Here is a 288,358-nt window from a genome sequence, read left to right as displayed (position 1 = left end):
TCTTTTGCCCATTTTTCAATTGTTTTGTTTTGTTTTGTTTTGTTTTGCTGTTGAGTTATATAAGTTGTTTGTATATTTAGAAATTAAGCCCTTGTCAGTTGCATCATTTGAAACTATTTTCTCCCACTCCATAGGTTGTCTTTTGGGTTTTTTTTTTTTTTTATGATTTCCTTTGCTGTGCAAAAGCTTGCAAGTTTGATTAGGTCTCATTGGTTTATTTTTGCTTTTATTTCTGTTGCCTTGAGAGACTGACCTGAAAAATATTTGTAAGATTGATGTCAGAGAATTTTTGACTATGTTCTCTTCTAGGAGTTTTATGGTGTCTTGTCTTAAGTTTAAGTCTTTAAGCCATTTTGAGTTTATTTTTGTGCATGGTGTGAGAATGTGTTCTAGTTTCATTGGTTTACATGCAGCTGTCCAGTTTTCCCAGCAATACTTGCTAAAAAGACTGTCTTTTTTCCATTTTATATTCTTGCCTTCTTTGTCAAAGATTAATTGACCATAGGTGTCTGGGTTTCTTTCTGGGTTTTCTCTTCTGTTCCATTGGTCCGTATGTCTTTTTTTTTTTTTTTTTTTTTTTTTTTGTCTTTTTGTCTTTTTAGGGCTGAACCCGCAGCATATGGAGGTTCCCAGGCTAGGGGTCTAGTTGGAGCTATGGCCGCTGGCCTATACCAGAGCCATAGCAACATGGGATCCAAGTCACATCGGCAACCTACACCACAGCTCACAGCAACACCAGATCCTTAACCAACCAAGGAAGGCCAGGGATTGAACCCGCAACCTCATGGTTCCTAGTCGAATTTGTTAACCACTGAGCCATGACAGGAACTCCCTGTATGTCTGTTTTGGTACCAGTACCACACTGTTTTGATCACTGCATCTTTGTAATAGTACATTCACAAAAACTAACAAGAAAAGGACACAAGCATAAAATAAAAGGAGTCATCCAACCAAAAATAGAAAAGAGCAAAGGGGAAACATAGAATCAACTGGAAAACAAGGTTTAAAATGGCAATAAATACATGTTTATCAATAATTACCTTAAATGTTGATGGACTAAATGCTCTAAGCAAAAGACATAAAGTGGTAGATTGGATTAAAAAGCAAGAGCCTATAGTATGCTGCCTATGAGAGACTCACCTTAGGACAAAGGATACATTGAAAGTGAGGGTATGGGAAAGGATATTTCATCCCAGTGAAAGAGACAGGAAAGCAGGAGTTTTAGTACTCATATCAGACAAAATAGACTTTAAAACAAGGCCATAAAGAAGACAAAGAAGGACACTATTTAATGATAAAAGGATCCATTCAAGAAGAGGATATTATAATCATCAATATATGCCCCTAATATAGGAGCACCCAGATACATACACCAAATACTAACAGACATAAAAGCAGAAATTGATGGGAATACAATCGTAGTAGGAGACTTTAACACTCCACTCACATCAATGGACAGATCCCATAGACAGAAAATCAATAAGACAACAAAGATCCTAAAGGACACTGTAGAAAAGTTACACTTAATTGACATTTTCAGGACATTATATGCAAAAAATCAGAATATTAATTTTTTTTCAACTGTACATGGAACATTCTCAAGGATTGAGCACATACTGGGGCATAAAACTAAACTCAGCAAATTTAAGAGTATAGAAAGTATTTCATTTTTTTAATGAATTAAGATACCGACTTTATACTTTTTGCATAATTTAACTCAAAGTGGATCATAGACACAAATGTAAATCAAAAAACTTATAAAGTATTTCAGATGTCTTCTCTGACCATGATGGCCTGAAACTAGAAATAAACCTTAGGAAATGAAATGAGAAAAAACCAAGTACATGGAGACTAAACAATATGCTACTAAAAAACCAATGCATCAACAAGGAAATCAAAACGGAAATTTAAAAATACCTGGAGAAAAATGATAATGAAAACAAAACCATTCAAAAATCTATGGGATTTTGCAAAAGCAGGGCTTAGATGGAAGTTCATAGCGATACAGGCCTTCCTCAGAAAAGAAGAAAAATCTCAAATCAGCAGCTTAACCTACCACCTAAAAGAATTAGAAAAAGAAGAACAAACAAATCCAAAGTCAGCAGAAGGGAAGAAATCATCAAGATCAGAGAGGATCAATAAAATAGAGATTCACCTGCTGTATAGCACAGGGAACTATATCTAGTCACTTATAATGGAACATGATGGAGGATAATGTGAGAAAAGGAATGCATATATATGTGTGTGACTAGGTCACTTTATTGTACAGTAGAAAATGACAGAACACTGTAAACCAACTATAATGGAAAAAATAAAAATCATTAAAAAGAATAAAACAAAAAAAATAAAGAAGAATTTAGTAAAAATAACTAACTAAATAAATAAATAAAATAGTAAAAAAAAAACAATAGAAAAGATCAATAAAACCAAGAGCTGGTTCTTTGAAAGGGTAAAAACAAATTGACAAATCTCTGGCCAGACTCACCAAGAAGAGGAGAGAAAGGACTCAAATAAAAAAAAATGAGAAATGAAAAAGGAGAAACCTCAATGGATACTGCATAAATAGAAAAAAAATAAAAATAAATAAGAGAATACTATGAACAATTATATGCCAACAAATGTGACAACCTAGAAGAAATGGACAACTTTCTAGAGACTTACAGCCTGCCAAAACTGAATCAAGAAGAAATAGATCAACTGAACAGACTGATCACTAGAAATGAAATTGAATATGTCATGAAAACACTCCCTACAAACAAAAGTCCAGGACCAGATGGCTTTACAGGCAAATTCTACCAAACATTCAAAGAACTTAAACTCATCCTCCTTAAACTTTTCCTTAAGTTTAAAGAAGAAGGAATACTCCCAAAGACATTCTATGATGCCACCATCACCCTAATACCAAAACCAGACAAGGATACTGCCAAAAAAGAAAATTATAGACCAATGTCTTTGATGAATAGAGATGCAAAAATTCTCAACAAAATTTAAGCCAACTGAATCCAACAACTTATAAAAAAAGATCATACACCATGACCATGTGGGATTCATCCCAGGTTCACAAGGATGGTTCCACATATACAAATCAATCAACGTCATACACCACATTAACAAAAGAAAAGTTTTGCTAATGAGCATCTCGATAGATACAGAAAAAGCATTTGACAAAGTCCACCATCCATTCATGATCAAAACTCTTACCAAAGTGGGTATAGAGGGAACATATCTTAACATAATCAAAGCCATTTATGACAAACCCACAGCAAATATAATACTCAGTGGAGAAAAGCTGGAAGCCTTCCCACTAAAATCTGGAACAAGACAAGGATGCCCCTTCTTACCACTGTTATTCAACATAGTACTGGAAGTCCTAGCCATAGCAATCAGACAAACAAGAGAAATAAAAGGTATCCAAATAAGAAGAGAGGAGGTAAAATTGTCACTGTATGCAATGACATGATACTATGTATAGAAAACCCTAAGGACTCAACCCAAAAACTACTTGAACTGATCAACAAATTCAGCAAAGTAACAGGATATAAGATTAATATACAGAAGTCAGTCACATTTTGGTATACTAACAGTGAACTATTAGAAAAGGAATACAAAAATGCAGTAACTTTTAAAATTGCACCCAAAAAAATCAAATACCTGAGAATAAACCTGACCAAGAGGTGAAAGACTTATATGCTGAGACCTATAAAACATTAATCAAGGAAATTAAAGAAGATTCAAAGAAATAGAAAGATATTCCATGCTCCTGAGTAGGAAAAATTAGCATCATAGAAATGGCCACACTACCCAAAGCAATATACAGATTCAATGCCATCCCTATCAAATTACCATGACATTTTCCACAAAACTAGAACAAACAATCCAAAAATTTATATGGAACCACAAAAGACCCAAAATTGCCAAAGCAATTCTGAGGAACAAAAACCAAGCAGGAGGCATAACTCTCCCAGACTTCAGACAATATTACAAAACTCTTTACTTTTTCTACAGTACCTGTAGGTACTGTAGGTTATCTACAGATGTCCTCTCCTTAGTCTGGATATGTAGACATGCTCTGAAATAGTTCTCTCTTTGCCCCAAATAAGGAAGAGGTAGATCCAACTGGGACATTTGATGAAGCAATGAATATCAGAATCAAAAACAGAAAAAAATATATCTGAGCTGATAATCATGAAAAGACGCCAGAATCAAAATCTGATGAGGTCATATACAAATGCCAAATCCAAGAGACAGCCTCAAAATCACAAATGGGACTTTTTTTATGGCCACACCCATGGCATGTAGAAGTTCCCAGGCCAGAGACTGAATCTCAGCCACAGCTGCAACCTACACCTTAGCTGTGGCAATGCCAGATCTAGGGATCAAACCTGAGCCTCCACAGTGACCCAAGCCCCTGCAGTTAGATTCTTAACCCACTGTGCCAGAGTAGGAACTCCCACAAATGGAATTTTAAGGCAAGATTCAGGAGCCCACAGAAAGCAATAAGAATGGGAGGCATCTCTCCCATTCAGATATTCCAGGTCAATTTCTGTTACCATCTTTAGAGAGAATATGCTTATCTTTTTGGGGTACTGGAAATGTCGGACTATTTTAAGAGTAAAGACAGAGAATAGCCACAAAGGTTCAACTAAATATAATATTTAATGAATTCCAAAAGATAATTTATAACTTGGAATAATCAATAAATAGTTATCTATCATAAGGATTAAAATTTATTTCAGGAAAATTCTGTACAGAAAAGTTTTTTTTTACCTTCTCTTAGCCCACATGTAAAGTACATGCTTGCTGTCCTTATGTAGTCTAAAGGTTGAAAAGATAAATACCGCCTTTGAATTCATTCAACTAAAAGTTAAGTATGTATATTAGAACCAATTGTTGATGATGTAATTGTTCAGTTTAATAATCTGAAGAATGCAGTGCATCTAGGACTCAGCTTCGTTGAAGATCAATCATCAGTATATCAACAGCTCACAGGCTTGCTTAGAAAATTAGAGAAAACATTGAACTCTTTAACAGAGTATCTACCTACTTAAAAGGAAAGCTGCATGGAGTTCCTGTCGTGGCTCAGCAGTAACGAACCCAACTAGGATGTGTATTCAATCCCTGGCCTCACTCAGTGGGTTAAGGAGCTAGCATTGCCATGAGCTATAGTGTAAGTCACAGATGGGGCTTGGATCCAACATTGCCGGGGCTGTGGTGTAGGCAAGCAGTTACCACTCCATAGCCTGAGAACTTCCATATGCCACAGTTACAGCCCTAAAAAGACAAAAATAAGTAAATAAATAAAAGAGCACTGCAAATAAAGTTATGTAAGGGAAGAGAGAACAAAAAACAATTCAAGTCAACTAAGATAATGTCACAAGTGGAAGGATGTGCCAAAACCAGATTTCTTCATACTCTCTCCTCCCCCCTCTGCCACCCTAACCCCTCTACACACACTAATTATAGAAAATGACCTGGCAGTAATAAAGGCAATCATTTCAAATACATTCTTCACATTTCCTCCCAGGAACTGATTAAAATGGGGCAAAACAAAATCAAATATAAGAGAAGCGCTTATATGAAATGTAAACAAGAAACACTGTCATTTACATACTACAACCTTGGAGAAACTTCAGCTAGTTATAATGAATTGCTTAACTTGAAAGAAGAAAATTCACAAAACATAAATTCATTTCTCAAGATAATAGTACTGTGGAAAATCACTGAAAAAAAAATCTTGAAAACAACTAATTGCTTCAATTTAGAGACAGAAGAAGAGATAAGGATAGTAAAAGAAAATGTGGGACTCTTCTTTCTGGGGCCTGCTTCTTCACTGTAGCTTACTGGAATTCCATTAGAGGGGAACTAAAAGATAGAGTGGTTGGCCCTCCTTTATAGATTCTGTCCAGCCTGAACACTTGTAGTTCATGAACTCTATTAGCTGGGGAGAAAGGCCTGCAGCAAAGAAGGACAGGGTATGTAGGTAAGGTTAGCTCAGGGGAAGAGCTTGAAATATGTATTTTTTGAAGCTACATCCCGAATATGCTGTGAAGAAATGGAAACTACCCCCAACTGGAAAAAAAGAAAAAAATTAGTTCTCAGGGATTTTCTATAACCTGAATTGTCAGAAACGAGGCAAGTACTCCCAGACAAAAAAGAGCACGTTGTAAAATTTTCCTCAAATCCCCCTCACACCCCGCTTTCATCAGTCTGAGTTATTAATTCTTTTGTATGGTATGAGGTAAGGATAAAGGTTTATCTTTTTGCATGTGAATACCCAATTGTCCCAGCACCACACATTGAAAGACTATTATTTCTACAATGCATTGTCTTGGTACCTTCCTCAAAAGTCATAAACGTAATGGTTTTTTTCTGGTCTCAATTCTGTTACATCCATCTATATGTCTAACCTTATACTGATAGCACACTGTTTTAACAACTGTAACTTTTTTTATTGAAATATTGTTGATTTACAATGTTGTGTTAGTTTCTGGTATAAGCAGTGATTCAAATATACATGTATATACATCTTCTTTTCCATGGTTTATTATAAGATGTTGAATATAGTTTCCTGTGCTATACAGTAGGACCTCGTTGTTTATTTTATATAAAGTAGTTTGCATACACTCATCTCAAACTCCTAATTTATCCCTCCGTCACCCCCTTTCCCCTTTTGTAACCATAAGGTTATTTTCTATGTCTGCGGGTCTATTTCTGTTTCATAAATAAGTTCATTTTTGTCATATTTTAGATTCCACATACAAGTGATATCGTATGATATTTGTCTTTGACTTCACTTAGTATGATCATCTCTAGGTCCATTCATGTAGCTGCAAATGGCATTATTTCATTCTTTTTTATGGCTGAGTAATAATCATTGCATATATGTACCACATCTTCTTTATCCATTCCTCTGTTGATGGACATTTCTGTTGCTTCCATCTTAGCTACCATAAACAGTGCTGCTGTGTCTTTGGGGTGCATGTGTCTTTGGTAGTTTTGTCTGGATGTATGCCTAGGAGTGGGATTGCTGGATCATATGACGACTTTTATTTTTAGTTTTTTAAGGATCCTCCATACCTTTCTTCATAGTGGCTGCACCAATTTACATTCCCACCAACAGTGTAGGAACTTTCATTTTTCCACACCCTCTCCAGCATTTGAGTAACTGCAGCTTTGCAGTAATTTGTGTGTGTGTGTGTGTCTTTTTGCCATTTCTTGGGCCGCTCCCACGCGGCATATGGAGATTCCCAGGCTAGGGGTCCAAAGGGAGCTGTAGCCGCCAGCCTATTTCGCCAGAGCCACAGCAACGCAGGATCCGAGCCGCGTCTGCGACCCAGACCACAGCTCACAGCAACGCTGGATCTTTAACCCAGTGAGCAAGGACAGGGATCGAACCTGCAACTTCATGGTTTCTAGTCAGATTCATTAACCACTGCGCCATGACGGGAACTCCTGCAGTAATTTTTAAAATAGGGAAGTGAAAGTCCACCAACTTTGTTTTTCTTCAAAGTTTTTTTGACTATTCTAGGTATTTCGCATATTGATATAAATTTGGGGATCTGCTTGTTAATTTCTGCCATGAAAAAAATCTTGTGAAATTTTGATAGGAAGTGCATTGAATTATAAATTTGGGTAAAACAATATTTTACTGATTTTGAGTCTTCCAATCTATATAAAATATTTCTCCATTTTTTAGATCTTCTTAATTTTTCTCAGCAAAGTCTTCTCATTTTCAGTGCACAAGTCTTATACATCGTTTGTTAAATTTATTGCTCATATTTATGCTCCAGTGAATATAAATATACTCTTAATTTCACTTTATGATTGTATCAGATCATTTTATGAGATTTTGAGGGGGACAAGTGGAATGAAGGAGACAAGTTCTTATCGCATTCAAGATTAAGATATGGATAGTAATTAGCTCAATATATCAATAAATATTATGCATTTAAATATGTATATTAAAATTTGAATAATCTTAAAAATACTTGAAATAAGCATGTAATATCCAAACTACCAACAATAAAAAAATAAATAAATGGAACAAAGCCATACTATCAAAAGATGGGACAAAGAGGAGAGAAATAAATAAGAAAGAATAAGTGAATGCTTTACCACTAAGATCTTGAACAATGCTGCTCTTACCATTCATATTCAACATAGTACTGGAAGCTCTAGACATGACAATCAGGCAAAGAAAGACAGAAAGAAAGGAAGGAAGATACAGATTGGAAGCGAAGGAAAAAAACTGTCTCTATTTGCAAATGATATGATTCTGTACATATGTAGAAATTCTCAAAGAATCTCCAGAAAAATTCCAAGAACTGAGGAGTTCATCAAGGTCACGGGATAAAAGATCAATACAGAAAAAAAGTGGGAAGAATTAAAGTGGGAACACTTTTGTCTAGCCAAGTAATCCTAACAATGTACGTTGGCAGATGGATAGACACATAGATAAATGGAGCAAGACAGAGAGCCTAGCAATAGAGCCACAAGAGTATGCTCAACTGATTTCTTAAAAAGTGCAAAAGCAATTCAAAGGAAAAAGAATATGTTTTCAGCAAACAGTGCTAGATCAATTAGATATCCATTAGCAAAAATAAGAAACTCAACCTAAACACCATAATTTGTACAAATATTAACTCAAAATGTATCATAAACGTGTAAACTATAAAACTGAAAGTTCTAGGGAGAAATGGAGATAATCTTTAAGATCTAGGGGTTGGTTGGCAAAGAGTTCTTAGACTTGACACCCAAAGCATAATCCATAGAAGGAAAATATTAATAAACTAGATTTCACCAAAGCTAAAAATGTTTGCTTTGTGAAAGTTCATGAGAATAAAATTGAAAAGATAAGCCATGGACTTGGAGAAAACATTTGCAAACCACATATCTGACAAAGGATTAGTATCTAGAAAATATAAAGAACTCTTAAAATTAAAAAGTAAAAAAACAAACAAATTAGAAAATGGGTTAAACACATAAAGAGACATTTCATCAAAGTGGATTAAGAACATTGATGATAAAATGTGTTACAAAATAAAATAAAATACTTAGAAATAAAAATAATGTGGTAAAATATTTTGAAAGATTTGCTAATTTTGAACCATCCTTCCATGCCTGAAATCTGATAATGAATTAAATTTGTACAGAACTTAGATATAAACTAAATATATGAAAATCAGCAGTTTTGTCTATGCTGTTAATATTAAATTAGAAATGAAAATATATATTTGTAGTGTTTACTTCTGAAGCATATAGTGATGAATTCTCAAGAAAACTAGACAATTTATAGAAACATAAAATAGAGCCTACATAAAGCCATTAAAATGGAGAATAATTAGTAAAATTAAAAATGCCAGTCTTCTAAAAGTGATATATATGTGTAATGCAATTTTAATCAAAACCTCAAAATTCTACTGTGTTTTGTCTGGTTTTCTTTGAGTAAAATTAATTTATGGCAATATGCAGAATTAGTCCCACTTTTCCATGAGGGAAAATTGTGTGTGTGCACGAATGCGCATTGTGGGGGTGTGTGTGTGTGTGTGTGTGTGTGTTCAAGAGAAGAGTGATATACTTTGGGCTGTAATATGTTAATTTGGAAAGGTGCATTTTCGAGAAAAGAGTAGATAGGAGATTATTACTTTTTAAAAAACAGAATGTCATTGTCTTACAGCAAATATGAATTCCTTTTTAAATTAAAAGGAAAATAAAACTATAACAGGTAAAACAATTCAATTACAACAAAAACCATGAATTTCATAGATTTTTTAATTTACTAAGTTAATTTAAATTTCACTCAGAATAGTAAACAGATGAGAACAGATAATAAAATACTTTCTATTTACAGTGGAAGTTTTTGTTTGTTTGTTTGTTTGTTTTGGCTTTTTAGGGCCGCATTCATGGCATATGGAGGTTCCCAGGCTAGAGGTCAAATCCTAGCTGTAGCTGCCAGCCTACACCACAACCACATCAATGCCAGATCTGAGCCACGTCTTTGACCTACACCACAGTTCATGGCAACACGGGATCCTTAACCCACTGAGCAAGGCCAGAGATCAAACCTGCGTCCTCATGGTTCCTAGTCAGATTCGTTTCTGCTGAACCACAACCGGAATTCCCATGGTGGAAGATTTTTTACTTGATCCTATTTTATTAATTAAAGCTAAATAGCATTGATGCTGAAAGAGACAGATTAATGCACCTATGCACAAAACATATAATAGACCCAATTGCTTCTAAGCATTTTTTGATGTGGTAATCTTGTCATATCAAATTAGTGAGGATGTATAATTACTAGTGTATGTTCCAATTATATAGGCAAAAAGAAACCTCAAGTTTTTGTACCTAAATGCTCAACAACAATAAAAAATTTATAAAAATCATGATCCATTCATAACCCACCACACCACTTGGCATTAAAATTATGTGGTAGAATGTTCAAGAAAATGTCCTCAATAAACAGTTAAGTAGTTTTTAAAAAGAAAATAAACAATATTTTGCTGTTTTAATTTTCTATGTATAGAGTGATGTAGAGGATGGGTAATGCATAGAAAAAAGATTGGAAGAATATGAAATAGAAAGATAACAATGTTATTTAAGGGAACATAGTTACAGGTAATTTTTATTTTTGCTGTACTTTCCTGTGTTTTCTGAATTTGTGCTTAGAAAATAAATTTTAGATTAAATATTGTAGCTAATACGATAACTGTTTTCTGAATAGGAGAGAAAAAATTACACATATTTCATGAAATATGTAAGAGTATGTTATTTTATTCATTCAAATTTATGCCTCATGGAGTTCTGTTGTTGCTCAGTGGAAACAAATCTGACTTGTGTCCATGAGGGTGTGGGTTCGATCCCTGGACTCAGTGGGTTGGGGATCCGGTATTGCCGTGGGCTATACTCGTGTGGGTCGCAGACATGGCTCGGATCTGGTGTTGCTGTGGCTATGGTGCAGGCCAGCAGCTGTAGCTCTAATTCAGTCCCTAGCCTGGGAACCTCCACGTGCTGCAGGTGCAGCCCTAAAAAGACAAAAAAAAAAAAAAAAAAAAAATGCCTCATAAGATAAACTTACCAAATAGTCTTCAACAAAATGTTAAGGTAGATATACCATTATATCCTGGGTCTCTATGCTGTTCACATACTTAGTTGCAGTAGATCGCATTAGAAATTTGTTAAAAATATGACTTGTTAAGAGTCAACAGAACAGTTAGATTTGTGAAAACATAATTAGCATCACAAGAAAAACAAAACATAAAAGCAATCAGAGGTCTTCTTGATCCTTTGTACAGAAGTAGAAATGCTATTGTTTTCCCTGGAAAATGTTTAAAGGCCTATTGTGTCTGTAAGGCTACTGTGTGTCAACTTGTTTGGTACACCAAGCTGACAATGAAAAGCAGGATGTCATTCCAAGGGAGCCAGCTGACTTCTCTGCAGAAATCTGCTGAGTTGACAGAGACGGACTGCCCTGGCACCAGCAAGCTGGCCATCAAAATCCACATCTGTTAGTACTCAAGGTAGGAGGTAGTCAATTAGTTACAGCATGCATTTCTCTAAATTCCAAGTTTTCTTCAGCCTCTAGTCTATTACCACTTAAGGAAAACTGTGAGAAATTTGAACAGAAATGGCACTGGAGTAAAATCAAAACCTAGTGTCATGGGCTGAATTATGTTCCCCATAATTCATATGTTGAAGAAGTTCCTGACCCCTAGTACATCAGAATATGCCTGTATTTGTCAATAGAGCCTTTAAATAGGTAATTAAGGGAAAGTGAAGTCATATAGGTGGCCCTAATCCATTAGGGCTGGGTTTTTTTGTTTTTTGTTTTTTGTTTTTTCAATGACTGCACCTACAGCATATGGACATTCCTGGGCCAGAGACTGAATCAAAGCCACAGCTGAGAGTTACACAACTCTAGATTCTTAAGCCTGCTGTGTCAAGCCGGAATGGGGATCAAACCTACACATCCACAGTGACCTGAGACTCTGTCGTCAGATTCTTAACCCACCGTATCACTAAGGGAACTCCAGGACTGGTGTTCTTTTAAGAAGAGATTGAGATGACGATAACACATAGATCAAGGGAACACAGCAAGAAGGTGGCCATCTGCAAGCCCAGGAGAGAGGCTTCAGAAGGAACTAAACCTATTGAAACCTTGATCTTGGACTTTTGTGCTCTAAAACTGTGAGAAAAATAATTTATGTAGTTTAAACACAGTCTCTGGTATTTGATTATGGCAACCCTAGCAAACTAATACACCTAAGAACACTCAAATTTCAGAAAGCTCCTCTAGTCCTTTCTTCAAAAGAAGAAAAGAATTGTATCAATACATATCAAAGAAAACACATACCACAGATGCAGCCTTAATAAATAAATAAATAAATAAAATCAAACCCTAAATGAAAAGCTCACTAATACACAGCAGTGAGAAACTATTGAATACTTGAGATGATGGGAGTTCTCAATAACATAGGGCAGAGAAAATAAAGGCAACTGATATTCATGCATGACTCCTTTCCCAAGCAATGTGAGTCTTACTCAAACCATAACTGCATTAGGCATCAATGGCTTCCGTGCAGTATCTTCCAGATACTCTTGATAGTATCCTAAGTCCTAAGTAAGTGGAGAAACATCATGTGTTCATGGATCAGAAGACTTAATACTGTTAGGATGAAAATACTCCCCAAACTAGTCTACTATTCCATGTAATCCCTATAAAAATTTACTGACTTTTTGTAGAAATTGATAAGCCAGTTCTAAAGTTCATATGGAATTGAAAGTACTCTGAATAACCAAACAACCCTGAAAAAAAAAGTAGAACTCATATGACCCAATTTCAAAACTTAAAAAAAATTATGATCAAGACATTGTGGAGTTCTCGTCATGGCACAGCGGGAGCAAATCCAACTAGGAATCATGAGGTTACAGGTTCGATCCCTGGCCTCACTCAATGGATTAAGGATCCAGTGTTGCCATGAGCAGTGGTGTAGGTTGCAGATGCGGCTCGGATCTGGCATTGCTATGGCTCTGGCGTAGGCCGGCAGCAGCAACTCTAATTAGACTCCTAGCCTGGGAACCTCCATATGCTGCGGGTGTGGCCCTAAAAAGGCAAAAAGACAAAAAAAAAAAAAAAAAAAAAAAAAAAAAGACATTGTGGTATTGGCATAAAGATAGACATATAAATTAAAGAAATAGAATTATGAGTCAAAAAATTAACTCATACATCTACAGTCAACTGATTTTTAACAAGAATTCTAAGGGCATGCAATGGGGAAAGAATCACTTTTTCAGTAAATATTACTGGGACAACTAGATATCCATATGCCAAAAAATAATAATTGCATTGGACTTTTACCTCAAATCATATACAAAAATTAACTCAAAATGTATCAAAGACCTAGGTAAGACCTAAAACTCTTAGAAGAAAACACAGGGGTAAATCTTTACCACCTTGGATTTGGCAATAAAGTCTTAGATATAAAATCCAAAGCACAAGCAAAAGAAAATAAACTAGATGTCATCAACATCTAAAAGATTTGTGTTTTAAGTACATCATCAAGAAGTGAAAACTTAACCAAGATAATTTTTATCTGTAAATAATATATCTGAGGAGTTCCCATCTTGGCGCAGCGGAAACAAACCCAACAAGGAACCATGAGGTTGCGGGTTTGATCCCTGGCCTCGCTCAGTGGGTCGAGGATCCAGCATTGCCATGGAAGTGTGATGTAGGTCGCAGACACGGCTTGGATCTGGCATTGCTGTGGCTGTGGCATAGGCCGGCAGCAAGAGCTCTGATTAGACCCCTAGCCTGGGAACTTCCATATGTCGTGGGTGCAGCCCTAAAAAGACAAAAGACAAAAAAAAAAAAAAGTAATAATAATAATAATAAATCTGATAAGGGACTTGTAACTAGATTATATAAACAACTCTTACAATCCAATAGTAAGACAAATAAATTAAATAATTGTTAAAGGATCAGAATAGACATTTTTCCAAGGGAGATATAAAAATGGCTAAGTACATGAAAAGGTGCTCATATCATCAGTCATCAAAGAAATCAAAATCATAATGAAATACTACTTCACATCCACCAGGATGGCTAGAATCAAAATGTCATACAATGAGTGCTTGTGAAGCTGTAGAAGAATGGGAGCCCTCATACGTTGCTAGTGGGAATGTAAAATGAGCTAGCCACTTTAGAAAACAGTCTAGCGGTTCCTTAAACAGAAAGTTATCACATGACCCTATACTTCTTCCCCTAGGTATTCATCCAGTAGAAATGAGAACATATGTACACGTAAAAACTTGTGCATAAAAATTTATAGCAGCACTCTTTGTAATAGCCAAAAAGTGGAAACAACCCAGATATCTACCAACTGATGAATAGAGAAACAAAGTGTGATTTCCTATACAATGGAATACAGTTCAGCCATAAATAGGAACAAAAATGCTGATGCATGCAATAACTTAGATGAACCTTGAAAACACATGTCAAATTAAAGAAGTCAATCACAAAAGTCCATATATTTATATCATTCAGTATAGAGAAATCTATAGAGACAGGAAGTAGTTTAGCTATAATGCAGGGATAGGGAAGTAATAAGAAAGTGATAGATAAAAGAATATAGAGGGTATTGAGTTTCTTTTTGAGGAGATGAAAATATACTAAAATGGACCATGGTGATAGTCTTGCACATCCAGGAGTATATTAAAAACCACTTAATTATGCACTTTAAATTTGCAGATCATGGTAGTATAGAAATTATCCCTCAGTAAAGCTATTCCAAAAAGGAAACATACCCAACCTTGAAAGAGACCATTCCAGGTTCTAAAGCCTTCAAAAATGTTTACTTTCCTGAACAGGATATTAACAAATCAAGCAATAATCTCATTTTAAGCCCCAAACATTCATCTGGGCCTGTAAAACTTAACTATGCATTTGTGCTACATTTACAGTATCCCGTCCCTGCTGGGTCTATACAAGAACCACCACCTCTTGACAGGGCCACAGTAATTCATGACACTGCTGTTAACATGCAGGCAACATCCCTGGGCCTCTGTTTCCTCATCCGTGCACACAAGTTCATCCATGCTCCAGCAAATTCTCTTACTTGCTATAAAGATCAAACGAAGTCATGAAAAGCACTTTGAAAGGATGAAGGCATTATAAAAACAGAGGAGATTAATCCTGAGCATTCCTCTCAAAAAGCTTTTAACAACTGGCCCCCTGGGGACCACAGATTAAGTACAAATTAAAAGTAAAGCTCCAACTAGCATTTCCATCCAAATTCAGAAGGTGTTTTACATTCATTAAGCTTTGAAATTCATAAACTAGTACATTATTTGACTATTTCCGTTAGTCCTATAAAGCGAGTAATCAAGTCACAGCCTTTGTCAGAGGATTGAATGTTTCCAAGTGACATATCTCATGGATATAGGACAAAAAAGTAATGAGAAATATCAAAGTCTATTTTTTGCTTTTGTAGTATACTAATACCAAAAAAAAGCTTTTAAAATTAAAAAAAATATTGGTCAGCCTTTGAGCATACTTAACATTCTTTTTAAAGCAGTTTCTCTGCTGGCAGTGGATTTTAAGGTTGTAATGCCTTAAGCTGAGAAAGCAAGTCTTGAAAAGAAAAGGAAAAAAACCAAGGAAACAAGCTTGATGCAGTCAGTTGTAAGTAATCACTTTACAAAGGGAATTATAAAGAAGGGCTGGCTGTTTCGCCTTCAGAGTCCCTCCCTTGAAGGACCTGACCATTTATGCTGCTACATAAATTCACAACACGAGAGAGATCCAAGTTCTCCAATTATGATTTTCAGTACTAAAAATAATTATTTCAATTTTCCAAGTCCTTTCACATATATTATCCCTTCTGATCATCACAACATGAGGGAGGCAATGTTTTTCCTGCTCATAAATTATAGAATTAGGAGTGGTACCCAGCATTCCAACTCTTCACCCTCTGTGCTGTCCTGTGTCCCAGGTCCTGTGCAGAAGCTGAGAACCACAAAAGATCTCTCATTACAGAGTGACTCCATCCAAACTCCTGCATGAAGGGGCCAGACCAATCTAGCAAGGCTTCCTCCAGCTGGAGGCCACATCCCTGAGAAGACTAAGATTCTTCCCTCCTTTGAGTTCCCATCAAAAAAGCTCAAGGCTATTAAAAGAATTTGCCATTTATTCTAACCAACACCTAACCATAGGCCCCTGACCTCTACTCCTTTCTTAGAAAATTTACTATTAAAAAAAGGGGGGGAGCTTACAATTGTAAATACTTCTTCTGTCCCTTTAAGATATACATGTGTGTATCCCCCACAACCCAGGAGGGTCTTTCTCAAGGACCTGAAAGCCACTCTTTTTAAATGCTATCATCAGGAAGGATAGGGCCTCTCTGTCTCCCTGTCTCTGTGGACAGATTCCTAACCCAAACAATTGCCAGCTAGCCAACACTGTCCTAATGATGCTCACAGCAATCAACCCTCTCACTGGCTTTTCGTAATTTTTTTTTATTTCCTTTATTCTACTTGAGCTCAGCTTGTCTCCCTACTTCCTCATTCTCCCTTTAAAACATCCAGTCATCTCTATACAAATAGAATGGAACTCAGCTCTTTCCCCTACTATCAGTAGTTAATGAAATCTGCTTTCACCACTTTGGCATCTAGCTTGTTCATCTTTGACAACACATACGCATCCCCCCTCCCAATAAAATGTGGTCAGATCCTGCCATGTGTCCTTTTATTTTGTCCTGTACCTAATGAAGTCCCCACCTTCTCTCCCCTCCATCTTCAAGGCTTTCCACCTGTACCAATGGAATAACCTATTTTACATCTCTCTGCCCCCAAATTTGTTTCCCAGGCAATCCACTCTGCATCTTCCTCCCAAGGTTTAGGTTGCATCATATCTTCCTCTCTTTAAAAACACCTTCAGGAGTTCCCGTCGTGGCGCAGTGGTTAACGAATCCGACTAGGAACCATGAGATTGCGGGTTCGGTCCCTGCCCTTGCTCAGTGGGTTAAAGATCCGGCGTTGCCATGAGCTGTGGTGTAGGTTGCAGACGCGGCTCGGATCCCGCGTTGCTGTGACTCTGGCGTAGGCTGATGGCTACAGCTCCGATTCAACCCCTAGCCTGGGAACCTCCATATGCCGCGGGAGTGGCCCAAGAAATAGCAACAACAACAACAAAAAAAAAAAAAAGAGAAAAAAAAATAATAAAAACACCTTCAGTGTTGACAAGCTAATTAGCATTCATTACTCTGCAATGACTGGTCCAAGCCTTAATTTCATTTATATCCCTTAGCTAATTTGCCAAGTGAATGCAGGGGCAGGAAGAAACGGTCTTTCCCATGCTACTGCATGTGAAGACAACCTCACAGAAGAATAGCATGGAAGAGCTGTGAAAATCCCTAGTCAGCCATTCACGGAAAGCCTCAGCCCTATTCCAAAAATTGTCTGAAAATGTTCCACAATAAAAGTCACTATCTCCTGAGAAGACCCAGAGTCCCAGAATATCCTGCCTCAGATAGGCAAAATTTCGTCATTCTTTGTCCTTACTTTCTTCTTTGGGCTTGTACAAAAGAGTAAAAACCAGAATTAATGCTATTGGCAACCAATATCTATCAAGTGACTTCTATGAGCCATGTATCTCCCTAAAAGCTTACCTGCATTTTCTCATTGAGTCTTCATAAAGACATAACCATGAAGAAGCCACTGTTATTATTCCCATTGAACAGATAAAGAAATTGAGCCTTATTATGGCTCTCCATCAATCCCATAAGTGGACAGGCTGGAATATGAATCCAGGTCCCTGTGTCCTCTAAGCTTGATTTCTTAACTACTACACAACATGCTGAGAAGCATCCAAACATTTTAAGCAACTTCCGTTCAGTCTCATGGTCTTTAAGCAATTTCTCACAGCATGGACCATGCATGATCCTTTTGTCAACCTAGGCATTGTTCTCTGAACTTGAGCCAGTAAGTCTAGAGTGAAAAGCAAATAGCACTCCTAGGAAGATCTGGGGAGGCAGACTCTGTCCTCATTCATTTTACATCATGTTCTCATTGAGTCTTTATTTTCCTTTGTTCATTTGAGAAACTTGCCACCACCTTCTCTCATTTTACCAAGATAGACTTCAAATAAAGAGTTAAATATTTTCTTTGAGAAAAAAAATCAATGAAAAAACTAGAAAAAATCAGAGTGATATATTTTTCAAAGCTCTTTTAAAAAGACATTTTTCTAAATGTAGCAATAACATAAGAAAGGACAAAGGAAAATATTGAAGATCTGACTACAGAAAAATTGAAAACTTCTCTATACCAAAAGCAGCTAAATATAAAGAAAACAGTAGACTGAAAAAATGTTTGGAAGAAATATGACAAGGGTAAATGCCCTTATTAAACAGAGAGAGTAGGCCAATCGATAAGAAAAACATTAAGATAAATGGCCATCAACAGGAGATTTACAAAAGGTAAAATACAACCTGTAAACTAATGTGTTGGGGGAAAGTTCAACCTCATAAGAAACTAAGAAATGTAAATAATAAGTTACCAGTTTTCACCTAACAAAGTACTGATTTTAATAATCCTCTGAGAGCATTGAACATGTCTAATAATATGATTTGTGCTATATATATTACATTCACTTCATAAATCACTATTTTATAATGTAAAATACCACATGTATTCTTTGTAACAACATTAAAAACTTATGTATAATATGTTGTAGAAAAACAAGATTGATATGCATACACTGCATATTCACTCATATAACTATGCACAAATACTCATCTGAAAAAACTAGGAGGGGCTAAAAAACTTGATAAGGATTGCCGAATCTATCTTTGTGTTAATAAATTACTTATTTTCCCTTATTTTTCCTACATACATGCACACATACATATATACATGCATAATTTTGTAACATTTAAAAATCTTTCTCTGAAATTTTGGTATATATGTGCATGTCTGTTTTATTTAAAGCATTTTTCTTATTAATATTGTTTGGAAAAAGTTTAGAAATAAAAATAAAAAAAATCTTAAAATCTTACATCTAGATAATCTATCATCAACCCCTTGATATTAACTTTTAATACTTTCGATAACAGTGGTAATAATAATTGATCTTTATGTATCGACGATGGAGTTCCCATCATGGTGCAGTGGAAACGAATCTGACTAGGAACCATGAGGTTGAGGTTTCGATCCCTGGCCTCGCTCATTGGGTTAAGGATCCGGTGTTGCTGTGAGCTGTGGTGTAGGTCACAGAGGCAGCTTGGATCCCAGTTGCAGTGGCTGTGGTGTAGGCCGGTGGCTACAGCTCTGATTTGACCCCTAGCCTGGGAATCTCCATATGCCACAGGTGCAGCCATAAAAAAGACAAAAGACAAAAAAAAAAAATCTATGTATCACATACTGTGCCAGACACTATTCTAAGATCTCGATGTGTATTAATTCATTAATTCTTCACAAAAAATATGAAGTAAATTCTATTACCACCCCCATAATACAGATAAGAAAACAGAAGTATAAATAATTTAAGTATTTGACCAAAGATTACATAGCTAGATACTAGCGGAGCTAAGATTCCAATATGTACCATTTCAAATATTTTTTTTCTTTTTCTTTTTCTTTCTTTCTTTTCTCTTTCTTTCTTTCTTTCTTTCTTTCTTTCTTTCTTTCTTTCTTTCTTTCTTTCTTTTGCTTTTTAGGGCCACACCCGCAGCATATGGAGGTTCTCAGCCTAGGGGTCAAATCAGAGCTATGTCTGTGACCTACACCACAGCTCATGACAATGCCAGATCCTTAACCCACTGAGCGAGGCCAGGGATTGAACTCACATCCTCATGGATCCTAGTCAGGTTCCTTAACTGCTGAGCCACCAAGGGAATGCCCCCATTTCAAATATTTTTAAGGGAGTCATTCTAAACATAGATTTTCATTTGCTCTTTTAAATTTAGTGGTATATTTTGAACATTTTCTTGTCATTAGTTATTCTTCCATATCCCAGGTAATAATTGGCAGAGCATATTAAAAATATGATACATCTATATGTTATCTACAAGAAACTCACTTCAAACATGAGATAGATATGATGAAAGAAAAAGGATTGCAAAAATGTAATAAGTGAATGTTTTTCAAAAGAAATATAGTGTGACTATATTCATATCAGATTAGGTAAACTTCAGAGCAAACAAAATGAACAGAGAAAAAGAGGGACATTATATTATGATAAAAGCTTCGATTCATCAAGAAGACATAGCAATCCTTAATGTATATCCACCAAACATCAAAGCAATATGTGAAGTAAAAACTGATAGAACTGAATGGAGAAAGAACAAATCCATAATTATACTTGGAGTCCAACACTCCTTTCACAAGGGATAGAACAAGTAGACAGAAAATCAGCAAGGATATAGAAGTCAACAACACCATCAATCAACAGGATCTAATTGGCATTTATAGAACACGACACCTCAAAACAGCAGAATACACATATGTTCAAGTGTTTACAAAATATGCATCAAGATAGACCATATTCTGGGCCACAAAACATACCTAAAACAAATTTGGAATAATTATAAATACAATGGGTTCTCCAACTCCAAGAAGTCAATAACTGAATAACAACAGGAAAATCTCCCAACACTTGGGAGCGCACTGAATCCTAACCACTAGACCACCAGGGAATGTCTCCAAATACTTTGAAACAAACAACACACTTTTAAATAATCCATGGGTCAAGGGGAAATTTTAAAAACACATTGGATTGAATGGAAATGAAAATATGGCCTATAAATTTGTATGACATAGCTACAGCACTGCTAAAGGAACATTGCAGCCCTAAATACATATATTTAAGAAGAAGTCTCAAATCAATAATCTAAGCTCCCACCTTAGGAACCTAGAAAAAAAAAAAGCACATAAACCCAAAGCAAGCCAATAGAAGAAATTAATAAGAAGTGAAAATTAATAAAAAATGAAAAAAATGGGTGAAATAAAAAGTGGGTTTTACAGTTTTCAGCATAAGTCCTATAAGTGTTTCAATAGATTTTATTGAAGGGGCAGATTATGCATGAGACTGGGCCTCTGCCTTCAAGATCTCACAGTCCAAAAAAAAAAAAAAAGAGAAAGAGAGAGAGATCTCACAGTCCATTAGGGGAGTTATACAATATGTACAATTAAGGGGAAAAAAACTCACAAAATTATGATGAGACAAAGATAAGCCCATGAGACATAAAGAAATGGTGATGTTCCAACTCCCTCTGCATCTCAAGATGAATGCTAGGACCAAACTCACCAAAAAAAAAAATTGGAGAAACTGCTCCAGGATGCAAGATTAGGGGAAAAAATTTCCCACATGCCATACACCTTGAGGAACTTCTGTTGAATACATTGATAACAGAAGCAGTTTAAGTGGACACACAAGAGGTGATGTCTCAGCAGGTTTGTGTAGGTCATCACGCAGAAACTCAGGCACATCACGGGCCATGGGATCAACTTCTCCAGTGCAGTGTACCAGAGGGAATGGGGGAAACCAAACAAAACAGGGGCCAGGGTCTCATGTAGGTGTGTCTTCTCTAGATGGGACCCTCACCTCTGAGGAGACCAAGGGTGATGACAAGCACACTCCTTCTGAAGCTGTCTCATCTATGCAGAGCTCAGCAGCCAGCGTGGAAATTATCCCAAGGCTTTTTTTTTTCCTTTTGTTTGTTCTACTCGCATTTAATGCTAAATTTGATGAATGTTTATGTAAGTAAATATTACGAAAGATATAATTTATTTTAGTAAAGGAACAAATACAATAAAACAGCAACACACAGTGCTCATATGCAAACAAAACTGTATTGCAGCCAAAGTTTTAAGAAAAGAAGTTGAGAAATTCTGAAAAGAAACTTCCTATTTTTTAAGTGCAAGGTGTCCCCCACCCCCCCTTCCTTTCCCACATTCCGCTCCAAACCTCCTGCTACCCAAGGAAAAGGGTGGAGGAGGGCTCCATTCTATACTGGGGGACAGAGGCTAGGGTTCATGGCAGACACCCATGGTCACACTCGTTTGTCATCCTGCACTGCCTCAGATTCTGCTGTAGGAAATTTGGGCCCAGGTCTGTGTCACACCATATAGAGTCAGCACTATGCCCTGCCACAACTGTGATCTTCAAAGTTACCAAACACTTGAATACCATCTCCCCCAACTGTCATCTGTCACAGTTGTCGGAGTCCATTCTGGTTGCTATAACAAAATATCACAGACTGGCTGGCTATAGACAACTTGTCTCATAGTTCTGGTGGCTGGTAAGCAGAAGATCAAAGAGCCAATAGATTCAGTGTCTGGAGAGAGCCCACTTTCTAGACAACCATCTTTTCACTACAACCTCATATAGGGGAAGGGGCAAGGCAGCTTTCTAGGCCAACTTTGTAAGGACACTAATCCCATTCATGAGGTCTCCACCCTCATGACCAGATTACCTCCCAAAGGCCCCACCTCCTAACATCATAACCTTGAGGGTTAGGTTTCAACATATGAATTAGGGAGGGGAACACAAACATTCAGCCCATTGCACGAGTACCCATGCCGGATAGTCCCCTGAATTCACATCCATTTTATAGCTTTACTATGTGTCTAACCCTTGAAGAAGTTACATAGTGTCATCTACATTCTACAAAGGAACCAACTGAGACCCAGTATAAAGCAGTTAATTGCTCCCACATTTTAGTCTATATCTGCTAAGCCACAACTTAGATTTTCATTGTCAAAAGCATCTTGCAGTCCTTTATAAAACAATTAAGGCACATTTATAAAACAATTCAGTGTGTATACAAAGAAATGGGGCCAGAAACACATTGATGAGGTTTATTTAAGGAATAATAAAGAAATCTGTATGTACGTCATTTCTTTTTTTCTCCTGACATTTTGGATATTTACAAAATTAAAAAATACCCAACTTTAACTTGATGTTTCTATGCTCATCATGACATATTCTGTCCTTTGGGTAAGACGCTCTGTTTCAAGATGACATATTGTATTGGACTCCTTCAAGGAACTCTGTAGCAAAGCATGGTTGGTCACTATGGCACTGTAGCATTCGGACTTCGGTGGTAAATTTTATAGAAACAGAGGAGGGAATGTCAACAGCTTTCCTTCATTTTTACCCCTCTTACTCCTGTCAAAATATCACAAAACTTAATTGGAAAAGGAAAAAAAAATGGCCTATATCAACCTTTATCTGTCCTTTAAAAATATCTATTTTCTCCATTTAAAATAAGATTGTTTTAAAACTTTCCGTCATATAATTTAGCTTGTAACTTGGTGGTTGCAGAGCCTAGAATTCTTAATTGTGTACAAACCATACACCAAGACAATCCTCCAAAATCCCAAAATATGTTTCTTACAAAGGATTTAGCGAGAAACCTGGGAAGTTAACTGCTTGAAAGATTTCATCAGAGAGTGGAAAATTTACTCACTTTCTTTCTCTTTTATTCCCATACCTTTAAATCCCAAGATCAACAAATTTATAGTGTTTATTTTTTAAAATATAACTCAAAGAATCAGTGTGTATAAACTCTAATATTAGTTTTTCTCTAATATTAGAGTTTCTACTAGAAGTCTCATTCATTAATTCTCAGGCCGACTTTATTTTTGATGCTGCATCTCACAAATTAGTCAGATTCTTCTCTATGTGGTCTTGGCTATACCTTATCATGCAAAAATCCACCAACATTCTGGTAGGTGGGCAGCACCTTTTGATGATTTCCTGTATCCTAATAGTCATTCAATAGAATCCAGGATTCAGGAAGAATTCACTCAAAGGATTCATACGCCATCTTAAATTAGAAATTCAAATTTGCTTTCTAAAGATTATCCTCACTCTGAATTCTCTGAGCCAATAATTCTTCTCAGTATTTCAATCCCAGTTACCTTTCAGGGCTCCCCCATTTTACTTAACTCAGGGACACACCCATAAGCCAGAACATTGATGCCTGGGAAAACACTAGTTGCAAAGCATTTCTAGCAAATATTATGAGAAAAGACACAAATGGCCTTTAGTTTTAAAAATCTTTGCCTAGTAGGCAAAGCCCAGTAGTCCAATGGCTATCACTTAGTATTCTGCCTTCTGCTACAATCTCCCAGCCTAGGGCTAGGGATATCCACTGTGTGCATCTCCTCACTGCCTTCTGCACTTAACATTCCAAAGCATCTAGATGTTTCAAGAAGTGAAGTCTCTGTAAAGTAGTAAGATCTTTAGTACACAAGGACATATGAAATTTTTAATATGAAAATATTGACCACAGCCCCCACAGTATTTGCAATAAATGTACAATATACAATTTAGTAACATTCTGATTACTACAAAGTTGTTGTTTTTCCTGGCTTTTGCTGAAGCAGTAACCCACATACTGAGAAGACTAAGCCTACATGTAAGGAATGGGTGGGGTAAAGAAAAAACCTACAGGTCAAATTTAGATTATCAAATTTCTTTACTCCATTTATTCCTACAGATCCTCAATTGCCAACATTTCTATCTGATTAGGTGTCCATGAACAAGTCTTAGAAATTCCATGTATTATGGAATTTCAGTCAATATAGTACAGGGATTTTAACTTCTTGTAAAGGAATAGTTCAACAGAAGGAACCTTTAAATATCCATTTAACTAAGTCTTGCTTGGCTCATTAAAACACAATAGAATTTTTCTAGTTTTTTCATTTGGGTGGGGAGGTTGTTGGTAGTGATAAAGTTTTCCTTTCAGGGATTTTGCATATAAAACTACATTTACATGACTGTAGATATCGATGTAGATTCTGATACGGCTACTTTAAAAATTGTCCAATTTAAGTTGTTTACATTATATTTAGCTTGTCCAATGAATTACAAAGTTATTCAACTTGAAATGTTAAGACTTCAAAAATTTCAATTTAACTTGAAGTGATTTCTTATATTGCTTAAAATTATGGGATCCCAGAAACATGTGCTTATGCATTGTTGTGAAATGCTGTTTTTGTTTTAGTAAATGTATTTAAAAAACCCAAAACAACAACAAAATACCCCAAGCCACATACATATGTATTTTATGTATACACACATGGGAAACCCAGAATGGTCCTTAGGCATTTATGAGTTAAATGCAAATTCTAAATTCTAATTGAGCAATGACTATGGAGATTTTCCTTAACATTTCTGTTCCCTAATGCAGAGGAAATAATATACCCTGGTATCAAATATTCTTTTCTGCTAAAAGAAGCAACTACAGAAAGCTTTTATTTGTTCAAAGGGACCAGTGCTACAGATAAAAAAACAAAAAACCCCAATAACTTCCCGAATACTACTTCAAAACGAACATATCAAACTCGATTTTCATTAGAATGTAGATATTTCTTCACACTTATAAATCAAAAGAAATTGAGACCCAGATTTTATATATATGTATAAATATATATAAAAATCAATGCAAACAATTATTGAGCTTCACCTTCTGGGCAAGAATGCCAAGGTAGTCTGTCTTCATAAAAAGCAGTTACAATTTGAGGACTCGTCATATTTGCCTCTTTTGCCAGCACCAAGTCTGCCTCATCTGAATCTTTCCATTCACGAGAAACATTAATTCTCCGCTGTTACCTGTGGCACCAATTATTCGTTCCAGATCAAGACCTCTGGCACAACCTCTTGGTTTATCAGCAGTATCTCTTTTGATTTACTATCATCAGATTCACTGTTAGATAATGACTTTCTTTTTATTCCATCTTTTTCTTTACCAGCTTTTTGAGAATTAAGAAATGCTTCAATTAACTCTGACAATCTAAATTTTCTTCAGGTTCCCAACTATTGTCTGCATCTGTAAACCCCTTCCACTTTAGGAAATATTCCACTTTCCCATTCACTACATGTCGGTCCAGTACTTTTTCTACAACAAATTCCTCAGGCTCTGCCTCTTCAACTTTTTTACTTTTTCCATTCTGTTTCTTTCCCACTTTTGGCAATGTAGTTTTATTGGAGGCCATTTTTTATTGCAGACCTGAAGAGCTATCATTCATCGCCTCAGAGCTGCTCTGGGTCCTAGGTCTGCTGCGTCTTCAGCCCTGTGTGCCTCTAGCTCCAGACACATCCAAGGGCAAGGGGGCTGGGGCGCTGCAGAGATGTGAAATTATCTGATCTGGGTAGGTGAGAAACCCTGATTGGGAGAAGTAGCAGCAGTAATAAGTGTCTGTTGAGTCCCACATAGAAAGCCCCAGTACTGATTAAGAGCACTGTCATAAATAGCAAGCCTTTACCTTCATGCTTTAGGACAATCTTGCTTCCTTAGGCAGACTACGAAGGTGATTGGAATTTCCCAAGACTGATGTTAGTTTTCAGTTTCTATGTATAATATGCAAACAACTTTTTGCTCTTTTCAAATTTTCTTATTTCTTTTTAATCATCAAGTAATACAAGGATATATTCTAATTCTTTTTTTTTTTTTTTTTTTTTTTTTTTGGCCTCCTTGTGGCCTATGGAGTTCCCAAGCCAGGGCCGGGAATTGAACCTGTGTCCCAGCACTCCAGAGACACTGCCAATCCATTGTGCCACAGTAGGAACTCCAGTTTTTACTCTTAACTACACCTTTCAAGTTCCTGTTTTCCATAATAATATATCAAGGCATGTTATAAAAATTAACCTGCATTATATTGGTCAAAAATAACCTTTTCTTGAGACAGTCACAAGGATCTTCTCACTTTTTTCTATTTGTAGCTTTGGTTTTAGATTTGAAAAGTTAGCTCTGCAGCAAGTTTTGAAATTGGAAGTGTGAATCCTCTAACTTTGTTAGTCTAAGTGTATTGTATGCAGTAATATCCTGTAGACTTAGAGAATGGCTGATTTATCAAGCTCATTCATCAGGATTTCAGTTGAATGTTATCTGTGAAGATACTTTGCTCTTAGGATGCTTAGCCTCTAGCTCTTTTTTGGTAGAAGGAGAGAATGTTTTTTTTTTTTGTCTCATATATTATTTTTTTAACCCCTCACCTTCACGAAGGCAAAGAAAATGTTCTACTTAAAACCTTGCTACTCAAAGTACAACTTGCAGAACAGCAGCATCAGCATCATCTGGGACCTTGTTAAACCTACTGCTCTCAGGCCCACCCAGATCTGCTGAATCAGAAGCTCTCCTTTTAATAGGAACCTTAGCTGGTTTTTGCTACACTAAAGTTGGAAAAATACTGAATTAAAGCATTAAACATCTTCTGGGTCTCTGTATTGTGTATCTGGAAAAAAAATAGGGGTAAAATCAGTGGTGTCTAATGTGAAATCAAATTTAAAAAATGATGCAGGGGAACTCATTTATAGAACAGAAACAGACTCACAGATTTCAAAAGCAATCTTATAGTTACCATAGGGGAAACCATGGGGGAGAGGGAGGCATAAGGAGGCATATGCACACTACTGTGTAGAATAGATGATTAACAGGAATCTATTGTATATCTCAGGGAAATATACGCAATCGTTTGTAATAACCTATATAGGGAAAAAATGGATAAAATGGATATGTATGGCCCATTCACTTTGCCGTACACCTGAAACTAATACAACATTGTAAGTCAACTATCCTTCAATAGAATTAAAACAACCAATGGAGTCTATCATAGGATACTATGAGTTTCAAATAATATGGAATGTGGCAGTGTTATCCAGCTGACAAGTATTAGTATCAGTCAATGAATGAAAAACTTACAGGATTAGGAGTTTCCTTTGTGGCTCAGCGATTAACAAACCTGACTAGGTTCCAGGAGGATTCGGGTTTGATCCCTGGACCCACTAAGAGGGTTAAGGGTCTGGTGTGGCTGTGAGCTGTGGTGTAGGTTACAGATAAGGCTCGGATCCGGTGTGGCTGTGGCGTAGGCAAGAATCTGTACCTCCGATTCAACCCGTATCCTGAGAACTTACACGTGCCATGGGTGCAGCCCTAAAAAGAAAAAAAAAGCTTACAGGATTATAGTACAAATTAAGTGAAATGTGCATGGCACAGTACTTGGAGTACTGTAAGATTTAATCACAGAATTAATCATCCATTTATTTAATATAATAAATATTTATAAAGCTCCTGTTAGATACCAGGTACTGATCCTACCTTTGCTCTTACACATGTTACAAGTGACAAACAGTCAAGAGGTCCATAGCTAGAGAAATTCTTCAGAGTGGTTAGAGGCCACATTCTGTGGTCCAAAGCCCTTTTACCCATCAGGAGCATAAAGAGATGTGCTTAGAGCCTGATAAAAGTGACTTCCAACATATTTTAATCAGATTTCCCTTCCCTTCTCAGAATTGGCAAGTCTCATTTACATTTAACACTTCTGTGTTGACTCAGAGACAGCTTAGTTTTAATAATGCAAACCAGCATTCGATGCTGGGGATATAAAACATCTATTATCTCTTTACACTTGTTTTACTCTTGTGATGCATGAAGTGACAAAAATCCATGAGGCACAGATGCAGCCTAAGTTAACAGGCATTTTCAGAGACACAAACACATAGGCATACAAGCAAGGCAACACTGGAAAAAACTAAGTAGACCCGATAATCGAAAAAGACTTACAGAAGAAATGCCATATATTCTTTAAAAAGAAGGCTTGCTCAGAATGTTCTCCCTTCACTGAATCATAGCCTCGAAAACTCCTAAGGAACCTGAGGAAAGATTTAGTCCAAGTGGTATCAGCACAAATGTGATGAGCCCGGAGAAACAAAACAAAACAAGGGAAAGCCTGTAGCTTGTAATTACTGTTGGAGGGAGAACCCATAGCTTGTAACTACTGTTGGAGGGAAAAGATGGGGACAAATGGTAAATCTCTGACTGGTCAGTCCACACACTTCCCAACCCTTCATTCATAGAAGGGGAACTGAGTCAAGAGATTAAATTTCTATGTTGTCTGTTTCACTAGCGAATTTAAAGCCACTCTACTCTAAATACACTGAAAAATTCACCATCTACTTTATAAGTAATTCATGCTAACAAAAACATGTCAGGAGGTACCTGTGGCCAGGGGAAATGAGAGCATTATGATCAGGGGGTAGGAGAAGATGTCAAGAGGTGGCTTCTGCAGAGATTGAAAAGCTGATTCTAAATTCACGTGAAAATTCATATGGACTCAAAGGAGCCAAAATCATGAAAAAGAACAAAATTGGAGGACTAAAACTTCCCGATTTTAAAACTTAGTACAAGCCTGCACATATTGAGTGGATGTAATGCTAGCATAAGTGTAGACCAATAGACCAATGGAATAGAATTGGGAGCCTAGAAAAACCCTCACATTTATAGGTAATTGATTTTTGACAAAGGTGCCAAGACAAATAAAGGAAGAAAGGTCTTTTCAAAAAAGGGATAATTTTTCGCTGGGATAATTGAATACTCACATGCAAAAGGATGAAGTTGGACCCCTAACTTACACCAGTTGATTCAAAGGGGATCATAGACCCAGATGTAATAGCTAAAACTATAAAACTCTTAGGAGAAAAAAATAAAAGTAAATCTTCATGACCTTGTTTTAGGCAAAGGTTTCTTGGATACTACATTGAAAGCCTAAAAGGGAAAAAAACAAAAACAAAAAACAAAAGGAAAAAGTCACAAACAAAGTCACAAAAGGAAAAAAAGAAAAAAACAAAAACAAGTAAATCAGACATCATTAAAATTAAAATATACTTAATAGTGATCTCCAAATTCCAGGCTAACTGCTTCAGACTACCCTGGAGAAAAGGAAAGGAAGACTATTTTTAAAAATGTGGAATATCAAGTCATCTCCTCAGAGAGTATGGAAGTTGTACTTTTTAAAAGCTTCCAAAATATTACTGAATAGTGTACAAGATTTGGAACTCCTGATCCAGAGATTGATATAAAACATACAAAACAAAATGAGGGGAATATATAGGGGAATATTTTCTCATTTCAGTATGAGGGAACATTTTAAATACATAAAAGCAAAGAAATAAACTATTCATCAGTTCATTAAATAAATATTTTGTGGACTACCAGGCACATGCATTTTGGCTACATGAAATGGTTAAACTTGTGAATATCAACAGTCATCATATACAGCATTTAAAAACAAACAAGGAAAATTATTTTTAATGCCCATGGTAAAGAAAAGATATCCTTAATATGTTAAAAAAAATTCTTAAAATTCACTGAGAAAAAGCAAATGATAAAATAAAAAAATAGGAGGTTGACATAGTCCACAAGAAAAAATAAACTCCCCAAATTAAAATGCAAATATGTGAAAAACTGACTTTTCTAATAGTCATAGGAATGGAAACTACTTGGATAAAATACTATGTATGTTTATTAAGATGTTAAATATGGAAACAAATGGAATGACAGCAAGTTTGGCAAGAGTACAGTTAAAGGAGTTCTTTCTTGCATTGCTCTTAGCAGTTAATATTGTCATATATGAGTCTCATTTTCTTTTTCTGCCAGCTTTCATTAAGTTACGCCATGGTAGCAAACTATCCCTAAATTTTGTGGCCCACAACAATAAATTTTATTTATCATTTTAGTTGTTGACTGGCTGTGGCATTGTTCCACGTGTCTTTTCATTGTAGGTTCCAGACTGCTAATAGGAACATGCTGTTATTTGGCATGGAAAAAAACACAGAACTGGAAACAGCAATGGTTCTCAAAGTTTCTGCCAGGAAGTAGCGCATGTGACTTCTACTAATGTTCCTTTAGCCATTGAAAATCACGTGTCCAAGCCTGGTATAAATGGGATGGAAGAACACAAGAAAAGGGCTCTGAAAGAATGGTCCAAGAAGAAGACAACAAATACTATGAACAAATTATATAAACTTCCATGGTCTTCCACCCTTTTACATAAAAAATATACTCTGCACCCAAGGAAAAGTATGTCCCAAAGACCTATCTAGTTATGGCTTCAGACCCAAAACCAAGATATCTTTAATAGTTTCTATGCCTAGTCTTCATATGGCTCACCTTGAAATGGAGACCTGTGAATTAAAGAAACAAGTTATCTGCACCATCACCCTCCCCTGTATATGCACACGCATGCACACCTCCACACACACAAAAGGGACAGTATAACCAAAACAGATACTCTCACATGGCAAAGGAACAGATGATGTTGCAACAGCAGCAGTTCTGGGAGGGAGGAGAGAAAGCTGTTGACCCAGGACCAACCAATGGGTGTGCAATTGTTCTGATATCAGCATGAAAGATGACAGGGTTACATCTGATGTTCCATTTGACCAAATGGAGACAACCACAGAACTTCTGGGCAGGGAGAAGGGAGTGCAGAGAGAGGGAAAACAGAAACCTTCAGTCAGTATGAGCCCAGAGTAAACTAGAACTCCAGCTCATAGAGAAGAAAGTGAATACTTAGAAGGATGGCCAGCAAAATCAACATTAAGGGGATGCATTCACTTTCAACAAAACGCAAAAACTTAAAACAATCACATGTTGACTTTACAATTGGTATATTTAAGATCTTCGAAGAGATAAAGTAAGAATAACATCCATTTTTGAAAAGAACAAAAAAATTGGTGAAACAAAATAGAATAAGTCACCATAGATAAGAAATGGCAAAAGTGTCCAAGCAAAGATTCCTCCATCCTGGTTCAAAGTTCTCACAGAAAACTCATCACCTCCACAGCCTAGATGTAGATGAATTTGAGCTCTCTCTGGATGCCTTGCCTTCCAGCTCACTCTGTATAGTGTTCATTTCTGAGCAGACCAGCTCTGTGGCAATCAAAGGACCATCTTGCCAAATCATGTCCAGCAGAGTCATGCCAAGTTTCACCTGATTGAATTTTTATCATGGGCAATAAAAATTTGAAAATATTCACCCTTCTCCTTACAAGTCAGATTTCCTAAATGTGAAGAGAAATGATCATTACCTGATTTTCACTCAGGAGGGTTACTGATACAGATCTGGTGCCCTGAAGCCCATTCTGAGATAGCGATGATGAGCAAGTGATTTGTTCAGGATGTACTCCAGGGAGACCTCACACAGGGTTGGGGGGAACAGCAAGGAAACAAAAATCCACAAGACTAGGGTACAGTTTCAGGCAGAGTTTCAGCCTTCCGTCATGTAAAATGTATCTAAGAGTTGTGCCTACCCTGAAGCAAGGCAACTGGTCTTTCACATGCCTGCACCTGTCAGTCTCTGGTGTAAACTCCCAGCACTTTCCTATCTCCATGCCTATAGGTAAGGCAGCTACCAGAACCTGCAGGGAGGTCTCCAAAGAAGTCCCAAGCACTGGCTCCAGAAGAAAAAGTGCCCAGAAGCCCAGGGAGAGGGTCACAGAAAAGGTAAAAGGCAGCTCAAGGGATTTAGCAGAGTTTGGGTATTTGTCTGCTGCAGTTACCTTTTCTTGTGGTCAGCACCTGGATAGTTTGTGATGATTTTACACTTCTAGAAGGTGAACTGGGCCAAGAATAGAAAGAAAACTGCAACATAAAATGTATAGGCTTTCTTCACATGTGAGTGAAAGGTGTGTCATGGCCATAAAGCCTGAATGTTAATTAGTAGGAGGACATCAGGAAGGAACAAATCATTAGGTCTAAATGAATTACAGAACTTAAATTTTGTTGAAACTATCACCCAAGCTATGGTTTTCACAAGCAATCTCAACTATTTCTGAATTATTTGAAAATAATGCAAGATTAGTTTTGGAAGTAGTTGATAGTTTTAGAAATCATTAAGATGCAAAGTCCTTTATTAATTTTGCTGATGTACTTCCAATAATACTCTTGTAATTAAGAAATCTGACAAAATAACTTTAGTAAATGTGTTTCATTGCCTATCAAATTATGATTTTTCTAGCTAAGACTAATCTTAGTCTTAATATTTTAATCAAAATAATCTAGAATCTAATAATATCAATATCTATAGATAAAATGAGTGTGCAACAGTTTGAGACTTCATAACTTAGAATAAGCAGATTCATGGATTGGAATGTTCATGGTTTCAATTTGCACGGTCCAAGCATCCTTCCTAAAATAAGAGAGAAAAAGGAAAAAAGCTATCAAAATATGTGAGGTTTTTTGGTGACCATGGACAACTCCCTGTAGCCCCTTTGCCAAAGTATTGGCATGAATAATATACACTTATGTGCCGGCCTATGGCTAACAGAAGAACAGTGACAACAGAGAAGGGATGTGCCTAAGTCATGCTGTAGAGAGGACAAGAAACTGTGGTGAAGGTGACTGGTCACAGTTTTTGCTTGGGACTTTTTATAATCCAACTAAAAACTAAACTTTTTTTGTTTTTAAAAAAGGCAGACAGATTGGTATAAAAAAAGAACCAATTAAAGTCCTGGGAAATAAAAAAAAAAGTCAGTGAAATTGTTTTAATAAAATGGATGATTCAGATTCATTAAACTCCAGATAGGACAGAATTCAACTGAACTGGTGAATTAAATGGGACATCAATTAAGTGGAAGCTCTCTGAAGGTTTTACTTAGAGAGAGATCAGAAGATTAGAAAGAGTGAAGAAAGTTAAGAGATATGGAGAATAGATTGAAAGGTTCCAATGTATGTCTAATAAAATTTTCAAAGTAAAAAATAGAGGGAATGGAGAAGCAATATAAAAAAACAATGGCCAAGGAGTTCCCATTTTAGCTCAGTGGGTTACAACTGAGCCAACTAGTATCCATAAGGATGTGAGTTTGATCCCTGGCCATGCTTAACGGGTTAAGGATCCATCATTGCCATGAGCTGTGGTATAAGCCAGGAGCTGCAGCTCTGATTCAACCCCTTAGCTTGAAAAAAAAAAAAAAAAAGGAGTTCCTGTTGTGGCTCAGCAGTAACAAACCCAACTAGTATCCATAAGGATGTGGGTTTAACGCCTGGCCATGCTCAGTGGTTTAAGGATCTGGCCTTGCTGTGAGCTATGGTGGAGGTCACAGATGTGGCTTGAATCCTGAGTTGCTGTGGCTGTGGTATAGGCTGGCAGGTATAGCTCCAATTTGACACATAGCCTGAGAACTGCAGCCCTAAAAAAAGACAAAAAAAGAAAAAAGAAAATAAAAAAAGGTCAACAATTTTCTAGCATTACAAAAGGCAGGAGTGGGAGTTCCCCAGTGGCTCAGAGGGTTAAGGATCCAGCATTATCACTGCCTGCTTTGGCTTGGGAACTTCCACATGCTGCGGGTGTGGCCCAAAAAAAAAAAAAAAAAGGAATTTTTAAAAATCAAGAGCAAAATAAGAGGAATAGAAATAAATAAATAAATAAATCCACAATCAGATAAGCTGCAATGATGATGCAAAAATCAAGAATACAGAGAAGGCGTAAAAGCTATAAGAAAAACAACTAGGAGTTCCCGTCGTGGCGCAGTGGTTAACGAATCTGACTAGGAACCATGAGGTTGCGGGTTCGGTCCCTGCCCTTGCTCAGTGGGTTAACGATCCGGCGTTGCCGTGAGCTGTGGTGTAGGTTGCAGACGCGGCTCGGATCCCGAGTTGCTGTGGCTCTGGCGTAGGCCGGTGGCTACAGCTCCGATTCAACTCCTAGCCTGTGAACCTCCATATGCCGCGGGAGCGGCCCAAGAAATCGCAACAACAACAACAACAACAAAACACAAAAGACAAAAAGACAAAAAAAGAAAAAGAGAAACAACTAAATTGCTCTCAAATTCTCATAAGCAGCAGCAGAACTCGGAAAACAATAGGATGACATCTCTCAGTGCTGAAAGGACATAATTGTCACCTGAAATTATATATTTATAAACCTTCAGTCATAAGTTATTGCAAAATAAATACATTTCAAGACTTATAAAACAAAAAGTTTACTATTCACACACCCTCACTGAAAGAACTGTTGAATAATATATTTCAACAAGGAAAAAAATAGTGGATGCAGAGAAAAGTTTATTATATAAAAAACAGTAGTGAGTAAAAATTGTCTGTAAATATAATAAGATATTTATATTTAAAATAAGGAAACAAAGCATTAGAAAACAATAACAAGAGAGGCAAAATCATAAGAACAGTATGTAATGAAGTGCACCAAAGCCTTTTTCTACATTTTTATTTGAGACTAGAGAGATACTAAAATTCATAAAAACATAATTAATATATGTTCAATTCAGATGGCAGAAAAGGAGGTAAAAGCAAATCCAAAAGGAATATGATAAGCAAAAAAAAAAAAGTAGATGTAAAAATAAGGGTGAACAGTTCAATAATCATTCAAAACAATTTCTTTTTAATCTGTATATTCATTGCCTATTAGAGGCACACATAAAATAATGTAATGTAAAAGTCCAAACCTAGCAGGAAAGATGAATCATTAACATAAATACAAGGCAAAAATAAGAATATCAGAAATACAGATAAGCTTTGTGAAAGTTCAAAAAAAGAGGGAGACAAGAAAGAGAGAACCTGCAAAATATGAAACTAATCAGGAAAGACTTCCTGAAAGAGGAGACATTCGATTTGAGTCTTGAGGAATGGATTGGAGCAGGCTTGGTACAGGTGAAGAAAAGCATCCACACTGAAGATCATGGGATTTGTAAATGGAGGAGTTGACAGCCATAGGGGACTTGCCACATTAGTTTTAGGCAAAGGGAGTCACTGAAATGCTATGCATGGGGGAATAATATTATATTCTCAAATCCCGAAGATTTCAGGTGTCAAAGAGTAGATAGAAGGAGGACTATGAAAAAAAAATAAATACATGCTTCATGATGTTCCCAATATCACAGACTGCCAGTACCAGTTTTGGAGATTAACATGCTTACAGGTCCACTGGAAAGTGACCTGTTTCCTAGGAACTTCATTTCATAGCAGGGCAGTGGGATCTGGGTTCTAGTCTTGCTCTACTAATATGGTAGAGAGTGTGAACCAGGTGCCTATTCTTAGGAAATCACTGCCATGTGGTATTTCCCATGCAGCTCTTCCTTGCTCTAGCTTTGGTAGGGGCAGGCTGACGTAGAAAAATAAAACTCAAGGAGTAGAGAAAAATTCATCTTAATCTCCTGCTATCTTCAGGAAACCATGGTAAACACTTCACTTCTATATTGTGGGAGAACTATCCAAGATTGTCCTCTGCCTCAGTGATCATGATTTTTAAGTGTTGTTTCTGTTCCCCATAGTCTAAAACCAGATTTTTCATTTGGCTTTGTGTTTTTATTTTCCTGGAAGTTATTTTTTTTCATTATCTTTTTATTACAAAATTTTTTCAATACATACAAAAGTATTCATCTATAAGTATTAATGTTTTGCTATGTATCTCTAAGAGTTGACCCCTCTTGAAGAAAAAATTCCACAATCATACCTAAAACAATTCCATAATCATACTTAAACAATTCATGATGATGCCTTAGCATAAATACATACAGTCAGTGTTCAGATTTTTCCAAGTATTTATCAATTCAAAAAAACAAAAAACAATTGGTTTGTTTGAAACAGAAATCAATGTGGTTAATAGGACTCTTAAATCCCTTTTAACTTGTAGATTTCCTCCATTTCTCTATTTTCTCTGAATTTTATGTGCTTTGGTTTTTCTGCTGTTGTTTTTGTTGGTTGGTTGGTTGGTTTTTCTGTGGGAACCGGTCATTTCTTCTGTAGCATTTCCTACAGTTTGGATTTTGCTGATTGCATTCCTGCATTGTCATTAATGTGTTCTTCTGTCCCCTGTGCCTCCTGAATATTGACATTTAGATCTAGAGGCTTCATCTAGAGTCAGAGTTAGAATGAAGTTCTAGAAAAACAGGTCACTTTCCAGTGGATCTGCAAGCAAAACGAACTCCATAGCTTGTACCAGAAAATTGTGACATCAGGAGCACCAAGAAGTGTGTATTTATTCATTCTTCCACATTCCTCTTTTGTGTGTGCTCATGTACATTCACATGGGCATGCACACACATGCAACACACACACACACAACACACACACACACACACACACACACAACACACACACACACAACACACACATACACATACACACATACAGTTAGCAAGACTATTTCCATCAGGACATACATAAATGCCTGGCTGTCTCCTGTATTGCCATGTTTGCCATTTATAAGCATTGTCTGGCTCCATTGCCTGCATTCATTAATGCTTTAAAAACCACAAAATAGTCTAATGTATTATTCTTTGAATATCAGCTGAAATTCCTCTATACAGAAAAGCTCTCTCTTCTCAACCTGTTATCCAGAGGAAGAAATCCTAAAATAAAGGCAGGATAAAGGTTTGATGTTTTCCATTTATTTTCTATATTTTAAAACAATAAGTGATTCCCTAACATCCTTCAAAATTTACCAGTTGGTTTTCTACTATTATTAATTACTGTTATGTACACATGCATTGAAACATTTGGTATGTTTTAATACAGTGCAGTTTTTATCCTTCTGGATGACCAATTTCTCCCATTTTTAACCAGCAGGAGCTCATTCAAGTAATCTCCTAAGTATTTTGATACATCTCTAGTAGTAGTTTATAGCTTCTTTTCTGTCTAGTACGACAAATTGTGTTAGGCCCTTTCAAACTGTTTCTTCCCCAGAGCTGGAATCAGCCAATTCTCCAAGAAGCCCAGTTCTTCTCAGTGGCAAATGGTAGTAGAAATGGCATTCTAAACCCTAGAAATGCTCACTGCATACTGAACTGGTCATTACTTCTAGGCCTTCTTTGTCAACAGATAGGAAAATATTTTAAGGTAAAATATTTCACAATGACAACTCAAATACAGAGTTACAGAGTTTTTGCTGAACCTCATCTATCTTACATCTTTCTCTCCTTTCAACCATGCCAAAAATCTCAGTTTTCAATGTCAATATCATAATCACTTGTTGACTCATTACACAGAGTCTCGGAAAAACAATACGAACCCTACTCTTACCAATATGATTACTGTACCCAACACTACCCTTACTGAATAGGATTTAAGATATTTTTCAGTCCTTTTGTCCCTGGAGAATAAATATTCCTCTAGAGATGTAGAAGCACTGTATTTTAGTGTCACTTGGAACGGTTCCTTTCTGCCTGGTTATACTGACAGTGGATCCACAATTAGGTTGATTTGTTTCATTTTCCTGAAAATCTTTTTCAAGTTCAATTAGTTTTCTTACCATCTCATCTGTTGACTTTGCATTTCATTTTCTTACCTCCTTTTCTTTTCTTATTCTTGTTTCAGAAAGGCTGTTTTTTTTAAATGCATGAGTTAGGTAAATGTTCCTCTGTACCCTGATTGTAAGTAATTTTGCTTCAGGATTCTTTGAAAGACCTCACTCTGTTTGTGGTTTGTTTTGGTTTTTTGCCATTTCCTCCTTAAATACGGTTCTTTTTAGCTAGGCCTGGTATTAGTTAACAGAGTGAATGGCTTGCTTTGCCTGCCTCTTCTCCAGTGCAGGTCCTGATTTAGGTATAATAATTGATAATGATATATTTATGCACTAAGAGGCATGAACTAAGGACCAAGTACTATGTTCTGAGAACTGACTTAATCTCTCTTACAGCCTTATGACATATATACGGCTATCTCTGTTTTAGAAATGAGAAATTCAAAATGTGGAATACTTTACCCAAAATAATATAGCTAGCAAGTGCCAGGACCAAGAAGAATCCCTTCTCAGAGTTAAAGCTAGAAGAGAAACTGAAGTTCACCTCCCTAACTCCAAATTCCAGCATCTAGGGTATTTCGTACTGCTTTGATTTTTAAGCCTGACTTTAAAGGCAAAGAATGTCATCCCTAGTCAAGGTAAATTGAGGGCTTTCACTCGACCAAATGCACTTCTCAAAAATCTGTGCTCTGCTATCCACTCCCAGCATTTCCTGTTGCCAGGGCTCACCTTTTTTCCATCTTTGTCCTCTAGGATACAACACATGACATCCAGTCTCTCTCTAGGTGGTATGTGGAAATTATAGACTCTGAACAGCACAGAACAAATCCAGTGGAAGTTAGAGATGGTGGGCAAGACTCTGGTCTCTCAGAAAGGGGCCTGCCAGTTTCCTGGAGCAGAATCTGTCTTGACCTTTGGGCAAACAGTGGGAAGAGAGATGATTGTTCCTCCTACTTATTCCCTGGCAATTGGCACCATCCCTTTCAGAGAGGACAGTGGGCAAAATCTGTCCTGTCCAGAAGCTGAGAATTCTGAAGCCATGCTCTATTGATCCTAAATTATCAAACAATGTTATAAATTATTTGCATTGATAAGAAAAAGAGGCTGTGAGACATTAGGTACCAGACCAATCTTTCATCAGAACCGTAGTTAGAGAAATTTCCCCCAAAATGTTAAATGATTGAATATTCCTATTTTCAGAACTGTTTTTCTATAATTTCATTAACATTCACATAGCAACTGGGAGGAAAATCTTTCAAGATTGCCTGAGGCTCTTTAAAGTGAAAGTCCTCTATATGTTAAATAATTTAATCTTCACAACAAACCAATGAGGCAAAGGTTAATTTTCCAAACTGTCAAGTAAGGAAACTTCACCGGAAAGAAAATTTGACCAAGGTCACATTGCTATTGAGCCCTGGAGGCTGAATTCCAAAGCATTTCCACTACTGTACTTTACCAGGAAGCTTCCTTTTGTCCAGGAGGAAAGTTCTCTAGGGAATATTGATCCCTGATGTCCAGGAGAGAAGCAGATTTGAGCTCCCAGGTACAAGACCTCATATGCTGTTCGTCATCTACTTAATCTCCAGCCTGCTTTGGGACAAGGCACTTATTTAAAAATTTTACTGAAATGCAATTGGTTTACCGTGTTATGTTAATTTCTGCTGTACAGCAAAGTGTTTCAGTTATACACATATATGCATTCTTTTCCACTGTGGTTTATTACAGGATATTGAATATAGTTCCCTGTCCTATACAGTAGGGCCTTGATGTTTATCTACCCTACATAAACTAATTTACATCGGCTAGTCCCAAACTCCCAGTTCTTCCCTCCATCATCCCCTCCTTGGCAAGCACAAGTCTGTTCTTTGTATTTGTGAGTCTGTTTCTTTCATAGATATATTCATTAGTGTTGTATTTTTAGATTCCACATATATTATATAGCATTTGTCTTTTTCTTAGTTCACTTTGTATGATGATCTCTAAGTCCATCCATGTAGCTGCAAATGGCATTATTTCATTCTTTCTATAGCTGAGTAGTATTCAATTGTATGTATGAACCACATCTATTTTTTTTTCTTTTTTTTTTTTTTTTTTTTTTTTTTTTGGCTTTCTTCTTTCTTTTAGGGCCGCACCTGAGGCATATGGACATTCCCAGACTAGGAGTCTAATCGGAGATGTAGCTACCAGCCTATGCCACAGCCACAGCAATGCCAGATCCAAGACATATCTGTGATCTACACCACAGCTCACAGCAATGCCAGATCCCTAACCCCCTGAGCAAGGCCAGAGATCGAACCCACAACCTCACGGTTCCTAGTCCGATTCACTTCTGCTGTGCCGTGACGGGAACTCCATGTACCACATCTTTATCCATTCATTTGGATGTTTTTTTTTTCTTTTTATGGCCACACTTCTGACATATGGATGTTTCTGGGCTAGGGGTTGAATTGGAGCTGCAGGTGAGGCCTATGCCACAGCCACAACAATACCAGATCCAAGTCACACCTACAACCTATATGGCAGCTTGCAGCAATCTTGGATCCTTAACTCACTGAGTGAGGCCAGGGATCCAACCCACATCCTCACAGACACTATTAACCTGCTGAGCCACAATGGGAACTCCGGCCATTCATTTGTTGATGGATATTTAGATAATTACTATGTCTTGGCTATTGTGAATAGCACTGTTAGGAACATATAGGTGCATGTTTCTTTTTGAATTATAGTTTTGTCTGAATAAATGCCCAGGAGTGAGATTGCTTGATCATATTGTGATTCTATTTTTGGTTTTCTGAGGGACCTCCATACTCTTTTCCATAGTGGCTGTACCAGCTTACATTCCAAAGAGTGTAGGAGGGTTCCCTTTTTTCCACAACCTTCTCCAGCATTTGTTATTTGTTGACTTTTAATAATGGCTCTTCTGACTGGTATGACGTGGTACTTCATTGTCATTTTGATTTGCATTTCTCTAATAATTAGCGATGATGAGCATCTTTTCATGTGCCTATTGGCCATCTATATCTCTTCTTTGAAGAAATGTCTATTTAGGCTTTCTATTTTTCTTTTTCCTTTTTCTTTTTTTGGCCACACCTGCAGCATGTAGAAGCTCTCAGGCCAGGGATCAAACCCATGCTGCAACCTGTGCCACACCGATCCTTAACCTACTGTGCCACACAGGAACTTCCTCTGTCCATTTTTTGACTGGGCTGCTTTTTTGTATTGAGTTATATGAGCTGATTTTATATTTCGGAAATTAAGCCCTTATCAGTTACATCATTTGCAAATATTTTCTCCCAGTCTGTAAGTTGTCTTTTCACTTTGTTTATGGTTTCCTTTGCTGTGCAAAAGTTTATATATGATTAGGTCCCATTTGTTTATTTTTGTTTTCATTTCTATTGCCTTGGGAGACTGACTTAAGAAAACACTGGTATGATCTATGTCAGAGAATGTTTTGCCTATGTTCTCTTCTAGGAGTTTTATGGTGTCATGTCCTGTATTTAAGTCTTTAGACCATTTCGGGGTTTTGTTTTCTGTTTTTGTCTTTTTCCATATCCTGCAGCATATGGAAGTTCCCAGTCTAGGGGTCCAGTCAGAGCTGTAGCTGCTGGCATATATCACAGCCACAGCAAAGCAGGATCCAAGCCATGTCTGCAACCTACAACATAGCTCATGGCAATGTCAGATCTTTTAACCCACTGAGGGAGGCCAGGGATTGAACCTACATCTTCATGGATACTAGCCAGGTTCGTTACCACTGAGCCGTAATGGGAACTCCTTTTTCTTCCTTTAAGCCATTTTGAGTTTATCTTTGTGTGTAATGAGAGGGTGTGTTCTAAATTCATTGATCTGCATGTGGCTGTCCAACTTTCCCAGCATCATTTGCTGAAGAGAATATCTTTTCCCCATTGTATTTTCTCACCTCCTTTGTCAAAGATTAATTGACTATAGGTATGTGGGTTTATCTCTGGGCTCTCAGTTCTGTTCCTTTGATCCGTATGTTGGAACAGGGCACTTTAATTCATGAAGACCATCCTTGGTTGTGGTGAAGTCCTAATGTCATCTACCCTTTGTATCAGTGTAGAACCTGCCACACTGAGCTAGATCCAGAACCCTCAGTTTTTCCTTTGCCCAGTGAGTTTTCGCGGTGAGAAAACATCCCTTTTGATGAAAGCAAGACCCATACAACAAACCTTGGTTTCTCTTATCTTGGACTTGTTAGTTTCCCCTTGCAGGACCTCAATTTTCCCCAAATGAAAAATAAAGGCCATAACCTACTCATTCTCTGGTAGGTGAGGTCCTTCCTACAGGAGAATTCTCTGCCTCAAGGCATAGAAGTGGGGACAGTTTTAGGAGGAAGGTGCCTTCATGCCAGTCCTCTGTAAAGCAAGTTCCACTTGGCACCAATCCAACTGGTTGTTCTGGTTCTAAGGGCCATGGCAAAACCAGGTTAGCTTCCCCATTCCCTCCTTCAAGACACCGGGCACATCAACAAACACAAGGGGAGGGGTTCCAGGGATAGCTGATAAATGCTGGAATGTGCATTTGTTCTACATGCAGGAATTTGAAGGCCATAATTGGCATGCTTCTAAGTATTGCTATGCAACTTGGAAATATTAGTTGGGCCTTAACTTTCTGCTTTCCCTGCCTTGATCCCGGCTTAAATTCCACCCAGCAAAGGCAAGGTAATAACTGCAATTCCTCATCCCAGCCTGCTCACCCAGCACATTTGGTGTCTGCAGGAAGAGCTCTGACTACTCAGGGGATGCAAACCCTCATTGCCAGGGTGGAAAACCCAAGGCCCAGAGTCAGTGAGCTAGTGGGAGTGCTAAATCTCCAGCCAAGAACTCCTGGTTTTTTGGCCCTCCATCTTTCACAGTGCAGATGACTCACCTGACTCCTGTCCCTCCTTAATTCTTCAGCAGAAACTTCTCAATTGCTTTAACTTCTTTTTAATCAGGTCAAATAAAAATGTTTTTAATTAACTGCCTTGGATTTTATGCCTCACACCCAGCTGCTTTGTACCGTCTGGCAGGTCCCATCTGTCTGTTTCAGCAAGCTGCTTCTGCATTCACTGTTCCTTTCCCATCCTCTTGTTGAGCAACCCCTGGGCACCCACATTATTCTGGGTGCTGGGGAGACAAGACACGTAAGGAACTGCAGTCCAGAGGCGGAGGCAACACATCAACAGAGAAGGCAGGACAGCCTGATGAGGATGATATCCACAGGATGTTCAGAAACAGGAGGGCGTAAAAACCACACTGCAGGGAACCAAGAAAGACTTCACAGAGGAGCTGGCTTTGCTCTGTGCAATCAAAGAGGAGAGTGATTATTTTGTAAAAGGCAAAGCACAACAGAAACCTTCCCAATGGTAACCAAAGGAAGGAAGGAATAAATAAAATACTATCCCTGTATAATGAGCAAAAAACTCAGACCTAACAAACTTCCCCTTGGGGTCTGCAAATTCGCTCTATCAGGACCGAATAAACTGCATTCATATATTAGTGCTAATTCCCCCAAATCTGGCCAGCGCCAAGTTAAGACAGTCTCCAGGAAAGGCAGTTTTGAAGGAGGTGTAAGTGACAAACCCCACTTCATCTTCAAGGCACTTTGTGCAAAGGAACTTTGGCTGTGACTAAGAGGCAGCAGAGAGGAGGAGGGATGAGAAAGACACCCAGAACAAGCTGATTTCTGCTCAGGCATCCCGAGGAGGTAAGGGTGAAAAGAAAGCAGCCCAAGAGTCCTCCTGTGGAAACCATTGCCTGAAGTGTCTTCAGCCAGCTTAGCAGCCTGGGGGTGAGCATGTAGACTGGTTCATCAAATGATCTAGCCTCCACTGCCTTCTAGATCAAGACATTGACACTCCTCTGCTATCTGCCTTTTCTTGAAGGCTGCAGAGAACCTCAAGATGAACTAGATAAGGAAGAGGGGAAGGGAAGAAGGTGGAGGAGAAGAAAATGTGTCTTCTCTGTTAGTGTCCTAACACCACTATAAAAATTTGCAGCCAAATCAGTGACTTAAAACAACACACATTTACTGCCTCACCATTTCTATAGGTCAGACATCTGGTGCAGTGTGAATGGGTAATCTGCACAGGGTCTCATAAGACCAAAGTCAAGGTGTTGGTCACCCAGTCTGGGCTCTTATCAGGAAGGTCAGGGGGAGAACCCACTGCCAGACTCACACACTATTGGCAGTTCCTGGTGGTCATAGGACTGAGGTCCCCAGATCCTTGATGTGTGAAGCCAACATGGTGTACCAAGTTCTTCTTGCGCTTTCAATCCCTAATTCCTATTCTTCCTCTGCATTTAGGAAGATGATCCAGGATAATTTGCCTATCTTAAAGTCACTGATTTGTAACCTTAATTCCACCTACAAAGTCCTCTTTCTTCTAAGGTAACTTATCTGTAGGTATAATATCTCATCATATTTTCAGTCCCAGGAACTAGGTAATAATATCTTTTGGGGGCCATAAGTCTGCCTCATACACCATCTTTCCCCCTTGAGTGTTCATCACCTTGCTATCTAATCTGTTTTTTTTTAATCTGTGTCAAGACACTTTGCTATGAGACATGGTTTGGGGCTTCAAGGAACATCCACCTTATTTGGAGAATTCAAAACAAGACACAATGAATAATCACAAGTAGTAATTACAACCCACTTATCCATGGCACCTTGTAGTTCACACAAATCTACCTATATTCCCTAAATACCATGTGTCATTCCATATTCCTGCTTTGTTTCTTCCTATTTTCCATAACTTTTCATGATTTTGTCCAGATATTTCCTCCATAACGTCCTCACTAAGGTCCTCCCAGGTCTCACCAACTGAAATGAACATGCCCATCTCAGGGATGACTGGCACTGTATTTTCAAGTGTCAGCACATGTCATACTCAACCTTGGCTGTGACACTTTGTTAATGCTTCTGTCTCCCCCACATTCAATGTACAGGGGAGCCTCATTGCTTAAACACACTCCCTGAACATGGCAATGAGTTATTCCAATGAAGCTGATACTGGATAGAGGAGATGAATTATCTATAGGTCACCATTGAATGTCTGAATCCTCTCAAGTTAAAAAAAAGAAAATAGGATATTCAATTCTGATCAAGACCTGCCTCAATATGATAGTCTATAACTTTATCAATAGTATTTGTATAGCTGGAGAAAACATATGAGCAGAAACAGGATCTACATGATCCTTGGAAAAGAGAGTGCAAAAACCGAAAGTCAGAGAGGTGTCCAAGAGCCCCTAGGCTGGAATGCATCGCCAGTGCTCTTAAACTCTGGATAAGACAGCCCTCAAGAATCCTAATGCCGCTGGCCTGAGCCCAGGGCTGAAATTTCTCCCAGATGCTTTGTTAAAAGAAAACTAAATATGCCATTGTAAATAAACACATGAACAGTCTGAATTGCACATCAGTATCCTGTGAGGTTTGTTTGCCTGGATAAACCCTTGAGAACCTAGAAAAATGTCAGCTGCCCTGAAAAAGTCAAATTTGAAAGACTTAACACCAAAGAACTACTTGATAAGGAATCCTGTTGGGTGACTAATCAACCTGCCTCCATGTGGGCAGTGGATCTTCCAAAACTTTGAGTTGCATGTTTCCCCATCACCAAGAGGCTGCTGGGGAAGGACCCTGAAGCTGCGGGTTAGGGATGTGAAAGATTGCCCCAAACATTTCTGCCTCCCCTATAGGAGGTGGAACCTGTGCCCTTCCCCTTGAGTCTGAGCTGGGCCTACAACTGCTTTGACCACTAGAACATGGAGACTTACAGCCCCAGGCACTGAGAAAGCCGATCACTTCCAACTCCTCTGCTTAGAGACCCAGGCTGACCATAAAATGTCCAGGGTAGAGAGAGGCCACAGGGAGAAGACACAGAGAACAAGATGCCACATGGAAACAGAGGCCACGTGGAGTAGCACTGAGGGTCCAGCCCCTCCTGAAGGCAAGGACACAAGAAATCCCAAAAGAGACAGTTGAGGAACCAGCCAGCTGAACTCCAGTCAACTCATGGAATTGTGAAATACCACTAAAGGGTTGTTGCTTAAGCCACTAAGGGTGGGGGTGCTTTTTAAGGCAAAAATAGATCATCAAAACACCACCTAAACCAGTTCTCCAGTTTTCCTTTCAAATGAGTCCAATAACTGTTTACTGGATTGAGTGAGTTCAAAGCTTTACTCTCAGATATCATTGAATTCTCCCCTTCTGTTTGAGACTTATTTAACCCATAAGAAACTGAGACTCAAATTTGTTAAGTCATTTGCCCCACATTGCATAGTTAGTTAGAGGGAAACTAAACTAAATGCAACTCAGACGCTGACTGCTGTGCTGTTTCCTTTCAGTAGCCCAGCCCAGCCCTGGCACTCCCCTCCAGCCACACTGTCTGGTCTTCCTGCAGCCTCAGTGATGGGCTGTGAAAGATTTCTCAGAACACACATAGAAAACACTGTCATAAATGCAGGGACAGCTGCTCCTGATCTGTAGTCCCCATAGCTTCTAAAACAGCACTGAATACATAGTGAGAACCCAATAAATGCCTGCTGTCTAAAACCCAGATCCATCGATTACAATAAAAATAGAGCAGATGGAAAATTTTCAGAAATGTGCCCCGCACAGAGATTTGTCTCTTGTAGAGTTTGTTCTGGTCACTCTTTCTGCAAAGGCTTGATGTAGGGAGAACTGTTTCCATGCCTTTCCTAGATTAATGTAATTGGATCTCTGACGAATGAGCTGAGTTGTTGCAAAAAATGTATTTAGTTTCCAAAATTTCCTAGAAGAGGAGACTCCGGATCATAGGCCCAGATCACCCTTCCCACACCAGCTTTGCCCTAAAGCAGATAGCCTGAGATTGGGGCTGCATATCCTTAGCTATTGAATTGAATTGACAGAGTCAGTTCTTTTTTCTCAATCAATGCTGTGATTATGTCATCTACCAAATCCTGCAATCCCTTTTCCAGCTTGACAGGGTAAGAAAAAGCACAGTGCAGCCAATTCTTACGGAGGCACTTCTATGACATATGTCCCCAAGTAGGACAGGAGACGAAAATTCCAATCTCCTTCTGACATGAACTTCATTTGGGGTCTGGAGTAAATCAAGGCTAAAGTGCACGTATTTATTAACTACTTGCTGTGGGTGAAGCATTCTGCTTGCTAAGTGCTAGAAGAAATGATAATAATAAAAACATCTAGCATATGTATTATGTTTATTATATTAGAAAACCCTTTCTCATATCAGCTCATTCAGTCCCCATAATGTTCTGAAAAGCAGATAGGCTGATCTCTGTTTTGCAGAAAACTGAGGTCACAAAGACTATGTGATAGGCCCATGTTACTCACCTAGTACCCAGTGGGGCCAAGACTTTAAGAGAATATCATGATTGTACATTTATTACCTTTTCCAGGATGTGATGAATTGGCAAAAAAAAAAATGTATAATAGAATTGATATACGTTGATGATAGAGGAAGTGAAAGACCATATAATCTGAGGGGGTCAGGTTGGGCTTCTGGGATATGGACTGAGTTTAGGGGCCTGACCTGACCAGTGAGTGTGCCTCAGAGCCATGGGCTGAAGGGCTGGGCAGCAGAGCTCCATGGACACAGAGACCTTCCTCCTGTTTGAAGATCAGGTTGAAAGGTCCTTGAGGCTTCACATCCCATGGGCACTGCATCCTACAGATGGGCCAGGAGATGCTGTGATTATGCCCTTCTCACAGAGGCAGCAGGTCATTCAGAGCTGCACAGGTGGAGCCATCTGGCCCCCACTCTGGAATTCTGCCTCCCAAGCCATGCTGCTTCTTGTTGCATTTCTTTCAAAGGGCCCAGGGACTTAATGACGCAGCCATGTGAAACACATACTCTCCTGGTCCCTACGGAAGCCTCTCTGAAGACACACTGCCTCTTATACACCCAGACAACATGTCTAATGGGAGGGTAATGGCTGTAGAGTCAAACCCTGCATGGTCATTTGATAACATAGCCATAAGTTCTTTGACACTTATTCCATCAAGAGGTGATGGGGTCTCTGAAATGGGGCTGAGTTAATAGAGTAAAAACAAAGTGATGGTAGGTGACTTGCCAGATCAGGAGAAACCTTGTAGCTCCTGCTTTGGGCCTTAGGAATGCTTGGTCTCCAGTAGTCCCTCTTGGGACCTTCCCTTCAAAAACCAAGCACCATGTTGGGGAAGCCCAAGCTACATGTAGAGGCTCCGTATATGTGTTCTTGGAAATAGTTCCAATGAAATCAGCCTTCCAGATCTCCTCCCTACCCAGAAGCACCTACAGTCTTTGGAGTCCTTGGTGGAGCAGAGACAAACCATCCCCCTGCCATGCCCAAAGTCTTGACCCACAGACTCTGTAAGCAGAATGAATGGATGTCATTTTATACCACTATAAAATGACTTTGGGATGGTTTATTACACAGCAAAAGAAAAACTAACATCTCACCACTAGGTACTGATTGCGTAACTTTGGGGAAAAAAGTATTCTTTTAAAAGAGCCCTCTCTGTATAATGCGGATTTTAGATAAAGTCCTACTTCATGCAAAGTTGTCAGGATTAAATGAGACAGAGGGTGTGGATTGCTCGACACAGTATGTGGTTTGGGGTGAGTGTGAGTTTTCGCCTGGGGTGGAAAAGGGGCTTCAGTTTGTCCTGACAAGTGCTCTGCATCTTCCATCTCAGACATCCTCCCTCACATCCCCCCAGAGCACAGATACACAGGCTAGACTTTCCAAATCCCTCTCAGCCTCACTGCAGCTGATTGCCTGGGAGGATGAGAGGACCCAGGGCAGAGGGGGGGTTTTCATGGGTGACACCCCTCTTCTTTCTGAAGAGTCTGATCTTGACAACTGTGGGGAGGGGGCTCCATGCAGTGGCCTTTGCCAAAGCCTGCCTGGCCTTTCACAGTGACAGACAGGGTGGGGGCCCACATTCATTATAATCACCAAGTAGGGAGGCTTTGGGGCCTCCTCAGCCAACACCCCTCTCCACGTTGAATTCTGGATGAGTCTCATGATCAAAGTTCAAGTATGTCAGGCATATAAGCACCCAGAGTGTCACAGAGCTAAGAAATAATTGTGTGGGTCTCTTCCCTCCTGAGGACCAGCAGGAGGAAAGTCCTTTCAAGACAAGAGCTTCCAGGCATCCTGGGAGGTGATAATTAACTTTCAGCCTCCACAGGTTTGAGCCTGTGAGAGGAGAGAAGGGGAAGGGCCACCCCCCACCCCCGTGTGACCAGATGGAATATTGCCCCACACGCTCTGACAGGACAGAGCTCACAATTCTTTAATGCACTCGCTTACTCTTAGAAAAAAAATTAAACTTCTTGAAATCAGACTTATAACTAAATCTGAGAAAATTTTTCTCTAAGATCAAAAAAAAAAAGGCAAGGAACTGCAACTACCAAGGGCCTGAGTCTGCTTTTCCATGGCACCCATCTCAAAGCTGGACTCTTCTAGTGACACTCTTTTCTAATGTGGGATAAGAGCTGGAAGGAAGGAGGAGCTTTCTGCTGCTCCTGGACTAGGGACGATAAAGAAGAGGTCTTGATGGTCCTGTGGACCCAGTTATGGTAGGTTCATTACCAGATTGGACTTCAATTTTACAAATGTTTACTGAACATTTACTATATACTAGGCACTGCTCTAGAAGCTGGAAACAGTACGTAAAACAAAGATATTCACTCAAGGACCTTATAGTCTATAGAGACAGGCCAGAAGGAGTAAAGAACAAAGGGTCATTGTAAGTCCTTTGTCTTGGGAGGTGTCCTCAGGAATGACAGAGTCTTAATCCACATTTTTCTTATTTTTTATTTATTTTTGATTTAATGCAGTTTTTAAAGATTATACTCCATTTATAGTTATTACAAAATATTGGCCCTATTCCCCATGGTGTGCAATATATCCTTGTAACCTATCTTTTATTTTTTTGTCTTTTTAGGGCCGCACCCACAGCATATAGAAGTTCCCAAGCTAAGGGTCGAATCGGAGCTGTAGCTGCCAGCTCTATGCCACAGCCACAGAAGCACGGGATCTGAGCCACACAGCTCATGGCAACGCCAAATCCTTAACCCACTGAGCGAGGCCAGGGATCGAACCCACATCCTCATGTATACTAGTCGGGTTCGTTACTTCTGAGCCACAATGGAAACTCCCCGTGTAACCTATCTTATCCCCAATAGTTTGTACCTCCCACTCCCCCACCCCTATTTATTCCACATTTTAGTCGAAAAATTTCTTTGCTCTGAGTTTCTGAGTTTCCACAGACCCCTGTCATGATATTCTATTCATTCCTCTAGCCTACCAGCTTTAATATATCTCCTTTTCTACACTAGTCATTTCTTACAGCCCTTTGTAGAAATTTTCCACATGATTGATGTTCCATTTAAAAACCTCCCCTTTGGATAGGTTTGCGGTAGATGCCACACAGCTGGAGCTGTCAGTGGGTCATGCTGTGAGATGAATTAGCCAAAACAGAACTCTGGAAACACTATCACTTTCCTCCATTAACACAAGTGCCATGGATGAGCCCTGCTCATCGTTGCTCCAAGTGACACCCGAGCTCAACAACAGGGTTCTGTATGCAGAGAATTCTGATCTCTACCCCTACACAAGTCAGCTATCTTGTTTCAGGATGTGGTGCCTCGGTGTCCCCATCTCTCAAACAAAAACCTAAAAGCCCTCTTCCTTCCATTAAAAAAAAAAAAAAAAAAAAAATTTTTTTTTCTAAAGACCACATAGTGTTCCAAGCACTGGGCAGAAGTAGAAAAACATAGATTTTGCTCCCACCCCTGTTCTACATGGCAAGACGCTTAGCCTCTCTGGCCACTATTTTCTTTTTTGGATGGTCTCTTACGACTCTACTCTCTATGAATCTGTAGATAGGAAAGACGGACCTATTTTTGAGTTGAGGTTTTGTATGTTTTTTAAAGTTGTTTCATAGGCCTCGTAGTAAGTCTTTCCATTTAGCATCTTAAAAAAAAATGTTTGCAAAAAATTCTGATAACATGTTTATAATTAGATGCTCTTGTGAACACAATATGATCACAGCACTGAGACAAGATGCTTTCTCCACTATTTCAATAATAGTTGGAAATAAGTATTTCCTATCACACTAAAAAGTACAGTTTTATATCTCAAAATGCAAGTGCTTTAATGAACTAAAACAGATTGTTGCCCCTTGGAGTCTACTATACATGTTAAATTATTATTATTCTGATTATCACACCATGATGATAATGTGTTCTATTCAGCACTGTGGATTGTATTCGCTAAGTAGTTCTAGATAATTTATTACTTATCCACTCAATGGTTCGTATATAGCACCTGAGCAAAAGTTAAGGACAAAATGTAAGCCTTTAGTCTAAATAGACTTAATTTTCAATATTAAAAGCTGAGCCTTAGTCTGCCTGAACAGAGCTAGAGTGGTTTAATTCCTTTTGTCACAATCCCCCTGGATAATAATTCCTTAATTGCTTCTTAGATGAAAATATCAATCATGGGGCAGCCTTTAATAAGACCAAAATTATGGCATTTCTTATCCCCAAAGGTTCCCAGGGAAAAAAACTATTCTTCCCTTCCTTTCTGCTCTCTGCTGATACACAGCTGGTGTGGCACCAGTTTCCCATTTGAATTCCATTTAAGTGAATGTGTCATGTATCCTCAGAAATTCTGAGTTCTTGAGGAAGGAAAATGTGTTTGATTCACCTTAGGATTTTCCACAAAATGTACATCCAGTAGGTGAAAGAGTCTGCCTGTACACAAACACAATTGGTTAAGAAAATCTAGGAAATTGCCTTAACAATTGTGTCACCGTTTCTATTTGATTGTGTGGTAGTTGGTCAGTTTCATGGTTGGTCAATAGATTGGTTTGGGAGAGAGGATGGGGTTTGAAAAGCTCATCACCCAGTAATAATCATTTATGTAATAATTTAACCTCAGCCACATAGTTCTGCACTGAAGATGTTTCCTGAGCCCCAGCAATTCATAGTAATTGTGTGGTGTGTGTGTGTGTGTGTGTGTGTGTGTGTCGGGGGCAGGGATAGACTTATAAAAAAACAGGTTAACAATTAACTTATCTTTTCAACTATTAAACACTATAACAGAGGTAGAAACACTGTGTTTGACACCCAGATAATGCCTAGAATGGCTCTCTTGGTTTGACAAGTGTGTGCAGAGTTTACACTCATTGTCCCAATGTAATGGTGTAAAAAATCTTTTTGTGACCCTATCCAATCTGAAGATGCTTAAGACCTCAAGTGTGAGAAGTTTGTTCACAGAGGAAAGGAGCAAATCTATTTGCATAATTGAGGTCAAAGTAAGAGGGATGCCACACACAGAGACCTTTTAGACAGAACTGTTCTTGGTTAAACATGGCAAGTGGAAGTCTGATCTGCTGTTACTTTTAAGTTGGAGAAATAAGTTGTGACAGGATTATGTATGTTGCAGAGATGTCACAAGAAATACAGTTTTGGAAAAACTGACTTAGAGAATCATCTCCGTGAAACAACTAATGTGAATTGCAGAACAGGATTAAGTTCTAAAACATAAAAGTAAGAGATCAAGGTATAAAAACAGGCAGCTAAAGAAAAAAAAAAAAAAAAAAAAAGACAGCCAGGAGAGAGAAAATATGTGTATATGGCACAGGTAGGGGGAGTATATAGGTGTATGTTATGTGTTAGAGTTTAATATGGGAGTTCTCTGATGGCCTAGCGGGTTGAGGCTCCTATGTTCTCACTGCTGTGGTTGCTGCTGTGCAGTGTAGGTTCAATCCCTGGACCAGGATTTCTCACATACTGCCTGTGTGGCAAAAAAGAAAAAAATATATGAAAAAAAAAACCAAGAAAGAACTTGAAATAAATGTTGCAACTCTTATTTAAAAAAAAAAAAGAATTTAATATTTAGCAAATATAGGAAAGGAAGAACTTGTTAAAAATTTGTGTTGGTTATTATAAATTTGGGGAAAAAATTGGCTTTGAGTTTCTCCTTAAACCATATACTAAATAAATTTCTAAATGAATTACAGAGCTACATATTAAGATATTAAATTCCAATTATAGAAAAATTAGACTATAAAATTGAGTATCAAGTATGCAAATTTAGAAGTAATAGAAGAAATCTCAAAGAATAGATCATCAGACTTAATTACATACAATTAAAATTTCTGCATAGTGAAAGAACCCAAAATAAAAAGGCAGATGAGAAAAGAAATGCTTATGTAAATATATTTTTAGAAAAAACAAAGAGGTAGTGATTTTATTTGTGAAGAACAAAGGAACATCAATTTTATAAAGGGAAATAATTAAATAGTAGATTAATAGGTAAAATATTCTCAATAAGATAAAAGGTATTTTATCATTATCCTGCAATTCTATTTATTTTTATTAAATAGAATTTAACAGTGATTACTGCCTAAGATTATGCGAAGTTCTGAATATACACTACTCTGAGCCTTTCTTATAAAAACTACTTGATAACAGATTTAATTCCTAAGAAATGATCAAAATTAAAAATCAGATATGAAAACTGCATTAAAAGATTAGTAGTGATTATTTTTATTTAATGTATTTAAATATGGAACTAAACCTATTATGGAATTTAAAGACCAGAATGCAAATGTTATAAATCTTGATTAAGTAAAAGTAATAATATAACAAATAAAAATAAAGACATGAAGGAAACGGAGATAGGAAAAAGTGAAAAGTGCTAATTTTTTTTAATCCCCTATAACCAGGAGTTGGTTAATAAAGTTAAGGAGGCTCCCTTCTGGCACAGCAGCTTAAGCATCTGGCGTTGCTGCACATGTGGTGCAGACTGCAGCTGTGACACAGGTTCAAATCCTGGACCAGGAATTCCTACATGCTGCAGTTACAACAACAAAAAAAGTATTTTTACTATTTAAAAGATGGAACTTAAAAAGCTTAACTCCTACTTGTTAATATTTTATAAACTACTTTTCTTAACTTCGGAAGGATCTTTGGGGAAGGGGGAAATGGAATGTGATAAAGAAATATTTATTTGAAACTCAGTTCTTCCTTCAGTTCCTTCTTCCATAATATTCAAGGAAAATTAATTTTAATGTTTTTAATTTAAATATGGCAGTTTATGAACAGAGCCCTGTTTCTCTCTACTCTTAATTATAGGACAGCCAGGCAGGACAGGATCATGCCACAGGCAGCAAGCTGTCAAAGTAGCACCTTGCCTAAGAAGGGTCTTAGAACAAAGGAATATATGGTATGGGGAAGTTTTATATAAAACAAATTTAAATTATTGAAGTGGCTAAAATAAACCCAGTTTTTTGAGACTAAAAGTAGGAGGTGAAGAAGAGGAGTAGAAGAATAAAGTGAAAGAGAAGGAAAATTAATACTTCTTTTAAAATATAAAAGGGAGAAAGCAGTAGAGAACATAAAAGCATATCAGATCTTCCCAATTAAAATAGGGGAATAGGAGAATAAAAATATATTCTATCAAGTCAGCAGAAATAAAGACTGAGAAATAGTAAAATAAAATAATGGTAAACTTTAAATAAAGTAAAAAAGGGTAAAAATCAAGGCTAATACATATAACCAGAATTTCCAGATCAATAAGCAGACTACTAGATTGTTAAAAACAGCATTGTAGGAGTTCCCGTCGTGGCGCAGTGGTTAACGAATCCGACTAGGAACCATGAGGTTGCAGGTTCGATCCCTGCCCTTGCTCAGTGGGTTAAGGATCCGGCGTTGCTGTGAGCTGTGGTGTAGGTGCAGACGCGGCTCGGATCCCGCGTTGCTGTGGCTCTGGCGTAGGCGGTGGCTACAGCTCCGATTCAACCCTAACCTGGGAATCTCATATGCCGCGGAGAGGCCAAGAAATAGCAACAACAACAACAACAAAAAAAGACAAAAAGACAAAAAAGACAAAAAAAAAAAAAAACAGCATTGTATTCTGGCTTTTACAAAAAAAAAAAAAAAAAAAAAAAACAACTAAAGTAGAGTGACAAATGCTGAAAATGACAGAAATATAAAGAATACCAGCAAATGAAAATAAGCAAACGGAGTTCCAGTCATGGTGTAGTGGAAACGAATCCAACTAGGAACCATGAGATTGTGGGTTTCATCCCTGGCCTCACTCAGTGGGTTAAGGATCCAGCATTGCCATGAGCTGTGGTGTAGGTTGTAGACGTGGCTTGGATCTGGCCCGTTGCTGTGGCTGTGGCGTAGGCCAGCAGCTACAGCTCCAATTAGACCCCTAGCCTGGGAACATCCATATGCCGTGGGTGTGACCCTAAAAAGACAAGAGACCAAAAAAAAAAAGAAAAGAAGCAAGCAAGCAGACCAAAAAAAGCAATAACAATAATCTCAATATCACGCAAATCTCAATTTAAGTCAAAAATATTTAACAAGGTAGATGATGTGATGATAAAAAATATAATGAATGATGGCATCATAATAATCATATACACTTTACATCAAATGACATAGCAACCAAATAAAATTTCCCATGATACAATAAAACTTGGCCAAATATAGTTGGAACTTAAAATATGAATACACTCTTAAACTGTATATACCAAGTTGGCAAAATATAAAAAAATGAAGATTTGATCAAGGATATCACCATTTATTGATTAACTCCTTTCTTATAGGCAAGAAAATTTTACAATATTGATTACGTCTTTAAGCCAAAGAAAAAGCTTTCTCAAATTCAAAAATCTACAAGTCTGACCATGATTCAAATGTATTAAAAATCAATAATGACAATTTTCTACCCTTATACTGCCCTTCTCCCCTTCCTTCTCCTCACTAGTAACCACCAGTTTGTTCTCTATATCTGTGAGTATGCTTCTTTTTTGTTTTATTCACTAGTTTATTATATTTTTTAGACTCCACCTATAGGTGATATCATATAATAGTTGTCTTTATCTAACTTATTTAACTTAGCATAATGTCCTCCAAGTCCATCCGTGTTCCTGCAAATGGCAAATTTTATTTTTTTATGGCCTAAGAGTATCCCATTTTATATATGTACCACATCTTCTTTATCCATTCATCTGTTGATGGACATTTACGTTGCTCCCATGTCTTGGCAATTGTAAGTAATGCTGCTATGAACACTGGGGGTCTATGTGTCTTTTTAAATTAGCGTTTTTGTTTTTTTCAGATAGATATCCGTGAGTGGAATTGCTGGATCATATAGTAGTTCTTTTTATAGTTTTTAGAGAAACTTCTATACTTTTTTCCACAGTGGCTGCACCAATTTATATTCCCATCAACAGTGTACAAGTGTTCCCTTTTCTCCACCTTCTTGTCAAAATTTGTTATTTATTTTCTTTGTGATGATAGCCATCCTGACAGTTATGAGGTAAGATGTCATCATGACTTTGATTTGCATTTCCCTAATGATTAGTGATGTTGAGCATCTTTTCAGGTGCCTCTTGGGTTATCATGGGATTAGATGAAATCATATGTGTGAAACTTTTGAAAATTGTAAAGTGCTGTAGAATTTAAACTCTTTCATTCAATAAAAAAAAATCAACAATTGATAATATCATTAAAATAGAGTCCTTGGAGTTCCTATTGTGGCACAGCAGAAATGAATCCAACTAGGAACGCTGAGGTTGTGGGTTCAATCCCTGGTCTCTCTCAGTGAGTTAAGGATTTGGCATTGCCGTGAGCTGTGGTGTAGGTCACAGATGAGGCTTGGATCTGGTGTTGCTGTGGCTGTGGCATAGGCTGGCAGCTACAGCTCCAATTAGACCCATAGCCTGGGAACCTCCATGTGCCGTGGGTATGGCTCTAAAAAGATAAAAGACCAAAAAAAAAAAAGTAGAGTTCTTGAAAATTAAGAAAATCTCTCAGGGTAGATTAAAAAGGAAATCAAATCAAATTGCAAACTATTTATAAAAGAATGCAAAGAAGAACAGAACTCAGCTCAACTAATGTGGCAGTGTAACATCTGGGAGACAATACTGTGTGATATTCAGTCAAACTGCCCAGAGCTGTGTGGTTCTGGGACCATTACTTACCCTCTCTGTGCCTCTGTAGTCTCACCACTGAAAAACAGTGATAATGACAGGACCCCCCCAGAGAGATGTAGTGAAGACTGAATAAGAACACACATAAAACAACTAGAAGTTGAGCGCATAGTAAGTGTTCTTGAATGTTTGTATCTAGTTGTCTTCATTCTCCCCTCTCATTACCCTCTTCCCTCATTCCTCTCCTTTCTCATTTTTTAAATTCTCTAAATGTGTTTCTATTACTTTTGTAATTAAAAAAAGACATTAAAATGTCTAATGGAGCCATCCCACTGCTAATCACATTATTAATAAAATTCAAAGGAAAAAGACTTCAACTGAGTAAGAAATATAATCTTTCTATAGGTCAGCATATTCTGATATTTAGCCTCCTTTCTGCTGGTGGAGGTGTGTCAGAGTGGGGAGAGAGTGCAAATCAACAGAGAACTGTTTGATTTGGGCTGTTTTAAACAGAAAAAAAAGGGAGGGCCCAGTTTCTGAGAAGGCTGTCTACTGGGACCTATCATAATTTTTACAAGGGAGCCTATAGTCTCCTTTGTCTCGGGGAGAGATGTAGCAAGATGGAAAGTAAAAATAACTTATAAGACCTCCAGCCTTTTATTTCCAAGTGCCTAATTTCAAAAGAGGGAAGAGAAGATACTGATGTAGACTAATACTTGTCATAATTATCTCCCCCATTTTCAAGGCAAACCTTTGCCAAACCATGGACCCATGTAACAAGCTACCTAGTCCTCCAGTGAACACTCCTCTGAGATCCATAATAATAGCACTTCCTCAGCAGTAATAATGGCTGGGTGGGGATTTCTCTCTAGGATGTTTCTAGGAAAACAGACCTGGGAGGTTTACATTCAGTTTTGTTGCTCTGTGCTATGCTGGGAAGACCACCTCTGAGATCCTTCTATTTTCCCCCTCTTCCCTTCTCCTACTTTTACAGAAGAGGAAACTGAGGATGTACATAAAAATAATGTCCCCAGGAACACACAGCTAGATAGAATGGAGGTATAACTGCCCAGGAAGGCTGGTGAATGAGTCTTCTCCCTTCCTAGATGCAGGCAAGATGTCCCTTCTCACAGCCCTGGGATCTCAGCCTGCCTCACCCTCCCAGGAGCTGAAGACACCAGCCCACAACACAGCTTGGACTGCTGCATGGGACACTGCCCAAGACATGACTCTGGGCCCTTAATATGTTCAGATTTTACAACTTGCTTGTTGCATAAGCACAGCTCATGAGATGCAATCACAAAGAACCTCTCCCTTTCCCTCCCCACCACCTCCTGCAGTCTATCATATCCTCTGAGCTGTCCTAGGGCTTAGAATATAGCTTGTACTCAATAAATTTTCATTGACACCAATTCTATTGCTATGTAATTATTACATTAACATGATAACAAAATAATTAGATTTAACTATAGCATCTGCAATTTGTTATGCAAAGCACTTTGTGAGCGTCACCCCTAACACAATGACCTTCTACAAGCATCATCACAGACACTGTACAGATGAGAAAACCAAGGTCCAAGGCTGCACAGCAAGCAGGATTTGGAATCCATACTCTGCCTGTGAGCAAATCAAAACCATACTATATAAATGGAGATTGCTTTCCCCTCCCTGAAGTCATCTAATGTCCTTTAAGTTTGCTCTGTGGGATTAGTTTTTTTCATCTATTCCTAGGATGAATTCCCTGGACTTTCCTGGACATTTCTGGTTATTATAAAGTCCTGTAGTCATTTGAAGTCACAAAGCTGAGTCTTGATTGTGAAATTAGAAGGTCTGGCTCTATATAATAATCAACACTTCAATCTTAATTTGAAAATAAGACTTGTCTGCTTCCTAGGCTAGGGCTTCCTGCAGTTACAAAGCTTCTCTCTTCTTGCTCATCTCTTTTACCACTTGCTCCCTGCAGTTTGTTTTAACTTCTTAATATTTCGAATATGGGAACTTCCAAGAACACACAAATGTAAGAGAGTAGTATGATCAATCCATTACTCACCTTCAATAGTTATCACCTCACCAACCCATGGCCAACCCCCACCATTATCTGGCTGACCTTCTGACTCCCCACCCGGCCCCCCCTTAACCCTCACCCTATGTTGGCCAATTGAGTTTAAGGGAGGAGGAAAACGTCCTTCCTGAGTAACAGCCAAGCTCTTTTGTATTCCCTGGGCCTGGCAAGTGTTTGAAGCGCCTAAAAGGAGGTTAAGTGCCCTAAATCAGTACTACTCAAGTGTGAGATTCTAGCAAACTAGAACAGAGCTTGTGCTGGATTGCAAATCAATGCACTGCTTCCTTCATCAAGAAAAGTCTTGCTATTGACTCGTGGATATGTAAAACAAACTAGTGGCTACCAGTGGGGAGGCGGGGGCAGGGGCAGTGTAGGGTGAAGAATTCGTAGGCACAAACTATTGGGAGTAAGATAGGCTCAAGGATGTATTGTGCAACATAGGAAATATAGCCAATATTTTCTAATAATTGTAGCTGGACAGTAACCTCTAAAATTGTTTTAAATTTTTTTAATTAAATTTTTAAAAGTCTTGGTATTTTAAAAAAAAATGTCAGTTGAACAAAACAATGTGCTTAGCGATGTAGTCAATTGACTTTCTGGTTCAAGTTCCTCATGTCATTGCAGACCATGAACAAGCAGTTCATGGACTGGCTTGAGCCGTTCTTGGCCATTTACATTGGAACTTACCCACAGTGGAAGCCTAGGAATAAAGCATTTGTTCTTCCTGCCAAAAGTTGGTTCCTCAACCAAAACTGAGACAGGAAGAATCCCATTATATTCCTGAGGTATATAAGAAAATATCAAGGACTCAAACCTACACAGAGAAATTACAAAGATCCAGATTCTAGACAGATTTCATAGGCATGGTTCCTGGTCTTAAGTTCCTGTTCCTCAGGGGCGGGGGCGGGATGGGGGGGGCTCTCTTGCAAATCCTGTAAAGCCATCTGTTTCCACTTACAGCTGAAACAGACCATGCAGCCATGTCCCTGATTCTTACCAATTTAGAGCAAGGAAACCTGATTCCCAGTCTCAAGTACTTTATTTCCTTGTCTCTGGGCTTTTGCTCACCGGCAGAGTTTGCTTTGCTTTTCCACCACAGCAAATTGTTGCCAAAAGTGAGGTCTGGCTGCTCATTCACTTGAAAGCCAATACTCAAGAGGGTGGATTGGTGGAAAAGAAGTTTGCTTTATTTCGGAGGACAGCAACCAATGAGGAGCACAGACCTGTGTGCAAAGACCAACTCCACCACTGACAGTCAGGGGGCAAGAGCTTTTAAAGGGGTGTAACAGGGGTGTAATAAGCTGAAGGAGGGGGCTACATGCAGAAGAAGCACAGTCAGTTCCAACAGTCATCTTGAAATTGGTCATGCGATAGTCTGATTAGCATTGTTTTAAGGATAGCTAATCTTCTGCTCCAGGGTCGGTTTCTTCCCATTTTTTAGCCCAGTTCCTGGAATTGTGGCAGCTTGTGCTATGGCTACAGTCTGGTCATCAAGTAGTTAACTTCTTCTACCCAGTGGCGATTTCAGTAGCTACAAAACAACTCATAGGATACGGCTCAGAATATTATCTATAGCCCTTGAGGAGAAACTAAAGGTCTTTGACTTTGTTTAATAACTAGACTATTATTATTTTGTCCTGTTAACCTGCTTTCCTTTGCTTCTGCATTTTTTTCACTTCTTTGATTAAACTCATCCTTTGGCTGAAGTCTGTCTACAGACCAAAGGTAGGAGGAGGTATTGGGGGGGAAGGAGAACAGGGCCCTGCTCCATTTCAAAATGCCTGAGGGGGTCATATATAAATAGCCTGTCTCCCTCACTCTGTAAGGGGATCGTTCTGTGATGCGTGTCCTACCCTGGCACTCAGAATTTCCCAGTGAAGCCCAGGCAGTAACTCATCACATCCTGAGAGCTCTTCAAAGGGAAGATCTCTCCAGCTGGCTGCCACTTCTGGAGAGAAGCTAGCCAAGGAGCCTGAGATGCTGATACAGCTTGGCAGTTAGGAAGCTCTGAGAGGAACATCAAGGACAAGGTGTTGCCCTTGCTCGCTTGCCCTGTATCTATTTCATCAACATTATGAAGGGCATACTATGGGCAAAGCACCATCACAGAAGTCAGACTAGAGACATGTCTCCGAGGTCAGTATTTTTTAAGGATTCAAAATAGACAGTTAGAGACTGCTTACCCAGCGCTTCTGGAAGACCCACTTGGGCTTCCTCTTATCTCGATCTAGATCATTCATTGCTGACTGCCAATTCCAAAGAGCCTGGGAATTCTGACTCTCATTAACCCTCCTTGCTGGAGCAATGAGTCATTCCACTGTGTGGAGACTGACCATGGGCTTCTACCCTCTGCTGTGTCTACCCCCTGCCCTCGCTCTGGTCCCCCCTCAGTGTGCCTGCTGAGGTGCTGAAGCCTGTCCTACTCAGGTGGGCAGCACAGGATTCAAGCACTGTGCACACACTGGATGAGGCAGAGGCCATGGGTTCAGAAAACTTGTGATTTAGTTGGGAAACTAGTGAGAAAACAATTACAGGCAAATGTGGTTTCAGGGTTTCATGTCAGAGCTTTGACTCTGCAATAAGGGAAAGATTTCAGGATAAAAAAATAAAACGAAAATAAGTGTGTTACCTTAGGGAAGCCTTTCTTCTGTACGAGCTTTCCATTTTCTCACCTTGAAAATTCAAACTCTAATCCTCTTTGGGGAGTGACAGGGTGGGGGGTGGACTGAGAACTCCATGATTTGATTTGTGAAAACATTTTGTAAAATGCAGGGTGTGATAAATGAAAAGGATTGGGTTATATTTGAATAAATGATATAAATGATATGTTCATATTCTATTGTTCTCATATGTTAATGGTTATACTAATATAATTATATTAGTATATAAATATATATACTAATATATAATTAGTATAGTATAAGTATATATACTAATATATACTATATACTAAAGTTATTATTATCCTTTTAACACTATATATTAAATTCATCACAAACCATATTTAATCTCTCAGTAAATCCTGCCAGCAGTGACTTTAGAATATATCCAGAATCTGTTCATTTCCCTTCACTCCTGCTGAACTCCCCTGGCCTCTCTGATCGAAGCCTCCATCTACAGCCTTCTCATTTCTTTCTCCCACTATCCAACATCAACCTTTTACCAGCAGGCATTTTTTTAAATTGTGGTAAAATACTAGATGATTCCTTCTAAACATAACCACATCACTCTGCAGTGGGAACCCCATTGATGCCCCACAAGTCCTAACAGGGCATCCAAGACCCTATATCACTGGTCCCAGCCCTGCTGTGACTACGTCTATCACCTCTGCCCTTTGTTCTTTCCACTTCAGCCATGCTAGCCTTTGCTTACCTCAAACAACAGCACATTCATGCCTCAGAGCATGTGAACTTGAATCTTCTACCTGGAATGCTTTCCTCCAGAGAGCTGAGAGCTCACACTTTCACCTCCTTCGGGATTCTGCTCAAATGTCAGAGGCATTCCCCAAGCCCTGATGTAAAAAGCAAATATTGCCACCAGCACCCAGTGTCACGTTCTATACCCCTGACCTCTTTCATTTTCCTCCATAGCACTTACACCATCTCACACATTAGATATCTGTTTGTTGTCCTCGAGCCTACTCCCCAGCTATACTGTAATCTCCTGGAGGATATAGATTTCATTTTGTTCACCTGAGAAATGAGTGATTCACAGCAGTTACCTAATACATGTTTGCGTGAATGAGTGCAGGAATGATTGAATGACAAATTGATCAACCAATGAGTTAACCCACAATTACATACCCCACAGACCCTTACAACAGTCATGGAGGAGAATGAATAGATATGCACCTTGTAATTTGTAAAGCGACGCTGACTCGGGTTTTTAAAGCAGGAGCACTGGAATAACCCCTGGAATCTCAGTTCATGATTTTATAGTGCATCGGAAATAACTTCACCCAAACTGGAAATGTATTCTTTACCTAGATGCTTAGATTTTTGCCTTCATCAGTTTTTTCCAAGCATCCTGAATGGACTGGCCCCACGGTCCCTTCTGCTCCCACAAGAACTCCACAACAGCAGGAATCCAACTCCCCACCTCTGTGCTCTATTTATATTCCTTCATGACTCTTTATGAAAGTTAAAGTGGTCAGAAGCTGAGCGAGACACAAATGTGCAGATAACACTATCGATTTTTCCCTCCTCAGAGGGACCCAGGCTGCCAAATTGTATGGCTACAAAGCAGGTGAAATGGCCTGGCAGGGGTCCCAGTCCCCACCCTACACAGTTCTTCTCTGATCCCCACCTCCTACCAACTAGCCCACAAGGTCCCTGTTTCTCTCTCCTCTGCTGTGGACCTTCCAGACCCAGAAGCCATCGCAGCTGCAGTAACTAGCCCAGCAGTAGGCTTCTGCCATTTTTATTTTTAGGCCTGATGCTGTTTCCGAGGAGAAAATAAAAGCAAATAAAATTCAGGCTGCTGCTATTGATCTCCAGTCATTTATGAGCATTGCTATGGCAACCAACCCTATCTTTCCTTCCTCTCCACACCCTCCTCCACCTCGTTGTGTAGCCCAGGACCCGGGCCGTCAGGTAGCATCAGTGCTGTCCTTTCAGGAGGCTTCTGTCCAAGGCTTTGGGGGACAGAGCTACCCAGGACCCAGACCCATCAGTTCTGTCCAAAATGGCCCATTCACTAACAGGCCTGTTAGTGTCCTAAGATGACACACAGAGGGAGGCTGAGCAAAGAACTGATTGCTCTTATACACTTGAAAACACAGGAACAAGAAAGGGAAAATGGCCTGCAACATTTCAAGAAGAAAGTTACACAACTTGGACTTGCCCTGCTTCTCTTTGAGGGGCTGGAAGACTATTCCAGCAGGCCTGGTCGTGAAATCAGGGAGATTTGACTTTGGTGGCCCTGCCCTCTTCTCCTACAGGCCGCTCAGGGCCCTGGTGTGCCCCCACCCTACTCCATCCCACCAGGGACCTGGCTTCTTCCTCAGGCCAGTGCTATCATTTTCTTTCCGAGATGGATCCCAAGAAGAAGTGGGTTAAAATATGTATGCCGAGTTTCAGGTGACACAGTATGGGCCTGGGGTGGAAAAACCTTATGCTCAGCTCAGCTCTGGGGACTAGGCTGGGACCCCAGCCCCTCACACAGCCCACAGTCTAATAATTATTGCAGTCATAAGAACAGTTCCCATAAACTCCAGCACACATATGTACAAGACTGGGGTCTCACAACTGCACAGTCAGTACTCACATGTGAGCATGAGATTATTAAACAGCAAACCCTCAGCTGTTGCTGCAGTGCATGGTGGATGATGCAAAAAACTTTATGGGAAATGACTTCTAGGTAGTAGGTAGCAGAGTTGTTCTGTTTCCACCTGAGGCAGGGCAGTCTATAAAACCCTTCACACGCCAGCAGCCCAGGAAGTGCAAGGTGTTTATAACAGACGGCTGCTGCGGCCATTCATTGCTGGGTGTGCTCTGACTGTAAGGCTCCTGTGGTGGCCTGATCTCTGCAGAAGAAAATAGCCACAGATGGAGCTGGGCCTGCAGAAGTGCAATCCATGAAAATGCTCAGCAGTCGGGCCCCAATGGCAGCCTGATGCTGGCTCACCATCAAGTTCTCTCCAGCCCTTTTGCTTCTCTTCCCAGATCCCTCTAGTCTTGGGGTAAATCATTCTCCCTGAATGTTTGGTCCAAGATGCTCTCCTTGTCTGCCTCCAATCTCCCCTCTCCTTTGAGGCTAAAGCCTTGAGAAATGAAACCATGAAGACTTCTCCCTCTTTCAGTTTTCAGTTCTCCCTCACCCTTGGAGATCAGAATCCAAGCATCCACTTGGGTGGAAGAAGGAGAAAAAAGAAACTGGGTTACTATATCTTCTGCCACTAATCATTCTCATAATCAATCACTCATCTGACCCCAGGTTCACCCTCTACCCCACAGGGGCAGAGAACTGACATGGAGTTTACATTTCCCTCCCAAATGCATATGTGTTCTTAAGGCCAGAAACTATGAGTTTGAGATATGATTCAAATTTAATGTGTACTTAATTATAGAAGTTAATGCTCACTGAGTAGTTCTAAGTATAAATATAGCTATTTATACTTATAACTATTCCAAAGGTATTGCATGCATTGCTCAATTCATCCTCACAGCATCTTGTGAGAGAGGCACTATTATTGTTCTCATTTTAGAAAGAAGGTAGTTGAGACACACAGAGGGCAAGTAACTTTCCCAAAGTCACACAGCTTGGAACCGGTAGAATCGTTAACTCAAGCTCAGGAAGGCTGACAACAGAGCCTCTACCTCTTCACCATGAGGTTTCACCACCAGGCCCCATCCTGTTCCATGGCATTGTAGTGTATCTCCAATCCTGTGGGAATAAGATAATATGGCAGAAGTCAGGCAGTACCTTCCTTCCAAGCCCTTCACAGCCCCTCTATACCCTCAGCAGGACAGTGAGAGTCAGGTGACTACAGGGATGGAGAAGAGGAAGACCGGGGCTGGGGCCCAGCTGCATGACACAAGTACAGACATGCTGGTCTGTTTATTTATTAAATACTTCCAAGCAGAGAAAAAGTCACTCCCCGGACCCCTTCCTGAGAGATACTCCTCCCTCCCCTCTCAGGATCCAACAATTAAGAGGTAACCCCTGGCCTGGTGCAAGGCCTCCAGAGGCACCCACTCATCAGACTGCTGGAGCCCAGAGAGCGGTTGCTACCGTTTATTCTGTCAGCCCCACTTTGGCCAGGTGTCAGGGTGACAAAGGAGACTGGAGCTCTCAGTGGCCTCCCAAGTGCCCAGCTGAACCTCTTTCCCTGCCCTGCCCATATGTAGCCTGACACCTGGCCAGCTGTGGTCTCTGGTTCCTGCTTTTCCAAGCGCAGGTTGATCGGTCCCTCTTGGGGAGGCGGGTGGGCACCCTGTGGCCCTCCAGCCACTAGTATGGACTGTCCCACTCCCTACTCCCAGCAGTTCTTTTTTCACCCAATTAAATCCAATTCAGCATTATTGGAAAACTTGCATGTTAGTGTTACATGACCTAGTTGAGAAAATTGTCCTGTGCTCAGTTGATGGTAATAGCTGCTTAGCTATAATAACTGTGCGTCAGACACTGTCCCTAAGTGCTCTGCGTTTATTAAGCTTAATCCTCATGTTAAACTCATGAGATAAGAACTGTTACTATAGAGAACTCTGAGCCAGAAATGTTAAGCAACTTTCCCAGGTCATACAGCAAGTCATGGAAGTGTCTGTATTTGAATCTAGCATCTGTACCTGCAACTGCTGTGCTATGGCTGACACTCCGTAGCACAAAGGGGTGAGTACCAGGACTGGAAAGACCAAGTTCTGCCCTTCCCTCATCCTTTAGACATATGAACTCAAGTCCAAATGGGCATGTTTAGGGAAATGCTTTAAATTGGTTGGTTTATCCCAAGACTTCCCACATCTCAAGGGCAGCTTCAGAGCAAATGGAATTGGCCAGCTCCTGGGCCAGGAGCCAGGGTTTTCATGGAGAATTTCCCTTTATTAGTTACTGGGGAGCCTTTCACCCTGTTCCAGAGAAATCTCCAAGCTGCTGGGGGAAAGCAGATTGTTCTGGTTGGCCCTGGAGCCTTGCCCACTGGCCTTCCCTGCCAGCAAGCCTAGGGGCCACACAGAAGCTCTCCTTCTCTCCAGCAAACCTGCAGGTAGAGGCCAGATTTTCCAAGTGATGACAAATACCCTCTTTCTCACTCCCCAGGAGAGAAGGCAGCACGCCAGCATCCTCCTAGTGCAGTGACAGCTCCTGGGGACCTGCAGTTTGGGAAGACCTCAAGCAAACATTTTTCAAGCCAGAGCCAGCTCTCCTCGGATAATCGACTAGATGGCGCCACCTGCTGGATAAATGGAAAATCTTCTCTCTGTCCACAGTGCTGCCACCCCCACTTCCTTTGACAACTTGCCCCGTCCTAGCCTACGTCCTCCACCCCGACCCTGACCAGAGAGAAGCCTTCAACAGAAAGCACGTGCCAGGAACACAGGTACGCATATCTGGATCTTCCATGGGACCAATCAGCAGGATTGTTCACGTATTTATCTACACTGCTTTCCTCTTCCTACTTCTTAGGCCTCTGACCACCATCACCACCACACCTTCACACGGCCCAGCCCCACCCCACCCCAGATCATCTTCACTTATTTATTAAGATGCAGGGCTATTTGTGAACAAATAGTGCACCTGTCCCAGGCAATCAGTGAGGTTGGGAAGGGGACCAGTGATTGTTACACATCTGTCTCAGTGAAGCCACATGCTGGACATACCGTCATGCCAGCCTGTGACAAATGCAAAACAGATGTCAGTAGATGCTCTCAGGTTCTCAAATATTACTGGATGATACCATTTCATCAGTAAAATGTGTACAGAAGAACAGAGCCCTTTTGAGATAGGGTTCTGGGCCCTTTCATTAATCTAACTACCTATGGGTTTACAAGATACGAGACTCAAATCATAGTTCCAGTAATATGATAAATTACTACATAACACTGGCTCTCAGAGTCTTAACAGAACCATAGAGGTTACATCTGAAACACCAAACTGTACTATTCACTTAATTATTTTTCTTCCTTTTCTCTTTTGCTCCTTGTTTGCCTATAAGCCTATTCTCTATTTGTTATGGGCTGGATTGTGTCCTCTCCTGCAAAAAAAAAAAAAAAAATTCATATGTTTCAGCTCTAACCCCCACTATCTTAGAATGTGAGTATGTTTAGAGACAATTAGCACTGTAAAGGCCCTAAGTTAAAATGAGGCCATTAGGGTGGGTCCTGGTCTGATATGACTGGTATCCTTGAAAGAAGAATTTGAAAACACAAAGGTAAGCCATAGACTGAAAAAAATGTTTCAAAACAAAGAGCTTATATTCCAATTAATTGAAGAACTCTTACAACTTAATATAAAGGAGAAAAAATCTAATAAAAAAATGGGCAAAAGTTTGGGACAGACATTTCCCGACAGAAGATATATAGGTAATCAATAAACACATGAAAAGATATTCAACTTCACTAGTTCTCAGAAAAATCATAATTAAAACCACAGTATGATACCACTACACACCCTCTAGAAAGATCACCAATATCAAGTGGTGGTGAGGTTGGTGAGGGCATGGAGCAATAAGAACTCTCTCCTATGTTTCTGGTGGGGATGCAAAATGTTACAGCCATTTTGCAAAACAATATGAAAATATTTTATAACATTAAATAGGCATTTACCATACTGTCAGGCAATTCCATTGTCCCTATGAAAACATGCATGCAAATATTTATTATAGCATCAGTTATAATGACCAAAAACTGGAGAAAACAAATAATATGTACATACCATGAAATACTACAGAGCAATAAAAAGGAGGAAACATGAATGAATCTCAGAAACATTATGCTAAATAAAAGAAGTCAAACAGCAAAACCATGTACTGACTGTTTCCACTCATGAAATTCTAGAAGAAGCAACACTATAGTTACAGAAAGCAGATTAATGGCTACCTGGGACCAAGGCGAGGAAGAGGATCAAGAGCAAAGGCCACAAAGAATCTTTTCAAGATAAAGGGACTGTTCTTAATATTGATTAGGCTGGAGGTGGTATGATCATATGTACTTCGTGAAACTCGTTAAAGTGTACTTTGAAATGATGAATAGTGTTATATATAACTATAGCTATTTCTGTAACAATCAAAGGACACACCAAAGAAAAAGAAAAAAAAAAGTCACCAGGAGTGCACGCACAGAGAAAAGACAGTATGAGGACACAGCAAGAAGGTGGCCGTCTGCAAGCTAAGGAGGCCTCAGGGGAAACCAGACCTGCCGATATCTTGATCTTGGACTTCTTCAGTCTATGGGACAATAGATTTCTGTTGGTTAAGCCACCCAGGCTGTGGTGTTTTGCTGTGGCAGCCCTAGCAAAAAAATACACCATCATAGTACAATAAAGACAGCCGCTGTTCTGTGAGACAGGAATTTGAACACATAGAGGGCCAAACAGGAAGCATGACTCAGGCTGGGATGGACTCAAACTTACAGCCAGGCAGAGCCTGGCCGGGACCAGCCAACACATGTGGTTTCCCACCACAGTTCCTGGCCTCAGGCAGGTACTGAGCTGAGTGGGCACATTGGACAGCCTGGCAGGACCTGCCTGAGGGCTCTGGGCAATGCCTGCCTGAATTTCTGCTCCTCTCCATCCTTACTAGAGAGTCGCTGGTTCCTACCACCGAGGAAATGACTCATAAACCACAGAGCCCAGCTGCTCGGGTCACAGCAGAGCAGGGTCACCCCTTAGCAGGGCCCTGAAGAGAGGCTGAAGTTTATGGCTGTGTGAGATGTTTACAACAGAAACATTTGTTTCTAGAACTGCTCTCGGGTTGCTGAACTAAATTTCCTCTAAAGCTGAAAAGTACCCATCCATCTGCTTGATGGCAACTTTCCCAGAGGCCAAGAGAGCAGAGACTTGGGCAGGTGGAATGGGGTCGTGCTGAGAGGTGGTGACAGATCAAGCCAAGAGTAGGGTGGTCCTGTGGGCACTCCTCTACAGGCAAAGCAGCCGTGCTTTTGACCAGAAATAGTCTAAACATTTTTTTAATGTTAAAAATTGACTCTGAGAGTTCCCCTTGTGGCTCATTGGAACAAGAACTGGACATAGTGTCCATGAGGATGCAGGTTCAATCTTTGGCCTCGCACAGGGGGTTAAGGATCCAGCACTGATGCAAGCTGCAGCATAGGCCTGCAGTTTCAGCTCTTATTTGACCCCTAACTTGGGAAATTCCATATGCATCAGGTGCAACCATAAAAAGGAAAAAAAAGGGCTCTGTTTGTGAATGTATTTATATGATAAATTTCACAAAGATTTATAATGTTAATTACACCTTCAAAACATTTTATATTGAAAATAATATAATTTCATGAAAGCTTTCTTAACATCATTCAAAAACTTACTTCATTTAAATCAAGAGTGTCAGGTCTCAGCTTGAGCCTAAGCTGGATCCAGATCTGTTCAAAAGAGACTGGTGAACAGGGACTGGGAGCTTTCCACTCAGGGAAGGGGAAATCGGGCAGAATAGGCTTGACCCAGGAGCAGAGAGAGTGGTCCCGGGATGGAGGAGGTGTGACCACACAGAATTCTGCAGAATCTGCCCGCAAGCCAATCTCAGGAACTTGGCGGCTCCTAAAGGGAACAAAAATCAAATCAAAGAACAGCCTTTCCCTTAAAAATGCTGAAGACCCAGGCATGGGCAGCACCTACATTGGTCCTGAGGCAGATTAGACTCAAAGCATGAAGGGATGTGTTTTCTGTGTACTTCCTTTTCTTCCCCAGTTACCCTGGGGCACCCCACTCTGAAACAAAGACTCCAAGAGACAGTCACTGATCTTGGTAAAAGACAGCAACTCTCCACCATGTTTTTTCCGAAGCAGGAGCTTTTCTTTTACTCCCTGAATTTTATTTCAGATTAAGGCTGTAGAGAAGGAAGGGAGTAGCTAACAGCGATAAGGACAGTAGAGAAAAGAGGGGAGGAAGCAAAGTGCTTGCAGTAAGGAAAAGAAAGACCAGCAAGCAAAAGATCAAGGAGCCAACTAAAAGGACCCTGATATAAGCTGTCCTCAACAGTGACTCCTCGCCAACCTGTCCGGGAAATGACAGCCCTGGACCCCTGGAAACCACTGCAAACAGATGGTGTGGGCCTTGGGCAAAGATGGTGGTGAACAGGAAGACAATGGTGGGCCCTGCCCTGGTGTGACAATACTGCCTAATTCCCGGTAGTCAAACAGAAAGGAAAGCAACCATCCCATCTTGCCACAAGGTCCTGCAGCGCTGGCTGGCATCATGAGGCCTCCAGAGCACTAAGTGTGCTATCTGGCCCAAGTCTACAGCCCCCAGTGGAAGATGCTGGTTCATGGTGAGAGCTGGAGGGAGCAGAGAAGCAGAAACATCTGGCAGGAGCAGTTGCATGGCAGAAAATGGCCAGAAGCAGAGGCATTTGTAAGCCCCTTGAAACTCTAGGAGTGCCTAAATCAAGGAGGGAGGGCCTAGCCCCTGGGTGAGCAGGAGGGCAGGTGCCCTGAAGTCAGATGGCTCCTTTGAGTATAACCCCATTTGTGCCTCTAACCAGATTGTGAGGAACTGGGCAGATCCAAGATCTGGCTGCAAATGCAGCCACCATCTGGCAAAACCCACTTGTTCAAAGTTATGGATGATCTGATGGAGGAAAAAATTAATAATAACAGGTAAACCACAAATTATGCAAATAAAAAAGTAATGTATGATTTTTAATTCCAGGAAAATGCAACGTTGTACAAGAAAGAAAATGTAATCATAGGACCAACTTGACCTTCAGTGAACAGTATTTTTCATTAAATTGAGAGGACTTGGGTGGATGAGGAGACTAAAAAGCGGGTGGGGGCAGGAAATGGGAGAGCTGATGCTCCATCTACTGACAAGAAGTCAGTGGATAATTGCCTGACACTGAGAGGGTGAGAACGGTTTAATCTCATAATTCAAAAAAATAAAGGTAAATACTAGAAAAAATAGCTAAAGAATTGAGAAAGGTTGTGTCTGTGGAGTGGCATTGACCAAAAGAGAAGAAGGGGGAGCAGGGGCCTGCTGGGTGCTGCCTGTAGGTCTCCAGGTCACCTTGGACCTATGAACGCTCCGCTCTGGGACTCAGTTTCCCCATTCGTATCATGATGGTGCTGTGTAAGTGACCTCTAGTGGCTGTCCACCTCAGTGATATGGGGTCCTAGGAGTGTGAGGTTCAAAACATACAGCTTTATGTGGATGGATGCACTGTGGGTACTGGGAATGAGAATAAATTCATCGTTTGTGATCATAATAACCTGAATGTCACACAGAACACCTCAGAATGGTACTCAAACTCCAACAGGCATATGGTCTACCCAGGGCAGTCTCAGTCCATCTCCAACTCAGCCAAAGAAGCTCTACCCACCTGCTCCCAGGACAAGGGCCCGGCTGCAGGAAGGGACCTGTGGAGTCATTGAACCACACTCCTTATTTCAGATACTGACAATCCGCCCAGCAGGACCCATCTTTACCTCTGCAGCTTCCTCTCTGCACTCCCAGCACCCCTGTGACCTTCTCCACCCCATATGCCATATTCCACCCCCACAAATAGATCATACAAGCACCCTGCCTGATGAACAGAACATGCATCTACATGTACAGTGAATGAATAATGAAATCATACACTAGCTCCCCATGCATCGAATGTCTTTCCTATACTCCAGAATTAAAGGAATTATGGCAACGAAGAGATAGAAAGCAGATGGAAACTGACATGCACACTCCACTCAGAGAAAAGAGGGAAATGATGGTGAAAAAGACATTTGATTCCTGGTATAGGCTTCCTCTGGAGGCAAAACTATTGTGGGAAAATGAGGAAAGTGGTCCCTATGGAAAGTTAACTTTCTACAAATCTCCCAGGAAATCTTACAAGGCCTGGTACCCAGCAAGGCTGCATGCGGCCAGATGGCCAAATACTGCTTCATATACTCATAAGGCAAGTCAGGATGGAAAATGCTGGTTATTCTTGAGACTGACGCTCTGAGCAAGGAGAGAAAAGCATGTGTTTAGGACCTACTTTATGTCGCCAAATTTTTATATATTTTTTAAAATTTATCTTATTGAAATATAGTTGATTTACAATGTCATGTTAATTTCTACTATAAAGCAAAGTGATTCAGTTATATGTGAATACACATTCTTTTTCATATTCTTTTCCATTATGGTTTATCACAGGATATTGGATATAATTTCCTGTACTATCCATGTATTTTCTCATTTAATCCTGACAATGCTCTTGTGAAGCTAGAATCATTATCTTGATTTACAAACGAAGACCCTGGGCCTCTCAAAGCTTTTTTTTTTTTTTTTTTTTTTTTAAGCTTTATAGGGCTGCACCTGCAGCATATGGAGGTTGACAGGCTAGGGATCTAATTGGAGCTACAGCTGCCAGGCTACACCACAGCCACAGCAATGCCATATCTGAGCCGTGTTTGTGACCTACACCACAGCTCACAGCAATGCCAGATCCTTAACCCACTGAGCAAGGCCAGGGATCGAACCCGCAACCTCATGGTTCCTAGCCAGATTTGTTTCCATTGCACCATGACAGGAACTCCTTAAAGCTAATTTATCTTCCTTAGAGCTAAGAGCGTCAAAGCTGGGATTCAACCCAAAGGTCTGGTCATGACAAAACACACCCTTCTCCCTTATAACGACCAACTTGCAGGCTTACTCCACACGATTCTTGACCTGGCTGAGGAGGGACATGCAGTGTCAGCCCCCAGGAAGGAAAGTGTGTGAGGTGCCTTCTCTGTGCCAAGCTGCCATGTGTGGAGACTAAGCCACACTTTCCAGGCTGGGGTGTGGATGGAAGATCACAGTATTTCGTTGGCCAAAAGAGGACCATGTTGAAAGGGGTACAGGAGGGGGGAATTGGTACAAGTATATTCCTTTTACAAATGAGGGACTCAATCACATTATATCAACCATATTCTCTACCAAATGGCTCTCTCGATTTTTTCTGCTTCCATGTATTTTAAATGCATTTAAATGAAGTGATTATTTAACAATTTCTGTGGGTTTTCTGCTATTTGTTTTGTGGGTTTTTTTTTAATTGTGTTTTTGTTTGACAGTGTTGAATCATCAAATATTGTAAGGCATTTTTCTGGCTCACTAATTGATACACTCCTGCCTAATTGCCTGCTGTTTCATTTCTTCTTTGTTAAAATGACACAAGGTTTTTCTGTTTTGTTGTTTCCAAAAAACAAACGGTGCTGCTTCACTACCCCTCCATCTGTGCCTTCACTAGGATAACAGCACACACCACAAATTCCACCCATCATCTGTCCTGGACAGGGTGTGTAGAACAGGCACTGGGAAGGGTGTGGTGGGGGAGCACACTGACACCCTCAGCAGATCTTAGCTGCCAAAGCCCTGAATTGCCTTATTCCATGAAGCCGGTGGAACCCGAAAGCCCTGGCTTTGGCTCTGGAGACTCCACGCATAGCCCTATTTATCCAATCCAGAAACTACTGCCCTAACCAACCGTGATCACTCATGCCACAGAACTGTGCTCCACTGACACTTAGAGCAGATATGGGTCTCACCTGATACTCAGTACATGGACCCTTTCCAGCATCCTCCCCTGAGCTTCCTCCTCCCAGTCCCCTTCCCGGTAGGAATAGGAATCAGGGGTATGGATACATTTCTCTAAGTGCGCCTCTGCCCTTTCCCTAGAACCTTGCCAAAACCAGAGCCAATGTTATGATCCCGACCTCCTGGCCTCCTGTATTATAGAAGAGAAAATACTGAGGTCCAATGAGAGGAAAATAGAGTCCAAAGTCATAGTCAATGGCAGAGCTGGAACCAGACCCAGGAGTTGGACTCAGAACCCAGTGCTATGCTAACTCTAGAGTTTACTCCTGCAAAGGAAAACTCAACACCCTGGGGTGGAAGATAAACTAGGAGGTTGAGATTAACATATTCACACTGCTATATATAAAACAGATAACCAACAAGGACCTACTGTATGTTACAAGGAACTCAATATTTTGTAATAACCCACGAGGGAAGAGAATCTAAAGAATATATATATGCATATATATGTATATACACATATATATAACTGAATTATTGTTCTGTACAGCTGAATTTAACATGATATTGTTAATCAACTATACTTAAATAAAAAAAAATTTTTTTAATTAAAAAAAAAGGAGTCCCTGTCACAGCTCAACAGTAACAAACGCAAGTAGTATCTGTGAGGACGTGGGTTTGATCCCTGGCCTCCCTCAGTGGGTTGGGGATCCAGCATTGCCATGAGCTGTGGTGTAGGACACAGATGCAGCTCGCATCCCACTTTGCTGTGGCTGTGGCATCAGCCAGCAGCTATAGCTCTGATTCAACCCCTAGCCTGGGAACTTCTATAAGCCCTGGGTGCAGCCCTAAAAAGACAAAGAAGGAAGAAAGGAAGGAAGGAAGGAAAGAGAGAGAGAAAGAAGAAAGAGAAAGAAAGAAAGAAAGAAAGAAAGAAAGAAAGAAAGAAAGAAAGAAAGAAAGAAAGAAAGAAAGAAAGAAAGAAAGAAAGAAAGAAAGAAAGAAAGGAAGGAAGGAAGGAAGGAAGGAAGGAAGAAAGAAAGAAAGGAAGAAAGAAAGGAAGAAAAAAACAAGCTCAACATCTTCATGTTCTTCTAAAGAACTGGAGATGCCTGGAAAAATGGAGAATGTTAGCTGGTAGACCTGGCTTGCCAGCAGTATTTGTGAAAAGGGTCAGGGGTTTTGGTTGCCTGGAAGGGTTATCTAAGAGTCAACACTGTGATAAATCTGCTATAAAGTAACCATTCAACAAATGTAGAATCAAAGTATTGATATACTAGATAATGTGACATATATATGTTACATATATACGGTACCTCACCTGGATCTAAAACCCATGCCTTTGGCCCTTACCTCATTGACTTGCTAGGTAGAAAACTCCACATCCTGTTACTGCCTCATTAAAAAACCAGCCCTCATGCTACTGCAGCTAAAGCAATCCTCATAAATAAGTCACCTAATCAATTAAATAATGAGCAGCAAAGGCTGTTTTAGTTCCCAGACTTCCAACCAGCTGAGTAGAGAATCCTGTATAGTTGGTCTGTGCTGCCCCTGTGTAATGTTACACACATTCCCAGCTGAATAACCACAAAATATAAAAAGTCAACAAGGGGAGTTCCCTTCGTGGCAGAGTGGAAACAAATCCAACTAGGAACCATAAGGTTGCAGGTTCAATCCCTGGCCTTGCTCATTGGGTTAAGGATCCGGCATTGCATGAGCTGTGGTATAGGTTGCAGACGCTGCTCGGATCCTGCATTGCTATAGCTGTAGTGTAGGCTAGCAGCTGTAGCTCCAATTCGACCCCTAGCCTGGGAACCTCTATATGCCACAGGTGTGGCCCTAAAAGGACAAAAGACAAATAAATAGATAAATAAATAAACCTAAAAAAAAAAAAAGTCAACGAGTGCATTAGCCCAAACAAGGACATCTCATTGCACGACTGAATAGCCCTCTACATCATAAAAGCACCTAAAATCACCAAAATTCTAGGAGTTTGGCTAGACTATGAAATCATATCTGTAGAACCTACAAATTATACCAACTACAAACTAGGACTTTAGGTAATTTTTCACACAGGCAATGAGACAGACTTCCTTAGGTCTTCCTTCTGCAATGTTCCATTCTCCACCCAGTCTGTAGTGACTTCCCCATAGGAAGAGAATCAGAGGAGGGGAGGTTGGCAGGTGAGGCTGACTTAAGATTTGTGTGGGGTGCAGAGTGTCTAGGCTGCAGGGCAGAAGGACCACGACCTCACTTGAGAACCACAGAACTCCCCCTGGGTGCTTCCTAACAGGAACTTCCTTGCCTCCTGTTTTTCCTCCTGTTTTTACCTCTCATTCTTCCCACCCTTCATTGTCCTGTGGGCCAAGTGGGGCAGTGAGAGAGCATTGAGAGCTCACTTGGCTGCTCTCCTGGAGAAATCACTCTTCCTACTCCCATTCACTGAATAAACAAAACTAAATTCTACCAAACTAATTCACTGCAGAAAATTGAAGTGCATCACTTGGTTTAAAGAGTTTGAGTATGTATTTTTCTATCTTCCTGAAAATGAGTTTTAAAGGTCATGACATACTCTAAGTTAAAATAAAATAAAATCACTCCCAGAGTTCCCCTTGTGGCTCAGTAGAAACGAACCTAACTAGTATCCATGAGGATACAGGTTCAATCCCTGGTCCCACTCAGTGGGTTAAGGATCAAGTGTTGCCATGAACTGTGGTGTAGGTCACAGCTGCAGCTCAGCTCTGGTGTTGCAGTGGCTGTGGTGTAGGCCAGCAGCTGCAGCTCCAATTTGCCCCCTAGCCTGGTAACTTCCATATGCTGTGGGCGCAGCCCTAAAAACCAAAAAAAAAAAAAAAAAATCGTTCCCATCCTAAGTATTGGTGAATAGCACAAGGTAACCTGGGAATAACAGGAAAAAAAGAAAAGATTAAGAAAAGCCATTGAGTGGGGCAAAACTCATAGGGTAAGTTACTCAATGCCAAAATATAATAATTTTATGGGAAATATTTTTGAATATCACTCTAAGGAGCAGGATATGATTCCTCAACAAAGAGGAAAATGACCAGAAAAAAATGCATCAAGTGGCTATTATATTACAACCATTTTGTTAAACACCTTATAACCATTTAATGTCACAACAGCCATGTAAAATGCATGTTATTAGCCGATTGCCTCAAAAAGGTTAAAAATAGGAAAATATTCCTAGGTTTAGACTAATAAATGATAAGACTGAGATCTAAACCAAAGACCAGCTTTCTAGACCAAATGTTAAATCAAAATAAAGAACATTAAAGCCACAATACAAAGTGATAGGCAATAAGAAATGAACACCCCCAATCCCAATTAGGATTAAGTCCACCCGAAATTAACAATGACACAAAATGGCAGTGGCTTAAACCAGGTAGGTGTTCATGTCTCTCTTCTTTCAGAGTCTGAGGGTAAGTAGACGGGATCAGGGTTAGTGTCCACAGAATCATCAGTCACTACCTCTCTAGAGGACAGCCCTCCTGCTCAGGTTCCAACACAAAGCTCCAGATGTCACAACCATACCACAAGAAGCAAGGAAGGATGCAGAGGAGGAAGGGTCACAGTGCACCAGAAACAATTACACAACAGCACCATTTAATCCTATTGCTTAGAACCTAATTATCTGACTCACATAAATACAAAGGAAGACGGTGAATGTAGTCTTACTCAATGCAACCATGTGCCCTGATAAAAATCAAGGGTTCTATGAAATGAAAAGGATATTAGGGTAAACAACTAACTGCCTCTGCCGGAGATACTTAATATTAAAAATACTATAAATATTATTTCAAAATTATTACATTAACATGCCATGTATCTGCACAAAAACAGTGTACATTTATATATGAAGATGTGTTCATTTGAAAAGATTCCAAGCTACATTAACAAATCTGTCAAAGTATGAAAGCAAATGATTGTTAAATTCCTTGTGTGTTGGGCGTCACACAAGTGAGGAGGAAGGAAATGAGTTTTATCCTTAACTTTGATAATACAGTGTAGTTATTCATAGCATACATCACATTTGATGGAGAATCACTGAAGGCATTCATTCTACATTTGGATACTAGATAGTGATGATATTTCACCTCTCTGACTTTACATGCTAGAGATGATAGCCAACCCAACTAGACAAGAGAAGGAAATCACACTAAGAGCAAGATAAAATGTATGGCTTTTATATCAGCAGGGAAAAAGTCAACCTACCCATGAAAAGGGGAAAAACACACAACAAATGGAAAACATGACATAAGATGGCAAAAATCCAAAGTGGGTCAAACCTAACAATTTAAAAATGAGCCTCCCACATTGGATTCATTAAACAATTTCCACCAATATCTTGTCTTAGACACACTTTGAACCAAAAAAAAATAGAGAAAATCTTTAAATTTTTTTAAATAGAGGAAAGACATACCAGGCAAATGTAAAACCAAAGAAATCTGGGAGCAAAATCTTAATGTCTGATCTGACAGAATGGAACTCAAAACATGAAGAATGATGTTATATATTGATCAAAAGGAATACCAGAGTAAGAAAATACAATCAGGAATATTTATGTACTTGACAATACAAATTCAAAATATACAAAGCAATAACTGTCAGAACTGTGGGAAGAAATATATAAATAAACAATTACAGCTGAGAACTGAACCCCCTCCCAGAAACTGATAAATAAAGCAATAAAAATTAAGCAAAAATATAGAATGTCTGAATAAAGCAATTATTAAATATAGAGGATTTCACATCCAATAAATATAGAATATGCATTCTTTTTAATTAAACATTTAACAGATACCAAGAAATGACCATGTTTTAAACCATGGAAGTGATACTAAATTCTTAAGACTCATTGTCACAGAGAAATGTTCTCTACTCTAATACAGTAACATTAGAAATTACCAATAAAATGTTAAGTTCAAAGTCCTCTGTATCAGGAAACAGGACTATGTATTACCAATAAATTAGGGGCTAATAAATCATAACTGAAATTAACAAATACTTAAAAACTCAGTAACAATTAAGACACTCCATTTCAAAATTTGTGGAACAGCAGAAATTGAACTTTTCAGATATTCTTAAAAAAATTGAACACAAACATTCAAGAAGTTGCAAAAATAACAGAACAAAAGAAATAAGCAAGCAGAAAATAATACAAAAGGGGAAATAAATGAAATTAATAATAAAAAATAGACATTTAATAAAACCAAAAGCTACTTATTTGAATAAATTAATAACATAGAACTTTGGCAAGACTGATGAAGATGAAAGGGGGAAAATTAAAATAAACAACAGAATGAAATAGGAACTACCTATAGACATAAAAGAAACAATAATAAATAATAGCTATACACTAAAAAATCTAAAAACCTAGAAAAAGGGAGTAGATTTCTTGACAATGCTTGTAGCAGGGGGCAGAGCATGGCCCTGACCCTGTGAGCAGCATAACCACTTCCTTGCGGCTTAGACTAATAGTCTGAGCCCAGATGCCAGCAGACACCCTGAGACCCATCTCTAAGAGTGCACCCACCTTTCATCACTTTAGTACCAGAGTTTTCCACAACTCAGATCTGATGCGCTAATACCCCTATTTGGTGGATCTGTCTGAAAAACTGTCACAGTTGAGGACAGCCTAAGGGAAAAGGAAAACTAATGTGGAATCCTTGAGGAGATCCTAAAACAGACAAGGGGATTAGACCAAAACTCAGGAATCTGAATAAAGTATGGACTTTAGTTAATAATGACATATCGCTATTGGTTCATTCATTATGACAAATGCACCATACTAATGTATGATGCTAGTAATAGGGGAAATTGTGTGTGGGGTACACAGGAATTCTCTGTTCTGTCTTGGCAATTTTTCTATAAATCTAAAACCCATTATAAAATTAAAAGTCATCGAATTATAAAAAAAAAAAATCTAATGGAGAACAAAACCTTCGTGGTTTTCCAACACTTCTAAATCCAAGTTCCTTATCTTGGGAAACATGGCCCTTCATGAGCTGGCCTTCCCAGGTGGGCAGAGACCAATGATAAAAGCAGCAAGAGGAGTTCCCATCATGGCGCAGTGGTTGACGAATCCGAGTGGGACCCATGAGGTTGAGGGTTCGGTCCCTGCCCTTGCTCAGTGGGTTAACAATCCTGCGTTGCGGTGAGCTGTGCTGTAGGTTGCAGACGCGGCTCAGATCCCGCTTTGCTGTGGCTCTGGCATAGGCTGGTGGCTACAGCTCCGATTGGACCCCTAGCCTGGGAACCTCCATATGCCTCGGGAGCGGCCCAAGAAACAGCAAAAAGACAAAAAAAAAAAAAAAAGGCAGCAAGAATGGAGAGATATTGGGAAGCATAGCTCTCATCACTTACCAAGCCTATGGAACAGAATGGTTCATGGGAACATTTTAAAACACAGAGCCCAGTGAAAGAAGAAGAGAGAATTCTAAGAAATGGCTTAAGCTTAGGAAGGGCCCTACTTTTAATCAGCAAAACCTTTTATAAAGTTCTGGAGTTCTGTGGCACGGGTTTGTTCCCTGGCCTGGGAACTTCCATATGCTGTGGGTGTGGCCAAAATTTTTTCATATATATATATAAATTTAAAACTATGTATACATATATAACTATCTATCTATCTTTCTATCTATGGTTCTCCAAAAGGAGCTTTGGTGTAGGGACTTGTAGTCGTAGCTAGAGGGAGCCCTGCTGCTCTGTTCCCTAAGCTTGAGACCTAGGGAGGTGCAGCAGCCCAGGCAGGAACTCCTGCACTGGCCTAATGGGGTCCCTCCACTAGCCAAAGCATCTTGATATGGCAATCATGGTTCAGTCAGATATAAACGGCCTGCCTGGATCAGATGCTACTCCTCATCGCTGCAGTCACCAATCATGTTCAATGTCACCCTCAACCCTTGGGCCTTACCAAGCACAGGACAATAGCTCCAAGGGTTCTTGCCCAAGCTTGACCCTTTCCAGTCAGGTTCCCAAGGCTCAGCCCAAACTAACTCAATGAGCGCCACAATTTTATAAGAGAGGGCTGGCATAAAATTGATGACTTCCAGGAACCTTTCTAACTCTAAAAATATTCTCTGAATTTCTCCACCAAATCTGCACAGAGAGACTCTTCAATCCCCTTGTTCCTCCTTCTCCAGACTCCCTATTTTCGATTCCTATTGCAGTCCTGCTGCAAATGAATGAAACCCCCTAAGAGCCTCCAGCTTCCTTGCCACCCAGGCTCCCATGAGAAGAGAATGTGCTTGAAGACCAGTGTGGCTACAGAGGAAATGCCAGATGGCCACACACAGAAGCTACTTTATAGGTTGTAGACTACATTTCCATCCATATCCCCCTCACTCATCTTTTGGCAAAATGCAGACAGAGAATTAAGAATGAGGAGGATTTCATGAAGTCAAACAAAATTCATTAGCTGCAATTTCACTGCTGAGCTGCCAGGTAAATTTCACAATATAATCACTCCGAGCTTCTGCACTAATGCGACAATAACGTCTTATAAGCATTCAATATCCCATTTTCCTCCATGCATGGGCAAGCCTAAGAATTAGGTTCTAGCCCAGCTGCCATGCTTGGTTTGGAGCTGGGGATAATCAAATTTTGTAGTATGTTTCTCATAGAGTAGCACAATAGCTGCCCTCTCCATTTTTTTCCTCTTCCCACCTTTAAAGGGGAATGATAATACCTACTTCACTGGGTTGTTGGGATACTTCCAACACAGCACCTGGCACATAATTAGTGCCCAGTATAGCTCTATGTGGTGAGAACCACACAGCATGCACCCAACTGAAGTGAAGACAACAGAAGAAAAATTTTAGAGGAGTGGGTAATTGTGGTATTTGGATTATGGTTAATGATCCAGAAAGCATGGAAGGAAACAAAGCTCAGAAACCCCCTCCTGCCCGCCTCCCAAACACAAACACACATAAGGAACAGCAGGGTGAACTGAGAAGAGATCAAACATCTACCCTCCAATAACCATGACTCACCAGCCTAAATACCTCTCACACTGCCCAAGCCTGGCTCAGAGAGCCCTAGCCACTGGGAAGTCTTCTCTGCCTCAGATGAAATCTCAGTAGATCAGGGCGGGCTCTAACTCTGGCCTCTGCTGCTACATAGAGCAGTTCTTCCAAATCGTGGCTCTACAGAAAGCGCCTCTTGTCTTCACTGAGGACCCCTCACTTCATCTTCAGTCCCCCATGCCCAGACGAAGCTGCGTTGCCTAGTGCTTAATTGCAAGGGCTCTGAAGTCAGGCAGATGTAGAGAGAATCTAGTTTGGCCCTGGTCCAATTATTTTGCCCTCTTAAGACTTAACGCCTTTTCTATAATATGGAGAATTTAATAGGGAAGATACCTCATAACGTCTTGTGCATAACTGAGCACCAGTCTTAAGTCATATTAAGCCCTTACTAAATGTTAGTGATTTTTATAAAATGGAGAATTTACAGGAGAAGATCGCTCATAAAGTTTGGTGCACAATGCCAGCCTAAGGCTTAATGCATATTATGCATTCCATTAAATATTAGTAATTATTCTTCCTGCAAACTCCCTTGTACTTAGGATTCTGAAAGCTTTACCCATTCTGTTAGGTAGGTAAGTGGGTAGAAAGGTCGATAGTAGATAGATGATAGGTAGGTAGGTAGGTAGATAGACAGACAGACAGACAGGCAGATAGGTAGATAGATTTCCATTGAGCCCCAGATTTGTATATCCAACTCTTTACCTCAATTTCCATTTGGAAGTTGTGCAGCAAAGAATTTAACCTTGCCTCAAAAGAGAGGTTATCTCTAAGCCCTCAGACTGTGATGACTGATAGGAATGTCTTTATTTGCCTGAGAGCCTTGAAGCACACAAAATAGTCCAACACTGTCATTTAGGGGAGGGAATGAGAGTTACAGGGTATTGCTGCAACCAGAGAGCCTGGAAATCAAGATCAGCCACATGAGCAATCAGTCATGCCTTCGTAATGGAGTCCCAGTAAAACTCTGAACATCAAGGCTCAGATAAACCTCCCTTGTTGGCAACATAGGGGTAATCAAATTTTGTAGACTGTTTCTCATAGAATAACACAGTAACTTCTGTCTCCATTTTTTCCTCCTCCCACCTTTAAATGGGAATGATAATACCTACTCCACTGGGTTGTTGGGATACCTCCAACACAGCACCTGGAACATGCATATTGTTACACATCAATACCAGGAGAATCATGCTTTCCTGACTCCATGGGGAGAGGACAATGGAGGTTCCATGTTTGGTACTTCTGGACTCTTCAATGAGCTTCTTTTGTTGTCTGATTTTAATCTGTATCCTTTCCTTTAAAGATAAGAATAGCATCCTTCAGGGAATTCTGTGAATCCTTCTAGGGAATTATCAAACATTAAGGCAGTTTTAAAAGTCCCTGAACTTGGAGTTCCCATCGTAGCACAGCGGAAACGAGTCCGCTTAGGAACCACGAGGTTTCGGGTTCAATCCCTGGCCTCGTTCAGTGGGTTAAGGATCCAGCACTGCCATGAGCTGTGGTGTAGGTCGAAGACACGGCTCAGATCTGGCGTTGCTGTGGCTATGGTGTAGGCCGGAGGCTACAGCTCTGATTAGACCCCTAGCCTGGGAACCTCTATATGCTGCGGGTGTGGCCCTAAAAAAAAAAAAAAAAGAAAAAGACAGGAAAAAAAATAGTGATAAATAAAAAAAGTGAAAGTCCCTGAACTTGCAAATGGTGTCAGAAGTGAGGGTGGTCTTATGGCTGCACCTTCCAACTTTGCAGTGGGCAAACTCTTTTGGATGTCTAAATGGCTTCTCAAACCTTATGTATCCAAAACAGGAATCTTGATGTACCCTTCCAAAAAATAAGCTAACAATATTTTTTAAACTTTCAAAACATTGCTCCTAATATCACCTTGCTCATTTCCATCAAACCAGCAGAAAGAAAATGGACATGGAAGAAGCATGAGGATTTTCACATCCAGGACTGGAAGAGGCACATATTACTTGCCCTCACAATCCATCAGCTAAAACGTAATCAGACAGTCACACCTAACATCAAGCATGGCTAGAAAATATATGAGTTAGGTGCCCAGAAGAAGAAAAAGACTTGGTGAATAGTTAGCCATCACTACAATACTTCCCATTAATATAGGATCAAAACTTCATTTCTTACTTCTGCTCTTCAGACACACTACGTTGATTCCCGCCTCAACCCATCCACTGCTGTTCCCTTTGCCTGGATCTTCCTGGTTGGTGAGTAGAAAGTTGCCCAGTCCCCTGAAGCATGACTGGCTTTTTTTTTTTTTTGTCTTTTTGTCTTTTTAGGCCCACACTTGCGGCATGTGGCATGTGGATGTTCTGATTTGACCCCTAGCCTCTGGCCTATGCCACAGCTGCAGCAACACCAGATCCGAGCCGCATCTGCAACCTACACCACAGCTCACAGCAATGCCGGATCCTTAACCCACTGAGCAAGGCCAGGGATCGAACCCACAACCTCATGGTTCCTAGTCAGATTCGTTTCCGCTGAGCCACGACAGGAACTCCATGACTGGCTCTTTCTTATCACTCAGACCTCAACTCAAATGTCACCTCCTCAAAGAGGGCCTTCCTGGCTACCCAATCAAAAGTAGCCTCAACCCCTCAGTTACTTTCTAACATGCCCCCACCCCATTTCAACTTCATCGTGCACTTATATCAGCATCTGAATTGGTCTTGTCATTTCTGCACTTGTTTATTTTCAGTCTCTAAACTAGAAAATCCATGAATGCCTGACCTTGGCAGATGCACGCTAATATTTTTGAATAAACTGATGAATGAATGCTTTTCTATATGTGCTCTAATTGACCAAACATCATCTGAAGCATGCATCGGAGCCCTCCAGACAAGATCTCCATGGAGCAAAATGCCCATCTTTTCTCTAGTTCTGCCAGTTCTCCTAGAAGAGCTTGTGCTCTCCTGAGCACTGAGACTAAAACCCTCCAGCCTTTTCCAGGCAGGTCCTAATGCTTTGCCCCTTCTGACCTGTATCTGTCTACCTGATGTTATGGTCCTGGTGGTGAGCTCAGGAGCTATTTCTGTTAAAACTCATTTTATTTCATTCAAATGATAACATTTGTCTCTGAGAATCTATTTAATGATCCATTGTATTGGTTCTTCCAACTGAATTGGTCAATACATGAACTGGTGCCCTCCCCTGCCCTTCCCCATAGAGAATGGGAAGCAAAACAGTGTTCTTTCCACTCCATCTATTAGCGTTGCCCCAGACTTCACATTTCAGATGCTGTTCTTGTTCAGCTAACTCCAGAGAAAATTAATATGCCCTTGAGCCCACCCGTCCTTATTCCTGTGAGTCTCAGACTCTCAGTGGCTTTGCTCTTCCTGACACTGCCAGACAAGGTCAGTGTCCTGCATACCTGTTCCTGCTTCCAACTCCTCTACACATGCCCTGCTGAGCCTTGGGAATTTCTGCAGGGGCCACGAATGTCAGTCACTGGGCTTTGCATCAAACACGCCAAGATTTTAGGGATGGCTCCTTCACTTATTAGGTGCAGGACACTGGCCCTCTGTTTCCCTCTTCTGTAAGATGGGGTGATTGTGTTCATTTGTAGGGCTGTTGCGAGGATTAAAGAAAATAAAATGTGTAAAGCACAGAGTGAAGCACAGAGCAGGACTCCAACAAGAAAGTTCATATCCTTAAAATAAGATGCCCCTTGTGGGTTCACCAGGTCCATTATGGTACCAGCATCCAGCACTGCATGTGCTGAGGAAGGAGAGCTGACTACCCATTTCCTTGGAGAGGTTCAATGTGGGGCCCACCCCAACCATTATCTCGTGCACATGCTACCTCAAATGGGCAGAGCACTGACACCCCTCCACAGATGGGCTTACGATTCATGGCAACGTCTAAAAAGAGGGTTCAGGGGCCTCAGTCCCTGCCCGGGCAGAGTCAGGGGCAGTGTTGGAACGTACAGCTGACCCAGGGATTCCTACTGACCCTTTCACCCCTCTGTCCTATAGGCCTGACCTACAGCAGGTTCTGAAAGCTTCCATAGAGCAAGCAAGAGAACATTCAAGACATGGTTCTACAGGCTGGCCAGGATCCACCATCCCCGGCTGGAGGGGACCATGCTGCAGGCACATGGGCAATTTTCCACTCACCGACCAGGAAGAGGTTAGACACCTGTGGGTATGCGGGCTGATGGCGCACAGCCGGGAGGAGACCAATCAGGACAGGAGTTGAGAGCAGCCACCTCACATCCTCTCCCCTCGCCCCACCAGCTCAAGGTGTGTCGGTCCTCAGGAAGTCCCTCTGTACAGGCTGCAGAGAGAAGGCCTACATGATAGCAAAAGAAAAGGCAGCTCAGGAGTATTCCCTCCAGGAATAAAAGTAGCTGGAAAAGAATGAAAGAAAGAAATCTTATTCTTTTCCTCGTGGCATTTTTTTTTCCTTCTCGTATAAATCATTGTTCCAGAAAGGTCAGTCTTTGAGGTTGATGTCTTTCTTCGGAATGTGCTTTCTTTCTGCTCCTCAGTCATGGGGTCTGCATGTCACAAGGTAGAGAGACTGACAAGGTGGCTGCTCTTCTAAAATCTTAAACTGCAACCATGCAAATAGCTAAAATAAGACTTTCTGGGGCTCTGAGGTTTGGGATTTTTTAGAAGATGAATTTAGAGGTTGCTTTGCTTTCGACGTCCCTTTCCAATTCTGGCTTTTGAAAAGAACCATAAACCCAGAGTGAGAGGCTGGTTTTCCAAAGCCTCTCAGGAGGCAGTGATTCTGGTTCATCCATCCATATATTCATCATGCAGCCGCCCACTCAACCGCCCATCTATCTAGGCATTCATCTGCTCTTGCAACAGTGATCCGCTGAGTGCCAGCCTCTGTCCTATAAAGTGTCAAGAGAGCAGTAAACTCCCAGACACGGTCCCTGGTCCGTGGAACTGGCATTGGAAGGTGGATGGACAAGTTTACTAGTGTAGCAGGATGATTTTTTAGAAATATAGTATAACTGAGTTTAGAAATAGCTGTCTTATTTTTCTAGAGAGATAGCCAAAGATTTCATTCCTGAAGCCTTGGGTTCCTTTTATCTGCTAGGTGTGTATATGAGTAAGCTTTTGTTTTAAAAAATCTGGGCAAATGATCCCTCGCTGGCTGCTGAGGGCCACCCTGCAGCCACTGTTTTCAGCCTGCCTGAGGCTTTTAAAGACACTGGATCTAGGCAAGCAGGAGACTTGGAGGCCTGTGTTGCTGTTAACAAATTCACCCTCTGCAGGCAGCTGGGTTTGCGAATCTTCCCTATACTCAGTGAAGAGAAATTGGGCTGGCAGTAGTTCTCAACCTTGGTTGCAAGTTAGAATCACCAGGCACATTTAAAAATCACTATGCCCAATGGCCTTTCTGAGTCATGGGTTGTGGGTCTGGGATGCCTGAGTTGCCTGTCCTATGAGGAGATGCTTCAAAGCCTTATTAAAACTGTTTGGGAGTTCCCATTATGGCGCAGTGGAAACAAATCCGACTAGGAACCATGAGGTTTTGGGTTCGATCCCTGACCTCACTCAGCGGGTTAAGGATCTGGCGTTGCCATGAGCTGTGGTGTAGGTCACAGATGTGGCTCGTATCCCGCCTTGCTGTGGCTGTGGTGTAAGCAGGCAGCTGTAGATCCAATTCAACCCCTAGCCTGGAAACCTCCACATGATGCAGGTATGGCCCTAAAAACCAAAAAGAAAAGAAAAAAAAAAGAAGAAGTAATCCCTTGAAAGCTTCCAGTCCTGAACCTGCTCATGGCCATCATTAACCAGCTCTATTTCCATGGGCCGTTGATCTGGCTGTGCTGTGGAAACGTGGGACGTCGCATACACTTGCAACAGTGCCGCTGTCTTGCATGAATAAATGTACCTATGGAACCCCTCAAAAACAAAACAAAACAGGAGTTCCTGACTGGCACAGCAGAAACAAATCCGACTAGGAACCATGAGGTTGTGGGTTCAATCCCTGGCCTCGCTCAGTGGGTTAAGGATCTGGTGTTTCTGTGAGCTGGGGTGTAGGCTGCAGACATGGCTCAGATCCTGCGTTGCTGGGGCTGTGGTGTATGCCAGCAGCTACAGCTCCGATTCGACCCTTAGCCTGGGAACCTCCATATGCCGCAGGTGCAGCCCTAAAAAGCACACACACACACACACACACACACACACGAAACAAAAAATCACTATGTCCAGACTGCATCCAGACCAGTTAAGCCAGAGAATCTGGAGATGAGAGTCAGGCATCAGTTTTTAAGTTTCTTCAGGGGCATCCAATGAGAACCCAGCAAGTCTTAGGTGAAGAGTTCACAGTTTTAAACATGGGGGATCAAAAGAAGTGTTGTTCCAGCCCTTCATGATGGGCTGCAGAAGAGGAGGGTTTGGGCTTCTGTTGCTGGTGGGAACCAGATCGTCATCACACCATCCTGCCCAGGGAAGCAGTGATGTCATTAGCAGAGGGAACAGAGGAAAGGAAACAGGCAGCCACTGTGGTTCATGGAAGCCTCAGGTGCTTGTCTAAGTAGAACCCAGGAGTGGCTGGACCTCATGAGCAGACTCTCAGAGCTGGATTTTCTATTATTTTTTAAAATGAGGAAACGTGCTGCTCTTTGTTCCTCAGGTATTGTGTAAGTAAATCATTACTTTGACCCGCTCAGTGGTAGCAGGTACTAAAAGGAAGAGAGACCCCTGCTGTGGTGACAGAGGGTCACCAGGTGGGCTGGTACTTCTCTCCTTTTACCAGTACCTTTGGCACCCACACCTGCCCTGTTCGGCTCCCAGCCACACCCCACCAGGCCATGTCCTCTGGGCAAAGGCTGGCAGTGGTACAGAGGCCTTCCTTTGGGCTCCAGGGAGAGGAACGCTTTAACCCCACAGCAAAGGGAAGTGGTAGATTGGGATCTTGGGCTCCAGGCAGCTGAGTTCTCCCTTTAACTATGAATCTAAAACAGACACACATCCTCAGGCTCCCTTCTTCCTGGCCCCCTGCCCCCTGTCCTTCTGACCCTGTGCCCCAGCCTCCTTCCCCAAACAAGGAATGCTAAACATCAGAAATGATTGCTCAGCCCCTCTCCCTTCTGCAAAAAGGCCTTTATCCCAGCCCTTTGAATTTCTCCTGAAGCATGTGGCTTTAAGAACCTTCCCTTGTTTGCTGTTGGGATTATTCATTGTATTTCATAGAAATAAAAAACTGTAAGCTTGTTCTCTCTGTTGGCACAGCCAACAAGGAACAGCTGGCAGCTTTGTAAATGACTCCATTAAATCCCAGCTCTGTAGTGGGGCAAAGATTTCCACAGCCCAGTGCTTTGCAACCTGGGCTGCAATTGGAATCATCTGGATGGATTTTTTAAAATAAGATGCCCACCCCACTCTCTGCTCCCCACATAGGTTTTGTTTGAATGGCTCTGCAGGGGATGGAGAGGGCTGTACATGAGGACTGACTTGTAAGCACCCCAGGTGATTCTACAGTGAGACCCGAGTTGAGAGTCCCTGCAGTGGAGCAGACCAACATCTCATCTGCCAGGACTCCCACCTCGCCATCCAGGAGAGCATCTCTGAAGTGCCGTGATCAAGGATGGGACCTGATGAAATAAAGCCACATCACTCATCCTCCAGGGGGTCTGCAGTTTCCCATCTGGTGCTCTCGCTGCCTCCAAACTCACCTCCAGGTGGTACAGGCACTGCTGGGGCCACTCCATCTTTATGTAAATACCTTTTCCAGGATAAACTATCTTCCGCCTATTGTATTTTTCAATTGGCAAACCTTTTCTGAGCATGTAGAATAAGACAAGTGTGCATACATGAGACCCAGCTCCGCCCCTTCCTCCAATAGCTCCGTGTCCAGCTGGGAAGGTGAGCAGAAGGGTCTGACTTGCATGCTAATACCTGTAAATTCTGGGGGCTAAGAGGGAGAGATTCTAGAATTCTCATTGACATTTAGCCAAAATGGAAGTTCTCGCCTCTCAAGAATAGACTCAAGAATACAACGTATAAAGTTGTAAATGCACCATATATTTTCTTCAGATTGATGGGCTTTGGGTGAAATACAATTTCTTCAGTTTTCCTTCTTGTAAACACAATCCTGGAGCAATACTACAGCGAGTACATCTGTGTCTGAAGACATATGGTTTATACATCCCAAATGTCACAAATAACACAAATTTTCATCAACTCTATTAGAGGAAACAATAGCTTATCTGCTTAATTTTTTGAAAAATACTTTTAAATGCAAGCTTTATAGAAAGATAAGCAAAGAGTATGAAGCCAAAAAAGGTACAAAGTTGAAAGTAATATAGAGATATGTTAAAGAGTTATTTAGTAAAAATATTATACCATCTTTATGAATTTGAAGATGTTTGTAGTATTTGGCAATGCATTCAAATTTGTATTTTGTTGTGGTTTCTTTTCATGTTTTAAACATTCACTTTGGTACAAAAAACTGTAGGCAGAAAAAAGCAGAAGTTATAAAATAGATGAATTAAGGAGTGATAATTAGCTTTGCACAGTTTGATTTAACAAAATAATTCTTTTAAACAGAGAATGTTCTCTTGGGGCATTTTAATTATGACTTCACAGAAAGTTGCAGCTTGAATAGACCTATGAGGTGCTCTTAGGCACCTTATTCCTCACATAGCTGCAGGAACTCAGGCAGAGGAAAGGAATCCAGTCCTAAAATCACACTTGGAGTTCATGGCAAAGGCAAATTGGAACCCAAGCTACCCTCCCCTGTCCATGTGCTCCTGCATCCACACTCAGGTTGACAGGTGGCAGCAGAGAGGTGCATGGGCTTTTCCAGGCATTAGTGCTACCACTTACTCCAAAATGCACACAGTGACAAAAGCACCCTCCACCTCTGGGCCACAGCGCTAGGTCCCCCAGGCTAAGTAAGCAGAGAATAAAGCTTTTTCACCATGGCAGGACTTGCTACATCACACCCTCCCTACTGCAAGGTCTGAGCTCCCACCCATATTTTCTGCTGTCAGAAAGGCTGTCTTGGTAGATGCTACAGGTGCCTCCTGCTGGCCAAACCAAATGTCACAGGCCAGGGCACCCTCCCTTTTACAGATTCTGGCCCCAGTCTTCAGCGGTTTAAAACCTGTACATAAGCTATGGGGCTAAAGTAGAACAGTTCTCCAAATGGAGAGGAAAGGAAATGTTCGATGAGACTTTGTCCTGTTCATGCTCAGTTGGGACTATGGCAATCAGAACTCCATCCACACAATCCTAAAACTATGAAGCCCAGGTAATGGGGCACAGAGCAGTGCCTTGAAATTTAATGTGAATAGACTCATCTGGGAATCCTATCCCAACTCAAATTCTGATTAGCTGGGTCTAAAGTGGGGCCTGGGATGCTGCATTACCAGGAAGGTCCCAGGTCATGCTGCTGGTGCTGGGCCAAGGAACACATTTTGAGGAGCAAGATTGTAGATAAACATTGTATAAGGACTTCAGAGTCAGGCAAAATGGTCTGAACCCCAAGTTTTCCCCTTACCAGCTGTCTGATCTCAGACAAAGGATTTAACCATCTTGAACCTTGAATTCTATGTCTGTAAAATATGCCTGCCCACAAGTACCTCACTGCATTTTGCACAGATTGAGTAGGGACCACATATGCAAGCACCTAGGATGGTATCTAATGTGTAATGGATGTTCAGTAAATAGTGTCTATTACCATTATGTGAATTTTCCCCCAAAAGGTTCAAGTCCTCAGCAGCTTACTGGAAAAGGGCATTGATTTACACAAACATGTAAATCTAACCCCTCAAACTTATGGGCATCATAGTTCATTTTATTAGCCCCTCACTGCCAAGGTTAGATCCACCTATAATTGTAAACCCTGAGGCTTTTGGTCAGTGAGAGCTAAATTCTTGACAATGGTCTCAGGCGGCCCTGATGAATGTACATCTTCTCTCATGTCCAAAGTGGAAAGACACAGAAGAAATAAGATTGATGCCTCATTGCCACACTGGAGGTGAGCCGTATTTCACATGTGCTCTGGGCAGACACTGGAACGTGACCTGCAGATAAAATCTTCAGAGGAGTGTTAGGAGAGACAGTGCTGTGAGCTGGCAGGTCTGGGGTCACATACTAGCATCAGTGTTCCGTCACTGAGCCATTTCGAAAAAAGCTCTAAGTTACCTGAGCCTCTGTTTCCTCATCAGTAAAATGAGATGATGAAAATACTGCATCCAAATTGGATGTAGCATGTGAACGGCTTTGAACATGCTCACCCCCTTACTGTGGATCCTCTTGCGTGAGGGAGGTTAGAATGTAAGATGAATTGGGGTCCTTTCTCCAGTTAGTTCTGAACTCAAGAACCCAGGAATTTAGAGGCAGCAAATGTTATAGAAATGTTTGTTCATAAATAATACAATATACGGCAATTAATTTTACATCCAAGAGTTCAGGCCACTAAGTGTCAAAAGCCCATCCCCCCCATTTGGGTTACATTTTGAAGCACAGAGTGATTGAAACAACCTAATCTCATCTCCTAGCGGAGACCACAAGAGCCTTCCGCCCTGGCTCTCTCATCCCTGACTCTGTCCCCAGTAACTCCAAACTCCCAGATCTGGTGCCCTTTCACACCTCTGCGCCTTTTCACACACCTGCCCTTGTCCTTTCCCTCAATCCTCTCCAAACCTCTGACTCAAAGACCAGTCAAGGCTTTTGGTTGCAGCAGAATCTGTCCCTGAATGATGGAAGCCATAAAAATCACACATCAGAGGATATCAGGGAGCTGACAGTGTCAGCAAGAAGGCTGGAAAGAGTAGCTGGGCAGGTGGAGGGAAATAGAGGAAAACACAGTCAGACCACAGCCAAGATCTCAGTGCAAAACAGTCCTGGGACCACCCTCTCTGCTGCCACCACCAAGCACTAGAAGCCATAAGTATGAACATCACAAAGACCCCACCCTCAAAGGCTGGCCCTGCTCCCCCACACTGCTGTCATCACCGATCCAGGAAATGAGACTTATCAGCTGCAATGCAAGTCACAGATAGATCTGTCCAGTTGGTAAAGTCTGGAGGACGTTGCCCTTTTTACAAAGAGGGGAGAGAATGGGCAGATTGAGCTTTTCAACTTCTGTAGTGAGACACAGAACCTGCATGCCAGCCAGACACACTCAGGTAAAGGGCTCAGAAGCCAGGCAGCCAGAACGATAGCAGATTAAGTCAATGTGAGTGTCGAAGTAGTGCCAAAACATCCCTGACATGCTCTTCCCTGAGCTGTGTTCCCAGCACCCCTTAAACTTGATCATGTGGTTTTATATTCTTTTGACTAGGTTTCTGTGGCTGTCTTAGGACAGACTCCCCAGAAGCAGACCTTGAGAGGAGAAACTGCATACAAATGCCTTATGAAGGAAATTCTCCAGGGAAGATATATGAGGGCGTGACGAAGCAGGACAGGAAGAGGAGGAAGCCAAGCATGGAGATCTTGGGCAAAAGTGAAGCAGAGGGTGGCTTCAGGATGACCCCACAGGGACCTCAGAGGGTAAAGTATGCCTCACAATTGGCTCAACCCAAGGCAAGGGGCAGGCATTGGCTGCTGACAGCCAGGGTTGGAGAAGGAAGGTATATCCAAGGCACATCCTTGCAGAGTGGGTTCAGCTGCCCTAGCACAGACCTCCTAGAAGAGCGGGAGGGGCAAGCTATTGAAAGCATGATGTTGGCAGTGACGATGGTGAAATGAGATCCAAGAGCATGGGATAGAGCTCTGACACTGTCTGCTCCAGTGGCCCCACTAGACTGGGGGCCCCCTCGATAGCACGGCCTGGGACTGATTTGTCCCTATGTCCCCAGCACTCAGCACAGGGCAGGAGCTCAGGGGGAATTAAGAAAATGTCCGAAAAGTGAATACATGCAGGCTAGAAGGGGCATATTGCTTCCAGGCTACCAAATAAAGCAAAAGGATGAATGCAGACCCTGAAGGGAGGCCAGCAGACAAGGGTCAGGAAATCCCAGTCTGGCTTTCTATTCCTTTATCTTGCAAGTCCTGGCCACACTGTCTCTGACAAAGGAAAGAATCTGTGGTGTTCCCAAGGTCAGAGGGCCTTTGTCGTTAGAAAGGATCCAGTGTGGACTGAACACTTGTCTCTAGAAGGTAACAAGCATTTGGAGCTCTCAGCCACAGCCGGGCCCATAGCTACCCATCCCCTTGGGAAGAGGCTAGAAGTCGGAGCTAATGTAGTTAGCTTCTGAAGTCACATACAATACCCAGAGGACACAGGCGATTTACTGCGGCAGCTCACTTCCTGTGCCTGCAGGCAGATGGAAGGCAGGACTGGACAGGCTTGTAAGGCCCTGACGAATGTGCTTTCACAGTAGAGCCCCCAGAAGAATTCATTCAGGCTGACTCTGGAGAGAGGGCTATTTTTAATCCTGTGCCTTTGAACTGGCCAACCTCAGAAAGAGAGCAGAGCCTGAGGGTACTCTCCTGCTTCCATATTACCATCAAGAAGAGGGTAGAGTGATTAGTAAAGGCTTGACTTGAGATCTAGAGAGATCTGTGTCCTTCCAGTCTGAGCCATAGATGGGAGCCCCATAAATGTGGCAGACCACCAAGAGAAGGGACCACCAAGCAAGGCCCCGCTTAGGGTCACTATGGCCCAGGTTGTGACATCAGTAGGCCAATATTCAAGGCCACCATTGGCCTCTGGGGTTAAGGACCACAGTGATGGTTAATTTTATGTGTCACCTTAGCTGAGCCACAGGGCCCAGATATGTGGCCAAGGATCTTTTTGTGAGTGTGTTTTGGATGAGATTAGCATTTAAAATGGTGGACCTTGCGTAAAGCAGGTCACCCTCCATGATGTGGGTGGGTTTCATCCAATCAGTTGAAGGCCTGGGTAGAATGAGACTGCCCTCCCCTGAGCAAGAAGGAATTCTGCAGCAGATGGTCTTTGGTCTTGAACTGCAACATCAGTTCTCCCCTGCATCTTCAGCCTGATGGCCCACCCTGCAAATGCATATATATTCATTCATATATTCTACATGGAGGTGCCCAGAAAGATGGAGCCAGGCAGTGTCACAAAGTCCCCACATATCTGGATAGAGAGAGCTCAGAAAGCAGACAAACTTTTTCCCATGTAGCTTTGAGAGAGGGTGGACCTAGAAGGGCTATGGAGCCAGGACAAGGCTACCAGCAGGTACAGCATGAATCTTAAGGCTGGGAGCTTAATGGGAATTTCTATCAGAGTCCAGCAGGAAGGCAGGACAGAACCCAAAGGTCAGACAGGTCTAGATACACCAGTGGGTGTTGACTAGGATGGAACACGTCCTGGAAGGTCCTAGCCAGCCCTATCATACACCAGAATAAGTCACCAATCTCCCAAGGAAGAAGAGAGATTTGTGGGAATTCTGAATTGACTGATTTGAACTGGAAAAAGAAGAGTTTTATTCAGAGAATGGAAACTCAATATAAATTAAGGTCAATGATAGAATATTAAAGTGGCATTTCTTGCACAGCTACCTGAATTATAAAGATTATAAATACCATCACCTTCTCAAAGACAGCATGTCCGCACTCTCCTGTGGCCCACAGAGGAGACACTTCACCTCAGAAACAGAGTGTCTATTTCCTTCAGATAGACAGATGCAGATGACCCAGCCCAGAGCCAAGGTGTCAGCATCTCCACAGTAGGGAGGTTATTGTCTCTTTGTTGGCTTTTAAGATCCCTGGAAAGTGCTATTCATGCCTGGCATGTAATCTGTGCATGCAATTTTCTGGCGGGGCAGACATAAGCAGACAATCGAGGTCCTTTTCCCTCTTTGCTCATTTGTTTCCTACCCTTCTGTTGTGCAGTCATATCAGACTCAGCCTCCAGTCCAAACTATAGTTGAACTTCATTCATCCTTCTAATCTACCAGAAATTTCATCCCATGCTCAGATTAGCCAGTGAGGAAAGACAACAGCCATTGTTTTTTCTTTTTAGGGCCACACCCTTGGCATATGGACGATCCCAGGCTAGGGGTCGAATCAGAGCTGCAGCTGCCAACCTACACCACAGCCACAGCCACAGCAACGTGGGATCCGAGCCGAGTCTGCAATCTACACCACAGCTCATGGCAATGCCAGATCCCCGACTCACTGAGTGAGGCCAGGGATTGAACCTACGTCCTCATGGATTCTAGTCAGATCATTTCCACTACGCCATGAAGGGAACTCCTGACAACAGCCATTTGAATGGCCATCCCCTCATTCTACTGAAACCATAAAACAACTCCATGGAGAAATTGGATGGAACTGCCTGGTAGGCGAGACCCAAAGTCTCCATGTTGTCCAAGCAGCAGAGCCCTGACTTTCAGCGCCAGAAGGACCCATGCAGGAATACTGAGCTACAGGTTCAAGTAAGGGACCGCCAGCAATGCTCAGAGTGTACTGACTCCAAGTGTTTGCTTTTCTGATGAATCTCACACATCTCCTCTTGTTACTTTGGAGACTCAAAAAAGGAGAAAACTTACTCTGTGTGAAAAGCAGAGAAAGCTTAGAAGTGGAATAAGCCTCTAATGAGAGACTGTTCCAGTGGTCACTGCCAGGACAGAAATGTACAGAGAATGGACTCATTGCCAAAAATGAAACTAACTGGAATGCTGGCACATTTACCTAAAGCAGCATAACAAGGTAGGTCAGAGTATAAAGGATGAGACAGCCTGCCTCCCTGGAGTCCAGTGACCACCGCCAGGCTGTCTGTCTCCTCAGGTATGGATGGAAACATGAGGGTCACATTATGGTAACTGAAACACTATGGCCAAGTTTAAAAGCCAGAGGTTGGATAATGTGATCTATATGGCTTCTGCCTTCAAAGCAAGATGAAGCGAATCCATTAACAGACTTTGCAGATGGACCTGGAAAGGTGTCAGTGGTGGACAGAACAGGAGAGCAGGCCCAGACACTATCTCAGAACTTGCGAGAGGACTCAAGGTTGGCAAGAAAAGCTGAGACACCCTTAGACTAACTTGGGGCCCCCCACCCCGTGCTTTGGGGGGCTGACCTATGCAGATTATACCAAGAGTTCCAGACACCAACAGCCCCTAGATCTTTTCTTGGCCATTTTCAAGTGTCTGTGGAAAGAGACAAATTACATATTCAATGCGACAGAGGAATGATTCCACCTAAAGAAGAAAGAAACAGAGATGAGACAAAAAGCTTGTGAGAGCCTAAGAAATGTGTCTCTTTTTCTCCTTTTTGAGTCACCACTGTACTTTTGAGTACAATTGGTTAAAAATTAGCATTCAGAGGCTTTTAAAATTGCTGGGAGAAATGATACCTCCCTTAAACCAATAATTGAATTGCTTAATTGAGAACATAAATCTCTATTGTGAATACTGATGGTTTCTCTTTAAGAGCTCTGTGTGCTACACCTACCAGCCTGGGCTCCATTGTTTTATAGTCAGGTAAGTGCTTTTAACACACGATATTCCTCCCTAGGTATGTACTAAGAAATAAAAGTTAAGTTGTTCCTAAAAATGGTTTTTGCGTTTCTCTTTCAGCTATGAGTTAGCGTCTGCTTAAGGATAAGAATGTTTCTAATGTAGAGAGTCATTAATTAGTTTTCCGATGGCCCGTGTGTTCAGGGATTCCATGCCTCTTGAACAAATTGCTGAGCAGTTAATGGAAAACGATATTTTGTTAGGCAGCCTTGGGAGGTGTCTGATTTTTTCCTAAAACAATATGTTAGAGTCAGGCTCTGGGCTCCTAGATCACAGATGTTTTTATGGATGTAGTCATTTATTCGAATACTAACTTTAGTATTTCATTGTACTATTTTGGCTGTTCCATTTGTTTTTGTTTGCCTATAAGCCACAAGTGCTTTTTATTTTTCCAGAATCCTTAGAAACTGGAAATGAGGACAGAGGCTTCATTAACTCAAGAGAACTTTCTATAGTTCTGTTCAACAACCAACTACCAATAGAAATATGAGGTTGAAAAGAACATACACGCCACGTATAAGGGCGCGGGCCCCCCATCTTATCAAATTTCCCAGCAGATGCCCAGGGGAAAAAGAAACTTTAAGGAATGGCAAAATGAAAGGCAATAATTACAGCCAATCAGAACAAGCCAAATGGAAAAACCCACCAAAAACCATGGAGATGTGAGAATAAAAAAGAAATTAGCAACAGTCATGCCAGCATAAGCAGCAATGTGCAATATTGATTAAAGGAGTCAAGAAAGGATGGACGGGGAAAAGACCAAGTTATGGAAGGTCTAAGCTGAGTTTTTGGCCAAGTTACCGGTACAAATTGCTCCTGCCCCATGGGCCTGCAGAAATGTCCAAGCCCACTTGGACACAGAGCCCACTTGGATGACAGAGGATCTGGGAAGAATGGTCCCTTATGATGAATTTGGTTGTGCACATCTTCAGTTTGTGTGATAAGGGGGGTGGCAGATCACAATACGCTAAGGAGCCTGTTCACATGCACACACATACACATACACCAACAGCCCAAATTTGGTTCTGTAGAAGCCTCGTGGATCATATTTAAGGCTTCTTCCCTAGAACTTAGACTCACACACATTTATGCACTTCCATGCCTCCATACCTTGGCTTCTTCCTGGAAGCCTCTTCTATTCTTCCCTGCCATTTAAATTCAGATTTCCATCAATGACCCAAATGAATTACTCTGCAGCTATACTCTGCTGCCCTCTCCTGCCTGGGTGGGGGATGCAAGAGGGGGTGTCCACGGAGGGTAGAAGCCCCTTGGGAAATGGGTTAAGGGCCCATCATAGACAAGCTCAGCTACCTCCTCCTTCTACAGAACATGGATGCTCTCAAGGCCTTTTCTCCTTCAGTCCCCACCCCCACCCCCAGAGGTCCCCTTGATTGCTGGGCTTCTGACACTGGGTGCTCCTGGGTAACAAATTCCCCTTCAGAAGAGTAACTGGCTGGAGTTCCTGTCGTGGTGCAGTGGTTAACGCATCCGACTAGGAACCATGAAGTTGCGGGTTCGATCCCTGGCCTCACTCAGTGGGTTAAGGATCCGGTGTTGCCATGAGCTGTGGTGTAGGTTGCAGACATGGCTCGGATCCCATGTTGCTGTGGCTCTGGCGTCAGCCAGTGGCTACATCTCCAATTAGACCCCTAGCCTGGGAACCTCCATATGCCGCGGGAGCCACCCTAGCAAAAGCAAAAAAAAAAAAAAAAAAAAAGACAAAAAAAATAAAAATAAAATAATTAAAAAAAAAAAGAAGAGTAACTGGGACAACCATTTTTGAGTCTGGCTCTGGCTCTGCAACCCTACCATCCTCCACTTTATACAGTTACCTGGAGTAAGATCATAGCCCAGGAAGTCCATGAGTTCATCCTGTGGAATGAAGATTAAACATACATAGAATGTTGCCCACAACAGGGATTCACACAGCTACTCTGAGCATGGTTAATGGAGAAGAGACATTCAGCTCTTATTAAGTGTTTATCATGGACCCCACACTTTACAGACACCATCGTTTTAAAGCCCACCAGTTCAAGCCCTCCTCAAACACACATGCAAACACAGTAAGGTTTATTAGCTGGTTTCAGCAAGCCGGGGGCACATACAAGAAGGCTTGTGGGATTTAGGAAAGGTTACATAACAGAATGACCTTGGCAGGAATTGGTCAGAATCTGTAAACTAGGGAGTTGCTGGATCACCCAGGAGCTCCTTAGAACACAAGTCATGCAGAAATACACCCCTGTTCAGAGCAGCATTATTCACCACAGCCACAAGGTAGAAGCAAGCCAGATGTCCATCCACAGAAGAATGGGTAAACAAACTATGGTATATCTATACAATGGAATATTATTCGGCCTTAAACAGGAAAAACTTCTGACACAAGCGACAATATGGATGAACCTTAAAGAAATTATGCTGAATGAAATAAGCCAGTGCCCAAAAGGCAAATATTATATGATTCCACTTACAGGAGGTACCTAGAGTCATCAAATTAATACAGACAGAAAATGGAACAGTGGTTGCCAGGGGCTGGAGGGAGGGGAAAATGAGGAGTTACTGTTTAATTGGGTCAGTGTATCTGCTTTACAAGTCACAGAACAGTTTTGTCAAGATGTCATTTTTGTTTAGATTCTCAGTTCCCACATTTCAGACTACCTGCTAGCAGAGCTGTTTTTTACTTAATCAATCTCATTTGTTTATTCCTCTTAACTCTGGAAGTAGTGGATTGAGGATTCCAACCCAAAGCAGCCATGAGGCTCAGCCTGGGTTTTTCCACCATAGGGCTCCCCTACAGGTGAAAACATCCCTTTGAACTCTGCACAGACCATTTGGCCCCACTGCATAACAAATGAAATCCCACAACACTGTCTACTCCAGGTACCACAAAACACAAAGGTAAATGACATTATCTAACCTCCAGAACTTCACAGACTGCAGAACAAAACAAATATACACACAGTTAAGTGTAGGAAAGTATGATAAATTCTAGAAAGCAAATAACCCTATGCCCTTGTAAAGTATCTGCATAATTGTGATAATACTTGCTTCTTGCATTTGGTTAAAATCCTTTGACAAAGAAAAGAGCTTCCAGCGTTCCTCACATGGCTCAGCAGAAACAAATCTGACTAGCATCCATGAGGGTGTAGGTTCAACCCCTGGCCTTGCCCAGTGGGTTAAGGATCTGGCATTGCCATGAGCTGTGGTGTTTGTTGCAGACTTGGCTCGATCCCATGTAGGCCAGCAAGTAGCTCCCATTCAAACCCTAGCCTGGGAACCTTCACATGCCGTGAGTGTGGCCCTAAAAAGAAGAACAAAAAAAAAAAAAAAAAAAAAAAAAAGCTTCCTTTTGATTACTAGAGATGAGATGAGTTTCAAATTCAAGATGGGAACATGTGACACATTTACTTAAGTTTCTCTGAAGAATAAACGATGATGTTAGAATCTTTCTTAAGAGTGGAATTTAGATAAAGCATAGAAAGAAAGCAAAATAATTACTCACAAATGTACCATAATGTAAAGCCAGGGTTGGCAAACTTTTTCCATAAAGGGCCAGATAGTAAATATCTTAGGCTTTGCAAGCTATATGCAGCCAAAGACACTATGTAAACAAACTAGCTAAGCTGTCTTCCAATAAAACTTTATTGACAAATGCTGAAATTTAAATTTAATATAATATTCACAGGTCATAAAGTATTATTCTTTTTCATTTTTTCCAACCATCTGAAAATGTAAAAACCACTCTTGGTTCACAGGCTATAGAAACACAAGCAGAGAGGCGAATTTGGCCTGCGGTTATAATTTGTAAGACTTGCTTCTCTGAGTGTGGCCATAGTCCAGAAGCATCAGCAGCACCCAGGAGCTTGTTAGAAAAGCACAGCTTCAAGCCCCACCCCAGATCCACTGAAAGGCACCCCAAGTTTCAAGAACATCACCTGTGCTCATCACAGTTTGAAAAGCACTATATAAGACTACCCAGACTCCAAAGCCAGGCCAGTAAATCTCAGTGCTGTATTACCACTTCCTAGAGAAGTAAGTAGCCCTGCAAAAATTCTGGACTTTTCCCTGCCTCAGTTTCAGATGGGGATGACAGCACTGTCTCCCTCAGCATGGTTGTGAGAACATACACACACAGCTTAAACAATATTTGTTGTTATTAGCTCAAAATTTCATGTTACTTTCCCAGCCATACTCTGAGATAGGCATTGTGAAGAAGCTGTGGCCCAGAGAATTGGCGATACTTGCCTAGGGTCACAAAACAAAGGTCTTTCTGCCTCCGGATTTATCCTGAGGATCATTGAGGATTTCAGGGTTACAGAAGGGGGTACCCCCTCCCCCAAGAACTCAGGTGTTCCTGTCCTCGTCCTTCCAAGGATCCCCTCCCAGCAGCCCCTTGCAGCCCAGGCTCCTCAGATATCTCCCCACCTCCAAGTGTGCAGCTCCAACTGCACCACATGGGGATCCCCCCAGCCTACACCCCAGGTTACCCCTTCATTCCCTGAAATGTATCTTCCATTAAGTTGCACAGTGGGGTTGGTTTTTTTTTTTTTTACTACTTCTCTTTCTAGTTCTAGACTGTAAATTTTTCCTCTGTTGAGTCTTATAGCTGGCTGACTGTTTTTCATTATATTTGTAGGGCTCAGGAAAAAAAAAAAAGCAATTCCTTTATTGGAGAATCCTGACATTTATTAGCATAATAAAACTCTCAAGATGAGACTGCAGTTTTCCAGACAGTAATTTCATTTGCAGGACAACTTACAAGGAATTTATTTTAAGGCCAGGTAAAACCTAAAATCTATGAGACGTGCAGAAAGTGCTGGCCCTAAATAAAAGGAAATAAATGTGTTAGGCATGGAAAACTCAGCTGTTGTCTCTCACATATTAATTAGGGGTGACAGGAACAACAGCTTGGGGAATCAGGTTCTCAGCCCACCTTGATCGGCTTTCAAAGCTGCTTTGAAACAAGAAGTTTCTTCTTGTTAGTTTCTTTCAACACCTTGAAAATCTTCACATCCTATCCCCCTGACACGTCCCTGCTAGGCAGGAAGTTGTTGTTGATGTTAAAGTGGTTGTCATCAGCAGTACCTTCCATCTGACAGAGCTTTTGTGTTCATCATTTAACTGACCTGCCAAAAAGCCCAGGGATGGCCACACAGAAACTTCTCTTCTCAGATCTACTGAACTTTAGTGAGGTTAAATGACATGAAGAAAATCACATAGATAGTAAGTAGCAGCCAAAACTCTTGATAGCTCTAATAGGAAAAAAAAAAAAGGTAATTTTAATCATCATCATCATCAGGTTTGAAAGCACTTTACAGTTCAAAAAGCAAGTTCCCTCCATCACTTTGTATCCATTCAGGGGCCTGTGAGGCAGGTAGATGGGAGGGAAGCCATGGAGTCAGGATGCAAATTTGCTATTACTGAACATGTCTGTATGGTGGGTCCTTACCCTGCCTTCCCCAGAAGGCTGAGCCCACAGCGATGTTATGTGCTGCTGCTTCACACAGGAGCACAGTCCCAGGCAAACAGGAAAGAGCAAAAGGAGAGTGAGGCAGAGAAGCAGGAAGAACACACTGGAGGGCGTGGTACTGACATTCATTGTGACTAGGTGCTCGGTCTTGCAGGACTGTCTTCAAAGAGGCAGAGACTTCTTCTATAAAGAACTGCCTCTCAGAACAGTCCCTTCAGAAGGAGAACTAGCCTACCAGCCTCTGTCTCCCATTGATGAAAGGTCCCCTACATGGGGAGTTAGCCTCCCAGCTCTCCTTGGCTGTGCGGTGTCCTAACACCTCAACAGGAAGAGACCCAAAGCCCCCCCCACAGGAAAGCATCACTGGCTGCTGCTCATGTGAAGCTGATCAACATGGTGAGAAAGAGCAGAGTCCATGCAGAACTGGTTTCAGTCGTGGGGACTGGGGTGAAACAAGTGGCCAAAGTGAACTGAGGAACAGGTGAGGCAAAGGGTGAAAGAGAGCATAAGAGATGTGATACAACTACCAAGTGAGGTAACCAGTTCACTGATGGCCACAGAGTCCATTCAATCTTTTAATCCCACCAAATACAATGCTGCCAGCATAATACTAGTCAGTTTCAGGGTGAGATTTGAGCCCAGGTCTGCTTGATTCTAGAGCCTAGAACAGTGTCCCATGGGAACATGCCATATAGATCTCCATAAATGTGAAACAAGGGTATGCACAAATAGACACCATCACTGAAAGTTACCGAGGGCTTACTTCTTGTTAATATGAAGAACATATTCAGTCTAAAAGGACAGTAGAATCAAAATCAAAAGGACTTGGCAGAGAGAGGTAATCATCTGAGTAGCCCACATAAGGAGGGCCAGTACTGGAAAGCAAAGGCCGTTTTGGATGTCTACAAACAATTCTTGGATTTATAATTCCCCCTGGGGTTCAGGCACATCTGTAGGGATACATGGAACCACTGCCTCAGTATTGCAAAACCAGGGCCAAGAGATGATTCCAAGACAGAGGAGGGATGGCAGAAGAAGAGGTAAATACAAAGGCAGGGCAGTATCAGTCATCCATTCTGGAAGCTGGAGCTCAGAAGCCTTAGGTAATTCCAATGATAATATCAACGAGAGTGATCGTGAATATCATTTAAAATTCAGTATCCGTGCCTTCTATATAAATCCTTTACAATATTTCTTCTCTAATCTCCATGACTTTATATACAATGATAGGTAGAAAATAACTTCCTAGAAATCATTGCTGACTGGTGTCGGAAAACTTTTAGAAGCAGTGCATTCATTCAACAAACATGTATTGAATGTCTGCCCTATGTTAAATTCGGAGTTCGGCACTGGAATTATTTGGATTATTAAAACATGATCCCTGTACTCTAGGGGCTCAGTTTAGGGCAGCTATGACTAAAAGGCTTCATCTTCTGAGGCCATATCTAAATTTTTCGGGAAAGAATTGCATCAGCTATTAGCAATTTCTGTCCTGGGCACTGGCTCAGGAACCACCAGCACATACACCATATATTTCATATCCTTTGAAATATACTAATCTATTTGTCCCTCTGGATGGTGGTGGATCTTCCAAAAGGCCATTAGGCCTTGAGCTGAGAAGTTCTTGAGTTCAAAAAAAGGATGCCCAGGGGAGTCCAACTGATGAGAGGGGGAATCATTCAAACAAGAGATGGTAGTCTGGCGGGCTGTCCCTCTGTCCACAGGGTTCCTGCAGCAACTCTCCCCCTGAAACAGTGATAATTTCCTCCTAAAAGGAAAAAAAAAAAAAAGGAAAATTCACATATCAAAAAAAAAAATGGAAATAAATATCCACCAGAGAGAGCAGTTCAAGATAGAAAGACTAAGAATATATATCTGCCTCCTCATTCAAATTTATAGAAATGATGGGGGGCGGGGGGAATTGGTTTTCAAAAGAAATAAACCCATGAGTTCTCACTGTGGTGCAGTAGGTTAAGGATCTGGCATTGCTACAGCCATGACATAGGTTGCTGCTGAGGCGCAAGTTCAATCCCTGTCCTGGGAACTTCTACATGCCATGGGCGCAACCAAAAAAAAAAAGAAAGGAAAATGAAAAAAAAAATCCATAAAAGCATGGGAAAATAAGAAGGAAGTTCATTCAACAAAGCCAAAATGTTGAAGAATGCTTAAAAATCAAAAGCAACACAGGTTGAGATTGTCAGATAAGTGAACGTGGGGCAGAGGCCAGAGCAAGTATCAGCAGGACAGGTGGGGGATCCCATGTGGCAGTGATCTGTGCCTCTAACCAGTCAGGAAGTGGGCAGAGGCATGCAGTTCCCTGGGAGGCCAAAGAGAGCTAAAAAGTTTAGACACTCCCATGCCCAAAAGATAAGCTGCTCCAACTGTCACAGCAGGAAGAGACTGGATTTGGGAAACAGGGACTGGATCCACAGATGGCTCTACAGGAAGTTCAAAGTTCAAAGATTCCCTCAAAGCCTAAAACATTTAAGGAAAGTCATAACTATGAAAGAATGATGCCAAACTCAACAACAGAAATGACTTCCAAGAAAATATCAGGTTTATAAAACAAACAGAAAGAGCTGCGTATTAATCTCCTCAGTGGAGTATGAAGATAAATCATCCATGAAGCAAGAATGGACTGTTAGAAAATAAAAGAACCAGCGGAAGAACTTGGAAATGAAAGGGATGTCCATTTAAGTTAAAAATGTTTTCAATAGGAGACCTGAGAGCAGAATGGACATTACTAAAGAGCAATTTAGTCACCAGAAGAATTGACACATAAATAAGAAAGCAGACAATTCACAGAAAAAGTCCAAGTGGGCATTAAACATATGAAAAGATCCTCAGCATCAGTGGTAATCAGAGGAATGCAAGCTAAACAACAGTGAGATGCAGTGTCTGCCCCTCTGATGGGGAAAAAAAAAAAAAAAAAAATGAAAGTGACTGAGAATCCCCAGTATTGGCAGCAGTGTGGAAAAATAGCCTCATAGTTTTGGAAGAAGCTCGAATTGGCCCTACATTTTTGGAGGGCAATCTGGCAGATCTTTTCCAAGTAAAATGTACATAGTCTTAGAAGATCCAGCCATTCCAGTTTGAGGGAATCCATCCTAGAGAAAGGCTTGTACATGTGCACAAAGTGACACATGCAAGCAAACCTCTGCAGCAGTGTTTGCGATGCTGAAAACCTGGAAATTATGTAAGTGACCAGCAAAAGGAGGATGGAGAATGAAACTGTGAGATACGTCCATACCAAGGATGCAGTGGATGTCTGGACATGAAAAGATCCCAGAGACATATTTCAATAACAGCCAGCATATCCCGATAACTTACAAATGTCAGGTATATTATTTTAGTGCTTCACACAGTGATAACTCATTGAAACCTCCCAGTGACCCTGAGAGCCATTATTGAGTGCTGTTATTAAACCTATCTTACCGAGGAGGAAACGAAGGTCCCAAATTTGAGTAGTTGCCCCAAGTGACATGCAGTAAGAACCAGGGATGTAAATTTGGCAGCCTGATTTCAGGGACCATACTTTCAAAAAATACATTCTATGATATATTAAGCACGTTGAAAAAATCAAATTGCTGAGTTCTTGGTAAAGGATTATCCAATATGTGTGACAAATGACAATACCATGTAGATACATTTCATTATGTACATAAAAAAAATTCATGTACATAAATTTCTACATTAATACCTAGGAAATACCTGGACAGGTATACAGCAGACTGATAATTCAAGGTGGAGGATAAAAATGGGGACTTGAAATGTGCAAGGCTTTCACTTTGTATTATATTTTTCTTAGAAATGTGATCATCAATTAGTTGTGTAATTAAATTTTTAATTTATAAAAGTTAGCCACCCAGTCTTCACAGGGGCATAGACAGGGTGTCTCTTTAGTGTTATAAGCTAAGTTGGCAGCTTCAAACCCTAGTTTGGGACAGAACAAAGACCTTTGAAGACATAGCCTAGCCTTTCTATGCAGGAGCCTGTCCATAGCATCTCTGAGTGATGGACATTCACCCTCCCTGGGACCAGGGGACCATCACTGCTCAGAACAGCTTATACTGGACAGAGACATAAAACCATGTGTGTTTAAAGGAAAAAGCATGAGCTTTAGAGGCAGATAGCTTGAGGCTTATCTCCTGGATCTAGCTGGTACCATCCATGAAATCTTAGACAAATTACTTAAACTCCCTGACCTTGATTTCCTGATCTGTGAAATGGGACTAATACTCCTCCCTCCCAGCACCATGGAGAAGAGTGAATGAGAACAACAGGCACCAATGCTTGACAGAGAAGGTGCTAATATCCACACCCCCTCCTTCCTTTTCCTGTAGTTAGTAGAAGGCTCTTCCCAATGCAAGTAGAAATCTGCTTTGATCCTGGTTAAGCCAGTTTTCTGGGAAGTCCCCTCCTCCCAGTGTCTAAGTATTTGTAACTGGGTGTTTTTGTTTTTTTTTTTGGGGGGGGGGTTTGTTTGTTTGTTTGCTTGCTTGCTTTTTTTTAAGGCCACCTGCAGCATATGGATGTTCCCTGGCTAGGGATTGAATCAGAGCTACAACTGCCGGCCTATACCACAGCCACAGCAACACCAGACCTGAGCATTCTTCAACCTATACCACAGCTCATAGCAATGCCAGATCTGAGTGAGGCTAGGGATCGAACCCACAACCTCATGGATACTAGTCAGGCTCATTACCACTGAGCCATAATGGGAACTTCCTAACTGGGTGTTTTTCTATGTGCTTTAATTTTAAGTTCAGGTGAAGCGCTGTCCTAGAGCCCTGAGCCTCTATGAAGAAAAAGTAACACAAATCCAAAGAGTCTCTATTATAGCAAAAGCCCAGTGAGATGATCAAGTAATTCTGTAAACATTTCTACACCTGTGAAGCTGAGGGAAATGGGGGTATCCTGAGCAGTCACAACTCTGTCTCGCCAAATCCCAGGGCCCTCCCCTTCTGGGTCACGAAGCTCCACTTCTGAGAGCTTTCTCACAGTTACTACTGATGCCAATAGCCACATTAACACAGAATTTGTTTCTCTCTATATATGCTGTTTGGAAGGCAACATCTTTCTCAATGTGAGGTTCTCAGCAGGGAAACAAATAACAAAAAGAGTTGTGGCAAACAAGACCGTGCATACCACTTCAAGGTACAGGAGGTGTTATGTACATTCCCCCATTTCAGACTCACAGGATCTGAGCTAAGTATTATTTACATCCATTTGCCTGGTTAGGAAGCTAATGCCCAGTAAGACTAAGCTACTTGCCTGAGCTACTTGCCTGAGCTACTTGGCTGGCTCTCCCTGTAGCTCACACATACTAACTGGTAAAGCTTTAGTTGGAACAAGAGGCATTGTAACTGTACTATAGGAAAGCTTCTCTAACCACAAGGTTACCTTCTCAGCTCCAGCCAACTCTACAAAGCAGTCAGCAGCCTCCTCAGAATGTCCTCAAGGGGGACATCCCAGGAATGAGCTGGGAGGGAGACGTGGGCTTGGACAGAAGGCAGGTTAACAACCCTTAAGTGTTGACAGTAAGGAGCACTCAGGTACTCAAGGTGGGAAGAGGCCCAGGGGCCAGGGCTGGAGGTGCCTGCATGAGTACAGGGTCAGGGAGTTTCCCTGTGGTGCAGTGGGCTAAGGATCCCGTGCTGTAACTATTGTGGCTCAGTTCACTGCTGTGGTGCAGGTTCCATCCCTGACCCAGGAACTTCCACATGCTGCAGGCACATCCAAAAATAATAATAGTAATAATAAGTACAGTGTCAGCTAGAAAAGAGCAGCAGCCCTAAAGCCTGGTCTTGACAAACCTCTGGTCTCTTCCAATTGGATGGTCCAGATCCCTGTGACCCTAAGCACCTTCTGGGGCCGCCTGCTCACTCTCCAGCTCCATCTCTTTGAAAGCCTACGGGCTGGCTCTCCCTGTAGCTCAAGTTTTTTTCACCCCCCCAACCAGCACCCCTAAGAGGGATACCTTGTGGAAATCAATGAGATCCGTGAGTGTTGCATGGCGATTGGGGTCCACTCCCAGGAAGCTGTAAAAATCCCCAGAGGCATCCACAAGAAAATGCTTGAAGCCTTTCTGCAGGCGATAGGAGAGAGTGTAACCCCAGATTTTCTCACTGACTCGGACCAGAAACGCACCCTCTGCCATATTCTCAAGGAGATCTTCTGCATCTTCTCGGCTGATAATTCCTGGTTTATAAAAGAAAAGAAAAGGAGTTCCCATTGTGGCTCAGCGGTAAGGAACTCAGCTAGTATCCATGAGGATGCGGGTTCAATCCCTGGCCCTGCTCAGTGGGTTAAGGATCTAGAGTTGCTGTGAGCTGTAGCGTAGGTCACAGACGCAGCTTAGATCTGGCCTTGCTGTGGCTGTGGTGGCTGCAGCTCGGACGAGACCCTTAGCCTAGGAACTTCCACGTGCCATGGATGAGGCCTAAACAAAAGAAACGAAAAAGTTAGCAGATTCGGCAACCCCTCAAGCCACACTCCCCAGCTCATCCCTGCCCCTCAGCCTCTGGTAAAGGTGGAAAGAAGGGAGGGGCCTCAGGAGCTGTCCAGCATTGCCTCATTCCACTGAGCAGACACCTTGCCCAGAGCAACCAGCCATGAGCCTGGGGGCAGTTTCTACGAGGACCCCAATTTAGCACACTTTCCTCCAAATTAAGCCACACTAATTTGGATTAATTGGGTAAGCAAAGAATTAGTAATGAGTGGGAATTATAGCATCTATTGATTACAAATACTAGTCGACAAGCATTGCCCTGTGGAGAGCCTTAAGAGTCCTGCTTTAATGACCAGACCAGAATGACATACAATTACTACCTCAGCTATCTCTCCAGTATCCATGAGTAAGCACCTAAAAACAGTATTTCCTCCTAAGAAGTGGAAAAAAACTTCCTCCATCTACCTGTGGACACCAGGCAAACAATTTCTTAATAGGGGCATGTAATTAGGCTCCACTTTAGCTCAAAAAGCAAAATGTTCTCAGGTTCTGCAGTCCCATGCAAAGTGGTTTCACCCCTTTGAGAGTCAGGTCTGGGCTTGGAGGTGTTGGCAGATTGGTGTCAACCCCCCAAAAGGCTCTTACAGAGCCCGTGTCCTCTAGGGAGTGACCTATGTGTCTGGTGGGTCAGGCTTTGGAGGGCAGGGTGGTGAGAAGAGGAGGGGGAGTCAGGAGAACTAGATGACCTGCCCAACCCTGCCCTCACCCGCCAGTGGGACCCTCAGACAAGACCTCAACTTTCCCAATGTCCTTTGACACTTAAGTGACAGTCTTAACCTTCAAAGGCACATTAAGACTTTCAAGGTGAGATGAAGAAGGTACAATCATTTCATAATAAACTGAGAAGAGCTGCGGACACAGGCTATTGCTCTCATCTCTTATTTGAGGGATAGGTAAATTGCAACACAGTGTCTTTGTATACACCTGCTTGTTTACTGTTTGCATACACTCAACAGGATTATTTACCCACATGGCAGAGGGTAGAGGGTAGAAGGTAGCTGGGATGCTCATCGCCATGACCCTGAAGGCACCATACACTGTGACTTCCCCCCTGCCATTGTCACACTTCACTGTAGGGACACTCCCTCTTCATGCCTCTCCTACTTAATGGGAAGCATGGCAGGACTTCCTAGTGCCCAAAGGAGAGGACATAGAATAAACCACACTGTCACATGTCCCCCTCTTAAAGACTGTCAATACAAAGAGGGGCCACCTCTTTCCTCCTTGCACAGGACTGATCAAGAGGCAATCAAGCCAGCCACCCTCTCCCCAACCAGGCTGTACAAGCAGAGAACCAGGGAGAGAGAGGGAGAAAGGAGGTGGGAAGCACTCCCACAGGGCACCCAAAGAATCACACATACATCCCATGCAGGAGGGAGGATGCCCCTGGAGGGCCTTGGTGGCTTCAGCCAGAGAAGCAGAGACAGCCAAAACAGGACTGACCCAAAGGGTATGCCTATGATCTGTCCAAAGACTTAGCACTGCCCTCACCCACCCCCCTGTGCCAGTACCAGAGGACCTAGACCCTAAAGGGCAGGGCATTAAGTAAAGGGAGACAGGCTGAGCCAAGGTCTGAGAGGAAGAAGGTGTCACTGCTGTCCCAACTCCAAGCACCTCAAGCTGAAGCCCAGCCTAGACTAGGGAGTTGGAGGGAAGTGGGGTATTACAATGAGTGGGAGACTGAACAAACTTGAATGTGACTTGGCTTTACTATGCAAAAGTGACCAGTAACACCAAAATGACATGACATGCCTCTCCACCATCCAAAGCCCTTGAATGGCCTCCCACTGACCTCCAGCAGAGTGAGGCTCAGGAACAATGGACACCCTGCCTCCACCCCACTCCCACCCCCTCTCCAGGTTCATCACTGAAGCATTCATGTGTTTGCTGCAAGCTGCTCTCTTGTGCAGAAGCCCCATCCTCATGTCCAGCCTGCTTTGTCTCAGCTGACCCTGAGCCCTCATTGAAGGATTCCTCTTTTCACCCAAGAAGTACAAGGTGCTTACACTCTACCTTTGCACAGGTTGGAAAAAGGTGTCCCTCTATGTGGCTGAACTAGAAGAGGGTGCCTCTCTGGGCCACAATGGCTAAGCTCATGTTTCTGCATTTTAATCCATCCTACCCCAACCCAGCCCCCTTGGCGTCCCTTTATTTGGTATATAACCTGCTCACCCTTATCAGGAAATCATTTTTATCCCCAGAAGCTGCTGGAACATCCCACTTTGGGGCTTTCATAACCTCCTACCCAAACTCTACAGTATATTAGTAAACCGGCTGGGAACAGCTCAAGGACAGAGCCTGTGGCGGCCGTGGAAGTGTTCTGCTCAGGCTCCCCTCCACAGAGACCTGGCTTCAAGGAGCAGCATCATGAGCTGACAGCCTCCAGCTGCTGCCCCTTCAGGATCCACCGTGAGGCATGCTTTCCTCATACTGCCTCCAGCACTGGGGGTCCTATGTGCCTGATTAGGGTAAGGGGTACTCTGACTGAGCACAGGGGTACCAGAGCCACCATGCCTACCCAAGGTGGGACTCCTCTAGTCAGCAGTCTTTGCTGGAGGGCTTCCCATGAGCCCCACCAAGATGCTCTCTGAGCTGTGCTCCCCTATTAGGCTCTTCTTCCCAGTTGTCCGTCCTTCCTTCTCTCAGCACCATGTTCAGAAGACTCTCCCCACCTGTCCTTTATCTTTCACGGGCATTTCCTCCAATAAAGTCCTTGAGGTTCTGCTTCCTGGAAGATCTGGACCCCTCAGACACACATGGAAACCTCATCTTTGTACTCCAAGTGACTGGGATGTTGGGGACTTGTTTGGAGCAGTGATCATGCACATGGACTAAAATCGCAGCTCAGGGCCTTATCAATAAGTGGCCTTGGGCAGGTTACTTAAGCCCCTCTGAAATCCAGCTCCATGTCCTCATCTATTACATGGTACTGATGATAGCACCTATATCATACGAAGGTTTGGAAATTCACCTCGTTAATACATGAATGTGCTTATCATGGTGCCTGAGAATGTAAGGACCATCTAATACAATGTAACTCATTTGCACCGGATACACTGAGTACACCGCACACAGGCTAGTGTGGGATGTTGCCGTGTACTGGTAGCAGTCGTGGTCATAGTACTGCCAGGCAATGTGACCAGTACACACCCTGCACACCCAGTCCTCTCCAACGGAGGCTGCTGAGGGTGACTTCCTCTGAAGGGGACCACTTGAGTCCCTGACCTCCGGCTTCAGTCATTCCTGGGAGACACTCCAGGTATCTCAAACAGTAAGCATCTGTGAACTCTGTCCTTTCTTTGGTATCTACCTAGGAATCAAAGTTGTAATTTGGCTCAAGATTAAACATTTTACAGTCTCATAATTCAGATGGCAAAGACAATTTCAAAGAAAACCAGACCTCCCAAGAGAATTCATTGGTGTCTGGGGGGAGTGTAGGGTGCTTAGGAGGAGAGACTGTTATGTTCTCCTGCTCCACTCACTGTGCTTTCCATCTCTCTCCCTCAGATCACCTCAAAGCCAAGTGTACTGGGGATTAGCATTAAGCATGTGGCATCCCATCCCATACCACATCAGTTCTTTGAAATACTCTACAACCTCACAGCTGAGGAAAGGGGGTGGGGCTCACCTCACCCCTTCTGGCTGGAGACTGAGCACAATGTCAGCATTGTGGAAACTTTCTAGCTCTGCTAATGACCAGGATTTTCTGCTGAGGGATACTAGATGATACAATTGCTCTAGAATGATTATTGAAGAATGCAGCTACAGAGCCTTTCTGAGCCAATTCTGAGCCAATAAAAATCATAGTTTTTCCTGTATTTCCAGGAACATTTTCTCTCCCGCCTTCCTTTGTTTTGTTTTCCTTCTTCCCTTCAATAAATATTTATTAAGAACTCTCTAGGAGCTGGGCACCTGGGAGTCAGTACTGAATGAGAAACTATCCCTGCCTTCCAGAATCTCTGATTCTTGGGCAGAAATCAGGACTGGCAGAATGTTTTTACATGGGGGGAGTCACTATAACCGATGGTGATAAAGGCATAGGATATGGGTTCCAGGAGGCACCCACTCAGCTCTGGAACCCAGAGATGGATGTGCCAGTTAGACTGAGAATATAGAGGTTAAAACATGGAAGTTCCCATTGTGCCTCAGCAGTAACAAGCCTCACTAGCATCCATGAGGATGCAATTTCGATCCCTCACCTTGATCTGTGGGTTAAGGATCTGGCATTGCCATGAGCTGTCCTGTAGGTTGCAGATGCAGCTCAGATCCCAAGGTGCTACAGATAGGCCGGCAACTATAGCCAGGAAACTTCCATGCCACAGATATGGCCATAAAAATCAAAAAAAAGAAAAAAAGGAAGAACAGAAAGATTAAAACAGAAGGTCAGGTAAAGGAAAGCAGTCTGCAAGATAGTCTGCCAGAAACCACTTCCATTCTGAGGCAGAGAGGCAACAGGACACCCCAAAGGTCACATGAGAAGCCTTGTATCAGAACCAGCACTAGGCTCTCTCTGAGGACTCTATAGCCCCCATCTCATTTAGTCTTCCTGACAACCCTACCATCATCAGTTCATCGCTGAGGACACTGAAGGTCAGCAAGAGAAGTGACCCAAAGTCACAGAGCTATTAAGTGGTGGAGCTAGAATTTGAACTCAGGTCCTTGGACTCCAAGTCCAGTGCTCTTTGCTCTACACCATGTTAGCTCATAGAGAGAACGGTAAGTGCTGTGAAAGACACAAGAAGGAGGAGATTAATGAGGCCTATAGAAGTCAGGGCAGGATTTATAGAGGCAATTAAGGGGGCGAGAAGTCGGCCTTGAAGACTGGGTAGATGCTGTGTGAGCAGAAAGGAGCAATGATGAGGTGAAAGGCGAGAGGGATAGTGAGTGAAGAGTCACAGTGAAGACCAAGAACGACACATCCATAGGACATTTATATAAATGTAACATAAATTTAATCTAAGATTCGGGAGATTAAGAGACATGGAGAATGTAATGTAAGGTCTAACACATGTATAATATGAATCCAAAAAAAGAGAGAGGAGAATGAAGAGGAGGGGATATTTCAAGAATGAATGTTAAGAATTAATCAGACACGTAGTCATGAAAACGGCACAAAGCTACTCGATATCTCATTTTGTCAACCAGAGAAAAAAGGCAGATAACCTGTAAAGAATAAGCAGTTAAACTGATGATTGACTTCTCAGTTGCAACAACAGAAGCCAGATGACGATGGGATAATATTTTTAGGGTGTTGAAAAAAACATAATAGTGAAGGGAAAAACCAGAGTTCCTATTGTGGCTCAGCAGGTTAAGGACCTGGCATTGTCTCTGCGAAGCTGTAGATACCTGGCCTGGCTCAGGGAGTTACGGATCCAGCATTGCCACAAGCTGTGGTATAGGTCACAGATGTAGCAAAAATCTGGCACTGCCGAGTCTGTAGCATAGGCCCTAGCTGCAGCTCCAATTCAACCCCTAGCCCAAGAACTTCGATATGCCACAGGTACAGCCATTTAAAAAAAAAAAAAAAGTGAAGGAAAAAATAGACATCTTCAGAGAAAAAAATTTGAGAGTTGACTACTAAGGAAGTTCTAGAGGATATACTTCAATTAGAAGAAATATAATCCTCAACAGAGGAATGATGAGCATGGGCTACTGCAGGTCAATTCAAAAATATATACTGACTTACAAAATAAATATAATAATGGATACTTTGAGGGTTTAAAAAAGATCAAACTCTAATACTAGACAACATCTTATCACTTGAGCATAGGATGAGTGGAGTTAAAAATTCTGTTAGGAAAAGGGCAAAGATCTATATTAACTTTAGAATATATTAAATATGCACATTAAATCATCTACATTAACCACTAAAAGATAGGCATTGAGAGTGATGTAAGCTCCAAACAACAGAAGTGGGTAAAGAAACAAAAAAAAAAAAACTTTTTTTCAATGAAGTGTGAAACAAGCTAATTACTCAAAAATATACTATAGTTCCATTTATATTAAATTGAAAAACTCACAAAGCTAAACACTCTAGTGTTTAGAGATCAATATATAAACAACACATGAAAAGATGAACAAAATACTCCGGATAGGGATCGTAGCTGGTGGAAGAAGAGGGCTACACTGGTGAGAAGCACACAGGGGCTTCCAAGGATTGGTGCCATTTCCACACCCCAAGTTTTCTTTATGCCTTCATATATATATGTGCATACATTGTGTATGTTCTATGTTTAGTATTAAAATATTTAATGGGGTTCCTCTGCAGCTCCCTACATGTCACTACTACAACATTCATTCAAAATTAGTCTCAACATCACTAATTATTAGAGAAATGCAAATCAAAACTACAATGAAGTATTACCTCACACTAGTCAGAATGGCCATCATCAAGAAAGTCTACAATCAATAAATGCTGGAGAGGGTGAGGAGAAAGTGGAGCCCTCCTACACTATAAATTAGTGTGGAAAACAGTGTGGAGTTTCCTAAAAAAAAACTAAAAACAGAACCACCATATGATCCAGCAATCCTGCTCCTGGCCATCTATCCAGAAAAAACCATAACTCGAAAAGATACATGTACACCAGTGTACGTTGCATCACTATTTACAATAGCCAAGACATGGAAGCAACCCAATTGCCCACTGACAGAGGAAGGGATAAAGATGTGGTACATATATGCAATGGAATATTTCTCACCCATAAAAAAAGGATGAAATAATGCCATTTTCAGCAATATAGATGGACCAAGAAATTATCATATTAAGTGAAGTAAGTCAAAGACAATTATCATGTAATATCACTTACATGTGGAATTTTTTTAAATGATACAAATGAACTTATTTACAAAACAGACTCAAAGACTTCAGACAAACTTATAGTTACCGAAGGGGAAGGAGGTGGAGGGAGGGACTGGGGGTTTGAGATTGGCATATGCACACTATTGTCTATGGAATGGATGATCATTGGGGACCTGCTATAAAGCACAGAGAAATCTATCTATTCAATGTTCTGTGATAACCTATATGGGAATGGATATGTTTATATGTATGGCTAATTCATTCTGCTACACAGCAGAAATTAACACTACATTGTAAATCAACTCTACTTCAATAAAATTTTTAACAAACTAGTCATTGCCCTTTGGAGATGGGGAAGTTATCACCAAGGGGGAAAAGGGGGTCACTGATAAACTTTAAATGTCTATGTGGGCTATCTTGAGTCTCTAGTGCATGGTACTCAGCCATGGCCCACTTCAAGAATCTTATATAATTCATTTTGGGTACACCAAGCTTCAGTAATATTTAAAATCTTCTCAGGTAATTCCAATATGTAGCCAGGCTAGAGACTCACTAAGCTAGAGAGTAAACAGAATTGCAAGCCAGGAGGGGCAAAGATGTAAAAGTCATGAGCATCTGTCACGGGGAGCTGCCCTGTGCATTGTAGGGTGTTTAGTAACATTCTTAACCTCTACCCACTGGATGCCAATAGGACCTCACAGCTGTGACAACAAAAATATCTCCAGACATTGTCAACTATCCCCTGTGGCACAATCACTCCCTTTGAGAACCACTGATGTGGAGATAGTCCTGAAAGATAAATCTCTGATAACTTTTATTTAAAAGTTACAAAAAAACAGTAGTATGACATAATGCGTGCAAGAAAAGTGGCTTCCATAATACTTTATATTAAAATTATCATAATTCTGTAAACATAAAAGATCTATGAACTGAGAGTTTGGGGTTAGATGCAAACTATTGCATTTATTCAGGGAGAAGTGGATAAGCAATGAGGTCCTACTGTATACCACAGGGAACTATAACCAGTCTCTTGGGATAGACCATGATGGAAGATAATATGAGAAAAGAAATGTATATATATATACATATATATATATGCATGACTGGGTCACTTTGCTGTACAGCAAAAATTGCCACAACATTGTAAATCAACTATACTTTAAAAATAAATAAATAAATAAATAAATAGGATTTTTGTCTGTTTTTTTCCTACTATATCCTTATGTCTGGAACTTATCATGCTCAAAATATTGTTGAATAAATCATTAATTACTTAAAATTATAATCCCATAACTAGCACTTAGGAAATGCTGACACCTTGCCAATGACTGTGTTGAGAGCTTTCTATACTCTAGCTCACTCAATCCTCATAATAATCTCTTGATGTAGGTGCTTTTATTCTCCCCAGTGGAGAGAATAGAAAATTAGGCTAAAAGAGATTGAGTTACTTGCCCAAGGTCTCCCAACTAGTAAGTGGCAGAGCAGGGAAAAAGATGCAGCGCTCTTTCCAATGTCAGCCACAGGCACAAGGCTTGTATGCCTATGAAGCTGTAGGCAGCCATTTGTCCCCAAGTACAGCCCATGTCTTGCCTTACACACGGGAGGCCCTGGAGGAAAGTGTGTGCAAGGTGTAGACTGGTGTAACCAACTCTTGCTGTGTTCACAGCATGAACCCTGAGGATTCAGCCACAAAGTCTGATGAGGGACCGCTATTCTGAGAGGCCAAGATCAGGGCTTAGGGCTGACCAATTGTAAGGCTGGCCACAATTCAAGGAGTAATGCTCAAGAGGTCTGGTTTTGTCAGGGGCTGTGCCCAAAGTGGCATGATGTGGACAGCAGGGAGCTGTCACACATACCTGCAAACTAAGCCCAGTCTCCCGGGCCGGGCCTGTCCCCACGGGCTGTGAGATTCAGGACATCCATGTCGAAAGAGGAACTAACCCAGACAAATCTGAGTTTTCAATCAGGTCTCTGCTGCTTAAGGCCTGATCTCTCTTCAACAGTAAAAAGGACTCACATTAGCATCGACTAAAGTCATTGGCCATATTAAGTGAAATAATGCCAGGAAAACAATAGCTGCTGTCACCACGGTGGCCACTGTTGTCAGGATAGGCAAAATCCCAGCCTGGCCTTTGTCTAGGCCACACATATCAGTTGCAGAAGCAAACAGAGCTGCAATGTGGACACTGAGGCAGAAGCCCAGCATACAGATAGAGGCCCTGATGGGGACCACAGGGAAACAGGGCACAGGTCCTGCAGGTGCCCGAGGCTTCTCTGGAGGTCAGGGGCAATTCAACTAAGGTGAACAGCCCCTGCGGGGACTCTGCCAAAAAGACGGAGCTGAGGCTAGAGGACAGAGGCCCTTCAGGGCAGCAACCCCCTTCCCCATGGTGACACCAGGTGAAGGTGAGAAGGTAGGGAAGGCAGAAGAAAACACCTGGCATAGCAAAGAGGTTCAGTCTGGCTTCCAGCTTCCCAACACCCACACATTAACATCATAGGCAGCAGTTTGCAACCCCTGCGAAGTGGAAACAACTGCTCCCAATTCCTCTCTGTTACTGCACTGGGAGCACAAATATCCGAGAGTTCTTCATGACACCCTGAGTTCTTCAGGACACCCCCCCTCGTCACCTCCCTGGATTCATGCAGGTGCCTTCAAACACCACCACCAACTACACGTTCGCTATCAAAATATTTACTCCATCGCTGCCCATCGGTGGCAGCCCCAGGAAAGGAAAGGCACTTTAAACGTACTTTCGAAGGATGTTCTGCTCTGATGGACCCATAAATCCACATGTTAGCATATCCTAAGGCCGACCCAGGATTCAGTTCCCAACCCCTCCCCCACCTCCATGCCAGTCCCTGAAATCATTAGCTCAGAATTGAACCTGAGGAACCAAAGGAGCTCCTTTTATTCCTCTGTTAGGGCTTCTCCCTGAAAAGAAAGAAATACAGGCAGGCCAGACACAATGTTTTACTTTTTATGGGTCTCAATTTATCTGACATGCATATTTCTTAACGCTTTCACCAAAGTTACGCCTCACTGGCTGACAACGCCTCCATTACTGCTCAGCTATTTCTCATTCATTTTTGTGACTTTCCTTTCTTATTGCCATACTTTCCAGATGATATCATTAAGGGGGCTGGAATATTAAGCTCTTTATTCTCAACAAAGCATCCTAAAGCCACAGAGATTGTGATAAATGAGTTCAAATGCCTTCATTTTTTACAACTGCAAATGAAATTTAGCCACAGTTAACTGCTGAGACAAGGGTTTCACTAGACACGCTTCTTGGTTCCAGATACATTATGAACAAGAGGCACCATTCCATGCCCATGACCTCCTGCTCCAAGCTGGTAATGCCAGATTCAAATCACTAACGACACTGTTCCAGACAGGGTTGCAACCACCCAGCAAAACAACTTCTGAAACTGGCTTCACAAGGATCTCATGTAGTACTAGCCTCAACTGGAGGTATAAATTATTTGATTCATGCCAGTCTCACTGACTGGACTGTCAGTTTCACTATGACAGTCATTTTCCTGGTCTTGCCCACTCAGGACCATCTGCGCTTCTTCCAGCAAGGGAATGGTGAGTTTTTTGGGGGGAAGCCACACCCTCTCACTCAGTCTATACAGTTGCAACAGGATGGACACTTCCCTGTTCCAGGGATGGTCATGTGACTCATGCCTAGCCAATCAGAGAGCTTGTCTCTCTGGCCTTGATGATTGGTTCAGGAGTGGGCATGTGACCAAACCAGATCCAGCAAGACAGAATATTGGGACTAATACTGGGACTGTTGAGAGAAAAGTGCGCCCTCTCTTCATTGGATCTGAACCTAGGAGAATGAAGGCATGCATCCACAGGCTGATATATTGCTTGAAAATAAAACCAACATGGAAGAGTTCCCTGGTGGCCTAGCAGTTACAGATCCAGCACTGTCACTGTTGTGGTGCAGATTCAAGCCCTGGCCCAGGAACTCCTGCATGCCATAGGCATGATCAAAAATTTTTTTTTTCTTTTGTCTTTTTAGGGCCACACCTGTGGCATATGGAGGTTTCCAAGCTAGGGGTCTAATTGGAACTGTTGCTGCCGGCCTATGCCAGAGCCACAGCAAGGCCAGAGCTGAGCTACATCTGCAACCTACATCACAGCTCACAGCAACATGGATCCTTAACCCACTGAGTGAGGCCAGGGATCGAACCCAAAACCTCATGTTTCCCAGTCAGATTTGTTTCCACTGTGCCACAACGGAAACTCCAAAAAAAAATTTTTAATAAATAAATAAAATAAAATAAAGCCAACATGGACAGCAATAAAGCTGAGAGATGGAGAGAGGCCAGCTGCTAAAAACTGAAGTTCCCCAGATCAAGCAAAGCCTTAAGCTGGCCCTATGTTTGGGTTTTTCCAGTCATATGTATGAACCAATGATTCTCATTTGAGTATATCAGTTTAATTTTTCCTGTTAATTGAAAGTGAATGTAGTGCCACAAGGGTAGGGAAGTTGACAGTTTTGTTCACCACCACATGCCCTGTACTTAGCACAGTGTCTTGCATACAACAGAAGCTTAATATTAATAATCAACAAATTATTTAAATGCCTGATAGGGAGCTCTTTCCCTAGAGCCCCTGCCCAGGCAATTCAGTAGCCCCAAACCCTGACAAATCATTGTTTTTCCCCATCTATTGCATTTACCCCATTTATTACATATAGAGACCAGAATGGCATCCTTCAGGAGTTCTATGGGAGGGTGGAGCCAAGAATAAGGCATGGCAGCTGACCCCATGGCCCAGAGACAGCTGGATGTCTCCTAGAAGGACAGCCATCTCTTCATCCTCAAGGAGACACTCTGGACTAGAAATGAACTGACCTACTGAGCACTGCATGACCCAGGCAGTCACTTAAACTTCAGGGACCCTAGTTCCCTACCTGTGAGACAGGAGCAAGGCCACAGTACATCAGAGATAAGAGCATGGACTGAGGAGCCAGACCACCTGAGTTTGAATTCCCCACTTACTAACAGAGAACCACAGGTAAGTGGCCTCACTTGTCTGTGCCACAGCTTCCTCATCTGTGAAATGGGGCTAATGCTAGTAGCAGGCACACAGCATTGTGAGATAGATTAAAGGGGTTAATATATGTGAAGGGCTTATAAGAGAGGCTGGCATGCAAGCACTGTGAACCTAACTGCTAGTACTATTACCTCTTCCAGAGAGTTACATAAGGAGTAAATGAAATACTGGACGTTCAATGTTTACTGGACACAAAGCTAGCACAAAGTAGATGGTCACTAAATTTCCAGTTCAAACATAAAAGTCAGTGTGACCCCACAGGTGAGGCCAACCAACCACACCTGGTAGATACAGACCAGCACACACCTGAGGAAAGGTACCAGGCCAGATGCCCCCTGCCCAAGGAAGCCACCAGTCCACGTGGTGCCTCTGTGCACCTCCAGGTGGACACAGCTCCATACAGGGGACAGGGATGGGAAGCAGAGCAAGGACACAGATCTTGGCCTCTCTCATCCCCTCAGCTGCACACCCTCACACAAAATGAAGTCTGCACAACTGCACAGCAGCAGCCCTAAAGGACCCAGTTAACTGATGACTACCCCATCAAATAGAATGAAGTTAAACAAACTGGACCAAAGTTTATTTTTTCCCTGCTACCTAGAGGGGAAGTTCTTGGTGATAACTTCATGTGATCAGAGAAATTACAGAAAGTAAATAGCATTTTCTTTGTTCTCTTAAATAAGCTTGAAACGTGACTGCACAAATGTTGGTGATGCCTCATTGTCTGCAGGAGGCGGACAGTGTGTGTTTGTGATGATTACAGGAGAAAACACACATTAATTGCAAGCCACGCAAACCATCTTGATCCCCTGCAGGAAGTGTTTCTAGGAGGTCACATTTCAGAGCACGGACACGCCCTGCCTTGTGCACTCCCGGGGGGCTGGCGAGAGAGAGTGTGAATCGAAACACCCCAAAGCAGCATCACCATTTTAAATGAAAGCTGCAAGCAAACGACTCTGACATGTGAATCTATAAAGGACTTAATTACTAAACAGGAGGTACTTTAAGTCTGATAAACGTTTAATGATTAAGCATAAGTATCACATAAGTCATTTCTGGAAAGTTTCTCAACTACTGTAGTGACTGGACTTTATTCTCTAGCAAATATCAAAGCTGCCATATTTGTTTCTCAGAGAAGCAGAGAAAAAGCAGCTCACAGAGGGAAAGTGTGGAGAGAAGAGTCGTATAATCTAATCCCCATTAGACTGAATGATCCACTCTTTCACTGTCGACACTGAAGGGCCACTGTTTCACTGTTTACACCTGTTTATACATCCCAGCAATGGGTGTTCACGGCTTCTGGAGGGAGTTTATGCCACCTCAGGACAACTAACTGTGAAAAAGAACCAAAGTCAGCACCTTGTGATTGTTGCAAAATGCTCCATTTCTTGAAGGCCTCTGACCTTGAGAACATGCGTGATTTGAAGACAGTGGCTGTGCCCACCACCGCAAGACTTAATTCTCAACCCCATGCCTATCATCATGAAAATGTGAGGCCAAGGGCCAAGCTTGAGGCTGGGGGCTGGTGGAAAACTAGACCATAGGCCCGGAGCAAAGAAAACCTAAAGGCAGTTTCCTGGGTTAGACAGAAACTTCCCAGAGTTAACAATGTAGGAGGAATCTCTTGTAACCACCAGAAATATGATGGGACCATCAGAAGTATATTAAATTATTACAGCAACAGAGATCACAGTTTACTGTGACTCTGTGCCTTTTTATTTCATTTTATTTTATTTTGCTTTTTAGGGCTGAGCCAGCAGCATATTGAGGTTCCCAGGCCAGGGGTTTAATCAGAGCTACAGCTGCCGGCCTACACCACAGCCACAGCAAAGCCAGATCCGAGCCATGTCGGCAACCTACACCACAGCTCAGGGCAACGCCGGACCCTTAAGCCACTGAGCAAGGCCAGGGATTGAACCCGAAACCTAGTTCCTAGTCAGATTTGTTTCTGCTGAACCACAATGGGAACTCTTCTGTGCCTTTTTAAAATCCAGATTGAAAAAAAAAAAAACAATCCTTTCACATCCAGGTCATCCAGGTCCCTCAACCCCTGTCCCTTCCCACACCTTTTAGTTACCCACAGCTGTGCATCAGAAAACAAAGATCTCAACAAAATACCCAAACTCAAAGTGTTAGGTTGACAAGACACAGTCTGAAATCAAAAACACAGACCTATAGACAGCTGAAAGGAAAGAGTAAACTCTTGGGAACATCATTGCAATCCACACTTTCCTAAAGCAAAAAAATAATTTATCTCTTCTTTGTCTTCTTTTTTTTTTTTTTTTTTTTTTTTTTTGAGACCATATAGCCAGTGCACAATTTTTACAAAAAAAGAAGGAAAAAGATTCCTTTATTTCTTAGCCGGAACAGCTTAAGCAAGAACTTAAGAATAAAGTAGGTCAACTGACCTACTTTTTTCCCCTTTAGAAATGTCTGCATTGGGGATGAGAGTTGGTGGAAATTTTCCATTCCAAATTCCACTCAGGAGAGGAAAATTAGCAATCTGACTTGATAGGATGGCTCATGACATGCTAACCATCCTTCCAAAAGACCCATGTGTTATCCCTCATGGATTTTTTTTTTAAATGTCAAGATGGGTCATATTCATAAGGAAAGAAAGCTCAGACTTCTACTTTTTGTGTGAAAAGCTAAATAAGTACCATCTTCCTTTTGTGCAGTCATTTGATGTCATCTTTTTCTTTACTTCCAAGTGATAGCAGTGGCATAGCCTAAGGCTACAAAGCCACCGTTTACAGGCTTCAAATCCTGATACGCATCTCCAAAGGCTACCATGTTTATTGATTCCATATAACAAGTGGAAGCATTTATTGCCAGTTCTGAACACTTTATAAATAAGACACATTTAATCCTTATAGCACTACCACTACTTTCTCCACCCCTGGTTTCTTCAGCTATTCTTCTCTTAACATAGATTTGGTGCCTGGGTCCTCCATTCTGGTGGCCACCCCTCAAAAGATTTCAAAGCCTCACCACACTTTCCTGTCCTTCCATTGATCTTGGGAGCCAAGGACAAGAGCCCTCAGCTGGCTCCTTCTCTCCATCTTAGCCCCAGACACTCTAGCTCCTGAGCGTAATCTAAAGACCAGGTTGGGGTCTCCGTTGGTTCACCCCAGACTCCAGGAGGCATCAGCATTGACACTGACAGCTCATTATGGTGGAGAGTGGAGTTGACGTTATAACCACAAATGGGGAATTTAGAGGACACACCCAAGGTCACAGAGTGCTAGGTTATAGAGTGGGCTCTGTGTCTTTAGATGCTTGGTCCAAATTGCTCTTTGGATTACACCTCAACACATCCAAAGGTGCTTGACATAAGGGAAGAAAATAGAAGCCACGGTAGGTAGTCTTTTTTAACCTGCATCTAAAATCCAGCTAAATTCACTAGGAATGCTTTCCCTGGGAAAGAGAAGACTTACATTGGGATTGTGATCAATGGCATTATTGGCTTAAACTCTCTCCCCTCCCCATCTTCACAACCTTTGACACACAGCTTCACAGTGCCTCACACAAAAAAGGAGCAGAATCTAGTTTTCCATCCCTCAACTACGTGGCATACTGTGGCCAAAGGCATGAGTGAAAGTGACAGGATGCTGACCAGATTTTGAGAGCCCAGCTGCTGCTTGCTCTCTGGTTCTTGAGAAGAGCATGCCTGGGCAAGCCTGCTGGTCCAGGAGGAACAAGAGAGAGGTGGAGCGGACCGGCCCCAGTGAAGACATCCAAGTAAGACCAGCCAAGAGCAGAGCCCCAGGCACCCTCACAGGGTGGAACTCCCTCATAGACTGTGGGGCAGGAGGTGCCTTCTCTAGTACAGATTAGCAAGGGGGAATCCTACCAGGGATGCTGAAGGGACCTGCCACGTTGGGAAAGAAGTTGGACTAGACCAGGAGTTCCAGACTCTAGGAATTTAGGCATGAATAAAAAAAAAAGTTTGGAAACCAACATAGGACTGCTACCTTTTTGGTTTTTTTAGCAAAGGCAATAAATTAACTAATAACTACTGCTTACTATCACCATCTATTTGTAAAAGATAGGCCATTTTAACACTAAAACTGAGGAAAGGACATCATTTTCAAATACAACAACATCGTTTCCAAGCAAAGATAGTTGGCCACCCTCCATATGTGAACCTTTCTCTTTCATCTTGTCACAGATTACTGAAAAATTTGTCACTAAATAGCTCTGGTCCACATAGTAACAACTTTCCTGGGTGTTTTACAGTAGAACTGTCAGAGGAACATGAAATCAGTTACGTAAATTGCAAGATTTAAATCATGGTTCTGTTTGTTCCATGACAATATAAAAATTACATTTTTTTCATTGGGGTAGAAAATAAAGCTAACATTAAATTTAAGCACCTCAGTCGTGCCTTCTTCATTGGCTGCGACAAAAATGGCCAGTGGCCCTGACAAACCCCCACCCCGACAGAAATTTGGAGTTGCACTACCCAGGTGCCTACGATGCTGGTGCTGTGCTTCCAAGATTATGATAATATGTGAATGAAAAGGTAATTGGTGATTCAAATGGAAGCTCTCTCAGAGGCTACAGGGACACAGACCTGGGACAGAAGTTAGAGGCAGGGAATCTCTGGGGCCAGATCCGGAGACACACAGCTGAGTCACACAACAGTGGTGACTATCTTCTTTCTCAGCCAGAAAGAGCCACTCCATCCTTCTGTTGGATTTGTAGGAGTCTGGGAGAAGGAAAGGGTCTGGAGGTGGATTTTGGTCATAAGTGACGTTGTTATCATTTGAAACCATCTATACCGCAGATGCCAGGCTGACTCCAGCCTAAGAAATGTGAGCAACAATGGCATATGTTCCAGGCAGAAGCTTTGGGACCAGTGTGTCATTGGCCATGACTCTCTTTTCCTGTCCTGAGATCACTGGCATTTCCAATAGATGCAGCTCCTTCAGTCTGAGGCCCAGATTAAAGTCTGCAACCAACTCCTCAAGGGCAGGTAACATGGGTAAGAAATAAATCTAGGCAGGCAGAAGTCACTGAGATTTTGGGGTCATTTGTCACTGCAGCAAAACTAAGTATAATGTGACTGACACCACAGGCATGTCAATGAGGTGAGGAACTCAACATCAGTGGCAACAGAGAAAGGGGGTGCATTTGTCTTGGTTATGTTTCTGCACCTGATCCCTGGGCAAGTAAGAAGCAGAGTTTAGGGCTGAATACAGAGATGCCTGACACAGGCCCTGGGCCCGGTGAGCACACGGCCACCTGGGGAGGCCAGCCTATCTTCTCGTGTGGCTGGGTCTTCTGATTTCTCCCAGGTTAACCTCACTTATCAGGCCCTGAAGGGACTCATATACCTACCAGGGCCCAAGGCAGAGAGAGGATGCCTCTGGGGAGCTTTTATGGCCAAGAAGGCTGAGAAGTGAAGAGAGCAGGCAAGAGCTGTGTCTCCCTTTCCAGCAGGGAGGGTGTGCATGCTCAGAACCCCTGGTGCCTGCTTTCCCCTGGATGCCCATCCAGAGATGCTGCGCCTTGGTCTCTAAGGATCTTCATAAAAGTCACTCAGTGTTCCAGCACATTCTCTGGGGAAATCAGAGCTAGTACCTTAATTTTTTTTTTTGTGTGTGTGTGTGTGTGTCTTTTTGTCTTTTCGTCTTTTTAGGGCAGCACCCGCGGCATATGGAGGTTCCCAGGCTAGGGGTCTAATCAGAGTTGTAGCCGCCGGCCTACACCACAGCCACAGCAACAGCAGATCTGAGCCACATCTGCGACCTACACCACAGCTCACAGCAACGCCAGATCCCTAACCCACTGAGCGAGGCCAGGGATCGAACCCACAACCTCATGGTTCCGAGTCGGATTCATTAACCACTGAGCCATGATGGGAACTCCAGAGCTGGTACCTTGAACGCAGCACACTCAAAGTGCAAAAAAAGAACAGACATGAGGACACACTCCGTTCCACTCTCAGAAGGAGAGCTAGAAGCACTGAGCCTTAACTCCAGAGACCACCAGTATTTGCAGGGTCAGAGCAGAATTAGCAGAGTCAAAGTCCTCTACTCCCAATTGTAGCAGTCCTTCAGGACCCGGTCCCAAGCCCAGAGAGAGGCTGAGATGTGGAAATGACCTGCCCTAGGGATCCAGAAAGCCAACTTACCATGGAACCAGGAGGCGATGGACTTGGTGTTCCTCTCAAAGCCAGCTCCTCGAGGCAGCTGCTCCTCCTTAAACCAGCGGACTATGACTTCCCTGGAGACAGGACGCAGGGGGCGCTCCCAAGATCTGCTGAGACAGATGAGTGTGGGAATCAGGGAGGGTTGGGGGTAGGGGCTTGGAGGAAGGGGGGGAGCGGGGAAGACCACCGTGAGAGTGAATAACTCTGATGCCCACCCTCACACCTGTGCAGAGGATTAAATGAGTCCAGTTACTTGAAGGCCCTTTGCAGATTATAACGTAGCAGTCATTGTTATTTTTCCCAAAAGAAAACGACTATCACTTGCTTCGAAAAAAAACACACAAGTGGGAGAAGGAAACAGGTTGGGGAGGTGGGTGTCTAGGGAGAGAAAAAGCATATTTGCCTTCTGGAATGGCCAGGGTCTAAACATCAACAGCTATGACAAAGGATCCCATGTATAGGAGCAAAATTATTCATACATGAGTGTCCTACATCCTCCCCAAACCCCACTGGTTTTGCCCCTCCACGTCTCCCCAGCCCTGACTTCTAAGCCAGCCAGCTTCCATGCTTTATGAGGCTGCATCAGGGCAGAGAACAGCCTCCATTTGCTCTGGAAATGGCTGAGCTTCACCACAAAGAAATGAGAAGGATGAGGACAGAAGAAAGGGAGAGGGGAGGGAACAAGAGGGGAGGCAGCTGGTGACATTTGATGGGAGGATTGAAGATCCTGAGAGTGAGAAGAATAGGGGCCCTTGAAGAAGGTCTGTGTAATGAATTCAATGCTTTTTTATATTTTCTCACAAGTAAGCCAAGATTTTAATTGTTTTTGTATCTAAATTGTGGCTCTTGAATGCACACAGAGACTGAGCCATTGAGAACCCTGCTGTATGGGCCGTGCTAGCATACAGGTAAGAGACTGACAGAAACGCCCCCTACTGGCACTCACCATTATGTGTTGAGTTGAGATGGAGCAAGATCACACTGCATTAATTCATGGTATGAAAAATACAGCCTCAGGAGCTCCCTTTGCAGCTCAGCAGGTTAAGAACCCAACTAGTATCCATGAGGATGCGAGTTTGATCCTGGCCCTGCTCAGTGGGTTAAGGATCTGGCGTTGCTACAAGCTGTGATGTAGGTCTTAGATGTGGCTCAGATCTGGCATTGTAGTAGCTGGGGCATGGGCTGATGGCTATGGCTCCGATTCAACACTTAACCTGGGAACTTCCATATGCCTCGGGTGTGGTCCTAAAAAGACAAAAAAAAAAAAAAGAAAAGAAAAGAAAAATATAGCACCAGATGAACAGGCCTTGGGCCCAGCTTGAACACTACAGTTTTTTCATCTTTCCTCAAAGTGACAGAAATCTGGCAAATTCTCACGCTGTCACTGCTGTCTACCTAACGGCATTTAGTCACCAGCACTGTCATCGTGTTTTATAAAATAAACATCAGCTGTCCTTTCATGCAGTCTTTTTTCCTTTCCTTTTTTTTTTTTTTTTGGCCACACCTGCGGCATATGGAAGTTCCCAGGCCTGGAATCACACTCATGCAACAGCAGTGACATTGCCAGATCCTTAACCCAATGAGCCACATGGGAACTCCTCTCCCCTCACGTGGTCTTTGCAGTTGCCCTGCACCAACAAACACTTTGATGGTGAGTTGAGCACTTCTTAGCAAATCCCAGAATGAGCTCCTATTTTCACTTGCCCTAAAATGAATCTACTTACACACATACAGGAGTGAACACTGTAGATTTTAGAAAAGAGGTATTAAGAAAGAAGAGGCTGAGGTTCCAATGACTGGCTTGAAGCCATCATCAGTGGAATCTGTTCTCCAAACCCCTTCCTTACCACTGCTGCCTCCCCAGGCTCTTCTTGATGCCCTGCAACCAGCTTTGCTCATCCTGAATCTGCCTCTCAGAATTTCCCCCTTTGCAGGAATCTCAAGCACCCTTTCTCTTTATGAAGCAACACACCGCAGCCCTGCTGCAGCCTCTTCTTTCACACTTGTATCCCCCGATACATAACTGCACTCAGGGGGAAAATCCTCTGGTTTTTCATTCTCCTTAGAAGAGGAAGACTCATTTTCCTTTGAAGGCAAGAAGAGGTTATAAATAACAGGAAGGAAAATTCATTCATTCTTGTCCCTTTGTTTCTAGGCAGAGAACCCAATTCCCCAGGATATAAATGAGGCCACCTGGCCAGAAGCCTCGCCCCTGCACCTGAACTCCCTCCCATCAAAAATGGGTCTGCCCCCAAGACAGCCAGGCCAAGGTGTGCTGGTGGCCGGTGCCAGCACCACAGTGCTGGGGGCAGTGAGGCCATGGAGACCTGTGCCACGGGACAGCCACAGGGAGGAGGCTGATGCATGGCCTCTCTTTCTTCCTAGGTCTGCCACTCCACCTGCAAGGTTCCTGGTCCTCTCTCACCTAAAGCAGCTCACTAAGGCTGACACTGCTCCCCTACTCGATAGCTACACATAGCCACCCTGAGCCAGACTCCAACACAGTCCATGAAGCTCTGTCTTCTGGACCTGAAGAACAAATTATCCTTAAAAAAAAAAAAAAAAAAGGCAGAGGGAACAAGGCTTTTCTAACTATGTGTCCATCCAGGAAACATAAAAGAAATTCTGACCTCATAAAAATCAAGAACTTCTGCATGACATAAAACATTATAAAAGTCAAGAGATGGAGGAGTTCTCTTGTGGCTCAGCTGCTTAAGGATCTGGTGTTGTCACTTCTGTGGCTCTGGTTACAGCTGTGGCATGGGTTCAATCCCTAGCCCAGAAACTTTCCCATGCCATGAGTGTGGCAAAAAAAAAAGAATCAAGAAACAAATGACAAATAGAGGGGAAAATATGTTTATCACAAAGAGATCCCTTTCCCTAATAATTAAGGAGTTCTTAGAAATAGATGAGAAAAAGACCAATAACACAATGAAAAGGTGGTAGAGAAATGAACAGTCATGGAAACACCAAAGGCCCTTAAACATATATAAAATAGGGAGATCCCATTGTGGCTCAGTGGGTTAAGAACCCGACAAAATATCCATGAGGATGCAAGTTTGATCCTAAGACTCCTTCAGTGGGTTAAGGATCCGGTGTTGCTGCAAACTGCAGCGTGGGTCACAGGGGCTGCAAACTGCAGTGTAATTTGCACATGCGGCTCTGATCCAGCATTGCTGTGGCTGTGGTGCAGGCAGACAGCTACAGCTCCAATTTGACCCCTAGCCCGGGAAACTCCATATGCTGCAGGTGCGGCCCTAAAAAGAAAAGTATAATATATACAAAATACTTCATCTCACATGAATAGGAATGCAAATTTAAACTTTCACCGAGACACCATTTCTTTGACAACATCTTGTTAGCAAGGCTAAAGGATGAGAGTGTTTGGTACCACCCTGTGGAGGGCAAGTTAGCAATAACTATCAATGCTGTAAATGCATGCAGCCCTTAACCCAGTGATCCCACATTTGGAGTCTCTTTTGTAGATAACAGTTGCACACGTATAAAAGCAATGTCTATTCACAATAGCCAAGAGCTGGAAAAAACCCAAATGTCCATCAACAGACGACTGGATTAGGAAGATGTGGCATATAAACACAATGGAATACTACTCAGCCATAAACAAAGAATTACATAATGCCATTTGCAGCAACATGGATGGAACTAGAGACTCTCATACTGAGTGAAATAAGTCAGAAAGAGAAAGACAAATACCATATGATATCACTCATATCTGGTATCCAATATACAGCACAAATGAACCTTTCCACAGAAAAGAAAATCACGGACTTGGAGAATAGACTTGTGGTTGCCCTGGCGGGAAGGGAGAGGGAGTGGGAGGTATTGGGAGCTTGGGGTCAGTGGATGCAAACTATTGCTCATGGAATGGATTTACAATGACATCCTGCTGTGTAACACTGAGAACTATGTCTAGATACTTATAGGGCAGCATGACAATGGGAGAAAAAATTATGTATGCATGTATGTGTAACTGGGTCCCCATTCTGTACAGTGGGAAAAAAAAAGTGTGTTTGGGGAAATAACAGTAAAAAATAAATTACAAAAGAAAAGAAAAAAAAAGTAATGTCTACAAGGTTATTCATTAGGGGCACTGTTGACTGGTAATAACCAAGGATTTCAAACAACACTAATGTCCATTAAATGAAGTTTTGATTAAATAAATTATAGCACATCTATGCAGTGGAATACTCTGGAGCTATAAAAAGGAAACTAAATAAATATAAACAAGTAAGAATTGATATGAAAAGACCTCCAAGACTTATAGTTAAATGGAAAAAAATCAACATGCAGAACTATGTACACAACATGCAACCTTTTATGAAAAAAAAAGATAGGGGATACAACTTTTTACGTTAGCAGTTGCAAAAAGAACTGGGCAGACACATAAACTAATGGTGGTTCCCTGTTGAGGAAGAGGGAACTGAGTAGATTGTGGGCAAAGATGGAAGTCAGTCTTTTCTCTGTGTATCTTTCTGGTTTGTGAATCATGCAAATGACAGGAAGCAAGAAAGGAAGGGAGGGAAGGAAGGATGAAATGCAGGCCTGATCTGCTCTCCCTAGGCTACAGGCAGAAGCAGTTTTATGAATAATCCAAATCTCAACTAAAGCAAAATCCAAATAACCCAGAATCATCTGGGGCTGAATGGCCTCTTCCACAGGTTACTTGTTCAAGGAGGAGCACGTGCTCACCATCCCAGATGCTCAGAAATGATGAGGTGGCAGGTGGGGAATCAACCTTGGGGCTGGCCTCAGGTGGGCCCAGGCAAAAGGTGGAGAGGCTACAGGCAAGCTGTGGACCTTAGGTCCTGGTGATCACGGTAGTCACCTAAGCGCTCTTGCCACACCTGCTCAACTGTGTGAGGACGCGCCTGCACCCAACCATGCTCATCTGCAAATCTGCCAGCAGACTCGGGGAGGCCCCAGAACTGCCTGTGGTACAAAAAGCAGTCAGCTCTGGTTTCCAGGATGCCCGGCCACATTTAGCCCATTTGAAATCTTATATTACATGTTCTTAACCTGGGGTCTGTATATTTAAGAGCTTGAAATGACATGCAAACATTTGGGGGTATTTATGTATGCACATTTTGGAGGGAAGAGGGTACACAGCTTTCTTTAGCTTCACAAAAGAATCCTAGACCTCAAAAAGATTAAACCTCCCAAAGCTTCTGAGTTATTATTAATCTCCAACCCTGATTTCTCTCCCCGAGTCCTGCCAACTACACAGGCAGAGAACCCTGAGGCCCACAGAGGGAAAATGACTAGCTCCAAAGTTCACCGCAAGTCAGAGGCAGAGCCAGACTGGGTTGCCTGTGCTCCAGTCCAAGGCTCCCCCAAAGCCACACCACAGATGTCAAGTCAGTGACCCACCTGCCAGGCATGGCCAGGGGTGGAGGCGGCCCCTGGCCTGGGAGGTGGTGGCAGAGTCTCGCCTCCTGCTCTGGGCTCTGGCCAAGCTCTCGGAACCTGGAACTGAGGCCGGCGACCGTGCCCTTCTGGATGGCACGGAGTGAGTGGCGCCGGTATTCATCCCGGGCACGCTGGGCTCGGCGGCTCCTCTCTTCATCAGCTTCCTTGGACCGACGCACTGAAAAGGAAGAAAGAGCACAGTCATCCAGGCCCTCATCCTGGGCCATGCACTGAGAAGCTGGGACCCAGCCAGGAGCTCTGGTCCCATTCACCCAGAGTCCCAGGATTCATCCGGATGCATCCACATGCACTTCAGGGAGGCTAGGTACTGAGAATAGCAGGGCAGGCCCAGCCCAAGCCAGCAGCCCTGGGCTAGCCTGTCCCTTTGAGGGTAAAAACACTCATGACAGTTTAGGGTGGTCTGGCTGTTCCTGTGGCCCCATTCCAGAATGAGCAAGCAGCCTTTGGATGGAAATTCACATCTGCATGGGTTTTTCTTCCTCAGAGCAGCTTCAAAACCCTGTGGCCACCCATCCAGCCTCAAGGGCACCTGCTGAAGTGGTAAGCATCTCCAATACCACCGCTGTCACTCATGCTGATTACAGGCTTTCTCTGTGCCAGGCCCTGGACTCCATGCCCTCGCTGCCACATCTCATTGGAGACACCTTCCCAACCAGCAACGGAGGAGGCCACATCACTCTTTCTGCATCAGAAACTCAGGCTCTTGGAAGCCAAGCAACTTGCCCAAAGTTAAACAGCTAACAAGGGGCAGAGCCAGGATTAGAACCCAGGGGTGGCTCTAAAACCCATGTAGCCGTCTACACCAGCCTCAACATCACTCTCCCCTCCTCAAGTTCGTGCCTTTTAAAATCTGCCATATCTGATACCAGAGCCCCTGCTCTTTCCTCTGAAAAGCCAGAAGAGCACTTAAGACCATCCCATCCAATCTCCTCATGCTCTTCATGTGGAAACCGAGTTCCAAGGAAGGAGGTAGACTTGCCCAGCTGGGTCAGCAGCCAAGCCTGGTCGGGAGCTATCCTCTCTGCTACCACAGGGTGAGTTTTGGAAATCTAATGGCCCAGTTCCGGTACTCTTTCTCTTTGGTTTCCTGTGGCCTTGACAGATGGTGGGTGAATGTGCTGGAGGGAGGAGAGAGGATCCTTTAAGAGCTCTGTCACTCCACAGGTTCCAGAACCCCATGATGCACCCTCTCTAGCCTCTATCTGTTCATGTTCCTCAAGGTGGAGTGGACATCTGCAAGGTGCTACTTCTAAAACTCAAAAGGGAGGTCCATTGTAGCACAGTGGGTTAAAGATCTGGTGTTGTCACTGGTGCAGCAGCTCGGGCACTGCTGTGGCATGAGTTCGATCCCTGGCCCAGGAACATCCACATGCCACAGACATGGCTTAAAAAAAATTTTTTTTTAATTAAAAAAAAAAAAAAACTCAAAAGGGAGTCCTGGAGCTGGGAAAGTCCCAGGAGAGGGAAGAGCAAAACCCACTGGAGGCACAGTCTAGAATTCAAATCAATTATTTCGTAGTCTGATTGCACCTTGTCAGGTCTCTATCTGCTACTAAAATCAAATCCTTTTGTAGAGAACTCTGGGAGCTGGCTGTATTCCACCTGTCATGCACGACCAGGGATTGCCCTGGCCCAAAGAGGTCACCTTCCCCTCTTCCCCCAGAAGAAAATCTTACCCACAGTCTAATTCTACTCTAGCTCCAGCCAATACCTGTGTCACAAGCACCTATAACCTACCACTGTCAGAGAACTATGTTCTGTTAGCATTTGGAGGATAAAGGCAAATGGCCCTCATCCTAAAAGAAAGCACTTCTCCTCAAGTTGTCAAAGACCGTTCTCGAAATACAGCATCCCCCAGATCTGAGGAAGGCAGCAGGAAGTCTGTCCCTTAGAAGGTATTTATGGAAGTGGAGGTCACACGCGGAGGATCTAATAGGCTGTGAGCTCCAGGCCAGGACGAGAACTTTCTTTGGTCTATTCATTGCTGCCTTCCAGCTCCGAGAATACATATGCATCAGTCAGCAGGTGATACATCTGCTCGACTGACTGTGCCTGGTTAAGTATTTAACTCTGCCAGGCCCTGAGCTGGATAGAGAGATAATAAAGACCAGACCCTTCCCTCAAGGCACTCAGAGCCCAGCCGGAAAAATAGGACGAAGAATTATCTTCTGCACAATGAGGACAGGGACCCATCTAGTACTGTCAGAGTTCAGGGGCAGCAGCATTCACATGGTGTGAGGGAGCCAGAAGCCATCAGAGAGGACGGGACATCCCACTGGGTTTGGAAACTCAAAAGGAGTTTTTCCAGAAAAAGAAAAGGGAGGAATCCATCCCAGCGAGCACACCTACCTTTCAGTTCTGGGCACTAAGAACAGCACCAGATCTGCCACCACGAGGCTCAAACAAGGTTCCCCAGTGCTGGCTTTGCAAGCACTAGACTGCAAACTAAACATAGAAGCTTCTACCCTACAAAGGCCAGTGATCGCTGAGAGCTTCCAGCCCCTGAGAGACAGCCACACTCAGTGACAGAAGGAAGTCACATGCAAACTAGGAAGACAGGCCTTTGGAACTCAGCTAGTTGAGGGCCTGAGCCGTGGGTCACACAGACTAAACCCAGCCTCCCAAAGCCCAGCTCTCCTCCTGCCACTGTCTTCCTCAAGAGCCTTCGGTGGCTCCTGGGGCACATGGGACAAAGGGCAAACCCCTTGGCCCTTAAGGGGCATCCTGCCCACCCCACTTTCCCAACCCAAGGGGCTTCTGAGCTCTTCCCCACACTCAGGACTCAGGCACCACCAAGCTCCCCACTGTTCTGCAAACCCTTCTCCATGCAGCTATGTCCACAGACTCAGACCGACTGTGATGCATGGACAGCTGGGTGAGCTCAGAAATGCCAGGCAGCTGCACAGAAGGCACTGAGAGGTGAGGACACAGCTGAGGCTGCAAGCAGGAAGCCAGATCTCTGCTTTGGCCTTGGAGCAGCCAGTCAGCCCTGCCGCCCAGCTCCAGTTATGGCAGCATCAGACGGGGTCAATGGCAGCTCCGAGAGGACTTCTTGGGTCTTTTTCTCTCCTTGTGTTCTTTGTTTGAGAGGTACTTGACATATGTAAGCTTAAGGTATACAATATGCTGATTTGATACACTTAATATATTGCAGAATGATTGCTTCAACAGCACTGGCTGAACACTTCCATCGTCCCCACCTGTTCTTTATCCATTTACCTGTTGACAGATGCTTCGGTTGTTTCCATATCTTGGTTATTGTGAGTAATGCTGCAATAAACATGGGAGTGCAGGTGTCTCTTCAATAGCCTGCTCCCATTTCCTCTGGATGCACACCAGAAAGGGGGATTGCTGGGTCATGTGGTAGCTTTACTTTTAATTTTTTGAGGAACCTCCATACTGTTTGCCATAGTGGCTGCACCAACTTACATTCCCACAACAGTTCCCTTTTCTCCACATCCTCATCAACACTATGCCAGCTTTCTTAAGAAAGTCTCTAAATGCCTCTAGGCCTTGGTTTCCATCCCTGTCAAAATGAGAATGACACGAGTGTCTGCCTCCCTGAGTCATTATGAAGATTAAATGGAACATAGAAAACACTATCAACTGTGAAGTACTTCAGAAAAGCAATGTCTTACTAAATCAGGCCTTAATCCTTTCTTCAAATTGCTCAAAGCCTGATTCTGGAGCCAGGTTGCCTGGGTTCAGACCCCAATTTCATTTAGCAGCTGTGTGACACTGGACAGGTTACTTAACCACCCTGGGCCTCCGTTTCCTCAAAAGTAAAATGGACATAATAATAGTCCCTACCTCACAAAGTCGTTATGCAGATTAAGAGAACTAGTAATACAAACCACTTAGAACATGATTTTAAGCACCATGGTAGGTGTTCGCTAAATTTTTTTATTTTCATCAGTCCTGGTATTATCATGTTCTAAATGCAGTCATAAAGAGTTCTTGGCCAGTCCAGAAGGGGCACTTTTGATGCTCTGTCACAGGGAACCTGCTCTGGGTCTGTTCACAAGCAGCTCACCCTAAATTATACTTTGAAATCTTAAAAAGTTGCTTTTGTTCCTTCTGTGACTCTGGGATAAATTCGAACTGTATCATACAAATCTATCACGGAAACCCTCAGCCAGAACTCAAAGTTTTGTTCTTCTATCCCAGTGAAAATAAACACAAGCATATGCTGCCCTGAGCCAGCAAGTGTCACACTGTCCTTGTGCCCCAGAGTGTCCACTGCAGAGATGAGAGTCCCAACTGAGTCACCTTCTGCTTCCTCCCATGCCCAAGTTCTGGCCCAAGATGACTCCCTGTGGGTTTGTCCAGCAGGCCCCGCAAGGACCTGCATTGCACACAGAAGAAATAGGGACCACAGCCATTCTCGCTTCTAAGATAGGTTCCAGGGTCTCCTTTCTCCATCTGTTAAAGGGAGAATATTGCCTCATCTCTCAGAAATACTGTAAAGACAGCTAAGCATCACAAAAACACTGAAACCTAGAAGAAAACCTGAATTTAGATAGTAAAACACAGACCAACCACAATGAGATACCACTTCACACCTATTAGGATAGCTATTAATTTTTAATTTTTTTAATTAAAAAAGATGAAAAACAACAACTGCTGGCAAGAATATAGAGAAACTGGAACCCTTATGCATTGTCGGTGGGACTAGGAAATGGTGCAGCTGCTATGGAAAATAGTACAGCAATTCCATAAAAAATTAAACATAGAATTACTGTATGATCCAGCAATGCCAATTCTGGATATACATACCTAAAAGAACTGAAAGCAGGGATTGGGAAAATATTTGTACACTTATGTTCATAACAGCATGATTCACAATAGCCAAAAGATGGAAATAACCCAAAATCCATCACTGGATACATAAACAAAATATAGTATATATGTACAAGGATTACTATTCAGTCTTAAAAAGGGAAGAAATGCTAGCACATGCTAATGAACCATAAAGACACTATGCTGAGTAAATAAGCCAGACACAAAATAACAAATACTTTAGGATTTCATTGATATTCCACTTATTCCACTTAGAGTAGTTAAATCCATAGAGTAGAAAGTAGAATGGCGGTGGCCAGGGCCTAGGGAAAGGGAAGAATGGGGAGTTAAGGTTTACTAGGGACAGAGTTTCAGTTTTGCAAGATGCAGAGGGATCTGGAGATGAGCAGTGGCGATGGTAACACAGCCATGAAGGTACTCGATGTCACTGAGCTATACACTTATCATGGTGAAAATGGCCAATGGAAAGTTGATATTTTACCACAGTATTTTTTTCTTTTTCTTTCTTTTTTTTTTTTTTTTTTTTTTTTTTGCTTTTTAGGGCCACATCCACAGCCAATGGAAGTTCCCAGACTAGGGGTCAAACCGGAGCTATAGCTGTACACCACAGCCACAGCAATGCCAGATCCTTAACCCACTGAGCGAGGCATGAGATCAAACCAGCATCCTCATGGATCCTAGTCCAGTTCGTTAACTGCTGAGCCACGAAGGGGACTCCTTACCACATATTCTGGCTTGATGAGCACTAGGCTGAGAATGAAGAAGCCAGAGCATAGCCAGATATCACCATTAGCTAGAAATGTCCCAGTGTCCCCCCAATGCCACCCCTCTGTTCTCTCACCTGCAGATCAGGGGAAAAGTCCCTTCCAGCTCTACCCTCCTATCATGAGGATACACCCACATCTGCCTGGCTCGGGGGGCCACCTCCCAGAACTGAGAAACCGCCCTCCAGGACTGCCTGGCTGTAACCCTCCTGCTCAAAAGAAACCAGGTCCCACAGTCTTAGGAGTCCAGCCTCACCTATCTGGAGTTCAGCTGCCATAGGATCAGGGGTGGGGAGACAGAGGAACATACTTCTTGGTCTTGCTCCTAACTCTCTGTCTAGCCCAGGACAAGTTTTCATCTCTCTGGGTCTTAGTTTTCCCTCCATGGAAAATAGAGATCAACCCCTCCTTCACCCAAGCACTGCCCAAACCACCAAGCTGCTCTGGCATCATGTCCTTGCCTGCGCTCATGGCCCCTGCTCAGCTCCCCAGTGCTGAAGAGAAACAGCAGGAGTTGGTCTTCCTCTTGGCAGCATCTCTGTGAGCAGTTACAGAGCTCCAGAAATATGGTCAAGCTAGTCACTGCAAGAGCAGGGTTTTAATACTTTAACACATGTGGGCACTAAATACACATTTATTCATCACATGTGTAGTTAGTGCTTCCCTTAAGCCAGCTCCATGCTGCACAGGCCTGAGCTGTGCATGGCACAACTCCAGGGGGCGAAGTCACTCGTGATCGTCACTGATTTGTGCAGATGTTGTAACAATTTTCTGGCAATGGCAGTGTCTTGAGGGATGGGCACCTTTGACTAATATTCACAAGGTCACCACATCAGCTGGCTGCTCGGCTGGTGCTAGGAGATTTGGATACAGCAACAAGACACAGTCCCGCTCTCAGAGAGCTTACTTCATGGGAGGGGAAACACCAGCAAATGGTGAATGGAGCTGTGTGGGGTATGCGCAGGATGCTGTGGAGCCCCAGAGGAGGGGCTCCTCATCCAGGCAGAGAAATCCACTGGAGGACATCTAAGCTGACACCTGCTGGACATATGTGATTCAACCAAGAGAGGACAAGGAGAGGGTATTCTAGGCAGAGGAAGCTCAGGGGCAGAGGTGCAACCGAAGTTCAAGCATCCCTCTTAGAATTGGTCAGCATGGCTGGAGGGAAGCTCTTGTAGGGAGGGGCCAAGAGGTGAGGAAGCAGAAACATAGAAGGCAATCTAGGAGACCAATAGATACTGGCTAATGAATGTCAGCACTTCACCAAAGGGGGGGCTGGAAGCCACAGAAAGGTTTTAAGCAGGAGAGCAGGAGGCTGTTTGCATTTTTTAAAGATTGACTTGGCTACAGTATTGGGAATGAATCTGACAAGAATGAAGGCTTGGAAAACAGGAGAGCAATGGGGGTCAAAGTTAAGATAGTGTCAGGACAATGGGGAGGAGGGATGTAAATTCAAAGACTATTGAGGAGGTTGAATCATCACAACTTGGTAGGTTTGGGGATTGGGAGTAAGCAAAAAAGAGAAACCATTATGACAGCAAAGGTTCTACCTCTGACAGCCAAATGATGAGGCAGGTGGGGGAAGAGGAGGATGGGGTGTTGGACATGAGGAGGAAGAGGTACCTGTGGGAAGATCCAGGGGCACGAGGTTCTGGAAGATCACCAGTTGCCGCCTTTCAAGAGACCCGACTCTAGAGCACTTGCGAACAGTTCTCCCTCCCTCTGCCCTGACAGAAAAGACTCAGTGATGAACAGAATTCAGATGAGCCAGTTACAGCCCACAGAGAAACCAAATGCTTCAAAGCAATATCAATTTGTAGTAACCCCTTGGGTGAACAGCATAATGTCTAAAAATTAGTGAATACAGGAAAAGGCATCAATAAAGATTTAAATTGTGTACGCATGTAGATGTGTTTAAATTCTGCCCTATTTTCTGCTTCATGTGAATCCTTGGCAACTTAAATTACCAAATCTACACTTTATTTCCCCATCTGTAAAATGAGGCCCTCGTAAGGTTGCTTTGAGACGTCAATGAGATTGGACATAGACGGGGTTGGACAGTTCCTGGCACATGGCAGAGGTTCATGAAATATTATCCATTGTTGTTATTATCATGTTTGCTGTGAGCCAGGTGACTGGAATATTAGCCCTAGAAAACGTCCAGACCCACTGAGGCACAAAGGGATGGAGATGGGGAAGTGGTGTAAGAACAGGGGCTGGGTAGAGTCAGGAGCTTTTGTCTGGGAAATTGGAAAAATGAAACTTTGGGAGAAGGGGTAGTTTCCTGACCCCTGGGAAAGAAAAACAGGTGGTCCAGATATTGAAGGATATACACACAGGCCTTTGGTGACTCAGCCTGCTGAAAAGGGCAGGTTTGGCAACAAGACAACGAACCCTGATGAGCCTCAGGGAAACCAAATGAGGATCACCCACAGCTAAACAAGGCCAAGGTAAGGGGCCCTCTCTCTACCTGGACCCTGAAACTTCTGAGGTCAGCTGCCAACTATCCTTGTCCAGCTGGCAATCCTGATGGCTGCCAACAGTGACCCCCTGTGGCCACAAGAAGCAACTTCAAGGGTTCCTTAAGACCAGAGTGCCACCCACGCCAGTGTGAATCTGAGAAGGACGCCAGGCTGGGACAACATAAAGCTCCCAGGGATTCTTGAACAATTCAAGAGGAGAGAGAACTCCAGGTTGGCATTACTCTGAGTTCTAAAGCCAAAAATGTATGGCCCTGGAGTCTGGGGAGTAGTTCAAACTGGTTGATGTCCAAGGAGCAATGCTACAATTTCCCATTGCATCAGTGGAGAGAGAAAGCCTTCTCTGCTATCCTTCGGCTTCCCTTCGAGCCTAAAATTCTGCCCTGCCCACCTTGTCTCCAGTCCACACCCCATCTCCATAAGCCCTTTCGAGTTCTGCACGTCTCAAGCACACAAAATTACAGTCACTGACTTTAAACCCAGACTCCAGAGCACACTCCTTTCTAGGAGGGAAGAGGATGGAACTAGCCTAACTGGACCCTGTACTGAGCTCTTGACCACAACCCTGACAGGGGTGCGACACGAGTACAGATTGTGGGTTAGGGACAACAACAAGGACCACACAGCTCAAGGAAGTGGGGGTGGGAGGAAGGGGATGCAAGGGGTGGGGTGGCTAATAATCACGCAGTCCCAATTTTTGTAAATAATATCATTAACCAAGTCAAGCTCGTTCATCTCTAAATTTCTGGGCAACTAGATATTACCTGACTCACCCTGCTACAAATTCACAGTTGAGAAATTATTAAGTGAATTTCTGCCTGATATACTCAGAGCGTCTCCAAAGCCAGAGCTTGCTCTGCTGTCTGAACTGAATAACTAACTCTGAATTCAAGTGATACTAAAGGGAACAATTCCCTTTTTTTTTTTTTCCCAACTTGGAGAATTTAATTTAGGTGTTTTACTAAAAATTGCTGCTCCCAGTAGATTAATGGCCCACTATAGCTTTCATATTAAGTTAATTGAGTGCAGAATGGCTTTACTAGATTTGAATGACAGCTCATCTTTCTTGAAGGAAGCATAAAACGAGGAACCAAAATCATGGGCCTGAATTATCACATCTTTTCTCTATTCGGGGGAGGGTTTTCCATTTTCGGTTGCCACACAGTACGTGAATTAGCAATCAGGCAGCACTTGGGCCAAATGATTTCCGTCCTCCATCCACAACGAAACATCAGCCCAGCCCATAACTTTCCATCTCATCGTATAGCTACAAAAAAGAGCAACACTTCGTAAGTAACAGCCATTTACAGCTTGGAAAGCACCTGTGCTTCCTTTCTCTCATTTCAACCTACCAATAATTTCAGCTCTCCACAATTACCCTCATTTTACAAATAAAGAGGAGTTCCCATTGTGGCTCAGTGGGTTATGGACCTGACATAGCCATCGTGAGGATGTGGGTTTGATCCCTGGCCTCACTCAGTGGGTTAAGGATTTGGCGTTGTCCCAAGCTGCAGTGTAGGTCACTGATGTGGCTCGGATCTGGTGTTGCCTATGGAGTAGGCCTCAGCTGCAGCTCTGACTCCTGGCCCAAGAACTTCCATATGCTGCAGGTACAGCTCTAAAAAGAAAAAAGAAAAAATGAAGACACTGAGCAATGGAGTGAAGTGAGAACTTGCTCCAGGTCGCACACTAAGAAGTGGCAAAGCCAGGACAGGGCTCCCAGCCCAGTGCTCCTTCCCCTACATGATAGTAATCCTATGTGACTTCGAGTTTTTTTCAGTATAAACTTTTGCCCTGCTGTCTTTTTTCACCTATCCATCCATTCTGAATTTAAATGAATGAATTCTTCTTTAGCTCTTGCCCATCTTTATCTTTCTAAGCTCACCTTCTTCATTACCTACCATGTACCCCTGGCTGCAGCCACATCAAAATATGGCCTATGCACATAATGATCTTGCGTTTTCCTCTGTGCTATTCCCTCTGCCACAAGGCCCTTCCCTACTGTATTCACCTTTCCCAAACAAAATGCCATTTCCAGCACAGGGCCTTTCCAAATGTTCAAATACTTTGTAGCAAAATATTACAGGATTTTTGCATTTATGTTTATCAAGGATACCGGCTTGTAATTTTCTTTGCTTGTATTGTCTCTGCCTGGCTTGGTATGAGGATGATGCTGGCCTCCTAAAATGATTTTGGAAGTGTTCCCTCCTCTTCAGTTTTTTGGAATATTTTGAGAAAGATTTATATTAATTTGTTTTTAAATGTTCAGAATACATCAGTGAAGCCATCTGGTATAGGACTTCTCTGTGTTGGCAGATTTTTTTTTTCATTACAAATGTTCTTATTAGGAATTGATCTGTTCAGGTTTTCTATTTCTTCACGATTTTTTTTTCTTAGTATGACTGAAGGTTTTTCAGTTTTGATTATCTTTTCAAAAACCAACTCTTAGTTTCATTTATCTTTCCTATTGTTTTTCTAGGCTCTACTTCATTCATTTCTGCTCTGATCTTTGTTATTTTCTTGCTTCTACTAACCTTGGCCTTAGTTTGTTCTAACACCTCTAGTTGTTTGAGGCGTAAAGTTGGGTTGTTTCTTTGAGATCTTCCTTTTTTCTTTACGTAGGCACAACCACTATAAACTTCCTTCTTAAAAGGACTTTTGCTGAAGCCCTTACTTTTGGTATGTTGTATTTCCATTTTCATTTGTCTCAAGATATTTTTAAATTTCCCTTTTGCTTTCTTCTTTGACCCACCAGTTTGCAAAGGAGTGTGTTTAATTTCCACATATTTGTGGATTATCCAGTTTTCTTCCTATTATTGATTTCTAGTTCCTACCATTGTAGTCAGAAAAGATACCTGATAGGATTTTTAATCTTCCTAGAATTGTTATGATTTGTTTTGTTGCCTAACATGTGATCTATCCTGGAGAATGTTCTATGTCTGTTTGAGAAGAATGTGTGTTCTGCTGCTATTGGATGGAATGTTCTGTATTTGTTAAGTTCATCTGGTCTAATGTGTCATTTAAAGCTGATGTTTCCTTATTGGTTATCTCTCTGGATGATCTATCCATTGATGAAGGTGGGATGTTAAAGCCTCCTACTGTTATGATACTGCTGTCTATTTCTCCCTTCAAATATGTTAATATCTGTGTTATATATTTAGTTGCTCTGATATTGGATACTATGTATTTAAGATTGTTATACTTCTTAATAAATTGACCCTTAATCATTATATAAATGCCTTCTTTTCCCTTGTTACCATTTTTGGCTTAAAGTTTATTCTGTCTAAGCATAGCTACCTCTGGTCTCTTTTTGTTTCCATTTGCATGGAATCTCTTTTTCCATTTAAGAAGGAAAAGCATTTGGAAAGGCCCTATATAGGACAGGGCATTTGGTTTGGGGAAGTACAAAGGTAAAGAAAGAGAAGATGGGCATTATAGCAAAAGGAACAACATTGACAACTGCATTTTAGCAACTCCACATGAAGGAATTGATGAGTATTCATGGCTTCTTTGTGAAACTTCCTGGGCACAGACCTCTGGAGACACTGTGAGGCAGATGGCCAAAGATGTCCCTCTTATATCCTGCTTTTGGAGGACACCTAATCTGTAGGCCAGACACTAGGCCTAGGAGTAAAGAAAAAGAAAAACCTTCATCTGAACACAACCTACCACTGTGTCTCCTGAGTCTGAGCTTCAATTTCCTTATCAACAAAATAGAAATACCAATATTACTGCTATGCTCTAAGGCTGTTCTAAACATATGAGTAATTGTCCTAAGGATTTGTAAACCCTCAGGATTTAGAACATTCAGTTGAATTTAATGAAGACATAGTTATCAACGATATTTGGCAAATCCTGAAACAATTCTAACCTATATATGAATGGGCATGAAACAATTAAAGAGCTGTTATCAGTAAGTAGGTAGAATATTTTCCTCTTCCATGCTAGAAATTAACCAAAGCTTTGTGGCAATCTGGAGAACATTTGTGCAAGAAAAGTATCTCACAAGTGAGGACTTTAAATAGGTAATAATAGCCAAAAAAAAAAAAAAAAAAAAAAAAAAACCTTTCCACAATAAATCCCAGGACTAGGGAGTTCCTTGGTGGCCTATGGTTAGAATGCTATGCTTTTACTACTGCAGCCTAAAATCAATCCCTGGTCTGGGAACTGAGATCCACATCAAGCTGCTGCATGCTATAGCCAAAAATAAATAAACGAATAAATCCCAGGACTAGAGAGTTTCTCTGATAAATTCTACCAAGTGTGTAAAGAAGAATTAATTCCAATCCTTCACAAACTCTTCCCAAAATATAGAAGAAAAAGGAACACTTCCCAACTCACTCTCTGAGGCCAATATTACCCTGCCATTGCAACCAGACAGAACCTCAGAAGAAAACTATAGAACAAAATCTCTTATGAATATAATTGCAAAATTTTTCAAAACAATACTAGCAGACCAAGTCCAGCAACATATAAAAATGATTACACACTATGAACAAGTGGGATTTACCCCAAGAATGCAAGATTGGCTCAACACATGAAGTTCAACCAAGGACTATACCATAGTAATAAATAACAAAAACCACATGATGATCTTAATAAATGCAAAAAAAGTTTTTGTTTTTATTTTTACAAAATCCAACATCTTTTCATGGCAAAAACACTCAACAATCTAGGAAAGAATGGGATTTCTCAACTTGATAAAGATTATCTTTAAAAAAAAAAAAAAACCCACAGCTGGAGTTCCCGTCATGGCTCAGTGGTTAACGAATCCGACTAGGAACCATGAGGTTGCAGGTTTGATCCCTGCCTTGCTCAGTGGGTTAAGGATCCGGCATTGCCATGAGCTGTGGTGTAGGTCGCAGACACGGCTCGGATCCCACGTTGCTGTGGCTCTGGTGTAGGCCAGCGGCTACAGCTCCAATTAGACCCCTAGTCTGGGAATCTCCATGTGCCATGGGAGCAGCCCTAGAAAAGGCAAAAAGACAAAAAAAAAAAAAAAAAAAAAAAACACAGCTAACATCATATTTAATGGTAAAAAACTGAAAGTTTTCCCTCTAAGATCAGGAACAAGACAAAGATGCCTGCTTCTACCACTTCCATAGAACATAGTATTGAAAGTTCTAGCCAGAGCAATTAGGAAAGAAAAAAGAAATAAAAGACATCTGGACTAGAAAGGAAGAAATAAAGCTATCTCTTTTGGTACATGAAATTATCCTATAGATAAAAAAAAATAAGTAATCCACAAAAAAAAATCTACTAGCTCTAATAAACAAGTTTAGTAAGACTGAAAAATACAAGATCAATACAAAAAAGTCTATTACATTTCTTTTGTTTGTTTGTTTGTTTGTTTTTTGGGGGTTTTTTTTGTTTTTGTTTTTGTCTTTTTGCCATTTTCTTGGGCTGCTCCCGCGGCATATGGAGGTTCCCGGCTAGGGGTTGAATCGGAGCTGTAGCCACGGGCCTACGCCAGAGCCACAGCAACTCAGGATCCGAGCCGCGTCTGCGACCTACACCACAGCTCACGGCAACGCTGGATCCTTAACCCACTGAGCGAGTCCAGGGATCAAACCCGCAACCTCATGGTTCCTAGTGGGATTCGTTAACCACTGAGCCACAACGGGAACTCCTCGATTACATTTCTATACTAGCAATGAACAACCCAAAAATGAAATTAAGAAAATGATTCAGAGCAATATTATCTAAAATAGCCAAAAAGTGGAAACAACCCAAAAGTCCATGAACTGATAAATGGATAAACCAAAATGTGGTATATGCACACATTAGAATTTTATTTGGTCATTTTAAAAAATGAATTATTGATCCTATGCTATGATATGGATGGACCTTGAAAACATGCTAAATGACAAAAGTCAGATATAAAAGACCAACATAATATATGATTCTATTTTTATGAAATGTCCATAATAGGCAAGTCCAAAGAGACATAAATTAGATTAGTTGTTTCCCAGATGTGTTGGGGAAAGAAGTAACTGCCAATGGGCCCAGAGTTTCTTTTTCTGGTGATGAAAATGTTCTAGAATTAGATAGTGATGATAGTTACACAACTTTGTGAGTATACTAGAAACCACTGAACTGCACACTTCAAAAGAATGAATTTTATATCTGAATTATATCTCAATTTTTTAAAGTCAGTTTAATGAATCTGGCATACAGTTAAGAAGTGCTGGGGACCACAATGCTGGCCAGCAGAAGGCACCTGACATCTCTGCTCTCCCCGCTGTGGCCCTCGTTCCAATCATCTCTAAAGTGAACCACTCCATCAGCCTCCTCCTCTCTCTCTCCAAGCCCAGTCTGCATCATGTCACTCACCTTTAGAAGTTTCTCACTGTCCACTCATACTAATCATGGCTTTTTATTTTCCATATTTTTTGAAGTGTTGACATTGGGGACCTTACTGATCCTTGAGAGATCTGCTGAACTCAACCCCAGGACCAGGTATCAGAGAACTAGAGACAGTCCCTGTACCCCAGAGCCTGCTGAAATTATTCAAACTAACCAATTCTAAGCCTATTTACCCTGCCTTGCCTTACCTTTCCCAAAGAAACCACAATATGGCTCTCCTCCACTTTTTCCCTTAGCTCCCTCTGCCTTTGACTCACCCTGGTGCATCCCCATGTGGCCCAGAGTGACATGCCACTCTCTCCATTTCTAGAAATCTGTGAGTAAAAACTTCCTGCAAGATAGTCATTTCCATATCTGCATGTCTTACCATACCTGATTAAAGCAAGTCTCTGTACATATTAAAACTCCAGCCTTCAAACCTCTTTCCTCCCTCTCTTTCCCACCTAACTTCTCACCACCCCTGATATTCCCCAAGCCTAAGAGCCACCCTGTATAGCTCTAACCTCCTAAGCACATCACATTCCTTTGTCACCACACCTGGACACATTCTGTGTTTGTCAGAGGCCAGCTCCAGCAGCCAGGGAGTGTACACTTTCCCAAAGAAGATGGACAGTGTTAGTGAATGTACAAATACAGAGACAGCCTCTTTGTCCCTTCTTTCAGGGCACTGGACTGCTCAAACTTATTGGCAACAGTGGTTGATTATATAGACAGTTTTTCACTACAGATTACATCACAGTGTTAAAAGTACATTGGTTAACTATACATGGTATAGCAGCTATACCATGTAATAGTTAACCATGTTTTAAGATCTCTATCTTAACTAAACTTAGTGGGTACAATTTAGGGGAAATTAGGTACAAGAATTTGGCATTCACAAACCTTGTTTGTAGACTGGTGCTTATCTTCAAAGCGTTATGGCAGGGAGACAGTGTAAGTAAATATAAACCAACTTAACTAAACTAGCTGTCACTTAAAAGCTTTTAAAATCAAGGACAAAACTCACAGCTAGGTTTCTTGGATAATATATGTCTAACTTTTATGAACCACATTAAAATCCTAACTCTAAAGTTTACTATATAACTAGTTAATAGATAAACACTATGTTTTAACTAAGTTGGATTTAAATAGGGGAAAGTCCTCCAGGATGAAATTCTTATTATATTATTGTTGTAACTTTGTTAAATCACAAATCACCACAGGAAAATAAGAATGGAAAATAAGAATAGGAGTTCCCGTTGTGGCGCAGTGGTTAACGAATCCCACTAGGAACCATGAGGTTGCGGGTTCGGTCCCTGCCCTTGCTCAGTGGGTTAACGATCTGGCGTTGCCGTGAGCTGTGGTGTAGGTTGCAGACGCGGCTCGGATCCTGCGTTGCTGTGGCTCTGGCGTAGGCCGGTGGCTACTGCTCCAATTCAACCCCTAGCCTGGGAACCTCCATATGCCGCGGGAGCGGCCCAAGAAATAGCAACAACAACAACAACAACAACAACAAAAGACAAAAAGACAAAAGACAAAAAAAAAAAAGAATAATAAGTAAATAATCAGGAAAGACTGAGGAAAACTGAATAACAAATAAAACAATAGGAAAGTCTAGGTCACCCAAGAAACAATCCATGTTCTCCAGTGCAAACATGGAAATTGTTTTCCCAGGAAAGCCCCAATTCTTCCCCATCAACATCAAAATGAGAGCTGTGTAACCTGAGGCCTGCGCTCGGCTTGTACTGTGCAGGCAGGCTTTCATCCTGACCAGAGGCCCACCTTCGGCATGCACTGTTCAGGTGAGCTTTTATCCTGACCAGAAGCCCACCTTCGGCTTGTACCGTTCAGGTGAGCTCCCTTCCTTGGTTAGGAACTTGTCTTCAGGTTTTTATGCCATCAGGCAAGGTCCTTTTTTTGAGTCCCTGCATCTTCTCGGCTCCCTGCATGTGTTCTCCATCCCAAGTGCCCTCTGCAGCCTTTCTGTTATTCCTATGCCACCATCAAGCCTCACTTTAGAGCTCCTCATCCGGAACCCCACCAGGAGAGCCACCTTGTATTCCAAAAGAACATGTACGTTTTCCCCCAAACCCCTTGGCCAGGGTGTTTACCTCCTGACTAGCTGGTGAATTCGTCTGAGATAAGGACCATGATCCTTCATCTCTGGATCCCCAGGGCCCAGAACAGAGCCAGAAAATTACTGGTAACTCAGTAAATGTTGGCTTTGATTCTTTAGTATAAGAAATCTTTCCAAACAAGCAAGCAAGCTCCTTGAGGATGGAGGCCTTACCTCCTGGGTCCTTAGCAAGACCCCATACATGGTTGACCCTACAAAGGCTTCTGGGCTGATGATGACTGAGCAAATGAACAGGTGGGAGGAAAGTAGGTGAGGAAGGCAGGCTGGCCTCCAAGTCCCTGAGAAGCAAGCTCTACTCACACTGTTCTTCCCACTCCCGCTCCTCCTTCTCACTTGCTTGGCTCTGCAGCTGGGCCTGCTTCAGGGTCCAGTAGAGTTCCTTTGCCCTCTGCTCTTCCTGGAGGCGAATTTGCTCTTCTCCCCGCTTCCTCTCTTCTTCCTCTTTCCTCTAAAATATCATGAGGACAGAAAGACGTTAGGTGACAGTAACATGTCATGAGTGGGGCAGGGTTGAGCTGTCACATGGAGAGGTAGGCCAAGGCTGGCCACTCCTGTCTCTTTCTCTATGCACATGAAACTGTCACACCTAATTAGGCCAAGTTAAGAGTCAAATGGCTTAAACTGTGTGCAACAATTTGTAGACTCTAAAGCAATACTTTCTGCAATAATAAGACTCCAGGCAGGGAAGGTAGGCATGGAAAGGGGTGCTTGGTCTTCTTGAAGACCAGTTAAGCAGTTTATGATTATATCATAACCTTATTTCTGGAGAAGATATTTCAAAGAGAGAGCAGATTTGGGAGCCCAAATGTCTAGTTATTGTCTCACTTTCAAGCTCCAAAAATGCTGCATGTGTATGTGTGTATTTTCCTCCACCTTTGTTTACATCAAAGCAACACGCACACGCACATGTTAATCCCGCATTATACACCAAAGGCTTATTGTAAAAAATAGCAATTCTCCAAACCACTTCAACCCCAACCTACCCTATCTAGTGCCCAGAGGCCACCATTCTCAATTATTTTAGCTTCCCTTGGTTACATCCATGTCTGAATAATGCTGCTAATTCTTAATTTATCAGTTCTGGACATTAACTACTACTGTTTTTTTTCAGTACATGAGTATTTAGCACTTATATTCCCCACACAGGTACACTCCCCTACTTTTCTTCTCCTCACCTTTACAGTAGATTTACATCACAATTTGTGGTTAAATCAAAGATCGGTGCCGAACTAAACGTAGTTCATTGCAAAGCCAAATAGGGTGCCATTTCCACCAATTCTAAGAACTACATTTTTTAACTTTCTCATATCTCTAAAATATGTATATGTCTTACAACTTACAATTTGCCTTTTTCATAGCCAACAGGGTTTTTTTTTCCTTTCTGCTTAAAATAATGATAGATTTTACAATTAATGACATCTGAAGTTCAGTAAAATACAGTAGGATGATGTCTTTTTCTTTTGAATATTTTGGTTTTTTGGTGTCTTTTTTTTTTTTCCTGAGTTACTAATCGGTTTATCTTGAAATAGGGCATTGAATTTTGCCAAACCTAAGATCTACAGTAAATCTTTTCTCTTTGTTTAACCAGGTGCTTTCTATTTAAATAAATAGTACAGCAGCAGTCTTTTCCAAGGGATACCCCACCCCTAGACACATCTCTCCTGCATATCAGTTGCCATGTTTACTTTTTTTTTTTTTTTTTTTTTTTGGCTTTTGACTTTTGTCTTTCTAGGGCCGCACCCAGGCATATGGAGGTTCCCAGGCTAGAGGTCTAATCGGAGCTACAGCTGCTTGACTATGCCACAGCCACAGCAATGCTGGATCGGAGCCATGTATGTGATTACACCACAGCTCATGGCAACACCGGATCCTTAACCCAGTGAGCAAGGCCAGGGATCGAACCCACAACCTCATGGTTTCTGGTTGGACTCATTTCTGCTGCGCCACAATGGGAACTCTTTCTTGAGCACTTCATTTTGCAGCAACATAGCTCATAATACCTCTCAGAAAAGGATGCACAGAGAGACACTTTCTGAGTTTCGTCTGAAAATATCTACATGCTACCTTCCCATGTAACTGCTAATTTAACTGAGCATAGGATTCTATTAAAAATCATCTTCCTGGAGTCCCTGTTGTGGCTCAGCAGGTTAAGGACCTGACGTTGTCTCTCTGAGGATACGGGTTTGATCTCTGGCCTCGTTTAGTGGGTTAAGGATCCGGCATTGCTGTAAGCTGCAGTGTAAGTGGCAGATGCAGCTCATATCTGGTGTTGCTATGGCTGTGGCATAGGCCTCAGCTGCAGCTCTGATTCAGCCCCTAGCCTGGGAATGTCCATATGCCATAGGTGTGGCCATAAAAATAAAATAAAATAAAATAAAATCATCTTCCCGCAGAATTTGGAAGACTTTACTTCCTTGTCTTCTAGCACCTGGTACTGCCTCTTGGATTCTCATATGCATATGGCATAATTTTTCTCTTTATCTGAATTCTGAACCTTTTAATAAATGTGCCTTGGTGTAGATTTGCTCTCATTGACTGTGTTAGGCACACAGGGTGCTTTCAGTTGGAATTTCAGTACATCTCAGAGGATTTTTGTGATAATTTCTCTCATTTTGCTTTTTCTTTCTAGAACTATGCATCAGTGGCTGAACTTCCTGAGCTAACCCTCTAAGTGCCTTATCATTTCTCTCTTATTTTTCCATCTCTTGTCTTTTTGTTCTACTTCCTGGTTGATTTCACTGACTTCATCCCCTAAACCTTCTGCTGAATTTGTTCTTTCTGCTGGTGCATTTGTAATTCCCAAACTGTCTTTCTTATTCTTTGGTTTCCCTTTTTGCTTCATTGCATTGCATCCTGTACAGTTTCATGAATACAGTAGTTCATCTCTAAGGATTTTAGAGACTTTTCTCCCCCATATTCTAATCTAGGTCTCTTTCCTCATTTTTTGCTTTTTTGTTTTCTTTCAAGTTTTATTTGTTGCCTGTCATTTGTGTCGGAGGCTTTCCCCCGATGTCTGATGTTCCCTGACTGCTTACACTCAAGGGAGAAAGTACATATGTATCTGAAGCAGAGACTCAGAGCATGTATAGGGCTTCCTTGAGAGGTAGGCTTCCCTCTAGGAAGACTGGATGAGGGACTAGCCATTTCATTGAGGACCCTCAAGTGTAAGTATCTGGAGGTCATTTCTCTGAGATTATTTCCCGTCTCCTCTATTCTACCTGGGTGGTGTCTGTCCACCAGCATTCCAGGAGTCTGTGTGGGAGGCAGGCTGTAGGGAGAACAGCCCTTAGACTCAACCAAGCAGTCCCCTATAGCCTAAGCCAGGCTTCATGGAAAACTCATACACTGAGGTGCCTTCTTTGCAAATTCTCCCCTGCAAGTTCCCCCAGGATGGCAGGGGCAGCAGTGTGGTCCAGGTAAGATGCTCCAAGTCCAGACCAGGTTCTGCATGAACCTCAGTGCCTGTTTTTCCCCTTTGAGGTGCTCTCAAAACCTTTCCTCCTTGCAATGGGTTAACCAAGTGCTCCCAAGGAGCTCCAGGATTCATATTTATGGAGCCATTCTGGGCCCATGGCTCCAGAAGGGCGGCCCAGCAAGCAGATGAATCCTACTAGCTAGCATAATATTTTTATCAAAGGATCACATGAGATGATCCTATGGGCCACTGGAATAGGCTAACAGACTGATTTGATGTAGTTCAAATTGTTAATTTGCAATAGACAAAATCACAACACCCAAAAAGTTGCCAGCCCTTTACATTCTACAGGTAACTCTGGCTGCAGGCCCCACTGTTCAGAGTTCAGACTTTACTTACTCCCCCTGTTTCCCACTGCCCCTCATTTGATTTCTCCACTCAGCCTGATACATCAAGCCCCAACCTGCCCTTTCAACTTTCCGTCTCCTTCTGGTCAGGGTCAGGGGATGAAGTAGCCTGGGAGAAACAGGCAAAAACAAGGACCTGAGTCTCAGGGAGAGGGAGCCACAGGTGCCATGGCCCCAGCATTGGAAAGGGGGATGGCATGTTTGAGTAGAGAATTATCCACTGCGGCTAGAAGGAAAAAAGTCAAAATTCTATCTTTAATGAGTTTGAGACACCATCTGACATCCAAGAGGTCAGCTGTGGGCAGTGGGATGCATGATTACAGGGCTTGAGGGCCTGTGCAGGCTGCAGATGTTGACTGAGAAATCCTTTTCATGGGGGTGATGTTTCTCAGCCATGGACTTAAGGTTATCAGTGAGAGAAAGCATGCAGATCAAGAGAAAACAGCCAGGGTCTTGGGGGCGCCCCACCATTTAAAAGTTGAGAGACAGAGTTGGAGCCAGAAAAGGAGACTGAGAAGGCAGACCAAAGGGTAAAATAAAACCCAGAAGGGGTGATGTCTGCAGGGGAAGCCAGGAGAGGAAACCATTTCAAGTGAAAGGGAGTGGTAAACTGAGCTGCGGGCTGCTGAGACATCACAAAAGATAAGGACAGAGAAGCAACAAGGGACAGCAGGATGTGGTCACAGGATGTGTGGGAGATCTTGCCAACAGCTGCCCCAGGGGAGTGGACGGGCGGCCATTCAAGGTGGGGTGGGGGGGGTAGTGACCACAGACAACACTTTCAAGACATTTCCTGTAAAAAAGGAGCAGAAAAAGGAAGTGGCAGCTGGAGGGGAAAGTGGGGTTAAGATAGAAACGCGAAGGGAGGGTGGATGGGTGAGTCTGTTGGTTTTAAGATGGGAAATACTAGGGCAGAGAGCTAAAGACTGATGCAAATTGAAACCAGCGTCTGCCTGGCTCCTAAGCAGAATCAGTTGAGTTTTACCCCAAAGCTGTATTTCACCTTCATCAGTCACTAGCATCTCAGCAGCACAAAAATGACTTTTCACATGGGCCCAACACTCCATGGTTTACACAGTGGGTTTCCCATTTTTCCCCCAGGAATCCCTAATCTGAGTGGTCACCACATCACTCAATACACAGGACACCAACTAAGACAGTTTCCACCCAGGGACTATAGATCTGTCATCCGCCAGGGGGGGTCTTCCAGGCAGGAGCAGATCTCAGGGAAAATCCGATAGGCAAGGCACGTCAGAGACAGAGGGGCTTCAACACCCTAGTCCTACTTCCTTGTAAGGATAAGGAGTGTACTAGCTTACCCGGCTGCCATAATAAAGGACCATAGACCAGGGGCCTTAAACAAGGGATACATATTATCTCAGTTTTGGAGGCCAGAAGTCCAAGACCAAAGCGTCAGCAGGTTGATTTCATTCTGAGGCCTCTCTCCTTGGCTTGTAGATGGCCATCTTCTTCCTGCGTCTTCACATGGTCTTTCCTCCATTTCACACATGTCTAGGTCCAAATCTCCTCTTCTTATAAGGACTAAAGACCTCATTTTAACTTAATCTCCTCTTTAAAGACCTGATCTCCAAATATAGTTATATTCTGAGATACTGGGGTTGGAACTTCAACATATGTTTTTTGTTTGTTTGTTTGTTTTTGTCTTTTGTCTTTTTAGGTCTGCACCCGTGGCATATGGAGTTTCCCAGGCTAGGGGTTGAATCAGAGCTGTTGCCATCGGCCTACGCCACAGCCACAGCAACGCCAGATTCGAGCCGCATCTGTGGCCTCCACCACAGCTCATGGCAACACCGGATCTTAACCCACTGAGCGAGGCCAGGGATCAAACCCGCAATCTCGTGGTTCCTAGTCAGATTCGTTTCCGCTGCACCATGACGGGAACTCCAACAACATATGTATTTTAAGTGATTTTATGTATTTGGCCTATAACAAGGAGACTTAGCACCCAGGAGAAGGGCCATGACTGGCATACAGTGCATAAGTGGCATTTGAGTAAACATCTCAAATTAAATGTGATGTTCCTACTCCAACCAGCTGTGGCAACATGAAGCAGCAAGGTGAAGGGCAGTGCCCACTTCCCCCACCCAAACCCCACAAGCACCATTCTACTCTCTACTACAAGTTCAACTTCATTCAATTTCATATTTGAGATCATGCAGCATTTGCCTTTCTGTATTGAGCTTATTTCACCTGGCATGGTGTCCTCCAAGTTCATCCTTGTTGTCACAAATGGTAGGATTTCTTTCTTTTATAAGATGGAATAATATTCCATTGTATATACATAAATACTACTTTTTAAAAATATACAGAGTTCCCCTTGTGGCTCAGTGGGTAAAGAACCCAACTAGTATCCATGTAGGTTGATCTCTGGCCTCATTTGTTGGGTTAAGGATCCAGAGTTGCAGAAAGCTGCAGCATAGGTCGCAGATGCAGCTCTGATCTGGCATTGCTGTGGCTGTGGTGTAGGCCAGCATCTGCAGATCTGATTCGATCACTAGCCCAAGAACTTCCATATGCCACAGGTGCAGCCATTAAGGGGGGGGCATTAATAGGTGCAGACTATTGCCTTTGGAATGGATTAGCAATGAGATCCTGCTGTGTAGCACTGGGAACTATGTCTGGTCACTTATGAGGGAGCATGATAATGTGAGAAAAAAAAGAATGTATATATGTATGTGTAACTGGGTCACCATGCTGTACAGTAGAAAATTGACAGGACATTGTAAACCAGCTACAATGGAAAAAAATAAAAATCATTATTTAAAAAAAAAAAAAAAACTACTCTTCTGTCTACAACTGTGTTGGATGAAAAGGCACAAAGTTTCAGTTGCCCAGGATGAATACATTCTGGAGATCTAATGTATAGCATGAGGACTATAAGTTAACACTGTATTGTTTTTTGTTTTTTCTTTTTTATTAGGCACTGGAAATTTTAAGAGAAATGGAAACAGATTTTGAAAATTACAAACTTTTATAAACACAAAGTTTCAAATAAGGAAAGATGAAATAGACTCAAGTGATCATGATGAGATAAAAGAGAGGAGCAATTTCTAATCAAACAGTGGGTTGATTAATGTAGTCATTCCACAATAATCTACTGATTATCTACTGTGTCCAGACTTTGTTAGTGGCAGAATATCCGGAAAGAAGGCAAGTAAGTGCCCTGTCACAGAAGACTGAGACTACAGGTGCACAACAGCAAGATTAGTGCACACTGCTGAATATTATCAGGGAGACATACTGAATATGATGTACAGAAATGCAGGGTATCAGCTTCACCTCTGAAAGGTGAGATCATTAGCTTTCTGTACATTTAAAAAACATTCTCATTCAAGATCATCACTCGAATCTTTGACGTCAGTGAAGGCTACTTTTTGGAATTACCCAAGAAATCTCTAGAGCTCAGCATTCACACTTTTATTTAGGCTTTTTAAAATTTCAATTGAATTTATCATCTATATACTAAATCTGTATATGAACGATAGCACTGTATTGTATACTTGAAATTTGTTCATAGTAAACCCTAAGTATTCCCACCACACACACACACACAGGTCACTAGGTGAGTGATAGATATGTTCATTATCTTGACTGCATAATCATTTCACAGTGTCTATGTACATCAGAATATCCCATTGTACCCCTAAAATACATACAATTTTTACTTGCCAAATACACTTCATTAAAGATGGAAAAGAACTACTACCAGTACATAGATAGATAGATAAATAGATAGATAGATAGATAGGTAGGTAGATAGACAGACACACAGACAGACACACAGACAGACACACAGACAGGTGAACGGATGGCAGTGCCACTGTTCACTCAGTGCTTTTCTCTTGAGAGCGGGACAACACCTAGGAGACAGAAACCTGAATCATCTTCCATCTCAAAGGAAAATAACTGGTCACTTCCTGTGACAAAGGCAAGGCTCTTCTTCACATGGGGGGGATGACAAAAGAAAACATTTGCAACTACGATAAAGAATACTGCAGCTTTCTCTCCCTGGTCTGGCTAAAATGATCAACCTTCACAACTGACATTGCCTGAAAACCCTCACTGTTGTTGCTACTTTCAGAACCCTTGGACCCTTCCGTGAGCACTGAAGAAGAGGCCGTCTTTCTCAGGTCTAGCAGCCAAAGGCCAATGCAGCCAAATGGCAGATAGACAGACACCCACCTTCCACTTTAGGAGTCGATTGCCTTTTTCTGGCAAGCCCAAAGCCCTCTGAGCTGTCCAGCTTATTCAATTACCCTTCTCCTGATAACCCTTCCGTAACAGCACACCACAGGAGCCCACAGAGGCCCAGTGCACCTCACCCCAAGGGAAAATGTCAGGGAGACAGATGCTTTTGCTGGAAGCATAATCGTTTTTGGGTTTGGTTTTTTTTTTGGTTTTTTTTTTTTTTTTTTTGGTCTTTTTGCTATTTCTTGGGCCGCTCCCACGGCATATGGAGGTTCCCAGGCTAGGGGTCGAAACGGAGCTGCAGCCACCAGCCTACGCCAGAGCCACAGCAACATGGGATCTGAGCCGTATCTGTGACCTACACCACAGCTCAAGGCAACACCAGATCCTCAACCCACTGAGCAAGGCCAGGGATCTAACCCGCAACCTCATGGTTCCCAGTCAGATTCTTTAACCACTGGGCCACAACGGGAACTCCGGCATAATCATTTTTGTTTTTAGCCTGGCCTCAGGGACACTGTCATGCCTTGTGGGATGACGTACTCTCAAAGGGCGGGGCCAAGCCTGTGTCCCCATCTGTCCTCCATCACCAGTTCCCAGCACAGGGCCTGGCATATAGTAAGTGCTCCATAAACACTGACCAGAGAGTGAGTGAATTAACGAATTGATGAAGAGAGGGTTTGTGATGATACATGACAGGGAAATAGTAAACCACACTATGTCATCTGGCTGATACCAGCCTTATCCAGGAGAAACTCAGATAAAGGCTAAAATTTTCTAGAGAAAATGGTTTTCCCACCACTCATAACCTGCTTGGGAATAAAGCAGCAATGGTTTCTCCAGTTGTGGGGGATGTCACCAGGTGGCCAAAATGAACTCCAGCCTTAAAGGAGAAAAAAACAAAAAGCCAGAAAAAAAGCAAATTTTGTCTGGCCTCATGATCTTTTTTCTTAAAACAAACAAACAAACAAACAAACAAAACAAAGCCAAAAAAAAAAAAACTTCTTTATACATGTAAATTGCATTCAAATGATGCCAGCTACAACAGAATGGTTTTTAAATACAGGTTTCCAGGAGTTCCCGTCGTGGCGCAGTGGTTAATGATCCGGCGTTGCCGCGAGCTGTGGTGTAGGTTGCAGACGCGGCTCGGATCCCGCGTTGCTGTGGCTCTGGCGTAGGCCGGTGGCTACAGCTCCGATTCAACCCCTGGCTTGGGAACCTCCATATGCCGCGGGAGCGGCCCAAGAAATAGCAACAACAACAACAACAACAAGATAAATAAATAAATAAATAAATACAGGTTTCCAGATGACTGTATCCTCTGTCTTGAAGTTCCCTCTACAACCCTACATAGGGTTCTGGGGTTCTCCCTCCCCACCCCATTTTCTAAAAAGAATTCCATGTGACCAGGAGAATTCGAAGAACCTGCCTACATTCTCAACACAGGCTGCCCAGAGTGAGCCTAGCCAACCTCCCTCCACCACCAGGCTTCTCATCCAGTTTCTCTCCTCTTCTCCAGCCCCTAACCTTCTCCCCTTTCTAGGTGGGAAAAACAAAAACAAAACCCCTCCGCACAGCTATTCCAAGCACATTCTCTTTCCTCTAAGTCTGCATTCCTTCCCAGCTCCCCATGGCAAGAGGAGGGTGCCCACCCTCAGCCTGGGGCTCAGATGCTTTGCCCTCTGCTTTCCCTCATCCCGGCATCTAATTGATGCCAAGCCTTGTTGATTTCACCACCACTGTTTCTCTACATCCATCTCCTTCTATCTCTCCGTAGTCACAGACTCTGTCCAGACCTTCATTTCCCACCTTGACCATTGCAATGATCTCTTAACTGGCCTCTCCCCACTCCTAAATACTGAAATCACACCAACAGCACCAGTGATCCTCATAAAACTTGACTCATCCAGGCCTTTCTGGATCCTCACAGAGAACAATCCACCTCCTTCTCGTAGCACCCAAGGGCTCCACAGCCTACCTTTACAGGTTTATGTCTTGTTCCACCCATCATGTGCATTCTTCTCTGCCCCCAGCAGAGAAATAGTAAACCACACCATGTCGTCTGGCTGATACCAGCCTTATCCAAAAGAAACTCAGATAAAGGCTACAATTTTCTAGAGAAAATGGTTTTCCCACCACTTATAACCACAGGAATCCTTTCCTTTTCCTGTCTTGGCTCGTGCCAGGACTCTTGGAGGGACCATTGCCCTCTATTTTCTCCCAGGCATGGTTGGGGATGAGGGCTGCTCATAGAATTGTCTTTCCCTGGGCACCCTGGAAGCTTTATCAGAGCAGAGAGTTTACTACTTCCATCACCATCCTCCCCCAAACAACATGCACTTGGGTTGTCAAGGGGGAATAAAAAAGTATTAAATTAGATGAATGTGGTTGGTGCGTTGCTGTGTGCAAGACTCACATTATGTTAGAATCTTGGTGTTGAGACACACAATAGCAATTATGTAAACCAAACTCTAACCTGATGCATAAATCCCTTTGGCAAAGCTGTTGCAGTTATTTATTGCTAAGTAATAACAAAACTATCAGAAAATTTTGTGGCTTAAAACACAACCGTTTTATGAGTTTGTGACTCTGTAGATTACTGATTCAGGACAGGCTTGGCTGGGTGGCCCCTCCGCTCCACCTTGTGTCAGCTGAGGTGAGTCACTTGGCTGAGGTCACTGACTGGAAGAACCACAAAGGTGTCACTCACATGCCTGGTCCCTCTGTGCTCCTCCCTGTAACCTCTCTCTGTTTGACTAGCCTGGTGTCCTTGCAGCCTGGGAGCTGAGGTGCAGGGCTTGTCATGAGGCAGCTTCCAAAAGTGAGCATTGTCACGGGGCAAAGTTGCAAATCCTTTACAGCCCATCCTCAGAAGTTACAGTCATTTCTACTGTAGTATAGACCAAAGCTAGCCCCAAGGCTAAAGGACACTCAGAGCAGGGGAAACAGACCCCACCCCTCAAAGGGAGGAGAGGCCAAGAATCCACCACCAGCCATCTTCAATCCACCACAGAGACCTTTTGAGATACTGTTTTAGCCTATCCTTAACCATATCCTGTGATGAAGAGCCCATCACAGTAGAAGAGCAGCCCATGGACAGACAGCTCTGACAAAAAATATCCCAGCTCATAAACATGGACCATCCAATGCCAGAGTCTGACCTGATGTTTCTTAATGAGCCCCTCCAGGGCCTTGTAGATGCTACTCGAATATCTGAGTTTCCTCAAAATGCAGACATCCCCACCAGGGTTACTATGTGTATTAAACACATTTTCCACACTTAGGAAATTAATTTTTAAAACAAACACATAAGAGCAATACCCTTCTTTGGAAATAACACCAAAAGCCTGTATTTGGGTCCTTCAGTGAAGCTGGGGGCCTGGCCACATGGCTTTACTGATCCCTCCATGAACCTGACACAGAGCATCCCACAATTTACATCCCTCTATCACTGAGGTTCTCGAGGATAACATCAACCACAAGATCTCTCCTGGGAATTCAATCCCTCATAATCTCCCTGGGAGCTGAGCCCTAGGACCCCAGCTCCCCGCAGAGATGGGAACAGGTGACTGTCACTGTTGGAGATAAATAAAAAGACTTGGTCTTCCTGGGAGTTCCCTGGTGGCCTGGAAGGTTAAGGATCTGGCTTTGTCATTTCTGTGGCACAAGTTTGATCCCTTGCCCAGGAGCTTCTGCATGTCTCAGGCACTAACAACAACCAAAAAAGCACTGATTTTCTTCCTCAGCAGATTATTTAAATCATATGCAAAACAATATGCACTTCCTCTGTGGCTTCATCATAACTACTCAGTGTTGTTTCTGCAACAGCTCTGGTTTGATCCCTGGGCCAGGAACTTTCATATGCTGCGGATGTGGCCACATGTATAAAAAAAATTCAGTAGTACAAACTAAATATCTCTCCACTATGGACTGGATTTGATTGCTATTATGGAATTACTGTTCATTTCAATCAGTGTGATAATGATTATTGTAGCTAAAACAGGAAATGTCCTTTTTCTTGGGAGATTCAGGCTGAAGGATTAAGGTTTGATCAGGAGGCAGCAAACTAAGGCTCCCAGGTCAAATCTGGCTGATGTGTATTATTTAAAAGCTTTGTTGGACCAAGCCACACCCATTTGTTTACATACTGTGTGTGGCTGCTTTTGTGCTACAGTGGCCTGGTGGAATAGTTGTGACAGAGACAGTAATACCCACAAAGCCTAAAATATTGATTATCTGGTCCTTTAGAGAAAATAGTTTGCTAACTCCTAGGTTAGAGTATACTATATCTGCAACTGTCTTTCAAATAGTTCAGCAAAACCACAGCAACAAAAAAGGGTGCACACGTGTACGTGTGTGTGAGTGCGTGTATGAGTGTGTGTGTGTGGTTAGGAGGAAAGAAATGAGGAAAGGAAAGAGAGGAAATGAAAATGAGACAAAATATTAATAATTGCTAAATGTAAGTGGAAAATATACAAGTATTCACTTTATTTTTCTTTCAAGTTTGAATTTTGTTTGGTTTTTTGTTTGTTTTCTAATTTTTTGGACCACACCCATGGCATGGGTAACTTCACAGCACCACAGCAGCAACCTAGGCCACTGCAATGACTACGCTGGATCCTTAACCTCCTGCACCACAGGAGAACTCTTGATTTTTTTTTTCATTTTTTAAAGTTTTACTGAAGTATATTTAATTTACAATGTTGTGATTATTTCCAGTGTACAACGAAGTGATTCAGTTATACATGTACACACATCCATTCTCCTTCATATTCTTTTCCCACATAGATTATCACAGAATATTGGGTAGAGTTCTCTGTACTACACAGCAGGTCCCCATTGGCCAATCACAGAATATTCTATTCTTTTTAAGGCCGTACTTGTGGCATATGGAAGTTCTCTGGCTAGGGACTAGACCCCAGCTGCAGTGGAAGGCCTGCACACACAGCCACAGCAATGTGGGATCTGACCCCCATTTGCAACTTACAACACAGTTCACAGCAACACCGGCTCCTTAACCCACTGAGCAAGGCCAGGGATCGAAACCACATCTTCATGGACAATATATCAGATTCTTAATCCACTGAGCCACAATGGGAACTCCTGAATTTTTTAAAAATAAAGTGTTTTGAGAGTAAACATTGCTTCACTTAAAAACTCAAAAGAATATCCTAGGGAAAAAAATGTAATTCATGGGAAACTTAAATTAGACTGATAACAATAGTAATATATAACTACCAACTGCAATAGGTTTAAAAATAATGAGCACAATTACAATAGCAATAAAAAAATTAAACTTAAAGTTTAATTAGAAAAGAAATGTAAACCACTTAAATAAAATAATAAATTTTACCAAACTCCAAAAAAATAGAAGGCCATAGGGATACATATTATTGAGAATGTTTGGGATTGAGTAGCCAATGCATTTAGAAGTGTTAAAAAAAGAACCTAAATCAAAGCCAGAAAGAAAAAAGCTTTGAATAAAAGGAATAACCTACTACATTCCTGAACAAGAAGATTTAATGGTTTAGTATCATAAAAACATTCATTCTCCACAAATACCGCTATAATGTTGATGACAATTCCAATCAAAACCATCATGTGTTTTTTTTTTTAATGTTGTGAGGAGAAGGGGATAGTGAGAAAATAATTTTAAAGTATCTCTAATAGGAAAAATGGATGAGATTAGCCAAGGACATTTTAGAAATGAAAAATAATGATAGACTCTGACTTAAATAAATGGTAAAATTTGTGTTAAAGCTACGTATAATTAAATAATTTAATTTGGCTCAGGAATAATCAGTCAATGAAGAAAAATCCACAGAGACACAAAAGTAAAAAGTAAAAATCAAAGCAACAAATCCAATGAGAGGAGAGAAGATGGTTACACAGTAAATGATGTAAGGATAACAGCCTAGCCATTTGGAAGAAAATAAATGAGAGCTGAGCATCATACCACACTCCAAAGTGAAAGAAAATCAAGTGCAAAGAAATAAAATCAGGAAAGATATACAAAACAGTGTAGATTAGTATTTTTATAAGCTCATGATGGCACGGGTCCTTCTATACATAAAACAAATAAGAAAAAGATTGATATGGTTGGATAATAAAATTTCAATCTTCTGTACATCTCGAACCACTATAACCAAAATTAAGAAAACAGCAACAATAACCCTGAGAAAAATATTTGCAATATAAATGATATTAAGGGCCAATGTCCCCATTACCTAATCATTATGGGGGGGAGTTTTTAACAATTCAAAAATAGGCAGATGCCTTGTTAGCACAGTAGGTAGCATGTCAGTCTCATAAAAATTCAAAAATGGGCAATGCAATTAATAGACAATTTGCAAAATAATACAATTGTTAAGATTCAGCATGGTTATTATTTTTGCTTTTTGTTTATAGTATTTTCTGAGTTTTTACCCCCCAAAATGTATTATTCCTATAGGAAAAAACAAACAAACAAACTCAAAAAAGGGACCAGGAAAAAAATTTTCTTTTCAGGAAACCTAAGCTTCCTATCAGAGGACAGTATACCTCCTTTTCCAGCTCCAAATCCTCTCAGAATGAGTAGATAAGCAAGGTTACAAATAACCTCACAGACTGGACAGAAAATATACATTTTTCATCTCCTTGAATCAACCAAAAATCTCAAGTAGGATGTTGTTATTATCCTAATATTACAAACAAGAAAGTGAAGACTCAGAAAAATTCAGCAAGCTTCCCAAAGTCACACAGCAGTAAGCAATAGGGTTGGAACAGGATCCCAGGCTGGTGTGACCACAGACTCTTTTCAGGCCTCATTTCAGGACCCTTAGTTTGAGATGCAGAAGGCCTGCATTCTCATCCTGGCTCTGTCCCCAGTCACTACTATACATAGCCTTGGCAAGACTCTTCCCCTTTCCAAACCTCAATTTCCTCATCTCTACAATGAGAAGTGGATTGGCCCAAATGGTGTGTCAAGTTCCTTTCTGCTCAGACATGCTAGATTTCTATTCTCATAAAGCACTCACTGGCCAAGCACTGGCCCAAACCAGAGGTCACCCCCAGAGGCCTAGGGGCTGGTGCAGGTGGCCTCACACAGATTCGCATGCACTGACCCACCCTGAACTCCTCGTGGATGCGCTCTTCCAGGACTTTGGCAGCCTTGCGATCCTCCATCTCCACTTTCCACTTCCCCGCTAGGATCCGGGCTTTCTCATTGGCCAGAGCATCCCGGAATTTCTTGGTGATCTCTGCCTCCTTCTGTCTCCTTCCAAGAGAAAGACAGCAGGTATTAGATGGTATGGGAAAATGAAAGACCACATGCCGACAGAACTTCAAATAAAAACCATGTGCGATCATTCTTGGTCTATCAGAACGACAAATATCTGAGGTTCACAAAATTCGATGTTGGCAGAGGTGGAGAGAAATCAGCACTCTCTGGCATAGGAGTTTAAATCAGCTGAATTGCTTTGAGAGCCAGAAAAAAATATGCATAAATCCCATTTCTCACTCAAGTTTACAAAGGTGTAGGGAAGGGATGTTCATCAGAGGACTTTTGTAACACAAAAAATGGCAAACAACTCAAATGTCCCTCAACAATCCCAAAAAGAGGTTTCTCATGTAACAGGATTCTATACAGTAATCTTAAAAGAACGTTGTGGCTCTATATTGATCATTTTATCAAGCTGTGAATAAAGCAGTTTACAAAGCACATAGTGCTCAAATGCTCACTGTGGTTAGCTTAGGTGGTGGGTATTGGGTTGTTCTTTAATATATTCTTCATGGTTTTCAAAACTTTATACGTTATTACAATTTTATAATTAAAATCCTGTTATTAAAAATTGGGGGAAAATGTTGGAACCAAGTTCATACGGATTTCCAAGTCTGGCAAAAAAATGTTAAAAGTTGTTTATGAAAGAAGGTCCCACTGTGGCTCGGTGGTAATGAACCCAACTAGTATCCATGAGCATGCAGGTTTGATCCCTGGCCTTGTTCAGTGGGTTAAGGATCCGGCATTGCCATGAGCTGTGGTGTAGTCCAGTGCTACAGCTCCTCTTTGGCCCCTAACCTGGGAACCCCCATATGCCTTGGATGCAGCCCTAAAAAGCAAAAAAAAAAAAAAAAAAGTGAATTCAAATTGTTCTGCTGTCCTGCAGATAATTCAGTGTAAAAAAAAAAAAATATGTATTATCTCAATAAATCCAACTACATCCATATAGAAAAGGTGCTGTGATGACTAAACAACAAATGTGAAAACTGAGGCCTCAGGTCAGCTCACCACTAACTAGTGAAGCCAAGATTTGAACCCATGAGGTTTATGCAATGTAAGATCTTTGGTCACCTAATCTTAGCAAGCTCAAAACAGCCAGCCAGCTAACTGGCATCTCCTCCCTCCCACCCAGAACCTATTGTCCTTCATTTGAACCCACCCCAAATCTCTGTACTCTGGCCCCATCAGCACTCTCACCAGAGCTCCTTGGCCTCCCTCTGCGCCTGCAGACGCGCTCTCTCTGAAATCAGCTCCTCAGAGATCTCTTCATAGGGCTTGTCGCCAGGGCCTTCTCCCATGATCCAGACCCAGACCTCACCGTCTGCCCCCAGGAGCCACTGGATGTGCTTGTCACTTGCTGCTCCAACAGAAGGAGGAACAGGAAGGAAGAAAAACCAGGTCTGAGTTGTAGTGAGTAAGGAATGACTTAGGCTGCCCAGTGGTACACAGCCATCACACCATCTTACAAAACATGGTCCTATACAAAAGGGACTCCAAAGAGATACTGACCTGAGCCCAAGTCCACAGCCATCTCCCCCTCCCACTCCCTCTAGGGAATAATAAAGCAGCCAAGTCAGCCTGTTGGAGCAGGTGTTCAAGGTTAGAACTGGTGTCCAAAGCTCAGAGATGCTGAGATCTTCAGCAGAGAGGACATCGGGTGAGAGCACTGCACTTTCTGAAGGGGACTTGTGTCACTCCCAAGCCAAGGCAGGTAGGAGCCCATGAGCCTTTTCTCCTATCTATCTATCTATCGATCAATCGATCTATGTTTCTATCTATCTCTGCCTCTACGTGTCTCTTGCCACTGGCTGGAAAGAAGGAACTGGAGATGCCGGTGTTGTGAGATGAAGCAGTCAGGCCCCCGACCCACATCAGTCTGTAATAAAAGCAAGAAATAAACCTGTGTTGTATTAAGTCACTGAGATTTTTCAGTTTGCCTGTTTCAACAGACTCCACTGACAACCATGACTAAGGTGCTTCTGAGACAGGACTCTCAACTAAGTGCCTCTGCCTTAGCAGGGATGTTTGGCAGGCTGAATGGCTGGAGAACCACGGGAGGCAGAAGCTAAACATCTGGTAAAGTTGTTAGACACTGTAACTTAAAAAGCTGGGGTCACTGCTCAGGCGTAGGTTCAGTCCTGGGCCCAGAACCTTCCATATGCCGTGGGTGAAGCCAAAGAAGAAAATTAAAAAATTAAAAAAAAAAAAAAAAAGACAGACCCTCACGCTTTCTGAACCTGCCGCTCTAAGGGAAGAGACTGGAAAGGAGAACATTGGTTGTGGGTGTTGGTTGCGAGAAGCTGTGTTTGGCAAGTTGTTAAGGGAAAGAAATGAGTTCAAGAAAGAACTGAGCGCTATGCAAGAAGGAATGAAAGTGAATAGAGAGAACACAGAAATTTTGAAATTTGAAGGATTGGAAAAACTACCTCCTTTTAGGGCCCAGGGCAGGCTGGTTCCCGAAAGACATGGAACTCCTCTGATGGGCAACCTCCCTGAGGCCCTGACAAACCCTTGGACTGCGTGGCTGCCTGGAATACCTCCACCCAACCTGCCTACCCCAGCTCCTTCACTCAAGGTCAGGCCTTACTGCAGTGTGATGGCTCTCTCAGCCTCCTCCAGCTCCTTGCATTTTTCGCTCATAGGCATTTCCTGAATAAAACCCTTGTGTGATTAATCCCAACCTTGTCTCTGCTCCTCAGAGGAGCCAGGCTACTAAATGCACACTAAGAATGCAATCTCTCACACTTATTTTTCAAAACCTAACACATGCAATCTTCCGTGGAAAGGCAGAGGTATGTACATAAAGAGGCAAAGAAAAACAGTCCCTTTGTAAAATATGTCTAGAGAAGAATAAATGATGGTGCTACTGGCACATGGAAGCACACAGATTGGAAGCCTCCTAAGTTTCTGAGTCTGAGACTTAAATGCCCTCAGGCACCCAACCTGGACGACCAGGAGGCAGTTCTCCGAGGCCATCCTGGCCCGAGGAGGGTGAGATCCTCCACAATTCACTCCAGATACAGCCAAGGGGAATAAGGAACAAGGAGGAGCCTCCAGGGCACAGACAGCATCCATTTGCAGCTGTCCCTTCGCTCTGAGGGCAGGGGGACCCATCAGAAACTGACCTGGAGGATTTCAGGGTATCCAGACTAGTGACTGAGGGGGTCTCCCATGCCCCCTTTCCTGCAGTGGATATCCCAACCCTGCTCCCCCACTGTATACTGTGTCTTAAAGGTGGGCCCTGTTAGGATGGCATATCTTTTTAGCCAAATCAAGACCTTCGAGGGACTCATGCAGAACACGTGCAGACTGTGGGCTTTGGGCTGGGTGCAGGGACCTGGTGAGATTTGTAGGCATCCCCCACTAAGGAGGCAGTGAGTGTATTTATGTGGAGAACAAAATGTGTGACAAGAATCACACTTCGTGACAGTGACTATGTCCAGCACACCGGCTCCTCTCCCTGAGCACAATAGATGGCCACTTTTCTCAGCTTCCCTTCAGTACCATGGGGCCATGTAACTGAATTCTGTTTTTTGGAACTGGGGAGGGAAGTGATTTGTGCCACATTCAACAAATTCAACTAAGGCTGCTCACAACTGATGTGCATTCTCCACCTTCTGTCTGTCTGTCTGTCTCTCTCTCTCACTCATCCACCAGAAAATAAATGACTCTAAGATAGTGGGGAAAAAAGCAGCTTGATCCATGAGTCAGTGTTTGAAAGCAAGCCATGCAGAGAGCTACCCAATCCTCAACAAATTATGATGTAATCAGAAATAACCTACTGAAATTTCAGCATTAATCTATTACAGAAGACAGCATTAATTACCCTGGCTAACATATGAAGGCACTGTTATTATTTTTAGTGTTTTTAAGGCAATATGATAATAGAGGAACATAACTTTGATGATGACTGCTAGAAACAGGGAAGCAACCACTGCTAGAAGTGCAGAACTTCCAGATTAATCGTGGGCAAATGTAAGTGATAGGAGACTTAAAAATCCTGCAAAAATAGTAAAGAGAAAACAACAAAATGTGTGGCTATTACAGTAAACACTGCCAGTTACCTCTTCACCATCCATTCAGCCACCTTCCTCCCTTATGAAAAACTGCAATTTTTAAGGGGAATAACAGAGATCCCTCAGTTTGGGGAGAGGCACGTTTCTACGCCAGCCCCAAAGGACAAATAAAACTGGTCTCAATCCATCATGTAATATTATTCTCATTGACAAGTAATCAATCTAGAAGTGATCGGATGCCCCCATTTCTGACAAAGGAGACGCAGGCAGAAATCCCAATGATAGGCTTTCCTTCTCTAAATAGAAGGTGAAGACTTCTTAGGAGAAATCCTTTCACTCCATGCTCTTTCACTTCACCTCCTTCTTCCTCCCTGGAATGAAGAAATGATGCTAGAAGCAGAAATGCAGAGAGATGAGGCCTTGATGAGTTGTTGAGTGGCTAAACTAGTCCACTGCAGTACACCTCCAAATTATCCCTTTTTTTTTTTTTTTTTTTTTTTGGCTTTTTCAGGGATGCCCCCATGGCACATGGAAGTTCCCAGGCTAGGGGTCAAACTGGAGCTACAATGATGTGGGATCCAAGCTGTGTCTTTGACCTACACCATAGCTCATGGCAATGCCCGGTCCCTGACCTAGTGATTGAGGCCAGGGATTGAACCCACATCCTCATGGATACTAGTTGGATTCATTTCCACTGTGCCATAACAAGAACTCTCCAGACTTCCTATTATTTAAGAAAAATAAGAAACTCTAGGGAATAAAGTTATGTAATTATTAAATGAAATGTGGCAGTATAAATATGAAATATTTATTTAATTAGGCAACTATTAATCATATATTCTGCTACTTATGGTCAAGCACATCCCTAACTGATACAGACAACAAACAAAAAATAACACAGAAACTCTAAGCCATGAGTATATTCATTAACACAAAAATGGGAATAGGCTTAATTTCCATATTAAAAAAATCTGAGACTGTCAGATATAAATAAAAATAAAATCCAGTTCTGTATTATTGAAACAAAACACACATGTAAAAGAGAAAAGGTTAAAAAATATAGTCAACAGCAGATTGTGCAAAAAGAAAGCAGAAGTAGCAATGTCAGGCAAAGCAAATTCAAGGACAAATGTGTTAAACAAGCCAAATAAGAATATTATGTGATAATAAAAGATGCAACCCACAAAGATATAACAGTCATAAAACTTTATCCTATATACAACATAGCAGACAACTGCATAAAACAAAAACTTCTAACAGTGCAAGAAGAATTTGAAAACGTATATATATTCATAGTTGAGAGTCTTACTCTATTTATTTCAGAAGCTGGTAGACCAAATAGATTTTAAAAATTAATAACATAGAGGATTTGAATAATATAGTTAACAAATTTTTCTTAACAACCACAGAACTTTACGCCTTAAACATTAAGAATATACTTTTAGAGTTCCCATTGTGCCTCAGCAGGTTAAAGACCCTACGTTGTCTCTCTGAGGATTCGGGTTTGATGTTCCACTCAGTGGGTTAAGGTCCACTCAGTGGGTTAAGGATTTGGTGTTGCGGTAAGCTACGGCCTGGGTTGCAAATGTGCCTCAGATCTGGTGGTGCCGTGGCTGGGGCATAGGCCCCAGCTGCAGCTCTGATTCAGTCCCTGGCCCAGAAACTTCCATGTGCCACAGGTGCAGCTGTGAAAAGAAAAAAGAAAAAAAAATAACATATTTTTTTCTTCTGATCTTGCAATTGTGACAAAAATGTTATAGGCCATATTCTCTAATAAAAACAATACAAAAATAGAAATCAGGGAGGGAAGACAGCCATCAAAAAATATCTCCTATTAAGCATTATCTCTGCAGTGGTGTGGGTTCGATCCCCAGCCTGGCACAGAGTTAAGGATCAGGCATTGCCACAGCTCTGGCAGTGAAGCTGCAGCTTGGATTCTCTCCCTGACCCAGAAACTTCCATATGCTATGGGTGTGATCAAAAAAGAAAAAAAAATCTCCTAGATAACCCATGGATCTTAGGGGAAATCAAAACTGAAATTACACATTATCAAGGGGAAAAATTGCAGCAAGAAATATGGGTAGAAGTAACTGTACACTCAAAAGAAAAATCATAGGTTTAAAGGCTTTTCTTTTTGATGTCCCAGTGAAGATAAAACATTGTTCTCCAAACACACAGCAATACAGACACAAAATAACAAGAAAAAAAGGCACAGAAATACAAGAAATGCCTCCATGGACTCCATACCAGGGAAGTGTGAAATCGTGAGCAGAGTAGGTCCTGAAGCAAACGGTGGGCACCAGGAATGTGACTCCCACAGAGAGGAATACAGGTTCTCCAGGTGAGACAAGGGCCTGAGTAGAATTGAGGTCAGGTTGCTGGTTAACGTGCTTGGCAAGTTCAAGAACAGCAAGGAGGCCACCATGGCTGCAGTAGAGTGAGCAAAAAGGACACTGGAAATGCAGCTGGAGAAGCAGCAGCTTCAGTTCATTCCACGTCTAATCATGGTAGACATTGTTGACCCTGGTAAAGACTTTGGGTTTATTCTTAATGAGATGGGAAGCCATTAGCAGTGGAGAGTGGGGAAAGTGGCATAATTTTACTTACATTTAAAAACGCTCACACTCCTTGTTATGTGGAATATAGATGGGGGACAAGAAAACCTGTGGGCCAATGAGCATTTGTAATAGTCCAGCGGATAGACAATCATTTCTTGACTAAGGCAGTCCTAGTGGAGAAGGTATAAAGTGGTTAAGACTTAGGATATATTCTGAAGGAAAAAGCCTTAAATCTATTTGCTTAAATTTTGGATATGAACAGGGAAAGAAAGAGAGCAAGAAAATTCCAACATTTCAGCCTAAGCAATGGAATGAATGGCCATATTACTGAAAGGAGCAACATGAAAGAAACAGCCTGGAAGTTCCTGCTGTGGTGAAACAGGATCGGCAGTGTCTCTGGAGCACAGGGATGCAGGTTCAACCCCTGGCCTGGCACAGTGGGTTAAGGATTCAGCGTTGTCACAGCTGCAGCGTAGGTCACAACTGCAGCTTGGATCTGATCCCTGGCCTGGGAACTCCACATGCCTCGGGGCAGCCAAAAGAAAGAAAGAAACAGCTTGAATAAATCAATTTTTCTGTTTGGGTCAAATTAAATTTGAGATGTCTATTAGACATCCAATAGGCAGTTGAATAAAAGCAGATTCAGGGGAGAGGCTAGAACTAAGATAAACTTTTTTGGAGGCATCAGTATACAGATATTTAAAGGCACAAAAGTGGATGAGAGCAGGTAGAGAGAGAGTTTAGGTAGAAAACAGAGGAGGTCAAAGGGTGAGAGCCCAGCACACTCCACCACTCGGTAGGAGGACCCCCAAGGAGACAAGGACAAAGCCTGTGAGGTAGGAGATCAACCAAAAGAGAGAGAAGTATCCCAGAGGCCAAGGGGAGAAAGAATTTCTGGAAGTATAGGGAGGTCAATCATGTCGAAGGCTACTGATGGGTCAGTGGGATGAAGACTGAGAATTGACCACTGGATTCAACAGCCTGGAGGTCACCAATGACCTTGACAAAGGTGGCCTCATGAGTTTGTGAAAAGGAGCACTTGGAAACTTGGAAACTTTTAGAGGAAAATATAAAAGCACATCATTATCGCTTTGGGGAAAGGAAGAATTTCTTCCATGAGACATAAAAAGAATAAACTATGAGAGACAATGTTGAATATTTGAATATCGATGAAAGCTTAAAATTTCTACACACAAAAAATGACATAAAGACAATTAAAAATCAAGCCACCAACTGAGAGAAGATACTTGAATACACAATACTGTCAAATGATTGCACCAATTAATAAAGCAATAGTAACAGCTAACAACTACAGAAGGCTTTTTTCTGCTAATCACAGTTAACAAATTTTACATGTATTAACTTATTAACGTCTAGAAAAATTTTTCTCTACTGGGTCCTGTGAGAGAAATAAGCCCTATAAAGCATAATTCGAATGACGACTTTTTTTTCTCAGTTCTCCTAAGAATAGTATAGAGGTAGCAACAGTCTAGGTGCATCATAGAAAAGTTAACTCACTGCATACAATATATTCTTTAGGGCAGTCATTATCAAATAATTTGCTCTCAAGACCCATTTATACTCTTTAAAAATACTGAGTATCTCAGAGTTCCCGTCATGGCTCAGTGGTTAACGAACCCGACTAGCATCCATGAGGAAGTGGGTTCAATCCCTGGCCTCACTCAGTGGGTTAAGGGCCCGGTGTTGCCTTGAGCTGTAGCATAGGTCACAAACACGGCTCAGATCTGGTATTGCTGTGGCTGTGGTGCAGGCACGTGGCTATAGCTCTGATTCAACCCCTAACCTGGGAACCTCCATATGCTGCAGGTGCATCCCTAAAAACACAAAAAGACAAAAAAAAAAAAATTGAGTATCTCAAAGAATTTTTGTTTATTTAGGTTAAATATCAAGATTTACTACAGTCAAAATTTAAGCTGAGAAAAAATTTACTATATGTTTATTTAAATAATAGTAAATCATTACATAAGATACATAATATTTTTATGAAAAAGTAGCTAATATTCTCTTTAAAAATCTAATTGGGAGAGCGGCCTTGTTTTCCATTTTTGCAAATCTATTTAATGTCCAGTTTAATAGAAAGCAGCTGAGAGTTCCCATCATGGCTCAGTGGAAATGAATCTGACTTGTATCCATGAGGACACAGGTTCAATCCCTGGCCTCGCTCAACGGGTTAAGGATCCGGTGTTGCAGCGAGCTGTGGTGTAGGTGGCAGACACAGCTCTGATTCGACCCCTAACCAGGGAACCTCCACATGCCACAGGTGCGGTCCTAAAAAAAAAGAGAAAAAATAGAAAGCAGCTGGATTTTCATATCTGCTTCTGCATTCACTCTGTTGCAATATGTAATTTTAGTTGAAGTAGATGAAAAAAATGTTTCACACAGACATATAGTTGGAAAAGAGAAGGAGAAAAATCTGTGATTTTTCCAGGCATTTATTGATAATCTTCTCTGATACTATGCTAAAACTGAAATGGCAGTTTCTTAAATGTTAGTTGTGATGTGAAACCTGAAACCATATCAATGAATTTTTTGTACTTTGTTATATTCAAATTCACTGGTCATGTTAATTTCTTCATTTTTGTTTTTGTCTTTTGTCTTGTGTCTTTTTAGGGCTGCACCCATGGCATATTGGAGGTTCCCAGGCTAGGGTTCTAATCGGAGCTACAGCTGCTGGCCTATGCCAAGGCAACGCTGGATCCAAGCCACATCTGCCACCTACATCACAGCTCATGGCAACGCTGGATCCTTAACCTACTGAGCGAGGCCAGGGATTGAACCCGCAACCTCATGGGTCCTAGTTGGATTCACTTCTGCTGCGCCACAAAGGTAACTCCTTAATTTCTTAGTTTTGAACAATGTATGTTACCACTATGAGAAGTTGGGTGAAAGGTGTATGGAACTTCTCTGAATATCTCTGTAACTCTTCTAAGAGTCTAAAGTTACTTCAAAATAAAAAGGTTTTTAAAAATTTTAAGCAAAATAAAATTAAAATCCATTGGTTTGTTTCGCACTTTGAATGAATCTTTTATTCATGAATGATTTTTGCAATATCACTCAATATTTTTCTTTGGAAAATATTGGTTCACTGGGTCAAGCAGATCTTCCAAATGTGGACCCATTTTATTTTACAATATCATAAAATCATATTTGTTAATATCACTGTGAACCTCAGAGAAAAACCTTCACATATTGGGACTCAAATAGGCTCAATGTGGCTGATACACGTTTTCCAAAACTTCTAATTTTTGCTTGAAAGCCGGAATTTTATCACTGTCATAAATTCTATCAGTTGTTTTCTTTGAAGTGACAGATTCACCTTATTCATTTTCAAATACCCAAGTGTGGGAAAAAAAACCTGAGAAATGTCAGTCTTCTTTTAAGGAAATATGGTGTTCTATGAATGAAGAGGCTAGTTCAGCACATAACTCAGAAAATCATATTGTGCTTTTCCTCAAAACACTCATCATACTTCAGTATGCAGCAGAAATGCTTTATGTATCCGTCCATTTGTCATAAAAACGAATGAGGTACACTGTTTAATCAAGGGGTGAAACCATCATTAATTTTACTGTGAGTGCATGATGATGCAAAAAACAATGAGAGAGTTCCCTGGTGGTCCAGTGGTTAGGACATAGCACTTCCAGCTCTGAGACACGAGTTCAATCCCTGGTCTGGGAACTGAGATCCCATCATGGCCAAAAGAAATAAGGAAATAGGAAGGAAGGAAGGAAGGAAGGAAGGAAGGAAGGAAGGAAGGAAGGAAAGAGAGAAAGAAAATACAATGACTATTGCTGCTAAGATATCAGCAGATTTACCTACTCTTGATTTCACATCAGCAGTGCAAGTGTAAACATGGTGAAATGGGCAAATAACATCTTAGTGTTACTGAGAAAATAGTTTTGACTTTGGACTACACTCGGAGAATCACTGCTAGGATACTTGGGTTTAATTTTATCACTTCTTTTTTTTTTTTTTTTTTTTTTTTTTTTAGGGCTGCACCTGCTGCATATGAAAGTTCACAGGCTAGGGATCGAATCAGAGCTGCAGCTGCAGGCCTATGACACAGCCATTGCAACATGGTATCTGAGCTGCATCTGCAACCTATACCATGGCAAAACGGGATCCTTAACCCATGAGCAAGGCCAGGGATCGAACCCACCCACATCCTCAAGGATACTAGCAGTGTTCGTAACCCGCTGAGCCACAATGGGAACTCCCTTATCACAGAATCTTGATTGGAAAAAATTTTTTCTAGAATATACAAAGAATCCTAATAAGTAAATAAGAAAATGATGAACAAACCTACAGGTGGGAAGAGAAGGGCAAATGCTCTTAGTTACCTACTGGTTACCCTCCCACCCTCCTTTCACTGCTTCCTTGTTTTTGGTAGGAAAAAAAGGTGTCATCAAAAGAGCAACATAAAGAGTTCCTGTTGTCACTCGGCAGGTTAAGGACACAACGTTGTCTCTGTGAGGACGTGGGTTTAATCCCTGGCCTCACTCAGTGGGTTAAGAATCCAGCACTGCCACAAGTTTTGACATAGGGCACAGATGTCGCAGTGGCTGTGGCATACACCGAAGCCACAGCTCTGATTCGATCCCTGGCCTGGGAACTTCCCTATGCTGCAGATGTGGCCAAAGGAAAAGCAATATGTTTGCCTAAAATTCGCATTTTCTCAGTTTCAGGTGGCCATGTGACAAAATTATAGCCATTGAACGTAAGTAGAAAGTGGTTAGAGAGTTGTGAGAAATGTTTTGCTGTCCTGGTACAGACACCTCCCAGGCTTTCTTCCCCACTATTCTTCATGATTGGAACACAGATGTATAACTAAGAAGCACAAAAACCACCTGAAAACCCAAAATACAGAGCCACCATCTGAAGACCACAAAAGAAGAGCCAGAGATGTTAATGATATCACAAAGTCACTCACCCAGCTCAAGACTGCCTATTTCTAGATTTTTTTTGTCAGTTGGGGGGGAAAATCTATTTATGAAAGTCCCTGGTGATTGGATTTTTTTGTTGCTCACAGCTTAATACATTCTTGTCAGATTATTGATTGAAACAGACATTTCACCAGAGTGGAAACATAGATAGTAAACAAACACATTAAAGATACTTCACTTCATCACTAATTAGAGATAGGCATAGGAAAACAAGAGTGAACTATCATTTCATTCCTACAAGATCAGAAAGAGTGAAAAAGATTGGTGGGAAAACTCTTGGAAATGTTAAGGAGCAATGATGATTCTTACAAATTGTTGAGGGTAGAAGGCACGGATACAACCACTTTGAAGATTTTTGGCAATATTTAGTAAAGTTGAACATGCTACACATTATTATCAAGGAGTAGTACTTTCAGGTACGTAATTTACAGAATCTCCTGTACACGTGTCTAGAGAAACCTGAACAAGAGGTCTGTGAAAACATTGCCCAAAATTAAAAATTGGAAACAATATAAATACCCAATAAAGGAAAGCAGATAAATAAATTATAATGCAGTACACTATAGGAAAAAAAATAGGCTCAAACAACACAGAGATAAAAAAAACACAGAACTAAAAAATTAAATTCCGATTGCATGTAGTATAAGGTCATTCACATAATGATTAAGCAACATGTTGCTTACAAAATATGTATCAAAGTATGGAAGAGATATAAGAATGATACACATGGAATTTATAATAGGATCGCATACGGGGAGAGACATAGGGAGTAAAATTTTAGAAAAGCACTAAAGTGGTTCTCACCTGTATATGAAGTATTTAAATAAAAACAAAGAAGGCACTATTGTTTACACTGAATAAAGACATTATGGGTCCTTGAGTACTTATTTATTATTTTCTATTTTGCCTATATGTTTAAACATTTTAATGAGATATTTAAAAAGCTTTGTTTTAAAAAAGATATAACATGAATAAAATAAGTTTTCAATCTAAGACATTATAAAAAGAACAAAAAAATATGGAGTTCCGGTGTCATGGAGCAGCAGAAACGAATCTGACTAGGAACCATGAAGTTGTAGGTTCAATCCCTGGCCTCGCTCAGTGGGTTAAAGATCCAGCGTTGCCATGAGCTGTGGTGGAGGTCACAGATGCAGCTCGGATCCTGCATTGCTGTGGCTGCGGTGTAGGTCGCAAATGTGACTGGCTGTGGGTAGGCCGGTATCTGTAGCTCTGATTAGACCCCTAGCCTGGGAACCTCCATATGCCGTGGGTGTGGCCCCAAAAAGCCAAAAGAAAAAAAATTTGCTCTTTGAAAAAAATAAATTATGTTAAAATATATTTATATGTATACATGTGTTATATATATGTTACATATATGCCATGTATAAATATTTATTATGTGTATATGTGTATATATAATAAATATGGCATTAAGAATAAAAAAGACAATGTAAAACAATAAATGATTAAAAGAGAATATCATGTGCTAGTCTGTGTTAATGAATTTGAAAATATAGATATAGGCCTAAATCTTCATGACCTTAAATGAGACAATGGTTTCTTAGATATGACACCAAAAGCACAAAAACAAAAGAAAATAAATATAACTCGGACGTCATCAAAATTTGAAATTTTTTTTTTTTGTCTTGTCTTTTTAGGGCCACACCTGAGGCATATGGAGGTTCCCAGGCTAGGGGTCTAATCGGAGCTGTAGTCGCTGGCCTACGCCACAGTCACAGCAACACCAGACCTGAGCCACATCTGCAATCTACACCACAGCTCACGGCAATGCCAGATCCTCAACCTGCTGAGGATCCTCAACCCATCCCTCATGGATGCCAGTCAGATTCATTTCCACTGAGGCACGACGGGAACTCCGAAATTTGAAATTTAAAACCACTGTATTTCAAAAAATGCCATCAAGAAAGTAAAAGGCAACCCAAAGGGTGGGAGTAAATATTTACAGATCATGTATCTGATAAGGAACTTGTGTCTGGAGTATATAAAAATTCTTACAACTGAACAATAAAAGGACAATTCAGTCAAAAAATGGGCAAAGGATCTCAACAGATCCTTATATCCAAATAAGATATACAGATGACCAATAAGCATAAGGAAAGATGCTCAACCACATGCAAATCAAAACCACAATGATACAGCTCTTCACACTTCCCAGGATGGATTTAACCAAAAAACACAGATAATAGCAGGATGTGGGAAAACTGGAATTCTCATACACTGCCGGTGGGAAGGTAACATGGAGCAACTGTTTTGGCAAACATTCTGCCAATTCCTCAAATTATTAAACATAAAATTATCAAATGACCCCACAATTCCACTTCTAGGAACACACCCAAGAGAAATGAAAAGATATGCCCAAACAAAAACTTGTAAATGAATGTTTATAGAAACATTATTCATAATAGTCAAAAGCAGAAAAAAAACAAATATCCATTAAAACATGAATGGATTAAAAAAAAATGTAGTACATCTATATAGTGGAATATTATTCAGCCATAAAAAAGAATGGCATGCTGACACATGCTACATTATGGATGGGTCATGAAAACATCCTAAGTGCAAGAAGTCAGTCACAACAAATCCACATATTATATTATTCTACTCATTTGAAAGTCTAGAATAGGGAAATCCATAGAGATATAAAGTAGATTAGTGGTTGCTAAGGGCTGGGGCAGGGAGAGAAGATCTGGGAGGTAATAGTTAAAGTGAATGGGTTTTCTTAAGACCATGAAAACACTCTAAAAATGACTGTGGTAATGGTTGCATATCCCAGTGAATATACTAAAAACCATTTAGTTGTACACCTTAAATGGATGGCTTGCATACACTAAGTGGATGACTTTTACCTCAATAAAGCTGTCTTTGACAACAACCAAAAAAGGTCTTCTGGTAATTTATAGGATAAGTAGGGGGGAAAATTAGGGTATAGAGATCTAAACAATATATCAACAAACTTAGCCTAATTGACATTTATAGAACGCTGCCAACTACAGCAGAAAACTTTCAACAAGATAGATCATATTCTCAGCCATTTTTTTAAAAGTTAACAATTATAAATGTTTGAAATCATTTATGATCTGTATTAAGACTCCAACCATGGTGGCCAGACAATAAGCACATCTATGAAATGACAGAATAAAAATAAATGCTCCGTAGGGCCCAAAGTCCCATCATTTTGAAAGAACATTGGGGAAACTGGTGTGGAAATGCACCCAAAGAATTTAAACCCCAAAGTCAAATGCAAAATCTGGTTCCAAATGGAAGAATCCTGGGAAGCTTTGCTGATTTTTATGTGAGAAAAACCTGGAAAGCAGTAATGCTAGCCCCTGGCAGAGATAACAAAGGGGCAGGCAGCCACCAGCAACCTGCTCCTTCAGCCCAGCCCTTGGGAGGAGAGCTGAGACCTGGGTCAGGTTACAGGCAATCAGGAGATAACCAGCTGCTGGCCTTTCTCAGAAACTGTCCCTGCTGGCCTCCAGGTGGAAGGGGAAGCAGTCAGGTGGACAGCTGGGAAGGAGGAGGTGGCCGACATGAAGCAAGGGCGGGGGGACTATGCCTGGGGTAGCTCAGCCCAGCCTCCCCCAGCTGGGGCCATGCAGCAGGCAGGAGAGGGTCCTCCCTCCATCCAGAGCTGAGCAAAATTCAAACAGCCCACGGGCTTCTGGCAGCATTCGGGAGATAGCTGGAGGATCAGGGCCGGGGTGGAGAGTGGGGCGGGGGGTGGGGGGGGTGGACAGAAGAGCCAGTCTTTATCTGCCTCATCCCCATGGACCCAAGCTCCTCCAGAATCTGCAGAAACCCTGTCCCTCTTTATATGACCCTCCTCAGCCACATAAGAGAGAAGCTCTTTCCCTAAATCTTCATCATTATTACTATGAGACGACTTTAACGTTTGCCAGTATTACTGCTTTCATTTGCAATGATGTGCTTTACTAGTGAGGTTGAATACCTTTCCACATGGTCCTCATGACTGAAAATTTCACTCCAGTGAATGGCTGGCTTGTTCGTGTCTTTTCCCCATTTTTCTATTTCTTTTGTCTTTTGCTAATTGATTTAAAGAGCTTCTATATGTTCTCTGTTTACAAGTCCTCTGCCTGTTATATACATTGCAAATATTTTTTTCAAACTTATCTGCTGTTTTGTTCTTTTTAAAACTCAGTGTGGTATCTTTTATTAAGAAGATTATTTAAGACTGGTCATATTTATCTCTAGTTTCTTTTTTTTTTTTTTTTTCCCCTTGTTGTGTCTTGTTTTTCCCTCACTCACAGCATATGGAAGTCCTAGACCAGGATTCAAACCCATGCCCAGAGCAGCAACTCAGGCCACCTCAGTGACAACACTGGATCCATAACCTGCTATACCACAAGGGAACTCCCTTCTTTTGCTATTTCTATCATTCTGCTTGTTTTTGCTTTTTCTGCATTGGTCTTTAATCACCTGGAATATGTCATTTCCCATGGTAACAACTGTGAGGAGAAAGATGCCAAGAGTCTCCTTTTACTGAAATAACCGAATTTCCTCCAATTTACCGTAAAAAGTAAAGCCACACAAGGAGTAATGATTTTACAGACACAGGAAGGTCCCACCCACACTCTCATCCCTGAGACTCCAGAAAAGCCGAGGATGGCCAAGCAATGATGGAGCTGGTCCCATAGCCTGGGTCTGTTGGGATCGCTTCAGAAGAGGCTGAACAAACTGCAAGGGCACCTGCCAGCAGAGGCAGATGGGGGTTGGGGTGAGAAAAGGAAGAAGGTGGAGGTAGCTTGGCTCTTCCACGCCCCATGTGACAGTGGACACTTTCCCACTTGTTGAAGCTTTTTGAACTCTCCCAACAACTGGTGGAAAGGGTTGTTATTCCCATTGCACAGGTAATGCTCCAAAGTCACCCCAGTGGAACCAAGATGAAAATCCAGGGGGCTTGGTTCCATTCCACCATCCCAGAGGCATGTTGAAAATAGCATCAACCCCACCAAAAGGTGGAGAAGTGATCTATGACATTGTCATTTGCCACCCTTGAGCCCTTAGGAAAAGAGCTGATGGCACATCCCTTTGGATATGGAAGTCTGGAAAAGTCTGGCAAGGTCTTTGCCCCCCTCATATACCCGTAGAGCTTCAGTGCCTATCTGCAGGGGTCAGATGCTAGGACATCTCTCTAGAATCAGCTGGACAGCCCAGTGTCAGCACAGATACACTTACGATGTTCCTCTTGCCTCACTTCAGGGCTCCCATGGGGAAGCGTACAGCAGCCCCACTGCTCATCTGCTGCCTTCATGGTCCCTCAGACCCACACTCAGCAGCAACTTACCAATTATCTTGGCATAGGGGACTTTCTACCTCTTGTCTACCTTGCACAGGACTCTGGACACCCTCCCCCACTGCCAAACTCTTCCTTTTCTCTCCCCATCACATATATTCTCTGAAAAAAATCAAACATTCTCCCTCCCTACAGAATTGTTCTTTGAATATTTGCACATGGACAGGAAATATTTTCTTAGCAAAAGGAATGGGGCACTACTGTGAGAAATTGGGAGGGAGTCTGTCAGTGGCCTCCCCAGCCCCTCCCCCCATGGCACTGTTCCAGAAACACTGCCCCCAGTGCCCAGAAAAGGGGCCATGAGCAACAGCTCCAAAGGGCTTCAATCCAGAAACCCACGGCATCCTCGTCCCTGATCCCCCAATATTCCTACACAGTCATCACTCCCTGAGTGGATCCACTGGGAAACTGTCAAAACTATTAAAAAAGAAGTTGAGGAGTTCCTGTCGTGGCTTGGTGGTAACGAACCCAACTAGGATCCAGGATCCATGAGGATGCAGGTTCGATCCCTGGCCCTGCTCAGTGGGTTAAGGATCCGGCATTGCCGTGAGCTGCGGTGTAGGTTGTAGACGCCTCTCGGACCCCGAGTTGCTGTGGCTGTGGTGTAGGCCGGCAGCTGCAGCTCTGATTCAACCCCTAGCCTAGGAACTTCCATAAGGTGGGGGTGTGGCCCTAAAAAGCAAAAGAAAGAAAGGGAGGAAGGAAGGAAAAGGAAGTTGAAGAAAATTAGCATGCCAGGGTCAGTAGTGTCCCATAACAATATGACAGCAAGAACAGGGACAGGGCAGGAGACAGCTTCAAAGGTGGATTTCCTTTGATGTTTAATGACTTCTGTGTGATGTGCTGAGAATCCTAACAGTGAGGAGTGTGCGGCTGGGTTAGCCAAATCACTTGTACAAGGGGGCCAAGGGGCAAGAGAATATTTACCATTTTCAGGAGTTTCTGTTGTAGCTCAGTGGGTTAAGAACCCAACACAATCTCTCTGAGGAGGCAGGTTCGATTCCTGGCCTCACACAGTGGGTTAAGGATCCAGTGCTGCCATGTCTGTGGTGTAGGCCAGCAGCTGCAGCTCTGATTTGACCCCTAGTCCAGGAACTTCCATATGCTACAGGTGTAGCCATACAAAGAAAAAAAAAAAGAATATTTACCACTTTCCCCTTAGAGAAAAAATGTGGGGAGCAAGTAGTGCAAAATGGAGTTAGTATCCAAATACTTATTGTTATTATGGTCTGATTATGAAACTACTACGGGCATAAAAAATGTCTTGAAAGATGAATCAGTAAACAAAATCGATCTAAAATTCTTCATTATACCAACGAAGTCATGGGGAGGGTGGGGAGGGATATCAAAATATCCTTAAGTTTCTCATCTTTAGTAGATAATGTTTCATTCCTGATAAAGATACAGAATCTGGATTCAAGTATATTTTTTAAGTAAGTTTTAAAATAACATACGCGGAGTTCCCGTCATGGCGCAGTGGTTAACGAATCTGACTAGGAACCATGAGGTTGCGGGTTCGATCCCTGTCCTTGCTCAGTGGGTTAAGGATCCGGCGTTGCCGTGAGCTGTGGTGTAGGTTGCAGACGTGGCTCGGATCCCGCGTTGCTGTGGCTCTGGCGTAGGCCAGTGGCTACAGCTCCGATTTGACCCCTAGCCTGGGAACCTCCATATGCCGCGAGAGCGGCCCAAAGAAATAGCAAAAAGACAAATAAAATAAAATAAAATAAAATAACATATGCTAGTTAATATACATTTTTTTGATAGACTCCCTTAAAACAAAATAGCATCAAAAGATATAGGGAGATGTACACTAAGCCAATGCAAAGAAAAAAACATAGCATTGGTCAAACTAAAATCTAAGTCTGAATCCTAAAACAGGAAATAAAAAGGAAATGACTCATGAGTGAAAATGTGACAGAATTGCCATTATATATATATTATAGATTGTATTTCAGCTTCTACAGCATATCCCAAAACACAGGTATGTTGAGATTTTTAGACTTTTACTGAAGATTTTTAAGGTCTAGAGGAGGGGTCCTACTGCACAGCTCACAGCTTTTTACTCAGAAGAGAAATCCTTTAATACCTGTCTCTTCAGTCAGGTCCCTCTGACACACCACACATGCAAGGATCTTAGCAGCTGCCCCCCCAAAGCCACCCCCAAACACATCCCTGGGCCTCGTTCCAGATGCTGGGATGGAGATCACGCAGCCACAGCCACCGTCTCACAGCACTCTCAGCTAATGGAGGAGACAGACCGTAAACACACAACAGATACATTTTTTAAAAAGATGAAGGCAAATCCACAGAGACAGAAAGTAGATCAGTGGTTGCTGGGGAAGGAGGGTGGGGAGTGGCCGCTTTTGTTTTGTGATGATGGAAATCAGAGAGGCAGTGGTTGCACATTTTGACTGTACAAATTGCACACTTTAAAATGATTATGGGAGTTTCCATTGTGGCTCAGCAGTAATGAACCCGACCTCGTATCCCTGTGCATGCAGTTTCAATCCCTGGTCTCGCTCAGTCGGTTAAGGATCCAGCGTTGCCATGAGCTGTGGTGTACGTGACAGACGCAGCTCAGATCTGGTGTTGCTGTGGCTGTGGCATAGGCCAGCGGCTATATCTCCGATTTGACCCCTAGCCTAAGAACTTCCATATGCCATGGGTGCAGTCCTAAAAAGACTAGATAGATAGATAGATAGATAGATAGATAGATAGATAGATAGATAGATAAAATGGTTAAATTTTATGTTGTGTGTATTCTACCACAATTGTTTTTTAAAAAGATACTTCTGTATGTGCTAAGTGCTTTGAAGGAAGTCAGGCAGGGGTTGAAAGAGAGCTTGGGGGGGCGCTCCTTGAGAGTCAGTGGTCACTGAAAAGCTCAACATTTAACTGAGAAATGAATAAGGGATAACACCCAGCCTTACAAGGTTTTGGGAACAGTCCATGCAGAAGGACGTAAAATGGGTGGAAGTTAGGAAATTAGGTTGGAAAGTGGCAGAGGCCTGCAAAAGCATTTGTATTTCTTTTTTCTTTTCTTTCTTAACCTTTTTTTTTTTTTTTTCTATCTGTGGGAGCAGGCAAGAAGTAGCTTGGTGTGGGATTTCAATTCCCAGAACAGGTACTGAGCCCAGGCTGTAGCTGTGAAAGCACTGAATCCTAACCACTAGACCACCAGGGAACTCCCAATCATTTGTGTTTCTTTGAATGCAACAGAAGCCACTGAGCCAGGGAGATGCACAAGCTAATTAGTGTATTAAAAGGCACTTTAGCTGCTCCTCAGAGGAAGGTCATAGGGCATGAGCATGAGGCAGGGGACCACTGAGTACATGGGTACATCAGGAATGTGACAAGTAAGTACAGGTTCCCATGCCTGGAAAGGGAACACATGGCGGCTAAGGAGGGCCCAAGTCCAACAGGCGAGGTTGCTGTGGTTACTGGATGGCTCCCAGGAAAACGAGAGAAGGCAGATACCCAGTGAGAAGGACCATGGCACACAGCTTTCATCCAGGTATGGACCAGGCCTACCTGGGCACCAAGTTGGGGGCAGATGCACAGTAGGTATGGCCAAGAGCTGAGATACAGGTTGCTTGATAGGGTATCTCCCTCCAGCCTCAGGTCAGGGCTGCTTGTGGGGGTGGCGCAGGCAGGGCTGGCAGAGACAGGCTGGCCTAACAGGTGGGAGCTGCCTCTTGACCCCAGCTGTAGGGAATGGAGGTGGTGGAGGCTGGTCTCTGGACTTAGAGCCTTCCATAGGCTGGTTGGGGTAAGCACAGGGCTGGCCAAGCAGCTGAAAATAAGGCACCTCCCTGAGGCTGCAGGTTTGGTTTGCCGTGTGGCCAACATCAGCCAAGTTAAAGGAGGAAGTAGGACAGAGAGTGGAAGAGAGGTCTGGCTCCCGGGCAAAGGATGTCAGGATGGACAAGGAGATGGTCAGGGAGGAACCAGTTTGACATTGAGTGAAACTACTAATCAGGGCAGAAGTGTCAAGACCAGGAGGGGAAGCTTCCTGGGTTACGACAGCAGTGGGAACACATATGTCCTGTGTCCTGTGTCTCACCCAGCTCCAGCCTCAAGAAACTGGGATAACTGGGCAAGCACAGCAGGGGCCAGGGGGTGTGAAGGCCGAAGCTCCTAAATGGGCGTGGGTCCCCGTGGTGGTGAAAGAGGAAGCGATTGCAAAGGTCACAGTAATGCTGGAGGGCCCGGCTTAAATCTACCGGGTCTGCAATGTGATAACACGCCTTCCCAGAGTCCCAACAACACCAATTCCTGTCAGACATCAAATTTTGTCAGAAAAGTGACAAATGGCAAACATGACGACAGATGGGAAAACAACAGAAGCTGAGGGTCTGTGTCTTCCACAACAGGGCAGAACACCAGAAGCTCCTCGGTGAAAAATAAAGTGGAAACAAAGAAACAAACAAACAAAAATACACCCAAGTTTCCGTAATAATCCACTTTAAACACTGTATCATCAGTGTTTCCGCCTTCTCTCTGCAGGTACAACTGGAGAGCAGAGAGGTTCTCAGGGACAGGGTACACCTTGCCCTGCCTGAGCCCTGGGGACAGTGAGGTCAGGCCTGCAAGGGGCTGGGAGGTGTCCTCAGAAGAGAGGAGGAAGGTCTCAGGGGACAAGCAGGACTGGAGAGATGGGCAGGAAGAGGTGCCATGTCATTCCAGGCTGACCAGGACTGAGTAAGTTGTGCTCAGGAATGCCAAGGGACTGGCACACCCAACAGACCCTTCCCTAAGCCACCACATGGCTTCCTTGCAACAGGCCTTGATCCTGGCACTCCATTCAGTATGCTCCCTGGGATCTGATCTGTCTGCTCACTGACTCAAGGGCCAAAGTTCTGTCCAATTCACCAAGGTTGGTGCTTAGTCATGATGCCTAAGGGAATAAATGAGTGAAAGAATGAACAAATGAACGTGTGCACAGGTCCTCCACTGAAGTCCAGAGCTCAGAAGTGAATGAATAGGAGGTCCCATCATGCTCAGCGGAAACAAATCTGACTAGCATCCATGAGAATTCGGGTTCGATCCCTGGCCTCGCTCCGTGGGTTAAGGATCCAGCGTTGCCATGAGCTGTGGTGTAGGTCGCAGATGAGGCTTGGCTCTGGCATTCCTGTGGCTGTGGCATAGGCCAGTGACTAGAGCTCCAATTCGACCCCTGGCCTAGGAATTTCCATATGCCATAGGTGCAGCCCTAAAAAGACACACACACACACACACAAAAAAGTGAATGAAGAGAAAACCATCAGTCACTGGACAAGGTCAAAGTCACAGGACGTGTGTCCTGTCTCCTCCTGTCTCCACTTGTAGCATCTAGGTGACTTGAATGGATGTATCAAGTGAGCCATGGCTTCCTCATCTGAGATGGAGTCACAGGGCTATGGGGGCATTCAGTGAGGGCAGGCACATGGTAAATATGAAAGGCCACAGACCAGATAGGGAGGTGTTGCAAGGCTTCATCACGATCCCAGGACGCAAACCAGGCTCTGTGGACTCCGGTCACACAATAAGAAGCTCTCCAGCCCCTGGAGCTGAGCCCCCTGCCCCCAGAGCCTCGCTGAGGTCTGCCCAGATGGCTCTACAGCAGGACTGAAGCAAAGAGCTGAGATCTGAGCAGGATCCTGACCTGGAACACACACATTCCTCAGTGTGCTTCCTCCTCTTCTCCATTTTTTATAAATCAGAAAATTAATTATCTGGAAAAGAGAAAAGAGTCTTCCACACCAGAAACCCAAATGAGTTTAATATATAATTTATATACGAAAATGTAGATGTCAATGCGTGACAAACCGCCGTAAAAATATTTTTGCAGTTAAAGTTTGAGGCATCTGTCTTCCTTCCAGAAGAGCCATGGGAGAGACACCCTGAGGCCCCAGGGCTCAGGCCGGTGGGGCAGGAAAGGCAGTTTGTCTTTTTCTCCAGTAGTGATGCAGCTGCCAGTGCAGCCCCAGCCTTGGCACCAACCACACAGCCAAGTCATGGCTCTACCCCCAGGAGTCCCGCTGGGTTTTGTTCAAAATGGGGATTTCACGCTCTGTGCCAGCTCTATGCCAGACCCAAGGATGGAAGACAGAATGGAGGATGGGCTCTCACTCCAGTGGCTCTGAGTCCCCTGGGAGAGCCAGGCAAGCAGACGATGGATGATACTGAGAGTGTAGCAAGCACTAGGGCAGGGATGGGTCCTACACACCAAGGAGCCACGGAGGAGCAAGTACTTCCCAGTGCCAGGAGCATCCCAAGAAACGGCAAGAGGCAGCGCTTAGAGCTAAAGGAGTTCATCAGGAGGATGAAGGCAGAAGAACTAAACTACACGTATAAAGACAGAGGCTAGAGCAAGACATCCAGATGGGTGCGGGTGTGGCCTGTGACATGGGGCAGGGACCAACAGTAAGCCTGGAGTTGAGAGAGGAGCTGGGTCACCAAGGGAGTCTGTATGTCAGCCCAGAATCAGGACTTTGTCCTGGACTGAAAACTTAAAAACAGATCAAGTCTACACATGACTCTAGGGAACAGCATGGAAGCCAAGAGGAAGGTTGTGGGGAGAGAACAAGAGCGAAGATGAACGGGCTTTGCAAACTGTAAAGGACAGCAGCCACATAAAATGTCCTCCCCAGAAGGATCTTGAGGTCCTGCACCAAGCTCAGCAGCTTGACTGCTCCAGGTGCACTTTCACTCACAGGTGCCCCAGTCCATGGTCCTGACTGGCACATCACTGCATAGTAACGCCCTGAAACATAGGTTGACACCTTGCTTCTTGTCTGTGATTGCTACTGTCACTGGGGTTGATCACTCTTAGTGCAGAACATTCCCTGACCCCCTCTCTCCAAATGCCCAACAGGGATCCAGCACAACCCAAAGCATCCTCTCTCAAGAGGACAGGTACAAGGAGCATAGGGCACCATGCTGGCCTGACTGAGAAGAGCTGTGCCCCCCACACACAAGGGAGGCAGGAGCTGCATGTCTTTGCTGCACCCTGGCCCTCTGACCAGAACCACTGGTGAGGGTCAAGAACATGGCCTCTCCCATACCAGGCAGTCACCCACAATCTGAAATCTCAATGATGTCTTCCCTCCCACAACACGACAAAGCAAGTCCCCATGCCCCAATGTCACTGGGCTCCCCAGGCAGCCCCCTCTGCAGCCTTGGAGCCCTACAGACCTGGTCAGACCAGGCTAAAGGGACAAGATGCTCAGAGAACAAAGGGTGCAGGCCCCGGCCCTCATCCCACCAGTGCCCATTTTAAAGAAGAACACAGTATGACATTAACAACTTTTCCACCTCCTGGGAAGCCAGGGCTCAGTCCTTTGCCACATACCTCGCTTGGCCTTGGGGGGGCGAAGACCTTCAACCTCTGCCAGGGCTTCCCAAGCCTCGCGCTCCCTCCAGCGTCTCAGCTGCTCCTCTCGCATTTTGTAGAAAAGGATGTGCTTCTGCACATCACTGAGCTCGGCAAGCAGCTCAGGGTCGATGTACATATCATGCAGGATCTGCTGCAGCATCACGCCACTTGGGAGGCACACACCAGGTGGGACACCCCAGGCCACTCCTCACCCCAGCTCCTCATGCCAGGGCCACTCCCAGAGCCCCTTCTCCACACAGCAGCATCACTACTTCAGCTCCCAGCCAGCAGTGAACTCATCTCTTCCACCCAGGACAGAAGAGGGACCAGGAAGCAGAAGCAGCTGGGATCTGCAACAGGGATCCGGCACTGAGCACAGTCTAGTCCTTCTGTTGGGTCACCAATCATCACATCCCAGCAGAGCCTGTGTCTTGACCTCCCTTGGGCTCTGGGACAATGGGAGGGCCAAAGCCTCCAGCTCCACAAGGCAATGCCCAGGTTCAGCCTTGCCCGGCAGGTGTCAAGTGATCTGTTAGTGGAAGGTAACGATGACACCAGCTGTATCGATGACACTGCCCCGGCCAACTGGGAACTGATCTCTCCTCTGCAGGTAAGAGGAGGAGGAGGCAGCTTTGCTTATTAATTCCACCCCTTGTGAGCCAACGTCAAACAGCCAGGAGCTTCCAAGCTGCTTGGCCTCACACTCTACCTGCTCCATCATTGCCAAACTTCCTCTTTTCCAGGACCTTGGGCTATTGCAGTAATGCTTCTATACTTGCCTTGGAGGAGAAAAGAGCTTTCCTGCTCTCTGTGTTATAGCCAAGGAAGAAAACAAAATGGAATCAGTAGGGACAGTAAAGGGGCTTGATCATGAAATTCAAGGACACGAAGGAAGCAGGCATCCTCTCCCTCTTCCCTATGATGAGGTTCTAAAGCTGCGCTGGCAGATGAACCCTCCATTTGGGGTCAGTCTTGGTTATCAGAAGTATCCGGAGAGCACCTCAAACAACAAAGGCAAGTGTGTCTACTCTGTCCCCTCCATGCCCTGAACGTGAAGCACCCTGGACAGAGTGGGGTGGTGCTTTCTGCTCGGAAGGAACCCACATCTCTTTGGCCATGTGGATGGGTAGGTGCTACTCATGCTGAGACCCAAAGCCTGCTCTAACAGGTGCTCAGAGCTACTCCCAGCTGCCCTCCTGCTCAGACAAGGAAACTGGGGTTCAGAGAAGGTAAGTGACTTGCTAATGGATACCCGGTCCACTGCCACCCTGCAACTCCATCCAATTTTCAAATATTATGACTCTTTTGATGGCTTGTAGCCATACCAGGAGAAAAGAAACAAACTGTGGCCTGGCTGGGCTGGTGACCTTCATGTCCCCTTCCCTCCCCACAAGGACTAAAGGTGGATCAAGCACCCAGGAGTGATGGAACCAAGGTGTGAATGGCCCCCTTCTCCCTCTTCAAGGTTGACGCAAGACAGTAAGGATTAAGCGGGTCCAGTGACCTTTAAGCCCATGGGGTCAAAAAGCAGTGCGGAGGACCAGGCTGTCCCTCCCCCAGGTCTGACTGGCTTGTCCCCATGTGACCCAGACCTTAGAGCCTCCACGCAGAGACCCCCACCTGCCCTCTTCTCTCTCCTCCCCACCCCAGACCTTTCAGCAACTCCCGCCACTCAGCATCCTGGTTCCCTCAGTTTCCTTGACCCGGACTGTGGGAACCTCCTCCTGCCCTCCCTCCGGGAAGGGCTATCTTTCTGGCCCTGATACTAGGTGGGAGCTCAGCGTCCAGAGAGGAGACAAGGAGGGGAAGGCACGAAGGGTTCTAGCCTCCCGCTGGCAGCTTCTCCCTTTGAGTTCCACAGATGCAACAAAAAGAGGGCGGAGAGAGCACAATACGGAGCCGCGGGGATAGGCAGTGAAGACGAGTCCTCTGGTTGAGCAGTGATGGTGTCATCCAGAGAGGGCGGGTGGCGGCCGGATGGGAACGACTCCACTAACGCCCGGGTTTGTGCCGCGGCGGGCGGAGAGCTCCTGGGCAATCCCAGGTCAGGGGGGCAGAGAGGCTGAACGCCGAGCGTAGCCGGCGCGCGGGCGGAATCCAATTTCCGGGAAGAAGCGCTCGGGCTGGCGCTTCTGGGAGCTGCCCCGCCCCGCCCGGCGCCACCTCTGGCCTGGCGTCTGCGGGGCCTTCTCTCTCCTGGGACAGAGGAGGTCACTCAGCCTGGCATGGGGCGCCCCCTGGCGGCCAATGGTAGGCGGAACTCCTGCAAGTGGGCGATCAGGGCTCAGGGAGCCGCGCAGTAGCCACGCGAGCCTGGACTCGCGGAGATCGGGTGCAGGAGGACCCGTTCCCTCCCCCGAGGCCATGCGGCGGGGACACGACGGCCCTCCAGGGCCCTGACCCCGGGGCAGGGGCACGCAGAGAAAAGGAGCCCGCAGAGGTTCCGGTTAAGGCAGCGCTTGGCTACTGCAGATGAGGCGAGTAAGCTGGCGGTGTTTTCGGACATGGTTTTCTGCCACCATCCAACTGGTTTTATTTTGCTTTCATTTTTCACATTAGCCTATGTGCTATGTTTAACTTTGCATGCTAACACAGTTCCTTCTGGGGGCAGAGGTATGTGCTGGCGATGTTATTACGCAAGTGACTGGAAACCACCTGAATGTCCCTGCCGGGGAGGGGCACACGGTGAGGAACAGTAACGCATGTCGCAGAGAATATGGAGTCCATCTGTCTTCTTGACCAGGGAAAATGTCCATGGCAGAAAAATGAAGAGGTGACATGCAGAATTTTGGGCACAGTGTAATCCGTTCTTTAAATTCTATGTTGGATTATTTTTGTATAGACAAAGGAAAACATAATGTGGAAAACAAACACATGGTTTGTTGCTTTCTTCTTGGAAGAGGGAGGGAGCCCACTTTAGACAATTCTGTATTGCTTCTACAATGGGTAAGATATATATAATTCATATGACAGAAATTAAATGTATTTCAGAAGCTCTGAAATGTGACCCCCAAAAATTGGCTTCTGGAAGTCAGTGCTGGTGAAGCCAGGACCCACATGCACCGCCTTGTCCACACTGACACCTGCCCCCAGAGAGGGACATGCAGACAAAGCCAGGCCTCCCTTGGCATAGGCCAGCAGCTGCAGCTCCAATTCACCCCCTAGCCTGAGAACTTCCATGTGTCACAAGTGCTGCCCTAAAAAGAAATAAATTTTAAAAGGCCAGACCTCCCTAGTCAGGAAGGCTAGAATTTTGGCAGGGATAAACCATTCTTGTGGCCAGAGGTTACTAAACTGGAGAAGGGCTTGGAGGCATTTCTCAGAGACAGAGAACAGGAGGTTGAGGGACAAGCCAGCAGACTTTGGCCAAAATCTAGGAGAGAGGTGATAAGGACTGTACCGGCATTGCCAGTGGGGACCAAGAGGGCAGAACTGGGGGACATTTCTTGATCCCAGAGCCTTCTATCAATTATCTGCTTCCTCTAAAATTGTTTTAAAACTTAAATCATGTAATTCCTCTGCTGAAAACCCTGTAGTGGCTCCCATTTTACTCAAAGCCCAAGGCCCACAGTAATCTGCCTCCCTCCCACTCCTTCAGATAGCCCCTGGCACCACCACTCTCTTTCTTTTTTCTTTTTCTTTTCTTTTTTTTTTTTAAATGGCCATACCCACAGCCTGGACCAGAGATTGAACCTGGGCCACAAGTACAGCAATGCCAAATCCTTTAATCTACTGCACTGGGCCAGGGATAGAACCTGCACTGCCAAAGCAACCCAAGCCACTGCATTCGGATTCTTTTCTTTTCTTTTTTTTTTTTGTCTTTTCTTGGGCCACATCCGCAGCATATGGAGGTTACCAGGTGAGGGGTCCAATCAGAGCTACAGTTGCTGGCCTACACCTCAGCCACAGCCACATCTGATCCAAGCTGTGTTTTCGACCTACACCACAGCTCACGGCAGATGCTTAACCCACTAATCGAGGCCAAGGATCGAACCGGCAACCTCATGGTTCCTAGTCGGATTTGTTAACCATAGACCCATGGCGGGAACTCCTGCAATTGGATTCTTAACCCACTGTAATGGAGTCTTAACTCCACTCCCATTCTTGTTCTCTCCCTTATACTGTCTATTCCCAGGTAGTTAACTCACCTCCTTCAAGTCTTCGCTCAGACTTTTTACTCTTCTATATTCCTTATCCACCCCCCTCCATTCTGCTCTGTTTCTTCCTGTATTACTTACTTTGTAAAATACCATTTCACAATTTGTGTGCTTTTGTCTGTCTCTCCCTATGAGATGACAAGCACCACAAGGGCAGGTGCTTCACTGATGTCCTCAGTGCCAAGAATACTGCTTGGCAGGCACCAGATGCTAGATAAATAGCTACTGGAAAAGGGTACAGATGAAGGATCATTCTTACTGGAACTGATTAGAGGTTGTGTAGATGCTGGGAGGCATCCAGAACAGGACTCTGGAGAAAGGTTGCTGGAGCCCTGCACCTGGAAGCCCTGGGCAGATGGGTTAAGGCTGTGGGGCATTAGGTAGACTGGCCCAGCAACCAGCCACCTGCTCTGGCTGTCCTTTCATGCCCTGACCACAAGGCTCCCTCAAAGGTAGGGTCAAGTGTTGGCCAGAGAACCCCATCCTCTTGGCTTCGGGCAGCCCAGAGCACAGCCAACACATAACAATGGGCGGCAGGAAGGCCCTCCTACATTGCCCCCATCTCTCTGGTACATAAGCACTTGGGGAAGTTGGTCCCAAGAGCACATTTAGGATCTTACTTGGTCTCAGTTTTGTGATCCAAGGGCTCAATGCAAGGCCAGGGGTATTTCTGCTTTGTCACCAGTTAAGCTCCACTGAAAAATCATGGCCATAAAAATCAATAGTGTCCCTGTATGAGCAACAACTACTTAGCAAATACGCTGTGAAAGAGATCCTGTTCACAATGGAAACCAGACAGGAAACACTAGAAATAAATTTAACAAACACTGCAGGGACCTATATGAAGAAAAGTGAAAAATCCTCACTGAGCACAAACCTAGGATTTAAGTTGGTACAGGGTCACACCACCTTCACCATCAGAAAGACCGAATATGGAGTTCCCATTATGGCACAGCAGAAACGAATCTGACTAGTATCCATAAGGATGTGGGTTCAATCCCTGGCCTTGCTCAGTGGGTTGGGGATCCAGCATCGCTGCGAGCTGTAGTGTAGGTCGAAGATGAGGCTCAGATCCCGTGTTACTGTGGCTGTGGTATAGGCTAGCAGCTATAACTCCGATTCAGCCCCTAGCCTGGGAAATTCCATATACTGCAGATGCAGCCCTAAGAAAAAGAAAACAAAAAGAAAGACCTAATATTGTAATGTGTTCAGTCCACCTCTGTGTTAGCCTCTAAGGTGGTTCCCAAACATCTCTGCCTCCTGGTATTCATGACCTTGTGTGGCCTCTCTCACACATGTCAGGGTTAGTCTGTGTGATCAATAGGATACGCCAAAAGCGATGATGTGTCACTTTGGAGATCAGTTTAGTAAAGACATGTCTGCTTCCCCCTCCCTTTCTCCCTCTCTCTTTCCCTCTCTCTCTTTTTACTCTGGAGAGACCATGTCATGAAATACACATGTCCAGGAGCTGAAGTATTTTGCCAACAGTTTCATGAGTGGGGTTGGCAGAGGAGCTGGTCTGGTGAAATTGCAGCCCAGCCAGCAGTTTTACCATGACCTTGTGAGAGTTCCTTAGCCAGAAACACCTAACCAAGGTGTTCCTAGATTCCTGACCCTCAAAAAGGGTGTGCAAAATATGTGTGTAGTTTCAAGCTGCTAAACTTCGGGGTAATGTGTTATGCAGCAACACATAATTAATACAGTCTCAAAGAATCCATGCATTTAATACAATTTCAAGCCTGAAATTTAATTGGGACATGGGGGAGAGACTTGATAAAATGATTCCCAAATTAGCTGAAAGAATGAACAGATGAGAATGGCCTAGAAAATACTGAGGGGTATTGAACTCTGTATCACCAGTATTCAGACTCATAAAACAAACATTTCAATTCTGACACAAAAACAGGTAGATTGAAGTGAGACAGGTCCAAATACATACATAATTATTTAGTTTGTGATCAAAATGACAGTTAATACGGGAGAAAGGATGGATATTTGTTCAGTCAACAGAGCTCTTACCTGTGATTCTGCCTGGAGAGCCCTCCGTGGTCGCGACCTTGGAGGCTCTGTGGCATACATAAGAATAATTACTGCATCATGAGTCATAATCATGGAAATTTCAGTGACCTTTGGGTTTAGAGGAGTTCCTGTCGTGGCGCAGCAGAAATGAATCCGACTAGGAATCACAAGGTTGCAGGTTTGATCCCTGGCCTCGCTCAGTGGGTTAAGGATCCAGCATTGCCCTGAGCTGTGGTGTAGGTCAAAGATCCACAGGCTGGGATCCTGTGTGGCTGTGGCTGTGGCTGTGGTGTAGGCCAGCATCTGTAGCTCTGATTTGACCCCTAGCCTGGGAACCTCCACATATTGTGGGTGTGCCCCTAAAAAGCAAAAATAAGATAAAATAAATAAAATAAAATAAAATAAAAGGGGTTTAGATTAATAAATCATGGCATGTCTATAGGATGAAATGCTATACCGCCATTAGAATTGATGCTGAGAACATCTTTTGGCATAAACGGGTACTCATGATGTATTACTAGGGGGGAAAGCATGTGTAGTATGGTCCCAATTTTATGAATCAGGAAAAAGAGTATCTTATCCCCCTATTGTCCTATTAAAAGGAAAGGCCCATGAACTTCTGAAAACCTTGCTAGGTTGGGATACGTCCATTTGGGAGGCCAAGCTGGGGTGAGCCAAGTTGCTCCATATAACATGGGACTGAAAATCAGGTTTCCTGAGCCCAGAGATGGCAGGGGAAGAAGCAGGGAAATAGCCATACACCCGGGACTATGGACCACCCTGCCGCAAATCTTCATCAGAATGATTTAACTCCCAAAACACTTGCTGTGAGATTTCTTATTTAGGAAAGGGGGAGAAAAAAGTGAACTTTATCCAGTTCTGCCAGGAAAGAGGAGGGACATAAAAAGGACCACTAAGCGGCCACAGGAGTCAGAGGCATGTGGGTTAGCAAGCAGAGTTCATGAGCAGGTTTGGGGCTTTCCCTACCACGAATTGCTGGAATCCTAGTACGTTTACAGAGTGAGGACACCCAGGCTGACATTTGTAAACAGAAAGACAACAGCACAGACACACATGTTTATGTTTACAGAGCCCAGGGTTGCAGCCAGCCAGGCCTGAACTTCCCGGCAGAGCTTCTCAAGAAATCAGGGCGCTGCCCAGGCTTTTTGTCAGCTTTAAACGGATGAGGTGAATTATGTAGGGCCAGGCTCTCAGTAGGTGACAATGACTGTTGTTTCTTGCTCCTTAATATGCGACCTGGTTCCTCACTAACGGTGAATCAATATATTGGGAGTTGGTAGGTGTTTGTAGCTAATTCTGTGTCCCCAGACTCCCGCTTTAAAGAATAAAGTCAGGAGTTCCTGCTGTGGCTCAGTGATAACAAATCCGACTAACATCCATGAAGGCAGGGGCTCAATCCCTGGCCTCATTCAGTGGGTTAAGGATCGGGCTTTGGGGTGAGCTGTGGTGTAGATGGCAGACATGGCCCGGATCTGGCGTTGCTGTGGCTGTGGTGTAGGCCAGAAGCTGCAGCTCCGATTTGACCCCTAAGCCTGGGAACTTCCATATATTGCCAATGCAGCCCTAAAAAGACAAAAAGAAAAAGAAAAAAAAAAAAAAACTGGGCCCCACACCCCAGTTTCTTAGACCATCTTACAGATTCTCTTTTATCTGAGACTCCTACAAAGATCCCTGCCCCCTGCAGTTTCCAAGACTGGCCTTGCGAATCACAGAGAAGGGAGCTAAGCTCACTTTATTTTATTTATTTATTTATTCATTTATTTTATTTATTTATTTAGCTTTTTAGGGCCGCACCCGTAGCGTATGGAAGTTCCCGGGCTAGGGGTGGAATTGGAGCTACAGCTGCTGGCCTACTCCACAGGTACAGCCACACAGGATCCCAGCCACATCTGCAAACTACACCACAGCTCACAGCAACGCCGGATCCTCAACCCACTGAGCAAGGCCAGGGATTGGACCCACCACCTCATGGTTCCTAGTTGGATTCATTTCCACTGCACTACAGCAAGAACTCCCTAAGCTCACTTTAAAGTGCAGTTATGTTTGAAAAGAGATTCAAATGCACACACTGCACACCAGAGTCATCCCAGGAATCATTCAGGAGAAAAAGGGGAGAGTGACACGGAAATCTGTCATGATGGTGTTTCCATGGAGCAGAGCATTAAGGACCTCTCGGTCAGAGGAGAGGTTTAACTTTTAGAAGAGATGACCTGATGTTCTGTTGATGAAGGAGGAGCGGATGTCATCCTTAGAGCCCAGGTGATACCCACACTCCTGAATTTGACCACTGGGTGGGTGGCAGTCCACTCAGCTGAGATGGGTGAGACATGAAGGAGCAGGTAGGGATTTGAGGTTGAAGAAGAGAAGACAAGTTTGGCGTGTCTGTGGGAGCTGACAGGGACATGGTCTAAAGCAGCTTTGCTGACACCCAGGCAGCATTTGGCCTGAGCCATTTGTTCCCAACTGAGAGGGCAGCCAGTGGCCCCAGAACGCCTCTCTCAGTGGCTAACCCTTACCGAGGGCGCATCAGAGACACCCTAACTCCTGCCACCCCAGCTCCACTTTTCACATGAGAGACTGGCTCCTTTGGATTCCTTTCCTGCATTATTTTATTTTATATTTTATTTTACTTTATTGTTTTATTTTATTTTGCCACACCCATGGCATGTGGAAGTTCATGGGCCAGGGATCCAACCTGCATCCTCATGGATCCTAGCTGGGTGTTTCTGCTGAGCCACAACGGGACCTCCTTTTTAAAATTTTTTTGTCATTTAATGAGTTAAAATCTTTGACATATGCATATGTAATCTTTAGATGAGAGATGCTGGTTTTGTACTGGTTTTGGTTTTGGTTCTTTTGAAAAATGATCGCTAACAAAGGGCACAGGAAAGACCACTGCCTGTCAGGAATGGGAAGCCTTGCCTTGGTCCCTGCAGCACAATCCCCACCCCAACCCCAGCCCTATCCATATCACCCCCAACAGGAGGTATCCAGCCTGGTCTACATGTCTCCAGGGACTGGGTTGAGAGTCCCTCCCAGAGGCCACTCCAATTCTTTGCATAGAGGACCACAGCTGTGCTGATTTTTAAAAATAGGACAAAACAAAAACAGATCCAGAACTGAAAAAGCCCCACAATCTTCCCTCCCATCCACAGCTAACAGAGCGAATGACTGCTTGGGCCCAAAGAATCACCTACAAACAAGGCCTGCACCCCTGGGCTCCCTGCAAAGGCACGGGGAGACTGATATGGCTGGGCCGTGAGGGCAGGAGAAGGGACAGCATGGCCCAGAAGGTGCTACCACCAGTCAGAGCAGAGGTGACACCACTGGGCTCATGTGGCCTTAGAACAGACCTGCAACTGAGGCCATGTTTCCTAGCATCCTCCTAACTTTGGGACCTAAATAAATGGGGCCTAAATAAAGCCCACATTGTTCTAGACACAAAGATTTTCTCCTGAGGGCCCAGGTTAGCACAGTGGAACCCCATGAATGTTCTACACGTGTGCGTGCGCGCACACACACACACACCCTGGCTCCACTCCTGCTGAGGCTGTCCTGCCTTAGCAGTGGACATCCTCATTTGTCAGAGATGGACGGCCTCCCGGCCTTGGCTTCAGGTCTGCTCCAGGCCCCTCCCTTGGACTCAGCCCCTCACTCTGAGGCCTTGGGCCTGAGCCTCTGTTCTCTTTACCAGCAGTGGGACCAGGTGGGGTCCAACCCCTCCCAGGACCACTCTAGCCTCCCCCCACCCACAACCATCCAAACATCATTATTGTTTTCAGGGCACGCCATGTCCTACAAGGCCTGGTTCCAGGCCCTTTCTTCTTCCCAGTCCAAGCTCCTCTAATCCCATTCTCCCCACAGATCATCCGTCTTGGAGCCCTGGAAGGCAGGCAGTGGCCCTCTGCCAGCCGCCCTCACCGTCTCTGCAGATAGACTGGCCCCCTTGGCAGGTGGGAGCCACTCTGCTTCTGCTGGGGGCTCCAGGAGCAGCTTCTCCGGCTGCGCTGGTTTCTAGCAGGATCCACAATCCAGGCACGAGACAGCCCCTCTTCCTCCGCCACCAACCCCCACCCCCGCCACAACTCAGAGAGGAAACAGACCTTGAACTCCAAATACCTGCTGAAGCTCCCCACAGGCCTCAAAACCTTGTTCCTAAAAGGACAAGGAAGTGGGTCTTTTTATTTCAGCCTGGCTGGCAGCTTGAGCTGTTTTCATGCAACCCAGGCAGCTCAGCCTGGTGGGGACTGGTAGCTATGGATAAAATCTCAGTGACTGTATAAACAGTCATTTGGCAGGGGGTGGGATGTGAGGTTGCCTACCAAGTAATCTAGACCTCTGTTAAAATGCTTTACCCACCTCATCTCACTTAATCCTTGAAAAAAATCCCATGTTGGTAGTGTTTTTTATCCTGATTTTACAAAAGACTTAAAGAGGTTAAGCAACTCACCGAAGGCCACAAGGCTAGTGAGTAGTCGGTAGGTGGGCAGTCGATACCACCTTTCAAGTTTACCAGGCACTCTCATCCACATGAACTCAACTACTCCCAGAAAATTTGTGAAATAAAATTGTGGAGTTCCCGTCATGGCTCAGTGGTTAACGAATCCAACTAGGAACCATGAGGTTGCAGGTTTGATCCCTGGCCTCGCTCAGTCAGTTAAGGATCTGGCGTTGCCGTGAGCTGTGGTGTAGGTCACAGATGCAGCTGAGATCTGGCATTGCTGTGGGGAAGAGGCCAGGCAGGCAGATCCCAACCCAGTGTGCCTTCTCCAAGAGGGCCATCAACCCAGCAACCGGACAGTGAGCCACCTGGACCGAAGGTTCCATCACAGGTCTGCCTCCCTGGCTCTACAGCTCCCTCCCTGGCAAACTTGGGGCAGCCCTGAATCTTTAGTGCACGTTCTCATCTGTACACAAGGATGCCATCCAAACCACGCCTCCAGAGATGGAGGCAAAGGCAGGCTGCGGGGCCACCTTGCTCAGCCTCCCTGTGGAAGCTGTGCTGTTGTGGGCCACAGGCTACTGAAGGAGCTGTCACCCACCTCCTTCCACAGCAGCACCCCTCTTGGCCCAGAACCAGCCTGCACATCCCAGGTACTCAGGCCACCCTCACCATACACCAGCCCCAGGCACACCCAGCCACTCTTACAAAGTCAGCCCACCTCCCCAGGAAGTGTTTAAAAGTCTTTTGGAGTTCCCGTCGTGGCGCAGTGGTTAACGAATCTGACTAAGAACCATGAGGTTGCAGGTTCGATCCCTGCCCTTGCTCAGTGGGTTAAGGATCCGCGTTGCCATGAGCTGTAGTGTAGGTCACAGATGCAGCTCGGATCCTGTGTTGTTGTGGCTGCAGTGTAGGCCAGCATCTGTAGCTCCAATTAGACCCCCAGCCTGGGAACCTCCATGTGCCGCAGGTGCGGCCCTAAAAAGGCAAAAAAAAAAAGACAAAATCTTCTAGGAATTCCAATAACAAAATATTGGGGTTCTCATAAGCCACCGTCAAGCAAACACACCCCATAACTAAAATGTCCATCCACAGAAGTATCACAGGGATTGGCAGCCTTCCCAGGGCTCACCCCCTTCCTCAGGACACTGGTTCCACATGGTTTCAGTGGGATGGACAAGCACAGGGGCCTGAGGATGTCCCCTCAATGGCTTTGCCACCCACGCCATCCTCATCAGAGTGAGGCTCAAGGTGGTCCATGGTGGGGTCTCGCCTCCCTCTGCTTCATGTGGTGGGGATGCTGTGACAGAAGAGCAGACAGGGGAAACCAGATCCTGCTGGCATCACTAAAATCACTCGATCAAGCCCTGAAACTCACCCCACCTCGGGACTTTCCAGGTTCAGGAGACAAAATCCTCCCCTCATTGTTTAGGCCAGTTTGAAATGGGTTTTCTGTTACCTGTGGCTAAATATAATCCCCATTCTAGAGCAAGCTCTATTCACTCCTGGCAGTCCTGCTGTGGACTGTGAAAATAAACTAGGGATAGGTTTGCGCCCACGGAGAAGTATTTCTGAGATACGGTGAGTAGAACTAATTGTAGAATATTATGTAAAACACAAGTGTTTTGTGTGCAAAAGATATCTCAATGTGCACGTACGTTTCCGGGTGGGTACTTAATAGCGGGTGTCTCTGGGGAAAAGGATACGCGCATTTTACTCTACACACTATGCTTGGATCGCTTTTACTTATACATTTAAAAAAGAGATTAGTTTAAAAGTCGTTTGAGGTGATAAAACTACAGTCCGAGGTGCTAATTTAGTTTGGCAGTTATTAAACCATGCTTTGGAAGCCCCTGCTGAAGCAGAAGATGCAGAGCACAGGAAGAAAGCAGAGCGATGAAATGATTCTCTCAGAATCTTTTAAGGCTTACAACTTCCTCCTTCTCCAAAAGCTGGACTCTCTAAAACGGGTAGGGTTCACCAGAACAGTATCCACTTACTAACTTCCTCCCCCAGAGTTATACCACGGTCACTGTTCTATAGTGCCAGGGTCAAGTTTCCCCCAGGCACCCTGGAGCCCCCAAAAGCGTTTTGATCATGTGAGGAGGAAAAGACAGGTCTTGCTGAGTTTACAAGGAACTAAAAAGGCCCTAAAGGTGCGTAATTCTCCAGATTTTTGGAGAGCGCCCAGATGAAGGAAGCTTCAGGAGGCACTGTCTGCCCTGGAAGGCTGGCAGCATTCTCTTGGATGACAGACAAGCATGTGGAAGCACCTCTACCAAGATCCATCAATGGGGACAGTGTGGGGGCAGACATCCTACAGACCATGGCCAGGCACCTCACATGACTTAGAGCTAGAAAGGCCCACCTGTGAAGGTTATGCAGCCACCGTACTCACCTGGTACAGCGCAGGGTGTTGGACCACGCAGTGACAGAGCTGAGCTCCTGACACCTGGGCAAGATGCCCTGGGTGCTGGGACCACTGCAATAGCTCCCTGGCCTTTCTTTGTTGCCTCAGCAGCCACCTCCGAGGTTGCTGGCCAAGAGGCAACCAGGTAGTCTCTGCTGAGACTGAGTCTCTCCTTCCTCTGCTGGCTTCTGACCCAGCCTCCTTTTTTTGGGAGCTCTCCCCCTCCCCAGGGTCCCTAAGATTGCAGTGGCTCATACTCACACGCATGCCCATTACTGCCCCAGTGGCAGCCCCTGCATAGTATCCCCTGGAGGGAAGGCTGTGTCCAATTCCTCACCGCTCAGCAGAGAAAATCCTCCAAAGGCTTGCTGGTGGGTGGCAGCTCTGGCCACGCAGGGAAATGAACTTGCCACCCAGAGCCAGGGCCTCCGGTGCAGGGTAGGGCTAAGCATGAGGATGATGTCTTGTTCTCCCAAAGCTCCCCCACTCCTCAAACCAAACCAGGAACCCAAATCCGGGTATAGAAGCACAGATCCATACCCTCTGGTTTTCTCCAGATTCGTGTCAACCTGCCAAGGCCCAGTAACTGGATAATCTTTAGGAAACTGGTATTTTTCAGCCTTGCTCTGGGTGCTGGTTTTGCTCAGCAGGAGTCAAGAGATTCAGAAACAAGGCTGGCAGGAACCAAACCACCTCATTTAATTGCCAAGTGCAGGTTCTGGGGCGAGGCTCCCAGTGTTTCCACCCAGCTCCTCTAAATCCTCAACCAGTAACTCACCTTTCTCTTAGTCTCTTGTTTGGGAATGAAAATGCCTTCCTCAGAGATGTTCGGGTGACTGAATCAGTTTTTAACTGGTGAGTACTCCAAGTACTTCCTATGTTCCAGGAAGTTCTGGATCCATTCATTTTTATTTTTATTCATGTGGGGAAGCCCAGCACAGTCTTATGCATCAGCACAGATGGCTTTCCTGCCCTGGGGGCACGGGAGCCCCTGGAGCCAGGCAAGCGCAGGCAGGTGCAGCTGGAGGTGGGATGAGGATGGACAGGAGAGGGTCAGAGCCCTGGGAGCTGAGGCCCAGAATAGACAACTTTGAGGACAAGGTGGTCAGCAGCTGCAGAGGCAAGAGAGGCCCTGAGGCTAGTGACTGAAGCAAGGGACTTTCAGTCAAGTGAGGAGAATAACAGGTAGTGGCGGGAGGGGGACAGTGAGCCCAGACTAGCAGCTGCCTGGAAAGGAAGGCAGGAAAGCAAGAGGGCCAAGGCGAGTTTTCTGGGAGGGGGATAAGGAGGGAGGGGGTGAGAAGGAGAGCAGGTGGGGAAAATAACATTGCAGCAAAGTCCTGGGCTGGGGGGCGGGAGGAAGGTCACAGAAGGATAAGGAAAGACCTTGAAACTTTATTTATGTATGTATGTATTCCTTTTTAGGGCTGCATGTGCCCGGGCTAGGGATCAAATAGGAGCTGCGGCTGCCAGCCTACTCCACAGTCACAGCAACACCAAATCTGAGCCGTGTCTGCGACCTACACCACAGCTCATGGCAATGCCAGATCCTTAACCCACTGAGGGATTAAGGCCAGGGACTGAACCTACATTCTCGTGGATACTAGTCAGGTTCACCACCTGCTGAGCCACAACAGGAACTCCTAACCCTGAAACTGTAAAGAAAGGGTATGTGGGCAGGCCAGGAGCAGAGGTGCAGAGGCATGGGCTGGCCTCTATCTCAGTCTAAGAGGTCAGGGAGTGGCTGGGGACTCAGGGGAGGCCGGGTGGGCTACACGGTGGCTGTACGCAGAGCCCAGTTCCCTGGGCACCCTTACCCTGCCTTTTTTATCCTCATCCAGCTCAGTCAGATGGCTGAAAGTGGCCAGAAAGCTTTGTAATCTTACGAAAAACAAATCCAATTCTGAAAAAGTCAGAGGTAGACTTCACCCTGAACTGGGCTATGACCTGTGAAGACACTTGCATAGAGTCCAACCACCAGGTCCACTTGAATCGATGGGACAGCAAGAGCTATGCAAGAGCTGTTGGTGCCCACACATTGGCAGTGGAGGCCTGGGCCCCCTGACTCCCCCAAGGCAGGCTGGGTCAGATCTGTACCTAGCGAGGTGGACACTGCCACTGACCCCCCTCCACAGGTAGGCCAACAGGTACAGGACACGTGGCTCGTGTAACAGCTGGTCCTAGATTCCAACCCAGTGTCCCCAAGCTCTTCTGCCTGGATCTTACTGCCTGGGCTGATACAGTTATATCCTAAAATAATGTTTCCTCCAGGCCAATGGAGTCAAAGTTCTAGCTCGTGCTTCCAGCTGGGCATAACGAAGCCATACGCTAGCTTGTTCCAGTTGTACCCTCCATACAAAGCATCACTGAAAGTGGCATACAGAACCTAAAAAAAAAAAAAAACACTCGAAATTTATTTCAGATTGTGCCAACCACTGACCTTCCTGTCCTGCCTAGCCACACTCGATCCTGCTGGTTCCCTCACCAGCTGAGTTTACCACGGAGATGCTTAATGCCCTCTTGACGTGACCCAAAACAAAACCAATCAGAACAACAGCATTAATATAAAGATATATTCCACAAAAGAGTTTGGCAGTCAAAGAAAAGCATCACACTTCCTAAAAAACAAGCATTCTTCTTCCTTAGTCTACAAAGAAAATTGTAAAAAAACAAAACCAACATCATCAACAAACACCCACCAGTATACACCACACTAGCATGTACACTTCGGCAAGGAAGTAAAGGGAGCACTCCATCCCCGAACGACGAGGACAGGACTGGTACAGGACCCAGAGAAGCATTAAGAGTGTAGCCCCGCCAAAGATGCACAAATGTCCCAGCTACCCCCAGGGGGCTTATTCAGTACACGAGACAGACTTCATTTCCAAGAGCAAGCCCCCAATAGCCCTGACTGGAAGGGTGGACACGGTGACCAAGATACCCCATCAGAGGGTGGAGGGTCACCACAAAAATCAGCAACGAAATGTCCAGCCTCTGCACAGCTGCAGGCTGGGGTCTATGACTCGGCCCAGCGGCCTTGGCCCGAGGGAGAGGCGAATGCCAAGCTGGCCAGCCGGCCCTTAGCACATGGCCTGGAGAGGAGCCCTGGCCAAAGGTTTCCGGCTGGCCGTCTCTGGGGGGCTCCCTGGCTCTGCAGTGGGGAGGGCCAGGGTTCAAGTTCCGGGTAACAGTTTCAGTAGCACCAAGACCAGAGACAGTGAGGCCAAGTGAGGGGGGGCGTGGGGGGTATGTGGGCTGGGGGTGCGCAGATGTGCAGCTGGGTGACTAGGCATGAAAAGGAGAAGCTGGTGGGGTTGATTCATGAAACACTCAAGGGAACTGAAAGGGGTGATTTCAGTCCCAGACACCATGTAAGGCTGTTGAGAGAAGAATGCCAGAGGAAATGAAGACGTGGTGTGGGAACATTCTTACTCTATAAATAAACTATTTACACACTTTAGGAAAAGAAGAGCTGACTCTCAGAGGAGAGCCGTGCCCACTGCCCCCTCCTGCCATCAGGGCATAATGCTATTGAGGCTGGAGGCAGTTCCTGACCCTGGGGGCTGGGAGGGTGGTGGACAAGGCACTCCTGCGGCACCAGCCCACGCACTGGCTCAGGCTTATTTCACTTGGACATGGCTGAGGATCCTGCCAACACTCCGACTTGTGCAGACACTGCGGGCCCTGCTGGTACTCAGAGGTCCACATAAGGTGCAGCTGGCTTCCAGGCCAGCACCAATGACACATGAGTGGTGAGGAGGCCAGGATGCAACCACCAGAGCCATCTGTCCCTCAGGTCACCTCCCCCACTGAAAGACATGTCCTCTGACTCCAGGCAGACCCCTGCGGGGGTCTTGGCCACAAATCTGTGCAGGGGGTCCCTTGGTCTTCAGCGCCGGCAAGCAGAAAACAGAGAGGTCACATCAAGTGGGTGCTGAAGATGGGGTGCTGGGTGCGTCCGTTTCCCTCTGGACATAAAGTTGATGGCAGTGAAGGGCTGCGGCCTCCACGCGTGGCTCAGCTCTGCTCGTCCACCTCTGGCTCCTCAGAAGTGGTGACCTGCCTTCACCGCTTCAATGTCAGAGATCAGGGTTCTCGCCAGGAAGATGCCAAATATCTGAAAACAAAGCCGCAGAGGCAGCTGCTGTCAGCATCAGGGCCCAAAGGGCAAGGTGGAGCCCGGCAAGCCCACCGCCACCCCCCATGCCTGCCCACAGGGGCAGAGGATGCAGAGAGCAGCAACCAGGCACACGGCAAAATGAGACCAACCCACAGTTAAAACAAATGAGCCCCTGCAGCTACCAGGCTGGGTCCCTAGAGCCTAGAAGGTGCAGTCAGCAGGCACCACAGACGCAAAGTGGACATTCAGCCTGGCCTCCAACGCGACCATGTACGTCACACACCACAGGCCCGGACATGCTTCATACCCAAGGTGAAACCAAAAATGACAGGGTCACCCTGACTGGTTCGGATTCCCAAAATAACAAATTCTGAATGTTTCCTGTAAACCTGAATTCCGTAATAAAAACGAGATTCCCCGATCTGGGCTATGCTGATGTCTGAAGCTTACATCCCTGACCTCGGTGACCGAGATAATCATGTGGGAAAACTGGTGTTTTTCTACCCGGAGCAGACTCCTGTGAACTTGGTGACCTTAGGAATTTTCCTCCCCACCCCTAAATTCTTGTTGTGGTGGGTATTTGATGAGCCACTCCTTCTGAAGTCTGATTCCCTTGCCTGCTTTGCTAGCAAATTGTTTTCTTTCCTTTTCTAGATGCTTCTGTCTCTCAGCCTTCCTTTGAGATCAAACAGCTGCGTTTGCTGAGTGAAGGAGGAAAAAGTGTGTGAACAGCTGGTGACCCCAGGCCCACCTTGGTCACCCCTTCAATTGGGGGGGGGGGTCAGAGCCAAGCATTTGCTAAATGGTGGGTTTTCTGCTTCTCCTCCACGCCTTGGGCACACTGAAAAAGCTCCTGGTTTCTCTGATTCACTAAATTCTTTTTTTTGGTCACACCCACAGCATGCAGAAGTTCCCAGGCCGGGGATCAAGCCTGCGGCACAGCAGTGACGACACCAGATCCTTAACCTGCGAAGCCACCAGGGAACTCCTCTGATTCACTGAATTCTTGACTTTCTCCTACCAGTTCTTCTCCCTGCAGACACTAGGCTACTCACTCTGGGGCCTCCCACACCCTCAGCCGCCAGCATCTTTCCACACATGAAATCTGTCTCAAGGGAACAGGTAAAGCCACAAGGGGAGAGGAAGCCACAAAGGGCAGTGGGAACAAACCTGCAGCAGTGAGATGGCGATGAAGACACCGGCCACAATGTAGATGTTCCGGGGGAGCCAGCCCTCCAGCGCCTGGATGCAGCCTTTTGTGAAGATGGACTCGTCCCATTTGCTCTTCAGCTGCAGGAAAAGAGGACAGTGGCTTGAGTCCCCAACACAAGGGCTGAACCCACCCTGGTTCCCCAGGGCTCCCCCCAGAGACAGGGTAAATCTCCAGGGCAATGAGGGACCTGAGAGGCAGGGGGCAAGACACAGGGAACTCTTCAGGAGAAACACTTCTACTGCAGTTCCCATCGTGGCTCAGTGAAAACAAATCTGACTAGGATCCATGAGGATGCAGGTTCGATCCCCGGCTTTGCTCAGTGGGTTAAGGATCTGGTGTTGCCGTGAGCTGTGGTGTAGGTCACAGACGCAGCTTGGATCCTGAGTTGCTGTGGCTGTGGTGTAGGCCAGCAGCTGCAGCTCCGATCAGACCCCTAGCCTGGGAACCTCCATGTGCTGCCAGTGCGGCCCTAAAAAGACAGAAAAAAAAAGAAGAAAAAAAAGAAAGAAACACATCTATTGTCTCTGTCTCTGTTCCTCCCTGGGCAGTTTGCCTTTTTTTTTTTTTTTTTTGAAATTGTCTTTTTAGGGCTGCACCCTTGGCATATAGAATTCTCAGGCTAGGAGTCAAATCAAGCTGTAGCCGTGGGCCTACACCACAGCCACAGCAGCATCAGATCCGAGCCACATCTATGACCTACACCACGGCTCACAGCAACACCAGATCCTTAACCCACTGAGGGAGGCCAGGGATTGAACCTCATGAATACTAGTTAGGTTCATTACCTCTGAGCCACAGCGGGAACTCCCAGTTTGCATTTTATAACCTGCCTAACTAAAGGATTCCTGGCTATGACCTTTAACCCATCTGTTAGGCCCGCCACAGATTTCAAGGTCAACATGTTCAACATACGTCCACAGTCCACATCTGGAAAGGGGAGGGGGCTGGGAGGCTTGGAGAAGGAAGGTGTGCCTTAAAGGGAGAAACTGGGAGAAGAGGGTTCAAAGTCTTCTGAGCCAGAAGGCAGGGGCAGTGGCTTCTCAGAGTGCGTCCCTGCAGCCCAGGTGAGCCAGGCTCCGGAGCCAGAGCCAGCAGGATCAGTCACAGGCCAACAGGCTCTTTCCAATGCCGACCCCCAGTGGAGGCTCCGTAAGCACACAGCAATGTGGCCACAGCACCCATGGCACACCCTCCCCCTCCACCCTGGCCAATGGCAATCAGCCCCACCTATGAAACATGGATGGAACACTCTTCATTAGGGACCGAACTGTGTCCCCCTAAAATTCTTTTAAGCTGAAATCCTAACCCCCAGTCCCTCAGAATGTAACTTGGGGACAGAATGTTTAAAGAGGTAAATAAATTAAAATGATGTCACTGGGGGGAGCCCTAACCCAATATGACTGGTGTCCTCATGAGAAGAAGAGATTAGGACACCAACAGACACAGAGGGAAACCTGCAGGACTCAGGCAGGAGAAGGCACCCTTTACAAGCCAAGGAGAGAGGCCCTCAGGAGGGACCAACCCTGCAGACACCTTGCTTTCAGACTTCCAGCCTCCAGAACTGGGAGAAAATAAATCTGTTATTTCAACCACACAGTCTGGGTAACTTGTTATGACAGCCTTAGCAACTAACACAAGTGGCAATACAGTTCCTGACTGGAGAATCCAATGCTGACCCAGGCCCTTCCCTGGGAAGGTAAGGTCTCTGCAGAGGGAGCTGAGGTTTTCCAAACTGGAGGGTCACATCCTTAGTGTCTGTTGCCAACAGGAAGGGGGTCTGCAGATTCCCCGAGATCTCTCCTTCAGAACAGCTGTCATTTGCACCACCAGAGGCCACCAGAGCAAGACTGGGTAGGGACTCGCCTCTTTTCACATCCAAGAGCACACTCCCTGTGGCCTAAAGAAGCCCTTAGAGTACTGAGCCGTGCTCCTGCCCTGAGCCCTTCTCCCTCCCTGTCGTCACCACTGCCTCCATAGGCAGCTTGACCAAGTCTGTAGCTCCTGTAGCTCCGTCCTGAACCCCTAAATAACAGACACCTCCTGGGACCCCAAAGGAGCCTCTTAAACATCATCTTTGTTCCCCCAAATTTCTAACCTCTTTCCACTAACATAACGACTGCTAGATTTTGTCATTGTGGTTCGCAGGGATTGAAATCACACCCATCACTGTTCCCATGGGTGTTGCCGCCAGCTCAGGAAGGGCATGTGTGTGGCCATGTGCTCCCAGCTTAGATGGCACCTCTGAGCTTAGTGTCCCCTAGCCTCCCCACTCCAAGTGGCACTTGGGCTACATCAGGAAGCTGGACCTTATGGAATAAGCCTGAAGAATTCAAAGTCAATAGGGCACTCACCTGAGTCCTGACATCATAGCCACACTGTGTGTTCACAACTTTTTGCTGTAAGAAAAGCAGAAAAGATTAGTCATTTTTGTGTTCTTGAGAAGCTGGGTGGTAAAAGGCTCTAAAGAAGTCACAACCAAACACCAGCAAACACCCGTACCAATTCCATTACAGCCCATGCCCTTCCATTATGCTGCCAACTAACCTGTCATACTAGGATAGGGGTTGGCAAACTTTTTATAGGCTAGAGAGTCAATATTTCAGACTTACTGTGTAACTACTATTCAATTCTGCTATTGTGGCATGAATGCAGCCACTGACAATATGCACAGGAATGGGCACAGGTGCGTTTCAATAATGCTTTATTTATGGACACTGAAAGCTGAATTTCGTATGATTTTCACATGTCACAAAATACGATCCTTCTTTTATTTTCAACCACTTAAAAATGGCTGAAACCATTCTTGGCTCGCAGGTCATCCAAAAACAGATGGCAGGCCAGATTTGGTTCAGGGGTTACAATCTCCTAATCCCTGTGCTAGAAAGGAAAAGCTACACTTCCTAAAGATCTCACAGTCACAGTGGCGATGTCCGATGCTGGCCGTGCAAACTCCAGAGACACAAGCCTCTCCCGGGCTGCGGAACCTGCCCATGTCATGGAGATGACACTACGCCTACCCAGAGCCCCCTGGCCCAGCACCAGGCTGTGTGACAGCACTGACAGCCTAAAGGGCTCCCCTCTTCTCATGCTTGGTTCAGGCAATATTTAGCGCTCCTTCAAGGGCATCTAAGAGCTTAAGAACCCAAGGCTGCATTCTGTGGATTGGGGATGAAAACAAGTGAGGAAGAAAGAACAGAAAAGAATTCTGGGAGTTCCCACTGTGGAGCAATGGCAGCGTCTTGGGAGTGCTAGGAGGTAGGTTCCATCCCAGCCCAGCCCAGTGCAGTGGGTTAAGGATCCAGCATTGGCGCAGCTGCAGCTTAGGTTGCAACTTTGTCTTGGATCTGATCCCTGGCCCGGGAACTCCATTTGCCACAGAGCAGCCAAAAAGTTGAAAAAATAAAAAACTCTACACCACCCCCAGGAGTGATATACCCACTGCCCTGGGCTTCTGAGGACTGGGCATGTTCAGAAAAAGGAAACCGGGGCTCATTACATTCACAGCATCTTGTCCAGGCCCCCTGAGTGACAGCCCCTCACAGGAGGGGTAATACTGTTTTTCTCCTGCTTCCTAGAGCCAGGGTGGGCCATGCAAACACCTTCCTGGAATGTTTACATATAGGATACCAGAGTTTCAGGAGCCCCGGGGCGAGTCGATGGGAGCCAGGCACTAGTTCCACCTACAAAAGAGAAGCAGCTAGATCCCTCAGGGAGGCAAGAACCCCCATGCTCAGGCATCGACTCACCGCGGGGTCTGGCACGCAGCAGGAGAAAGGCACCCCACACTTCTCGCGGCTGTAGCTGGCACCACTGCAGTTGAAATAGACATTGAGGTCCCAGTCTTCAGGGCCGTATGCCCCGCAGCACTGGTTCTGCAAATCACAAAGCCAAGAAATGGGGCTCCAAGTGGGGCTGTGGTCGCCCGACATAGGGTGTGAGCTTCAGGGACACGGGGTTAAGTGCATCTCCATTGAGAAATCGAGGCCTATCTCACGGACCTCCCAGCACAGAGACGTGAGCAAGGTGATCCAGGTGACCCTTTAGGAAGGAAATTGCATCCAGGCCCTGTCTGGGCCCAACACATGGGGCTGGCTCAACAGCGCCCCCTGGCCTCAGCTCCACTCCCTCCTCACCCTGGAACCTTCCCTTCCTCCCCAACTGCCCAGCACAGAGCCCAGAGTGGGCTTCTCACTCTTCTGAAGTGGTCCCTCTACTGCCCTCCAAGAGAACACCTCCCTGTGGGCAGTGCACCCTCTTCCCCAGGAAAGGTCCAAGCTGGCCCCAGGCACCTTTTGTGCCTCTTTACAGAGAACAGCAGCTGACCGTCTACTCTCAAGGAAAGCATCATGACTGGGGTGAATGGGAACGCAATCAAAGCTCTGCCCCTGACCCCTGATCCCGGGCCTCCATCCTTCCTCCCCACCCGCAAGGTCTGATGAAGCAGCAAATAAAACACTCATTTGTCTAAAATATCGTAAAACCAAACATAGTGAAAGCATCACCATGACGTCAATGGTGTCCCAATCCAAGAGCAGATATTTTTGCACTTGTCCTTATAGCTGACACAGTTACGGCTAGAATCACAAGCCCACAACCAGGATTTCTGCATTGCTCTTCATTTCTAAGGTAAATCCCATCTCCCCTGCCCACCTCACCCACCCCCACAGTCCCCAGGGGCTCTAAGGACCACCTAATATTTCACCATGAGGAAGCTCTACCACTCACCCAATACCTCTGGGGAAAGGCATTTTCAAAAGGAAGGGAAGGCAAGGGGGAAAACTACAATGTCTTTAAGGCCAGTACAGGAAGGAAACACCCTGGTATCCCTGACACCAGCAAGATCAAGGCCAAGTGGAAATGAAAAGAGAACTGCAGCTTTGAACGAGGTACATTGAGGGAAGGACATCAGAAGAGGGTGGGATGGTGGCCTTTCACAGATCATACAGGTCATTGCTAATGACACATGATCTCTGGTCACATAACGGGTTTTGCTAGACCCTACCATATATAAATAAAGGTAAACAAGTCTTGGTTAACATGGACAATGGATGATAGGTTTTTGTCTTTTGTTTCTGTGTTGTCTTTTTAAGGCCACACCCGTGGCATATGGAAGTTCCCGGGCTTGGGGTCGAATCAGAGCTGTAGCTACCGTCCTATGCCACAGCCACAGCAACACCAGATCAGAGCTGCATCTGCAACCTACACTGCAGCTCAAGGCAACACTGGATCCTTTAACCCATTGAGCAAGGCCAGGGATCAAACCCACATCCTAATGGATACTAGTCAGGTTCTTAACCTGCTGAGCCACAATGGGAACTCCCATATTATTTTTAATGCTTTATTTCCTTTTCAGAACCAAGGGGCTCCATATAAAAAGTTCCTGCAAAGGCTATGTTTTCTGACAGATCAAACAACAGCCTTGTTTGTATAGGTCGGCACAGTAGGGAGTGAGTTCCTCCTGGCAGGGGAACAAGGGGGACGGCTGCAGTCCCAGCTTCCAGGTGCAGCCACACACGAGGGGGATGGAGACCAGATGGAAAAAAAAGGCCCCAGGCCGGGAATGCTTAGACAAACACCGGGAACATATTCCAGGGAGGTTGTGTTCCTCTCCATCTGAAGAAGCTGCCTCCAGGCAGCTCTGCCCTCTCAAACAGGAAGGGGAAAAGGTCTCAGGGAGGAAGGGGACAGGAGACAGGAATAGCCTCAGACAGGGAGGGAGTCACCGGCCCAGGGGACTGCAGCTGCCCGCATGGGGCTGGAGAGATCCAGGCCCTGCAGGGGGAGGGTGGCTGTGGGCTCAGGAGGGAGGCCAGCCTCCCCAAAGCAAACAAGGTAGGGTACCCTGACAGTAGGCCTGGTACCTCCCATGGCCCCCCCGAGGAGGGAGAGCCTGTGTTAGCCATCCGCCCCCGAGCTGTACACACAGACTGCAGCCCAGAGAGCTGAGCACTATCAGGGAGAAGCCAGGCGGTGCTTACAGCTTTCTGAAGGGAGTCGATGAGGTTCTGCAGGTCTATGTCATCCCGGTAGGATCGGATGTTGCTCTCGAAGAATTCCCGGAACCGGTCCCTTACCCAGTCCTGGAAGAGGAAGGCCAGCACGGCCACAGCCAGCTCCAGAAAGAAGATGAGCACAATGGCACTGCAGAACTGCAGGGGGACAAGCACAGGAGCCAAGGTCACCACACCTCCAACCTCCCAGCCAGATGGGCACTCTCCTCTGACCCAGGACCACCGCCTGCCACAAAGGGCCCGAGAGACCCATGCGAGGGTCCAGGGATTCCCACGTTATTAGCTGTCCAGAGTTAGGGCGCTCTGGACAGCTCCACTCCATGTCATTTATAAAATGGAGATGGGGGAGTTCCCGTCGTGGTGCAGTGGTTAACGAATCCAACTAGGAACCATGAGGTTGTGGGTTCGGTCCCTGCCCTTGTTCGGTGGGTTAACGATCCGGCGTTGCCGTGAGCTGTGGTGTAGGTTACAGACGCAGCTCGGATCCCAAGTTGCTGTGGTTCTGGCGGAGGCTGGTGGCTGTAGCTCTGATTCGACCCCTAGTCTGGGAACCTCCATATGCCACGGGAGCGGCCCAAAGAAATAGCAAGAAGACAAAAAAAAAAATAAATAAAATAAAATAAAATGGAGATGGTCCTCCCCACCCATGTCACTGCAGTGCTGGCAGAAAGTCAGAGGAGTTGAAGTATTAAGAAGGCTCCAAGACAATGTCGGCCACCTCCTGTGAAGGAGGCTGCCCTACTCCAACAAGGAAAACCCATCATGGGAACAAATGCTATCCCACCCCACCGGGCCATCGGTTCTTTGAGGGCAGAGACTGTGCCCGAGCCATACTCTCTGACCAATCTCCCGGCGCACCCAGCCCAGCTGCTAGCAATCTCACCTGTCACCCCCACTTTAGGGAAAAGGAAACTGGGGCTCACTCAGGTAGGTAGCTGACTTAAGGTCACACAGCCCAGGCAGGACATCTGAGATCCCTGGCAGGGCTCTTTACAACTCTGGAGTTGTTGATATTATCAGTACCTACTCCATATGTGCAGATAGGATAGTCAACTGCAAAGAAAACTCTGCAGAAGAAACACAGCTGGAATTCTGTAAAGGCCACTGCAGCCACAGGTCCCCTCCTGCCGAGGAGGGGTTCCAGCTTGTAGAGTTTTGTTATCACAGCCATCATCCCTGGCCACACAGCACACTGGGCAGCTGCCACAACCAGCAACATCCCAAAGTAAGACATGTGTGCACGTGCACACACACGCCCCCCCCACTACCACACACGAGGGGCTCTGCAACGTAATCGCCATTCTCGTAGTAGCAAGATAACCAAACATAATAACTTTAAGAGAAAAAAAACCCCACGAGTTTTGCTTTTTAAATTAAGCCCAAAAAAGAGAAAGCTTGATCTAATAAATCCAACAAATAATATATTGCAAAACACGATTATGCGTTTTCCCCACCAGGTGCTGTTTAATTTTAACTGAATGCATTTCAAAATGAATGTGTATCTAAATATAAAACTATTCAAAGTTCTGCCAGGAAATTAAGGATTCTGCACTGCATACCCAACAGATTCCCTGGAGCCTAGAGGAGGGAAAAGATTTCCTAACATTCCGGACAATGTCCTTTGATCTTAGCCAGGAAGGGCAAAGGTGAGTAGCAAACAAACAACTCCTTTAGAATGTCTGTGGGTAGATAAAAGGCAAGGGAGTGGGAGGGGAGCAGGCCCGGCAAGCAGTCAACTCCACCTACTAGGAGCTGAAAACCAGAGGGCCCAGCTTCTCCCAGGAAGCAGCTAGTTCATCTTATCTTTTCCTGAAATCTTACCTTTTGGTGGGCAGCAGGGTACAAATGGTGGCCCACCACTGCCAGATCCTGGGGGAGGCTCATCAGAGCTGCTACCCCCTCTAGGTAAGGGCTAAGCCTGCCCAGCAGAGCCTACCCCCCACCTCCGGATCTCCTCCCACCCCCACACCTGGGGCCACTCACAAAGTTGAGCAGGCAGATGTTCTCCCGAAGGGCCCCCACGCAGCCAGCAAAGCCCAGTGTGAACATCACCACGCCCACCATCAGGACCAGCACCACAGGGTCAATCCCATGCATCCGGGTCACTTTGGTGAGGTCGGACAGCACCCCCTGAAAAAGGCAGAAAAAGCAGGGTTATATAAGCCTCGAAGAGAGTCAAGGGTGTGGGTAGGGAAAGCAGCTGTGTGGGGAACTAAATGAGGACAGGGACCTGCCTTCCAAGGCTCAATCTTCTCAGTAAAAGCCAGGTCAGAGCATGGCCCCACTGCCTGGCAGAACTTTGCCCACCTCAGCACCCCCTGCTGCCCTCCTACTCCTGGTCTCCATCTACGCTGTGAGTTCCTCCCAGACAGAACCCATACTTCTTTTGTAGCCTGCAGGGTACCTACGCCAGGCCTGGGATGGGAGGGGGCCCTGTGGCCTGTGGTCAAGGCATCCCAGGGCCCTGGCCTCTGGCAGCTGACGTAGCATCCAATTCATGGAGAACCCCACTATCCTGAGATGAAAAACAACTTCAGTATGAACACACTTGTGAAATATGCATCCACCAAGGACAGATAAAGGTAGCACTGTCCATTACCTTTTTGTGATAATGGAGATTTTGTATATCTGCACTATTCCAAATGGTAGCCACTGGTCACATGTGCTACTGGGCCCTCGAAATGTGGGCTAGTGGAACCAAAGAACCAAATTTTAATTTGTTTTTCATTTAAACTATTTATATATAATTAGTCACGTCTGGCTAATGGCAACCAAATGGCTCAGATAGAGCAGTTCTAGGATTCAAAAGAGGAAGGAGAAAAGAGCAGCCAAACCGGGCACCCAGCTGGAATCAGGCAGCCAGAATAGCCAAGCATGGGGCTAGCTCAGGATAGTCAGGCTCAGCAGCAACTGAGCTGCTGTTCCGAGGTGATCACACGGTGGCGCAGTAAGTCATGGTTTGCATCAACTTCGCAGTCACTGGGGCAAAGTGAAATAGCTCAGCATGCTCTTAAAGGGGCCCAAACTCAAAGGTGGACCTTATCCAGTTCTGAAGACCATGGCAAGAAAGCCCACAGACCTGAGCACTCCTGCTTCCTTCTCCTGGAAGCAAAAAGAGGTTCAAGAGGAGGTTTTAGCTCCCACTGTTTCCTGCCTGGCCTCGCCACCTCCCCAGCACCCACACACCCACAGAGCAGAAGGTGGCACTACAGCTCCCCCCTGCCCACATCTGATCTAGTCCCCTCCTTGGAGTTCCAACTGCCCCTTGCCCTTTCGGACAGTAAGAGAACCCGATCTCCCCTCCTCTTCTCTCTTCCACAGGGTGGGCAAAGAGCTCACAGGTGCTTTAGCTTTAGACCTGTCCCTATCCCACAGGGCACCCAGGGGCACATGCCTGATTTGGGAGTCCTTTCTGTGAGAACAAAAGATTCAGGTATCAACACAACTGTGCTCAGGGACCTGCTGGCTCCCAGAGGCACAGACAGGGTCCATTCAGAAGGTAGCCCCAGGTCTGCCCTGGATACAGCTGCAAACTAGCCCCAGGGTGACTTGGAGCTTCTGGGAACAGGAGAGGGCACTCCACACCCACAGGGTTCAAAATCCCAACCAGCCTAGCTTTGGCCTCTAGCAATGACCCAACCACAGGGAAGCAGAGCCAGCCACAAGACCCCAGGAGTTTTTATGATACATTCAGTAACTTCCAAAAGAAAGCTCTGTATAAAGATTAATGAGTGTAAATCATTATCTCACACAAGAGATGCTCTGTCAGGGAGGAGTATGGAGGGAGGGACAGTTAAAGCTGAAGGAGCCTGATTTGGGCGGCTTGATGCTCAGGGTCCTGGTGACAGTCACACCTACCTTTTCGCTCCATGCCCATAGTCCAACTCCGAGGAAGACAACTCCAGCCAACTGAGCAGGGGCAGGGGGAAATGTGAGAGAAAGAGAGAGAGAAATAAAGTTAGGTGGGAAACCAGCTCCACAAAAGTGCTTCTCAGAGGAGGGTCCTCACTGCTAGGAGGGGGAGGTTTCTGGCTCATGTCTCTGCTGCTTGGAGCAAGAGCAGGGCAGCCCAATGGCCCCTGCACATGGCAGGGACTCTACACCTGAACAAAGGGATGGTGACGCTCTTCAGATAACCCACACCTACCTTCCCTGACAAACTCCTTCAACCCCAGTGGGCCCCACACGCCAGAGAACAGAGACAAAGACCTTGGAGCAGTCTGTCTTGGAGAGACTATGGAGTCAGAGACATCAGAACAATACGTTTCTTCCCCTTTCTGCAAGGCCCCCACTCCTTTTTTTCTTTTCTTTTTTTTTTTTTTTTTTTTTTTTTTTGTCGTTATGTCTTTTTTAGGACTGAACCCACAGCATATGGAGGTTCCCAGGCTATGGGTCTAATCGGAGCTGTAGCCACCAGCCTATGCCACAGCCACAGCAACATGGGATCTGAGCCGCGTCTGCGACCTACACCACAGCTCACAGCAACACCAGATCTTTAACCCACTGAGTGAGGCCAGGGATCGAACTCGAGTCCTCATGGATGCTAGTCAGCTTTGTTAACCACTGAGCCACGACGGGAACTCCCCCACTACTTCTTTTGATGCACTACCTGGTGTGCAAGAAGACATGGCCCCTTGTGACGATGGCTGGTGGCCCCAGGTGCCTTCATGGGCTCCCAGGGCAGGTGAGGCTCTGAGAGGGCAGGGTGCCCCTGAGGCCTCCAGCCCTGGAGACAGACTCCAAGCACAGACAAGCAACTGCCCAGGCCATTTTGTAGGAGTGGCCCTTACACTCCGCCGGGTGTACGGCTGTGCTTGAAGAAACACTCCATTATGTCACTGAATTAATTAAAGGAGGCCTGCCCTGAGCCACGTGTTCACCCCAGAATAGTAGTGTCTCCCAAACCCTGACCTCCCACCCACAGGAATCCACAGCAGCTAAGCTGCCTCCCATGCACCAAGACAAAAAGGGCCCCCCAGATCCACCTCACAGGTTCTTATACCAGAGAGGATTTTTCCAGAGAAAGCAAACACCTTGTGGTCTCTGCCAATTAAGCAGCCCCCTATTTTTGTGCTTAACTTCTTTTTAACTCTGCTGGCATTTCGCTGCCATGTATCAGTACCTCAAGATAAACAACAGGGCTGGGTGCCTCTGTGACGGCAGCTCTCCCAGTGTCTTCTCTGCCTACTGTAGTCACTGTGAGCCCCAGGAGGCTGGCAGGAGAGGAAAGCCCTTCAGAGAAAGCCCCGGGCGTTTCCACCCTCCTCTGGACCACAGGCCGCTCTCAGAAAATGTGCACATGGTGCAATATTTTGGAGGGAATTTCAGAGACTTCACAGAATCTTTACCGCTGGTTCCCCCAGCAGTCTGTGGACCCTGCGTGAAAAAGCCTTGCCAAGACCTGATCCCCCAACCCCCTTGACAAAGCAGAACATGGGCTGGGGGGCAAGACCGAACCTCTGAAGCCGAGTCCCACAGAACCACGTTCCCCATCCAGTTGATGATTAATCTTTCTACCTAGCTTGATCCCTGTTCCCTTCAAGACTGAGGAATATCAAAGAAAGGGGGGGAGCTGAAGCCAAGCAGGACCCTGTGGGACCTTCCGGGGTGAAATCGAGCAGGACCCTGTGGGGCTCCTGGGCACCAGCCTTTCTGGGTCCTATGTTTCTTATTTTTAGAGAATAAACTTAAGCCTGCAAGACCTTCCCAGCGTTCCAAAAGGGAGATTCAAACAGTTGCTAATCAGGGAAGGGGGTGGGACTCAGAGACAAAGGAGGAACAGTCAAGAAACAATAGCGCAGCCTTTGAGCAAGGGCCTGGTTCCTCTTCAAGGAACATATGTACATAACACTATCTGTGAGTTCTCCTGCAGAACTAAGGAACCCAACAAATGAAAACCAAGAATGAAAGCTTATATCTTACCCTGATCCTTATCTGTGGCCCTACTTTCTACTCCTAAACTATAAAATCACTTCCTAATCTCTTCCAGGGGAGGGCATGGTCTTTAGGGCACTAGCCTCCGTTCCCTGGTAAAGCAGTAAAGCTGTATTTTTCTCCTTTGCCCCAAACTCTGTCTCCACGTTTCTAGTCGGTACCGGTGGACAGAGGACGAGTTTCAGCAACACAGGTACAAGCCCCCTGGCGCCTGCTGCTGCTTCTCGCTGCCCCCCACCTCCCCATCCCCAACCCCAGTTCCAAAGAGCAGACTCAAGCAGTTAATGATTAGAACAGAATCTAAGGACTCCTGGTGCCTCCAGAAGGGATATAGATAACAATCTGGTGCTATCTTTGAGCTGTTCTGAGAAACTAAGACCCCACCTAGTGCAGGATGGTGATGAGGTGCTGACCACAAGAAGTATGTAGGCCCCAGACTGGTTGGAACCAGAAGATGGATGATTCAGATTCCCGAAACATCATCCTATTACCTCACCACTAACAAATCAGAACAAAATCCACGAGCTGATAGGATACCATGCAACCCTCACCCCTAGCATTGCCTTTAAAAACCCTTGCCTGAAAACCAAGGAGTTTGGATCTTTTGAGAATGAGCTGCTTGCTCTCCTTCTCAGGGGCCCTGCAATAAACCCTGTACTTTCCTTCACCACAGCCTGGTAGATTGGCTTTGCTGCAAGTTGGGCAAGAGGACCAAGTTTGGTTCAGTCATCATAACAACCACTGAGGGAGAAGGCTTCGGTCCCCCAAGTCTCTGTTTAGTTCATTCATTGTACTCACTCATTCATCTGATGGACACTGAGTAAGTGCCAGGCACCAACTTAAAAGCACTGGAGACAGCACTGTGCCAGGCAGCCAGGGATCCCTCTGCTGCTAGAACTCAGGCTCTATGGAGCCTGCCCTCCCCTAAGTCCTCTAGGTGAGCGCATAGCTCACACGGCTGACTCACAAATCCCCACCTCTGTCATAGCTGCTCGCCAGTCAAACACTTCAATGCCTCCTTGACTTGCACCTAATCCAGCTAACAACATGCAATCTGCTGCACATGCCTCTGATGGGGCCGTGTCCTCCCAACGTGCAAACAGCTCCTCCCCAACTCTTCCCCTTCTCACCAAACGGCACCACCGACCATCTATTCACTTGTTTAAGACAGAAAACTTAGCTTGACTGCTCTTTCCTTCCGATGCCCCATTCAATCTACCAGGACCCTCTGTTAGTCCATCCTTCAAAATATATCATGTACACTCTCTGTTCCTACCTGTCTATGCTTCACCCCTGCACAGGCTTTCCCACCGTCTCCTCACAGGCCCCCAAGCAACAGAACAATCCTTTAAAGATATAGAGCAGATCACTCCTCTCCTCAAAATTCTCCAATGACTTCCTTCTATACTTCAAATAAAAATCGTAAAAATTGAAGTCCTGGCCATGGCCCACATCTCCAATGCCATCTCCTACCTGGCTCCTCGGCCCCAATCCTACTGTCCACGCTGCCCTGGCACTGCTACCATCTTGTGAACTCAGCAAACCCATCCCCAGAGCCCTGCCATGATTCCCTCAGTCTAGAATGTTCTTCCTCCATATTCCTTCCTGGCTTCCTCCCTCACTTCACTCACATCTTTTCAAATTTCACTCCCTTTGCCATCCTCTGCAGACTGCTCCCTATCCATCACTCCTGACCACCCTCCGTGCTTCATCGTCTTTCTGGCACTTATCCTAGACCACATGAGCTGTTTGTCTGTCTACTGTGTCTCCTCCCCACCTAAGCCCTCTGAGGGGAGAGATGTTTTCTGTCTGGTTCGGGGTTGTAGCCCAAGAACTTGGAGGAGGACTTGGCTGTAGCAAATATAGAGCAGGTACGAGTGAGTGAGTGAGTGAGTCACCAGGGCTCCAAGACCAGGGTGGACCTTGCCTGCGGTCCTTCCCACTCTCCTCCCAGGCCTACCGCAATCCAAGTGCATTCAGAGCCAATGAGGGCCAAGCAAAAGTCTAGCCTGGCCCAGGTCCATGGTCGAGCTCCATACAGGGACAGTGGGATCAGAGGGCCTGCAGGCTGTCCATCCCTATTCCCCATCCAGGGTCCCCAACAAGCACTCCAGCCCCTGCCTAACCACTTTCCATGACAGCCCACCCACCACCTGGTGCCACGTGGGACAGTGAGGGATCTGCCCCTCGCTGAACACAGTCAGCTTGAGATAACCGCTCCCCACTACTGCTGCCCAGTTCTCCCCTCACCAGAACGGGGCTCTAAGAATAAGAGCTTGTGTTTTTTTCCATTCTGTTTTAAAGGAAGAACTAAAGTTAACTTGTACCAGAAAGACAGGAACTAGTTGGGGGGGGGGGTGTCACATGCCAAATCACAGGTTCAATGAACACTGGCCCAGGGCAGGAACTTCAGGGACCAACAGTTGTTTCAAAGAGGAGGAGACGGAGGGAGGACCAGACAGGGGAAGTGACCTGTCTGGGAGCTCACACAACAGCCCCTTGAATGAGCCAGGATGTTGGCCAGCTTCGCCTGGCTCCCCACAGAACTCCCTTTCCTGAACCTCCCTGGGACAGATGGTCTGTGGAGATGGGCTGTCCTCCTGCCTGCCAATCATCTAGGAGTGTCAGTTCAGGTGGCTTCCAGCCTCAGAGCAACATCTTTTGTCTCTCTTCTATGACCTAATTAAAGTCCCTCCCAAAGAGGGAGTTTCCGCTGTGTCACCATGGGATTGGCGGCATCTCTGCAGCGCCAGGACACAAGTTCGATCCCTGGCCCGGCAGAGTGGGATCAGGTGTTGTTGCAGCTATGGTATAGGTCGCAAATGTGCTGGGATCTGCTCCCTGGCCCAGGAACTCCATACGCCACAGGGTGGCCAACAAAAGAAAAAGAAAAACTAAAACAAACAAAAAGTCCCTCCCAGAGAATGGAGCCCAACTCCTGCCAAACCCAAAGGGAGGCCAGCCTTGGACTATTAGGTACGTACACTGCAGTGGTCATCATAGCAAGTAGTACCACCCTTTCTTGGGTGCCAGGTACTGCATTAAACCCAACACACCTAAAGAGGCCCTCCACAATCCTTAACACTAGTAGTTTCCCCCATTTTTTCAATGGGAAACGATCAGGTGCAGAACAATCTAGTTATCTGCCCAAAGTCACATAACTAGCTGGTGACAGAGTTAAGCAAAACTGTGGGTCTATGACTGTCCCACAGCACAGCCACCCAAGCCAGAAAGAGTGAGCACCAGCCTGATCCTGCACCTCAAGAGACGGTCGCAGCACCTGGGGGCACAGAAGTCTGCAGAAGGGGCTCCTGGGCTGTGCCAACAACCCACACCGTCAGGTGGGGAGGTTCCCTCTACGCCTGATCAGGGCAGGTGGCCATGAAAGTGAGTTTGCTTCAGGGATCACTGTGAAGATTCAATAATGACCTTTCCACCTCAAGCAAAGGTCCCTGTTAAAGGTGAGCAGTGTCTTCAAGACGCTCTGGGCTGATCCAGCCCTGTCTTATTCAGGAAGCCATATGGAGTCCACTCATTGCATGGACAAGCCTTTACCTGGCAGGTTCCAGTCACAACACAAGTGTAGATACCTGGCCAGGCCCTGCTGGACTGGAGGAGGATTCCAGTGCCAAGTGGGTCAAAAGCAGCCTCTGAGAAGAACCCACAAACTAACAGCCTTGGCTCCTTGTAAGATTTCATTGCAGTGTGTGTAAAAAAGCACTTAGGCAATTCTTGCAGGCCCCAGAGACCTTTAATCTAGAGGGCCTGCAAACCACCAGCAGCAACAAAACGCTTTCAGGCCCTGCCTTGTGGGTGCCTGGTCCCTGCAGACTCCCGTGGCTGAGCAGGAGGACAGTCACAGAGCCCCTGCCTCTGGGCCACTTAAGGGAGCCTCAGAAAAAAGAAAAAAAAAAAAAAAAAAAAAAAGGAAGGAAACCCAAGATTGAGCCACTGAAACCTGAGGGAGTCCAGGGCAGCACTGAACAAAGAGCATGGGTCAGCCAGTCCTGGTTCAGGCTCCACCCTGCAACTTCCTGGTGACAGGACTTGGTGAAAGTCCAGAAATTCCTCTGAGCCTGCTTACCTCTGCAAAATGAGGGGTGACACTTCTTGGATCGTAGGAGGGCTGTAAGGATTCAGAGAAGTATCACAAGTGATATGCTTACCCTAGGGCACTGAGGAGGCAGAGCAGAGGCCAGGAGGGGACCTCAAGAAGCCATCAGCACTTGCTGGACTGAAGATATGCTGTGCCCCACTGCCCAGTGACCCCCAGCACCTGTCTTTGTCCTGAGACAAGGTCCTCTTTTCCAGAGGCATCCGTTGTATTGGGCTTCCAGAGACAAGAGTAAAGCAGAGTTTAGGGAAATAGGTGTCTCCTGGAGGCCTTTCAAGTGAGGTAGGGAAAGGGTGACAGAAAGACAACAGGGCAAGGGGTGGAAGAAGCTAGAACAGTCTCAGCTCTGTTCCTAACTTACCCAGTGGCTTTGAGCAAACCATCCCTCTCTTGGATTTCAGTTTACCAACTTGCAAAATTGGAGACCAATGACCTCCAAGGGCCCCTGCTTCTTCCACTGCGCATCATAAATCACGCCACATGGAAACCCAGTGATCCTGGCTCTCTCTCCAGAACAGGAAAGCCTGACTCCAGGCCTGGTGAGTCTGGGGAACACCAGAGGTGCACATGGACACTTGAAAGGACACCAGAGGGCACAGACCCTAGATCCCACCTGGCCCTGAGAGACAGTGCGCTGACGGGGAGTCCCAGGGCATCTGTAGGGATCAGGAGGCCTTGCCCTTCCAGACTGTGTCCACTCTGAACCCTAAAGAGAGCATCGAAGCAATGCCCCTTTCAAAACAGTCCCACATTTTTTTTTAGGGTTGCCCTGTGGCATGTGTAAGTTCCAGGCTAAGAGTAGAATCCGAGCGACAGATGCTGGCCTACTCACAGCCACAGCAATGCTGAATCCCAGCTGCATCTGCGACCTACACCACAGCTCACGGCAATGCCAGATCCTTAACCCACTGAGCGAGGCCAGGGAACCCACATCCTCATGGATACTAATTGGGTTCTTAATCCGCTGAGCCACAACGGGAACACCCACAAGAGTCCCACATTTTAAAAAGCCTAAAACGAGCCACTTCTCAGCGGGAGTTTGGAAGGTCTGGTAGCCGGAAGGGATGCTGGAGTCCAACTTCTTCCTCCCAGAGGGAAAGAGGCCCAGGGCAGGATGGTGCCTTGCTCAGGGTCACACAGCTATCACACACCAGCTTTTCCTCCTGGCGGAAGGGTGGTTCTGAGAACCAGAAGCACGCGGGCCCTTCCCCCACAGCCAGTGAACCCAAGCAAGACCCCCCACCCGCCTCCCACCACGAGGAGGGGCAAGGCCTACCCACAGGGCTCTGGGGCAGCTTCCACAGGCAGCTCTGTGTTCCCAGATAACAGCAGGCCCACACCCACCAGGCCCCGCCCAGGAATTTAAGTCAGGCCTTTAAAAAAAAAAAAAAAAGGATGGAGGAGGGGCAGGCAGCACCCCAGGCAATGGAGAGAAGGAACCCCTACCCCAGTCCCTGCCACCACGGCACAGTAGTGATTAACAGTGGGCAGAAAATAAGATACTAAGCCAGGGGTTGACAGTTCTGTAAGCCAGATAGTATTTTTTCAGTTTTGAGTGCCTGAAGGTCTCTGTTTCAAAGACTCAACTCTGCTGTTACAGCAGGAAAGCAGCCACAGATAATATGTAAATGCGTAGGGCTGTGTTCCAATAAAGCTGTATGTGCAGAAACAGGCAGAAAGCCAGGTTTGGCCTGTGAGCCATAGTCTGCCAAGTCCCGCACTAAACTATCACACTAAAACCATCTGGACGTAGGCAGGATTTCCTTTAGCTCGTCCAATGTGAACCCCAGGACAACCCTATAATTCAGGTCTCCAACCCTAGTAATGTTTTTATATTATTTCTACAGGTCTTAATAGCCTAAAACCACAAATAACTCAAATGACACATTCCCACAATGGAATGCCCCACAACAATGAGAATGAACAATCCACAGCTACAAACCACAGTATGAATAAACCTCCCATGTATGAATAAACTTCACACATAATATTTAACAAAAAGATGTCAGTCTCAAAGACTTAATACTGTGAAGGAAGTGTTGGTGGATTGAGTATCATGTCCCTCCAGAATTCATATGCTTAAATCCTAATCCCCAGTGTGATGGCATTTGGAGGTGGGGCCTTTAAGAGGTAATAAGCAAGGTTGCACGAAGTCATGAAGGTGGAGAGGACATGATTAGCATCTGGCATCTGCCATGCCAGAACACAGCAAAAAGGCAGCCATGTGCAAGCCAGGAAGAGACTTCATCAGAACCTGGCTGTGCTGGCACCCCTCCAACTTGCAGAAATGGGAGAAAATGCATTTCTGTTGTTTATGCCAAATAGCCTATGGTATCTCGTTATGGCAGCCCAAGCTGACCAGGATAGGCAGAAAAATTATATCCAGCATCCAGTCCAAAGTTACTAGATAGGCAAGAAAGAAAGCAAAAACATGATCTCTAACAAGGAAAAATAATCAGTAAATAGAAAAAGGCGCAGGGGTGTTCCTGTCGTGGCTCAGTGGAAATGAATCTGACTAGTATCCCTGAGGATATAGGTTCAATCCCTGACCTTGCTCAGTGGGTTAAGGATTGGGTGTGAGCTGTGGTGTAGGCCAGTGGCTACAGCTCCAATTCAATCTCTAGCCTGGGAATCTCCATATGCCATGGGTATGGCCCTAAAAAAGACAAAAAAAAAAGGGGGGGGGAGAAAGAAAAAGACACAGGAATGACAAGAGAAAGAGAAGATATAATTAGCAAAGACTTTAAAACAGATATTGTAAATATGCTCAAGGATTTAAAGGAAAATATAAACATAATGAGGATAGAAATAGAAAAAAGTTCTAAATGAAATTATTAGAAATAGAAAATACAACTTTAAAAATGAAGAATTCACTAGACAGGTTTAACCACCAATTAGACACTATGGAAGAAAAGATGAGTGAACTTGAAAAAAAAAAGTAATAGGAACTATGTAAACTAAATGATAGAGGGGGGTAAAAATAACTGAATAGAGAGAGCCTCAGTAACCTATGGGACATCAAGTAGTCAGCAGGTAGGGGGAGGGTATATATTTGAAAAAAAATGATTGAATTATTCACAAATTTGATGAAAACTACAAACCCACAAATCCAAAAAGCACAATGAACTTCAAAGGGAATAAATACAAAGAAAACACAGCCACAAGTATCATAATAGAATTGCTGAAACCCAGTAATAAAGAGAAACTCCAGAATTAAGCCGGAGAAGGAAAGAAAAGATACATTACATAAAGAGTATGAATATATAAGACATTTAACCAAATGAAATGAAAATATACCAGAAATGCGTGGGATGCTGAAAAAATAGAGCATCAAATACAGGCAGACCTTGGAGATACTTGGGTTTGGTTTCAGAACACTGCAATAAATCAAGTCATACTAATTTGGGGGGTTCCTAGTGCATATAAAGACTATACTTACACTATACTATACTAGACTATAGTGAGGTCCTAAAAAGACAAAAAAAAATTTTTTTTTAATTTTTAAAAAAAGGTCGGGGGGCGGGGGAGGAACAAAAACAAGATGGGGAACAGAGCACTCCCCCACAGGTAACAAATCACCCCAGCAGACTGGGCCATGCTGACTGTTCACTGGCCAAGTAAGCAGGGTTATACATGCCACCAGTCCTTAGACCTGACACCACCCTGTGGGTGTATAATCATCTTACGTCCTAGGCAATAATCACAATGCACCTACTGCCCATCCTCACCAATCCCTCCTGGTGGTCCCATCCTCAAAGGTGCCTGAGCCCCTGTGGTGCAGGTGAGGAGTCGGCACCACAGGCAATTTCTAGTTCTAGTGGAGTCTCTGATTAAGTAATCCTTGCCCTTGCCTTGGCAAGTGGAATGTGGACACATATACACACCTATGTGCCAAAAGATAAAACAAAGTATTTCCTATGAATTGGGGCAGTACTTCTGGAGAATGTGATTACAAAAACGTCAGGCCAAGGATTTCCCGTCGTGACTCAGCCGTTAACCAGCTAGACTAGCATCCATGAGGACGCAGGTTTGATCTGATGTTGCTGTGGCTCTGGCGTAGGCCGGTGGCTACAGCTCTGATTCGACCCCTAGCCTAGGAACCTCCATATGCCATGGGTGTGGCCCTATAAAGGGAAAAAAAAAAAAGGAAAAAACGTCAGGCCAGTCCAAAGAATGGACATTGCTTTCTGACCCATTTAATCTCACTTTTTGGAAATCTATCCCAGCAAATAATTTCTCTCCCTTCCCCAAAGCGAAGTATCTGTATTACAACATCTATTTACTGTACCCTTATCGAAGAAGTAGAAAAATTGGAAACAATCTAAATGTCCAATACGGGAATTTCCAACACTACAATCGGGAAGACTATGTGGCAACCTGGAATGTTCTACACTAGGTGATCTGATATGAAAACACAGGCTTCAAGATGACAAGGATACATGCTCTCACAAAGATGTGAAACCTGTGTGACTGTGGACAGAAGGAGGGAGGGAACGCAGTAATGCTGGGGTGCCCCATGCAGTCTTATAGAATTTCCACACAATTACAAAAGTTTACTAAATAAAATTGGAAGAGAAAAACGTACTGCTTCTCTGCAGTGAAAGCAAAACTACATGACACACGTTATTAAAATACCAGACTTTTCCTTTTTGATCACACTAATTACCAAGAGAAGGAAGCAGAGAAACCGTCTGCATTCAGACTTAGGGATCAGGCCTTGGGGTCTCATATCACACAGGCGAAGTTCAGCTCAAATAAGGGCAATGCTCGAGTGTCAGAAGGATCCAGGGTCAACAGCCCACTGTAGGGCCACCAGTAAAGATGGTGAAAATGGGGGCAAGGGCAGAGAGCTGACCATTAGGTCCTTGACCCATCAGACTGGCTTTGCCTCTCTTAGAAGAGTGATCACATGTCCCCCCTGGTAGGGGACAGTCCTGGGGCACATCTGTTATCCCAGCAAAATTCTTATACCCTCTCTTTCATTCTGAAAAGTTTCTCTATTTGGGCCATAAATTACTTGCTCACCCTACTCATGGGAGGCATCTGTTATTCTGAAGGAAGGGGTCGCATGCCATGCTGGGCACAGAGCACAAATGTCTATGTTTTTCAGCCAGAAACAGGCTGAGCATTAGGCTCAGCAGCGAATCCCTGTGTTTTACAAGCAGGGAAGCTGTGGCTCAGCCCTGTCTGAGTCACTGAGAAGGCCCATGGCAGGGGGCCGTCTGCAAAACAGGCTGATCACTGTGCCTGGAGCCAACTCAGTTCCTCACTTTTAATCCTTCCCTGAAATAGATCCAGGCAAGGGCTTTATAGGAACCTTTGCAGATTAAACTCAGTGTTGTGGTGGGAAGCAACTCTGAAGCTGCAGGCATCACAGGAATCCCTCCCTGGAGAGGATTCACCCAGCAAACCAGAGAGGCTCAGATTCTCTGTGGAACCAGGTGAGGTGAGAATGAGCAAAGACAAAGGCTCTACACCTCTCCCAGCCTCCCTTCCCCTACAAGCCAAAGTGAGAGTTTTTAAAAATGTTAATCCTGGTAAAGTACACATAATATAAAACTTACCATCTTAACCACTTTTAAGCATATTGCTCAGTGCGTTAGGCACAGCCACAGTATTGTGAAAGCATCACCACCATCCACAGAACTCTTTCCATCTTGCAAAACTGACACTCTGTCCCCATTAAACTGTAGCTTCCCACTTTCCCCTCCCCCAATCCCTGGTACTTACCATTCTGCCTTCTATCTCTGAACCTTACTGTAGGTGCTTCATTTAAATGGAATCATACAGGAGTTCCCGTCATGGCGCAGTGGTTAACGAATCCGACTAGGAACCATGAGGTTGCGGGTTCGGTCCCTGCCCTTGCTCAGTGGGTTAACAATCCGGCGTTGCCGTGAACTGTGGTGTAGGTTGCAGACGCGGCTCGGATCCCGCGTTGCTGTGGCTCTGGCGTAGGCCGGTGGCTACAGCTCCAATTTGACCCCTAGCCTGGGAACCTCCATATGCCGCGGGAGCGGCCCAAGAAATAGCAACAACAACAACAACAACAGCAACAAAAATAAATAAATAAGTGGAATCATACAGTATTTGTCCTTCTGTGTTTGGCTGATTACACTCAGCATAACATCCTCAAGATTCACCAATGCTGTAGTATTTGTAGGAATTTCCCTAAATCTTTTTTTTCTTAAATTTAGGGCCGCACCTGTGGCATATGTAAGTTCCCAGGCTAGGGGTCGAATCAGAGCTGCAGCTGGTGATCTATACCACAGCCATAGCAAAGCCAGATTTCAGCCACATCTGTGACCCACACTGCCCCTCACGGAAATGCTGGGTCCTTTAAACCCACTGAGTGAGGCTGGGGATCAAACCTGCAACCTGATGGATATTAGTTGGGCTCCTAAGCACTGAGCCACAGTGGCAACTCCCAATTTCCCTTATTTTAAAGGCTGAATAATATTCCATTGCATGTGGAGATCACACTTTGTTTATCCCTTCATGCTTTGGTACACAGCAGGGTTGCTCCTACTCCTTGGCTATTGTGAATAATGCTGCTATGAACAGGGTATGCAAACATTAATATCCCTGCAAGATCCTATTTTCAATTCTTCTAGTTATGTCCCCAGAAACAGAACTGCTGCATCTTATGGAAGTTCTATTTTTTAACTTTTTGAGGAACCACCATACTTTTCCCCATAGCAGCTGCACCATTTTACATTCTTACCAACAAAGCACAAAGATTTTAATTTCCCCACATCCCCACCCACATTTGTTATTTTTTGGTTTTTAATAATACTCATTCTAATGGGGAGAAGTGGTATCCCATTGAGGTTTTGATTTGCATTTCCCTGATTCAAAGTGAGATTTTTGCCCCAGAAACAGGTCTTAACACAACCAAGGAATGATTATAATTCTAAAAAAAAAAAAAGAAAAAAAGAAAAAAAGATAACAAGTGCTAATTTCCTCAAAATGCACATTGGCAGCATTTCCCTGCAATCTCTGTGATAAGAACCCCATGAAGCTCAGCCCCACACTCACTCAGGAAAATACACAGTCCAGAACAGACACAAACACCACAGGCATCCATGATTCTCATCCCAAGCAAATATTAAAGGTCCCTTGGAAAAAAATCTCAGCCCTGAAGTCAGAAAGATACAGCTTAATAAAAAAAAAAAAAAAAAAAAAAAAAAAAAAAAAAGAGTGCTACAGGTATTCTCTATAAAGAATGTTAATGTGAAAATAAGTCTGGATGAGAAAACCTGCTAAATAAAACCTCCACTTGTTCCAACACCTAGAATTGGCCAGAGTCAACAGGTTGCTTCTGCATATTCAAACCTGCCTGCAGAGGTCTACAGATACATCTATAAATAGATATGTCTATCTATAACATAGATATAACATTATGTCTATGCCTTAATACTTCTGTTCCACTGCTCACTGTTAATGTATCAAAACCAAACAAATACTGGGAGTTCCCATGGCGGCTCAGCAGTAACAAATCCGACTAGTATCCCTGGCTCTGCTCAGTGTGTTAAGGATCCGGTGTTGCGTTAGCTGTGGTATAGGTCACAGAAGTAGCTCAGATCCCGCGTTGCTGTGGCTGTGGCGTAGGCCGGCAGCTATAGCTCCAATTCGACCCCTAGCCTGGGAACTTCCATGTGCTGTGAGTACAGCCCTAAAAAGACAAAAAAGTAAAAAATAAAGCCAAACAAATATTAAAAACTATCTGTGCAAAATAATCTATCTGTGCTTTGCTTCAAAATAATCCAAGGTCTGAAAGAAAAAAATAAAAAATAAAAACATCTAAATAGAAGCTAAAAAAAAAAAAAAAAACAACAAAAACAAAATAATCCAAAGTCAGGGGAGATGCAAATTAAATAAGATGGGCTGAGTTGGTAATTTTTGAAGTAGGTGATGGGTACATGGGGGGGGTGAGGGGTTCATTATATTATTCTATTTTTATATTTTCTCTATTTGAAAAAGAAAACCTGGAGTTCCCATTGTGGCTCAGTGGATTAAGAACCCGACTAGTATTCATGAGGATGTGGATTTGATCCCTGGCCTTTCTCAGTGGGTTAAAGGATCTGGTGTTGCAGCAAGCTGCAGCATAGGTGGCAGATGAGGCTCGGATCCTTCATTGCTGTGGCTGTGGTGTAGGCCAGCGCCTGTGGCTCTGATTTGACTCCTAGCCCAGGAACTTCCACATGCTGCCACTCGGCCCTAAAAAAGACCAAAGATAAAGAAAGAAAGAAAAAGAAAAAAGAAAACTTTTCTGAGGAGATAAGATCTTGGCATATCATTGCATACATTTTCAGCAACCTTACGAGGCAGGGAGCAAACAGATGAGAGCAGTGTTTTGCACAGCAAACATGGAGGCTTATCAAGGTGGCTCAGCTCTGGCGAGAGTCCAGACTAGCACCCAGATGGCCCCCACTGCACCATGCACCTCCCTGAGGGCTCTGTGTCCCAAGTCTTGGGCCTCACTCCACATTCCCAGCTCATGTGCACATGAAGACAGCAAATCACTGCCAAGAACCCAGCAGGGAGGGGCCGGGCAGCACACCTCCATCCCCTGCTACCCCATTTTCCCAACCAAGCTCTCATGCCTCGTTTTCCCGATTGTTCCTTTTTGTCCCTTCCTGTTCCGCCCCAGTACACACTAACTGAAAAATGATTAACTCTCAGCTATACACATTGTCAATTCTGCAAAACTCTGATAACACTGCAGCCCCCTTCCATCACCAAGCAGACTTGCTACAATTCTGGATTCATGAATTCTGCTATTTGAATTTGCTGCTGCAAACATATTATATCGGGCAAGTGAGTAAAGTTTCCTGAGAGCAAAGAATCTGTGCTGAAGAGGCTCTAAAGAAATGGAGATTATGAGGACCCTCAGCTACAGGAGCAGCAGGAGTTTCTCACTTCAGCTGCAAAAATCAGGAAAGTGAGAGGTTAGAGTACAAGGCTGAGCAAGCACAGCTGGCCAGATGTTGAGGAGTAGGACAGCTGGGTGGACAAGTGTGTAAAGTGCAAAACTGCCTGCCTAAGCCAGGTGGCCCTCAACTGTGTAGCTACCTGGGAATGGGGACTCTGGGTGGGGCCATAGGGCTCTTCCCCAGGCAGGGAGCCATGCAGGCCTGGGAAGCCACACATCTCAGATTTGGGGCAGCCAAAGTCCTTCCATTAGGATGAGCCCACAGGAACCATCTCAAATGTCCAGCACTGCCCTACTTCAGGGGCAGTGATGAGGTTGCTGGTGGGCACCGGAAAAATCCTGGGGTTAAAGCCAAGCCACTGAATCACACCCTCTTTCTCCAGAACAGAACTCCTGCCCCCGCCCCCCAAACCTGAGACATATCATCAGGAGGAGATGCTAGAAAAACAAGAGTGAAAAGCTAAGAAGTCTTGGTAAGTCTGTCACTCTGTCAAGAGTTCCAGTTCAAATAGGAAATACCAAAATTCACAGTAGAGGAAAACGTGGCATCATGACCACTCATCCAGTCCCTCCTCCTCCATCTACCCCCACCCAGACACCGGCTGAGGTCCCATACACAAGAAACGATGTTTGTATTAAATGAAGGTTTTAAAAGCCTCCATGCACAGTCATGTCGCCTTGCCCTCCCGCACAGAATCAATGCCTGCCTCTCCCTGGACCAATCCCGCTGACATGCTCTGATATCTCCCTTAACCCCTTGACCATCTCCAGCCAGCACCCAGTTTCACTGCTCTTCTATAAGGCAAGAGTCCTTGAAGGAACTGTCACAAGTCACTTCCCCACATCCTATTGGCTCCAGACAATTCCAGGTGGGTCTCCAGAAGCTCTGGTCACAACAACCTCCACCTGTCAAAGCCGATGCCAACTTTCTGTCTTCATCCCATTTCGCATACACACCCGAGGCAGAGCTGACTGCTCCTCTCTATGTGAAGGGCTTGCTCAACACAAAATCTCCTGGTCTTCCTTTTACCTTCCTTCAGGCCACCCTTTTGAGTGGGCTGTCCTCCTCAACCCCACCTCTGGCATGCCCACCTTAATATTCAGACCCCTTCTCTCTCAAGACACTCCCCTTTGATAATCTCGCCTGGTCTATCCCTTCCTCTGATGGTGGCCCCTTTCATCTTCAGGATGGCCACTGGTACAAGAAACAGACATTTCCGTGTGGCTGGCTAAGAGACCATTCAATCCCTTCTGCCCCAAATCCCATCTCAGAACCACCATCCATCCCTTCACTCTGCAAATACATTCTAAAGTCAGATCACAGCCACCCACTGGTGGCTCAGTGGGTTAAGGTTCTGGTGCTGTTTCTGCTGTGGCTCTGGTGGCTGCTGTGGAGCAGGTTCAATCCCTGGCCAGGGAACTTGTGCATGCCATGGATGTGGCAAAAAAGAAAAACAAAAAAAACAAAAACACTTCGCAAAGCTAAAATCAGATCACACCATCCAATTTATAACCATCAAGAGTTACTAAAAGAAGCAGAAAGTAATGCCAGCACTTACTGAACCAGTGTACATTCCTACACAGCAGGGCTTCTTTGTGCCTGCATCCTCACTTGTGTCCCCTCTGCTCAGTATTCACTCAGCTTCAGCCACATAGCCTTCCTTTTGTCTCTTACACATGCCAAGCTCATTCCTGCCTCAGGACCTTTGCACATGCTGCTCTCCAGACCTGGAGCTTTCTTCCCAAGGCCCCACTGGCTGTGTCTTCACCAGTACCCAGGTCTCAGCCCACTAGCCACCTCCTTGGAATGTGCTTCCCTGATCACCCTGGCAGCTTCTCCCTCCCCACTTTGAGGGTCAGTAGGCTAATAGCCCTTCTGGGTGAACACCAGCACCATAGGCAGGGTTTTACCCTTACCTCCCAGAGCCCAGGACAGGCCTGGCCCACAGTCCAGTGCACCCAAAGGACCCAGCTGCTGATGTCTCACTGGGGCATTCCTGGGGTGTGGGTGAAGGGAGACAGACATGCACCTGGTCCAGAAACCCCAAGCCTTCCTGAACACCCAAGGCTGGGGTGGGCCCTTTCATCTGGTCTTCAATCACCTTGGCCCTCCCTAATACAGGACTTAACATCTATTTTACAATTTAACAAAGTTTATTTTTTTGTTTGGCCATGCCTGGGGCATGTGAAAGCTCTGACACCAGGGATCAAACTTGCACCACCGCTGTAACCAGAGTCATAGCAGTGACAGTGTGAGATCCTTAACCCACTGAGCCAAAGAACTCCTAAACATCTGTTTTATAATTTACTTGTTACTGGTTCCATGAGGGCAGGACCCTGACCACCAACTCCTCCAGAACCTCACAGGGGCTTGGTAAATCAAAAGTATGTGAAGAACTGTCATTTACTAAACAAAGAACTGAGCCCGGGAACATGACCGCTCTCATTCACTCACCCAGAAGACGATGTTGTAGCTGAAAAGGAGGTACTTGTACCAGCAGCTGACCTCGGCGTTAGAGTATCTATAATAGTGCATCTTCTGAGAAGCAGGATCTGTGGAGAGAGGGGGGGAGGGGATGAGACAGCAGGTTCAGTTTCAAAACACTCCCTAAAACCTACACTCTAAGAAAAGAGCAAAGGCAAGATACATACATAAGCTCCAAAAGTCCCCAAATTGTCTCCTGTGTTCTTTTCCTGGTCCACACAGAGATTTACTATCAATGCCAACTATAGGTTAGACAAAAATCAGGTGAAGTCAGGAGTTCCCACTATGGCGCAACAGGATCGGAAGCATCTTGAGAGCACTGGGATGAAAGTTCTATCCCCGGCCTAGTACAGTGGGTTAAGGATCTGGCGTTGCCACAGCTGCAGCTCAGATCTGATCCCTGGCCTGGGAACTCCATGTGCTGTGGCGTAGCCAAAAAAGAAAAGAAAAATAAAATCAGGTGAAGTCAACTATAAACAACCAAGAGTAAAAAGGAGAATTTTTAAAAGAATGGAGAAAAGTCTTAAATATTAGGGCTTCAGCTGGGAACCTTCCCAGACATTTATTTCATCACTTCTCTATTAGGGACTGATTTCCCCACTTCATGATGGAGGAAACCGGGGTTCAAAAAGGTCGTGTGTCTTGCCCAAGGACAAGACAAAAACAACAGAGCCCAGGATCTGAACCAAGGAGGGGAAGGGTCCCAAAAGTTCACATTTTTTTCCAGGCATCACTACCTGGGGCAGAGCAGCCAGGAGCTGAGGGAACCAAACAAAGAAAAGAGAGCTTGACCACTGAGAGCCGAGTTTGGGAAGAAGGGATCAAAAGGCAGGTCTGTATATGATCTCACGCTCACCAGTCAGGAAGAGCCATATTTGTTCATCTAACATTTTCCGAGACAACCTCCCAAGCTCAGCCCTCAAGAGGTAAGGAAGGCAGAACACCCTGGCCAGGGGCAGAGAGATCCGTGAACCCATAGCAGCCAGTCTTCAGCTCACTCTCCTTCCCTGGCCTAACCTCCTACCCACCAGGACCACGTTGCTTTCACCCCCTGGGGCTGCACTAAAGCTTAATTATAGAACATTGAATTGCACAGGGTGAAGGGTAGGGCTGCTCTTTGTTATCTGTGTCCATCCCCCAAAGCCCACAAAAAAGGAGGGGAATGAACTTTGAGGGCCTGGCCCACCCTTACCACGTTCCTTTTAGAACCCCAAAGGTAACTCAGGGGGACCCTAACTCCTCCTCCACCCCCTGCTGCCAAACAGTGCCTGAATGATGGGGAAGGAGGGGAGGTGCCTCAAACTGACTCTGGGGGTGGCGAATGCTCACCCCAGCCCCCTATTTACCCGCCTCTCCCCAGGGTGAGGAGAAGAACAAGAAGTAACCCAGGGTCTAAGGCTAAAACAAACAAGGCTCCTCTAACTGTGAAGAGACAACCCAGCCACAACTGCCAGTAAGAGACCAGCTTCCACGCCTTGCTGGGGAGCAGCCACTGCAAAATCCCTTCCTGTGGGGTGGCCTGGCCACTGGTCTGTAATGTTCTGAGAAAGTGCTGCCAAGCAGGCACAGGAAAACCACATCCCCCTAGAAATGGGTGCTCTGAGTGCTCCAGCATCCTTCCCACAGAACAGAACCAACAGGCAGAGCCTGGACACCACCATCCGCTGGCCTCCCTCCGTCCAAGAGGGAGTGAAGAGTAGTTAAAGCCCTGCTGGGGGTGCCCGGCTTGCCTGGCCTCAAACCAGCAGCCTCCATCCCACCAGTACAACAGCACTTCCAAAAGACTCCCCTCTAGGAGTGTGTGTAAACACACCCCCAGGTAACACGGGTCAATACGGGATACAAGGATGCACAGGAGGCCTGGGCCCCCAGGGTGGCTGCAGGGAGAGGAACAGGAGCTCTCAGGCAGAGACTTCTTTCTTCAGCAACAGGCCCTAACCCTAAACAAGCATCTGCCTCTTGGGGCCTCAGCATTCACAACTAAAATGGGGCCTTAGTGACAACCCACAACAGGGAATGACCAAAAGGAAACACTTGAATCATCCATGTGTGTGGCACACTCAGATATGTCCCCTGCCACCCCTGCCACACACACCCAGAGCACGCACATGGCACTGCACCATTTTTGCTGGACCCAAACAAGCTTATGAGGTGTTGGGGTGGGATGTCTCAATGATACTTATTTCCCCATACCAACCCAAAGAAGAGGAAACTGGTGAAGGGAAACAATTTAGTCTTTCTTCACCCACTCGTTTATTCCTCCATGTTGGAAGAAAAGGCACTTAACTGACTCAGAGGTGGGGAAAGAGACTCCACCCCACACTTCACATAAGGAGCAGGGAAGAAAGGCTGCCTCTCACTCCTGACCTGCTCGCTTGATTCTGGGACCATGGTGGAAAAGCGGGTCCTAAACCTCAACATCGCCAGAAGATCCAGGTCTCCGCTAGGCAAGTCCCAGGATTTAAATGGAAGGAAGTAATGGTTAGACCTGTTTGGAACCCAGGCTAAGCCACATCCTCCCACACAGGGCCTTGGGTTGGGGGAGGCGGGGTGGATGAAGCCAGTGCTGAGCATCTGAAGTCTGGCTCGGCAGCGTCAGAACCTCAGTGAGGGAGAAGACTGATGAGTGCTCCCAGCCACCAACCAGAAGTGTTACCCGCATTTACAAAGAACCCCAGATGAAGACGGGTGGTGCTGAAACTAAAACCAGATATGACCCAAAAGTCAACCAAAATGACTCCAGGGTGACTGTGGTCCCTGACTTCTCATCTTATTTGCTAACCCAAGTCATGTCAGAGGAAGGCGGAACTTAGCTCTCTACCAACTTAATGAAATCAATTAACACCAAGACCATTTGTCCTAAAAACATATACAAACTAAGAACTTTGTTTCCTAACAGATGGATAAACTTTGCACAGATACTAATGACCACCACACCTGAGAAGAATCTCCAAAAGCCTTTTTTTTTTTTGTTTTTTGCATACAAAACAACTATCAAAAAAAATTTTTTTTGGCCGCCCCTTCAGCATATGGAAGTTCCAAGGATCGATTCAAAGCTGCAGCTGAGACCTGAGCCACAGGCTGAGACCTATGCCACAGCTGCGACCTATGCCACGGCTGCAGCAATGCCAGCTCCTTAACCCACTGTGCCAGGCTGAAGACGGAACCTGTACCTCAGCAGTGACCGGAGCCGCCCAAGAGACAATGCCAGATCCTTGACCCACTGTACCACAGTAGGAACTCCTATCAAAAAATTAAATTCCAAATCCTCAACTGTCTCAACTCCCAAACATATTAAAACAGAATAAAACATACATGGCAAAAAGGAGGCATGTGTTTGTCAAACTTCTCAACGCAAGGGGGAAAGTCAGACTCATTTAAGTGTTGAGATAGCTGGTAAGCAATCTGAGATGAACTGAATAATACACTGAAGCCAATCTAAATATTAAAGGCTACATGTACACACACACACACACACACACACACACACACACACACACACACACACACAAACAGGGTATTTGAGGCCTACATCAATCTTCCTTTCTTTTGAGCAAACAGGAAAAGACAATCCAGAGTACAAAAACATAAATAAAACAGAAAGTTTTAAAATTCTCATATTTAAAAATAACATTAGGGAGTTCCCATGTGGCACAGCAGGTTTAGGATCCGGCATTGTCATTGCAATGGCACCTGTTGTGGCACAGGTTCGATCCCTGGCATGGAAACTTCCACATGCCGCAGGGACAGCCAAAAAAGGGGAACTAAAATTAAGAAAGGAAACACAAATGATAAGCTACCTGCAACCGCAGTGATTATGGAAAAGGGTAAATACTATATACAACATATAACAATTCATATTTAATAAAACAAAAGACAGGAGTTCCCTTTGTGGCTCAGCAGTTAACAAACCCAACTAATATCCATGAGGATGCGGGTTCAATCCTGGGCCTTGCTCAGAGGGTTAAGGATCTGGCGTTGCCATGAGCTGTAGTGTAGGTTACAGACGCCGCTCAGATCCCACATTACCATGGCTGTGGGGTAGGTCAGCAGCTGTAGTGCTGATTCAACCCCTAGCCTGGGAACTTCCATATGCCACAAGTCCAGCCCTAAAAAAGCAAAAAATAAAAATAAAAAAATAAAACAAAAGACTATAGTTTTAGAGTTTTAAGCAAATGGACAAAGGATATGAGTATTATACTGAAATAGAAGAACAATATAATTAATAGATAGAAAAGTAATCAAAGTGACTGGAAATAAAACTTGAAAACAATCCACAAGTAGTAGTTTTTTTATTTTTTAATCCAACAAAATCACCCTCGCTATTGCTGGCAAGAGAGTAGTAAACTGTTAGTACCCTTTGGTAAACAATAGACATTCAAAAAAAAAAAAAAAAAAAATCAGATCCCCCAAACAAACAAACTCATGACTCAGAATTTGCTCCAGAAAGAAACCAAGAGAAGAAAAAGAACATGCATTAAGTATGAAATCTAAACATCCTGGCTTGTAATTATGAAACAGCTTGCAAGCATGTGGTTAAAGGTCAAAATGGAAGATAAAAGCATGAAAATGGTTATGTGGGGTAGTAGACTTATAAGCGATTTTCTAAAAATGGTTCCATTGTCCCCCATACCATTACCACTTTTGTACTAAAAATGTAAACTGAGGCCACTGCTGATGGAGAATGCTGGCCCCCACTGTAATGACTTTTGCAGACACTGTAAACAGGGCTTGTCTGCCTTGGGATTATATTAGCCTGTAAGATGGCTTCCTCCTCCCTCTCCAGCTTTTTTAAGTTAAAAAAAAGTATCACAGGAGTTCCCGTTGTGGCTCAGTGGTAATGAACCTAACTAGTATTTTGAGGACGGGGGTTTGATCCCTGGTCCTGCTCAGTGGGTTAAGGATCCGGTGTTGCCGTGAGCTACGGTATGGGTTGCAGACCTGGCTCAGATCCCCCTGGCTTTGGCTGTGGTGTAGGCTGGCAGCTCTAGCTCTGATTTGACCCCTAGCCTGGGAACTTCCAAATGCCGCAGGTACGTTCTCCCCCACTCCCCCACCCCCAAAAAAAGGTAGTACATGTTCAACTGTAAAATACCTGGACGATTCAGACCTGTGCAAAGGGAACCAGCAATGAGAAACCATTAACAACGGCTTTCAAATTTTTTACTGTGGCCCACAGCAAGAAGCATTTAACAAATCAGTCCAGTGCACACAAACGCACAGGCACATCTGAATTTCATGTACCAATACTTCACCTTATCACATGCCATGCAATCTAGATTTGCTGTTGTCTTTTTTTCTCTAAATTATCCCTGTGTATAATCTAAGAATCAATGACTATCAAAGCTGTATTGAGAAAAACAGCAGATCCTAGGCCCTAAAGCCAGACTGTTCCCTTTCAAGGGGCACTCTCAACTTCTAGCTGCTCTTGATGTTTACACCCAAATATCTCTGAGAAATTTCTTTATCTTTTTTATTTCTTTTCTTTTTTTTTTTTTTTTTTTTTTTTTTTTTGTCTTTTTGCCATTTCTAGGGCTGCTCCTGAGGCATATGGAGGTTCCCAGGCTAGGGGTCCAATTGGAGCTATAGCCATCGGCCCATGCCAGAGCCACAGCAACTCAGAATCCGAGCCATGTCGGCAACCTACACCACAGCTCACAGCAATGCCCGATCCTCAACCCACGGAGCAAGACCAGGGATTGAACCCGCAACCTCATGGTTCCTAGTCGGATTCGTTAACCACTGAGCCAAAACGGGAACTCCAATCTTTTTTATTTGTTTTTGGAGCCACACCCACAGCATATGGAGGTTCCCAGGCTAGGGGTCCAATCGGAGCTACAGCTGCCGGCATACACCACAGCCACACCAACATCAGATCTGAGCTGCATCTGTGACCTACACCATAGCTCATGGCAACACCAGATCTTTAACCCACTGAGCGAGGCTAGGGATGGAACCTGCTACCTCATGGTTCCTAGTTGGATTCGTTTCCAATGTGCCACGATGGGAACTCCACTGAGAAATTTCTTTACGTAACATGCTTATATTACTACTCTCTGGTTCTTCAGTGTTAGGTGTTACCTCTTTACTTCCTGACCTGGAAGGCAAGGACATAATTCTCTTTAGTCCTGCACAAGCCACCTCTCCCCCCAAACTATCCCCTCACACTCCTTTTCCCCCATCTCCATCCCCAGGTAAAACTGAGGCATTGGCTGGAGTAATTTTCAGGGCTTACATTAAGGACCACGTGAGCTACCAGAGTGAGGCGCGTATTACTTTTCTTTTCCCATACAGCTTTTTGTTCTCTGGAGTTGGTAATTCTTTTCCTGTTTAATTTTCTACAAATTTATTAATATTCAACCTCAAATTCAATGCCAGTTTTCCAAATCGCCTCTCAATAAGTTCTTTCAACATCAGACATTCTATTTCTAGTTCTTCTTCCAGAAGAAACCTCTCCTGGAACCTTCTGAACTGCTTTCATCTGGACTGGTGCCCAGAAGTCCCTTCGCCTGGTTTGGAATATAGCCTACGAGAAAGCCAGTCTTTGTTCACCTTTGTGGAGAATATCTTCAGGGCAAAAGGAAAGTTTTTCAGATCCTGTACGTCTGAAAATATCTTTATTTTACCTTCATCCTCAAATAAAAGTCTGGCTGAGTATAGAATTCTACTATACTCCCATTGTGTGAGTTTCCATTGTGGCTCAGTGGAAGTGAACCTGACTAGTATCCATGAGGATGCGGGTTCAATCCCGGGCCTCGATCAATGGGTTAAAGATCCAGTGTTGCCGTGAGCTGTGGTGTAGGTCAGAGGCGGCTCGGATCTGGCATTGCTGTGGCTGTGGCCTAGGCCGATTCGACCTCTAGCCTGGGAACTTCCATATGCCACAGATGTGGCCATAAAAAGCAAAAAAAAAAAAAAAAAAAAAGAATTCTAGGTTAGGATTCAATCCCACCACGTATGATGAAGGCATTGCTCTACCATCTTCCAGATTCCAGGGTACTGAGCATAGAGAAGGCTGAAACCACTCAGACTCCTGATCTTTGTATTTCACTTGTTTCTTTCTCTCCGTAAACTTGTAGGATGACCCCCTTTTCCCCAGCACACTGACGGACCTTTCAGGGTACTGGTCTATCTTGGCTCAACATTTTGATGAGTCAGTCCATCAAATACAGAAACCTATCTTCTTCTAGGAAATGATTTTCTTGATGATTTTCCCACCCTCATTTTTCTGTTCTTTCTGCAACTCCTACTAATGGATAACCTTGGTTGATTCTTTAAATTTCTTACATCTTCTGCTCCATTATCCACCTCTTCATCTCTCTTATCTATATTCTGGAAGACTCCTATAACTTTAAAGTTCCAATTATTCTAATATTCTAGTACTTCTGATATTTTTGTTCTGCCCTTACTCTTTTTAAATTTTTTTTTTTTGTCTTTTTAGAGCCACGCCCATAGCATATGGGAGTTTCCAGGCTAGGGGCTGAATCAGAGCTGCAGCTGTGAGCCTATGCCACAGCCACAGAAACACCAGATCCTTAACCCACTGAGCGAGACCAGGAACCAAATCTGAATCTTCTTGGATACTAGTTAGGTTCTCAACCTGCTGAGCCACAACAGGAACTCCCTCTTTTAAACTTTCAATGTTTTGTTTTCTAAATGTTCTTTTTGTATAGAATCCTATTCAGATTTCATAGATATAATACTTCTTATTTCTGAGAAAAAGGTTTAATATTCTCTCTAAATAGAGTATTTCTTTCAGAGTTCCCGTTGTGGCTCAGTGGAAACACATCTGACTAGTATCCATGAGGATGCAGATTTGATCCCTGGCCACTCCCAGTGGGATAAGGATTTGGTGTTGCCGTGAGCTGTAGTGTAGGTCACAGATGCAGCTAGGATCCTGAGTTGCTGTGGCTGTGGTGTAGGCCAGCAGCTGCAACTCCAATTTGACTCCTAGCCTGGGAACCGTCATATGTCATGGGTGCGGCCCTCAAAAGACAAATAATAATAATAACAAAGTAGAGTATTTCTTTCAAGCTGCCTTTCTCCCCATTTGTTTCGCTTTCTTCCATGTTAGGCACTGTCTTCAGATACTAGCAATCCTCGGTGATCCTCATGACTAAGAGTAAATGCCTAGAGACTGACTGGAAGCACTGAGTCCTTGGGCAAGTGACTTTCAGTGTGGGGTGATCTGGCTGGGCCATCTGCTAGGAAATTCCTGTTGTCAGCATCTTGAGTTCTTTCCTCTTAGACCAGTCAGGTTCCCTGGTGAGGTATCTTTTAATCGCCTGCCTGGAAGGTAAAGTGTTTGGTTTGTCTAGAAGCCAAGTGGGATAGAAGGCTGGGGGATGAAGATGGTCTTCATAGGAACCTCTAAGAATACCTGGAGTCTCCCAGGCCCTTGGTTTTTCCTTCAGCAGAAGGAATCTCCATTGTCCAGCTAAAGAGGAAAGGCAGTCACCAACCACCACAAAGGAAAAGGCTCTAACGACATCAACTGCTTTCAAGCAATTTTTTTTGAAAAAAATTTTTTTGGCCGCCCCCGTGGCATATGGAAGTTTCTGGACCAGGGTTGAATCTGAGCCACAATGCCAGATCCTTAACCCTCTGTGCCACAGTGGGAGCTCCCTCAAACAATTCTGATATTTAGCTATCTCTAGTGCTCCTCCCTCCCAACACTCCCCTCAAATAATAATATGGAATGACACCAACTCCTACATTTTAAACTAGGTCACTCACCCATCTATTCTTGGTATGCAAATCTTTTCTTGCTATTGTTCCTTTCCTATTCTCCCTGTCCTCACAGGTTGATTCCTTTTTAAAATTCCCTTTTTATTGAGCAAAGTGAAAAAAATACAAAGTATATTTTATAACCACAAAAAAGAAAGGACAAATGAGATTTTGCAGATGTAATTGAGATGACTAATCAATTTACCTCAAAAAAAGGGAAACTATCTGAGTGGGTCCAATGTTAATTACATGAGCCCTTAAAAGCAGAACTTTCTCCCAGGTGAGGGCAGAAGTAGTCAGAGATGCCAAGCATGAGAAGGATATAATGCACTGTTGCTGGATCTGAGATAGAGGACCAAATGCAAAGACCAGAGAGGGCTCCAGGAGTTAAGGGTGGCCCTGGCTGACGGTTAGTAAGGAAACAGAACCTCAGTCCTCCAACAGCAAGGAAGTGGACTCTGCCCCAGAACCTCCAGAAAGGAAAGCAGCCCTGCCAACCCCTTGATTTGGGCCTCGCGAAACCCCTAAGCAAAGAACCCAGTTGAATTATGCTGTACCTGGACAACAACATCCACCCATATCCTGAGCTCGAACCCAGGTTATCCTGCTGGCTCGTCTCCCTCTCATTCTCCAGACTCAACTATTCACTGAGACTCAACCTTTCTGCCTGGGCTTTGAGGCCCCCAGTATTGGTACCTGACCACAGGCCCATCCCAAAGAAGGGCAATCATATTTCCAATGGAGTTGGGGCCCTGCTATTCCTCCAACTGGCACACCTTAGGTCCTGGACTTTCCAGGTCACCAGAGCCCACTGGGTACTGGCCAAAGGAACAGGTAGGCCCAAGGGGGAAGAAGTATAGGCGGGGACAGGTAACTATCAAGGGAAAAGGGTTCCAGTATGAGAGATGATTGCAAAGGCAGGCTAGAGCTGCCTCACTGCCCACGGGAATCTCACACAGAGGAAGGATGTTGTGCCTCAGTCCCAGGGCACTGCCACCCTGAGAGCAGGAGGAGGAGCTCAGGTCCCTGGGTTCCCCACTCAGGTGGGACTCACCCTGAGAGTCAGAAGGGTCCAAGTCCCACTCTAACTCATACACCTTAGGACCACCCCCCATGCTCAGGGTCTGCCAGAAGCTGCAAAATTGGATGTGGTGGCAGCAGCCACTCAGGAGAATCCAGAAGTTTGACTTTTCACTAAGGGAAAATACTACAAAGCCACCCAGGGGTGAGGGTGGGCCACCGCCCCTTATTACAGGGTCACAAGCACGGGCCCAGCCACACAGGTAAGGGAAGGGAGGTTCCCAGAGTTCAGAGACCCTCAGGCCTTTGACGTGGGACCGGGGATGGTCTCCACATGGAGGCCCAGGAAAGCCTAGATGCCAGCACTGAGCCCCACCAGGCTCTCCACCGGGCCTGGGATTCTAAGTGCTTGGCTTCCTGTATGAAACTCTGTTCTTCGCAAACACAGCATTATGAGCTTCCACCACCAAAACCCACAACCCCAAACCTGCTGAGTTTGAGGAGCACCAAGGGGCCTCTCACTGATCCTGCGAGGAGACATTTGTCTATCTCAGGGCTGTTGTCAGGCAAGAAGCCGAGGGAAGGATGTGGGTCAGAGGCGGGAAGCGGGGAGGCGAGGACTCAGTGGGACAAATGCTGGCCAGGAATGGAGGTCACCTAATCCAGTGATTTTCAAACTTACTATTTTTATTACTTTTTAAGCTACAGGAGCCTTTGTTCAAAGAGACTCTGACCCAGAAACCCAGCATGGAGATGGGCAGAACAGGTCACATGTCTCTCAGGTGGTGGAGGGGAAGGGGGGGGGGTCCATGAGAGGCACATTTGAAAATGACAGGCTTAAGCTGGCTGATCCCAAATTCCACAGAACAAGAGAATCACTCAAGGCGTTTTTCCCAAACTGCACATAGAGACTCATTCAAAAGAACTGTGACACACCTGAAATACACATTTTTAAGGGCTTTCCTTCACAGCAGTCAGTTCAAAGCCACTCCCCCTCCCTCCCCCCACCACCTTCAGGCCAAATCTGGAAAAATTTGAGCATCAAAATAAATAATACAAACACATTTTAACTCACTGAATAAAGAATCCATGAATCCAGTCCATTCTAATATACATATATATATATATATATGGCTACATAAACAGATGGGGGAGAAGGGAAAGTTCTTTACAGCAGAATGATAAATGTAGAATTAATGGAATTAATTCATCAACAACCATGACAGAAATAACTGATTCTGTCAAGAATCATCAGAGGGTTCTTAGTCTGCTCTAGTTGTTAGAACAAAATACCAGACTGGAAAAATACCAGAGACTGTGCAGCTTATAAAGAAAAGAAATTGATTGCTCATAGTTCTAGAGTCTGGGAAGCCCAAGATCAAGGCACCACATACCACATGGTCGAGAGAGGGCATCATCCTGGTTCAAAGCTGGCACCTTTTTGCTATGTCTTCACATGGTAGAAGCAGTAAGGGAGTTCTGGGGAGTCTCCGGTAAAGGCACTAATCCTATTCTTGAGGGCTGCACCTCCACGACCTACGCACCCCCATCTCCTAACATCAGCAAATCAGGCACTAGGATTTCAATATATGAATGGGGAGGGGAGAACCACAAATATTCAGACTATAACAGATTCTAAAACTAGTTGAAAGTTTGATGAGAAAGAGCATGTTTACATAGTCTCAAAGCATCTTCCCATAGGACTTTTATTAATTACAAAGAACATAGTAGTACCGTAGCAGTGGAGAAACCCAGCAGACACCACCTTAAAACCAAGTGATCACCATGGTCATTACCACTTACGAGTCAAGTCAAGATCCATTCTTCCTAAGGGACACCTTAGGACTGAGGTGTCCACTGAGGACATCTCCTTCTGTGGGATTCCATGTGTCACCTGAATTTTAGCATGATAAAGATCAAAAAACAAACAAACAAGAGTTCTCTTGTGTCTCTGCAGGTTAAGGATCCAGAGTTGGTACTGTCACTGCAGCAGCGTGGGTCACTGCTGTGGCATGGGTTGGATCCCTCCCTGGTGCAGGAACTTGAAACTGTCATGAATGCGACAAAAAAAAAAAAAAAAAAAAAAAAAAAAAAAGGAAGAAAGAGAGAAAAGCCAAAAACAAACAAAACAAATTAAGGGAGATTCCACAAAATAACTCGCTTCAAGCCAAAATGTAGAATTTGTGGCCATTTTCCTTTAAAAAAGAAAAAGAAAAAGAAAACATTTGGGCAACAAATAAACCTAGAGATCTTGAACACGATTCATTAGGCAGCCTATTCGGCACCAGGGTGGTGCCTGTCCAGCCAGGTGAGGCAGAGCCTAGTCACCCACAGCTACGCCCCCAACTTCTCAAAAGGCTGGGGGAAGGAGGCCAGGCTCCATCCCAGCTTCCCAGCTGCCTTTCCTCTGTGGCTGAACACTAAGCCACCTGCTCCCATGAAGATGAGAAGCCATGGTGCAGATAACAACAGGCTTGTTTCTGAAAACCTAAGTGCACAGGAAATGTCTACACCCAAAAGCCCAGAGCACACAAGATGGGGAAATCTTGGGCCAGTTTACAGCGACATTGCCAATGTGGACAAGAACCCACAAGGCCTACATGCTGGGCCCTCTGTCCACTCTCAAGATTCCCATGAAGGGCCTGAGGCAAGGCCACCGCATAACTAGAGTCAAGTGCACAGCAATCATCAGAGCACTAACTCACCCTGAGAGTCCCTGGGGGGAAAGGCTTTCATTGTGGGAAACAAACACCTCACGACTTGTTTCTACTTGTCCCAGCACCTGCTTCGTGGGAGGCACCCAGAATGGGGCTGTGGAAACCGTGAACTTGAGTGAGACCCGTGCCTGACACAGGGGCGTCAGGTCAGGCTTCCTTCTGCTAAAGGCAGCCAGGCAGGTATGGGAAGTCAGGATGGGGCCCAGGAAGGCAGGAAGGAAGGAGGAGGCGGGAGGCTGGAGAGGAAACATTCCCCTGAGCAGCGGGTTTAACCTCTACAACCCAACATGGTGGCAACAGTCTCAACAGTGTGTCCCCAGCTCTGAGCGGGGCACCATGGTTGGCACCAAGATACCACCAGCGTGGCTGCCCTTGCTGGGCTGACACAGTTGCAGTAGGGGCCGCTCCTAACAGCCACAGATGTCCTGAGGGACGACTGAGTCTGCTCTTGAGGGAGAAATAAATTCTGCTCCAATAACTGAGTCCTTACAGGCTCCAGGCCGGTGTGAGGATGTGACCCGCGTGTCTAATGTAGGGAGGAAATGTTCCTTTTGCAGGGGTTGCCCAACTCCCAGCCTGCTCTTCCCCTAATACAAAGCAACTGTATAGAACTTAGAAGTATACACATTTACTCCTTTTCCTCCATTTCCCCATGCCTGAAAGTCATAAAATAAAGACCGTGACTCGAAAATCTTTGTATCCAAAATTACACAGCTTACTACACTCTACTAGGTTTTAAGACAACCCACTTCACTTCAAGGAAAGTGTTGGGAAGCACTACCTAATCCTTCCCAGGCGGGCGGGGCTCTCCAGGCCAGGGCAGAGCCTGGCTCCTGGCCTCCTCTAACCACCAACCTCCCCCACCCCCACCCCGGGCGGGGCTGGGGTGGGAAGGGCTCACACAGAAAGAAGAAAACAACTCCCCCAACAAGCTAATAGAAAAGTGAAGCCTGCTGGAGAAAAACAAATAAAACAAAGTCCACTGAAAATGGAAAGAGACAAAGAATAAAGGTGAGGGGGGAGGGAGAAGTAGATTTTTTAAAAATGCAAATCAACAGTGGGACTCTGCTGAAAAAAAAGCTGAGAAGCATCTGCAAAAAGATAGATTAGCAGCTTAGTCCCTAAAACAGCCCCAGAAGGCCAGAGACACCCCCCCCAACCCTGGGGGCCCCAAACTCATCTCCCCCCCAAGCCCCCTCCACCCCCACCAGAAAGCAGGGGGAGGGCAGGTGATCCTATCAAAATCAGCGGGGTCATCTCAAACATTCTTCAACTAAAAAAATAAGAAAAAATAAATTTACAGTCCCTTTTCTGGACTATTTATTTGAACTTCACATACACTAAAGCATCTTTATATAGAATGCTTTGTGTTTCTACAAAAAAACAGACAACATTTACAACCTGATTCTGATTCTGTCACCCATCTGGGACAGACGGACAGGGCGGTGTGAGTGGCACCAGATGGCCGGGGGAGGCTGGGTGCCCCTTTTCACAAAGGAGGGCTCCAATTACTCCCTTGCTCGGTGCCCCAAGGTTGACCTCACCAGCAGGCTTGGGGGAGGCGCCCGCAGCTGCTTCCATAGTCCCCAGACCCACCTCCCAGATACCCCCAGCTCCCAGGGCTACCTGGGTGAACTGACCACCCGAGAGGTAGCCAGAGCCACCAGATCCCTTTAAAGTCAGCAAGTTTAAGGAGGGCAAGAGAACAAAGAGGGCAAAACCACAACACAGACTGAAGAAGGTGGAGAGCTGGGGGGCAGGGCCGGGAGGGGAGACATTGCAGCCAGAGGTTTTCAAACTTGAAAGTGCATGCAAATCACCTGGGAACCTTGTTAAATGCAGATTCTGCTTCAGCCGCAGTGAGGTTATGTCTGCATTGGTACAAGCTCCAGGTGTTGCCATCACTGCCCAGCAGCAGACCTGCCGCCAGTACTCTGAACAGTGAGGGTCTAAGAGGCCCAAGAAAAAAGTGAGGGAAAGGACCTTTCAGATAAGTCACAGGGAAAGCCCACCCATCTTAATTGTGTGTCCACTGACAGGGACGCAAGCTTTCCTGGAGGAATGTTTTAATTGTGGAGTTTGCTCAATATTTTACTGGATCCCACTGACCAGTAAACACCTGGATCCTTACAGGTTGTTTTTATTCCCATTTCACAGCTGTGGAAGCTACTCCAACCAAGTGTTTATCAAAGCTGGGCTCCTTGCTCCTTAGGCATCTTCCAAGACCACAGGCCTCCAGTGACGCAGGGTAGAAACACACAGCCCAGAGCTGTGACATAGAGGCAGATCCAGGCCCAGCAAGACAATGGGAGGAAAGCCCAGGGGCACAGGAGGCAGATAAAGGACCAGAAATCCATTTTGCCTCTGGGAATTTTTTTTTTTTTTTTTTTTTTGTCTTTTTGCCATTTCTTGGACCACTCCCAATGCATATGGAGGTTCCCAGGCTAGAGGTCCAATCAGAGCTGTAGCCGAGGGCCTACACCAGAGCCACAGCAACGTGGGATCCGAGCCGAGTCTGCAACCTACACCACAGCTCCCCACCTACACCACAGCTCACAGAGCGCCGGATTCTTAACCCACTGAGCAAGGCCACGGATGGAACCCGCAACCTCATGGCTCCTAGTCGGATTCATTAACCACTGAGCCAGGACAGGAACTTCTGCCTCTGGGAATTTTTAATAAAATATAAAGACAAAACGTAAACCCCAGCCCCTCCCAGGAGGAGCAAAGTACAGAAGGGTATCTCCAGGGTATCCTGTCTAAAGGGTTTTGTGTTTTAGAGCCTGGCCTCACTTTGATGGGAGGTAAAATAAAAAGATTTATCCCCCCCACCCTACTCCACCCCACCCCTGCCCCCAGGTTTACCAGAGAGGGAATGTGGCATTTCTAAGAAAAGGTTAATGCCATTGTCTGAGGCAGGACTATTTATCAGTGGGCTCCTGGTGCCACACTCAGCTCCCCAGGAGTGGTGGTGGTGTTTTGGGGCTGGGGGGGGGGGTTCCTCTGACAATTATAGACCCAAACACCACCACCAACCCTTGCAGAACCTAAGGAAGAAATACCTTGGGAAGTTATAGCTGGGAACTATATCTAGTCACTGATGATGGAGCATGATAGAGGATAATGTGAGAAAAAGAATGTATATATGTATGTGTGACTGGGTCACTGCTGTACAGTAGAAAATTGACAGCAACTATAACGGAAAAAATAAAAATCATTAAAAAAAAAAAAAAAAAAAAAGAAAGAAATACCTTGGGAAGAGATGCCCTCTATTAACCCTGTCTGATGACATTTCCTCCGAAAAAGTATCCTGAATTGGCAACAGGGGCTCGGTATAGTGACCAAGCATTTTGGACTTGGATTCATAGAACTCAGAGTTCCCTCAAGCATCCAAAGTTCCTCTGAGCAACCCTTTCATTTTCCAAAGACCTACACCCATGAAAATGAATCGTCAAGGTCACCTGGAGGGCCAGTGGCACAGCTAGGACCCAAGCCCAGCCTTCTACTTGCCTGAGCTCCTCCAGAGCACCGTGCTGCCCCAAACATGACCTTTCCTACCCTCATCTGGGCCCAACTACCCTAAAAGCTGCATCTGTGTTTCAACGCACATAACAGCGAACTTAGCTCCTTTTGCTGAGTCTTGTACAACACTTGCTAAAATAAGGGAACTCCAAGAGGCAACCTTGTCCAGGGCTGAGACTGGCTTCCGAATTTGAAAGGGTTGGCTGCTAAAGGTCAAGGCTGATCTCAAGATGGATGGGTTCTGAAAGGATAAAATAAAATGCTAAACACAAACAAAAAAGTAGTGAGAGCTCCTGAGTTCTCATACCAAACAACCTTATTTCAGAGGCAGGGGGACTATCATGTCATAGACTCCAGCTGCAGTTTAGAAAGCTGGAGATGTATGAGTTGGGGCGGACACATTTCTAGGAAGAGATGCCAGAGAGTAACCCTCAGCTCCGCCTGTGACCTCACACAGGGTGAAATCAGACCCCCAGGAGGAAGCTCATTTTGCTCAACAAAACCTGGGGAAGAGGAGAAACCTTCAGATACAAAGAGGCAGGAGGTGGCTCCCTTCAGTTGGAGAGAAATTCCCACAGCCATACAGAGACAAAAAAACAACCTGTTTTCTCAACTACCCCTGCCACTAAATGCTAAGAGCTCTTCCTCTTCGGGAGAAGGACCAGGATGTGACGATGACACTTTGTACTTGGGAGTGGATTTTTCTGCCAAAGAGCCTGGTGCTCCCCAAAGGGATCCATGAACTCACCACCCCCACCCCATCCCCCACCCGGGCATACACTCCCTCAGTGGCACAAATATCGAGCCCTATCTCACTGTACAAGTCAGCATCACTGTGATCCAAAAAGATAGGAAGATCCTCTTTAAACAAAAAGAAATCTCAGCACCACCAGGGAGCTGGGGGTACAGCTGGGGTAAGTGCTGGGTCCAGCCAGCAGTCTGTGTGCCATCGGCTCAGCAGGGAAGATTCATGTCATGAGGGCTTCCGCCAGTGCTGTGAGCCCACTGCCTGCTGCCTGCTGCCTGCCCAGCCTGCCGCCGCCTGCCTGAGCTTCAAGAGCCCGGAGATGGCAGAACAAAGAAAAATGGCTGTGGCTCAGGCAGTGGGGGAGGCTGCAGGCCGGCCCGCCAGCAAGCAGGCTTTTCTGCAGCTGAGGGTTCCAGTGAGGCACGGGGGGGGCACAAGGCTGGGCTCTCAGGTACAAAGGGAAGTGGGAGCCTGCTAGAATGAAAACCACCCAGGCACATGCCTGGTCCCCACCCAAGGGCACAGCTGGCCCTGGAGAGATCAGCTCGGGGCAGAAGCCAGAGGCAATGGGCAGGTGGCTGATAAGGCAGCAAATGGGCACTCCTGCTTCTTGCCCAGCTGCTCAGAGCTCTTACCCAGGGAGGATTCCAGGCACAGCACAGGGACTTGCGTGGGGGGGGGGGGATCCTGACAGAAGTACCCACAAAGGGCAGGGTCTCTCCAGATTTCCAGGGATGGGGAGCACTGGTAGAGGGCAGGGTCAGGGATAGGCAGCTTACTCAACATCAGAGAACTCGAGGAGAAGAGCTCTAGAGTGGCTAAGCTCAGTCCACCAAAGGACTTCTATGAAGCATAATAGGCTCTCACTGCCAGCAACAATAGCAGCACTGGCCACCCCCTCCCCTTTTCCCTTCCCCCCCATATAATCCACAATGGGAGGCAGCAGGAAACCAGGGCAGAGCCTGTGAATAGCTCCACTGTCAGTCTGCAGGCCCCACCTCCTCTGCCCCACAGGTCAGTCCAAGCTGCCACACGGTCACAATAGAAACTTCTGTGCCTCAAAGCTCCAAGCCTCAACAGCAGGGCTGTGGCCATGGGAAGCTCTGGACTTCTCACAGGGGCAGCGTGTAAGGGCAATGGTGGGAGAGACAGGGCAGGGACACAGGTCTCAAACTCACCAGGTCAGGGTCATGCCAGGTACCTTTCTGTTTGGGGGACTATCTGCCAGCCAGCCTTAAAATCTCCCTGCTTCTTACCCTGCTGTGCCCAGGCATGGGGGAGGGGGTTGTGCAGAGCCACATAGGGGAAGATTACAGTCATCTCAGGGGCACATGGACCACAAGGATGGGGAAACAGAGCACTCCCAGGAGGATCCCAGTATATGGCTCCAATGTAAGCCCTCTCACATAACCTCCCTCGCTCCCTCCCCAAAGCCACCCCAGGAAGAGAACCTCATCTGCCCTCACCCTCTGCTTCTCCTCTGCAAGGAAACTGCCTGCTCAAATCAGAAAAACCCATCTATTATTTACATCAGGTGCCTTCTACACAAGCTTTTAAAATCACAAGGTGGCAGTCAGGCCCAGAGCAGCCTGAAGCAGCACCAAGCCAGGCAGGGCTACTAGGCGGGCAGGAGATGGGGGATCCCGGAGTTGTGGAAGGTCCAGTGAGGCCTGGACAGGAGGCCCGACCCTCACACCAACCCCCAAATCCCCATGAGAACCTGTTCTTCTAAAAGTTGATTCCCAGCTCCTTGCTTATTTCTCAGCCAAGACTCAGCCTCACACCCAGCCCAAGTCCTATAAACGCCTTGGGCTGCTCAAACCCATGTTATGAGAAGCCTTGCTCCCCACCTTCCCAGACCCTGTCTGGCTCTGGCTGCCTCTTCACACTCTTATATCACACTTTTGGGTGCACAGGCTACATGGCCCACAGGGCACAGCCAAGGGCTGCAAACACCAGGTGCTCTAAAAACAGGCTGACCTGAGCTGAAACAGAATGCAGTGGGAACCAGCACCACAGTCCCTCCAGCTTTAGGCTCCAAATGCAGAAACACAAGATCCCTCCAAAAGAAAACCTCAAAGGAATTCCCTGGTGGCTCAGTGGGTTAAGGGTCCGGCATTGTCACTGCTATGGCATGGGTTCTATCCCTGGCCCCGAAACTTCCTCATGCCATGGTTGTGGCAATAATAATAATAATAATAATAACCTTGGAAATTTCATTCTCCCAGCGTGTGTGTTTTCCGGTGGAGTACCTCATGCCTGGACCCCCTGTCTAGCCATCTCTATGACAGATGTACAAACAAGGTGTTCCTGCAGCTTAGCTTGTAGGAACCAAACACAGAAAGCAACCTCCACGCCCACCCATGGGGGTGCCGACAAAATAAACCATGGTTGACCACACAGAGGAATAACATGCCACTGTTTTTAAAAAGAATGGCCTAAACTGCGTGTGCTGAAATGGAACAATCCCAAGATAAACTTTGGGGTAAAAACCAGTTAAGTGCAGAACAGTGTAAGTGGTGTTCAGCACCAGGATAAACAAGAGGAGGCCAGAGACGCTTCACTAGGCACCCGACAGCTGGTGATGGTGACAGGGCCTCAGGGGAGCAGAACTGAAAGGTCAGGAATGGAAATATGATTTTTACTCTATATCTTTATGGCTTTTTCATTATTTATTTTTTAATAAAAAAAAAAAAGCTAAAACTTGATATTTAAAATTCCTAAAATTTGTGGCACAAAAAATTTGGCCTGTAGCTCTCTGCAGGCAGTTTCTGGTATCTCCCTAGAATAAGGAGAAGGGGGAAGGAGGGGGGAAAGGAATGCCAGCCTCCTCAGTAAGGACAGACTCACCAATTCAGAGGGCTCCCTGCTCACAACTCCTCCCCAAGTCCCCAAATAGGAAGTTTTCCTAGGAAGACCAAGAGCAGATTCTGATCAAGGCAGAGGGGAAATCCAGAGTTATTCCACAGGGAGGTCCACTCTGTCCCAGGTTTTGTGGTGGGCGGGGCAAGGGAGGAGGTCGCTGAGCTGCAGGCATCCCAGGCCTTAGCAGGGATCCTTCCCAGGGCCAGTCATCAGTGAGACTCAGGGTCCTAGTGTTATGAGCCCATCCCAATTTTAGCAGCTGAAGAAAGCTATTTCAACAGATTTCTAGGCCTGGCCCAACTCCAAGGACAGGCTAAAAACAGTTTCTTCAAAATCCCAGCTCTAAACTCCAATCCCTTAACCATTAAGCGCCCTGTACCTTTCAGGAAATGAAAGCTGCAGAATGGAGCTGTGAGGAGGGTTTGTACATTTATTCCTTCCTACAGGGATACACATACATGTTGTTCAAAAGCCTACTCTAACTCACACATAGAGAAATACTCTGCACTCTGAAGCGCTGATGTATTTCCTCCAAGTGATTTCCCCCCTAAGGAACAATAAACCATCGCAGTCTCTCTCAGGCTTCTGGGAGGTATGACACAATGCCTATTAGAACCAGCACTGGGCAGAACCACTTGGGGGGCAGGAAGTGGTTCCGGAATGGAGGGCTCTCTACCTAGCAGAGCTTCCCCCCTGCCACCCCCCAACAAAAATCTCCTAATGAACTCAAGTTCACAGACTGCCCAGGCCACAGGGAAAGGCGGCTGAAAAGAGAAAAGGTATAAGTCTGGCTCCCCTATGCTCTAAGAGGCTTTTTTTTTTTTTTTTTTTTTTTTTTTTTGCTTTTTAGGGCCACACTTGCGGCAAATGGAAGTTCCCAGACTAGAGGCCGAATCGGAGCTGCAGCTCCGGCCTACATCACCAACCACAGCAACGACAGATCAGAGCCACGTCTGTGACCTATACCTCAGCTCATGGCAACACTGGATCCTTAATCCACTGAGTGAGGTCAGGGGTTGAACCTGTGTCCTCATAGATACGAGTCAGGTGCGTAACGCTCTGAGCCACAATGGGAACTCCATCCAAAAGAATTTCTGATGAGTGCTCAACGTTCAACAAGTAGCCCCAAATTAACGAGCATAAATGAGACTTCATAACAAGTAGAATCACTCAGGCACAGGGAGCCCTCACACCTCAGCTGCTAGGCATAAGTTCCTGGCCCCTCAGTGGGCCCTCAGCAGCTCTGGCCCAGAATCCTACAACCCTCCATCAGACCAAGGCAGGCCTCTCTCTGACCACCTTTCTGTAGGGCCCCCATACCCAAAAAGGCACTGATCCTCAGCACACCGAATCCTGCAGCACCCCAGCTGGCACCTGCCCCTGCCCCCACACTCCACCCCTGCCACAATCTGTCTTCCCAGAGAGAGAGCTTCAGGACTCCCCTAGCCCAGAGGGGCCCTGCCCTGCCCACCCCACCCCTGTACCTGGCACACAGGCTCCTCGCTCTTCCCGCTCCCTGGGGAAGGAATACCTCACTGCCACCACCCCAGCTCTTTTGCTGACAAGCTCCTGGTCTGTGTTTATATCATTAGTTGTATTTCACAGGAAGCAGCCAGGACAACAGGAGACAATGACAGTGGAGGGAGGGTGGAAGTACAGAATCACTGTTCCCCTGTAGGGGTGGAAGCCAGTCTTCAGGAAGTGGGGAAGGCCCCCACTGGACCAGACCAGAGGCAACCAGCAGGTTTTCCTCACATAGCCTTTTTTTTTTTTTTTCCCCTCCACAACAGTGGGTGGGCCTGGTTCCTAAAAAGATGGCTGTTGAGACAGGAGCACTCCTAAGAGTAGCAGACACACCCGAAAGAGTGATCTGTGCAGGGTGTGACCAAGAGGAGAAGAGGGGCAGAGAAAACCAGGAGGATGGGAAGGCCTTAGACAGGAAAAAAGACAGAAGAAAGCAGGAGTGGCTCCATTAAGGAGGCCTCTGGAGCCACAGTCCCAGGCTGGGGGGGTGGGGGGATGTTTTCACTGCACCTCCCATGGCCCAGCTCAGGCAGAGTAGACAGTCCAGTCCCCAGGCCTGTGGGAGAGGGAGAGATCCATAAAGTTGTCAGACTGGTTTGCCCAGGAAAAGGAGAGCAGGAAACACAAGGCACAGAGGCCGAGGAAAGAGGGTTAAGCAGGGAGTCCAGAGTCAAATGGCCATGGTCTGGCTCCCCACAGATCTGGCAATGGGAGCCAGCACTGGGGCTTGGAGGAAACCAAGGACCTGGGTCCAGGCTGTTTCCTGGGTGCAGAGAGTGGTCCAGCGGCCAAGAGTGAGGGAGCCAGGGGCCAAGGAGCCAGTAGATGTGGATAAGAAAAGGACTAGGGTTTCTGGAAACAAGGGAGTGATGCCCACAAGGAGGGGCACCACTCCTGAGGGATGAGGGCAAGTGGGGATGAGCTCAGGCCAGTGGAAGAACCGTGGGCAAGACTGAACATACCAGCCTCATACCCTGACAGAGACGCCCTTTTCGACCAAACTAGTCAGGCTTCTCTGAGCCCTCTGCTCGCTCAAGCCCAAATCTGGGCTTCCACCTCCGTCCTTGCAGAGTCCAGTTTTAGCAAGAATCCAGCTAAGGCAGTTTAGCCAGGATCCCCCACCCTCCACAGCAGATCGATCACCTTCCATGTCTGACTGAATTCCTCACCCTCCTAGTGCAGCATCCCCCAAGATATCCCATCACTCTAACTTGCCTTCAGCAAGAATTTTTTAGGTCAGTTAGTAAAGAATTACCCTACCCTCTTATAAATTTTCCATCCATCCACCTCCCTCCCACCCCCTGCCCCCCGCCCCCAGGCTATAAATTCCCACTTTTCCTTGTAGCATTTGGGGTTGAGCCCAATCTCTCTTCCCTACTGCAAAACCCTACTGTGCAGTCCTTACACCTATCACAACAGTCCTGAATAAAGTCTGCCTACTGTCTTTACAAGGGTCAGAATTTTTTAATGTTTTTTTTTTTTTTTTTTTGCTTTTTAGGGCTGTACCCACAGCATATGTAAGTTCCCAGGCCAGAGGTCAATCAGAGCTACAGCCACCAGCCCACAGCACAGCCACAGCAACTCTGGATGTGAGCCAAGTCTGCACCCTACACCACAGCTCATGGCAATGTCGGATCCTTAACCCACTGAGCAAGGCCAGGGATCAAACCCCACATCTTCATAGTTACTAGTCCGGTTTGTTAACCATTGAGCTATGACAGGAACTCCCTCAAAGCCTCTTTTTTCTTAATGCTCTCTGGGCCCGGCAGAGAAGATGGGCACATGCAGGTAGACAGGGAAAACCCAGAGAAGGGGCTCATCAAACCTCTCCTTGGGGTCGCCCTCTGCCCATTCCCATGTCCCGATCTGTCTCCAAACCTTATCCAGGCACAAACGCCAGGCCTCAGCTCTCCCAAATTCTAGGCAACACACAGAGTCAGAGGCAGCACCAGGAGTGCACCTCTGACCCAGGATCCCCCTGTGACCCAGGATCCCGAGGCCCTGCCATGGCTCTCAGCCATGCAGCACAAGCTGATAGAGCCCAAGAAGGGAGAAGCCTGTCCCTCTAGCTCAAGGACACCAGGGCTCCTGGATCTTCTCCCCAGCTGCTGGGCGAGGGAGCCAGAACAGACATCCAGAAGGAAGCCTGGCGGGTCAGCTTTAGATTACCAGGCCTGCAGCCTCCTAAAAGAAAACCACAGCCCCGCCCCACCCGGCCCCGCCCAGCCCAGCCCAGCCCCACCCAACCCCACCAGGCCCAAGAATGGAGGAAGTGGGGTTCCCAGAACCTGCGGCTGGTGAGCACTTTGCTGAGAGGCGTCAACGTGACGGCAGCAGTTCCAAACCAGAGTATCAGCCTAACTCAGGGGCTGCTTCTCAAACTTGAAGTGTGCACTATGCTTCACAGTAACACACAGGACAGGAAGGGCAGATTCCTCTCACTTTACAGATGAGAAAAATAAGTCCAGGAAGGGAATAAAAAAAAAAAAAAATCAAATACTTGTCCAGGGCACTCAGCTACAAAGTAGATGCAACTCGAAAGCTGGCCTCCCCACCTTCCACTCTACATGCTGGACAACATTATTCATCATTACATTTAATAGGCAGGGGCACTCAATACTTCCCACCAGGCAGGCCCTGTGCTGTTCCAACACAGCCACTTGCCCTGTCTGAACAACAACAAAATGCTGTTAAGGAAGAAAACGGATGTTGAGACATTATGAATACCCCCACTGCTGCAATGAAGATGAACCAGGAATGCTGGCATTCACCTAGACCAAAGAGTCTCAAAACACTAAACTACAGTCCCCTGGGGACTCTGATGAATGGCCAAGAGCTGGACCGCTTCTGTAGATCCCCCCCCATCCCCTCTCCCTCTATTCCAGATGGGAAAACAGAAGCCCTGAGAAAGGAGGAAACATGCCGAAGGACAGCAAGAGTTAACCACGAGCGGAAGACCTGAAGTCTCACCACCTCCACCAGTGTTTCCTGGCCCTGCTGGAAGTCACCAAGGACCAAGCAGGTGACAAAGCACAGAAGCAAGGTCCATAGTGTATAGCCAGCTCTTTGACACCCTGCAAGGGTGGCCTGACTGGAAAAATGCAATTAACAGAGGGGTTCTACCCACTTCGCAGGCCAGCGAACCATCCCAGCCCCACGCTCAAGCCTGTTTTCCATGTGACTCCCATCCTTTAGTAACCTCACACCTGACGTTTACACACCTCTAGCTTTACAAGCTCAGCCCCAGAGTCTCGTAAGGGGAACAACACGGCCTATGGGGTGCCTCCAAGAAAGGAGGCTGCTCTCACCACCACGTGGGGAAGTCCAAGAAGTCCAAGTGCTGATGTGTGGGGGCAGAGAGGGCAAACAGGAGCCTGCTTCCTTCTCATGGGCATTAATACCCCTCTTTCAAGGCCCCTGGGGGCCCAGTAGCAGGAAACAAGAGATCATCGACCCAGTTCACAGCCCCTAACACCAGGGTAGGAGCTAAACAAATACTTAATAAGAAGCCCTGGCCTGGGATTCACCACTAGTCCTTGGGCACACAAACAGATGAATGAATAAATGAATGAGCAAGAGGAACTCAAATAACTTGTCCAGGGTCAGAGGAGCAAGCGGCTTCTGCATGCATTTTTGCTCACCAACCTCTTGCCCTTCAAATGCGGCACCTCGATTCATCTTTAACCTAAATGGCATTTCTTTGACTAATTCATCATGAATGTTCCTGATGACAAAGAAACACACAACACTTGGACCCAGACCTTGGGAAGAAGTCACAGAGAAGGCACAGTGGTGGGCAGGTGGCAGGCATTCACCAAATGTTTCCAGTCCTTTTTCACTCCCCAGCCTGCAGGGAAGTGTGGCCATGCGACTGCTTCAGCCATTGAAAGGCCACTTCTGGGTGGAAGCTTTAAGAGCCAGGGTGAGATTCATCATGCTCTCTGTCCCTCTGCCCAAGTGACCAGGAATGTTCCAATTACTCATCATGGATCCCACAGTAAGAACAACATAAAGCAGATACGCAATGGATGTGGTGTGAGCAAGAAGCAGTCCTTTGTTGCTTTAAGCCTCTCAGATTTGAGGACTTATCACAGCAAACCCTGATCTATCTAGGCAGATACAATGATCTCTCTAGGCAATGATTCACTCTCCAATCTCCTACACATGGCAGCACTGATCTTCCCATTCCTTGGCCTTAGCGAGACAAAAGCTATATTGCAAGTCAACCAGCAGGGCTTCAGAGGCACCTGCTATGTGCCCAGACAGATAAGACGCTTTCAGAAGCAGAAAATGTAAGGGCACCTGCCCTGAAGGATTTACTAGTTCCTCTGGGCCAGGCCTGTTCAGAGTATTAACCAACTTGAATCATTTCTGAGAGGAAAGCATATCTAATTAGGAAAACTGGTTCTCATTCAGACCTTAAGCAAGTTACTCTGTGACCTCTGCAGGCCACTGTTTCATAGTCTGTAAAATGGGACCTTAACATCATCTACCATACTATGTGGTTCTGAGGATTAAATGAGTGAATACAAGCAAAGCCTCTTGGAGAGTACTGGGTGTAAGTCTTGACAAATAGTTAAGTCTCAATAAACCCACTCTTACTGCACATTTAAACCTTCCACGTAATTGCAGTAAGTTTGTCCCTTATAAACTCCTCTAGATTTTAAACCCAGCACAGGTTTCCCAAGACTGGCACAATGGCACTTTGTAGGCACTGCCAAACTGTATCGTACTTCAGTGGAAGTAACAAGTCAAATCTCTGAGCACATGGTAACCTAGAGTGAGGCCTCAGGAATCGCTTCTACAACCCAGAGCTTCCAGAACTCCCTGTTCCCTGGCCTCCATGGGAAATTCACTACTACCAGGACCTGCAGGGTGAGGTTCCCTCCCCTCCCACACAGGGCATGAGCTTTGTCCTCCTATTCCCAAACACAGGAAGGGAGGCCGCCCTCACCTGTTCTCAGAGATCTGCTCACTGCCCAGCTGGTAAAGGGGGTTAGTTCCCCGGGTAGCCAAGCCTTCTGCAGCCCTTTCCTCTTCATGCCCTTTCTTCCTGGAGGCAGCCACAAACCTCCAGACACACCATGAGCTTCAACTCCTGTTTGCCTGAATAATGTTGCTAAGCTGAGGTCAAGCTTGTATTAATAAACACTACAGAGCACTGCTACATGTCCATCCTGGGATCTAAGACCACAAAGACCTGCCAGCCAATCAGGGAGCCATGAGTCTGGAACAGTGCTTGCAACAGCATCTGGAAGCCCCCAGACTCTCAGCCATGCTTTGTTGAACAAACTGAAGACCATGTTTGGTGGTCCAAGCAGTGGATTTGAGAGATGTAGGGATGGAGAGATCAAGAAATTTTCCAACAGAAGAGGGGTGCAACAAAGGATAGCGCAATAAGAGGGGAGGGGAAATCGCCTGGTAGCCTGGGCTTCCAAGGCCTGTCTCCCAGATATTATGGATCCTCGTGATGGGATAAAGCTTGGGGACAGCTGAGAGGAGCCAGAAGGGCATATGGGGCCATTATGGAGGAATATGGGCTTCATTCTGAGGGTGCCAGGGCCTAGGAGGATCCCTGGAAAACAAGGGTGCTTGGGCCTTCCACAGGGCTAGCTGAATATTGAGGGGATGTAGGGGTGCTGGGGTGCTCTGCCCGCCTAGGCCCCAGGATTCCCTTCAAAATCAGGGAAGGGTAACCCAGGCACTCTGCAGGCAGTAACTTCCCCTACCTGGAGGTCAAGGGGAAGGGGAAAGTCTACTTTTGAAGATTTGGCAAGCTCCACCCACTCCTATCAGCCCAAGGACAACCCACATCTCTGAAAGGAGGAGGACTCCTACATAGCAAACCCCGGCGAGCACACCTGCAGAGTTGCCAACCCAATGCCCTATACTCATGGCCCAGAAAGACTTCGTCACCCTAGACAACAGCACGGGGGACAGTCATCAAGCTGGTACACACGGCCGAACTCATCACCGGTCTGCAGCCAGTCGCCAGGCCAGCACCGATCCAACCACTTCCCGGCGACTCCCCACAGCACTGACTGCTTCCTAGCCGGAGACCAACTTCGTGTCTCCCAGATGTGTCCCACTCCAAGTCCCTAAACACACACACACAAACACACACCGAACCCACCTGCACCACCATCACTCCCCGACAAGAAGCAGCGGCCCGGGACGAGCCAACTCTGGAGCCACAGACCCAACTCGACTGAAGCTCCAGTTACGTCAGGAGACGGGCTTTGCTCCCAAGCACAATCCCAAACGACCAACACGGAGAAGGTGAATCACCACCTACTCAATCTCTGGCCGCCCTGAATCTGTGCAGGGTAGAGTGAGACACACCGCCGGGGTGGGCGACTTGGAGCACACTCAAGGCGGGGCGGGGGAGGGGACCTCCCTCCCCGGTCCGCGCCACCCTCTCTACCCCGGCTCGAGCTCCGGGCGGCCGAGGGTCCGTGCCGGAGCCAAAAGGAGTGCTCGTCCCAGGGCTCGAAGCTGGGGAGAGGGGCAGAACCCTGAACGGCGGCGGTCCGGCCCCTCCCTCCCGGGTCGCTCCTACCCCCGCCCAGCCCCAGAGCGCACCCGACTGGGGAGGCGGACAGAGCAAAGGCGAAGGAACCTCGAGCGCCAGCCGAGTCTCCTGCTGCTGCTTTCACTCTGCTGGGCGCCCGAGTTCGGCTCAAAGGGGTCCGGGCCAAGGCCTCCAGCCCCTCGCGGGCGATCTGGGCAGACAAAGCCAGCGCCGCCCGCCGGGCCGCCCCGGGGAAGGGGCGAGGGATCCGGAGGGAACGAGCCCGGACCTGGCGATCAATCCTAGTCCCCAGAGGGCGCTCGGGGGTGTTGGCCTCAGACAATGGGGGGGCAAGGCCCGATGCTCCAGCAAGGGCTCGGCGTTGTACTTACCCGGGCGCAGCGGCAGCGTCGGCAGCGGCAGCGGCGGCGCGGCCGGGTTCGGCCGAGGAAGTTATAGCAAGTTAGGCGGCGCGGGGCGGGAGGGCGCGACTCAGGCCGTCCGAGCGCGGGGGCGGGGCGCCGAGGGGCGGGGCCGGGGGCGCGGCGCCCGGCGGCGTCCCAGAAAGGGGCGCCACTTCCCTGCGCCGCCGGCGCGGCCCCGCCCTTCGTCGCCCCGCCCCCGCCGATCGTCCCGCCCCCGCCCCGCCCGGCCTTCCAGCCCCCCGCCTCAGCAGAGCCTACGGGCCTAGTCCCCGACCCGCCCCTTTGTCCCGCTTTGGGCGGGGCCGGAGGCGGGGGCAGCCCGGCTCCGCGCTAACCCAGTGGGTGCGCCGCGCGGGCAGAGCGCTTACACTCACCCAATGTTGGGGGCTGAGGTGATAGGCGGAGGCGCGCGGAGGCCACACCAGCCTTGTCTCTGACCCTGGCGGAACTCCTCCAGCCTAGGAGACGCTCGAATTGTGGGGGCCGAAGGGAAGCACACCTTGAGGCTACGGGGTTGACTGGGTAGAGAGGTGAGCTCAGGGTTAGAAAAATGGCTGAACTGAAAATACTGGAAGCGGTCCTGCCGGGCCTCAGAGACTGGCGGTGGGGGTAGGCTTTAAGACAAAGGTAGTAAATTAACATTTATTTTTGTGCAAACCTGGCCGTAAAGACTGGCTCCTTGTAGTCTTTGTGCTAAAAATACCACGCTTTCTTCGGACAGCCGGCCTAGGTTTGTCCCTCACCTTCTTAAGGAGATGGCTGAGAGAATTCTTGAGAGGGAAGTGTGGAGGACTGCAGGTACAGCCTGTGGTGGAGGTATTCACACTGCTGGCTGGGCTCTGGGGTCTCAACCCAACTATCTAAAAAATGAGGCCCAGGCACACCACGCTGATCCTTAAACACATTCAGGTGGAGGTGATTTGTTCTGCTGGGTCTGTTAAAACTGGGCCAAGAGACTAGTTGCACCACATTGTAGTAAAAGCAACCAAAAGGTTAAGTCCAATGTAAGGAGGAGATCGTGAAAAGCAACTGTTCAGTCCATTCCCAGTTTTGGGTTGGTTTTGGTTGTTTGTCTTAAATTAAGGGGGATGCAGCCTGCCTGTGACACCCCAGGCAGCTCAGAGACCTTGGGGAACCTACCCACCCATTTGTCCTTAAGCAGAAAGAGAATGTTTGATTGAATGCCTGATCTGTGCCAGGCCCTCTTTTGATGCTGGGGATACAGCAGTAAACAAGACAACTAAGGCCTCTTGCTCTATAAAGCAGATTTTTGGTGGAGAAGACAAGTACTTGCAAGTTAAAGTAAATGCTGGAACAAAAACAAGGGACTGGAATAGAGAACAAGAGTTACTTTAGGTGACGACAGCAGGGAGAATGTCTTTTGAGGAGGTGATGTTGAAAATGAAGTCAAAAGAATGAGGAGATATCCTTGGGAAGAGCCAGGCAGAGACATTCCAAGTCAAGAACAGTTTGTGCCTAGGCCTTGAGAAAGGTAAGCTGTGCATGTGTCAAGGAGCTGAAAGAAAACCTGTGTGTCCAGAGTTGCAAGCCTGGGAAAGAGGACCAGGATGAAGTGGGGAGATGGGCAGGGGCCAGGCCATGCAAGACTGTATCTAGGAATAGAGACTTTTTTTTTAATGACCACACCTGCGGCTTATGGAAGTTCCTGGGCCAGGGATTGAATCCCAGCTACAGCTGCGACCTACGCAGCAGCTGTGGCAATGCTGAATTCTCAACCCTCTGCCCAGGGCATCAAACCAGTGCCTCCCACAGTGACCCAAGCCACTGCAATCAGATTCTTTTTTTTTTTTTTGGTCTTTTTATGGCCACACATGAGGCATATGGAGATTCCCTGACTGGGGTCGAATGGGAGCTGTAGCTGCCGGCCTACACCACAGTCACAGCAATGCCAGATCTGAGTCACGTCTGCAACCTACACTACAGCTCACAGCAATGCCAGATCCTTAACCCACTGAGCAAGGTCAGAATCAAATCTTCGTCCTCATTGATACTAGTCACATTCGTTTCTGCTGAGCCAGGACAACAGGAACTCCCTGCAGTCAGATTCTTAACCCACTGTGCCACAGCGGGAACTCCTAGGAATGGAGACCTTTTAATTAAACCATTGAATGGTTTTATGCAGAGGACTAACGTGTTTTGATTTTCTGCTGTGTAAAGCATAAATTGGGTGGGTGGCAGGCAAAAATAAAAGCAAGGGGACAATTAGACTGCTGTGGCAGCCCCAGCTAAAGCTAATGGTAGCTTGGACTGAATGGTGGCCTCACTAAAATGAGTGGTTGAGAGATGCTATTTTGAACATGGACACTGAGAGGATAGATGTGGGGGGAGGGAATGGAGAAACCAAAGATAATTTTCATGTTTCCGGCTAGAGTTAGAGGGTGAACAGTGCCTCGTATATTGGATGGAGTAGCCTGGAGGAGAGAGACTACAGCCCCAGGAAGCACATCAAGAATTCTGTTTTAGTCATGTTGTGTTTGAGATGCCCATAAGAAATCCAACTTGATTGTCCAGTCACAAGAAGCTCACCCAGGCTGAAGGTAGGGATTTGGGAAGCATCATTTTAAAGATGGTAAACGCCTTGGGATCTGAAGGGTAGGAGATAGATGCAGAATAGGAAAGGGTTCAAAGAGGGACCTAGAGGAGTCAGAGGAGCCAAGCAGGGAAGAAGGCTGAAAAAGAGAAGCTGATTGCCATGCGCTGTGGTGTGTAGGTCACAGACGCGGCTCAGATCTGGCATTGCTGTGGCTGTGCCATAGGCTGGGGGCTACAGCTCCAATTTGACCCCTAGCCTGGGAATCTCCATATGCCACAGGTGTGGCCCTAAAAAGTCAAAGAAAAAGAGAAGCTGAGGAGGCGAAAAAAGAACCTTGTGAGCGTTATATCTCAGAGACTGAGAAAGCAGTGTTTCCAGATCACTTACGAGGAAAGGGAAGATCCTTTGACTCTGATAACATGAAGGTCATTGGCACACATAATAAAGGCAGTGATCCTGGAGTAGTGGGGTGGGAGCCAGACCACAATAGAACTGTCGTATTTAGACAACTTGTCCAACAAAGAACAGAACTGGGAGGAGTCTAGAGAGCATTGTGGACTCATAGGCTTTGGCAGAGATGGCTGATGACCCTAACAGCCATTCTCCCCCATTTCCTTTATCATAGAATTTCCAGGTCTAGCTGGCCACATGGCTTCCCTGAATAAAAGCAAGTTTCTAGGACTCCCTCTTTGCTCAACATGGTCACATGACTCAGTTCCAGCCAGCAGGAGGTAAGTACAATTCGGGAGAACTAGCCTTAAAGGGAGGTGCTTTGCTCAACCATGGGTCTCTCCTGTTCCTTACAATGTGTGACTGTGTAGCTAGAGCTCAAACAACTGTATTCAACTTTGAAATGTAAGCCATGTGTTGAAGATGTTAGGGCAACAAGTTGGAATAAATTTGGGTTCCTGATGTTTACATAGCCACCGCACCTGCTCTGGACCACCCACCTCTTGACTTTGTATATGAGAAAAAGAAATTTCCATCTTGTTTAACCCTCTGTTTTCCAGTGACATACCTAATTTTAACTTTTGTTAGGATACAGAGGGTTTTGTTAACATACCAAGGTTAACTAGAGCAGGTTTGCAGAATGATAGGAGTGATGCAGGAGAGATGGCAGAAGTGATGATTCTGAAGGTGAAAGGAGATGGGCCTCCGCAGGAAGGAGAGGACACCTCTAGTAGAGGGATGGCTCCACCATTATTAAGAAGGGCGTGTGGAGTTCCCTTCGTGGCTCAGTGGTTAATGAATCCAACTAAGAACCATGAGGTTGCGGGTTCAACCCCTGGCCTCCCTCAGTGGGTCGAGGATCCAGTGTTGCCTTGAGCTGTGGTGTAGGTCACAGACACGGCTGGCATTGCTGTGGCTCTGGCGTAGGCCAAAGGCTACAGCTCTGATTAGATCCCTGGCCTGGGAACCTCCATATGCCACGGGAGTGGCCCTAGAAAAGCCAAAAAGCCAAAAAAAAAAAAAAAAAAAAGGTAGTGTGCAATAGTTCCCTTGTGGTGCAACAAGTTCAGGATCTGATGTTGTCACTGCAGTGGTTCGAGTCACCACTGGCTTGGGTTCAGTCCTGGCCCAGGAACTTTCAGGTGCCATAGGCAAGGGGGAAAAAAAAAGAAAAAAAAAAAAAGGTGTGAAGGCTGAGAACATGTTTCCAGTGAAGGTTAGGAACAGAAAGACGATCATCCGCATCCACACCTGATGATTTCTGCTTAATCCTGCATATGAAGGAGGTCGTGAGCTTAAACAAGGAGAAGAGGGTAAAGCCAATATTGTGGACCGTGGTGCTGGAGGTTCCTCCTGTCTGAGTGGCTGCAGGGAGACAGCTGCTTTCTGAGCAGTTGGCCACACTGCTGCAGGGTGTGAAGAGGGTGAGGGAAATGCCCACAAAGCCTGCCCTCCACCCCTTCCCCACCAGGCCTCCCTAAATAGCTACTTACGACACTGCCATTCCCAGCTGCCCTCTGAGACCACCAAGCTTTACCTGACCCATTTTTACAGTCATATGGGCTGGCTTCTGAGAGCATAAGGGATAATCAAAGCATAGCAGGCCCATTTTCTCTTCCTTTCTTAAAAAGTAAAAAAAAAAAAAAAAAAGAGTTCCCATCGTGGCTTGGGGTAACAAACCCAACTAGTATCCATAAGGATGTGGGTTTGATCCCTGGCTCTGCTCAGTGGGTTAAGGATCTGGTGCTGAGGTGAGCTGTGGTGTAGGTCACAGATGTGGCTTGGATCTCCCATTGCTGTTGCTGTGGTGTAGGCTGGCAACTACAGCTCCAATTTGACCTCTAGCCTGGGAACTTCCATATGACATGGGTGCAGCCCTAAAAAGACAAAAATAACATAAAATAAAATGAAAAGAATTGCACTGGTGATCAGTTTGAAATGTATAGAAATATCAAATCACTATATTGTGCATTAGAAACTGACATAGTGTTGTAGGTCAATTATATACTTCAAAAACAACAAACTCACGGAAAAAGAGATCAGATTTGTTGTTATCAGAAGTAGGGGGTGGAGAGGGAGAACAGATGAAAGGGATCAGAAGGTACAGGAGTTCCCATCGAGACCTAGCAGGAATGAACCTAGCATCCATGGGGACTCAGGTTCAATCCCTGGTTTCGCTCAGTGGGTTGATGATCTGGCGTTGCCATGAGCTGTAGTGTAGGTTGCAGACACGGCTTTGATCCTACATTGCTGTGGCTGTGGTACAGGCCAGCAGCTACACCTCTGGTTCGACCCTAGCCTGGGAACCTCCATATGCTGTAGGTGCAGCCCTAAAAAGACAAATAAATAAAGAAAGAAAGAAAGAAAGAAGGTACAAACTTCCAGGTATAAGATAAAGAAGCATGCAGTATATAATTTTCAGCATGATTAAGTAACCCTGCTGTATGTTATGTGTGAAAGTTGTTCAGAATAGATCCTAAGAGTTCTCATCACAAGGAAAAAAATTTTTTCTTCTATTTTTACATCTATGTGAGTTGACAGATGTTCACTAAACTTATTGTGGTAATTATTTCATGATTATGTAAGTCAAATCATTATGCTGTATACCTTTAACTTATGTAGTGTTGTGTGTTAGTTTCATCTTAGTAAAACTGTAAGAAAAGTACAACATAGCCTAAAAAACCAAATAAATTAAAAGAATTGAGATATGGACAGTCCCAACTCATAAAAGGGCTGTATTGTAAACAGTGCCTTAGTTTCTGGACTGGTCCCTGGGACCATAGTTACCAAGAAAATAACTATAGCACAGATTACAAGCCTGAGGTATAGATTATGAGAACAAAAAACAGTAGAAGACAGCCTAAAAAAGAGAGAAGATAAGAGTTTCTTCTTCTTCCTGGACCTGGAGTTGGCTGTAAATAAAATTTTAAATGAAGGAGTTTGGCCTTTATAGTCCTCAACTTCCTCCCTACTTCTCTGTCCCAGTCTGGTCCTGTCCCAGTGCTGCTCTGCCTCACCCGGGACTTCATGCTGTAGTGCCTCTCTCCCTCTTTGTGTACAAGCCAGGGGGTGGGGGATGCGGGGAAGCAGCTTGAATAGAAGAGGGACTTGGTATCCACGCTTTCCTATTTCTCAGCCTCTTTTTATTTTTTTTAATGTTTTATTTTTTATTTTTATTTTTGTCTTTTTAAGGTCACACCCATGGCATATGGGGGTTCCCAGGCTCGAGGTTCAGTCGGAGCTGCATCTGTCGGCCTACACCGCAGTTCACAGCAATGCCGGATCCTCAACCCACTGAGCAAGGTCAGGGATCAAACCCACAACCTCATGGTTCCTAGTTGGATTCGTTTCCACTGCACCATGATGGGAACTCCTCTCACCCTCTTAATATGAACAATATACCTGACATCTCTGAACCTTAGTTTTCTTATCTGTAAAGTCAAGATAAAAGTAAAACTTACCTCGCAGGCTTATAGTAAGAATCAAATGACATAACATTTGTAAAACATCCTATAAACTGGAAGGAATTCTTTTTTCTGGAATCGATGGCTTATTAGGGCCAGATGACCAAGGATCTTCATGTTAGTTCAGAATGTTTTGGTTAGAAGTGAAAAAACCCCACCCAGGGGAATTCCCATCGTGGCCTAGCAGAAATGAATCTGACTAGTATCCATGAGGATGCAGGTTTGATCCCTGGCCTTGCTCTTTGGGTTAAGGATCCGGTGTGCTTTGTGCTGTGGTAGGCCAGCAGCTGCAGCTCTGATTCGACCCCTAGCCTGGGAACCTCCATATGCCATGGGTGTGGCCCTAAAAAGACCAAAAGAAAAAAGAAAAAAAAGCCCCACTCACACTAGCTTAGGCCAAAGAAGGGAAGATTACTGGAAGGACACTCAGGTCACTCAGAATCAAAAAAAAAAAAAAAAAAAGGACTTGAGGGAGTTCCCCTTGTGGTTCAGTGGGTTAAGAACCCAACTAGTGTCCATGAGGATGCAGGTTCGATTCCTGGTCTCGCTCAGTGAGTTGGGGATCCAGAATTGCCATGAGCTATAGTGTAAGTCACAGACATGGCTCCGATCCCATGTTGCTGTGGCTCTGGCATGGGCCAGCAGCTGCAGCTCCAATTCAACCTCTAGCCCAGGAACTTCCATATACCGCAAGTGTGGCCATAAGAAGAAAAAAAAAAAAAAGACTTGAAACCAGATTGACTCTAGACACTAGGGACTGATCCTGCAGGCTCCCCAGACCAGGAGCCCCTCCCTCTGTCTCCTAGTGTTCAGAGTTTGCCCCATGTTGGAGATGTGGCTCTGAATAACTACACTCTAGGTTGGTTTGAATAAATCCCAATAATTGGCCATCTCTGGACATGTGCCTACTCATGGATCAATCACTGTGGCAAAGGAGAAAGGATTCCCTGACTAGACCAGGTCTATCCCTGTGGGCAGTAGGGCAACACCTTTCCCAAGGCAGAGATGGTGTGTGCAGGACCAGCATAATTCAGAAGAATCTTACAGTATATACCTAATCCTCCTTAGTCCCTAAACAGACACTGAAAGATTTTAGGCAGAATAGTAGCATTGTTACTTTTGTGCTTTTAGAAGATCCCTAAGGCTTCAGTAGGAAGAGAAGATTGGAGGGAGCAAGATTAAAGACTAGTTATGAAGGGAATTCCCTGGTGGCTCAGTGGGTTAAGGATCCAGCATTGTCACTGCTGTGGGTCAGGTCACTGCTATGGCATGGGTTTGATCCCTGACCCAGGAACTTCCTCATGCTGTGGGCATAGCCAAAAAAAAAAAAAAAAAAAGAATAGTTGGGAAAGAAAGTAGTTCAGGAAGATGGTGATGAGGAAATGACAAGAGGTGAACAGAGTCAAAATATATTTAGTAGGTAGAATTGAAGAGTGACTAATAGGATGCTGACTAATAGGATTCTGGTTTCATAGACAGTGATACTGTTCACTGAGACCAGGAATCCAAGTGACTTGGTGAGGGGTGACAACTTAGACCTCTTCCATTGGAGGTGTCTCTGTGGACAAAGAAGAGAGGTCCAGTTTGCAGTTTGAAGTTCAGGAGAGACATCTAAGCAGAAGCTATAAATTTGGCAGTTGTATTCATCAGAGCTTGGGTTTGGCTCCTATCACATCAACCCAACCAGATTGCTTTAACTAAAGGGGTTTATTACTATACTTACTGAAAACTCTGACATAATGCAGTCTGAAGGTAAGCAAAGCAAAACTTGTCAGCAGTTCCACAGTCACTCAGGTCCCAGGTCCACTCTGTTGGTCTACTTTGGCTCTCCTTACTGGAAAGCTTGCATCCTCAGAGTCAGCTTATGATCATACAATGGCTGCTCCAGCTCCAGCTTCCTCTCTGCATTCCAGATAGGCAGAAGAAAGAGCAAAAAGGATGAAGGAGCAGCACCCGTGTTAGGAAAGCAACACTGCCCCAGAAATCCTCTCAGACTGCTGCTTATGCCTCATTGGTCAGGTCTGGGCACATGGCAAACATTAGTTCCAATGGAGGCCGGGAAATGTAATTTTTAAAAATTAGGTCCCTGTAGATCCCATTGTACCTCAGTGGTGATGAACCCAGCTAATACCCATGAGAGTGTGGGTTCATCCCTGGCCTTGATCAATGGCTTAAGGATCCAGCATTGCGGTGAGCTGTGCCATAGGTCACAGATGTGGCTTGAATCCCATGTTGCTGGCTGTGGTGTAGGCCGGCAGCTGCAGCTCTGATTCAGCCCCTAGCTTGGGAACTTCCATATGCCACTGGTGCAGCCCTAAAAACCCCCCCCCCAAAAAAAAATCCACACATTTCCAAGGGCTTCTTTCTCCTATTTGCATCTGCAGCCTCAGCCATGAAGCCTCTATCCTCAGATGGTGTCCCCTACCAGGCTGTAAAGATTTGTGGTAGGAACCCACATGTGAGCACAAGACACAATGGAGCATACTTTGATGATGGCAGCTGAGACTGTTAAAAGATGATGGTGACAAGGCATCCTATCTCACCTTAGTGGTCCATAAATAAATAAATAAAAACAAAATTAGGTCCCCGAGCCTGTTCGAAAGAAAGGAGAATGTGGTTTTTGTTTTTGTTTTTGTCTTTTTAGGGCTGCATCTGAGGCATATGGAGGTTCCCAGGCTAGGGGTCTAATCGGAGCTACAGCTGCTGGCCTACACCTTAGCCATAGCAACTTGAGATCCAAGCCATGTCTGCAACCTACACCACAGTTCATGGCAACGATGGAACCTTAACCCACTAAGCAAGGCCAGAGATCAAACCCACAACCTCATGGTTCCTAATCAGATTTGTTTCTGCTGTGCCACAATGGGAACTCCTGAGAATGATTATTGAGAGAACTGCACATGTATGATAATTAAAACCATGGGAGTAGAGGAAATTACCCTGGGACTAGGAGTTGAGAAAGGAAAACGAATGAAGCAGAATCCTGATGATGAACGTGGTGGTGACCAGGAAGAGAAGAAGGAGAGGGATTAAGGAGACTAGAAAGAGCAGCCAGCGAGGTAGCAGCAAAGCCAGAAGGTGGTGTGATGGAAGTCAAGGGAAATGAATATTTCAGGAAGGAAGGCGTGGTCCCCATATTCCAGTGCTTCAGGGAGGGCAGCAAGACCTGGCCACGTGTCAAGGCTGAGGTGTGGCCATTGGAGTTGGCAGCTTCAGGGAGCTGGTTCTGTGGAATACTTGAGTTAAAAGCTGTTAACAATGGGCTGAAATAAATAAGCATCAGAGTGAAGTTGTTAGCTGGAAGATGATGTGGGTAAGAGGTGGATTTGTTTGTTTTTAAGGAGACTTGAATATCTTTAAATGATGGAGGTAAGAAGCAGTAGACAGGAAAGGCTGAAGAGAAAGAGATGATACCTCCTTGAGAAGGTGGGAAGGGTTGGGGTTCCAAACAAGAGGTTGGCCAAAAACTGGGGACAGAGGAGCCTCCATGGAGACAGGGAAGGGGGAGTTGAGTGAGATGCAGATGTTGAGGGTTTAGTGAGGGTTCCTAAGTGAAGGCTTCCTTCCTTTTTTTTTGTTTTTTTGTTTGTTTGTTTGTTTTGAAATAGGAATGGTCACCTGTTGAAGGCAAGTGGGTGATTTCTGGGATCCAAGGATTTGAAAGGAACTTAGTAGAAAATGAGGAGTTCCTGTTATAGCGCAGCAGAAACAAATCCGACTAGGAACCATGAGGTTTCGGGTTCAATCCCTGACCTTGCTTAGTGGGTTAAGGATCCGGCATTGTTGTGAGCTGTGGTGTAGGTCACAGATGAGGCTCAGATCTGGCGTTGCTGTAGCTGTGGTATAGGCTGATGGCAACAGCTCCGATGAGACCCCTAGTGTGGGAACCTCCATATGCCGCAGGTGTGGCCCTAAAAAGACAAAAAGAAAAAAAGAAAATGAGAGAAGCTTCTGGGGTTAGGGTTAGGGTTAGGGTTAGGACAGGCAGGAGGGTCTGAAGAAGGATTGAGAGCCCAGCTGAGGATGGTGAACCAGAGTCAGAGTGACAGCTCAGGTGGCAGCCTTCATCCATCCTCAGCAGCTGGGTGAGCCCAGGTACAGAGAGCACAGAGAGTAGGATTGATCAAAGTTTGGGAGTTGGGAGTTCCCATCATGGCTCAGTAGGTTACCAACCCAACTAGTATCCCGGAGGCTGTGGGTTCGATCCCTGGCCTCACTCAGTGGGTTAAGGCTCTGGCATTGCTGTGGCTATGGCTTAGGCTGGCAGCTGCAGCTCCGATTCGACCCCTAGCCTGGGAACTTCCATATGCTGCAAGTGCGACCCTAAAAAACAGACAGACAAGAAAAAGGTTTGCTGGAAAGCGTGATAGAAAAACAGGAGTGCAGAGGGTTGAAGAATATTGGAAAGAAAGCACTGAGGTGTTATATCATGAGTCTTGAGTGGTAAAGAAGAGAAGCAACAGCTGGAAGGGCCAGTAGATGGGGAGAAAGGAGAAGATGGTGGGGCTGGAGGGCCCTCATTGACCACAGAGACAGGAATGGTTGCACAAGGCTGCAGTCAGACAGAGGGATGTATCCACAGGAGTGAGTGATCAAGATGGAATGAGGAGTCCATGGCTCTAGGAGTGAGGAAGTCAGGGCCAAGAGGCCAGTGTGAGGATGGGTCACCCCATGAAGGTATGGCAGGAGCTGGGTGACTCAGGTGCTAATGTCTTTGGTAGACCTTTCACTCCAAGCTGTTTCGAATTGCTATATCCTTTCTTGAAAAGATCAGGGAGCCCTAGAGGAAGTGAATAGAAAAGAAATTAACTTGTTGGTCTGTCACCCAATGCCTGCCCTATTTGTTCCAGAATAGTCTACTGTAAAGAATCCAGGGAGTTCCCATTGTGGCTCAGCGGTAACAAACCCGATTAGGATCCATGAGGATACAGGTTCAATCCCTGGCCTCACTCAGTAGATTAAGCTTCCATTGTTGCTGCTAGCTGTGGTGTAGGTCGCAGATGTGGCTTGGATCTGGCGTTGTTGTGGCTGTGGTATAGGCGGACAGCTGCAGCTCTGATTCAGCCCCTAGCTTGGGAACTTCCATATGCCACTGGTGCAGCCCTAAAAAGCCCACACCCCACCCCCAAAAAATCCACACATTTCCAAGGGCTTCTTTCTCTTATTTGCATCTGCAGCCTCAGCCATGAAGCCTCTGTCCTCAGATGGTGTCCCCTACCAGGCTGTAAAGATTTGTGGTAGGAACCCACATGTGAGCACAAGACACAATGGAGCATACTTTGATGATGGCAGCTGAGACTGTTAATAGGTGATGGTGACAAGGCATCCTATCTCACCTTAGTGGTCCAACCCATAAACTGAGAGTGGGGGAGAGAGCACAGTTATTTAGTAGATAACCTCCCAAAGCCATTCCAGCCCTGTGAGTCAGCTCTGCTGTAATTCCTCCAAATGAGAGAAGATAGTTTTGCCAAAGAAGGAAGGCCTAGATGTGACGTCAGAGAGAAGGAGCAGATCAGAGGTGTTAAGAGCAAGGGCAGACTGCCTGGGCTCATTCCCAGCTCTGCCCCTGGAAGCTATGTCCACTATGGGATCTATGGACTATGGAGCAGATGTGAAAATGTAGTCTGAAAACATGAAAAATTGTTTCTTCTGAAGCAGTTCTCATGTGAACTACCTTTCACAAAGCTATGCATTTGTAAAACAAATGTGGGAAGTGGGCTCAGACAGAATCACTCACCCAAGAAGTGGTAGAACCAGAACTGTCGACTGGTTCTAACAGGCATAACAGATCTTTATGCCTCAGCCTTCCACCAAGACTGGAGAGTCATGAACACAAGTATTTGGGGGTCCACTAAGTCTCTGGGACCTCGTACACAGGCCCTGCCAAGAGGAACCCTGATAGGACCCCCCAGGAAGGAGAGAAAGAGGCACTCGCCCACCCACCTGAAGCAGACCAGAGAACAGGTGGATGCTGCAAGCATCACAGGTGCTTCTGCCTGTCCTCTCACAGCTCTGGGGACTTTTAGCTGGTCTCATGGGAGAACCTGGCTGTCCCTGGGGAGCCGTCTGCATCAACTGCTGCCTCATGCACACACTGCCATCTAGGGGCGGCCGGCTGAACTGAGAGCCACTGCTGTGTGTGTTGGGGCAGTGGAGGGCCTTCAGTCCTGGTCTGATGCTATGGGGCTCTCCTTCCTTCCTGGAGCACTCATTCTCCTGGCTCCCCTCTACAGTTACCCACTCAGGCAGGATCATGTATTGTGGCGGCAGGACCACGCACCTACCCCTTTGTATATCCTGATCTCCCCTCTCTGTAAATGTTACTGCTCCCCACCCCCACCCCCGCCCCCTATCTCCTCTCAGACTCTCAGCCACTCCTGTGTCTTTAGATTTCTTCCTCGCACTGGCTACCCTTCATGTTTATCACCAGACTTGCTCTCTCTCCTGAACCACAGCCCCATTCTAGAATGAAAATCTGATGTCATCACCCTCTTCCCCCAGACCAGGAGAAGTTCATTTCAGTGAAAATTGTGCAGAGGCTGACTAGACCTGTTCTCTGTAATCACATCTGAACAGATCACTGTAACCATGTCTCTGGCCACAGGCCTCCTTCACACTCGGTGACCCAGCCTGTCATCTCTACTATAGTGGTGACTGCACAGACTGCCCTTCAGGACCAGGTATTGGAATCTGATAGCTCAGGAGGTAACTGCTGCCTGGCAGAAGGAAGCAGCCTCACCAGAGTTCTTGGGCCTAAAGCTCACCAAATCTCCCTTTCGTCATTTCTGGATAGTTGCTGAGTGATCCCAGCCCCAGCCTCCCCTTTGGGTCCATGGAGGCCTTCCTTGGAATGTCCTCACGTTTCAGTTTCTCCCCACATCCAGTCTGCTTCCTTCCCTCACTTCCCACACACAAATCACTGGACCAGCTTTTATTTCCTATGCACTTGGCCTCAGCACATGCCATTATCTCAGCTTAGAACATCTTTTGCTCATTCCTTTTGCCTCTGTGAGAATATATAGGGGTGTGGAAACCACACAGCCTGGACCCTCAGCCAGACTCTTTAGGAGAATGGGCCTGGGTGTCCACATGTCACCAGTTCCCAGAGCATCACTCACACTCTGGCACTGGTGTCTCACTTTGTTTCTGCTGCTCAGCTGCTTATGGCCAGCTGGTCCCCAGCTTCTCCTTGGGGCCCTTCCCTGGCTTCTAACCACTGCCTCCTCTGTGAGTCCTCAGCCCTTGCCCCCTTACTCTCTCAGAGAGGCACATTCAGGTGCCTCAAGAATGAGATGCTCATGGCTTTGGTCATCTGTCACCATCCACATCCCTTCTTGGGTAGAACTTTTGTGTCTGCCTTGTAGGAGCCTGTCCAGCTCATGAGGTCCTCAGAGTCCAGGACCCACCTCTGGTCCACTCACTCTGCCCAGGATAGAGAGTTTGGGGTACAGAGCTCTGGTGAGGCCTCCAACAGAAGGTATTGCATTGCCAGCTATCTAAGATCCCCAGGAGAGGGCAGTGATGCATGGCAAATGGGTGCATAATGTCTATGAGGGCTGCTGACTACAGATAATAAACAAATTTAGATCTCTGCATTAGCATTTGTAACCAGTTTTAGTATGAGTATGCAGATCCGGTCCTGCAATGGTTGTATTTTTATTTGTTGATTTTTAAAGGTGTTTGAAACATTTATGAGACTGAATCAATAAAATTGGGAAGTTTGTAATTGATCATATTTAGCATTTAAATGTTCAGGGAAATCTACTTTCTTAAAATTTTAAAAGCTCAAGTTGTTAACCTAATCCTTGTGCAGAGCCTCCTTGCCTGTCTGGTTGCATCTTTCACAAGCATCCTATCTTAAGCTATTTCTTGCCTATCAAAAAAAAAAAAAAAAAGATGGTTAATTGTAGGAGTTGTATATGAAAATTTAGAGAAAGGATGTTTCAGTTTTCCTACATGGCACTGAGACAAGGTGTGGAGCCCTCTATGTTTCTCTGTGTGCACAGAGCTCCTTGGGCATTAAAGAGTAGCTGTGGGGAGCCAAGGGGGTGCTGGGAGCCAGCAGGACCTTTCCTAGGCACCGGGGGTGGGAGAGTGTCTGTCCTGTGCTCAGCCATGTGGCACAGCTGGGGCCAGTGAGGGGAAATGACCCTGTGTACCAGGGTGAGGGGTTCACTGCTGGTGGCCCCCCAGCACTCACCCCACCCAGGCCTAAAGTTGCCCCAAGGTTCTAAGTCACAAAAGCTGGGGAAGAAATGAGAGCCAGACATAAGGGCAGTCCAGGCCTCTTCCTGGCAAATGCTTCAGAGGCTTCCTGCTTGAAAGGGCAATAAGCAGAGCCCACCCCAGGAGCTGACTGTGTCTCCAGGCCCAGCTCCCCAGCCCCTCCTGGGCAGAAGGTGCCTGCCTCCTCCTCCTTCTGCGTATGAGTGGTGCTGGGGTCAGGGCCTGACAGCAGAATGGGCCTTCTAGTGTCCTAAACAACTGCATCCAGTGGCCAGAAGAGCAGCTCTCCCAGGTGCTTATCTGAATTTGCATTCTTTCCCAGGCCTCTGCCTTTGCAGGCCCATAGGGCTTCCCCAGCTCCTCAAGCCGTATTGATTTAATACAGTTGAATGTGGCCCAAGTTTCATGCCATATCCATCACCCTCACTAAGGGGGTGAGGGTGAGGGCACAAAAAATCTTTTGCTCAGTGAACCAGATATGGAGGTTTTCTAAGGGACATGGGATAATGCTATTCTTTTTTTTTTACTTTGTTAAAAATATTTAATTAGTTATTAGATTCACATGAACAAATCAGAAATTTCAAAGTGCATTAAAAGGGACATTTTCATCCCAGCTCTGTCCCCTGCCACCAGTACCCTTGTTCCTAGAGGCAAATACTGTTACATTTTTCATGTATGTTCCTATCAATACGTTATGGCAGACACAGCTAGTTGAACCCTCATATCCATTCTGGTTTTGTTTTTTGGTTTTTTTTGGATAAAGTCACCAAAGTTTAGCAGGGTAAAAACTATCCATGATAAAGACTACATTTCCCAGCCACCCTTGTTTGTTTGTTTTTTACAAATTGAAGGTTTGTGGCAACCCTTCATTGAGCAAGTCTATAGGTGCCATTTTTCCAATAGCACTTGCTCACTTTATGTCTCTGTGTCACATTTTGGTAATTATTTCAATATTTTTAAACTTTTTCCTTATTATTTTTGTTATGGTGCTCTGTGGTAAGTTATCTTTGATGCAAGTATTACAAAAAGATGATGACTTGTGGAAGGCTCAGATGATGGATAGCATTTTTTAGCAATAAAGTATTCTTTAATTAAGGTATGTTCATTATTTTCTTGGACATAATGCTATTGCACACTTAACAGGCTATAGTATAGTGTAAACATAACTTTCATATGCATTGGGAAATCAAAAAATTCACATGACTTGCTTTATTGCTGTATTTATTTTTATCTCAGTAATCTGAAATCAAACCTGCAGTATTTCTGAGATGTGCCTCTGCAGTCCTAAGTCCTGGCCAATGGGAGGTGAGCAGAAGTGACATGTTCTTCTTCCACATCATACCTTAAGGAAATGAAGTATGTTTAGCATTTGACAAAATTCAACATTCTTTCATGATAAAAACTCTCAACAAATTAAGTATAGGAGGACTCAACGTAATAAAGACCATATATGACAAGCTCGCAGCTAACATCATACTCAGTTGTGTAAAGTTAAAAGTCCTGGTCATAGCAATTAGGCAAGATAAAGAAGTAAAAGTCAGAAAGGAAGAAATAAAATTATCTCTGTTTGCAGATGACATGATATAGAGAAACCCTGAAAACCACCAAAAAGCTACTAGAACTAATAAACGGATTCAGTAAAGTTGCAGATTATAAAATCAACATATAGAAAGCAATTGCATTTTTATACACTAACAACAAACTATCTGAAAGAGAAATAAAGTAATTCAAGCTTTCTAACTTAATATACATCTAAATTAATAGACATCTATAGAACTCTCCATCCAACAACTGCAGAATGTATTCTTCTCAAGTGCCTATGAAACACTCTTCATCTTACCTTGGTCAGAATGGCCATCATCAAGAAGTCTACAAACAATAAGTGCTGGAGAGGATGTGGAGAAAAAGGAACCCTAGTACACTGTTGGTGGGATTGTAAATTGGTACAACCACTATGGAAAACAGTATGGAGATTCCTCAGAAAACTCAAAATAGAACTACCATTTGATCCAGCAATCCCACTCCTGGGCATCTATCCAGAGAAAACCATGGCTCAAAAAGACACATGTACTCCGATGTTCCTTGCAGCACTATTTTCACTAGCCAAGACATAGAAACAACCTAAATGTCCATTGACAGAGGAGTGGATCAAGAAGACGTGGTACATATATCTAATGGAATATTACTCAGCCATTAAAAGGAAAGAAATACTGGCATTTTTAGCAACATGGATGGACCTAGAAATTATTATGCTAAGTGAAGTCAGTCATACAGTGAGACACCAAAATCGAATGCTATCAGTTACATGTGAAATCTAAAAAAAGGACAGAATGAACTTCTTAGCAGAACAGATACTGACTCACAGACTTTGGAAAACTTACAGTTTCCAAGAGACAGGTTGGGGGTGGTGGTGGAGGGATGCACTGAGGGTTTGGGATGGAAATTCTATAAAATTTGGTTGTAATGATTGTTGTACACCTATAAATGTAATAAAATTCATTAATCAAAAAAAGTGCCTTGGAGTTCCCGTCGTGGCGAAGTGGTTAACGGATCCAACTAGGAACCATGAGGTTGAGGGTTCAATCCCTGGCCTTGCTCGGTGGGTTAAGGATCTGGCATTGCCATGAACTGTGGTGTAGGTCGCAGACATGGCTCAGATTCCACGTTGCTGTGGCCGTGGTATAGGCCGGTGGCTACAGCTCTGTCTGTGAGTCAGTATCTGTTCCTAGCCTGGGAACCTCCATATGCCACAGGAGCAGCCCAAGAAATGGCAACAAAGACAAAAAAAAAAAAAAAAAAAAAAAGTGCCTATGAAACATTCTCAGTATAGACTATGTGTTAGGCAATCAGAAACATCTGAAAAAAAATTAAAAGAATTGAAATCATACAAAAAATACGTTCTAGAAGGATCAAGATGGCAGAGGAGTAAGACGTCATGCTGACCTTCTCCCAGCACATCAAAAAAATACATCTACATGTAGAACTATTTGCATAGAACATTTACTGAACACTGGCAGAAGAACTTAAACCTCCCAAAAGGGCAAAAAACCCTCTGCATAACTGGGTAGGATAAAAGAAAAAAAAAATGTTCTCTGTCCACAGTGGAATGAAATTAGAAATCATTAACAGAATGAAATTTGAGGAATTCATAATTATGTGACTATTAAACAACATGCTCTTAAATAACGAAGAGGTCAAGGAAGAAATCTCAAGGGACATTAGGAAATAATCTGAGATGAATGAAAACAAAAATACAGCATACCAAAATTTATGCAACCAAAACAGCGCTTACATGGAAAATTATAACTGTAAATATCTGTCTTAAAAAAGAAAGATCTCAAATCAATAACTTAAACTTACACCTCAAGATACTAGACAAAAAAAAGAAAAGAAAGAGGAGTTCCCGTCGTGGCGCAGTGGTTAACGAATCTGACTAGGAACCATGAGGTTGCGGGTTCGGTCCCTGCCCTTACTCAGTGGGTTAACGATCCGGCGTTGCTGTGAGCTGTAGTGTAGGTTGCAGACGCGGCTAGGATCCCGCGTTGCTGTGGCTCTGGCATAGGCCAGTGGCTACAGCTCCGATTTGACCCCTAGCCTGGGAACCTCCATATGCTGCGGGAGCGGCCCAAGAAATGGCAAAAAAAAAAAAAAAAAAGATACTAGAAAAAGAAGAGCAAACTTAACCCAACTCAAACAGAAGGAAATAAATAATAAATATTACTCCCTAAATAAATGAAATAGAGTATAGAAAAAAATATAGGAAAGAAATCAACAAAATCAAAAGTTGATTCTTTGAAGAGATCAAAATTGAAAAATCTTTAGCTGAACTAGTAAAAAAAAAAAACTCAAGTTAGTAAAGTCATGAATAAAAAGGGCCATTATAATGAACTTTTCGGAAATAAAGATTATAATGAAATAGAGAAAGGAATCCCATTTACATTAGCATAGAAAAAAACAATAATACATTTAGGAATAAATTTAACCAAGGAGGTGAAAGACCTGTGTATTAATAAAGTATAAGACATTGATGAAAGAGACTGAAGAAGACACAAGTAATAAAAAACAGGAGGAGGAGGAGGAAGGGGGAAGAGGAGGAGAAGAAGATGACACAGGTGGGAGTTCCCATCCGGCGGAAACAAATCCAACTAGGAACCATGAGATTACGTGTTCGATCCCTGGCCTTGCTCAGCAGGTTAAGGATCTAGCATTGCTGTGGTGTAGGCTGGCAGTTGTAGCTCTAATTAGACCCCTAGCCTGGTAACCTCCATATACTGCAGGTTCAGCCCTAAAAAGCGAAAGAAAAAAAGACAACACAGATAAATGGAAAGGTATTTCATGTTCTTGGATTGGAAGAATTAATATTGTGAAAATGTCCATTCTGCCCAAAGGATTCTACAGATTCAGTGCAATCACTATCAAATTTTCCATAGCATTTTTCATGGATATAGGAAAAGCTATCCTATATCCGTGTATGGAACCACAAAGACACCAAAAAAGCCAAAGCAATTCTAAGAAAGAAAAACAAATCTGGAGGCATCACACTTCATTATCACACACTATGTTGCAAAGCTATACTAATCAAAATAGTGTGGTTCTGGCATAAAAACGGGCACATATACCAATGGAATCGAATAGGGAACAGATGACATGATCATCTACATCGTTTTTATTATATTTTTTAGGGCTGCACCCAGGCATATTGAAGTTCCCAGGCTAGAGGTCAAATTGGAGCTGCACCTGCCACCCTACACCACAGCCACAGCCACAGCAGATCAGAGCCACATCTGTGACCTACACTACAGCTCCTGGCAACGCTGGATCCTTAACCCATTGAATGAGGCCAGGGATCAAACCTGCCTCCTCATGGATACTAGTCTGATTTGTTTCCACTGCACCATAACAGGAACTCCATAAATAGATACTCTTTATCAAGTTGAAGAAGTTCCCCTCTCTTCCTGCTTACTGAGGGTTTTTATTATGAGTATGTTTTGTATTTTGTCACATGGCCTTTTCTGCATCTATTGACATGATCATGTGACTTTGTCTTTTGTCTTTTTAGGGCCACACCCACCTCATATGGAGGTTCCCAGGCGAGGGGTCAAATTGGAGCTGTAGCTACCAGCCTACACCGCAGCCACAGCAATGTGAGATCCAAGCAACATCTGTGACCTACACCACAGCTCACCTCAGCACCAGATCCTTAACCCACTGAGCAGAGCCAGGGATCAAACTCACATCCTCATGGATACTAGTTGGGTTTGTTACCCCAAGCCACGATGGGAACTCTTTTTTTTTTTTTTTTTTTTTTACTTTTTAAGAAAGGAAGAGAAAATGGGCCTGCTATGCTTTGATTATCCCTTATGCTCTCAGAAGCCAGCCCATATGACTGTAAAAATGGGTCAGGTAAAGCTTGGTGGTCTCAGAGGGCAGCTGGGAATGGCAGTGTCGTAAGTAGCTATTTAGGGAGGCCTGGTGGGGAAGGGGTGGAGGGCAGGCTTTGTGGGCATTTCCCTCACCCTCTTCACACCCTGCAGCAGTGTGGCCAACTGCTCAGAAAGCAGCTGTCTCCCTGCAGCCACTCAGACAGGAGAAACCTCCAGCACCACGGTCCACAATATTGGCTTTACCCTCTTCTCCTTGTTTAAGCTCACGACCTCCTTCATATGCAGGATTAAGCAGAAATCATCAGGTGTGGATGCGGATGATTGTCTTTCTGTTCCTAACCTTCACTGGAAACATGTTCTCAGCCTTCACACCTTTTTTTTTTTTTCTTTTTTTTTCCCCCTTGCCTATGGCACCTGAAAGTTCCTGGGCCAGGACTGAACCCAAGCCACAGTGGTGACTCGAACCACTGCAGTGACATCAAATCCTGAACTTGGAGTTCCCATCATGGCGCAGTGGTTAACGAATCCGACCAGGAACCATGAGGTTGTGGGTTCGGTCCCTGCCCTTGCTTAGTGGGTTAACGATCTGGCGTTGCCGTGAGCTGTGGTTAGGTTGCAGACGCAGCTCGGATCCCGAGTTGCTGTGGCTCTGGCGTAGGCCGGTGGCTACAGCTCCGATTAGACCCCTAGCCTGGGAACCTCCATATGCAGCGGGAGCGTCCCAAGAAATAGCAAAAAGACAAAAAAAAAAAAAAAAAAAAATCCTGAACTTGCTGCACCGCAAGGGAACTTGCACACTACCCTTTTTTTTTTTTTTGGCTTTTTGGCTTTTTGGCTTTTTGGCTTTTCTAGGGCCACTTGCACGGCATATGGAAGTTCCTAGGCTAGGGGTCTAAATGGAGCTGTAGCCTTTGGCCTATGCCAGAGTCACAGCAATACAGGATCCGTGTGTCTGTGACCTACACCACAGCTAACGGCAACGCCAGATCCTTAACCCCCTGAGCGAGGCCAGGGGTTGAACCCGCAATCTCATGGTTCCGAGTTGGATTCATTTCTGCTGCGCCACGACGGGAGCTCCTGATCATGTGACTCTTTTCGTTAGCCTGTTGATGGCCTGTGATGGATTACATGAATTGATTTTTCAATGTTGAACCAGGCTTATATCCTGGGATAAATCCCACTTTTTATATATTGTTGAATTTAATTTGCTAATATTTTGTTGAGGATTTTTGCATTTTTTGCATCTATCTTCTTGAGAGATAGTTTTCTTGTAATGTCTTTATCTGGTTTTGGTATTTGAGTAGTGCTAGTCTCATGGAATGAGTTAGGAAATATTCATTCTGCTTCTATATTATGAAAGAAATTGTAGAAAATTTGTATATTTTCTTCCTTAAATGTTTGGTAGAGTTCACCAATGAACCCATCTGGGCCTAGTGCTTTCTGTTTTGGAAGGTTATTAATTATTGATTCAATTTCTCTAATAAAAATAGGCCTCTTCAAGTTGTCTGTTTCTTCTGTGAGTTTTGGCAGATTATGTCTTTTGTGGAGATGGACCGTTTCATCTAGGTTATCAAATTTGTGGGTATAGAGTTGTTCACAGTATTTCCTTATTGTTCTTTTAATATCCATGGGATTTATAGTAATATCCCCTCTTTCATTCCTTTTTTGTTTTTTTGTCCCCTGCGATTTTATTACTCAATGAATTTATTACATTTATAGTTGTACAATGATCGTCACAATCCAATTTTATAGGATTTCCATCCCACACCCCCAACGCATCCCTCCATCCTCCAAACTGTCTCCTTTAGAAACTGTAAGTTTTTTCAAAGTCTTTGAGTCAGTATCTGTTCTGCAAAGAAGTTCATTGTGTCCTTTTTTCAGATGCCACATGTCAGCAATACCCTCTTTCACTTCTGATGTTAGTGATTTGTGTCCTCTTTTTTTCTTAGCTTGGCTAGAGGCTTACTGATTTTATTGATCTTTTCAAAAGATCAACTTTTGGTTTAGTTCATTTTCTCTATTGAGTTCCTGTTTTCAGTTTCCTTGATTTCTGTTCTAATTTTTCTTTCTTTTCTTCTGCTTACTTTAGATTTAATTTGCTCTTTTTCTAGTTTCCTAAGGTAGAAGCTTAATTATTAATTTTAGATCTTCTTGCAGTTCCTGTCATGGTGCAGTGGTTAACGAATCTGACTAGGAACCATGAGGTTGTGGGTTCGGTCCCTGCCCTTGCTCAGTGGGTTAAGGATCCGGTGTTGCTGTGATCTGTGGTGTAGGTCGCAGGCTCGGCTCAGATCCCGTATTGCTGTGGCTCTGGCGTAGGCCAGTGGCTACAGCTCCGATGAGACCCCTAGCCTGGGAACTTCCATATGCCACAGGAGCAGCCCTAGAAAAGGCAAAAAGACAAAAAAAAAATAATATTTTAGATCTTCTTTTCTAATATATGTATTCAGCACTATACATTTTCCTCTGCTTTCCAGGCATCCCATGCTTTTTTTTTTTTTTTTTTTTTTGTCTTTTTAGGTCTGCACCTGCGGCATATGGAGGTTCCCAGGCTAGGGGTCGAATAAGAGCTGTAGCTGCCAGCCTATGCTAGAACCACAGCAACTAGGGATCTGAGCCATGTCTGTGACCACCCCAGATCATGGTAACTCCAGATCCTTAACTCACTGAGGGAGGCCAGGGATTGAATCCATGTCCTCACGGATCCTAGTCACGTCACTGAGCCATAACGTGAACTCCAAGGCATCCCACAAATTTTGATAAATTATAATCTCATTTTCATTTAATTAAAACTATTTTAGAAGCAACACTGAGTAGTTATGCTGTGAGCCACACAGGAAGTCCATACTATTTTAAATTTCTCTTGAGATTTCTTCTTTGTGCATCATTTAAAAGTGATGTGTGTGTGTGTGTGTTTAAGGCTGCACCTGTGGCATATGGAAGTTCTCAGGCTAGGGGTCAAATCAGAGCTGTAGCTGTTGCCACAACCACAGCACCACTGGATCCAAGCCACATCTGTGACCTATGCTGAAACTCATGGCAATGCCAGATCCTTAATCCACTGAGCAAGGCCAGGAACCCACATCCTCACAGAGATAATATTGGGTTCTTAACCCCCTAAGCCATAATGAGAACTCCTAGAAGTGTTGTTTAATCTCTAAGTATTTGGGGATTTCCAGCTATCATTGTGTTATTGATTTCTAGTTTAACTCCATGATAACGTGAGAGTAGATGTTGCATGATTTCTATTCTTTTAAATGTGTGAAGTTATACTTTATGGCCCAGAGTGTGGTCTCTCTTGGTGAGTATTCCATATGAGCTTGAGAAAGTGTATTCTGCTGTTGCTGGACAAAGCAATCTATAGATGTCCATTATATACTGTTGACTGATGATTGATGTTGCATTCAGCTATGTCCTTGTTTGGTTTTCTGCCTGCTAGATCTATCCTCTTTTTTTTTTTTTCAGGGCCGCAACTGCGGCATATGGAAGTTCCCAGGCTAGGAGTTGAATTGGAGCCACAGCTGCTGGCCTACACTACCTACACGACACAGATCATGGCAACACCAGATCATTAACCCACTGAGCAAGGCCAGGGATCAAACTCACATCCTTATGGATACTAGTCAGATTTGTTACCACTAAGCCACAATGAGAACTCCAGATCTATCCATTTTCAGTTTATGGGTGTTTAAGTCTCTAATTATAATAGTGGATTCAGCTATTTCTCCTTGAAGTTCTGTTGATGTTTGTCTCATGGTTTGTTTTTTGTTGTTGTTGTTGTTTTTTGTTTTGTTTTTTTTTTCCTTTTTTAAGGAAATTCCCAGGCTAGGGGTCAAATTGAAGCTGCAGCTGCCGGCCTACACTACAGACGCAGCCATGCCAGGTCCACGCCATGTCTGTGACCTACACCACAGCTCATGGCAATGCTGGATCCTTAACCCACTGAGGCCAGGGATGGAACCCATGTCCTCATGGATGCTAGCTGGGTTCATTACCACTGAGCCACAACTGGAATTCCAGTCCCATGTATTTTGATGCTCTGTTGTTAGGTACCCATATGTTAGGATTGTTTTGTCTTCTTGGAGAATTGACCCCTTTATCATTATGTAATACCCTTCTTTATCCCTGATAACTTTGCTTGCTCTGTCTGAAATTAATATGGATACTTCTGCTTTCTTTGGATTAATGTTGGCATCGTATATATTTCTCCATCCCCCCCCCCTTTTTATTTTTGCTTTTTAGGGCCGCACCTGAAGTATGTGAGGCTCCCAGGCTAGGGGTCTAATCGAAGCTACAGCTGCCAGCCTATACCACAGCCACAGCAACGCCAGATCCGAACCACATCTGTGACCTACAACACAGCTCATGGCGACACTGGATCCTTAACCCAGTGAGCAAGGCCAGGATGGATCCCGCAACCTCATGGTTCCTGGTAGATTCATTTCTGCTGCACCATGAAGGGAACTTCTCCTTCTGCTTATTTTTAATATATATGTGTCTCTATATTTAAAGTGGATTTCTTTTAGATAACATACAGTTTGGTCTTGTTTTTCGTCTATAATGACAATCTTCTGTCTTTTACGTGTATATTTCAACCTTTGACATTTAAAGTGATTATTGATATGATTGCATTAATTTCTATTTGTTGCCTGTTTAATGTTGTTCCTATTTTTGTCTTCCACTTTTTTTCTGTCTTTGGTAGTTTTAATAGAGCATTTTTTATTATTCCTTTTTCTCTCATTTCTTAGTTTACCAGTTATCCTTCTTTGTTTTCTTCTTTTGCCCTAGAGTTTGCAGTATACATTTGCAGCTAATCCAAGTCCACTTTCAAATAATGCTATACCTCTTTATGGGCAGTAATGAGTGCCTTATAATAAAATAATTAGAGGGAGTTCCCTTGTGTCACAGTAGGTTAAGGATTTGGCATTGTCACCGCAGCACTCAGGTCACCGCTATGGCATGGGTTTGATCCCTGGCCTGGGAACTTCCGCATGCCATGGATGTAGCCAATAAAATAAAAAACAAACCAGAAATTAGAATTTTCCCTTCCACATATTGTATCACCTCTGTCATGCATTTCACCTATACATAAGCATATATATAAGCATAACATTTAATATATTGTTACTGTTATTATTTTAAACAAATTTATCTGTTAGATTAATTAAGAATAAGAAAAATAAAAGTTTTTCTTTTACTTTCACTATTCCTTCTC

The 288,358-nt window shown here is 44.4% G+C and overlaps 2 protein-coding genes, 1 long non-coding RNA gene and 1 pseudogene across 14 annotated transcripts; 1 reads left to right on the top strand and 3 right to left on the bottom strand.

Moving 5' to 3' along the window:
- Positions 25,453 to 26,008, bottom strand: LOC100152023 (annotated as a pseudogene).
- Positions 102,185 to 191,377, bottom strand: SH2D4B (SH2 domain containing 4B). 2 transcript variants are annotated; one of them, XM_005671149.3, is made up of 8 exons: positions 189,126 to 191,367; positions 166,117 to 166,276; positions 164,769 to 164,916; positions 149,931 to 150,078; positions 133,045 to 133,261; positions 127,639 to 127,763; positions 109,096 to 109,316; positions 102,185 to 104,883 (listed from the first exon to the last, which is right to left on the bottom strand). In XM_005671149.3, the coding sequence occupies exons 1-8, from the start codon at positions 189,307 to 189,309 to the stop codon at positions 104,791 to 104,793; spliced, it is 1,296 nt and encodes a 431-aa protein (XP_005671206.1). In that variant the 5' UTR covers positions 189,310 to 191,367; the 3' UTR covers positions 102,185 to 104,790. The 2 variants fall into 2 exon arrangements, with proteins under 2 accessions (XP_005671206.1, XP_020928519.1); XM_021072860.1 differs by lacking the exon at positions 109,096 to 109,316 and having other exon boundaries at positions 104,795 to 104,883; positions 166,117 to 166,279; positions 189,126 to 191,377.
- Positions 204,746 to 263,827, bottom strand: TSPAN14 (tetraspanin 14). Of its 10 annotated transcripts, none has more exons than XM_021074409.1 (9): positions 263,809 to 263,827; positions 234,977 to 235,074; positions 217,400 to 217,450; positions 215,525 to 215,671; positions 213,509 to 213,679; positions 211,277 to 211,402; positions 209,882 to 209,926; positions 207,488 to 207,607; positions 204,746 to 206,314 (listed from the first exon to the last, which is right to left on the bottom strand). In XM_021074409.1, exons 2-9 carry the CDS (start codon positions 235,055 to 235,057, stop codon positions 206,243 to 206,245), a joined length of 813 nt encoding a protein of 270 aa, XP_020930068.1. In that variant the 5' UTR covers positions 235,058 to 235,074; positions 263,809 to 263,827; the 3' UTR covers positions 204,746 to 206,242. The 10 variants fall into 10 exon arrangements, with proteins under 10 accessions (XP_020930068.1, XP_020930069.1, XP_001926637.1 ...); XM_021074410.1 differs by lacking the exon at positions 263,809 to 263,827 and adding an exon at positions 263,440 to 263,458; XM_001926602.6 differs by lacking the exon at positions 263,809 to 263,827 and adding an exon at positions 263,033 to 263,251.
- Positions 263,819 to 279,681, top strand: LOC102167252. Of its 2 annotated transcripts, XR_001301044.2 has the most exons (4): positions 263,819 to 264,557; positions 265,456 to 265,623; positions 266,245 to 266,350; positions 278,996 to 279,681. It is a non-coding gene; the product is annotated as an uncharacterized LOC102167252 (long non-coding RNA). The 2 variants fall into 2 exon arrangements; XR_002338971.1 differs by lacking the exon at positions 278,996 to 279,681 and having other exon boundaries at positions 263,822 to 264,557; positions 266,245 to 266,908.

Source organism: Sus scrofa, chromosome 14, assembly GCF_000003025.6.
Source record: "Sus scrofa isolate TJ Tabasco breed Duroc chromosome 14, Sscrofa11.1, whole genome shotgun sequence".
NCBI classification, from domain to species: Eukaryota; Metazoa; Chordata; class Mammalia; order Artiodactyla; family Suidae; genus Sus; species Sus scrofa.
The sequence above is the reverse complement of the archived record's forward strand: the minus strand, read 5'-3'. Positions and strand labels throughout refer to the sequence as shown.

Bases quoted from the DNA above. Each gene is read 5' to 3' on its own strand.
- SH2D4B (XM_005671149.3), bottom strand. From the start codon at position 189,309: ATGCTGCAGCAGATCCTGCATGATATGTACATCGACCCTGAGCTGCTT. The intron at 133,262-149,930 runs GTGAGTAGAGCT...CTTCCTTTTCAG, and splicing joins GCGGGAGTGGGAAGAACAGT to TGCGTCGGTCCAAGGAAGCT. The intron at 109,317-127,638 runs GTAAGTTGGCTT...TTTATAAACCAG, and splicing joins CATCGCCTCCTGGTTCCATG to GAATTATCAGCCGAGAAGAT.
- TSPAN14 (XM_021074409.1), bottom strand. From the start codon at position 235,057: ATGCACTATTATAGATACTCTAACGCCGAGGTCAGCTGCTGGTACAAG. The intron at 215,672-217,399 runs GTAGGTGTGACT...TGCCTTTTTCAG, and splicing joins TATGGGCATGGAGCGAAAAG to GGGGTGCTGTCCGACCTCAC. The intron at 209,927-211,276 runs GTGAGTCGATGC...CTTTTCTTACAG, and splicing joins GCTGCGTGCCAGACCCCGCG to CAAAAAGTTGTGAACACACA.